This window comes from Pseudocercospora fijiensis (assembly GCF_000340215.1).
Source record: "Pseudocercospora fijiensis CIRAD86 unplaced genomic scaffold MYCFIscaffold_5, whole genome shotgun sequence".
NCBI lineage: Eukaryota > Fungi > Ascomycota > Dothideomycetes > Mycosphaerellales > Mycosphaerellaceae > Pseudocercospora > Pseudocercospora fijiensis.
Window position 1 is genome coordinate 4,177,669 of NW_006921536.1, and position 269,586 is coordinate 4,447,254.

A 269,586-nucleotide genomic window follows, 5' to 3' on the forward strand; every position below is an offset into this window, starting at 1 on the left:
TATCGGCTACGAACAACCTTGCGACCTTCTAGCACCTCTAACCGAGATACATACACCTATATATAGTTGTCGATTAGTGACTTGTATTTAGCCTTACAGGCCTCCTTCTATTGTAGCTAGTATAGCGACTAAGTCGCCTCCTTGTAGCTCTTCGGAATAGGAATAGTGTCTTTAGGCTTATTAGACTGTTCGGCAATATAGTAGGAGGCTATAAAGCCCTTTATATAGGCTATCGGCATATTAGCTAGTTGGCGGCGCGCCTTACGTTAAACACCGGCATTAGCTAGGTACCTACGCAAGAGGTTACGAGCTGACTTGTTACTCCGGGTCTTGCGCGTAGAACGATTACTAACAGCCTTAGCAGGTCGCTCAAACTTAGGCAACTAGCCTAGCTCGCCCTTCTTAGCGTTTGGATTATATACTAGCTCTTCCTCGGCTAACTAAAAGCCATCTTCATTACTTAAAGCTAGTAGTTGAACGTCTAGAAGGTCGTTATCGATTGGCAACGGATTAGCGACCTTATTAGCTATTTCCTATACAGGTTCGTCTAGAGGCTCTTCTTACTAGGCTAGAAGCTGCTAGACTACACTAGCGGCTTCCTATAGCGACGGTGCCTCGCTGCTTATAGAATTGAATAGAGCCGGCATAATAGACTCGAGTGTAACAAACTCGTTCTTAGCTAGGTCGTTAGGATTAGCGTACGGATTTATGCCCTCTAGAAGCGACAACTTGTCGTCCCCTAACTTAATAAACTAGACATCCTTCGAGGCAACAACCTTGTGTTCGTTAGATAAGTAGATTATGTATTTGCTAGAGTCTACTAAGTCCTTCGTATAACTAACTAGTTTGCTAAGCTTTCTACGAGCGTTAAACTTCTTGCTACGAGCTACACTGTAGTCGTAGATAATAGCAGTATAGCTATAAGCTCGAAGGTGCTATAGGCGTGGCTGTATTCGTAACTAATTAAGCTCCTTAGCGACAATAGTGTATAGGCTTCCTCTATTAGCGGTTAGCGTAATATTGAGGACCTATATAGCGGAGGCAATAGTATATAGCTATAGAGACTTTAGAAGGTTGGCCTGCAGCATCATCTTTCTCGCAGTCGTATATACGATATAATTGCTAACCTTAGCAAGGCCATTCTAAGTTAAAGAATAAGGAGCTGTAACCTATAGTACAATGCCCTAATTACGAGCCTAGCTTAATAGCTAATTTCCGCCGTATTTACCCCCTCTATCGAGGCGGTAGATTGGGATTAAGTAACTAGTCTGTATACGGATACGTACACGATAGTCCTTAATAGCTACTATAGCCCCTAACTTAAGCGTGCTAGTATATTCGTGTCGATAGCCTAACTTAGCGCATATAAATAGTGTGAAATAGCGCTCCTGCAATAGACTAGGATTAGTAATAGTAACTACATCTATACAGACAATATAATAGATCGTAGATAGTCGTACGCGTAGCAGCCGATTGTATTCCTTATGTGATATAGCTATGCGATAGGCAATGCAGTTGCGGAAGTCCTTCTTAGCACTAGTAATAACAATCTGACCCTTAGATTCTATTCTTAGCAGCTTGCGGTGATGAATATAGCTATATCGTAGATGCTACTTATCTATAGTGCCTATAGGTACCCCCTTCTTCGATAGAAGGGCAACTACTTTACTATCTAGACTAGAGGTTAGTGTATAGAGGTAGGGAAGACTATTCTTACGGTATGTCTAAGCGATAGTGACCTTATTGCCCTCTACTATCGTAAATAGGATACGCTTATCATTTCGGTAGAAACAACCCTTGTCGGCAAGCTTCTTAGTAGATAGAAGGTTAGCTACTAGACCTAGAACATATAGCGTATTAGACAGCTTTATGTTGCTAATACTACGCTTATTAACAACCTTAGTCTAAGCTATACTAACTATCGTAGCGTGCTTCGTATTGCTACTAAACCGGACAGGAATGTAACAGCCTTTATATTTAATAAGCAATAAAGGATCGTTAACTATATATATGCTAGTACCTAAGTCGACAACCTAATTAGTAGTACGAGTGCTAGCAGTGAGAGCCGTAGAAACCTGGTCGCTAATAGTGACTATGGTGTTTGCAGTAAAGGCGTAATTGTAGCTTAGGTCTAATAACACCCCCGGGGTAGCATTAGCCGTATACAGCCCCTAAGCACTATTCTAACTAGATAGCGGTTGTTGCTGTTATTGCTGTGCAGTCAGTCTACGCTGCTGCTATTGCTGCTTCTTAGCCTTCTGCTTCTCGCGACGAAGACGGTCTTCCTCCTTTAGGTAAGGGTACTTAGTATAGCAGCGGTTAGAAGGGTGTGACCCCTAATAATAGGCGCACTTCTTACGGTTAGACTAATAACTATTCTGGTTGTTTCCACCACGACTACGACTATTGTTGCTGTTTCCGCGGCTACTACGACCGCTACGGTTCGAGTTACCTCGACCGTTGCTATTGCTACCTTGCTATTATAGTTAGCGTTGAAGACCGAAGAAGCTATTGTATTAGGCCTAGTTCAGCTAAGCTACATTCTTATTAAGTAACGCGCTAATAATGTTGTTAAGGGTGCTGTTATTAATGGTATATTCGGAGGCGCGCATCTACTCTCGGCGTATCTGTACGAAAGCCTCGTAGAATAGAGAGATCTACATAATAAACATATAGACAGCCTAGTATTAGCTAATAGCTAATTTGGTATCCTTTAAGGCACTAAGCTTCTTCTTATAATTATTGTAGAACTTCTTAATGTCCTTGCTATTATACCGAAGGGTAATATATTCCTAGTAGAGCATAAATTTAGTAGACCTACCTTTACTAGTGTATTTCTTCTTAAGGAAGTCCTACACTTCCTAGGATATAGACAGACTAAGCAGTAATTGTTAAATATTACTAACACAATTAGCAAAGATCTAGGTACGTACTATTTAATCTTTAGAGTCCTATTTATCTTAGCGGTCTTCAAACTCTTTAGAAGTCTTACTAGATGCCTTAGTAAGGGGTCGCTAGCGGGTGCCCTATATATAGCGCTAGACCGACATACCTTTAAGGGCGCCTTTAGCGGCGTAGGCCTATACTAGATAATTCTCCTTGTTCTTCAGCTTGGGAATGTTGCTTATATAAGCGTTGGATGTTGTTATAAAGGGAGCTATTACGGACAGCGACGGCGATATAGAAATGAGACTATAGACTTGTCTTAAGGGGCGGCCGATAGGCGCGCCTACGTTATAGTGTAGCGGACAGCTAACACTAGTATAGCGGACAGCCAATACTAATAGTAACCGACTCGAGTCTAACTAGCACCTACTAGAACACTCGAGGGCGGCGGCGGCGGCGACGATATTAGTGTCGGCGCAATTTTTAGTAACAAGCGCTATCTACGCAGCAGTCGGAGTAACTATTAGAATACGTAGTAAACGTGTTGTGTACGTTAGAAACGCAGGGGGCTCATAACTACTTAATGTAACTAATGTTTTAGAAGAAGGACTAATCTACCTAGAAGTCCGAAGATGAAGTGTAGCAGTTGCAGCCTTAGGCATTAGGCACGCGATAGACCCTAACACCTAGACACACACTCTAAGTGAATTGCCTATCGACGACATTCTTAACAATATTGTTAACCGTCGATATAGCTAACTAGCCTTTGGCCCCTAGCTAGTAGCGAGGCTTTAAGAAGCTACCTAAAACAGGCTTACTACCTTGCGTTAAGAACAATAGCTAAAGGATAATCTTCTCGAGATTCGCTGCCTCTAGGAATCTCTAATAACTACTGCTAAGCTAACAGTAGGACCTTCTTTACTACCTATCTAAAACAAGGATACTAAACTTAAGGACTGTACTGTATTTAATAGCTCTAGTCGGAAGTAGTACAACGACTATATTCGTAACTATAAACTTAACTAGCGCAACGCACTAAGAGCGCTACTAGACGACTATTCCTTAGTCGTACACGCTATACAGTATATTAATAGCGACCTAAAGCGTATATAGGATAACTATTTTAACTCCCTTAACGATTAGACCGCTATTTAGTAGCAGACCTACAAAACTATTATACTAGACACCCTTAGAAACCCTATACTAAGGTAATAATATACTTAGGACTAGTACCTTCGAGCTAAGTAAAAGACTAACTAATCGGCCCGCTTATTCGAGGCCTATTTAAAAACCCTTAAAGACGACCTTCCGCCTAAGACTAATTCTATATAGATCTCCGAGATACGCCTAAAACTTAGATAGGAGCTTATCCTCGAATTAGACCGTCGCCGTGTATTCGAACAAGCTAATCTAATACGCATTTAATTTATAGTCGAAGTAGAGATAGCCGAACGGGCTATTTAGCTCTAATAACGACTAGAATTAAGGATCCGACTAACTAGTACTAACCGTAGCAACCGTAGTAGCCGCGGAGGAAACTAAGGTTCCTACTATAATAATAATGCTAATAATAGGAATAGTAACGACCGTAGAAGAGGCCGTAGCCGGCGGCTATATAGAGGAGGCCGCGATAGGGGCCGTAGAAGGGGCTCGTATCCCTATAATGCTAACCGCTCGGCTAACAATAGCAATAACAGCTCCGGCAGCCTACTAACCGGATTGAAGTGCTTTAATTATAATAGCACTAGCTATCTACTAGGCCAATGCGACAAACCTAAGGACTAGGCCCGAATTAACCGTGCTTTAGCTAAGCATAGGAAACATCTTTTAGCCGCTAATACTACCCTAGTCGGCTCTTTCAATTAGTCGAAAAAAGAGTAAGCGCCGTACTAACTGTTAGCCTTGTGCGGCGTAAGACTATCGATATTGTGCTAGCTATAATACGCTCCTACCTTGTATAGGATACGAAGGGCACTACCTATTAAACTAAGGTTATGCTAGATCTAGGAAATTCAGTTAGTGCCCTTATTAGCTATCGCCTAGCTAAGTAATTAGACCTTCGACAACTGCCGAAGACTAACCTGCTAACCCTTGCTTGGTTTAATAACGCTCGGCACTTAACCTATAGGGCCTACTATATTCCTATAGTTCTAAAGGACGACCTCGGAAATAAACGCCTACTAGACTTTACTGCCTACGCAGTAGATATAGACAACCTATATAGGGGAGCTACTATTGTTATTAGCAACCCTGTTCTTAAGTACTACGCTATAGCTATAGACCTAGGCCTCTAGAAGTAGCGATTTAGAATCGCTAGGAAAGAGGACATTAAATATATTAATGTTAGCGAGTGCCCTAACGATATTAGGGTCCTGTTTATTAGCAACCTAACACCTACCTTAGCTAATCCGACTGCCGACCTGCTCGGTAGTAATAACGACGAACCTGTGCCCCCTAATAATCCTAATTAGCTTGCTCGTATACTAGAGCCTATCCGAGAGATCTATATTAATGTGTTTGAATACTACCTAGTATCGACATTGCCTATGTTTAAGGAGACGGATTATAAGATTAATATTATAGAGGGCAAGGAGGTTCCTTTTAGCCCTCTCTACAACCTTAGTAAACGAGAGCTTGCTATGTTGCGTAAGTACCTAGAAGAAAACCTAGCTAATAGTCGAATTCGGTATAGCAATAGCCCTACTAGTGCACCTATCCTGTTCGTACTAAAGAAGGACGGTGGCCTACGCCTATGTATTAATTACCGTAGGCTTAATGCTATTACTATTAAAGACCGCTATCTACTTCCGCTTATTAACGAGACCCTCGATCGCCTTTCTAGCGCTTACTACTATACTATATTAGATATTAAGGATGCGTACTATCGCATCCGCATCCGTAAGGGTAATAAATAGAAAACAGCCTTCCGTATCCGCTATAGCTATTTCGAGTACTTAGTTATACTATTTGGGCTAGCTAATGCCCCTACTATATTCTAGTCCTATATTAATCGGGCCCTATTAGGCCTATTAGATTACCTCTATATAGTTTACCTAGATAATATCCTAGTCTATACCTATTTACCTAACATTGTAGAGTACTAGGCTATAGTGCGCAAGGTGCTCGACCGCCTGCGGGCCTATAGCCTATATTGCAAGCCTTCTAAATGCACCTTTGCTACTAAAGAGGTGTCCTTCCTTAGCTTCCTCGTATCGACTAAGGGCGTTAAGGCTAATCCTAACCGGATTAAGACTATTACTAAGTAGCTAACGCCTACTAGTATTAAGGAACTTTAGTCGTTCCTCGGCTTCGCTAATTTCTATCGTCGCTTTATTAAGAGCTATTTACGGCATGTAATGCCCCTAACTAAGCTTACTAAAACTAAGGCTAACCCGACTAGAGAGTTCAAATAGACTAATAGAGCACAAGCCGCTTTTAACGGCCTAAAGCAACGCTTTACTAATATCCCTTTATTGTACTATTTCGTGCTAAGCAAGTAGATCCGAATTGAGACTAACGCTTTACAGTTCGCTATATCGGCTATTATGTTATAGCAATTAGATAATAACTATTACTAGCACCCGATTGCCTTCTTTTTACGAAAGATAATCGATGTAGAACGTCGATATAAGACCTACGAGTAAGAGCTCTTAGCAATCGTAGAAGCCTTTAAGTATTAGCGCTACTATCTTAATAGTGCTTAGCACACAATTTAGGTCTATACAGACTATAACAACCTCCGTAGCATTACTAAGGTTACTAGGGTTATAGGTCGATAGGCTAGATAGGCCGTCTACCTCGCCGAGTTTAATTTTAATATATTATATCGGCTAGGCGTAAGTAACCCTACTAATAGCCTATCGAGGCGACCTAATTACGATAGCGAGACCTAAGATATTAATTCTTTGTTTCTAACCCTATAGCATAAGATTGCTATAGCCCGTATTGTTAATAAGCAAGCGTAGGATAAGCGGACTTCCGGACCCCGTAGCGGCAACAAATACTATAGCGGAGTTGTCGTTCTTCTAGTGCGCGTTCGAAAGGACGTAGATCGCTTAAGCTATAATAACTCGATTAAAGACATTGCTATCTATAGTAATAGCCTATATAGCGACAGCACTGCAGAAGAGGTTGTAGTAGTTCCGGCTGCTAGTGCTATTAGATATATATAATGCGTACCTCGTTCGATAGTACGGGTGCTATTAAATAACCTTGCAAATAGGGATAGTTAATCGTTTATAGATAAGCTATTACGTACTTAGCAGAGGGACGCCTTTGCTATCGAGCGCATTAATAAGCTTGTAAGTAGGCGGGCGACTCGATCTAGCAAGAGTAATAATAATTAGTCGATCGACGACAAAGGTTACTTAAAGTTTAAGGGCAGATACTATATCCCTACTAAACAATCGATTAGACAAGAGCTTTTAAAGAGGCACTATAATAGTAAACTCGCTAGTTACTATAGTATAGAGAGGTCGCACGAGTTACTATCGCGTACATACTACTAGCTAAATAGTAAGCGGTATATAAAGGAGTATATACAGACCTATATAGTATACTAGCGAGTTAAAGTACCGAAGCACTTGCCGTTCGGCGAGTTGTCTTCGCTCCTTGTCTTAAAGAAGCTATTTGCTAAGCTAATAATAGACTTTATTATAGGCCTTCCGCCTACTAAGCGTAGAGGTAGTAAGGACGTATATAATGCTATCCTTGTTATAGTAGATCGATTTACTAAAGGCGCTCGATATATCCTAGCGCGCAAGGATTAGACTGCTATTAATATAGTAGAGGCGCTATAGACTAACATCTTCTATACCTATTAGAGAACCCCTAAGGGGATAGTCTCCGATAGGGGCACGACATTCACATCGTACTATTAGAGCGAAATATACCTATAGCTAAGACTAAAGCATCGGCTATTAATAGCCTTCTATCTATAGACTAACGGTTAAATAGAGAGGCAGAATGCTACCCTATAGCAGTACCTACGCAGTTATATTAACGAGAATCCTAAGGATTAGGTCAATCTCCTATAGCCTATAGAATTCGTATACAATAACAGTGTATACTTATTAACTAAGGTTTCACTATATATAGCTATAATAGGTTAAAACGCCGCGTTGCTATAAGATCTATTTACCTCGCTCGAGGCCGAGCGTAAGGAAAGGGAAGCGCGTTAAGTACTAGAGACACTAGCGGCAATAGAACGTATCTAGAAGATGCGAGAAATCTGTACTAGGGTGGCTAAGAAGTTAACAAAGGCTTAAGAATATTAAAAGGCCTACTACGATAAGCGTTATACACTAATAACCTTTAAACAAGGCGATATAGTTATACTTAGCACTAAGAACCTCCGCATCCGCAAACACCTATCGCCTAATAGTAAAACAAGGCCTAAGCTCGTACTAAGATATATTAGCCTATTTCGCATCCGAGAACCGAAGGGCAATAGCTAGGCCTACTAGTTATAGCTTCTACCCTATTATACTATCTATAACACCTTCTATATCTCCCTCCTTAAACTATACTACTAGCGCGAAGGCGATAAAGCGCCTGCTAAGTTAGAAGAAGTCTTAGCTAATAGTAAAGAGCTATAGTCTATAGAACGTATCCTAAAGCATCGGACTAGGCAGGGCAAGAAGGAGTACCTATTAAGATAGCAGGGCTATTTACCTAAATAGGACTTATAGGAAGCTAAAGCCTCTTTTAAAGACATAACTAAGTTGTTAGATAAGTATTAGACTAGCGTAAAGAACACGAAGAAGGCTAAGAGCTTATAATGCCTATAATGTTACTATTAAGCCTAGGATTAATACTACCCCCGGGGTACTATTAGCTAACTAATTAGCTATAAGCAATTGTTAGCAACAAGAGACAATAAGACTACACTACTATAGTGAACGCGCACCGAGTGTTAACAAGCGCGCTACGACGCGTTAACTAATTGCCTGCTCTTTTAAGGATTCCACCTCTTTACTAACGCGCCCTATAGGTCCCTCTCTTGTTCCCTTATTCCGTCGAGGCCTCGAGGCCTAGGCAATCGGCGCGGCCGGCGCGGCTATATTAGTAATAGTATTGCGGGGTATATTGTTAGTTAAAGAAGGAAATTAGAAGAAGGTGAAGTTAGCGCTAAGACGACTAGCGCCGCTATTATTAATATTACTTACTATTATTACTACGCCTATAGACACAACCTTACCTATACTACGAGCCTAAGGCACCTTTAATCAAAACTTTAATTAAAACTTTAAGGCCAAGTTAAAACTTTAAGCCGCTTAAAAGATTAAGTAGACTAATAGACTAACTAACTAAGGGCAAAAACTATAGAGCTAAGCTAGCTAGGGTCGATCTTGCGGACAATAGGTTACTCCTCAATCTTTCCGATCCTTTAAGCGAGGCGAACCTCTACTACTACACTTATAATAGCCTTTACCTATAGAAACTAGAAGAACTGAGTTTTTTGAAAAGATAAGATAAGATTAACACTTAGAGGCTACTAAACCTAGCTAATTAGGGCTAGCGAAACTACGAACAATAAGAACAATAACCCTTAGAAGCGGACAAACCCTTAGAAGCGGACATTGCTAGGTTTTTTAAGAGTAGACGCAAAGAACTCGGTACGATATTACTTAGAGCGGAGGTAGGGCTGTAATACCTCGTATGTCTACCTATTATAGTAGGGAAGACGCGCTCGTATTGTAATTAGTCGAAGGCCCTTAATTCTTATAGATATATATTACTTTATAGTTTATTATATATAGGGATAGCGTAGTTAGAGTTAGACATTGTGCTATATTAGAGGTAAGGTTTGACATAGTTATATAATCGGTAGTTATACGTTCAATTTAGCGTAGACTAAGCGGCCTATTAGACCTGCTAAGTTAGTAGCAACAGAGGTTGAGACTAGGACAAAGACCGGCTACGAGGGCGCGGCCTTTAGAAGGGAAGCGTATATTAGGACTAAAGAGGTTATACGTAATTAGCATATAACCGGGCTCGAGTAAAGCTAGGGTCTTAATGCCTTAGGCAGGGCTTAGCGCTTAGTAATAGGCTAACTTGCCTACCTTCCTCCCTCTCCTCCTAGCTCCTTATCGAATACTACTCGTACCTACGACTACCCTATCTACCTACTAACATACCCTTCTTATACAATATCGCGGATACCGCGGCGCTAAACGATTTCGAGGTAAAATATAGAGAAATCGAGACGAACGATAGACCTTTAGGAGACTAGGAGAAGAGAGGAAAGCGAAAGAAATAAAGCGGTAACCTAGAGTTTTACTATAGAGTAACGATTATCGATTTATAGATTTTACGGATTTTACTAACCTTTAGAGTTTTACTAACTTATTAGTTTTGTTTAAGGATTGTTTTAGTTTACTTAAGGAATTTAGAAAGGGAGATATAATTTAGGAGTAGAGAAAGATTTTATTTAGGTATTTATAAGTAAGTATCGGGTCTCTACCCGAAATTAAGAGGTCCTCTTAGGATAGAAAAAAATAATAATAATACCTCCGAAACTACCTAGAGCCTACTAGAAAACCTACGGGAACCCTTAATTAGTAGCCTCCTATACCTCCGGACCGTTACAATTAGTTCCGAGCCTAAGAGCGGTAGGAACCCCTCTAAAAAAGAGATTAGCGAGAGAAAACGGACGGATAGGAGTAGAATACTTACGTCTAGGTCTATTAAGCTACGATATTAGCGACGGTGTTCGTTACCTCCGAGGCTACCGCGCTAAAAGAAAAGGTTAGCGAGGGTTTTATCGCGGAAAACGAAGAAAATTTACCTAGATAATAATCCCTATAGCTAGAGAGACTTTAAGGCCTTCTATACCTTAAGGACCTTAAGAAGATCGGCGTACTTAGCGGCGAGATTGCTACGAGTCGCGCGGGTATAGCTAGCGTAGGCTACGTAGGCTATTTAAGGACTAAATAGTTAGCGAGGGTTTTAGTATAGGAATCGGAGAAACTTATAGTAGGACGTACGCGATTCTCTTACGAGTATAATTAGTATAAGCCCTTAAGCCGGCCGCTGCCGGCGGGCTTAAAGAAAGTTAGCGAACCCCGCGATAAAAAAGGCGGATACCTTATAGATTAACTAGCGTAGTCCTTACTAGAGTTATAGCAACTAATATAGTAGATTCGACGAGCTATCTAGAATAAGTTAATTTTACGAAGGAAATCGCGGAAGATAGGGTAGGAACTTACTATAGTAGTAGTAGTAGTAGTAGTAGTAGTAGTAGTAGTAGTAGTAGTAGTAGTAGTAGTAGTAGTAGTAGTAGTAGTAGTAGTAGTAGTAGTAGTAGTAGTAGTAGTAGTAGTAGTAGTAGTAGTAGTAGTAAGGGTATATAAAGAAAAAGAAGAAGAAGAAGGAAAAGAGGAACCTAGAAAATATTAATACTCCTAGAAAGCGATATAGAAGTAAAGCGAAGGAAGGCGCGAGTATAAGTAAAGCGTTTAAAAAAGCAGTTATAGCGCGTTTTAGAAGGTAGTTAGTAGGTAAAAGAGCGCGGCTTAGAAGTCGCGAAGAAAGTAATAGTTCCTAAAACCTAGGATATAGCAACCCTAACTAGAAAGTAGTAGAAAATCTAGACGCGCGGAAGGAAACTACGAGCGCGTTACTTTAGAAAGCTTAGATAAGTATAGATCTAATATCTAAGGTAATAGCGCTAGAAACTACGAGGGGCGTTCTATCTCTATAAAGGAAACGGAGGAGGACAGGGGTAATATAAAGGGCTACGCCCTAGGTAGAAAGTACTAGCCTTAGATATTCGGCCTACGCGATTCTAACCTACTACTTAGCGCTTAGCGTACTATATAAAATCATTCGGATTTATATAGATAGACTTAGCTCTTTATCGAACCTATTAAGTCTTATATCTAGTATCTACGTACGCGTTACTTACTTATAATAGTAGTATAATAATATTAAATCTATATACCCTAATCTCTCGGAATTAATAATACTAGCGCTATTAATAGTACTAATAACTAGTGCCGCTAAGCGTAACTAGTTAGCTTATAGCTTTATTATAAGCCTCCGCTATAATCGCTTATCTTATACTACTATCGAGAAGCTAGTCTATCTATATTAGAACCTTTATATTAAGTATAGGATTAACGATAACTAGCTTATAGACGACGACTTCTACGATCTGGAAGAAGTACTTAAAGCTATATTAGACGGCGAGGTCGATAATAGCGCCGTTACTAACCCTAATAGTACTTATAGGGCGAGTCTATAGATATTTCCCTATATTTACTTACTCTTAGTATATAATATATCGCGTCTTATCTACTTTTATATAGTAGCTTAGTAGCTAGCCCCGATACGATAAGACCCTCCGTATGTCCACTCGTACGTACGTAGCGGGTTTATCGGTAGACACTGCCCCTATTTTATAACCACGGTGGAAGCACAACACTAACTCGCACCCGTAGAAATAGCCTCTGGGTGGGGTCCAGTTCAGCTTCATTCCAACTCCTCGTTTGCAGGCCTGTGCCATGCGATTGCAAGGCTTCAAATTGGACCTCTTGGCGGTCCATATATGGCCTGTAAACAACCATGGAAGTTGTTGGTCAAGCCCAGCCGCCGTGGCGGCTTGATTTACACCCTTGTCTTGGTTGATATACTTATACCTGACTTGCTTCAAATTTGTTGACTTCTCGCCGCTGATCACGAGGCACAATGGCGACTACAAAGCTCATACTCGTAATCTCTACGTGAGTCGGTAGCTCAGACACTCGATACATTCACGTCAGAATTGACTTGCGTTCAGCCTGTTCTCCCTCGCTACAGCCACTGCTCTTGCCGCTCCGCCAGCGCAAAGCAATCATCCAAACCACTGTCTCTGCCTTAGGCCCGGAGATGGAATTGAAGACGAGACTGCAACAAAAGCGGTCTGCCCTCAATTCGGGGGTTCTTACGTGACCCTTCCAGAGTACCGGAACGGAAAAAAGATCGATCTAACATTCGGTGCTGTACGTGCCTGCAAAGTTTGCTCAGTCTTTGCGAGCCTTTACTGACGTTCAAACGCAGTGCGTCGACCTTGGTTGGTCATATGGAGACAAGTTCAAGGAGGCATGTCTCAAGCACTACGGCAAGACCACGAGTGATGGGCAGGATGGTGCCCAGTGTTGCCAACCTGTTTCCTCTGGTGAACCTTGCCGGAATTATCCTCCGTGATTTGTTCCTGGCTGTGTAAGGTATCACGCACAGCGCAGTGGATGACTTACGTAATACTGCCTTGCTGGCGGTTCAAATTGGCTTCGTTAAATACCTATGTTCTGTCTATTCTCTGGTCTAAAATACATACAGTGTGAAAATTCTTCATATGCCAAGGAGTCATGTGACAGTCATGTGACTGAGCTGACGCGTCACATAAGGTGGGCCCGGGCCAAAGATCTTTTATGTGAAAGTGAGCGACAAAGACCTTGGGCGTGAAGGGTTAGCGGGAATGGTTCGTAGCAAACATGGTGTATATACTCACTTGAACTACTTTCCTGCCTGCTCACTTCTTGGTGTGAAGTTGGGAAGGATAAATGCTCTTGGAACGACAGCGTAGCGTCAGCCAAGAGAGTCTTGGCGCAATAGTCTACCCATGAATCTTGAAAGTGCACACCACAGCTCCTACCTCACTTATTATTGTGGTAGTGGTGTTAATATCCTGTAGAAATGCGAATTCATTCCAGCGCATTGTATAGCCGCGTTGCCTCAAGCGTTGTCTAGCATAAACGCGCGACAGTTACAGCTTCCCGAAGCTTGGTCACCAGCACCCAACTGCAATCCCTCCAGCGAGTCATATTGAGAACAGCGAGAACCAAACACCATGGCCCCGGGAGCGGCATATACAGACCATCAATTCAGGTCAAATGCCCATACCGGGCCAAGAGCAACTCCAACCATACCTAAAGGCGGCGTATTTTCAGTCTACGCGGAAATTGGCATCCCAACTCCACCACAATATCCATACGAGGCACTTCTAGACATTCGAACATGGCGAGAATGGAATTCATTCAACCCAGACGTGATCGTCACGAAGCACTCCAACCCACACAGTCGCGACATTCGCATGGAGCAAGGCTGCTTCATGACCGTCTCCTACCAAATCACATCAGATGTTCGAAAGGAGACCAAGTCAGTGTGCAGGCATTTGGAGCCACTGAAGCATAAAGACGATGGTAAAGAGTCGCATAGCATGGGTGGAAACGTGACGCGAATACGCTGGACGTCCGACAACGCAAATCTCTTGACACCAGCTTTCGTCTTGAAGACAGAACGCGTGAATGAGATTGAGGAGACCTCGGACGGTCACTGCAAATACAGAACCTGGTTGACGTTTGACGGCTTCAGCGCGAAGACTATGAAGAAGAAATATGAGAAAGCACTCGCGGCACGTCTGCCGGAATTTTGTGAAGATCTAAAAGAGAGATCTATAAAGCTGTATCAGGATCAGCCGGATCCGCGGAAGATGAGTGTCTCGATGCCGCGCAAGTCTACCCAGCAAGCACGTTCGTCGATGCAGCAGCCCCGAGTATCGATGCAGAAGCCAGAAGGAGAACAGTTGCAGCATTTCCAGACATCTGCTCCGACACGATGAAGAGCGCGTGGCAGCCAGAGGTCTACAACTTTGGTAAAGACGACTTTCGCACGTCTTTGTTCGTGGCCGGCTTGTTGGATGCGGATATGTTTACCGCGTCGGCTCTGTATCTGACCCTTTGCAACGCATGATGGCAGGACCTTCCGAAGTGCTCATGGGTCCTTCTCTAGTCTTGTGGTGGTTCTGGTGTCCCTGTTGATATATCCCAATGCTTTGTGCCGTCGGGTCTCCCCTTTTAGCACATTTGAGTCCGGAACTATGTTCGAAATATACTGTAATGGATTCATAATCTTACTCTTCGCTTCAGTCCGCAGCATCGCCCTCTTCAACTCGTATGCTTCCCTTTGGAGGAAACTTGCAGAAGCAGAATATCACAAACGCCAACAGAGCCACAGCGCCATTGACTGCGAATGTTAAGGAAGGCTGCCCGATTGATGCAAAGGCCGAGAAGACGAATCCAAAAAGCCCCGTCGTCGCCAATCTCGCTACCATCTCAACAAGGCTGATGGCACTGAGAGCATCAGCGCGCTGCGATGGGGAGCACATCTGCAAGATTGTGCCTTTCGCTGCAGATCCAGTTCCGGCGGCAAGTGGTAACACTACTGCCACAACGTACATATGCCAGCCTTGGGAGGTCAAAGTGGCTAAAGCTGTCAGAATGCCATCCACCAGGATGCTGTATCTGGTATACAGGAGATCGAAATGGAAAGACTCGTCTTCATTGGCCTTGGGTCTCGGTGGCTCGATCGGTTCCTGTCCAGCTTGTGTAGGCCCCGATGCAAACTCCTCTGGACTTGTGGGAATGTCTGGAATTTGCGACTCCTCGGCAGAAATCTTGTCATCGCTCATCTCACGTCGATCCAACCACTTGCGCCCTGCAGATATGATCGCTGGGAAAGCGAACGTCAAGTATAATCCTCGAATTAGTGAGTTGACTGAAATCAGCCAGCCATTCTCCGTCGTGCCAAAATCGAGCACATCTGTCGCATACATCTGCAGCAACACTGGGATGTAGCCGGTAGCTAGCAGTGCGGTGAAAGCGCCTGCACCAAGCAAGACGATTCCATACTCTGTTCTAACCTTGCCATCCACCAAGATCCACTTCTGAGGAACGAACATCCTCAGCGGTTCAAAGAAACTAGAGAGCGATCTCGTCTTCTTCTCGTCGGCAGGACTCATTTCCGCTTTGATCCAAGGCAAGAATAGCAGGATGTACGCGCTGGACACCAGGAACAAGACTAAAGTGACTCTGAACGGGGCAATGATTCCGAAGCCATCACTGAGAAGGCCTCCAAATAAGTAGCCCAAAGCAGTGCCGAAGAAGGCACAGCCCTGCAACCTCCCCAGCGTCCCCGTCCGTTCAGCAGGCGCTATGATCTCGGTCGCGAACGAGTTCAATGCCAGAAGATAGCCAGCTGGTCCGCCGACAACCGTGATCATCTGACTACATTGAATGATGATAATTCCAATTCCACCTCCTAATTGAACGCCAACATTCTGTACTGCGAGACGTACGGCAGGCCAGAAGACGGAGGATAAAAGGGCGGACTTTACTCCGAAACGTTTTATGGCCCAACCAGTGTAGAAGAGGTTCAGGACGCCGAATAATGTTGTGCCTGCTCCGAGGAGAGCAACACTCCGAGCCGTGCTGGATTGGATTGCTGTTATGTGGCAATTCTTATCGGGAAGGTTTGGGTGATCTTGGTAGTATTGGTCGCATGTCATGACGCCGAAGACGTAAATTAGACTTTGAAATATATCAGTAACATACGAAAGATGGCTTGAGGGTGTTTCCTTACGGCACTTGTGTTACTCCGAATGATAATGAGACAAGAGTTGATGTGAGTAGTAACTTCAGAACTACTGGTCTACCCCATTTCTGGTCTGGGCGATTTTTTGCTTTCGTCGGCAAAAGTGGAGACGATTCGTGTGGTTCGTAACTCCGGACAGTGTCAGTAGAATTCTTGGATCTGGTTGCTTCAGTATCTGTTTCTTGTTGGTTGGCCATAGCGACAGTCTGGGATTATAGTAGAGTAATCATGAGAAGGTGATGAGAAGTGAAGTGGGTAGAATTGGTGGTGTGAGTGAGGGATCGCCCCGAGAGCGGCCCATTCTCCACGCTTCTTGGCCGAGATGGCCGTTGAGATTTTCATGCAGGGTGTTGGTGTTGGTGAGGGCTGTGGAGTCTGGACCCTCTTGTCTTCATCGATAGGCGAAGAGAGGTGAAGATGTCGATGGGCCTTTTGTGCTGCATATGTTCTACGTGATGCATCAATATCGTCTTCGTTCGATACTCAACATTGTTCGATCATTACAGCCGATGTCGGTTTCAGACGGCAAGGGTCAGGTCTTCTACCTCTTCAAGCAGAATAGCATGGCATAGCGGGCTAGAGAGAAAATGCAAGGACGATTTGACCCTGGCACAAGTTCAAAGCGCATTCGAGAGAAATTTCGAAGCGTGGCCGTGTTCTCCAGTCGCGACGCATTCTAACTAACTACTTCCCCGTAGACCGACTTCATTGGCGTCGTTCCCGATGCAGAGAATGTCAGGACGGAATCTGGGACGGGTTCAAATAGTGCGAAGAACAAGATTTCCGCAGTGAGACAGGCCAAAGCAAAGAGCAGAGGGTTCGGACATGCGCTGTGCGAAAGCATGTCGGCGCATCAGGCTGTAATGTTGGCATCGCTGCGTGTTGAAGGAAAGCGTGATCGGGCTCGACATTGAAGCTGGTCTCTCGATTGTTGCCTTGCTAGACGACGGCGGCCTTACTTTGCATCGTGAGCCCCTGGTTGCCTGGTGAATTACTCGTGGTGTATGTTTCATTGTATGCTCGCAAAAGCCGAGACGGCGGAACGAGACGTTGTTGCCGACGATGCAGGGTGCGGGGATGAACGCAGTTTTCATCTTCTCATCGTGTGCCTCTGTGCACTTGATACAGCAGAGCGTGGGTGTAGGCGTGGACTTCATCTCGGTTGTTGTCAAGGGAGAGGTGCGAAGAGAAAGTCAAAGTAAAAGTCTCATGCAGTGAACAGCCTTTCCGTCCGAGGCTTCGGGTGTGTATCGATACGGAGCCGCAGCAGGGATTCGCGCGCGTGCAGCTGTAGCCGCCCGACCATTGCATCCACTTCCAAGTTGCACTTTCACGTTCACGCCGACGCGACACCACCTGCAGAGCGGAAGCTGTACTAGTACCATCTGCATATCGCACAGGGAAAATGACTATGTTGACTTCGATGTTTGCAGGATGCATTGACATCGGATGAAGTTGGAGGCCAAAGCGCACGAGGCGGATTCGCGGGAACGGCAGCCGGACTGGGCGGGCTGTTGTCATGGGAGACACAGCACGGCTTCGTTTGACGACCATCCGCGATAACTACCTTATTGCTGATGAACGGCCACGACCATGCGACCCTCTCCACGCCCACGCCCACGCCCACGCCCACGCCCACGCCCACACCCACCCCCGAGCGGTACCATACATCATTCTCCTCCCTTCCATCTTTCTCCACGAGAACCAACATCTCCTCTCCTCGACTATTGCTACCCGCGAAACCGGCTGTAAACACAGGCATTCCGTAGCATTGGAGCTCGGCGTCGAGCCCACTCGAGATGGCGCACGAGGACTACCAGATGCTGGAGGAGCTCGGGAGTACGTCCGGAGAATTCATGGCGAACATGTCTCGGTCAACAATACTGATTAACATAACTCCCAGGTGGCTCTTTCGGTACCGTCTATCGCGCTCTGCACAAGCCCACGGGCGACTATGTTGCCATCAAGCATATCGACCTCGAAGGTAGCGACGACGACATTCGCGAGATCCAGCAAGAGATATCATTGCTCGCCACATGCAGCTCAGAATATGTTACGCGATATCGGACTTCGTTTGTGCGAGGTGTCAAGCTCTGGATAGTGATGGAGTACCTCGGCGGCGGCTCATGTCTGGACTTGCTCAAGCCATGTCCAAAGGGACTCGAGGAGAAGTACATCGCCATCGTCATGAGGGAGTTGTTGAAAGGTCTGGACTATTTGCACAGCACGGGCAAGATACATCGCGATATCAAGGCCGCCAACATCCTGCTTGCAGAATCAGGCCGGGTCAAGATAGCAGACTTCGGTGTTGCAGCACAACTCACCAACATCAAATCACAACGATTGACATTTGTTGGAACGCCCTTTTGGATGGCACCAGAGGTCATCCAGGAGGCGGGATACGACTTCAAGGCAGACATGTGGAGTCTGGGCATCACTGCCATGGAGATGGCGCTTGGAGAGCCTCCGAGGAGTGATGTGCATCCGATGAAGGTCCTCTTCTTGATTCCCAAGGAACGTCCTCCCCGCCTCGAAGGCAGTCGCTTCTCCAAAGAGTTCAAAGAGTTTGTCGCGCTCTGCTTGAACAAGGACCCTGAGAAGCGGCCAAGTGCAAAGTCACTCCTCAAGCATGCCTGGATTCGACGCGCAGGAAAGACAGAGACATTGCAAGAGTTGGTGCAAAAAGTGAAGAATTACGACGAGGGCGGTCTTGCACGAGAGAAGGACATCAGGTACTATGAAGAGACATTGCGATCGATGAACCATGCACCAGACAACGACGAGTGGGTGTTTGACACGATCAAACCGACTGCTAGTATCAGGCCAAAGGCATCGCAGACACCCACGATGAAGAGACGAAAGCTCGAGCGGATACCGTCTGGAGACGCATCCGACGTTGAGAATGCGACATCTGCTATGGAGCATATGAGCTTGAGCAATGCGCCTCTCAGTGCTTCGGTCAGAACTCCGACAAGGGAAGCATCAACTATCCATACGCCGAAGCTACGCGCATCCAATGGTCAGCGCACGGTGAGCAGCCAGCGCAAGGTTGCTGCTCCCACTGCACGAAAGGTATCTGCAACCCCAACAGCACGGCGAGTTGGCAGCCGAAGTGTTTCCGGTGCAACGCCGACTGCACGCAAGGTCAGCCAACAGCAGCCCAGACAGCCTCTGGCGCTCGACATGTGCTTCGGCAACGGCACATCAACGGTGCGACAATTCAAGCGCGTCAGCTCAGGCAATCGACCCTCGACGCCTCCTGAGCAGACAGGTACATCCCCTCAAGACAGCGTGTTTGACAGTGACGCTGAGAACAAGCCTCCTGTTGTGGAGCCCGCTGAGCAGCAACCAGTAGTTGCGACGAAGGAAGCCGTGCTTGGGCGGCGAGCATTTGCAAAATGTCTAGATCCTGCTTTCCAGGAGACGTTTGCAGGCACCGCAGACCGCACTCGCCGGGAGGCATTGAGCAATGTTGTCGAGGCCTGGTCGAGACTGGATGAGGTGGATCCCCAGGGCGAGCTGCTTCTGCTTAAGAGCATTGTCGATCGCATCCAAGCAGATCCAAAGCTCGCCAGTGCTCTCATGCCTCAACGGGTTGCCAATGCTCAACTGGCCTCGCTGCGAATGTCGCCGTCCAAGAAGTCGATGAATGTTTCAGAGACAGAAGTCAGCCGGGACCTTACACCACAATCGTCGCCGCTGAAATCAAGGCAGTCGACAGATGCTCTATCAAGCTCGACGAGGTCTCCCAACAAACGGGAGAGTAGTCCGACCAAGCTCGTAATGGCGTCGCAGAACCCGCATCTCAAGAAGATGCGGTCAAGCCAGCAGCTGCAAATCGATCGCGAGAAAGCCGCCTTAGATGAGAAGGCCAGATTGGAAGAGAAGATGCCGGGAAATAGGACTGAACCAGGCATGGAGCATATCGGCCTCTTGGAGAATGTCATATATGGTCGCTGGGTCGATGGCCTTCGATCGAAATGGCCTTTGGCATAGCTTGCTTGACACGACACGATTACGGCTGACTTGCGCGTGCAAACATAAAGGCTAGATGAGACACCCTGCATCGGAACGTAAGGCGCACTCGAATTCTTGTACATTAATTGTTGCATACGCGACACGGGAAATGGTTGGATCAGCTGGGCTGGGAACGAGGTCGTCTCTGGAGACGCATGCAGAGGCTGATGTCGCGTTGCATTGGAGATGGGTGAGAGGCTTTGTCGATAGCATTGGAAAGGAAGGCTAGAAGGTGTGAATGCATGTCAAGTAGTCGATTGAATGAAATGTATCAATATTGACCACATCTCTCATGTTCAACGGGACAACCTTTTCTGCTCCTTCGGAGTGATTCTGATATCTCTTCGGTCACGAAACCTCGACTGCTCCCTCCGGCACACCTTTCACACTCTTCAATCTGCGCGAGAAAAATTGCATGATTGGCATCATTTCGTCCTTGTTACTCGGCATGCTATCCCCTGCTTTCCGGTATCGCTTGATCTCAACATTCTGAAACACCTTCCTCAACTTTTCTTCCGAAGAGTCTGTGACGGAAGAATTGTCGGAGCCAGCACAGACCAAGACTGGTGTTCTGCATTTTGGTTCCAAGGAAGCTGGAGCTGAAGATGGGAGTCCGGCTCCAATACTGATAACTCCACCTAGTTCGATCAGAGTTGGATCTTTCACTGGAGAAGATTCGTGGATATGAGCTGTGCGAGCGATCATTAGCCGAGAATGTTCGAGCACGAGGAAGAGAATTTTGTTGTTACCTGCTAAATTCAGAGCTGCCATTCCACCTTGGCCAAACCCAAAGAAGATGATCTCCCTTCGTTGATAGCCACATTTCTCAAGCAGGACGTCGTCGATGAGCCCTTGAAGAATTGTAGTCGTGCCCTTGAAGCCCCCGTCGGCGTCTATGCCGCCTGAAGTTGAGTCGAAGATTATGTCATCGCCATAGTGGAATCCGCCTAGGTCGAGGAGGGGTTGAGGGCCTTGGAGGGAGATGCACGCCGTTTCGGGAAGGTTCATCTGTTTGCCCAGGTTCGCGAAAGAGGCGTGGGTGTCGCCCAAGCCGTGGAGCAGGACGAGGATGTTGGTTGGTGGATCATTGTTCGGTGCTGTTGTATGGTTTGGTTAGCTTTGGTGGTCGGACGAGCAAGGAGAGGTTGAAAGGATATGAGAGGAATAGAAGCGGAGAGGTTCAATAGTGAGAATGAGCGTCGTGTCGAGGCCGTGGAAGCCGCATAGCTTGTGAGCTACTCATCTCCATGAGAACGCTGCAGGCAGGGCTACAGACCTATTCAATGGATTGGGATTGGCAGCAGACCGGCTATGCTTGCTTGCTGTACTTACGCGGTACGATGCTCAGCTTGAGCTTCGGCGGAAAGTCAGCGGCAGTAGGAAGTCGACTCATTTCTCTACACGGCCCGTGAGACTTGCTGCGCCGCTGCAGGTACGCTGAAGCTAATTGAGCTCAGCTGAAGTGCTGATGCGAGGTCGGTAAGATCATTAACGTTATCAGATGGCTGCTGGCCAGACTCGCAAACGCAGACATGAAGCGGTGTTGTGGCGGAGCAGAAAAGCACAAGCGTCGACAAGCATGGTGCCAAGGCAGATCTCAGCGATCAAGCTTTCTCTCGGCGCGCTGTCATGGCGAGGCGATTCCGATCTCTCCACATCAACACCTCGACGCCGATCTAGACGTCAAGGCAGTGCAACGTCGTGTTTCGCGCCCACCGTCGCCAAATCACAACCACGCGGACCCAGGAATCGTATTCAACATGCAACGCGCTCTGCACGAGAAGGCCGGACGAGCCCGCAAGGTTGCGTCGTTTGGCCAATTGACTGGATGACGGATGACTGCGGGACCTGTGGCTGTTTCGGGGACGCCTGTGATGCAATCCCTGAGACCATTGGTGCCATTGACACGCATGCTGGTGCTGGTAGCTCGAGCAAGCGGCTGTGCTGGCGGGGCCTGACGGTGAGGGTTTCAGAGGGGTTCAAGAGGTATATATTGTCTTCATCCATCCGTTCATGAGTTCTCTTCCTCCTACAACAAACGACAACAGCTTAGACCACAGACCACCTCTAGCTTAAGCATTACTCTGCACCTACACCTACAGTCCTTCAAGATGTTTGGATTCGGTGAGTACCAGTTTCGAAGGTCTGTACCCTCAATATCCTTGCTGACTCCTTTCTAGGCGAGGCCCGCGAACAGTACCAGCAGGTCTACGATGGCGAACCAAACAAGGCCGAGTTCTCTCACGAGCTCGTTGCTGGTGGTGCTAGCTTTGCGGCCATGAAGTATTTCGAGGACCGTCAGCGCAAGGAGGGTAGGTTTCCTGAAATGAAAGCAGTTGCCTGGATGGTTCGATGCTGATCATTGCCTTAGGCAAGCCAGTCTCTCACCAGTTCGCCAAGGAGCTCATCGCCGGCTTCGCTGGCGCTGAGGTCGACAAACTCGCCGAGACCAAGGGCGAGGATTGGTTTGATCGTGAGAAGGCCAAGCACGAGGCCAAGAAGCGATCTGAGCAGCTCTACGACCAGCACTATGGTCAGGACGACCAGTACGACCCAAACAACCGTGACCCGCCACAGCACCTCCGTGAGCACTTCAACGACCGCGATGGGTGGTAAATGCTCAACTTTGATGAGACGTCAAGAGCTACGAAAAGCATAGGGCGATTGCAGCTGCTGTTGCTTGACGCAACTTGCTGTCGATCAGCTGTGTCCAAGTTTATAGTCCTACGGTCAATGCCGACATGATCAAAGAGAAGAAATGAAAGCTGAACCATGACCTCTACCTACCATGCCACCTTAGATTCTCATTTTTGCCGAATTGTGCTTGTAGTTGGTACGCCTGAGTCCGCACCTTTTGCAGTCAAACACCTCTACGTCTTTGGAATGCGAGGGTATTCAGGAGAATCGACTGTTGGATGGACGATGCTGGCAGCTGAGTATTGTTGAACAGCGACCACCGGCCATTTTTGCTGTCGATCATCGGCACGTTTTTGAAGTTGGCCTGGATGTAGCTTTGCATTGCAACAAAGGAATGCTCCTGCTTGATGTTGTTGGCTTGGCAGGAGGCGGGTCATTTCGGAGCGAGGATGTTGCCAGCCAGCCTCCGACCTCACAGTCATCCTCCTCCTCCTCCTCCTCCTCCTCCTCCTCCTCTCCGCAGCTCACAAATGACGACCCTCCGCCGGCCGCAAAGCCTGACTGACCGCGCGTCCCGCTCTTGGCGATGCCGACGGAGTTCACCGGCGAACTGTTCATGCAGTCATCGCACCGCCGCATTGGCCACGGCCATGTTTTGAAGCCCACCGCATCCTTCCCGCCATGCCACAGTGGGACCTCGCACGTTCTACGACCAGTCTCCTGAACGGAGGAACCCCTATGGCTGGCCGATCTGGTCACAAGGTCAGCAGTGATGAGCAACCACTTCGCGACTTCGCTCAACATCCGGCCGACGAGGCCCAGTTCGGCCTGTGGTATTGACGGACGGTCAAGCAGTATTCTCACCTCTCTGCCAACGTCGCGATGACGAACAGCGTGATTAGCAATGTCCCAGAGTGTTTATCTAGCGATGCATCTGTTACCCCGGACCATCTATGCAACATGCGACTTCAAGAATAGTCGCCTATGATCGCAATTATTATCGCGTGCGCTCCACGCCTCTTGCATGCATTATACATGTGATATCGACGGTCGCGGACTTAAGTTAGACCGGTGACAGCAGCGAAGGACAAAGGACGACTTCTCTTGACGGCACACCCTCAGAGCATTTCGATGCACTAATCGAGCGGCTCTCAATTCTTCTTTGCCTTTTGAATCATTTCACGGGGCGCGCTATCTTCCATCATTGCCTGGATTTATGCTCTCTTTGTGGCGGAACAGTCATAGACCTGTGTTGACGATCACTCACTGGCTTTGTCACCACCAATCAGAGACGCGGACAGAAACCCGAAGTAGTGCAGCGAATGACCCGAAGTAGTGCAGCAAAACATTCGAACTTGTTGCAGCACGAGGATATCGATCGTCTCTGGATATTGAGCAGACATCAGCAACAGACATGCCAGGTGATGGCCTACCATCGCTGCCTGCCGAATTGGTGTTGCGCATCGCGGAGGACTTAGAATATGTCGACCTTCTACCGCTGACGGCGGTCAACTCGAGGTTCAGGGAATGCCTTTTGCCTATGATTTTCAGAACGATCCGGGTCTCGAACGATGAAGAGAGTTCCAATTTTGCGCTGTCGATGGCCAAGAAATATGGCAGGCACATCAATGAACTCCACTTCGAAGGGTTTGCAAGTCCAGCGGACGACATTGCTACTTCACCTAACCCACAAACTCATTGTGGACCGACAGGCACTTCGGCCCTTCCCGCTGCCACGAGACAACTGCTAGGAGGACGATACCTTCCTCATGTTTCTCAAGCTCGAATACAGTTCATGTTTGACTTCGATTCTGAGGACTGGCTCACTCAAGAGGCTGGCGCCTTGCCGGGTTTCTATGACTTCGACGCGGTGGAATGGGACTCGCAGACAGAAGAGCGTGAGTCGCGCTGGCTATGGCGGTCTCTAATGTCGGATACATGGCTGGCTCTGGCTAAGAACGACTCTATTCGTTCTCTGAACGTAGTCGACTTGGTTCCCAGGCCAGTGACTGCTTTTCGTCAACCCGAGTTTCAAGCCTTTTTGGGCAAGTTGAAGACTGTCGAGATGTCGGTCTGGGGTGCAGACAAAGGTGCTGGATGGCTCACACGTACACTGCCTGGCTATATGTTATTCACTTCACAGCTCCGCGAGTTCTTCTTCTGCTGTCTTCTTGCTGTCACGAAACTCTCGCTAAGGGCGTCTCCAACGGGTCTTCCTGGTCTACAAGCACAACTTCATGGCACCGTTGGGCTGCGTTCCCGAGATATGCCAAATTTGCGACGACTCCACCTTCAGAATGTGTTCATCGGTCACGAACTAGTACGATTTCTCTCTGCTCGTGCTCAGACGCTGGAGTCTTTGAAGCTGGATTACTGCCTGTGCTCGCCGAAAGAGAGCGTCCACAAGACACGTGCCAAGGGCGGCGTATCATGGGCGACCGTGTTTCGAGCCCTTCGTCAAAGCGACACTCGATTATCTCAGCTGGAGATACGTCCGAGGTATGCAAAATTCGCACAAGACGAACGTCATGATGTCACTCATGACCGCGGACTGCACGATGAACATAACATGGAGAAGCACATTGAACGCTGCTTGCAAGAAGATACCACTATAAGAGTGTTTGGCTATGGCGAACTCTACGAATCGGAACGCACCCCCAGGGACGATAGCCAATTAAATGTCAAGGCGTTCCTCCGTGGAGAAGATATGGACGAGTACAGGAAACTGATGGCAGTCATCGAACACAACGCGATCCGGTGAAAATGGTGGATACAAGTCTCAAGTTTACATGGAATGAAGGGTGACTGACCACACGTTAGCCGCCCACAGCATGCCTCGCTTGGAAAGGCGCAAGACATATGTGACATGTCGACTCGACAAATCAAGTACAGCCTCTTACCTAGATGACGTGCGGTCCATTGTGCCATCGACAGCTAGACACATTCAGAGGCTACGAACGTATCCTACATCATGAAGTTACTCGCCACCTCAATCCTTTCGCTGGTATCACACCGTCAAGTTCAATGACACGGGTCCTCTCCAAGCTAATCTCATCATTCAGGGCAACACGGCCCTCACCCTTCCGGGGCCGGAAGCAGGCCTTCGACACAAGGATCACAAGAACAAGATGATGACAAGCGAGAGCGGTAAAGAGCACATGGAACTTCCAGCATGCAATGTTCTTCCGGCCAAGTCATCTGGCGTCTTGGAAGGCAATAAAAAGGCGGAGCCAGAAAACTGCGATTCGCCGTATAAGGATGAAGATGAAGAGGTAAGTAATCCAGACATGATCAAACCTTAGGTCTCGACCCCGATGCTAACTTCGTCATGATAGCATATCTACTAGATTTCTTCGAAAGACGAGAAGCAATTCAGTCAGGTCTGTTGTGCGGGAGAAGCGAAGACTGACGATTAGAATGTTCCATAGATACGGAGGGATTTGAAAGCCTGATCTTTGATCTTCTACTTGGACGGCGGGTCCTCTGCGTTCCAATCATCAACGTAAGGACATTCCTTCACTTCAAACACCCCATCTGGTCCGGCTGCCACAAATGAGTTCCTTGGAATCAACTCCCAATCTGCTTCTTTGTAAGTGCTGGGTTCGCTAGCGACAATCAAATGCTCGCCGTGTTTCTCTTCCGGAATGCCGATCTCGCGTTTGGGGTGCTGCACTCCATCGGCATTGTCGGGATATTTTCGGTTCAATGTAACTCCGGCACTGGTTGAATAGTATAAAGATGGTGGCTGAGATGTTCGGTGGTTTCGGAATCGATAAGCAACAAGCTTGACGCCGTCCGTAGCGCAGAGATTCAGTGAGTTTGGTCGCTTCTTGTCACCGCGACGCTTCTGCTGAAGAGTTATGATTGTTGCCACGGCTTTGTGAAGTGCCTCGCTCATTTCGTGGATGGAGTATGTCTTTTCGAATGAAGAAGCATCGCCTCCGTTTGTGAGGTAAGTCATGTATAGACCAGCAATATGTCTGTGGATGATAGCATCAGGTCAGTACTCAGTGGGGTTGTCATGGCAGGAAGAACGCACTCAGAATCCGTCCCGCCAAACACGTTGGCATATGCAGCTGGGCTCATCTCATTCACAACATCCCTCTTGATCTCCTGGAAGTCACTTGCAGCTCCATTATGCATAAAAGTATGTCGACCAAACACAAAAGGATGATTATTCACATATGCAATCGCAGTGCCTGAGCTCGCACGGATATGCCCAAAAAGACATCTTGTCTCGGTATTGGCACAAATACTCAGGAAATTCGAGTCATTGCGGGGAGGCTGGATCGTCTTGTACAATGCTGGACGGAGTGTCTTCTCACATTCGTGAGCCTCATCAATCCAGACGTAGGGTTCGTGCGAGGAGTCATGGAGACGAACCTCTTTTGCTGCTACATCTGCGGTCTTGCTCGGCCGTGCGAGCTCGAAGTCTGCTTTGGAGGACGTGTACCAGGCGACTCCTAGACCGTCAAAGTTGAAGACCAAGTTTCGCGCTTTGATGTCGTTCGAGGAGTCATCATTGCCTTCGGCGTCGTGAGGCAGGAGTTTGGGTAAGTAGTGGTCCGAAACTTGCTTCACCAGGGAGTGTTTGGGTGTGATCAGGACGTCTTCGAGCAGACATGGCTCGGATGGGGAGATATATGCAAACCAGCTTTGTGATCATTAGTACATTGAATGAACTTGCAGATCCTCGGATATGATGAGAGGAGGAGGAGGAGGAGTATTGAATTCGTGGTTCAAGCTCGGTCCAGGACCACGACCAGGGTAGGGTGATTAGGGTCACCGGATTGGGAAACATGGAGTGAATGTTGCACTTACCGACACATGCTGGACAAGATCAGTAGGAGGGGGATGAGTTGATGTGAATATCGCAGTATTCGCCAGAACGGATGTGAGATTTGATTGTTGTCACGCCTGATCGCAGGTCGTGTGCGATGGCAGTAGCAGCAGGGATGACGAGGTCGCGTGCAGGTCTGCCGACTAATAGAGTTGCGGCCAAGAAGCTCTCTGCAGCAGTCGCTTCTCTATCGATCAACAGCTAAACACGAGAATACATTAAGCTACACAGTCCACAGGCGCGATGGCGACCATACCACCAGAGCATCAGCTTTCCTCGGTTCCCGCCAAGGCGATCCTGCCTTTCAATGAGCGCCAGCAACCTACGATCCGTTTGTACCCGCTCAGCAACTACACCTTTGGCACCAAGGAAACACAGCCGGAAGAAGATCCGTCAGTGAAGGACAGGCTGCGCAGATTAGAGGAGCACTATGAGAAGCATGGCATGCGAAGGACATGTGAAGGCATTCTGGTCTGCCATGAGCATAACCATCCACATGTCCTGATGCTTCAAATCGCCAATGCATTCTTTAAGCTGTAGGGATATATCTGGTGTCGCATTAAGACGCGCCTAGCAGAGCTGATATGTGTATAGGCCCGGTGACTACCTCCAGCACGACGTCGACGAGATCGAGGGGTTCAAGGCGCGACTGAATGAACGCCTTGCGCCAACGGGCTCACTCGGCGCGTCTGAGGCCGCAGACTCAGATTGGGACGTCGCCGACACCCTCGCTCAGTGGTATCGTCCCAACTTCGAGACGTTCATGTATCCATTCCTCCCTCCACACGTGACGCGCCCAAAAGAGTGCAAAAAGCTATACTTCATTCGGCTCCCCAAAGCCAAGGTACTCAGTGTGCCTAAGAACATGAAGCTGCTAGCCGTACCTCTCTTCGAGCTGTACGACAACAGCCAAAGATATGGTCCGCAACTAAGCGCCATTCCACATTACCTCAGCCGGTATCGATTTGAATTTGTGGATGAAAAGGGCGAGGTCGTTTCATACACACCTGGAGGACCAATTGACGAGAAGGTGAAGACGAAAATTCTGACAGGAGGAGAGAATGGGCATGCCAAGCAAGATGATGATACGGCGGTGGTCAAAGATGAAGAGATGGCTCAGGCTTGAAGAGACTAGATGCGCATCAGCGCCAGACAGACCTGCGGCGAGGAAATCTTCATCGGACCACACGATCTCATGCCGCAGTTAGAGAATCGCGATGACTCTCGGGCGCAGTAGCTGCGCTCTTCTGGCCAGGAGACCGGAAGGTATGTGCTGACATGGCGTGATCAACAGCGCTTGACGAAAATGCGCTGAAGAAGAGCTGAGACATCCACATGCGATATCACATTCTACCCACACCGTACGAGCTCAACACTGCGCATTCGCCCACTCCACTGGCTCGAAATCTCTGTCATCATATCACGGGTCGTTTACAATCACGGTCGATATTTGGCTCGTCGGAACGACAAGTAGGCAACGTTCAGCCATTGGGAATGCGCAAATGCGGTATTTCGGCCCTGCAGGTTCACCCGGCGAGAAGTGGTTCTCTGGACACGTGCTGGCGGCTGGAACACGAGGACTGTATGAGGAATGCATCGCTCTTCACGTCTACTGCTGTGGCGCTCATACGACGCGCTGCGAGAATATGATGCAGTAGTTCGCGGGCCTAAACCGGGGAAGCGAATCTGGGGCCGACGCAGCCTGCTCGTTTGATGTGAGAGAGCTCCTATACACCAGGCTTTTGCAATGAGATGACGTTTAAACGGGATGACTCTGTTCCGCAATGGTTGAGATGTGCCTGAATATGCCGAACTACGTCTCTCAAACGATGCCAGAAAGGCGTGGCGATGCTTGGTTGAGCGTGTGGTCTTCTGGCGGTGCTCGATTTGGCAGTCTGCAGGGACTACTATTTTCCCGATTCTCTGACACTTCTTTTCATGGGTGCTGCATCTTTCCGCAGAAAAGCTACGTCGGATGTATGCATTCGTTATACGGGCGCATCGCACCACCAACCCGTACCTGCTTCTCGCGAACACGAAAATGCAAGGGCGGCCAGGGCTCAAGCAACGCCAAGCGCCACGAAGATGACGCCTGTACTTCGAGCGCCAGAATGCCACATGGAAGCCTCCCGAGCACTGCTTTCCGAGAGGCTTTCCAGAGGCGTACGCTGCACTGCTAGCAAGAACCGAATTATCCGGCCAACACTGCACATGTGGTCGGCGCGATGATGCCTCCCGACCTCCTCGTGTCGACCCAAATCTGCAAGTCCACCTTCAGCAGTACCGCCTTGCCCACTGCTCCTCTCCGAACGATGCACCTAGAGCTAGAGCGTAGCTGCCCTCATCGTGGACACCGGAACTCCCAGCTCTCGTCAGGCGACCCTACTTCCTGCACTTGCTCATTGTCGCCAAGCCGTCTGTACAGTGTCTGCAAATCGCGGACTTGAAGGTACCTTTCACCTTCCAATAGAGCACAACATGGTCGCTGCGCATCCACTAGCTCATGGAGCCTCGCTTTGGAACTGTCGACGAGCGACGCCGTAGACTGGCCACTGGTGCTGGGAACACATCGGAGGTATGCATCGTGCTTGACCGTACCGCAGCGTTACTCCTCGAAAGGCTATTCTTGTGCAGATTGTGCATACGCGAGAACTCGTCTTCGAGCTCGGTCGATGAGGTATAAAGCAGTGATTGATTCTCCTCATACATTCTCCTCCATCAGCATCAGCAACTCGTCAATCAATCGATCCAGCCTTTCATTCCTCCAAAGCCGGACTTACCTTCGTTAGCTTCTGCAGCAAGCAATCATCATCGTTAACTAGCCATCATGTACTCCCCAATCCAGCTCGCGACTGTTGCTCTGCTCGTTCTTAGCTCTGTAGCCAATGCCTTCCCAGGTGCTACCACGCCAGACTCATACGGCAAGACGACCACTTCCACCAAGGACACTTGCTCCAAGAGCACTGGCTACAGCACGAAGACCGCTTACTCCACTATCACAAACGTCAACACCATCACTACCCAGGTGCCATACACAAAGTATACGACGGTAAGCAGAAAGTCGTTACTCGAAAATGCTTGTTCTCACGTGGTCATTTAGATTGTGGACAAGGAGACCAAGACCATCCCGACAGTCATCGTAACAACTATCAAGAAGCCTACCACAGTCACCTCCACCGTTACGAAGGACGTTGTCGTGACAAAACTGACGACCAGCGTTACCAAGATCCCAGTTGTTGAGACTTCGTATTCCACAAAGGTCATCACGACCAAGTTCCCTGTTGTTGTCACCAAGACCAAGGAGAAGTCCACCGTCATCTCCAAGCCAGTCACCACGCATACCACCTACCCAACTACCATTGTCAAGGACGGTGTCGTCACCTCGAAATACACTAGCACAATCACCAAAGTCGTTACCGAGACCCAAACCAAAGCTATCACTGACAAGGTAAGCCAAAAGCGGTGCCTCGTGAGTGAAATGTGCTAATTTTACTTCACAGACCAAGAGCGTCATCAAGACCACCCAGCTCTCCACCAAGGCCTACCGGACCAAGACTCCATTCACCACGACTGTCTGTGGACCAAAGGGTTACATGGAGTAAGACGGTTACGTGTTTGGTTCCAGACCGGTGCGTCGTGCCTCTGACTCGTGCTTACCAGCCCATGACGTATAGGCTGAGGTTTGACTCGTTTGGGTTGTTGCAGCTGGCACGACGAATCGCGACGTACGAAATTCACGACCACATTCCTTTGTATCTAGAGTATGATTTCGATTCTTGGAGATGGCGATACTGCTATAGCTAGATGTAGTGTCATTAGCCATAGCAATGATTAATGTGGATTTTTTTTTTCAAATCATTCAGATTTTCACTGCTTGATGAGCCGTCTAAGGAAGTATCGAGAACGAGATCTTCATCACCTCAGTATCATCGCTAGTGATCTTCAAAATCATAGGTTCAATTCTGAAACAGCCGTGAACTCGTCAGTGAAGACGCTAAACGTGCTGGTACCTGACAGCATTTTGTCGTCACGATCCGCTGCAGCGTCTGCAGGCACGAGGAAGAAGAGTTCCTGGTTGGAGCTTAAGATCTCCGCTCTATAGCAGATACTGTACCTATGCCGGCAACAACTGTCTGTACCCTAGTAGGTTCGAGTAGCATGGTTGCTTGCGGTGATCCAGCTCTTCAGGCTAGCATCTGGCGAGTCGTTGTCGTGAGATCTTGTGACTGACATGACTAGAGCTTACTCTGCGGTTGCAACAGTTTTTCGACTTCGGCAAACTGGTAGTAGAACTTGAGACAGTCTTTGTTGGCGAGGGTGTCGCTGGGCTTGATGGTTTTGCCGGAGACGATCTGTTTGACGGGGAGTTCGACCTTTTTCAGGTTTATCGTTGTCTAACGTCACGAGAATCAGTATCCAATAATGAGTCCACGTAGAAGCGATGAGGAGAAGCTGTGCTTACCGGAATCTCTGGCGTTTCGAAGACATACTTCGGCACACATCTTTTTCCACAATCTCTAGCAATGGCATCCTTAACCTTCTTTACAAGCTCACTCGTGAACTTCTTCCCCGGTTTCATCAACAGGAAAAGCATGACACTTTCGTCCATATCTTGCGGTCGTCGTTGTCCCACGCATATGCTGTCCTGTATCTCTTCGTTGAAGTGGATGTCAATCACATTGTAGATCTCAGCACTTCCGAATCTCACACCACTAGGATTGAGCACTCCATCTGCTCGCCCATGAAGCCAGACACCGCCAGTTTTTGGGTGGAAAGAGATAAAGTCTCCGTGACACCACACATTATCATACTTGGCAAAGTAGGCATTGAAATACTTACTTCCATCCGGGTCGTCCCAGAACTTGATGGGTTGTGTTGGAAAGCCACGGGTGCAAACCAACTCTCCTGCTTCACCAGGTGGCAGAGCACGACCTTTGACGCCAGGACCACCCTCGATGGTCGAATCATAAGCTTCGACTTTCATCCCAAGTGCTGGTCCTGCGCAGCCACCGCAATAGACTGGTTGCATAGTATTCCCCATAGCCAGACACGCGGCGAGGTCTGTGCCACCAGAGACGTTGTCGAGTTGGACGTGAGGAGGGAAGGCGTGATCGTAGAACCATTCGAATTGTGCTTCGGATAGGACCATGCCGGTAGTGAGCACTCGACGTAGCTTACTCAGATCGAAATGCTGTCGGGGTAAGACTGGGGGTTTTGCTGTTGCGAGGGTCTGCATGTATCTTGGAGAAATCCCAAGATCAGTCACGCCGAGATCCTGGGCCAACTTGAGGAAGATCTTCAAATCTGGTTGGAATGGCGAGCCGTCGTAGAGGATCACCTGTGCACCCTTGATGTGCGAAAGGGGGGAACTTAAGAACATGATCCATCCGGTGGTTGTATATTGGAGTACGACTGGATCGTATAGTGAGGAGTCTTGATGGAGGTTGCCTTCTTTCCGAGCGCTCAGGAGCACCCCGCCCACATTGTGAGTAATGCATTTCGGCATCCCGGTTGTTCCTGAAGAGTAGACAACCAGGAATGGATCGTTGAAACCAACGCGATCAAACCGGAGAGTCTTATCTCCCCTAGCAGCCTTGAGAAAGGACGATAGTGTCTCGCATCTTTTCACCGCAGACACATCCATGGGCTTGCCTTGTGTCCTTGGCATGCTCACAAGACCTTGCAACTCTGAGACGCCTTCCATCCCAGCGACAATGTCATTCATCTTGTCTCTCAAATCAAAGGTCTTGCCATTGTAGAGTGCCCAGTCATCAACAAAGACATACTTGGGCTTGATTTGGCGAAGGCGATCCAGAATGCCTTTCGTTCCCATGTCAGTCGAAGAACTCGAGAAAATGCCGCCAAGCGAAGTCACGGCATAAAACACAACCAACGTATCGAGACTGTTTGATGCCACAATCGCCACACGATCACCTTTCTTCACCCCTCTAGCTCGCATAGCATTGGAAAGGTGGGCAGTCCGCTCCCGAAGCTCTTTCCAGGTACATGGTCGGATCTCAGAAGCCCCTTCACGTACTTCCGTACATGCTATCTTGTGGTCTTCCTTTCTGAACGTTGTTGACTTGCTCGTATCATGCTCATCTGGCCATAGTAAGGAGTTCTCGGCGAAGTTCACCTGAAGCCCGTCGAACCATGGCGGCACACTATCCATTCGAGCATTCTCGTCAACCGCCTTCTCGTACGACCCAGAATAGATCAATGGGTGCTGAAGCAAGACTTCTTCCCAGAAAGCACCGCGATTCTCTACACTCCAAGTATGCAGGTCATTCCAAGTCTCGAGCTTTGTTTCACGCTTACGGTTGATCTCTTGCATGAACCTGTAAGCCAATGTGGCCTTGGGATTTGGTGGATCCCAAAGTTTTCGAGGCATTGGCGCTTCTGCCATCTTGAAGACCGCAATGGATCTGCTCGTGACCTCGCAGGAAGCGGGTGAATAGTTGAAACCAGGACGATTTCACCTCACCACCGTGACTGAATGAATCTGGTGGTTGGTGGGATAGAGTTGGAGTCCTGCATCGGGGTCTGCGCTCGAAGCACTATTCTCTCCTCTACATTAGTCAGGACTTCCGACTGCCGCCGGTCGCACCTAACTAAGCCTCTTAGTAGATCTGTCTATAGTAATCTTAATATAGTACTCACTCTTTCATGCTTTAATTTCTTATCTTTCTTAATTTGATTAAATAGTTAAAATCTTTTATATAGGAACTAGATATAATATAGTAAAAGCTATTAATTATTTATATAGTGTTTAGCGATAAAATTAGTACTAAACTACTATCTACTACTATAGCTGAATTTCTCTAGAAGTTTCTCTAGTTCTTTATTTAAAACTATAGATATTTTTATAATATAAATATTTCTAGTTTTAGTTTTAGTATTACTATTGTTTTATATTTTTTATACTTATAGTAATATAATAATAGAAGATTTTAATTCAAAGAAGTTAATTTATAGTATTACTATAGTATTACTATTTTATAGAAAGCCTAGTAGCTTACTAGTAGGAAATACTTTCTAATTTATATAGATATTATTATTATACCCTGACTACTAGAAAAATAGTAGATTTTACAAGAGCTATAGGTTTTACTAGAATCTATCGGAAGCCGTCCCGTCTATTCCGTAGCAACCGGCAGTTGGATTACCTTGGTGGCAGCTCACATACCGTAAGCAATACAACCTCGGGTACATAAAGTTTCAAGCCAAACTCGAATCAAGTGAGGAGTCGCGGCCGGTCCGCGTGCCGGGCACCTGACTTGCCGCCAGCCAGACAGGTTTCTCTCGAGAGCTGAAGCTGAAGAGCTCAGACCTGCTGAACCACACTTGGGCAAAAGGCTGTATGCACGCAACTGACTCAAACACCAGCACACCTATGTCATTAGGCATTTCTAACAAACACCACGATGTCATCTCGCATTGCAAAGGAGAGCAAGTGCAGGTAGTACCCAATTGTTAAGAAGCTTGCTCCCTGAACCTTTTCCCTCTCTCCTTTTCCCTCTTGTGCCCCATCACGTACACGTTGCGTCCAATGAATACTGCCATCCAGGATTTCGGCGCGGGCTCGAGCAAGTCTGGCAATAACAACAACTCATCAAGTGGATCTGACAGTAGATCGAATAACAACAATTCGTCTAATTCGAATTCTAGCAATAACAACAACAGCAACAACAACAACAGCTCCTCGAACAGTAGCAGCAATTCTTCAAGCTCATACTCAAACGTAGCGAGCGGGAACAGCAACAGCAGCAATAACAACAGCAACTCGAACTCGAATTCCAACTCTTCAAGCAACAACAACAACAACAGAAGCTCATCTCCAGCCCGAGCTTCAAACAACAACTCTTCCAACTCAAACTCAAACTCCTCAAGCAACAACAACAACAGCTCATCGTTCGGCTCAAGCAACAACAACAACAATAGCTCATCATCCGGCTCAAGCAACAACAACAACAATAGCTCATCCTCCGGCTCAAGCAACAACAACAATAACAATAACTCCTCATCAAACAGCAACAAGCAAACCGGCGGCATGAACTCAATGGGCGGAAACTCCCGAGGCGGAAACAACTCCAACTCTGGCGGAGGATCCTCGTACGGCGGGTCTTCCTCTGGCGGGTACGGAGGAGGGTCCTCCCACAGCAACAACTCGTCGTCCATGGGCTCCTCGTCTGGAGGTTACGGAGGATCGTCGGGCGGATCTGGAGGCGGGTCATCCTACGGTGGTAGCTCGGGTGGGTACGGAGGAGGAAGTCACAGCGGAGGGGGAAGTGGTGGGTACGGGGGAGGTCACTCGTCTGGAGGTAGCAGTGGAGGAAGCTACGGTGGCGACCGGGGAGGAGGATATGGAGGATATGGCGGAAGCTCGGGAGGTAGTGGAGGTGGGTATGGTGGTGGAGGAGGACGATCTGGAGGTGGAGGGTATGGGGGATCCTCGAACAACAACTCTGGTGGCGGTGGTGGATCCAAGTTCACGACAGACAGAAAGATGGATGTCGCCTATGAGGCAGGATTCAAGGATGCTATGGAGAAGGTCAAGGGTGACATGATGAGACAGTTCAATAACTGAGATATTAATGTCGACGACAGTAAAGCATTATGAGGGATGAAACGGTACCCTTCTCGCCGGCATGAGTTTGGATTGTTATGATACCTGTTGACAAGGCTGGGTTCAAGAGGCGTTTGGCTTGTTGTCCTTGACGGCTTGATTTGCACACTCTTGATATGAGGACCAGCTAGGAATAGTTTTCATACTGCATAATTCTTACATGACTGCTATGGCTTCAAGCAATCACATATTCTTCATTCTCTCGATGAAGCGAGGTGTGCCCCAGGCTTGACGTTCGATCGGCGTTCATCTTGGGCATCGCAATCGACGCGAGCTGAAAGAAGCGGCGGTCATAGTCTGTTCCACTCGGCGGGGTATCATGCAGGTCCACGGGACGATCTGTCAGCTCCTTTCCTGGTTGAGTAATAAGTTCCAGCACATGTGGAATTCCAACCTGGTTGTGGATGCTGCTGTCAACCGGTAGGTGTGAACTTCGATTTAGCTCTTATGCGTGCGCCGTCTAAAAGTAATGGTCATCAGCAAGTGTACGTAAATCGTAATAATTTCGACTGCTTACATTTGTAGAAAAGAATTGGTGCCGGCACGAATGCGAGGCAGATGAATCCGAGCACGCTCGTCGCCCAAGGTACGCCCAGATTATGGAACATATATGGCGCAAAAAGTGGGAAGACAGCTCCAGCTATCGATCTGACGAAGGTATTGACAGCGATGGCACTATTGCTGTAGAAGCCATAGCAGTCGATGATGTAATTCATGCCTTGCCAGAAAGTGACAAGAAGGCCCATGCCGAGGAATGCTGAGGCTATGACCTGCGACACCCAAAGCGTAGACGGCGAAGAACTGCATGCCCACCAGAAGAAAGCGATTGGAAGTATGACTGCGCAGATCATGATCGTCTCGACATTCTGAGCGACCGCGAGGGGAATTTGGAAAATGGCGAAGTCATCCGATATGGGTTCGATGGCGACGGATCAAGCCCATGGAAAGCGTCGCTGCCGTCTTCCTCTTTATGCTGAAGGTAAGCGGATTGCCTGGATCGTTGGGACCATCGAATCCGACAAGACTCGGGTCTTTCGGTGACGATGGCGATACATTTCCATTCGGCTGCTCGAGTCCAGCTTCGACATCCTTCTCAGGCGATACGATATCATTTCGTTTGGCTGCTCGACAACCCTCTTTTCATCATCAACAGGCGACAAGCTCGCCTGACTGCTCCAAGTCGACTCCCGCTGAACTTCGGATGCCATTCTCCTGACTTGTCACGTCGAACGAGGCCATTCTGAATCGAAGTCGCGGCGGCGATAGCATTATATTCGAGGGTAGTCCATTGTTTCCACCGTATCAACGCGCCTTCTTCTGTCGCAAATGCGGCTCGGCTCGCATCTTGTAGAATATCTCCGCGTCTTGGTGGGGCGTGACTATTCATAAACCTGCCCTGGTTGTGTGTGAACCCGCCCTCCGGCAACGGAGGAGCCTGAGGCAAATTGGTTAGTAACACCTCACTAATTCTGCCTCTATCTTCTCTGCCACAGGATTCTCGCCTTACCTCACTGTCGCTAATACCTTATTGCCGCTAATACCTTATTATCGCTAGCACCTTATTATCGCCGCTATATCGAGCCCTTCTACGCAGTTATAAGCTAATACTACCGCCGCTACCGCCGCCGCCGCCGCTACCGATAAAGAATATACTAATACCTCGCTCTTTAATAATAAGAAGCGCTAGCTAAGGGACCTACGCTAAGGCTTCGCTCTACTACTATAAGAAGGCGATAAAGGAGGTTTAAAGCTATAAATAGAGTTACTATATAGTAGCCGTAGCCTAATATCGACGGAATACCTTTATAGTATAGATTAGCGGTATTTAGATAATATTATTATAGATTAGAGGTCTAATATAGCGTAGTAGGTAAGGGATAATTATGTCTGCCTTATAATATATAAAATAGAGGCTAGATATAACGGACTCGACCCCTAGTTATATAAAGAGCTAGATAAGGAGTTTATAGTATCTAAGGACCTAGTACTACTGTTTCTCGATAAGATAATAGTATAGTACGCTACTAGGTATACTATCGTACGCTTTACGCTTCGTACGGTTAGTAAGGCGGCTAGTTCTATATAGGGCGGCGCTAGTGCTAAGAGTATTGTAACTAGTATTAGTAGTAGTAGTAGTAGTAGTAGTAGTATTATAGTCGGCGGTAGCGGGGTTAGTTAGTAAGAATAACTTCCTTCCTTAGAAATCGAGACTACCTCTTAACCTACGTATATCTTTAGTAATAACGACGAATATAGTAACTAGTCTAAGTCGGAAACAGAAGAATACTAAGCAGGCTCGTTTACTACTATCGAGAACCCCGAAAACCGTATATTTAATAGTATTATAGCCGCCGAGGCCTGAGAAATATATAGAAACCTTCGCTTTAGAGAAGGGCTTTAAGACGAAGAAGATAGGCTATAAGCTTAATAAGGACAACGTACTCTAGCGGATAATACGCCGCTACGCGCGGTATTTAATACCTATAATACGGAAAGTGTTATAGTTTAGATAGTAGTGCGGCCGATTCTGCTTCGGATACTATCGATCCTACCGTAGATTAGGACGATTAATATATATAGTTTCCTAGGCTAGTAACTAACGAACAATTAATTATCTTTATATACTAGAATCGTGTCCGTCTCCGCTCTATAGAGCGTATTCTAACAACTTAGTAGCTTCGCTAAGATTACGACCTAATTAGCTTCTATACTAATTAACTCCTCTACTAGAACCGAGCTATTAGTCCTAATTACGACGAGAACCGAGACGATTAGCTAAGGATCCCCCCGATCTAGCGCCGACTACGACGATTCGACTCGCTACGTTACGACCGATATTTACTCGATTTATACTATTCCGCACTAGTCGGCGGCTACCTACTATAGTGCCTCGCCGATACTAATATACTATATACCCGAATCGCCTAACCGCGGATTCGGTAGGTAGCTGCGCTTTAGCGGCCGGTAGCTATTTCCCCGTATCCCTAGAAAGGCACCTTTCGAGGAATAACGGAAGGATTAGCCCTAACTAGTTAATAAACTACCTTTTGCTACTAATCCGGACAGCCTCTATAACGATACTCTACTATATAACGCTTTATATTAATTCTACGCTTCGTTTCGCTTCTAATCCGGATAGAAGCACAAATCTATTAAACTAGCGGTCCGACCGCTACCCTAGTACCGTAATCTTAGATTACTAGATACTAAGTCTTATATCCTACGCATTTGTACCTTTATCGGCTACTACGTCCGGTATAGCGAGAATTTTGCAGTCTAACTTAGAGCAAAGTACGGCCGTATAGACCTGCTTGCCTCCTACGTCCTATAATACTACCCGCGACTAGGAAATCTACTACTATCTTAGGCTAAGATCGACGAGCTATACCTATATACTCTCGATAGAATCGACTTCCCTAGCTAGTAGGTAGTCGATAAAGGTACCTTAATACGATTAGTTAAGGAACTAAAAGCAGCTTTTCTAAACACTCGCGATTCGTACTATTATAAGCAGTTTTTCCCTAAGGTATACTCGCCTACGGATATCGAACGAGTACGAGTAGGAGAGTAACGCCCGTAGCCCGATCTAGCTACTTATCGCTCGCCTTCTTCGCGGATACTAGAGTTTTCGCCGATTACTTAGTAGGCGGCGTTATTGCTACTACCCTTTCCGAGTAGGTATCGACCGCCTAGAGCTACTACCTATTCGGAACAACTATACGCGCGACGTCCTAATAACTATATAGATAGTACATTACCCTCTGTGTTTCTACGTAGACTATTACTAATAAGGATCTCTAGCGATAAATCCTCGCCGTTAGAATCCTCGCTATATCCTCTACTAGATAATAGACGAGGCCCGATAGACTACAATTATAAGGACGCGCCGCGAGGCCGCGGGCTAACGAAGGGAAATCTAGGCAATAGTAAGCCTCGTAGCCGGCACTAGCGTCCGCTATCTATAGGGTCTACGATAGAGCTAGATCGTAGCGAGATCCGTAAACAACTAGACTAGTAGCGCCTATATACCTTACGGAAGTCGGTACTACGTCGAGGCATTATCTTAGATAATCGCCTCGCCTAATTTCTTATAGAATAATACCTTTCTCCTTAACCGGATTAGACCGGTTCCTAGGCGGGCCCTAAAGACTATAATAATAGTCGCGACGATCGTTCGCATATCGTAGGTAGCGATCGTTCCTATATCGGCTAGGACGAGCTAAGGTAGGAGGACCGCGACGGCTACTATAGCTACGAGTTCCGAGAGCAAGTCGAGGACTATCTTAGCCGGCGTTAGAGGTCGCGACTTAAGAGAGCGGGTTTGGTTTCCGAGAGCAGCTGCCGCGACTCGCTATAGGATCTAAATAACTCGCCCGACGGCTAACTAGCTAGCTATAGCCCGCAGTTAGGTCTAGACGGTAATTAAGGCTATAATTACGCTACCTATAGCAGAGGGAATACTAGCGGAGATCCTCGCTACTACTAGCAACCGGGACGCGATAGGAATACTAGCTAGATAGGCAAATTTGCTCCTAATAATCTATATAATTACTAGCAAACGTACGCCTAGGGCTAGGCCGCTCGTAAGCCTAAACGTAACGGAAATGCTAGCTAGGCGGGCTAATTTACTCCCGATCTACGCTGTTACTAGCAACCGTATACCTAGGGCTAGGCTACTCGGGAGCCTAAACGTAATAGAAACGCTACCTAGACGGGCTAATTCGCTCCCAATCTACTATATTACTAGCAAACGTACGCCTAGGGCTAGGCTACTCCTAGCTAGATACGACAATTCGCTCCCGATAACCCTTGCTACTATTAATAAGCGCCGCCCTAGGGCTACGCTACCTATACTAGAGGGAATATAGGCTAGTCGCGCTAATTTCGTCTAGATAATCCTCGCTATTACTAATAAGCTTACTAGCAAGCTTATACCCTAGGCCCTTATACGTAAAATAGTAGCTCGTACGACGCTAACCGATACGATAGCTATACGGAGTATAGCGAGCTAAATCCCGGTTATTAGCGTAAGAACCGGAAGGGAAAGTATCGCGCTCGCGGTTCCTCTTCGCTATCTAATAGCTCGTCGAGCGACAATAATAGCTACTATAGCGGAAAATATAGCGCGTATCGCCGGGCTCGCTATTATCGCTATTATAGAGATCGTTCCTCGTCTAAATTAGACTCCGAAGAACTAGCCGACTATCGGCACTATCCTAGGTTCGATCTAGCCTATCTAGGATTCTTCGACCCGACGCTAAGTATAACGGAATATAGCGATAGCGATTACGCCTTAGTAGGTAACAAAATGACCTACCGATTAGTATACGCCTTTATCTCGGCGGCTAAGGACTATATATATATCGTAGGATTAGAGGAGGTTCGCCTTAATATTTCCCTTTGTTTCCGCGGAATTGTATAGACCTAGTACTAGGCGTAGATTTCTAGTTAAGATCGCCGCTATCTTCGCAAGGGGTACGGCATTAAGCGTTAGTAAGAGAAGCTTAGTAAGCGCTAGAAGGTTTCGGCGGTAAAGGCGATAAAGCTACTTAACTAGCAGTTATATAGCTAGAAGGACGTTAGAGTAGGGAAGTCGATTACAGACTATATCGTTACAACGATAAGATTAGCAGGCGACGCTAGCTTCGGTAAAGAACTATAGATCCTATAGGCCTATCGCTATTTAGAGCCGCGTTTCTAGGAGGCTTTATTCGAACTAGACGAGGATACGACGACAAACGAATTCGTTATAGCCTACGAGAAGAAGTTCTATATATAGGAGCAGATAGCTACTAGAGGTAAGAATCGTCGCTAGCCTAACTATTAGGAAGTCGGTCGCGATAATCTACTAAGGAGAGCCGACGGTACTCGGAATTAGAAGGATAATCCTAGCCGAACCGGATCGTTAGGCGAGTATCGCGCCCGTTTTAATACTAACAAATAGCAGAATCGTCCTAATAACTACTATTAGAACAATTAGCAACCTAATGCAAACAGAAGCGAGCTATAGAAGAAGTTCTTCCCTTAGAGGGATCTAAAGCGCCTCGATAGGGCCGCTAATACGAAGCTACGCTAGAATAATTGTTAGTAAGCGCACTTCGGTAGCGAGGAAGCCCTAGAGCAGATTCCTTCTAAACGGGCCTATTATAGGGCCGAGGACGCTAACCTAGAATAGTTATAGAACTAGTCGTAGGACGCGGACGACTCCTAACCCGGTAAGCAAGGTTACTTCGGCGACCTAGGCGAAGATACATATTATTTAGACCTATATTAGTCTAAGTATAGTGCCTACTTTAGCGGCATCGGCACTTCTCTCTCGCTCGCGGCGGAAGTCCCTTAAGAAATTAAAGTCCCCTCTAGTATTCGTCTATATCTTTCGTCCGCCTATATCTATAAGATATATAGTTACGAATTCGCGTCGAGAAATCTCTTATACTATTACGTTCGTACCGGCTACTCGAAGGGGTTAGCGCCGCCGCCGCCTATATAGCAAAGATTGCTAGACAACCCTATAGTCTACTAATCTGTAGCGCTGCCGTTAGTATAGCGCGGCTACGCCTTTCGTAACTTTTAGTATATAACGTTTCCCTACTAGTTTTTACCCTAGGGCGCTATAGAGTAGATTTGTTTAGACACCGGCTACACTATAACTCTCGCCGATAAAGTATTTATACTTTAGTAGCGCCCCGATATCTAGATTCTCTATCTTCGTAAGCTGCTTAAAATTAGGGATATCGTAGGAGCTTAGGCTACATCCGAGTATATTTAGTTAGATTTTTATATACTATCGCAGCGTACGGACGGTATAGTAGCGCTCGCTTATATAGTCCGCGAGGTTTACCTAGTCCCGAGTCTAAAGGCTAAGGTCCTATAAGGAATAGACGTAGTCGCTATTAAAGGCATAAAGATTAACGTACTAGCGAGGAAGGTTACGGTAGCCAATTAGGGCAACGCTACCTTTAAGGTTAGCGTAAAGCGGAAAAAGGGTAAACCGGTCTTAAATCGCCCTATCCGCGTAGTAGGCGATGTCCTACTTCTACCTCGTTCGGTAACTATAGTCCTAGTTAATTTCGCCGGCGATCTACTACGATAACGCGACTTCTTACTAGAAGCAGGATTAGTACTATAATCGTATAGATCTGCCTAGGGATTGTCTACTAGATCGCCGCCGTTAGTGTCGGTATATAACTAGTTAGTAGACTCGTCCTTCTCGTACGCACAAGTCTATAATAATTCTACCTCCGAAGCACTTCTAAAGGCCGGCTAGCGAATTAGTACGCTACTAGATTCTACCTTCGAAAGCGCTTTTTACGTAGACGCCGAGGATTATAGGCTAGCCGCGCTAAATCTAAACGCGCTAATAATAATAGCCGAGCTCGAGCAGAAGCACGACTTAGGTATAACTATCTACGGCGCGCCCGATCGGGCTAACGTAATCGCCGTAGTAGTAGAAAAATATCCTAAGCTCTTTACGGATCGGCGTACGATTATTAACATCCCCGAGTCTAAATATATGCCGATTCCTACAACCCTAGACTACCTTAACAAGCTCCCTCTACTAAAGGTAATTAATTTAGGAAAGCGAGATCGGGAAGTAGTCGATAAGATATACGAAGATCTCTATAACTAGGGCAAAATAGAGTTTACTATCGAACTAACACCCTTCGGGTTCCCCGTCTTTGTAGTTTAGAAGCGCGTACCCGATAGGAAGGGCAGCAACGTTAATAAGCCTAGGGCGGTAGTAGACATTCGAGCCCTAAACCGTATATCTATACCGGACAGCTACTAGATTCCGCTCTAAGCCGACCTATTCGGCCTCCTAGTAGGATACAACTATATTAGCACTATAGACTGCCTAATATTCTTCTACTAATAGGGAGTACGCAAGGAAGATCGCTATAAGCTAGCGATTAATACCTACCGCGGATAGGAGCAGTTTAACGTAGCTATTATAGGCTACTCGAATAGTATATAGTTCGTTTAGCAGAAGCTAGATCGCATCCTACGCGACTATCGGGGTTTTGCTCGAGTATATATCGATAATATCGTAGTATTCTCGCGGACGCTAGAGGAGTATCTACGCTATTTAGAGGAGGTTTTTCGCCTACTAGACGCTGTTTCTATTAGCATTAGTCCGAAGAAGACATTTCTCGGCTTCCCGTTAGCGATATTGCTAGGCTAGTACGTTAGTAGGCTAGGTCTCGCGACGAGCGATAAGAAAATCGCTATAATTACCTCGCTCTAGTTTCTAGAGTCCGTCTAGAAATTAGAATACTACCTTAGCTTAACTAACTAGCTCCGTTAGCATATACCCTATTACGCGTAGATAGCCGCGCCTTTACAGGCCGAGAAGACTAGATTGCTTAAGGGAGCCCTACTAATAGGTAATAGAAGACGGCGGCTCGTCGCGACGACTCTGTTAGGGAAAAATCTAAAGCATCGCCTAGAATTAGTTAAGGTATTTAATTACCTCTAATCTATGTTTAGATCGCCTAAGTTTCTCTATTATTTCGACTATTCTAGACGACTTTACGCTAATATAGACTCCTCGAGGGAGTTTGGGTATAGCGTAGTAGTTTACTACGTTAAGGGCGATCCGGAGCTACTCTTCGACGAATATAGCAAGGCGCAACTATTCCCTCGCTACCGTATCTAGCCGATTCTATTTCTTAGCCGAGGATTAAGTAACGCGGAGAAGAGGTACTAGCTAACGGAGCTAGAATACTCCGGGATTGTCTAGATAGTAAGAAAAATCGGCTATTTAATATACGCTTTAGCGCACCCTACTACGATCTTTACGGATTACTATACTATAGTAGGCCTTACTAACTCGGTCTCGCTAACTACGACGACCGATACGGGCAAACAAAACCTTAAGCTAGTGCAGGCATCCCTATACCTATCTTAGTTTCGTATTAGTATAGTATATCGCCTAGGCCGTATCTACCTAGTTCTAGACGCTCTTAGTCGCCTTCTCGGCGACCTCGAATCCCCTAAGAAAGATCCGGAAGCGGAGAATTTAGATCCCTTTACGTACTATAGATACGGCGGTTCGTCCGGTCTAGGGGCGTTCTATACAATTCTAGTAGAAATAGATCCGGCATTTAAGCGTAAGCTTTCGCTAGCGTACGAGTACGACGACTACTAGTTAATAGTATAGCGCCTAGTACGCCGCGCGCGAGCGCGTAACGCGCTCGAGCGCTTGTATCTCGATAGAGTAGATATCCCTACTATTATAAAAGACCTAGTTCTATATAACAAAGGCAAGAATCCGTTCGCCGGGGACGAGTTTAGTAACCTCTTAGGGATTAAGTTCTTCGAGCGCGACGACCTACTCTACTACCGCGAATCTACGGCAGGTCGCGAGCGTTTATATATCCCCTAGTCTATAGTTAAGGACGTGTTTGCGTAAGCGCACGACGATAGGCACTATTAAGGCTTCTATCGCTACTACGACCGGCTCTAAGCGTCCTTTTATATCTAGAGTATAAGTAGGAAACTCCGTAAGTATATTAACTATTACTAGCAGTGCCTCTTAATCTAAACTTAGCGTTATGCGCTATATAGCGAATTGTAACCTATCCCGCCGACTAGAGGCGTTTTCTATACCGCTATAGTAGATCTAGTAACGGCGCTACTAGTTAGCCCTAGTAGTATAGATGCTATCCTTATATCTACGTACAAATTCTCTAAAAAAGTAGCGATAGTCGTAGGTCGTAAGGATTAGGAGGCAGCGTAGTAGGGCGTAGCGTATATCGACTACCTCTGCCTTATAGATATAAGCTTCCCTATAGTAATAATCGCCGATCGAGACCCGCGTTAGCTCTTAGGCTTTATAAAGAGTATCTTCGACCGATTGCGCTCTAAGCTACTAACTTCTATAGTATACTATCTCTAAACCGATAGGCAATTAGAAAGAACAAATTAGACGGTTAAAACCGCACTTCGATACTAGCTCTCCGAATACCTAGGCGAAGATTAGACGTAGTATATCGCTTCTCTCTAGGCTACGTTAAACAATTCCCGTAGCGCTATAACCGGATAGTCGCCTAACGAAATCGTAATAGGGAAGCGTACGAACCTAGACTCGATTACGTACTTAGATAATTACCCTAACGAATTAGCGGCGGCCCGAGGTAGGATCTAGAAGGAAGCCTAGGATACGATAGCGTAGGGAGCGATAAAGATAAAAGAACGATATAACGCTAAGTATAAGCTACTAATGCTACGTCCGGGCGACAAAGTTATACTTAAGCTCTCCGTTAGGCTCGGTTATTCGGGCTATAAGGTTCTAGGGCAATTACAGAAGTTCGGCTATCGTCGCGAAGGTCCGTTTAAGGTACTCGAGCGTATCGGTCGGCTTATATACCGTCTCGAGCTGCCGCCGATTATGAAAATCTATCTAGTAATCTCTATCGCGTATCTTAAGAAGGCCCCGTCGGAGCTAGATCCCTTCGGACGAAAGGCTAATTACGAACTACTGCTAGTAGCTATAGAAGAAGCACTTAGCGATTATAACGAAGGAGATTCTTATAAGATAGAGAGGATACTCGATAGACGTACAATCGTTCGCCGGGGCAAGCCGATCCGCTAGTTTCTAGTTAAGTAGCTCGGCTATAGCGACGCCTATAACGTTTAGTACAATATCGATAATCTAGAAGCTACGCGAGAATTAGTCGAGGCGTTCGAGTAAGCGTATTCCGAAGACGAGCAACCGCCTTAGAAGAGTATTAGAAGAGTAGTTAAGAAAACACGCTATCGTTAGCCTTTTTTAGACGAAACGTAGCCGCGTCGGTCCGAGCGCTAGCGCGGCAATATAGCTCCTACGGAGTCGTAACGCGCTTATACCGGTAAATAACCTATTCCTACCGCGCTATCTTAGACTCTAACTATTATTATAGACGGTAACCGGTCCGAGTTGCCGATAGTCGCTATTCTATCCGTACTATTAGCATTAATTTTAATATCCTAACCCGGATTCTCGATTAGAATATATTCCTTGCCCTTTTATAGTAGAACGTCGACATTTTGTTTTGCTCGGCGAGCGCGATATTAGAGGCGCCTACGATAGAGCCGGTTCTAGGAGAACCGTTAGGGCAAGTATAAGAAAAGTAAGTTCTCGTAGTAGGCGTTTCCTTTAGGGAAGACGTATAGTTTACGGTAGACGATATCGAAGCATATATTACGAAAATTGCCGGCCTACCGAGTTAGACGGTTAGCGTTAGAATAAGCCGGATATATACCGACGGCCTTTTAAAGGATATAGGAAACGGATTGTTTGCAATTACCGAGACTAGAAAGGAAGACTATCGTTGCTACGAAGGAGGCCGAGATCCCCCCTATTACTTACGCTAGAAGAAGGAAATGCCCTAGGAAACCGCTAAAGCCTATAGGCAGATCTTAGCCTATCTCTTATTAGGCGATCTACGGCTCGTTGCTCTCTACTCGGTAGTAGCTAAGGCCTTTACTTAGCCGACCTACTCTATTTTCCTAGCTACTAAGGCACTCGTTATAGACGGCTACGTCTTTCTCCGTAACGGCGTATACTATTATATTACTAATAGAGGCGCAGAATACTATAGCTAGATACTCGCCGACCGCGAGGCTAAGCGCCGCGTCGCCCCTAGCGAGGGCCTATTTATTACCGGCTATATCCTAGAGGTTGCGGAAGACCCTAAGGATAGCGAACTCGACGCTAGTTAGGAAGATATTAGTTAGGATACTAGGGAGAATAAAGCCGATAGTAACGAGCGGAGCGGCGATCGGGAAAATGCTAGAGAAAAGGGCAGTAGAAACGACGCCGATAAGGGCGAGCCGGATAGTAATTAGGAGGAGAATAAAGCGTAGCGGGATAGTACTAGCTTAGAGGACGATTAAGGTAAGAATAAGGCAGACCGGATAGAAATAGAGGACTACTTCGTAGCCTATCCTAACGAGCCCGGATTAAACGATACTAGCCTAACGATTAGATAATTTAATACGGCCTAGCGTCGCTAGTTCGCTAACGCAAGACTAATCCTTCCTAATTTAGCCCTTAAGCTACCGCGCGATACGAGTTTTACCTACTTGCGCGCCTACGCGCTAGCGGTTATCGTAGTAGCGAACCCGACTTACTCCTTTGCGAAAGCGAGTTAAAGAAGCGCTATCGAATTGCTTACGACTAGGCGCAATTAGAGCGCGACGTTAGCGGCCTATCTATTCGACGGCGCTTAGTAGGACACTCCGCTACTTCGCGGCTATTAGATCTTCTAAAAGATCGACGCTATCTAGCGCGATAACCTAGCCTAGTCGTAGAACCTATACCTCGATACGTAGGACTTCGTACCTAAGAGCGCTAATACTACGAAGGCGATCGAGGGAGAGTACGTCTAGCGCTATCGACCTAACTACGCGTACCTACGGGACTATACTAAGAGCGATGTCTATTATTTGCGTTACGATTAGTATAACCCTACCGCCGATATAGGGCTAGACGTACTAGAAGCTCTAAGGGACAGATACGAAAGCGTACGTAAGACGCTTAACTAGGCTCTTAAGGAAGCACGCGCTCGGTTAGTAGGCCTAGAACATTCGATAGATAACGGACTATAGGTAGAGCGTACGTCGACGTTACGAGCATTACCGGCGATCTTATTATCGTTAGGACAATTAACTTTACCTCCGCGGTCTCTGTAGCTACCGCCGAAGTTGCTAGGACAATCGACTTTAGCGCGATAATAATCGACTTTACCGCCGCTATTTCTATAGTTCCTAGCCGCACTACCGAAATTGTTATTACCTGTACTGTAGCTACGATCTTAAGCGCTATTATCGCACTTATAGGCCCTACCGACATCTCGATTACGCGCTTAGCTAGCGTCTACGCGTTCTCGCCTATAACCTGCGTCCCTAGAGGCGCTACCGCCGGTACTCTAACTATTACGATCGAGACTACTAACTAACGATATAATTGCTAAGCGAATTATTTATTTCGCCCTACCTCTGCCTAGTCGTCGGCCCTAATTATACTAATTCTAGCGCGACGCCGAATTTACTTAGTACTAGCGTACTATCGACGAGTTAAGAACGCGCGGCTTCGTCGGATAGTTAGAAACGCTAGAGACCGCTTGTATCTGCTAGCTAAAAGAAGCGGAGGAGTACGACTCCTTAGTAGCTAGAATCTAGTCTATAGGTATTAAGGGCGATAAGGAGTTTTACGGTAACTATTACTACGATAGAGCGTAATATATCTTTTAAGCTTTATTTAAACAGGACGTAAACAGTGCCTTACTAGAGCTATTTCGCCTAAACAAGCCTTACGATTAGTAGGTAGAATATATTTAGGCGCGCTTAAAGCTCTACCCGCTCTATCTAAAGTTATTATATTACGACAACCCGATATAGATCCCTACCGAACTGCATTACTATACTACGTAACCGGTATACGACGTAGACGCTACCCTTTAGGAACGCGAATACGACAAGCTAGTTACGATCTTCTATATCCTAGATAGCGGCCTAGAACTCGACTACTCTATTTTCTATACGCTAGAGTTAATCGAGAAGTGTAACTATCTAGACAACGAGCACGATCTTCCTAATTATACCGATCCTATAGCGGAACGCACCCTAATATATATTAACGCTATTAAAATAGCTATAATCGCTAACTATACCTCGAATTTTGCTATACCGCTATTTTGCTAATAAACTTTCCCGCGATTAGTAACGTTTTAGTCCGCGTACTTGCGCTATAGACCGGACGCTATCGACGATTAGCCTCTAACCGACTACCGCTTCTTCGCGTAACTACCGGCTCTACGATATCGCGCGATCGGTCTCGCCGTCCGTTAATTTATATAAAACGTATAGTATCTACTAGCGCTCCTACTTATTATAGCCTATAACTAGGTCGAAGAGACACTTCCGTTCGACTATATCGTCGCTATTATAGGCAATAGACGCTCTGCCCTATATACCCGCGCTATCGATAGTTCGGATATTATCTATTATATCCGAGGCGTCGACCGTAAGGTTAGTACGAGAATTGCCTAGGAAAAGGGTAGTAAGGCCGATCTTACTAACGCTCTAGTCTACTAATTCCTATTCGACCCTATTATAGGTCGACTCTCTACGCTTCGCTTCCCTCTAGAAAACGCGCAAATTAGCGACCGATGCGTCTATATACTAATATATATAAAGGTCGCTAGCCTTATTAGCGCCGAATAGTTATAGCGATACTAGTTAACGACGTTTAACGCTTAAAAGCTCCTATTGCCGTAGCGTCGCTAGTTAGGCGAACTAGCGGTTACTTAGGACGTTAAGGATTACTATTAGCGCTATGTCTACGTATACGGCGTCTATTCCCTACGAGAAGAGGGCTATACCGCCGACCTAGTCGACCCTAACAAAATATACGACGATATAGTAACACACAAATCGTACGGATATCCTTAGGTTCTAGTAGGATATCGCAAGTATATAAGCTACGCTAAGACTAAACTTAAGAAGATCCCTATACTTACTCTCGATAAGAAGATTGCCGTCGATTAGGACGCGATCGTATAGCTATCCTTTAGAGATAAGGACTATATAAGTAACCTATTTAAGGCCTATATAGACAAGATTATAGCGAACCTACCCGCTAGCTTTAGAGTGCCCTTAGGAATCTTAAAGAACTAGCCGGAGAAGAAGATAAATAAGCAACCGGTGCCTAACGCCTTCGTACTAGTAGCTATAAGAGATAACGTAGTTAATTCGCTCGCGGATCGTAATAAGAGCGTATATTAGTATAACGTCGACGAGACCTAGGATCCGGTTTCCTTCTACCTTGTTCCCGATAAAGACTATAAGCCGGACGAGAGCGATACTACGAACGCCGTTACTTTTAGTAAGATTCTACCTTAGGCCGCCCCCCCTCTATCGTAAAACTAAAATAACGGGTTATAAGGCGGTCGCGTTAACAAACAGCTAGATTCTAATAAGCTCGGCCGCGTACGACCTCGCGTAGGCAGTAACTATACTATGCCGCCGCTACCGCCTCCGCCGCGTAAGACGAGTAGCAACGCCGATAATATCGCCGTATTCTCTAGCTCGATTAAGTAGATAGACCTCAAATTGCCGCTACTGCCGACCCTACTACCGTACGCTCTAAGTAGCGCTAGTAGTCGCCTATAGTTAGTAGTTAACTAGACGATGCTTACTAATCGCATCCTTAACTAGAACGCACTCTATATATATCGATAGGCTAAACACTATAACGACCTTATAGCGCAGATAAAGGATAGCAGGAATGCAATACTAGTAATAGCTACGTAGAACCGCGTAGTAGCCTAGGTCGCACTTTAGACCGGTAAGCAGAATATAGCGCTCCTCGTAGACGATTTCCTCCGTAGTTCTACCGATAACCTACCTACCGCTGCCTTAGTTCTAGCTAATTCGCTAGCAATTCTCGGCAGCGGCGTTAGTAATACTACCGAAGCGGAGATTAACGGCCTATAGGAAGTAACCGATTAATACCTCGACAAGTACGCTTTAGGCCTAGACGCTCGCTACGCCGATAGCTTAATCGATTTTAGCGAGCTTATAGAGAAGATAATGCCTAATATAGCGCTAGATACCTCCCTCGAGACTACTACGCATATAGCTAAGGTTATAGGCCCCTATAATAGCATCGCTAAGGAAATGGATTTGTACGTCCTCCGTAAGAAGGCTACCGGGCTACCGACTATTACCCGCCTAGAGTCTACTATAGAGACTCTAGAGTCGAAGTGCAAGCGCAAGCGCGACGCCCTTAATACCTAGGCCGACGACGGGTCGCTATCTACCCCTAAGCGTAGTAGAAAGCATCTATTAGTATAAGTATTAGCATACGATTAATAGGATATAGTATAGAAGTTACCTATTAGTATAAGCATTAGCACACGATTAATAGGATATAGTACAAATAGTATAAGCATTAGCATTAGCATTGTTACGATACGAGCAATAGGATATAGTACTAAGAAGTATTAGGCGGCGTATTATATACGAGGGCGTACAAGTCTTTCCTTTTAGGGAGGAGGTTGTTACGGTTTAGACAGTAGTACGGCCGATCCTACTTCGGATACTATCGATCCTGCCGTAGATTAGGACGATTAATATATATAGTTTCCTAGGCTAGTAACTAACGAACAATTAATTATCTTTGTATACTAGAATCGTGTCCGTCTCCGCTCTATAGAGCGTATCCTAACAGAAAGCAATAAAAGACAAACGAGAGGCACGGCGGTAGCTTAATCTAATAGCAAAGATACGAGAAGGTTACTCTAAGCTATGCGATTACCTATAGTCTGTAACCCTCGCTACTAAGGATTAGCATAATCCGGACGATAGCTACTAGTCTGTCTTATAGAATAGCTCTAACTATAACTATCTAGTAGTCTATCCGATAGCACTAGCTAACTACCGCCGAAGAGCTCGTACGATAGAGATTGTCGAGGCTATATTACAGTTAAGGTCTATAGGCGTTAGCAATCGATAGATTAAGGCTGCTATTAAGCTCCGTTTTAGTAGTAGAGACTAGCAATCGCCTATTATACCTACTACTTTACGAGACATCTTAAATGCCTAGCAAAAGGCTAAGAAGTTGCGACTTGCTAGCAAGTTAGTAGTCGATAAGACGATTAAGGACCTCCTATAATAGAACTACTTCGTATAGAAGGGCATTAGCACTAGACTAAGTAGTAAGTAACGGCTAGAATAGCTATATTTCTCGTACCCTAAGATAATTAATATCTATAAGAATTGTCCGGATATTATAGTTATAGATTGCACCTACAAAACTAACAAATATAGTATACTATTGCTTGTAATTGCCTTACTTAATTAGTTTAACTAAACCTTCCCTCTAGCACTAGTTTTTATGCCTAGATAGGCGACTAAGCAGTATTTAATTGCTATTTAGTATACGTAGGAGTTGTTAGCAGAACACACCTATAAAGAGCCTCGCCTTATAATCTATAACTATAACAAGGCACTAATAAAGGCGCTAGCAAGCGACTAGACTTATTTATATATACAGCTCTACCGCTAGTATATTAGACGCGTAGTAGAGGCTAATTCGAAGGCCTTCCTTAGTACTAGACCGCCGGATCTAACTATAAGGCGTAGGCTATTAAGTATAGCCGTATAGGACTTTATAGACCTATTTAACAAGGCTATTAACTTACTGTCGGTTAAGTCGTTTATAACTAACTCGAAGGCCCTCGAGAACGGCAAGATTGCCGCTAGTAAAGGCGAGCCTATACGCGACTACTCGGACAATAAAGACTAGCAATCGCTAGCTAGCTATATAGCTAATATATAGTAGGTCTATCGATAGCACTATATTAAATACTAGATTAATAGGACGCGGCATTATAGCAATATAACAACCTCGCTAGTAGAAGGTTATTACGCTAGTATTAAGGCATAGTTAACGACCTATAAGAACGATATCTATAGCTTTATTAATAGGATAGTGCCCTACTTCTAGCACTAAGTTAACCGCTATAGGCTTATAGTTAGAGCCGAGATTAGTCGACCTGCTATACTATTCTTAAGCGATCTATTCTACGCTAAAGTTGTTAGCTATATTAGTACCTTCGCTCTACGTAAAGTAGCCGAGCGAAGGGCTCTCGTACGCGCCGAGCTCGAGAAGCGGAAGTCTAATAGTTATAGGCTATTAGATTGTACCTAGTATTATCGAAGAGTCTATAGCTTAAATTGTATATACTAGATACTAGCCCTTAAGGAGTCTATAACCGGCATTCTTACTATTCGTATATTCGAGAAGCACTAGCGAGTACTACGGAGCGATTATAATAGCAACGAGACAACTACTTACTATACCTTAGAGCTACTTAAGCGGATTAATAAGCGGCTTAGTCGTACAACTCGGCGTAAGGCTACTAGACCTAAGCTAATTAAATAGGCCGCTAGATAGGCCGCTAGATAGGCTGCTAGACAGGCCGCTAGATAGGCCGCTAGATAGGCCGCTATTAACTAGTAAGAAGCGATAAGATAGGCCGAGCCTAGGAGGCCTATTCTACCGCTACTAGTACTACGAGAACGTTTATATAAGGGCTGTATATACAAAACGGCCTATAGGAGGTACAAGTATGTTAAAGATAACGTAGACTGCTACTCTAGCTATTATAAGCATAGGCAGTACGATAGAAACCCTATATCTACTTATTTACCTACTTAGGAAGGACCTCCGCCCGCTCTAAGGGCTCTACTAGTACTTATAGCGCTAGTAGTAATACTAGAATATACTAAGATCGTATAGTAGGAGCTATACGTTAATACGAGGGTCGTAGAACCTTATTTGCTAGGTAGGCAGTATGCCTAGAATAGTTAGGATTAGCTATATTGTCTAGTTCTATATCTATTATTTACTTAGTTCCTCTTTCTTATATTATAATTCTACTTAGCGCCAACGAGAGCACTAGAGGCCTCTATTGCGATATTCTACAGTATAGATTACTAGCAATGTAGTCTCACCGAGGCCGGAGCCGGCTCTCGGTCCGCGGTCTACGAATAACCAGGGCAGGTTTATGAATAGTCACGCCCGTCTTGGTGCCGACAGCCGCAAGCGAAGCGCCTTCCCACATGCGAGATCTCGCAAATCCGTCCAGCATGATCAAGACAAAGCTCGGGCGACGTTACAGCATGGCTTCTTTGTGTGCGATGAAGCATTGGATGTCGGAGAAGCAAAGAAGGTGGTTGGAATCATTAAAGAGATGAGGTTCTCAGAAGAACATGGACCTCCGTCGGCCCGAAAGCTTTTGTCCAAGGACGACCAGGATAAAAGGAGATGCGCCTGCCTGAATATTCAGATGACCCAATATCAGATTCGCCTCCCTTTTGGATATGACTACACGTGAATACAGAATAGGCGCGCTCGATGTCAACCAACGTCGCAATATCCCATCTTTACTTGCCCGTACAAAAACATCTCAGACTAATGCAATGCTGTATGCATGCACAAGTGATCGTGCTGATGATCCGATTCACAACCTTCGTTCCAATCTCTCCTCGGCCTCTCCTCTCACATGACACTTCGTAAAGGGCTATGAGGGAGCTGCACGCCGTCAGTACTATTGCTCTTGGAGCGTTTCACGAATTGGCAGTGGTGTGGATTGTGGTATGGACGCACCATTACCATTCCCATTGACCATGGTCGGTGTAGCCGTTCCGCTCCCAGCGAGACCTTGCTCAGCGCCACTCGCTGACAGGCCTTGTTTCGATTTCTGCTTGAGAGTGAGCGGGAATGGGTAGTCCTCTGGCTCTTCCTGTCCTGCTGTCAGCAATGTCCACTTCCACTCTCCAAGCTCATCTTACCTCCTCGGGAAGCTTCCACGCAATGTAGTCTTCGGTGCTGAGTCCTTCACGCCCTTCTTGGATCGAAGCGAAGTCGCCTGGAGTCATCATGCCACTCCGGTCTCTTGGACTGCCAGGTGCGGACAGCGGTCGGGTAATCTTAATGTTCTCCGTTCCATCGAAGAAGCCTGGCTCGTCCTCTCCATCCTGGAAGCTATCTGGGTACGCTCGTCGCAGGGCAAGCTGGCGTGCCTTGACATATTCCATACCCATTCGCTTCCAGTCCAAAAGATCACTCAAGCGCTCGGTTCGGTTTCGCTGGTTGATGCGTTGTCGCTTGCTCTTCTTGGTAAACTCGAACATGAACTCGGCCAGCTGGTTTACGCTATCGTCCACCCCCTTGAGTCTCCGATCAACGATGTAAATGCCATAATCCGCCGCGTTCTCGATCAGTTCTTCCATATAGCAGCCGAACCCAGAAAGATTCGTGGTGATGGATGGTACACCCATGACGGTACATTCAGCCGGTGTATAACCCCAAGGTTCATAGTACGAGCTGAAAATACCCATGTGTGTTCCTCGCACAAAGTCATCGTAGTCCATTGGGAGTACAGGGTTGCCTGAACTCAAGAATTCGGGGTGGAAGATGACTTTGACACGATCTGATGGGTGGTTGAAAAGCTGGCAGCGTCGCAATTGGTTGAGGATTGGGTCTTCGGTGTCGTTGACCAGATTGTGTGTGACGATGGGGGGTAGAGTATGTCGCTTCATGGCAAACAATCTTCTGCGCAGCATGATCTTGTCCGCAGGGCTCAAGAGATCCTTCTCATCCGGTGGATCCTGGCCTTCATGCCACGAGATGGATTTCTCGAACAGCTTCTTGCCAATGCTCCTCTCGATGTGCCCCAATGTATCTTTCAACGACTTGACCACTGCCTGACCCTTGAGCGCTTCGACTGCCAAGGATTGTGTTTGTGCAGGGAAGATCAAGAAGGCTACCACAGTCATATCCGAGCCGGCGGCTTTCATGCGATGATTCAAACGAGCCAGCGACTCGATGAACATGTCAACACCCTTATTTCTGTATTCGTATCGTCCAGCTGTGAAGAAGTAGAGAGTTTTTTCGGGGTCGAAATCGTTGTGGCCGTAGAAGTGACCGCGTACAAATTCGGTGATGCGATCCTTGCTCATCTGGTGCAGGTTCTGGAATTCGTGGGTTGCGGAGAACTTCTTGACGTTGAGACCATTTGGCAAGACACCATCCGGTTTCCGCTTCAGCAAGTGCTCACTCTCGTAGGCCGTGATATGACTAACGGTGGTGAAGACATCTGCGGAGTGTGCGGCGCCTCTTTCTATGCAGTATCGGTGGTAGATGCCACGCTTTCCAGCTTCGGCATCCACATCAAAGTACTGCAGGTTGTTGTAAAAATCGACGGATCCGGCGCAGAGGTATCGGCCGAGCAATGTCGCGTGGGTGGTGAAAATGGTGGTGACGTCGATCTTTCGCTTTCTGCAGAGAGGGAGAGCAACACCCGCTAGCCATTCGTGGAATTGTGCAATGACTGCGCGCTCCTTCTCGTGGTAGACGTACTTTGTCGTGTCAGCATTCTGGGATTGCAGCAAAATATTGGCAGTTCACAACTCACCTCTCCCAGGAACCAGGCGATCAAGTAACCAAATACAATGGCTTCGTTTGTCTCGTGGTCATCGGGAGGGCTGGGAATGCCGGCGGTGGACCACAGATCGCCTTTCCATTCATCGAGCTTGTAGTAGCCAGTGCCAGTGTCGAACAGCAATACTCGCGGAGCTCCATCAATCAGCCATCGTCCGTACAGGGTCTGAATGCCGCGCTCGTTCATGCTCTTGATTGTTGCAATCAGAGCTGGATCTCTAGGCTCGACCTCTTCCACTTCCACAGCTGCGGAAGCTCGATTGAGCGGACCCAGCAGGGTATAGCTGGAGCCATACTCGGCCGTCGTCACCTGGGCTTTCGACTTGAGCACACTATAGATTCCGCCGACTCGGTTGGCAACTTCGGTAGCCACTTCGAACAGCACGTGGTTGTGCACGTCGCGCTTGGGTTCGTCGGCCATGGTGGAAGGATGCGGGTGGTGCAAAGCAATTGGTAAGGACTGGAGCGGACGGGAAGGGCGAGGCTATGATGTTGTGAGTGAGAGGAGTGTCTCGGGCGGACAGTGTCTTGGGAATACAAGTCAGTGGAGGTCAACGCGGGCCTGAAAGAGCTGCGTGCTCTGCCACCGCGAATTGGCGGGGCGGGTGGATGCTTAGATATGCAGCGATGCACGGCGTTGGGTCACCTCCACAATCGGTGTGCGGAGGTGTTGGGGATTGTGGACTGGGGAGTGGGAGTTGAGCATACCTTGAAGCAATTGATCAGTCCGATCCAGACGACAGACTCCCAGTGTGCCGGGTACTGATTGCAGCACGTGGATGGTGTGGAAGGTGCACTGGACTGCGGAAGGTGGAGGGGAGGGGAGGGAAGTGATGCAGTGGAATTGCTTCACTTATTAATGGAGAGGCTCGAGAGAGAGGGAGAGGGTGGTTGGGTGGGTGGTGAGTGTCGGTGTCTGTGTCGGAGCTTGCGGGCAAATGACGTGCGAAAGCTCGGGATTTTTTGGTCTTTGTTGTTTGTGCTTCGAGACACCCAATTTGCACACGGCAACGACTGTGGTATGCGCAGATATGTAGACCGATGAGAGTGGCAGATGTATCCAAGTAGCGAGACTCGTTGAGCTGTTCCGCCCGCCCTGCCCTGCCCTGCTCTGCCCAATGCCGCGGCCGCTGGTCAACAACGATATTCCAGCTGCAAAGCCCAAGCGCCCACCAGAAAGCTGTCGAGCGCTGACATCCATGCTCATGCATCATGCTCTCCCCATGCGGAGTCGGGAAGCGGCGTCCGCAGTCAACACTCTTTACTCTGCTCCCTCCAATGCCCTCGGCCCTTCTTGCGGCCCTTTTGCAAACACCATCTCACGTCCCTAGCCGACACCCAACACCTCACCAGCAAGCCACCTGTCCAGCAAGCGACTTGATGGCAACTTGGCAGGCACACTACGAATTTCGTCCTTCAGGAAGTTTGGGTTCAGGCGTCTGCAAAAATCTTTGGGACCGACGTCGGCAACCGCATGACCTGCAGACGAGGGTGCCTTGCATATCAAAAAGTCTGGCCCGGCAGAAACCTCGCCTATCCTGTGCCCACCCCTACCACGGTTGAGCAACGCCGGACGAACTACTCGAGGCAACGGAAGGAATTTCACTTGTCTTCCCCATCACATTTCCATTAGGTGTATATTACATGTCTTCCATCCATCACCATTGATGAGAGAAAGGGAAGAAAGTGCCTGCTGCTTTCCTTCACCCATCTCGAGACACCCTTGACCCCGGAAAGCATATCTCACCACACTCAACCTCATCCACACGCCCAGACACCGCTGGCCGTTCCTCCGCCACCCACACCAGTCGCGATGCAAGTCGACTCATCTCCGTTGGGGATAACGATGACATGCTTGTTGTAACCGAAGCCCATCGCGCCGCCGGCACCCTGTCCGAGCAGAGAGCAGCTGTCCGTATCAGAAAACAGGGTGAAGGTGCAGCTGCCATTGACGGTTTGTGCGATGGCGACTCCACTATACCTTAGAGGCGTACAGTACAGCGACTTGATCTTGGTTAGCAGGAAGCCCTCGCAAAATGCTGATTTCAGGAAACGCACCTGGATGACGTCCTCACCCACAGCCTTGCCGCAAGTCGTCTGGACGGCGCTGGATGACAGCTCATGGACAGCGCCAAGATCCGCTCCTGCAGCGGCGGACAGACCATTGTAGTAGGTGATGCTCGTGTTTTGCGGATAAGGAGAGAAGCCGCCCGATGGGCCTGTCGTTCCCTGCGGCAGAGAAAGAGCACAGGCGACGGCCATGGACGCGCCGAGCGCTGCGAGATGGCGCATGCTTGGCATGATGAGCTCAGAAGGCGGGCGTGGTAGCACTTGCTGTGATTGCTCCTGGATTGAAACGTGGTGTAGGTGATCTTCCTCTAGGTCCGTCGTAATCCTCGACTATCTCAAACCCCTCGGGTAAAGAGTCGTTGTGGATGTCGTAATCGCGCTCTTTGGCCTGCTTCAGTACCGCTTGTTGTCGCGCTCGACTTTCCTTCAGCTGTTGCTTCGCCTGGTGTCGCGTTTTCCTTGCTTCCTACACGTTGCTCACGAGGATGGCGGTGAATGTGGCAAAGAAGGATATGACGACGCTCACGACCATTGCGAAGATGGAAGTGAGGTAAAAAGGCTGCCGGTGTGAGAAGTGAGTGGGCGAGCGATAGGTGCGAGAAGTGAACTTCGGCAAGGCGGGCTGTTGGAACAGATGCTACGGCAGAAAGTGAAGAGATGGCGGTGCTCTCTGTGTGGCGGAAGCAAAGTTCGTGAGATAGTTTGGTGAGATGATGGAGCGTTGGATGGTGATGGACGAGCATGTTTGAGTGCCGCGCGCAAGGCGTCATATATGCCTACTTGAGCTCAGAAAGCACAGCACAGCCTGCTCGTGGGCGTGGCAAGGGCACATCTCATCCAGTCACTGCCAACTGGCAACAGCATGATCCCGAAATGCAGGCGCGAATGCTACCACACCTCGTCGATCCCGATCGCAGGACGTGCCATCGATAGCATCGTGCGACTACTACATCAATTCATACCACTTCTTGTTGTGTGGTAACGCTTCTGCACCGCGATAGGGTTGCAATGATGGAGCGAGTTCGAGCTCGCCCAACACAACCAGGACCAGAATTGACAGGCAAGATCCATTGCTTTTCCAAGTGCCACTGCCATTTCCGACATGATGCTATTGTGGAACCAAATGGTCGTGCTTTCCACGTTACCGTCTCATCCACGCGGTGACACAAAGTGGATGCGCTCGCTCGCTCACCGACACGAGTACCGGGCGACCGATCTTCCGCATGCCTTGCATCACACCTACTGGGATCCTCAACACACCATCGTTCCTCGATTTGTGGTGCCGCTCGCACCTCCGACCTCACATCATCTGCCACAATTTCTCCACGACTCGTCCAAAGAGCCGCAGCAAATACCATGCCGGCAACACAACCACATTCCAAACCACGTACCCTAAGCAGAGCATAAGCGAAACCTCGTAGATCCAGATCATAACTCCCTCCGTCTGCTCGATCTCCTCCCTGCGATTCCGCGCTCTTGGTGGATGCCGACGATCATACTCTGCCTCTTCGACTTCGCCAGACATCGTATGGAGGTCAAGATTGAAAGGATCAGCCGCAGCCATGATGGGAAAGATACTCCACGTTCTTTTGCCGGCGCTGAAATTTCCATGTATACATACTTGCACCCAGAGCAAATATTGGCCGTGAGTCAACGTTGGTTGTCCTAGGTGTATACAACTGGGGTGTTTGCTGCTGCACCACTAGACAAGCTGGCTTTTCCGGGACTTGCAGCCTTCAGACTCCTCTAACCACTCAAAATCATGTGAAGAACCCAGCTCCCAAGGAGAGTCAACATTAGCGCCATCTGCAGCTGGCTGTTTCCCGGCGTACCAGAACTTGTCGATGCCGTAGCGTTTGCTTGCTGCTGATCATCAGCGCTAGTGTTGTATCGCATCACAATCTTCTGCATTCTAAACACTGCATCGTTCTTCGGCGGGCCAACAGTGAAGTCAGGATCACCATCACTGTGCCGGTGTCAGCTTGATCCGTTTCCTTCTAGAAAAAAAACTCACGCCCAATTATTCCACACCCAGTTACCCGGAGTGTTTGGCACGTTCGTTTGGATCTGCTGCTGAAAGGCTCCGTCTAGGTAGAAACTGCTTGTTCCATTCACCCAGTCAAGACGATATTCATGGACAGCAAGCGTAGCGTCCGCAGCGGCTTGGCCATACACTTCAGACGAGTCTTCTTCTCCATGTGGTCCTTGGTTGGTATATTGCATTACACGAGTGCCATTATTGGCGTCAAGATTCGAGGTGGAGTTTGCGTCACTGATCCATTCGATATCGATTTCCTGGCTGTCGGAATGGTAGAAAAACATGCCTAGTACGAATTGTCAATGTTGCCTCGGGCCTGGCATACCTTATCGTCCAAGTGCTCACCATTGCAGACACCTGCTTCATCGGTCAAGATTGCATACGTGGACACGCTTGCGTAGAGCACTTCAAAATCCGTAGAGACTTCTGCGCACTGCAAAGGGCTAATTGTTTGCCCGCCAGGAACGATAAGCTCAAGAAATCCATTTTGAATCTGGACGTTTTGAGGATTGAATTTATGATTGAATTTTGCTGATGAATCGCCGCTTCTGTCGTCAATGGTGTCATTGGATACGACAAGGCCAGTCGGTAAGGTGTCACCAGTGAAGGTGAACGTCGTTGTCGACGCAAATTGAGCTACGGCTGGGATGCCCGTCAAAGCGAGAAATTGTAGTGATGAGGAAATACCATACATCGTCTTTCGAAGACTAGGTCTGCAGTATTGAGCACGTCGTGGGTGAACCAGGAGATGTCAAGAGAGTCGTCTTCGAGATAGTCTTGTATTCTCCGGATCTGGACCAACGTAGGCGGCGCCATTAGAGGCTGAGTCAAGCCACACCGTGCATTGGATCTGGATATCATCCCAGGTCGAGCTTCGACATGTCCTGAGATGGGAGTCCATCGAAGCGTTTAAACCGGTGAAAGAAGAGAATCGCTTCATTCGATCGATGTTGGCAGCACGAGTTTACTATGATCCTAGGACTGAAAAGAGTGCGTCCGCGTCAAATTAAGCTTCTCATCTGATGACTTCAGTGAACAGTCTAGCCCTGTCGCAAACCTTATATAAGCCCACCGTGTCGTGTCTCATTAGATGGCGGTGGCGGTGCTCGTAAAGCAGAATGTGCCACACATCATTCATGCACTTCACTCTCCTTTCACTTGCATAACAGGTCCAACGTACTCATGTCTTGCCTTGACGAGATAGTACAGCACTGCAGTCAGCAGTAGACCAGAGAAGATCACCGAGCTCCAGTTCATGTTCGAAGGCGTGACTGGTTGAGCCAATGGCCAGAAGTAAAAGAAGATGATGGGCGCTAGAAAAGGCAACGCGGCGACATTGACCGCCAGGCCGTACTTTCCAAGGTTCCATTTCCTCGGTGGCAGAGGTGCGCCGCAAGTCCTTCGCCAGATTAAGCAGGAAATGGTGACCATGTATCAGAATAGGATAGCTACGCCTCCCAGTGAGCTGATGGCGTTGAGAAGCCAATATTGATCAGAGCGAGCAGACAGCTGACTGTGAACGAGACACAGATCGCTCGGAGAGGTATATTGAGTCGTGGCGAGACGTGCGAAAGCCATCGTGAACCTAGAAGGCCACCGATCGCGCCAGTCATAAGGCCCCAGAAGACTACCGTCGTGCCGCCATCAATAAGGCTCCAGACCAGAAATACAGGTATGATTTCCCAGCTGGTGACTGCAGTTGATGAGAAGCCGAGCATTGGTATAAGATCGAAATTACGCCTGAGCTGTTGAGTCTTTCCCAAAGTGATCATGTCCCGCTGGTCTGCAGCAGTGCCCCGATATTTCATTGCCAAGGTATCGATTTCGCTGTCCATAGGAGCCTGTTCTGCTATCTTGATGACGGGTACATCGCCTTTGACCATGGTCGTTTGTCAGAAGGAGGTGTTCTTAGGGAGTTCAGAACGTAAGTTTCCAAAGGACTGCATCAGCTAGCTTTGAGCTTGAGCTTCGTATCGATGAGGCGCAATGAGCATGTGGCTTGAGTCGCACTGCATGCTACGCAGTTCGCAGTATCATATTTCTTCGGCACTAGATCCGAGCGCCGCTGTCGCGAGCTGCTGGACATGCTCGGCCATCCTCTCGGTCATGATGTCGTAAATGCATATGAGGACCACGCTTCAAGCGTCAAGGAGAATAAGGCGCTCTTCAGCTGTCAATTTCAACGCAATGTACATCTGAGAAAATCTTCTTACATCTCCTGCTAGCCGATTTGACACTCTTACTCCACGTACCAGGAGATTCTGTACGATTGTTGTCATGCCTGCGTTTTCAGCAGCCTGTACCAGTTGAGAGGATCTCGCTCGCACATGCGTAAAGGCACTCGAGACGCCTAAGCGTCAAACTTCTCAGCTCCGCTTCTTTGCTCTCGCAGCCGATCTCAGTCCAACGTTTGCGCAAAACAGTGCTCTTAGCAGACCGCACACGAACACAATGACGATCGTTCCCCAATCCTCAATTCTCAGCCCAGCCAGATGGAGCCGGTCCTGCTGGGCAAGAGATGTCCAAATACTCCATAATATCACGACGTCGTAGGCGAGTTGTGCGTACTGCTGAGCCTGCCAGATCCATACTTCGTTGGTTCGTCGTAGCAGGGTAAAATCCAGAACAGCACAGGTGAGAAGCCCGCCTGCAATCTGATGACAAAGAGGAGTAGACTGTAAGGTATTGTAAGGCGAAATGGAAGCCGGCACAAAGGCATCCACGCTGACTTGAGGTGTAAAGATGTTCATGCAGACTCCCGAGCCAGCAATGAGTGGATCGACGTAGAGGAAGAAGATCCTGTAAAATGATGGTATGGTTTTGGAAGAAGCCATATCTGTCGAAATTTGGCAGAGTGATTGATGCTATTCAGCGAAGGTTAAGCACCCACTCGCGACGTATTGTTATATACGAAAGGAGGTGGTCTGGCGCAGGAGAGAGTAGAGTGGTGTGGTCTTGGCGCAGAGCGGTTCCTTCCTTCTCCCTTCACGGTTCCTTCCTTCTTCCTTCACGGTTCCTCCCTCGCCGTCGCCGTCGCCGTCCCCTACCCCCTACTCCCTCGAGGGTCGCGCAGCGACCTGCAGAGGTCGTCACGGCTGCGGACAGGCGCGTTGTGCACTGCTATATGACTGATTTCCAAGAATCGAGTTACTCGGGCGATACGGCGTGACAAGATCACGTGGCATTCTTTCAGGCATCATCGTGTCACCGGGCCACGCCTGTGTCCGGGACGACTATCTACGTTATTCCTTAGCGGGGTATGTGGGCACTCTATACCGTAGATATACTGTAGATATGCGATCTAGTTATGTCAACTGCAGGTTATAATAACAGCATTTCTGCAGATATCTTAGGTAGTGCTATTTATAGTAAGATGCTATTATAGCCTATATACTATTTGCTAAGGCTACTAATAATTAGTCTCTATAGTAGAAGTAGGTCTCTATAGTAGAGCTAGGCCTCGACAGTTCAAACAACTATATAGTTTAAATAACGATATAGTATAAATAGCACTTACGAGAAACTCTAGCCTATTTAGTATAGGGTATTATACGAGTAACTTAATACATTCGATTATAGTACTATATATAGGCTACTTAGCCTACCCTATTCGCTTCCCTGCCTCTATAATGCCTACTATCTAGCTATCTATTTATCTATCTACTAAGTTCCTACTATTCGAGAAGCTCTAGTTAATATACTATAAAGAGCTTCGGTCGTAGCGAAGGCTCGGTCGTAGTACGACGGTTCGATCGTAGTTAAAGGGATATTAGTCGCAATAGAACGCTCGACTCGTATAAAGGAGATCTATACTTAAAGTTAGCGGTTATTAGAAGAGTATAGGCTTTAGACTTACTAAAGAAAGAGGAAAGACCGTATAAAGAAAGTGTATCTAGATCTTAGTTAGTAAAGCGTATAATGCGATACTAAAGTTAACTTACTATATAAAGGGTATATTTAATCGATATCTAGCTATAGATATTTAGCTATACCTATTAATAATTTAGTATTAGATCTTCTACTATTAGGCTAGAGCTAAGCATATCTAATTAAGCTAAATTATTATCTTAGTATATATATACCTAGATATAGTTAGCTTTATATAGTGCTTGTTAGATATATCTTAATATTATACCTTTAAAAGAACTATAAGTCCTAATCGACGAAGAGGGTATAGTTACTGCTTCTTATATTAATAGTAGCCTTGCCTTTGCTTATATTAAGGCCTTGTCCTATAACTAGCACTATCTAGATCTTATTGCTATTAATGCCGTTAATGCCGATAGTAACCTGCTTGTTAGTAAGCTTATAGACAGATAGCTATAGTATCGGATCCTTGCGATCTATCTAAGCGATAGTAATAGTAACAAAAAGCGAGAGACTACGAGCGGTACGGTACGTAAAGATCTAATTAATACGGCTAATATTGTTGCCGCTACGGTATCGAATAAAGTCTCCGCGGCGAAGAACAGTGCGGCGCTAAGTAGGCTTGTTATTATAGGCAAATCGCTTAAACTAGTATATAGGATCGTTGTTATCTAGTATATAATTAGTCCGGTTGTAGTCGTACTAATATGCCGCCTTAAGGTCGTCTTTAAAAGGCTTCTTTATAGCATCGTTGCAAACAGGTAGAAATAAGAAGTCTTTATAATAATACTATAGCAACCGACCTCCGGTAATAACATTTAGATAATCGTTATCGCTTAGAATACCCTCCGTACCGTCGAGAATTAATCGATTATTATTATTGCCCTACTCGGAACGTAGTAACACACTATCGAAGAGCTACGGATTGTTGTCGAACAGGTTACTAATCTAAGTTAATAGTTCTAGCTTATCCTGCTTATAACTACCTTGTAGCAGCAGTCGTACAGTTATTTTAAGACCCTGCCGCTCGAGAAGGTCTTTCTTAGGCTTGTATTAGTTAGGAAGGTAGATCTACTACTTTATAGTCTTATACTTAGCTTCGCTAGCGAGTATATTAAGATTGCTAGCTATTATATACTTAGCGATAATGTCTACATAGTGCTAACTAATATAGACGTTTAGACGCTTTGCTATGCCTCGATACTTAGTAGCGCCCTTAGTCTCCTTTATTTGCTAATCTGTGGCTCTAGGTGTCTAACTAAGCTATATACTAGCGATAGGGATACTATAGCTACGGCTACGTAGTCGTATATATAGATTCTTAATGTTCGAGAGTGTAGCACACTCTATTAGCTCCTAAAAGATACGCCGTATAGCGATTATCTTAGTTATATAATCGATACGCTATTAGGCGGTAGTCTTCTTAGATATAAAATAGACATTCGAACGAGCTAATGCAGTAAGGAAGCGAACGATAATAGCCGACACTAGTATGTCTTCCGGAGGTATCTAATACTCTTAGGCTAGGCTTTTAGCAACCTAGTGCACTATAGTGCCTTGTTATAAGGCTAGACCTTTAATAGCATCTCGAAATAACGGCTAGATATAGTTATCCTTTAACTAAAGACGATATAGGATTAGGGCTATAATAGACTAATATGCGTGCTCGGAAAGGCTATATTATACAAGATAGTGCAGTAGAGATTGTAGGCGGTTCTAGCTAGGCGGTATAGGAAACTTGTAAATAGTCTTGCTATACTCGAGCTACGTATTATTAGTAAGAATCTTAGCAAGAAAGACAGTATAAAACATGCTAGTTATGCCCTTAAACTCTAAGTAACTCGGATCTAATAGTCGTATAAGGATAATATCGAGAGCTAGCGATAGCTATTAGAGTACTAGAGCTTCGCTAAGTATACCGTACTACCGACCGAATATTGCTCGTATAGTCGGTACTATTAAAGACATGTGCTAGCGTATACGTTCGTTCTTATAATAGAAGCGCTAATTAACAACATCGAGATTACCGCGATTATTAGCGTAAGTGTAATACTAGCGGTATAACACATTCGCTCCTAGGCTAAGCATACTAGAGTTCTCTTACTGCTATAGTATATTACTAATGTAGGCTAATACAGAGGCGTATACTAAGGTCTTCTTACTACCGAGGGAAAGCTCTTGTCCTATATCTAACTCCTTAAGCCGCGGTGCTATAGCGCCTACGACGTCCTTAGTATTACTACTATAAGGACTAAGCGTAAATAGTATAACGTTAGATGTTTAGTTGCGCTCTTATATCGTAAGGCCGGCTATAATAATATACTAACCTATTAACGAGCGATATATATTACGATAAAAACCGAAGCTATCGATAAATATTAAGAATAGAGCCGAAAGAACTTTCAAGCCGGAAGTATAAGAATCAAACTTAAGGAGGTACTAACGACTATAGACTATAATCTCAAGCTCGCTACGGATTAGATATACTTAATAGATTAGGCGAGTAAGGCCGCTACTTGCAACTAGACGACGTATAACGTAATTAAAGCTGTCTATTAGTAGAGGTATAGGCAAAATCTTGCTGCTATATAGATAGTATATAGCGATAATGCCTAGGTCGAACGGGCGGATATCCGTTTCGAGAGCGTAGTAGTATTAGCCTTCGATCTAGAAAAGCTTATTACTTATAACGTCGTTAGCAAGATTCTAGCGTATATACAGTAGCAAGGCATTAAATGGAAGAAGTAGCACAATTTATACTACTATCGAGCCTTTATCGCCTTTGTAATTACCTTTAGAGTTACGCTTTATAGGCTTACGATTGTCGATCTAAATAGCTACGATACGTCTAGTATAAGCCTAAGTCGTCTTGCAGTTATAGCTAGCATCCTAATAGTAGAAGCGGACAAAGTCTAACGAGAATATTAGTCTACTAGGAGCACTAAGAAACTAATTCTAGTTAATCGGAGGTACTAGTATTAGCGGCTCGTTATTAGTATTATCGTCCGTTCGAGCTGCCTTACGCGTACGGGTCTTCTTCTTCGGCTTATACTATAGAGCTAATCCTCGTATAGGGCCTAGAGTATAGGCTATATAAGATATGCCTTACTATTATAGGTATCTAGCGAACTTGCTAGAGGTCGTACGAATAGAGCTCGCCTATACTCGAGACTAAGATAGCTTAATTAGCAGGTCGACGAGCTCTACTAAGCTAGTATATATACTTCCTATAATATCGGACGTTAGAATATAGGTAAAGAGCTCCTATAGATCGAAGAAGTATAGTAACTCGGATGTCTTAAAGTCCTAAGATCCTAGTATAGTAGGTAGTATCTTCTGCTTTTATAGGTAGATTTCCTAAAAGCGTAATAGAAGCAGTAGAAGTACTAACTTAAGGTACAACTTAATAGTGTCGATCGACTTTAGAAGCTTTAAGAGCTTGCTATCCGGCACCTACGTAGTAAAGATCTTAAATAGCGTAGTAAAGTCGGATCGTAAGATGCCTATATCCTAGAGCTATAGACTAAAGGATATCTCTAAATCATTAATTACGCTAGTCGTATAGCCCTTCTTCTAGTTAAGGATCTGAGACTAATCTATAGATATATTAGCTAGAGTCGGCGGCGGCAACATAAGACTAGTTTACTAAGTAGGAGGCGCCTATTCTTCGTCGGCTTCGATATACTCTTAACTAGGTATAGTAGTAGCTTCCTAGACTCGAATAGGCTCTTTATTAGCCTAAAGTTAATACTTAGCTATCTCGACGACTTCCTTAATAGTCGGCTAGTTAATGTCTTCTATAGCTTGTAATAATACGAGCTACAAGCTAAGTAGCTTAGTAGTTATACGTGCTATAGGATTAGCAGCCTCTATTTGCACTAATTCCTCGTCGGCTTCCGTAGACTTAATGCTCGGATAAACATTATCTAGCGCTAGTAAGAAGCTCGAGTCTATAGCTAGGTCTTTATCTTAATCTTTAGCGCCTTCTTTATTATTATCTTCTTTATTATTATCTTCTTTATTATTATCTTCTTTATTATTATCTTCTTTATTATTATCTTCTTTATTATTATCTTCTTTATTATTATCTTCTTTATTATTATCTTCTTTATTATTATCTTCTTTATTATTATCTTCTTTATTATTATCTTCTTTATTATTATCTTCGCGAGGGCGCTTTGTTCCTACCGCGGTTAGAGTAGGTATCGATCTAAGAGTAGGTATTGTACCTTAACTAGGCGCTAAGCCTATAGCACTACTTAAGGTTGCGGGAGCTATAGCTATTAGTTAAGTATTAGGCTTAACTTTTAGAATGCCTCGCGGTAAGAATAAGAAACGCATTGTTCGCTAAATGCTACAAGGCGTATTATATTAAGCAATAAGTACGAGATGCGTATAGAGGGTGTTTTTAAAGGTCGCGAGTATATATATTTAGAGTTAGAGGCAGGTAGGTATTTACTACGGAAGGCACCTAGACGCGCTTTAATACGCTAAGCCTAATACGCGCTATGCTTTATTATATGCTTCGTAAATAAAGACAAGACGCGTGAATTAAGCTGCGTTCTTTATATAAGCTAATAACGTCTTGTCTTGTAGATGCGATTATATTCGTTACGTGTTCTTAGTTGCTAAGCGGCCGTACTAGTAAGGTCTCGAGGGTGCTAGATGTCGATAGCGATAGCAATTAATATAGACCTGTTTATCGTAGATATATAGTATCTATAAGTAGCAGTAGTTAGTAAGTAATAATAGCGTTTTATCTAGGTATTATAAGCTAAAATAATGCAGCAGTAGCTATATAGCGTAGCCGAACAGAGCAAAGCAAAACAGCAAAATAGCAAAGCTACTAGCGCTATCGCTTAACTAAGATTATACAGAAATGTAGAAATATAAAAATAATATAAGGCCTAAGCCTTTGTAGGCGGAAGCTTTATTAGGCGCTTCTTAGCCCGCTCGGCGCTAGCGAGGTTCTTTCTCTATTATACTATTAGTATATCTATACGCGTAGCGAAGCATTAAGCTACTAAGGGAATAAGATAGTCATACCTTGTAACCCTTGTCGCTAGCACCGGTCTTAGTTAGTATAACTATAGCGAAGTTAGAGCGTACGACCTTATCGAAATCTTTATCGATACTATATACTAATTAGCTAATGCTTCCTTCTATAGAGCAGTATCGAGTTGAATCTATATAGATAATAGATAGTAGGTAGTAAATAGTAGATAGTAGATAGTTAAGTATAGATAGTTAAGTATAGATAGTTAAGGATAGATAGTTAAGGATAGATAGGTAAGGGTAGATCGATAGAGATACTAAACGTAGATATTGCGATTAAGCAGCGATAGGTCTTATTAAAAGACAAGTTATAGGGCATATAGATATAGCTAATCTATTAAAGATTAACTTACGGAAAGGAGTCGTATACCTCTACAAGGTCCGTATTAGCGTTGCTATACTACTTACCTATATACCGTTAGTACTATATAATACTTAGTATTACGAGCAACACGATCTAAGATATACTACGGATCTTATCTGCCCGAAGGGCCGTAGCTACTTTAGAGTACAAAGTATAGTACTACCCTATATCTAATTAGTATATATCTATTAATGCGGAGCTTCGGAGGTATCGAATTAGAAGGGAATAGGTATAAAGCTTATAATAAACGATGCTTCTCGAGTTAAGGTAGACTTAAAGACTATACAGCTATATTAAATAACATACAAGTATAGAAGGCTTTGCCCTAAGGGCCGGACCGGTCGATATCTAGGCGACCTTTTATATACTTAAAACTATATATAAATATTAGTATCGTTTATCGGCTATCGATTAATAGATTAATAGATTATAAGAGAGAGCACTATATAAAAAGAAATAGAAAATAAGATATTAGCATTATAATTAAAACTTATATAACGAAGAACTCGTCTTCGCTAAAGAGCTCGTCGAAGTAATCGAGCGTCTCTTCGACGCTTATATCCTATAGGGACAGAGTCTCCTTTATCTGCTTCGCGATATATTTCTATATATATATTAGCTATACTATACTATAAATCATCGCGATAAGCAAAAGATGTTTTGCTTAAGCTTATAGTTAGACTTATAGTCAAACGTATGCTTAGACTTATATTAAGACCTATACTAAAAGCTAATTATTAAATACTAGATATTAAAAGCTAAAGATCGATAGTCTTAGGGCTATAATATTCGAAAATTGGCTAGAAATTCGAGGGTTTCAGAACTATAAGATTCGAGAATGTACTAAAGATTAGTAGGCCTCGAAATTATAAGGTTCGAAAAGTAGATCCTAATAGATTAAAAGTGCTACAAAATAGTAAAAAGATTGCCTAACTTATAAGAAGATTAAATATAAGTTAAGCAAAAGTTAAGTATAAGTTTGACTATAAGTTTAAGCAAAAAGATGTAAACAGGCAAGGCTAAAGGGATAACTTATACGATAATAACTAATAGTGTCCGACTTTAAGGTACGGGTATTAAGGGCTTTGCTCCGTGCCTATATATATAGTATTTTGTTCTCCTTAAAGACATTTTCTCTATATACTCTTTGTGAGAAGGGTTATATTAGCAGGTAGATAGGGTAGTAGTAGGTACGAGTAGTATTCGATAGAGAACTAGGAGGAGAAGGAGGAAGGCAGGCTAGTTAGCCTACTGCCAAGCGCTAAGCCCTACCTAAGGCATCGAGACCCTAGCTTTACTCGAGCCCGGTTATATACTAATTACGTATAACCTCTTTGGTCCTAATACACGCTTCCCTTCTAAAGGCCGCGCCCTCGTAGCCGGTCTTTGTTCTAGTCTTAACCTCTATTGCTGCTAACTTAGCAGGTCTAATAAGCCGCTTAGTCCGCGCTAAATTGAACGTACAACTACTGATTATGTAACTATATTAAACCTTACCTTCTAATACAATGTCTAACTCTAACTGCGCTATCCTTATATATAATAAAGTAAAGGGATATAAAGCTATAAGAATTAAGGGCCCTCGACTAATTACAATATAGGCGCGTCTTCCCTACTATAATAGGTAGACGTACGAGGTATTGCAGCCCTGCCTCCGCTCTAAGTAATATCGTTCCGAGTTCTTTGCGTCTACTCTAAAAGACCTAGAAATATCCGCTTCCGAGGGTTTGTCCGTTCCGAGGGTTGCTCTTATTATTACGAGGGCTATTATTTACTATCGTAGTTTTACTAGCCCTAATTAGTTAGGTTTAGCAGCCTTTAAGTATTAACTAATTATATCTTTTTAAAAAACTTAGTTCTTCTAGTTTCTATAGGTAAAGGCTATTATAAGTATAATAGTTAAGGTTCGCCTTACTTAAAGGGTCGGAAAGATCGAGGAGTAACCTATTATCCGCAAGATCGACCCTAGCTAGCTTAGCTCTATAGTTTTTGCCCTTAGTTAGTCTATTAGTCGCTCAATCTTTTAGGCGGCTTAAAGTTTTAATTAAAGTTTTAATTAAAGGTGCCTTAGGCTCGTAGTATAGGTAAGGTTATATCTATAGGCGCAGTAATAATAGCAAGTAATATTAATAATAGCGGCGCTAGTCGTCTTAGCGCTAACTTTACCTTGCTTTCGATTTCCTTCTTCGACTAACAATATACTTCGTAACACTATTACTAATATAGCCGCGCCGGCCGTATCGCTCTTTAGTATAAGCGTAACGCCGTCGTTACTATTATTATTACTAACACTATTCGCCTACGCGCGCGCGCCGCCTCTATCGACCGCCTAGGCCTTAGGGCCCCGATAGGACGTAGAAACAAGAGGGGCGCTAAGAGGAGGGTTTTATAGGATACGCTAGTAAAGAGGTAGATTCCTTAGAAGAGCAGGCGATTAGTTAACAGTTATAGCGCGTTTGTTAACGCTCGGTATGCATCTACTATAGTAGTATAGTCTTATTATCCTTTGTTACTAACAATTGCTTGCCTCTAATTAGTTAGCTAATAGTACCCCGGGGGTAGTATTAATCCTAGGCCCTAATAGTAACATTATAGCCTCTTAGCCTTCTTCTTGTCCTTTATACTAGTCCAATACTCGTCTAACAACTTAGTTATATCCTTAAAAGAGTCTTTAGCCTCCTACGAGTCCTATTTAGGTAAATAGCCTTGCTATCTTAGGAGGTACTCCTTCTTGCCTTATCTAGTCCGATACTTTAGTATACGCTCTATAGACTATAGCTCTTTACTGTTAGCTAAGACTTCTTCTAACTTAGTAGGCGCTTTATCGCCTTCGCGCTAGTAGTATAGTTTAAGGAGGGATATATAGAAGGTATTATAGATAGTGTAATAGGGTAGAAGCTATAACTAATAGGCCTATACGGAAGAGCCCTTAACTTCTCGAATGCGGAATAGGCTAATATATCTCGGTGCGAGCTTAGGTCTTGTTTTACTATTAGGTAATAGGTGTTTGCGGATACGGAGGTTCTTAGTGCTTAGTATAACTATATCGCCTTGCTTAAAAGTTATTAGCGTATAGTGTTTGTTATAGTAGGCCTTCTAATATGCCTAGGCCTTTGCTAGTTTGTCAGCTAACTTAGCGTAAATTTCCCGTATCTTTTAAACCCTCTTAATAGCCGCTAGTATCTTAGGTATTAGTACTTAACGCGCTTCCCTTTCCTTACGCTCGGCCTCGAGCGGTAGGGGGTCTTGTAGTATAGTAGCGTTCTAGCCTATTATAGCTATATATAGTAACACCTTAGTAGATAAGTAGACACTGTTATTATATACAAATTTAGCTAGTTATAGGAGGTTAACCTAGTCGTTAGGGTTCTCGTTAATGTAACTACGCAGGTACTGCTATAGGGTAGCATTCTGCCTCTCTGTTTAACCGTTAGTCTGTAGATAGAAGGCTATTAATAGCCGATGCTTTAGTCTTAGCTGTAGGCATATTTCGCTCTAATAGTAAGATATTAGTATCGATCTACGATTAGATACTATCCCCTTAGGGGTTCCCTAATAGGTATAGAAGATATTGCTCTATAGCGCTTCTGCTATATTAATAGTAGTCTAGTCTTTCCGCGCCGGGATATATCGAGCGCCTTTAGTAAATCGATCTACTACAACAAGGATAGTATTATATATATCCTTGCTACCCCTACGCTTAGCAGGAGGAAGGCCTATAATAAAATCTATTATACGTTCTACGAATAGCTTCCTAGGAATAGGAAGTAAAGACAACTCGCTAAATAGTAGGTGCTTTAGTGCTTTAATACGCTAGTATACTATATAGGTCTGTATATATTCTTTTATATACCGCTTACTATTTAGCTAGTAGTATGTGCGCGATAGTAGCTCGTGCGACCTCTCTATACTATAGTAACTAGCGAGCTTACTATTATAGTGCCTCTTTAAAAGCTCTTGTCTAATCGATTGTTTAGCGGGGACATAATATCTGCCCTTGAACTTTAAGTAACCTTTGTCGTCGATCGACCAATTGTTATTACTCTTACTAGATCGAGTCGCCCGCCTACTTACAAGCTTATTAATGCGCTCGATAGTAAAGGCGTCCCTCTGCTAAGCACGCAATAGCTTATCTATAAACGATTGACTATCTCTATTTACAAGGGTATTTAATAGCACCCTCGCTATCGAAAGAGGTACGTATTATATATATCTAATAGTACTAGCAGCCGGATTAACTGCAACCTCTTCTATAGTACTATCGCTATATAGGCTATTACTATAGATAGCAATGTCTTTAATCGAGTTATTATAGCTCGAGCGATCTACGTCCTTTCTAACGTGCACTAGAAGAACGACAACTCCGCTATAGTATTTGTTGCCGCCGCGGGGTCCGGAAGTCCGCTTATCCTGCGCTTGCTTATTAACAATACGGGCTATAGCAATCTTATACTATAGGGTTAGAAACAAAGAATTAATATGCTAGGTCTCGCTATTATAATTAGGTCGCCTCGATAGGCTATTAGTAGGGTTGCTTACGCCTAGCCGATATAATATATTAAAATCAAACCCGGCGAGGTAGACGGCCTATCTAGCCTATCGACCTATAACCCTTATAACCTTAGTAATGCTACGCAGGTTGTTATAGTCTATATAGACCTAAATAGTATACTATACACTATTAAGATAGTAGCGCTAGTACTTAAAGGCTTTAACGATTGCTAAGAGCTCTTGCTCGTAGGTCTCGTAGCGACGCTCTATATCGATTATTTTTCGTAAAAAGAAGGCAATCGGGTGCTAGTAATAGTTATTATCTGATTGCTATAATATAATAGCCGATACAGCGAACTGTAAAGCGTTAGTCTTAATACGGATCTGCTTGCTTAGTATAAAATAGTGCAATAAGGGGACTTTAGTAAAGCGTTGCTTTAGACCGTTAAAAGCGGCTTGTGTTTTGTTAGTCTATTTAAACTCTCTAGACGGGTTAGCCTTAGTTTTAGTGAGTTTAGTTAGTAGCATTATATGCCTCGAATAACCCTTAATAAACCGACGGTAGAAGTTAGCAAAACCTAGGAATAATTAAAGCTCCTTAATAGACGTAGGAATAGGCTATTTAGTAATTGTTTTAATCCAGTTAGGATTAGCCTTAATACCCTCGGTTGAAATAAGGAAGCTAAGGAATAATACCTCTTTAGCAGCAAAGGTGCATTTAGAAGGTTTGCAATACAGTCTATAGGCTCGTAGGCGGTCGAGGACCTTACGTACTACGGCCTAGTGTTCTGCAATATTAGGTAAATATATGTAAACTAGGATGTTATCTAGGTAAACTATACAGAGATAGTCTAATAGGCCCGAAAGGGCCCGATTAATATAGGACTAGAATGTTGCAGGGGCATTAGCTAAGCCGAATAGCATAACTAAGTACTCGAAATAGCTATAGCGAGTGCGGAAGGCCGTCTTCTATTTGTCGCCCTTACGAATACAGATACGATAGTACGCATCCTTAATGTCTAGTATAGTATAGAAGTAGGCCCTAGAAAGGCGATCGAGGGTCTTATTAATAAGAGGGAGTAGATAGCGGTCTTTAATAGTAACAGCATTAAGCCTACGATAGTCGATATATAGGCGTAGGCTACTATCCTTCTTTAGTACGAATAGGATAGGGGCGCTAGCAGGGCTATTACTATACCGTATCCGGCTATTAGCTAGGTTTTCCTCTAGATACTTACGCAATATAGCAAGCTCTCGTTTACTAAGGTTATAGAGGGGACTAAAGGGAACCTCCTTGCCCTCTGTAATGTTAATCTTATAATCCGTCTCTTTAAACATAGGCAATGTCGATGCTAAGTAGTGTTTAAATATATTAATATAGGTCTCTCGAATAGGTTCTAGTATGCGCTTAAGCTGTTTAGGGTCTATACTATTAGGGGGCACAGGTTTATCGTTATTACTACCGAGCAGGTCGGTAGTTAGATTAGCTAAGGCGGGGGTTAGGTTGCTAATAAATAGGACCCTAATATTATTAGGACACTCGCTAATATCGATGTATTTAATGTCCTCTCTTCTAGCGATTCTAAATCGCTATTGTTAACTACCTAAGTCTATAACTATAGCATAGTGCTTAAGAACAGGGTTGCTAATAACAATAGTAGCTCCCTTATATAGGTTGTCTATATCTACTACGTAGGTAGTAAAGTCTAGTAGGCGTTCATTTCCGAGGTCGTCCTTTAGAACTATAGGAATATAGTAGGCCCTATAGGTTAAGTGCCGAGCGTTATTAAACTAAGTAAGGGTTGGCATGTTAGTTCTAGGCAATTGTCGGAGGTCTAATTGCTTAGCTAGGCGATGGCTAATAAGGGCGCTAACCGAATTTCCTAGATCTAGTATAACCTTAGTCTTATAGTTGTCTCTATATATATCCTATATAAGACAGGTACGTGTAATAGCTAGCACAATGTCGATAGTTTTACGCCGCACAAGGCTAATAGTTAGTGCGGCGCTTACTCTTTTTTCGAAGGTTAGCCTATAGGGGTAGCGTTAGCGGCTAAGAGGTGCTTTCGGTACTTAGCGGTAGTACGGTCGATTCGGGCCTAGTCCTTAGGTTTGTCGTATTAGCCTAGCAGATAGCTAGTGCTATTACAATTAAAGCACTTCAATCTAGTTAGGGGGTTGCTATAGCCGCTATTGCTGCTATTATTAGTTAAGCGATTAGTACTATAGGGATACGAGCCCCTTCTACGGCCCCTATCGCAGCCCCCTCTATATAGCCGCTAGCTATAGCCTCTTCTACGGTCGTTACTGTTTCTATTGTTAGTATTGTTGTTATAGTAGGAACCTTGGTTTCCCCCGCGGCTACTACAGTTGCTATAGTTAGTACTAGTTAGTCGGATCCTCGATTCTAGTCTTTATTAGAGTTGAATAGCTCGTTTAGCTGTTTCTACCTCGACTATAAATTAAATACGTATTAGGTTAGCCTGTTTAAACACACGGCGGCGGTCTAATTCGAGAATAAGCTCCTACCTAAGCTTAGGGCGTATTTTAGAGATCTATATAGAATTAGTCTTAGCCGGAAGGTTATCCTCGAGGGTCTTTAAATAGGCCTTAAATAAGCGAGCCGATTAATTAGTCTTCTGTTTAGCTCGAAGATACAGGTCCTAAGTATGTTGTTGCCTTAGTATAGGGTTTCTAAGGGTGTCTAGTATAATGGTTTTGTAGGTCTGCTACTAAATAGTAGTCTAGTTATTAAGGGAGTCGAAATAGTTATCCTATATACGCTTTAGGTCGCTATTAATGTACTGTATAGCGTAGACAACTAATAAATAGTCGTCTAGAAGAGCCCTCGGTACATTTCGTTAGTTAAGCTTATAATTACGTATATAGTTATTGTATTGCTTGCGACTAGAGCCGTTAAACACGGTACAGTCCTTAAGTTTAGCATCCTTCTTTTAGATAGGTAGTAAAGAAGGTCCTGCTATAGGTTTAGTAGTAGTCGTTAGGGCTTCCTAAAGGCGACGGAGCTCGAGGAGGTTATCCTTTAGCTATTGTTCTTAACGTAGGGTAGTAAGCCTGTTTTAGGTAGCTTCTTAAAGTCTCCCTACTAGTTGAGGACTAAAGGCTAGTTAGCTATATCGACGATTAACAATGTTATTAAGAATGTTATCGACAGGCAATTCTAGGTCGTTACCTAGAATTACAGGTTCTTTAGTAGGCTTAGTAGTAGGCCCTTTAGCAGGTGCTTTAGTAGGCACTTTAGTAGGTGCTATGCTACTAGTATTGTTATTGCTAGCGCTGCTAGCGGCGCCGCGGTTGTTGTTATTGTTGTTTCGTAATAAGCCGGCTATTATAATAAGGGGTAGCACTAATAATATATTGTTAGCCCCTAAGATGCAGATATAGCGGAATTAGTAGATATCGGTCTAGTATGCTTGACTTAGTGTAATAGGCCGTATAGAAGGCCTTGCTTAATAATTAGTACGGTTGTTTCGATAGAATAGTACGTATAGGTCCCGTTCTTCGGGCGCAATATAGTTAGATTAGTCTTATTCGTAGCTACACCGCTAAAAGCTTAAAATAAGAACTATCTAGCTACTGCCCTTAAAGGGTAGATCGAATACTATATAAGAAGGGTTATATTAGCAGGTAGATAGGGTAGTAGTAGGTACGAGTAGTATTCGATAGAGAACTAGGAGGAGAAGGAGGAAGGCAGGCCAGTTAGCCTACTACTAAGCGCTAAGCCCTGCCTAAGGCATCGAGACCCTAGCTTCACTCGAGCCCGGTTATATACCAATTACGTGTAACCTCTTTAGTCCTAACACTCTTTTAATAATGTTATCTTTTTGCTTATAAGTACTAGTTTCGAAATGTATCTACTTAAACTCTTAATCAAGTTAATTACGCTTATTAGTCTTAGCTTTAAAAGCTGCAGACTCGGTAGTACTAGGTATAGGAAGGGACTTTATAGGTAGTCTTATATAGGGGTAATTAGCAATAAAACGCAATTGCTCTCGTAGCTATATAACTATTAGCTACTACACTATATTGCTATAGCCGCCTGTTTATATATAAAAGCTTAGCAAACAATAGAATAGATAAACAGTATATGCGTATATATATTAGCTATAGTCGTAGTAGAGCAAAGGTTCGGATTTAGGGTAGATTTAGGTATTAGATTTAGGTATAGATCTTAAAGATTTGTTTAAAGGTGCCGGCTTTAATTCTTAATATAATATTCTTAATATTCTTAATATAATAGAGTGCAGTGTTTAAGTATAGACTAAAGGATAATAATATACCGGTGCTTCTAGTAGTAGCCTCTTCGGCGGTAGAGCTAGAGTTGCTACTACTGCTTCGGCTATATCGAATCGTAAGCGCGCGAGATCTAGAAAATCGATATATAAATAACTTAATCGTACGGAAACGTACGATATAAGAGCCTTAGTACGCGTAAAGGAAGAATACTATATATACCGTAAATCGCTAAAGTCGGAAGTGTAGGTACCTACTCCGCAACCGCTTAGCACCTATTCCTATTAGATTCTATAGTAGAAGTAGGTCTCTACGATATAGAAACCTCTATAGTAGGCAGATTAAATAGTATATCGAGCGCCTGTAGCATATTAAGAGATTATAGTAATAGTGCGGTTAAAAACACCTAGTACGGTTAGGCTAAGAATTGCTATAATACTACGGTTATTTCTTACCCCGTATGCGCGCTAAGGTTGCGAGCTTAGTAGGGCTACCTTAGGAAAGCTACAGAAAGGTTTTAGGCAGCTTCTAGGGTGCTCGAAAGAAGAAAAAACCTTAATATCTAATCTCTAGTCTAGTAACGTATTTGTGTTTAGCACAAGCAAAGCATACTTTATAATCTCGGTAGGAGCGTGTTTGAAATTAAATACAAGAATTGCTTCGTAATTTACTTTTTTGTCTCGTCCCGTCCCCTTCTATCCTATCTTAATTACAAGGTTTAATTGCAACGCGGGATACTACCGCGGGAGTGTATTCTTTTTAGCGCCAAACATACCTGTATATAATGCTAGTGCGTTCTTAATCTACACTATACCTACTAGCAGCTAGTTACAAGATAGGACATATTCGACTTATAAAAACTAGGCAGATACTAGAAGATACAGTCCTAGAAATAACGAGATTGTTTATCGCTAATAGAAGCAACCGGTATTGTCGACGGATAATCGATACCGCTATATATATAAACAAGCTTATTAATACTCTAAACATACATAGTTAGCACTATAGAGCTGCGGAGCTCGTCCTTCTTTATAAGCTTCTAAAAGATGTTAGGTCGTATGCTACGCTAATTTATTTAGGGAACTACAAACTACAAATTTTTTACGCTCTTTCTTACTCTATACGAGAAGTATTAAGCAGCTTAAAGCAGAGCTAACCTATTCAGAATTCTATATAAGTCCCGAATATAACGGACCGTAGATCCTTCTTTTTGTCCTAAGCCTAATCTGTTAGATAATTATTAATCTACGATCTTAAGGAAGCTTACTCTCGCAAATACTACGCTATACTACTATAGCTATTAGCTTCTGCCCGTTCTATTGCGAGCAGTCTATACGAGTCCTTAATATCGAGCCTTGCGCTATAGCCTATTAGTTGCGAGCGAAGCTCGCCTTATAATAGCAAGGAGGGTACTACTCTACGTTGCTAAATGTACACTTAGCTACACGTGACGCTAAGCCGACCCCGGATTTCAGAATCCTGTATACCTGATTGGTCAATTTCTACAAGTGGAGACTTTCGGAGCTAGCGCCGGTATCTCCGAACAAGCGCCGACTTCCCGAACAAGCGCCGAATTCCCGAACAACCGCCGACTTCCCGAATAACCGCTAGTAAAGCCTTTTGCCTTCCTTCTAATACTTAATAAAAGAATTTATAAAACAACTTTTAATAAAAGAACCTATAGAAAAATTAATTTTAATTATAGAAAACATACGATTTAAATTTATAAAATTACCGAAAAATATTAAAGGAACGAGAGCGAGAATAAGAGCGAGGAACCCTAAAATTCGCGGCTCCGCTATACTAGGTATATATAAAATTTAAAAACTCGCGGGCGCTACCGCTATTACTACGTAAGTAGAAGGAGCAGAAGTACTTACGTACGGGTACTATCCTGGTTAGTAAAACAATTAACAAAACAACAAACAAAACAACTAATAAAACAACTAATAAAACAACTAATAAAACAACTAATAAAACAATTAATAGAACAATTAACAAAACAATTAATAAAACAATTAACAAAACAATTAACAAAACAATTAATAAACCAATTAATAAAACGATAAATAAAACAATTAACAAAACAATTAACAAAACAATTAACAAAACAATTAATAAAACAATGAATAAAACAATAGTAGAACAATTAGTAAGGCAATTAATTAAATAATTAATTAAACAATTAGTAAAGCAATTAGTTAAACAATTAGTTAAACAATTAATAAAATAAATTATATTCTAGTAAATAAATAACTTATAATAAAGTTAAAAAGAAGGTAAATAATAAACTAGAGAAGAAACTAAATAATAAAGCAAATAATAGATTAAATAAAAAACTAGAGAACAAAGTAAATAATAAACTAAATAATAAGCTAATTAATAGACTAAATAATAAGCTAGTACTAAACTAAGTAGTAAGATAGAAAACAAGTAATAAATAAGGATATAAATAAGAGGACTTAGACGTATTAGAAAAAAGAAAACATATAATAAAAATAAATAAGAAAATATAAAATAGGTAAGTAAAACAAGTAAGATACTAAATAGAAAAACTGTAAAACATTAAAGAAAAAAATTAAAAATAGTTTTTTTAATAATATAAAAAGTAGTAATAGATATAAAAAATTAGAGAAAACTAGAATAAAAGTAAGTAATATATATAAAGTTAAAAATAAAAAAGTAGTATCTAAAATACTAGAAAAGAAAAATAGTAATACAAAAATATAAAAATACTTATTCCTAATAAACTATTCTAATAGAACTAAATCGTATAATAATAGTAATAGCTTCGAGGTCTAGCTTCGAGGTCTCAAGAACCGAATTAGCTTAGTATATATAAGGCGAAAGCTTCGCTCGCACTCCTCTAGGCACGCGCTAGCCGCCTAGGAGCACATTTTACTCGAAGAACGTCTTCGTCTCCTATAGTAGCGGTAGCGTAGAGAGGAGTACCTAGTCCGAATAGCTCGCGCATTAGGTATATTTCGGGTCGGTTATAGTATATTACTGCATTTACGAGAGCGCCTTTTTATAGTAGGTACTCTACTATAGTCTTGCGATCGTCTAGCTTACGCCAAACCGCGGGATAAAGCAACTATCCTTGCTCGATATTACCGCTATTAGTAAATAGCATCTAGACGATAGAGAAAGGTGCATATTAAACGGCGGCCGATAATAATGTCTTGTCTATTATGCAGCTAGCATTTAGATTAGCGCCGTAAGCTAGGAACTAAGTAGAGAGGTCGGCGTCCTTAACGGCGTATCTAGACAACATATAAGCAAGAAAACCTATAAGATAAAGCGCTTAACTGTTCTTACGCAAGTGCTAGTTAATTATTCTACCCTAACGCTTTATTAATGTTCTAGGCTTTCTTAAACAATAGCTAAAGTATTCCCGTATTCTTTATTAAAGTAGCTTTCTTTATCTCGTAGGACGAGGTATCGACGTCCTTAGATAACAGACATGCCACCACATCCTAATGCTAATATTCTACTACTAACAAAAGAGCTCGCCCCGTACGGATGTTGCCTTGCCTTTATACGAGGCGGCGGAGCTCCGCAAGTGCTCCCTTTAGGACAGGGAGGTTCCCTTCTTATAAGGCATCTTCGATAGTCTAAACAAGTAATAATGCGCTCGGAGGCAATTCGTAGGTATAGAGTACAGATGTTTCTAACTTTACGTCGAAGTCGAAGTTATCTAATAATAGCGGTAAACACGAGGCTAATGCCGCATTAAGATCTAGGTCTAGTAGAGCTATTACGTATAAGAAAGACAGAAAGATAAAGGTAGAGCAAGAGGGTAGAAGCTATTGCGGCGCTTCGAGGTTTTCTCGGGCGAGACAATTAGAGGCGTAGCCGAAGGCCCGAGCTATCTAGGCTGTAGCTCGCTCCTCCTAATTAATACGCGCGGTTATCTAGATCTAAGATCTTCGTTACTAACCGACCTCCCGAAATTTAACAAGTCTGTCTTTAAAACGTAGAAACAGCCTGCTCTAACTATAGACATTATAGGCTCTACTATCCCTTCGATTCGAAAGTATAGCTATTATTACGCTCGAACGAATTCGTATATAGGCTAATACTAATAAACGAGGCTAGATTAGGCTCTTAGTCGTCTAACCTCTAGTTTCTAGCTATAGAGAGGCTTAATAGATATACCGCAATAGCGATTCTCTCTAATAAAGCTAGCGTCCTTATATATATTACCCTAAGGACGCTAACCGCCGATAGAGAGTAAAACATCTAGGCCCTTATATAGTTAGTTATCTAGCACTATAATATAAGGAAGTAGGAAGGACTTTTCCTAGACTCTACTACTAGCATTATCCTCGCTACTATATACGACGGTACTATAGTATTACCTAGCTAAATTAACGTAATAAAAACCGTCCTCGCTAGGCTTAGTCTACTAATTATATTAAGACAATATCGCGTACGCAAGCAAGGAGACAACCGTATAGCCGGAGAGACGTCTATAATTATTTATAGCCGCGATACTATAGATCTATATATCTACGTTAACGATAAGTTAATTACTTAGGAAACTAGAACCTATAAGATTAAACGCGTAACGGAAATTTAAGATAATAAATAGGAAGTTAGAAGTAACGAAATTAAATAGCATATATATAATACTGCTTTTGCTTTTAACCGTATAAGAAGCTAAGGCTATTTAGATAAGCAGGCAACCTAGCAGATAGTTACTTCGCTCTATCGAATAGGCCGGACCCTATCCGATATAGCTAATAAAGTGCATACCCTTCTCGCTATTAGTCGTTTACGTAGATAAGGGACGTCTTTAGTTAATACAATTTCTTAATTAGTTACTAGACTTGTAAGAATAGGCAACTCCGCTAAAGATACTAGAGCCTAGGTTAATAAAGCTTTAAGTAGCAATTGCTAGAACCCGGGCGATATGGCTATACTACTAATTAAGTAGAAAACCGTAACTTAATTATACTAGTTAGTTATGCTTTATCGGTTATAGTCTAGGTAGAATTGTTATTAAAGAAGCCTTAGTCCTCTCTTATAATACTAAGGTTAGAGACTATAGTATGCTTTATCTTAGCACCTATACTCTTATCCTACTTAGTATCCCGAACCTTAGCTTAAGATACCCGCAGTTATTAGCGATAGTAGAAGGGCAGCCTAACGAACAATTTATTCGAGATCTAAGGGTAGATTAAGACGAGGAACTATCTCTATATCTCTATAAACTTACCGATAGATTTAGCTAACGGTGCTTAGAACTAAAGCTACCGCACTTAAGAATTGTTTCGGATTACGAGACCGAGCGAAGCTAAACTATTAAGGTAAGACAGGCTCTAAAATGATTACGGACACTGCTAATAATACCCTCTAGTATTCGACCGTAGGACAGTTTACACGACGTAGCGAGCTAATACTAATAGTTTTAAAACACTATATAGAACGAATTAGCAATACGATTCGTAAGATAGAGTATCTACTAATGTCTTATACGGACTACTAAGGCTTAGTACGATTTAAGGATGCCTCTAATACAAGATATACGTCTCTTAAGGACAAAGTTAGAACGTAGGCTATTAACGCGTTAATCGTAATACGGAAACGATTTTAGTACGTCGAAGGTTAGGATACCGCTCGGCGGCGCTTTTACCTTCGTAATTAAGTAATTGCTAGTTATACTAAAGACCTATCGCGAGAGCAAAGCAAGATTTAGAGGGATCTTAATTACCTACTATATTTAGACTTTCGTAACTCCGAGAAGCTCGTATACCCTAAGTAGGATACCTTGCTCTAGCTACTATAGCAAAATTCGCCTACTTAGTCCCTTCGAAATCTAGTTTATAAGAGGCCTCTAGTAGGCTCCGACTTCCGAGATTCTCCGGATTCTAGCTGCCTCTTAGTTATAGTATCGCCTAATAGTAGGAAGTTAGTACTTAGCAATTTTGTAATTTAGTATCTATAGTCTATTATAGCTATAGGCGCTAAGGTTATCTACTATTTCTATAATATCTAAGTGCCGGCTTCTAAACGAAGCGTAGAGGCGGTACTATAAGCGCTAATTGTCTAGCTATATAAGGATTAACGCCGTCTTATAGACCTGCTTCCCTCTCGGTTCGAACAAGACTCGAAAGCCTTCTATAAAGCTTCTATCGCCGACCTTTAGAATATTATATCCGATATAGTAGTAAGATACCCTCTACCGCTATATTATATTATTAATAGTCTTAACGTCTATAGAAGCTATATAGACGACCTTATCGAGAGATTTGTCTCGCTATTTATACTAATAGATATAAAAGCTTCGCTAATAAGGAAGTTATTTTATACAAGTAGGCTAGGGCTAAAAATCTTTAAAGCGTAGAAGATAGATCGTTCGGTATCTTAGATCCTTCGGATATATAGTAGCGACTTACTTCTATATATTAATAGTTGTATCGAAAAGCTTAATAAGCGTACGTTTAACGAAAAAATAAAGTAAAAAGCTCGGTCTGCTCTTAAAGAAGATATTAAACGCTACCGTTATCCGACATTTCTCTAGGTTAGTATTATATAAGGAAGCTTAAGCACCTAGAGGATCCTAATTTAAACGATATTAAGGACTTAATATCTAAGTCGTCTTCTAACCTAGATATACTATATAAGGACCTAGTTTATACTATAGCTAAGCGATACGAAAGCAATACTAGGATACTAGCTTAGGTACTTTATACGAAGAGGCCCTTATCGCTAATAGAGCTTTAGGAGGCTATAGTAATCGATCCGACGTAAAACTATACTAGCTACGAGTAGATCGAAGATAATCGATCTGTCCTAGATAAAGAAGTTATATACTAGAGACTAGGAACACTTATAGACGTCGTCGAAGGTAGGGCCTTTATTAGGACTAAAGAGGTTATACGCGATTAGTATATAACCGGGCTCGAGTAAAGCCGGGGTCTTAGTGCCTTAGGCAGGGCTTAGCACTTAGTAATAGGCTAACTTGCCTACCTTCCTCCCTCTCCTCCTAGCTCCTTATCGAATACTACTTGTACCTACTACTACCCTATCTACCTACTAATATAACCCTTCTTATATAGTATTCGATCTACCCTTTAAGGGTAGTAGCTAGATAGTCCTTATTTTAAGCTTTTAGCGGTATAGCTACGAAAACTATCGATTTAAGTTTTAACTATATTACGCCCGAAGAACGGGACCTATACGTACTATTCTACTAAACAACCTTACTAATTATTAAGCAAGGCCTTCTATACGGCCTATTATACTAAGTTAAGTATATTAGACCGATACCTACTAATTCCGCTATATCCGTACTATAAGGGGCTATAATATATTATTAGTACTACCCCTTATTATAATAGCCGGCTTATTACGAAACAATAATAACAACCGCGGCGCCGCTAGCAGCGCTAGCAATAACAACGCTAGTAGCATAGTTCCTGCTAAAGTGCCTGCTAAAGAGCCTGCTAGAGGGCCTACTAAAGAACCTATAGTTCTAGGTAATAATCTAGAACTGCCTATTAACGACATTCTTAACAATATTATTAATCGACGATATAGCTAACTAGCCTTTAGGCCCTAACTAGTAGGGAGACTTTAAGAAGCTACCTAAAACAGGCTTACTGCCCTACGTTAAGAATAGTAGCTAAAGGATAACCTCCTCGAGCTCCGTCGCCTTTAGGAAGCCCCTATAACCGCTACTAAACTAATAGTAGGACCTTCCTTACTATTAGCCTAAAAGAAGGATACTAAACTTAAGGATTGTACCGTATTCGACGGCTCTAGTCGTAAGCAGTATAATAATCACATACGCGATTATAAGCTTAACTAACGAAATATACCGAGGGCTCTTCTAGACGACTATTTATTAGTTGTCTACGCTATATAGTATATTAATAGCGACCTAAAACGTACCTAGGATAACTATTTTGACTCCCTCGATAACTAGACCGCTATTTAGTAGCAAACCTATAAAACCATTATACTAGACCCCCTTAGAAACCCTATACTAAGGCAATAATACGCTTAGGACTAGTACCTTCGAGCTAAGCAAAAGACTAATTAATCGGCTCGCTTATTCGAGGCCTATTTAAAGACCCTAGAAGACGACCTTCTGCCTAAGACTAATTCTATATAGATCTCTAAGATACGCCTAAAACTTAGGTAGGAGCTTATCCTTAAATTGGACCGCTGTCGTATATTCGAGCAGGCTAATCTAATACGCATTTAATTTATAGTCGAGGTAGAAACAGCTAAACGAGCTATCTAGCTCTAATAACGACTAGAATCGAGGATCCGACTAGCTAGTACTAACCGCGGCAACCGTAGTACCTACGGAGGAAACTAAGGCTCCTACTAAGGCAATAATGCTAATAATAGAAATAGTAATAATTTCGACCGTAGAAGAGGCCGTAGCCGGAGGCTATATAGAGGGGGCCGTAATAGGGGCCGTAGAAGGGGCTCGTATCCCTATAATACTAACCGCTCGACTAATAATAGTAGCAATAGCTATAGCAACCCCCTAACCGGATTGAAGTGCTTTAACTGTAATAGTACTAGCTATCTATTAGGCTAATGCGATAAATTAAGGGATTAGACCCGGATTGACCGCGCTTCCGCTAAATATAGGAGACACCTTTTAGTAGCTAACGCTACCCCTATAGGCTAACCTTCGAAAAAAGAGTAAGCGCCGCACTAACTATTAGCCTTATACGGCGTAGAACTATCGACATTGTGCTAGCTATTATATGTACCTACCTTATATAGGACACGTATAGAGCTAACTATAAAACTAAGGTTATACTAGATCTAGGAAATTCGGTTAGCGCCCTTATTAATTACCGCCTAGCTAAGTAATTAGACCTCCGACAATTGCCTAGAACTAATATACTAACCCTTACTTAGTTTAATAACGCTCGGCACTTAACCTATAGGGCTTACTATGTTCCTATAGTCCTAAAAGACGACCTCGGCAATAAGCGCTTGTTAGACTTTACTACCTACGCGGTAGATATAGATAACCTTCTATCCGATATTGTTATCGGCAACCCTATTCTTAAGCACTATGCTATAGTTATAGACTTAGGCAGTTAATAGTAGCGATTTAGAATCGCTAGGAGAGAGGACATTAAGTACATTAATATTAGCGAGTATTCTAATAACATTAAGGTTCTATTTATTAGCACCCTAATACTAGCCTCCGCCTTAGCGGATCCGACTACTAATCTTCTTAGTAGAGATAACGATAAACCTATACCCCCTAATAGCATAGACCCTAATTAGCTTGCTCGTATACTATAGCCTATTCGAGAAACCTATATTAATGTATTCAAACACTACCTAGCATCGACATTGCCTATATTTAAAGAGACTAACTATAAGATTAATATTATAGAGAGCAAAGAGGTCCCTTTTAGGCCCCTCTATAACCTTAGCGAACGCGAGCTTGCTATACTACGTAAGTACCTAGATAAGAACCTAGCTAATAGTCGAATTCACTGTTCAGTATAGTAACAGCCCTGCTAGTATACCTATCCTATTCGTACTAAAGAAGGATAGTAGCCTACGCCTATATATCGATTATCGTAGGCTTAATGCTATTACTATCAAAGACCGCTATCTACTTCCGCTTATTAATAAGACCCTTAATCGCCTTTCTAGCGCCTGTTTCTATACTATATTAGACATTAAGGACGCCTATTACCGCATTTGTATTCGTAAGGGCGATAAATAGAAGATAGCCTTCCGTACTCGCTATAGTTATTTCGAGTACTTAGTTATGCTATTTAGGCTAGCTAATGCCCCTACTATATTCTAGTCCTATATTAATCGGGCCCTATTAGGCCTATTAGACTACCTCTGTATAGTTTACCTAGATAAAATCCTAGTTTATATATACTTACCTAACATTACGGAGTACTAGGCTATAGTCCGTAAGGTGCTCGATCGCCTAAGAATCTATAGCTTATATTATAAGCCTTCTAAATGCACCTTTGCTACTAAAGAGGTGTTATTCCTCGGCTTCCTCGTATCGACTAATAGTATTAAGGCTAATCCTAACCGGATTAAAACAATTACTAAATAGCTAACCCCTACTAGTATTAAGGAGCTTTAATTATTCTTAGGTTTTACTAACTTTTACCGCCGCTTTATTAAGGGCTATTTAAGGTATGTAATGCTATTAACTAAGCTTACTAAAACTAAGACCAACCTAACTAGAGAGTTTAAATAGACTAATAGAGCACAAGCCGCTTTTAACGGTTTAAAGAAGCGCTTTACTAAAGTCCCCCTATTATACTATTTCGTACTAAGCAGGTAGATCCGTATTAAAACTAACGCTTCCTAGTTCGCTATATTAGCTATTATATTATAGCAGGCTAATAATACCTACTAGCACCTAATTGCCTTCTTCTTACGAAAGATAATCGATATAGAACGTCGATACGAGACCTACGAGTAAGAGCTCCTAGCAATCGTAGAAGCCTTTAAGCACTAGCGCTACTATCTTAATAGTATATAGTATACTATTTAGGTCTATATAGACTACAATAACCTACGTAGCATTACTAAGGTTATAAGGGTTATAGGTCGATAGGCTAGATAGGCCGTCTACCTCGCCGGGTTTGATTTTAATATATTATATCGGCTAGGCGTAAGCAACCCTGCTAATAGCCTATCGAGGCGGCCTAATTACGATAGCGAGACTTAGCAATCTATTAATTCATTGTTTCTAACCCTGTAGTATAAGATTGCTATAGCCCGTATTATTAATAAGCAAGCGTAGGATAAGCGGACTTCTAGACCCCGTAGTAGCAACAAATACTATAGCGGAGTTGTCGTTCTTCTAGTACGCGTTAAAAAGGACGTAGATCGCTCGAGCTATAATAACTCGATTAAAGATATTGCTATCTATAGTAATAGCCTATATAGCGATAGCACTATAGAAGAGGTTGTAGTAGTTCCGGCTGCTAGTACTATTAGATATATATAATACGTACCTCGTTCGATAGCAAGGGTGCTATTAAATAACCTTACAAATAGGGATAGTTAATCGTTTATAGATAAGCTATTACGGGCTTAGTAGAGGGACGCCTTTACTATTAAACGTATTAATAGGCTTGTAAGTAGGCGAACGACTCGATCTAGTAAGAGTAATAGTTAGTCGATCGACGATAAGGGTTACTTAAAGTTCAAGGATAGATACTATATCCCCGCTAAACAATCGATTAGATAAGAGCTTTTAAAGAGACACTATAATAGTAAGCTTGCTAGTTACTATAGTATAGAGAGGTCGTACAAGCTACTATCGCGTATATACTACTAGCCGAATAGTAAACGGCATATAAAAGAATACGTATAGACCTGCGTAGTATACTAGCGTATTAAAGCACTAAAGTACCTACTATTTAGCGAGTTGTCTTTACTTCCTATTCCTAGGAAGCTATTTACAGAACTTATAATAGATTTTATTATAGGCCTTCCTCCTACTAAGCGTAGGGGTAGCAAGGATATATATAATGCTATCCTTATTATAGTAGATCGATTTACTAAAGGCGCTCGATACATCCCGGCGCGGAAAGATTAGACTGCTATTAATATAGTAGAAGCGCTATAGAGCAATATCTTCTATACCTATTAGGGAACCCCTAAGGGGATAGTATCTAATCGTAGATCGACACTAATATCGCATTATTAGAGCGAGATATGCCTATAGCTAAGACTAAAGCATCGGCTATTAATAGCCTTCTATCTATAGACTAACGGTTAAATAGAGAGGTAGAATGCTACCCTATAGCAGTATCTACGTAGCTATATTAATAAGAACCCTAAGGATTAGGCTAACCTTCTATAACCTATAGAATTCGTGTATAACAATAGTATATACTTATTAACTAAGGTTTCGCTATATATAGCTATAATAGGCTAAAACGCTGCCTTACTATAAGACCTACTAACGCTCGAGGCCGAGCGTAAGGAAAGGGAAGCGCGTTAAGTACTAGAGACACTAGCGGCGATAGAACGTATCTAGAAGATGCGAGAAATCTATGCTAAGATAGCTAAGAAGCTAATAAAGGCCTAAGAGTATTAAAAGATCTACTACGATAAGCGCTATATACCGATAACCTTTAAATAAGGCGATATAGTTATACTTAGTACGAAGAACCTCCGCATCCGCAAACACCTATTACCTAATAGCAAAACAAGGCCTAAGCTTGTACTAAGATACATTAGCCTATTCCGCATTCGAGAAGTTAAGGGCTCTTCCGTATAGGCCTATTAGTTATAGCTTCCCCCTTATTATACTATCTACGACACCTTCTGTATATCCCTCCTTAAACTATACTATTAGCGCGAAGGCGATAAAGCGCCTGCTAAGTTAGAAGAAGTCTTAGCCGATAGTAAAGAGCTATAGTCTATAGAGCGTATACTAAAGCATCGGACTAGATAGGGTAAGAAGGAGTACCTCCTAAGATAGCAAAGCTATTCGCCTAAATAGAACTCGTAGGAGGCTAAAGATTCTTTTAAAGATATAACTAAGTTATTAAATAAGTATTAGACTAGTATAAAGAACAAGAAGAAGGCTAAGGGCCTATAATGTCGCCTAGGAATAATACTATCCCCGGGGTACTATTAAGCTAACTAATTAGAGGTACGTAATTGTTAGCAAAGGTAAAACTATACTATTATAGTAAACGCGTACCGAGTCTTAACGAGCGCGCTATAACTATTAACTAATCGCCTACTCTTTTAAGGAATCTACCTCTTTACTAGCGCAACCTATAAGACCCTTCTCTTAGCGCCCCCTCTTATTCGGCGCCCTATCGAGGCCCTAAGGCCTAGTCGGTCGGCGAGGACGGCGTACGCGCGCGTAAAAGGTAATAATAATAATAATAACGGTACCGTGCCTATACTAAAGGGCGGCACGACTAGCGCGGCTATATTAGTAACGGTATTACAGAGTATATCGCTAGTTAAAGCGTTATCGGTTAAAGAAGGAAATTAGAAGTAAGGTAAAGTCGGCGCTAAGACGACTAGCGCCGCTATTATTAACATTACCTACTCGCTACTACTACTAACCTTACTTGCTATTATTACTACGCCGTAGGTACAACCTTACCTATACTACGAGCCTAGAGTACTATACTAACTAAGTTAAAAGATTAAACCTACTAAGGGTTTAATTAAAACTTTAAGCTACTTAAAGGATTAAGCGACTAATAGACTAACTAATAGACTAACTAAGGGCAAAAACTATAGAGCTAAGCTAGCTAGGGTCGATCTTGCGGACAATAGGTTACTCCTTAATCTTTCCGACCCTTTAAGCGAGGCGAACCTTAACTATTACACTTATAATAGCCTTTACTTATAGAAACTAGACGAACTGTGTTTTTTGAAAAGATAAGATAAGATTAACAATTAAAGGCTACGAAACCTAACTAATTAGGGCTAGCGAAGCTACGAACAATAATAGTCCTCGTAATAATAAGAATAAACCCTCGGAAGCGGACAACCCTCGGAAGCGGATATTACTAGGTCTTTTAGAGTAGACGCAAAGAACTCGGAACGATATTACTTAGAGCGGAGGTAGGGCTACAATACCTCGTACGTCTACCTATTATAGTAGGGAAGACGCGCCTGTATTATAATTAGTCGATAGCCCTTAATTCTTATAGCTTTATATCCCTTTACTTTATTATATATAAGGATAGCGCAGTTAGAGTTATATATTATATTGTATTAGAGGTAAGGTCTAATATAGTTATATAATTAGGTAGTTAAGTGTTTAATTTAGCGCGGACTAAACAGCTTATCGGACCTACTAAGTTAGTAGCAATAGAGGTCGAGATTGGAATATAGATAGGCTACGAGGGCGCGGCCTTTAGAAGGGAAGCGTATATTAGGACTAAAGAGGTTATACGCGATTAGTATATAACCGGGCTCGAGTAGAGCTAGGGTCTTAGTGCCTTAGGCAGGGCTTAGTACTTAGTAATAGGCTAACTTGCCTACCTTCCTCCCTCTCCTCCTAGCTCCTTATCGAATACTACTTATACCTACTACTACCCTATCTACCTACTAATATAACCCTTCTTATAGCCTTCGTTATCTATTAGTCTCTCTAGAATCTTACTAAAAAGGAGAATATCCTAGGACGGTAGATTTAACTAGAGCTACGACTATATATTAGTAAATGTTATATATACTATCTTGTTTTATACTATAGTTAATAGTCTACCTCTAGGACCGCTCTATACTAAGAGTATCGCAAGTCTACTAAGGAGTCCTAGCTAATTTAAGAGATATATAACTGCTAGTATACGTATATTAAGACTATAGACGAAGCTAGTACCCGGCTTTCCCTTATATAACCTGTCCTAGACCTATTAAATTATCTCTCCGAAGAAGTAAAAGGTTAGCTTAAAACCTCCGAGCTACTATATTTAGAAGAGTTCGTCTATAAATATAAACTTAACTAGTTAGTTTACTTACTCCTAATAACGAAATCGAGTTATAGTATAAAGCGGTTTAGTAACGAGGGACTATAATCCGCTACTATAAGTATAGGTAAAGTATTTAAAGTAATTATATAAAAGTAAAGTAACGAGGTCGAGATTATACTATAAGTAGTCGAGGCTATAGTAAGAAGTCTTAGGAGTAGGAGAGGTATTATATAGCTCCTTCTCGAGCAAAGAGGAAGCGCCTATAATCTAATAGAATATCCCTATATTATAAACCTTACTATCTTATACCTATTTTAACTACTCTCTTAGTTCTCGAGTAAGAAGGCGCTAATATAACTCTATACTCGCTTTAGTTGCGTTTTATAGATCGATTAACTTAAGATGTAAAACTGTAATATATTTAGAAGAGGGCTAATTACAGAAAGCCTAAAGATGAAGTGTGTACAGTTGCAGCCTCAGGCATCATGCACGTGATAGCCTACACACGCACTTCAAGTAGAGGCTGACTCGGACGACAGCGTGGTCGCCATCATTGTCTCGACGGCATCTCCTTCGGCACGTCCATCCTCAAGGCCATTCCACAGCATCGTCCCATATTCTGAGCATCCTCCCAAGCCCAACAGCGACAAGAAGCGGGGTATCGGAAAGGCCAAGCACGGGAACAAGAAAGTTCCTCGAGCGACCAAGATGAGCTCAGTCGTCTCCGCGCGTTCATATATGTTATCTCGTACCTGGGTGGGACAGTGGACGGTGTATCGCACCCCGCGTGGTGCAACGGCCCGACACCCCTCCTTGGCCCTTGTCAGCCGGACCACTTCCGCACAAGGCTGTGACCGCTATCCGACGATCGGCTCGGAAAGAAAAAACATCGCTACACCCGGCAGCACTCTTCCTACGCCTAGTATCTTTGTTTTCCAGCGCCCTCGAAGTTGAATCCTGAGGCATGTGCCTAGGTCCGTGCACACACGCGGCACCCTATTTAGCGACTTCTCGCTTTTTCCGTAGACACTCAATCAACCATCGAACACACTTCAAGTGGTTATGAGCCCTCGACTGCTTCCGACCTGAGACAAGAAGAACACCCTCCTGTAGAAGCAGGGGGTGCGACCAGGAACAAGAACAAGACCTAACCAAGACCGACAACTGAACAGCTAAGCGCTGCAACTGAACAGCCAAGATGGCCGTTTCCGACTCGACTACTGCGACTGTCGCGACTGGCGGCATTCGCAAACTCACACCTACCAACTATCCCCTCTGGAGCGTCGACATCAAAGCCCTTCTGCGGCGCTCTAAGCTGGCTAAGAAGGACGACAACAAGAACACCGACAAGTAGTACTGCGACTACTGCAAGAAGAAGCATGGTCCAACCTGCTTCAAGAAGAACCCTGAACTGGCGCCTGACTAGTACAACAATCTCAACCAACAAGCCGCCAATTTGGCTATTGCTGTACCAGAGAATGACCCTCGACCTGGTTCAGAGCCAGCAACTAGCAAGAACTGGGCCTTCTGAACCGACTGAACCTGAACCGACTGAACCTGAACCGACTGAACCTGAACCGACTGAACCTGAACCGACTGAACCTGATACGACTGAACCTGACACGACTGAACCACGACTGAACGGCTGCTTTAAGCACCCACCTGCAAGAAGCAGGGGGTGTCGTGGCTACTGACTGAACCGCAATTAACACTTAAACCTGCTGGATGCAGGGGGTGCGGCGGACTGACTAAATGGCCATCTAAGGGCAAGATGCCTGGGCTACTGACTGACTGAACAACCATCTAAGGGCAAGAAGCCTGGGTTGCTGAAACCGAACAACTATGTAAGGGCAAGAAGCCTGGGCTATTGACTGACTAAATGGCCATTGTAAGGGCAAGAAGCCTGGGCTATTGACTGATACCTCTTTGTTTGATTTGAGCGACTTTGTATTCACCAACGTGCCTTGCATATGCACGAGGGGGTGAGTTGAATCCTGAGGCATATACCTAGGTCCGTGCACACACGCGGCACCCTATTTAGCGACTTCTCGCTTTTTCCGTAGACACTCAATCAACCATCGAACACACTTCAAGTCTCGAGCCTCGACGAAGGGAGGTGATGGGTGACGGGCAAGCAACGTTGATTCTGTCGCTGTCCTCAGAGGCGGTGAGTATGTTAGAGGCTTGTGCGGGACCAGATTCCGGTTTATTGGGACAAGATTCTGATTTAGTTAGTGGGGGAAAGCATGCTCCTCTTCAGATTGAGACTGTCTCGCGATTGCTATTATGCTTATCCGTATGGCGCGAGCGTAGCCCCAGATGTGCTCATAGCAGGGCTGCCATTGCGAATTCAATAATATGCGAAACCATAAGCTCACTCCATGCTCTTATCAGTCGAATCACAGGATCTGAACTTCACGAGATATCATCACACGAACGACATGCGTCACAGGCACAACGCATGTGAAGAAGCCCTGCAAGACGCTAGACTCCGCATTTGCGATGAAATAACTTCAGCACATCCTTGAGCGATGCTATACACTTCATCATTCGGACAGGCCTTCTGTACCCCATGCCCGGAACCCATCCGGTTGCGTAGGACACTCATCCGAGTTTGTGCCCACTCAACATGTCATAGAAGGGCTCCATGCCCTCCCAATATTCTAATCTCTCCTGAGCATTCAACCTTTTCTGAACGATCCCGAGCGCTTGCTTGAGCACTTTGGCCCTGATTGCACACACAGAATCATCACCATGGCAGGAGAGAAGGAGATCCAGACCGATGGCTTTGCTCGTCTTGAGACGGCCCAGAGTGTGGTCACTATTCCTCCCGACGTTTTCGAGAAGCTTTACCTCCAGCCTCAAATGCCTGTCAAGGGCGAACTTCGAAAGACATTCGCCAATCCAACTCCAGTGTAAGTCTTCCACGAGATATTCGCTCGCGAGATATGCTAAGGGAAATAGGGCGGTTGCCGGCTTCTTGCTCAGTGTGACACCTCTGTCTACCAACCTTCTTGGATGGCGAGGCTCTGGCGGATTTGGTGCTGCTAGCACGTAAGTCGCCGACTCGTATCAAGCGTAGGTGTGGAACACCCGGTACTGACCAGCCCTTCTAGTGGATCCTATTTTTTCTGCGGTGGTATGCTCATGGTTCTGGGTGGCGTCGGCGAGTACTTCCTCGGCAACACCTTTCCAATGGTAAGTTGACGATGCCACTTATCATGTCATGATACTGATCAGCCTTAGGTCGTCTTCCTCACCCTCGGCTCTTTCTTCCTGACGTTCGGTTCAACCCTAGTCCCTGACTATGGAGCCTACGCAGCCTACGCCACAGACCCGACCAAGCCTGCCTCTGGCCTTCAAAGCCCAGTCTTCTTCTCATCCTATGCCTTCTTCCTGCTCGGCTTCGCCATCCTAACCTTCATTTTCTGCATAGCAGCCGTTCGAACCAATGCATTGTATCTGGCTCTCATGATCCTCCTGGTCCCGACATTCGCGTGTCTGGCTGCTGCTTTCTGGAAATATGCCGAAGGCGATATGAGTGCTGGACTAAGGCTGCAACATGCAGGTGGTGGATTGGCCTTTGCCCTCGCGCTAGGTGGCTGGTACCTATTTGCTGCAATGATACTTGCTTCGGTGGACTTCCCAGTGACATTACCCCTGTTCGACTTATCTACGATTGTGCCTGGAGCTTCGGATCTGGCCAGGGCAAAAGTAAAGGGCTCACCAGTCTGAGCTTGTTTCCGTACTACGAGGCAGAAGAAATGACATGAAGTGTAATGGGAAGGTAATTTAACTACTGTTGAGGATATTTAATTGGACGAGAAATATGATTGATGAAAGGAAACGAGGAGTAACGAATTCGAAAAACTAAAATGAGATACATATCATGTACAGAATGAACGACGTGAAATTTCACACACCGGTCCATGCCATTTAATCTAAATCGTACACCGTCTGCCACCAAGCCACGATGTCGAAGCCAGCAACATCTATTGCTTCGATCTGACGAGACCAGATGCCCGCATACTCCGAGCAGTCACTACTTAACGAGTCCGTGGAGTAGACCGATGAAGAACGGCGCTTCTCGAGAGGACGAACATGCTCGACCGGCAGCTTCTCATCGCTCTCTGCTTTCGACGAACTAGCAGAAATCGGCTTTAGCTCGACATCATCGTCATGCTTTTTCTCGACAACATTCGTATGCGTGCTCGGCTGATCCTCTACATCCCTCACATGGTGTTCCGTCTTGTTCCTGGTAAATTTGAGTTTCAGCCTCAAACGGAATTTGTATAGGATTGTACCTGCGGTGATCAGCAGAATGACCACCACGATGGATGTGATGCCTGCGGTGACGGCTGTGCGATCTAGCGGAGGGCCAGATTTTGAGACTGCTGGTGTACTGCTGATGCTGGGTGTTGGTGAACTGCTAGTAGTAGATAATACAGCTGTGTGCAAAGTTGTGCTATCTTTCGATGAAGATGCTATGGTGGTGGAAGTGCTCGGTGTAGAGTTATGCCGCGTTGTTCTCGACGATATGCTTCTGGATGAAAGTGTACTTCTCGGGACAGGGAGTCTTGTTGATGACGTGATCTTGAAGTATGAAGACCGTTTGGTCGATGAGAGCCTGGTCGATGAGTGTGCTGCGGTTGTAGAAGATGTGGTATAGCGGGATCTCGTCGCTGTTACCACGAGTGTGACTGGATCAACAGTCGACGGCGCAGTTGGCTTGGGCTTGCGGGTGACTACACTCGTCAGTAATTCTGTAGTAACAGCTACCGAAGGCGTCAGGATGATAGAACTGACTGCCATCTTGATGCAATGCTTCAAAGTCTTGCCTGCAAGACTAAGTAGGGTGATTACCTTGAGCTTTAGAGGAGGATATCGCTTGGATGTTGTTCCGTCCCTGCCAGTGACAAAGCAATGATCCAAACCGCGATGTTCTCTCTGGGCCTCATACCCTCCGGTTCTGATGTTGCGCGGAATATATGTTAGCCACTTGCAGCGAAACAATGTATTGTATCCAATACAAAGGCCACAAAGAAAGCTGATGCATGTATCAAATCCAGACAGTGAACAAAGACCGCCGTGTTCTTTCAAATTACTAATTTTGGCCATCCGTGGCTATGAGGGCAGAGGTTGGTGCTGAGTACGCCGTGAAAGTGAATGCTTTCGCCAAAGCCATGCCAAGCTTTGCATGTGCCTAAGGTTAGCGCCTCGAGACCAACTACTGACCTTCTCGCGCTGCAAACACAGCTTGTACATCGCACCACAGTCTGCAAAAGTCAGACATCCGCCAACATGGCGACGCCAACACACACGACGCCCTCGGCAATGACCACTCCAAGGAACGCCGCGACCCGAGTCTTCGGCATCAGCGAACTGCTTGAAGTCATCCTCGACCATGTCAGAGCCAACGCGCCGCCTAAGACTTTCTTCAACGGCCACCACTTCCAAAACGCTCCATCTAAGGCGCTCATAAAGTTGACTGGAGTCAACCACACCTTCAAAGCTTGCATTGAGCAGTCCATAATCCTGCAGAAGCACACCTGGCTCGGCGAAGCCGATTGCATCGTATCGAATCCAACTTGCCTCTCAATCCCAGCTGTGTTGGTCGACCGCAAGCGCCAGACGACGGTCACTCAAGCAGCACACATCGCACCACTTCTCTGGTTCGTGAGTCGCCAGCTAGGCTGTCCGCTCACCAGGCTCGATTTCGACAATATCACCAAGACCTTCCTCATGCACTTCAACTTCGATACTTCCAGCAACTGCAGCACCGTGGAGTGGGACCACTCTTTCTCGTGGGAGAACATGCGCGGTGTTCGTGGTCCACCAGGCATCAAGATCTTCATGGTCATCACCGTCATCTTTGACAACAAGGGCAAATCCGAGAGCTACATGAAGGGATTCGAGCTTCTTTGTATGGACGCTTACCTCGGGGAATTCCTTCAGAAGATGCGTGAGATTCACCGGTATGGTTGGTCGGAGCACCTGGCGATGCGCGATTTGGACATCATGTCGGCTGAGCGAGCAGCAACTAGGCGAGTAGACAGTACTCTGCTGCTGCGAGCTGCTCTCGAAGGCGGATGGAGGCTGAATGAAGTGGACCGCATCAGTGAGCGCGAGGGCTTTGTGATTTGGTAGAAGAGGCAAGCGGACGACGAGTGATCCCGCTGGATGCATGAGCAATCTCTACAATCCAATGCTTGCTGTGGGCATGAGATCAAGAGTGCTGAGACCTATTGTCGGCCGTGTAATCGAGGATGAGAAGTGATTGTCGGTAGATCGCATCAAACTCTTGGCCGTCTAGCTCTTCCATCAAGAACCCATCGAGGCTGGAGGGTCCAATGTGTCTAATCCTGTGCTCAGCTTTGCAGTCGAGAGTGGGAAGTGAAGCCTGATGGATCGAACGTATGCTTTCCTGTCCAGCTCTTTGGCTCGACGTCAATGGTGATAGTAGGATCAGATGTGTTCAATGCCATTCACAGCGTTGTGAGCGAGAGCGAGAGGTGAGTGTAGACGGATCACAACCATCTCGCCCTCTGCAGCTCCCCTTCTCAACTTCAACTATGGTTGTATCGTTTACGCAGGCAGTTCTGTGCTCAGCTTTGCGATTGAGCGTGCTGCGCTTTCCTGGTTTGCTCAGGGAGCTGGAAGGGGCATGGATGCTGCACAAGGGTATCTGTACAAGTCGTCTGGGTATTTACCATCCTCTTACGGCGGTCCACTGACTTCCTGAACACTAACACTGTTCTGCCCTCTCAAATCTCCATTTAAACTCAGTCCCGGCCCATTGGTGGAGCTCAGTACGACCTCATGTATATCCTTCGGCGTCTTATCCGCAACGCCTGTTATATCCTTCTTCACGTTCTCGATGAAAGCTCGAATGTTTTTCTGCATCTGCTCTGGCGTGAAACCAAGCTGGCCAATGCTTAATCTTACTGTCCCCATCCTCTCTCTGTATTCGCTGCCGCCAACCATATCCCGTACGGTTGATGCCACGTCTTTCACCACCGTACCCAGCTTCGCACTTGGCATGAGACCTCGCGGACCAAGGATTCGTGCTACGCCAGCCTTGCCCAGCTTTGGGAGAGAGTCGGCGTGGCAGATGCATCTGTCAAAATCGATCTTGCCTTCTTTGACTGCCTCAAATACCGTCTCTTCACCAACCAAATGCGCTCCTGCTTCGTGTGCAGCTTTGCCAGCGGGCGAGTCAGGATTGGCTATGACGCAAATCCTGAGATCGGTTTTGACAGGATGCGGGAGTCGTAGGCGATTCCGTACTACTGCGCCGTTCTTGGGGGTCTTGAGTCGAAGGTGAATTTCGTATTTTGATGATGTAGGGTTTCGACCGACTTCTGCAGCGCGGAGGTATCTGCATTGCAGTTAGCATAGACTCCAAGGTAAGTGTAGTCATACAGCCCATACCGCATAGCGTCCACCAAAGAGAATTGGATGGCATTTTTCAGATCTGGCACACGATAATTGCTACTCGATTTCTTTTTCCGCCGAGAGGCTGGCACATCTTTTCGCTTATATTTGGCAGCATTGGCCGACTGTACTGCGGTCCGGACTTGCGTTTGGCTTTGGATAGGGAGCAAGAACGATGGGAGGATGGTCGGACCGATGCGTGACTGCGAGGTTGATGCGCGTGGTATCGAAGACAGGCAGGAAGGGCAGTATCGTGAAGCGGAGGCCATGGTGGAGTGACAGCGTTGAAGGGAGGTCGAGGTCGATGGTATGCTGTGGCTGTGGCGGTGGTTGTAGGCGCGGTGGTGAATCGTGATGGTGAAAGATGCGGGAGCGGAGGACCGAAGCTCGGCCGAGAGGTAAAGTACCGTACCGTAGAATACACAGTTGTCGCTTCCTCCACATGCAGTACACGCGCTGTATCCTCGTCGACGCCTCTCGACATCTCGCGTCGCGTCGCGTCGCGTCGCCTCCCGAATGTCCATTCGCATTATTGTCTTGGCGTTCACATGCTGTATATATGAGTGTCATTGAGTGGCCAGCAGCCTCAGCTCCGTCCAAACTCAACCCTCCGGCCGATCCAATGAAATGAACACGTGTGCCTGTGTCTATGCATACCGCTGCGCTGCAGACATGGGCGATGCGATGATTGCCATTGGCAATTTGGAATGTCACGCCGCCAGGATGCCTCATGGCAGTGTCCACTCGTTGCCCGTAAGCGGCGAAGTCGTTCGGCGTCTGCAGCATTCCTGAACTGCTCATTCACTGCCACGGCGCCAGGGCCGATGTCAACTATCGATGTGATGAGTGCCGACACGCGTGCGAGCGCCAGGAATACTTCGATTCACATCACGCCCGAGACGACCGGGCGTAGCGTTGGCCCGTTGGCTGTTGGCTGTTGGCTGGTAGGTACCATGCTACATCTATCTCCTTCAAACGCCCAGAGAACTGCTACCCACGAGCCTCTGCGCATCTCGACGCCGCCCGCCTTTCTCGACGACGCAGCTCGCGACACCGAACCGTCAAGCGTGCCTACCAAACGAGGCAGTGTGAGGCCTGCAGGCAGATGCTTCTCGTGTGACTTGGACAAGGCCTTAGCCATATCCGCCGCCGACATCGATCGATTCAGAGATGGCGCTTCAACCGCTCTCCGTTGGAGATATCTTGATGCTAAGTCAGACCGCTTGGAAGATTGGTAGAGCTTTCACACATCGCAAGAAGAGTGCGCCATCTGAGTTCACCGGGGTCGAGCGAGAAGCAAATGGACTGAGTGAGGCCCTCAAGCTGCTTGCCGAAGCTCTGCACGAAGATGGGAGCATCTTATACCATGCCAACGACCCTACGAAATCTGCCGTCAACACCATTCTCGGCAGCGCTCACAAAACGCTTGACGACCTCGAAGGCTTCGTCGATCGATATCAGGTCATCAGGAAGAAGGAGACGGGAGACGGCTTCGTAGTAGAGCGAAGTTGGAGCGAAGTGGTTCTGGCCAACTATCGAACATTCAAATGGACGACAGAAGGAGGAGATATCGCCGACTTGCGGAATATGCTCGCAATGCACACCAATTCAATCAATTTGACCATGCAAGCGTTGCAGTCTCGCTCATTGTCGAGATTGGAGAGGACAGTCATGCCAATGTCGGAGAACATCGCGAGCATTCACGATCGGGTCAATGGCGACCTTGGCGTGAAGATTAACGACCTGCACCAGATCATCATGGGTATCGCTAATGGCACTCCTTCATTGATCGCTAGAGACAGGCAGATCGGGTCAGGAAGTGTCAGGGACAGCTCAAGCACAGTATCGACACTCGAAAAGTCGCTAATGCTGCCGGAGCAGGACCAGAAATTGTTGGAGCCACCTCCACGATCATCGAGCTTTATGCCCCCACGCCAGAAATCCTACCCGCGTGGATCCGGAAATGCGACGAAGGTTGCCGCTTACACGACGGGAACTGCCAGTGTGAGGTCAGACGGAGAGGATTCAGCTTCCTATAGTGCAGAATATCCACAACATGGTCATGCTGAACATCAGCGGCGTGCCATGGACTGGGGCTTTGAGACCGGCTCGCCGATGGTGGCGCGAGGCAGTATCGCTGATGACAACGATGCACAGTTCGGAGCGTCACCGAACGACAGCGCGTATGGTTCGTTGTCTCGCAAAAGTTCGATGCGGAGGGAGTCGGCGACATTGCCTGCGCTGTTCAAAGCTGTCGAAGATGAGTACAATGCTGCAACTGCTGGAAGTAGTCGAAATGTGGAGCAGCGAGACCATTCGCCAGGGCATTCACCCAAAAGTTTCAAAACGGGTAAAGTGAAGAGGCTGTCGTGGCGCGCGTCTTGCAGTCCAGCACTCCTACCACCTCCTGCGATACCAACGAACGACAATGATGGCCACGACTCACCAGCAACGCCAGCGTCCATATTCTCAAACTTGCAACGGACTAAGAGCAATATTGACGAACGACCACAAACCGCCAAGTCTGCCACGAAGTCGATACACCGGCAGACCATAGGATCGCGATCCGTAGGCACGAACGAAGGTCCGAAGTTTGAAAAGCAACTGTTTCGCAACGCTGCCATCCTGTGCGACGTCCGGGGCAAGCTTGTGGAGTATGCTCACTTCAACTCCGAGCAGCCTGATCCACGGTATCAGGTAGAGATGCTGGAGGCATGTAAAGAGGCCAGAGTAGTCGTGATCCGAAAACGAGAGAACCGAGAGCACGGCGGCACGAAGGTCGTCACATCAATCTGGTGTATATCGGATGACGGCGAGGTACGACTTCAGCAGAAGCTGTCAGAGACTGGGGAGACAGTCCCATACTGCTCCTACTTCGAATCAGAAAAGGTCTCTCTGCAACCAGACGATCCGAAAGAGGACATTGCGCTCAAGTTCCACTCCGAAGAATGGGGACATATGCTGAAAGAGGAGAAGAAGACGAATTGGGTCAATTACTACTTTGTGTCTGAGAAGGATGCCGTTGCGTTCCAGTCTGCCATTTACGGGCGCATGCTGATGGGAAGCTATCGTACGACCAAGACAATTGTGCTTCACGAAGGCCTCAAAGGCGCATTCGCCTTCGAAGAACAGTTCGCCAACATCGAATGCTCCGACTTTGGGAAGATGATGGCGTGTCCACTCCAGGCGCTGCGGGCGGTGTCCTGGCGCTAATGCATATCAGCTCGAACTTCGGAGAAGGCTGGGCGAGATGGTGGATGAATAATAGCAAGCAGCAGGTGAAGATCAAAGAGGACGGAGCAAAGTATGCCAAAGTCAAGGGTCTTGATGTGAAAGTCGTGAAGCCCGGCACGACTGCGGCCCAGATCGAGCGCACAAGAGTAGCGTCATTCGCCGGTGAAGAGGTCGCCAAGATCCAGGCTGCGACCAAAAAGAGTTCAACACTAAAGCAGGTTGGAGGCATCAGGATCGAATTCAAGTCCGAAGAGGAGCGTAATGCATTCGTGAGCATGGCGAAGAAATGCCAGGAGAATCTCATACCATTACCTGAACTATGATGATGATGAGGAGGAGGATGACTTAATGATATGTTTCCACCACATGATACCATTTCGCGAAGGACTCAGGACGCGACACTACAGCGCGCTCATATGACACGAGACAGTAGAAGAAGGGAAACTGTACAAAACACCCTCTCCTCACAAAACATCCCCATCAATCACTCCGCCCTCCACTCCACCTCCCTAACCTGCACAGGCATCCCCTCCCTGGGCTTCGCCGCCCCAACCAAAATCTGATACAACTCCTCCCCCTCAACATCCTGCCTCCCCATCCGAAACGTCTGATCTCTCGCATAGAAACTCCCATCCTTCCCCACAACCTCTAACCCTTCTCTATCCAACCTGACATCAAACTCAAAAGACCGACAAATCAAAGCCAAAATAATCTTTGTTTCTAAAATCGCCAAGTTCTGGCCTAAACAGCTTCGAGCACCGATTTCGAAAGATCGAAAGGCGCCTTCGGGGATTTTGTGGGCGTTTTCCGGGAGGAACCGGTCGGGACGGAAGGTGTTGTAGTCTTCGCCCCAGACTTCCGGGTTGTGGCCTAGACCGTAATGGATGAGCCAGATCATGTAGCCTTCTGTTGGGTATTTCGCTCCGGTTTTCTTGTCGTGTAAGAAGAGACCTTTTTGGCCGTTTCGGGGTGCGGAGGCTGCGGGGAAGAGACGGAGGACTTCTTTGATGACGCAGGTGGTGTATTCGAGTTTGTTGAGGGAGTAGGGGTCGGATTTTATGTTGGAAGCTGTTTGGGATATGGGGCCAAGGATATTTTCGTGTTCGAGGCGGAGACGTTGGAGGACCTCGGGGTGTTTGCCGAGCATGTACATGGCGTAGCAGATTGTGCTGGAGGTTGTGTCGTGGCCCGCAAAGAGGCAGATTCGGATTTGGGTTATGGCTCCTTCTTTGAAGGTTTTGTCGAGGGCTTTGGGTTTGGTGCCGATGCCTTTTTCTGGATGCGTGTTGGAGGAGAGGTAGCTGTCTAATGCCAAGTCGAGCACGGTCTTGCGTCGTTGCTTTTTGATTGTTGCGATGTCTTTGGATGCAAATTCTTCGTCGATAAGTTTGCCAAGATATTGTTTCATGAACCTGTCGTTCTTCCATCGACGATAGATGCCATATGGTCGCCACATTTGGAGGGGATGCATTCCCTGATCTTCGTTGGGTAAGAGGTGGACCTGTTCTCGAAGTGCTTGAATGAATTCGTTATCACCGCGTTGCATGTTGAAGTGTAGATCAAGCACTACTTTGCCAATGATGTCGATGGTAAGTCGCGTGGACGCTTCTTCCAAGCGGAAGATTTGTTTCGTTTTGGCCCTTTCCGATAATATGTCGCAGTAAGTGAGACAGTCGTCGACTATGCCAGGTACCAGAGTCGTGAGATGCTGTGTGCTGAATCCGGGATTGAACATTGATCTCCATTTCTTCCACTTCGCTCCATCAATCGAGAGCATGTCATCTTTGCCACACAGAGGTTCGAGGAATGTTCTCAGACTTGGGTGTTTCAGCGGCTGATGTTCCACACTGAATTGTTGACAGATGTCCGGATCCATGACAGCAATGAACGGGTCGCTCATCGGCCACACGTCGACATAGAAGAAAGAAGCCAGTCGATGTTTTCTCCTGACCAGCGCTGGAAATACTGCAAGAATCATCAGCGAGTTGAACGAATGAATTATGGGGGTGATATTGGCTGACCGTGAGGATGGACACGACGAGGCAATGCCATTGCTACCTCGGCCATTACTTTCAAATTTCCAAGAATCCATGAGTGCGGCGGTCCAGGCTATTCGTGTTAGCTGGAGGTGCCCAGATCATAGGGAATTAAAGTCACGTACCAATGCCCTGTGTCTCTTGCGAATTTGATAGCCGATATAGAAGAAGCGGCCTAAGTAGGCAAGTATGATGGCGCAAATGGCCGTAAGCACCAGCCTTATGTGTAGCTGCGGCATCGTGCACGACGTTGGTTCAGAGTTGGCGTCCGGATGCTTGCTCGTCCAAAGCTGATTTACTTATTGAAAGCCGTTGGTTCTTAGCCGAGTCTTTGCCCTGCCCTGCCCTGGTTCAGCTCCTCCTGCACGGGAAGGGAAGCCATGTCAACTTTTGGATTTGCAGTCCAATTCTGAAAGAGGGAGATGGAGATTCTCTACTGAGAAACGTGTGAGGTTTATCATACTGCCATATACCGTTGGCCGCTCCGCATGCCGTCATTTGCGCCAGCCGATGGCTCGTAACGTTATTCTACTACTTGTGCATTGCCAAGATGTATTCTATGAAGCCTGATAGATATATCTGAGATGAATACGCTTCACTGAACCGCCCAAACTCGTACGTTTGAGACTTTTGCAGAGTAGGCTGGCCAGTCCAGGTCAACATGTGAGGCTGAGACGGTCGTCGTGACATTGGTTCGGGAGTCACCCCCTTGGTGACCAACCATGAAAAAGACGCCCCTCGAAGAGTCAGTATTGCATCGCCCTTTGAGATCAGCAGCGCCCGTATTGTACGTCGTGATTCCACTTTTCTCTTGGACATTTGAGGCTTGCATGGCCTTTGCCGTGGCACTGCAATGATACAGTCACCCGTGCGAGTGCGCAGCCTGATGCGGCGAGAATTGAGATTGAGCGCCGCCGCCTTCCACGCCAGGCTGAACAGTGGTCAACAGGTGGCCAAGAGCAGGCAGGGGCAGTGTCAAGCTGCGTTCAACGGCTCCGTCGTACGCCCGTCTGTGCGATCAGTGGGAAGTCCACACCGACAAGGAAAGCATTCTGCCATCATTTTGAGCCAGTCTTCTTTGCGTCTCGAACAGAGCCTTCTCTTATCGGCTCAAAGCCTCCTCTCCTCTCATTCGCCAATGCATATTCTCTCGGGGACACCGTGTGTTTAGATGCAGCTCGAAGCACATCGGTCGCTCGAGGTCGGGAAATCGTTGTATCCTTGAGAAGCTGCCGAGGTCTTGCTGCAGGTGGCCCTGGCCTTGAACGCTTCTGCACGCCAATGTCTGCGCTTACGCTTACAATGCCGGCGTTCTTTGAAGCAATGATCTGATGTCAGTTTTGAGCATTCCAGGTTGTAGAATGCGAGGATGGAAGGCCAATGGAAGCTGTTTTGCGCATTCCACCGCGATTTGGTGCCCCAATAAATATGTCAATGAAATATTGCTCAGCTACATTTGACTAGGCCAAGGTAGAGCTCCAAAACAGCGCAAGGTAACTAACAAGGTCTGTGATAGAACCTCCGTAACGACATCGGAGACAGCACTTTTCTTCCCAGGCATCACATCGCAATGTTTAGGACGATCCGGGTAGCTTTACCTGCCCGGCCTACCCGGTCTTACTTCCGGACGGCGTCTCGAAGAGCCCAAACGAATCAATCCACCGCCTGTTCTTCCAAAGAAGCATCACGAATAACACGAATCGAGTCCCGAACACCACGCTTCCTCCGCAAGTACCTCACTCCCCTACGCAATGCGCCCATCTCCCACATCTCGGCATTCCTGATCCTTCACGAAATCACTGCCATCGTACCCCTCTTCGCCCTGACTGCCGCCTTTCACTACACCAACTGGCTCCCACCTTTCACGGAATGGAAGTGGTTCAGCGATGGAATGACCAAGTTCGGCAGCTATCTGCGCAAGAAGCGATGGATCGGAGATGATAATGGTCGCGGAAGTTGGTTTGGAAATGGGGAAAATGCATCGCGCATTGTCGTGGAAATGGCGACAGCCTACGCTCTTACCAAGGCACTGCTACCATTGAGACTCGTCTTGAGTGTCTTGGCCACGCCGTGGTTCGCCAGATGGACTGTACTACCTATCACGAATCGCATCTCGAAGCTGTTCAGGCGCAGCAAAGCCACACCATTGAAAGATACAAATGCTGCAGGAACCGGCGCGACCGCTGCTGGCGTTGTGCCAAAGAAGCCGATTTGATATATTCTACGCTCATGGGCCAACTATTTGATGTATTGGCCAGCGGCAATTCTTCCCTCAATGCTGTGAATATCATCCTTGCGTTGCCGTGGATCACGAGGCGTATGGACCATTGACCGCCTACCCCAGATCACACGAAGACAAGGATCACAAATTTGACTCGAAGCAATACTATCTGCGAGGGGCGCCGAAGACACAGGGCGAAGACGCAACATGCGACCCAAATCCTTTGTGGTCATGAGCCGTTTGGACGACTTGAGGCCAGGTCGAGCATTGCATTCTCGGTCCTTTCTACTCTCCGCTACCGATTCGCATATCCATATTCAAGCGATGCCAGGTCACTTTCCTGATGGCACGCAAGGAACCCATAGTCCTGCACCGCCTCCATATCAGGGCCAGAACTCCCAATCACTCGAGAGTCAAGAGAAGTCAGATGGTTGGCAGGTTGGAGCCCATGCTTCGAATTCGCATTCCGTGGCGGAGAATGGGGCGATTGCTGCTTTGACGGATGGGAGGAGTACGGATATGATTTTTTTTTGCCAGCAGAAAGGTGGGAGGACGGTGATGACGACTTTTAGTGGGGATAGTTTTGGGGATTTTGTGGGGGATGAGAAGAATTTGAATTCTGCGAATTTTGGGTACGGGATTGCGGCGGCGTGGGATGGGAATCATGGTGGGGCGGTGGTGAATCAGAATTCGTCGAGTGCGGAGGAATTGCTGTTTAGTAGTGTTGCGACGAATGGGCAGACGCAGAATTGGAGTACGAATACGGGGAGTGATTGATGAGGGGGAGTGGGTTCTTTTTGAGCTTCAGCGCGGCGTTCTGCATATTGCGTAGGTTTCAGATCAACAGATATGGTTCGGTCATTATTTGTACAGAACTCATTGAGCCATTACCATCACCTTTCCTTCACCGCCCTCAATCTCAACCCTCGAACCAACTTCCATCTTCCCTCCACTACTAGCAACCACTTTCCCACCACCTGCTCCTCCATCCAACTCCGGCAAAACAAGCACCCCCTTCGTCCCCACCGGCGTACTCCAAGCAAGACTATAGCCATCCTCCGTCAAATTCCACCCGGCCCAAAACTTCCCCAACTTGGTCACAAACCCACCCTCCACACTCCTCAAGTCCCCAAACTGAGGCTTCAACATCCACCTCTCACCCACCGGCCCCGTAACGCTCAACCCCAAAACATAATTCGTAAGCGCACTCGTCGGCCCAGAACTCCAACCATGCGCATGACTGGTATAACTCGCATCATAAGCATAACCGCGATAATTCCTATACGCGAAACTCCCATTTGTTAAGAAGCCTTCTATGACGGTGGATTGCGTTCCGTTGGGGTGATTGAGATACCAGCCCCAGCAACGACGGATGAGTTCTAGTGCACGAGCCGTTTCGCCGATTTCGAAGTGTCCTTGGATTTCGAAGGAGGAGATGAAGGGGGAGATGTGATGGGGGAGTTCGGGGGCTTCGGCGCCACGTTTTTGCCAGCGGGTTGTGAGGCGGTTGGAGATTGAGGTTGCGAAGGTGGTGTTTGGGGAGACGAGGTTCCATAGGAGGGCCATGCTGTTTGCGTCTTGGGGGAAGAGGGTGGTGTCTGTGGTGGTGTTGTCGCGGAACATGAGGTAGCTGCCGTCGAAGAGGTGGGAGAAGATGTTGGACTTTAAGGTTGAGGCTTGAGAGGTCCATTTGCTGCTTAGATGGGGTTTGTTCAGCCAGGAAGCGAGGTCGGCGCCGGTTAAAAGGGTTTTGTAGAGGATCATATTGGGTTCGCTGCCGTTACCACTGGTGGACTGTCGGGCCCAGTCTCGTGTGCCTGTTACGTTGAGCAGGCCTAGAGGTTGCAGTACCTTGCCGTAGATGTAGTCCATGGCTCGTTGGTAGCTCGCCCAGTTGCTCTCAAGCCAGGCTGTGTCGTTGGTGTAGAGTACATAATGGTATGTACCAATCATCGTCCAGCAATGGTAGGTATCACTGTTCAGTTGCAATAACGGTGGGCCGGATTCTGGAAAAGCACCAAGCTCGTTCTGGTTGTCATACATAACCTGCAGCGCATTGCGAACGCTTTCGAGATCATCTCCAATCGAGTAGAAAGCTGAAGGTACTGCGATGCCCATGTCTCCCGGCCATACGGCTCGATCTCGTTTGGCGCCATCGACGATGACCGTCGTGCCATTCGACAGAGTGCCATTATTTGCCCAGCCAGATTTCAGACCTCTTCCGGCTACAATCCAGCGTCCAGTATTGGTTGGAACGTAATTGGTCTGCAGAGTGTAGGCGCCACTATACCAGATCTTGTTGAGCATCTCATCACTGCAATGGAAATATCCCTGGTAGGCTCGAAGGTTCGACCATGTCGGTTGGAAGGCAATCTCTAGAGAAATGTCCTCGAGCGTGAGAGCAGTTGTTCCATTCGTTTCGTTCGTAGCCAGGAAGAGCGTGAGATACCTGAAGCCGCCACGCAGATGTGGCAGGGACATTTGGTAGGAGTGTTCGCCATCGGACGCAAAATCATCATACAGAGCTCCATCATCGCAGGCCCGATCTCCGACACCTCTCGAGAAAGCACCATTACTTGAGTCACTGGCTAGACCAACCCATTCGCTTGATTCTGAGAATGCCAGTCCGAGTGCTCCGGCACCTCCCGAAGTTGAATACTTGACGGTCACAATGCCACCAACTTCCTTCCCGAAATCGTAGACGTACGCTGAGCCGTTGCTCGCGAGCGTCACAGTCGCCGGGTAGGAAGAAAGCTTTTCCAGACCCGGATAGCTCAGCAAGGTCGTTGGCGCTACAGTCCTTGATGAAGGCGCATATATATTCTTTTCCCAAGGTCCTGGAAACGCAGTCTCATTCGGTCCGGAGCATTCGGTGTCTCGCCAACATGACTGCGCTGCTGTCACGGTGAGTAGCACACTGAGTGGGATGAGCAGCGTCCGCAGCATGTCATGTCATGGGAAGAGAGACGGAGCGATGCCGTCTACAGATACCTGGTCTATATATGTACCTCGCATGGCTGTCCATGTCTCGCGGCAAATTACGCCGAGCGAAGGTTGGGAGTTACCGTAGAGTGGGGCGCGACTATTCGTAAATCAGCTCCGGCTATTCATAAATCAACGGACCTAGGGCCGCTCCGGTCTCGGTGAGACCATATTGTTAGTAATCCACATAGAACAACATCGCATAAAGACTTGTAATGCCTATGCTAGCTGTTTAGTAGAATAATAACGTAGGAAAGAAGAATTAAGTAAATTAAGTAAATAATAGACGTAGAATTCCGATTCTAAATTCGACACTATAGCTAATCCTAACTGTTCTAGGCATACTGCCTGCCTAGCAAATGAGGTTCTACGACCCTCGCATTAACGTATAGCTCCTACTATACGATCTTAGTATATTCTAGCATTACTACTAGCGCTATAGGTACTAGTAGAGTACTCGGAGTAGGCGGAGGTCCTTCCTAAGTAGGTAAATAAGTAGATATAGGGTTTCTATCGCACTACCTATGCCTATAATAGCTAGAGTAGCAGTCTACGTTATCTTTAACGCACTTGCACCTCCTATAGGCCGTTTTATATATACAGCCCTTACGTAAACGTTCTCGTAGTGCTAGTAGCGGTAGAATAGGCCTCCCCGGCTTAGCCTGTCTTATCGCTTCTTGCTAGTTAATAGCGGCCTATCTAGCGGCCTGTCTAGCGGCCTATCTAGCGGCCTGTCTAGCGGCCTATCTAGCGGCCTGTCTAGCGGCCTGTTTAATTAGCTTAGGTCTAGTTGCCTTATACCGAGTCGACCGTATAAGCCGCTTATTAATCCGCTTAAGTAGCTCTAAGGTACGGTAAGTGCTAGTCTCGTTACTATTATAATTAGTCCTTAGTATTCGCTAGTGCTTCTCGAATATACGAATAGTAAGAATGCCGGTTACAGACTCCTTAAGTGCTAGCATCTAGTATATACAATTTAAGCTATAGACCCTCCGATAACACTAGGTACAATCTAATAGCGTATAACTATTAGACTTCCGCTTCTCGAGCTCGGCGCGTACGAGAGCCCTTCGCTCGGCCGCTTTACGTAGAGCGAAGGTACTAATATAGCTAATAACTTCGGTATAGAAGGGGTCGTTAAAGAATACTATTACTAGTCGTATAATCTCGAGTCTAACTATTGCCTTATAGCGGTTAACCTAATAGTAGAAATAGGGTACTATTCGGTTAATAAAGCTATAGATATCGTTCCTATAGGTCGTTAACTATGCCTTAATACTAGTATAGCAACCTTTAACTAGCGACGTTATTATATTGCTAAAATAGCGTATTCTATCGATCTAGTATTTAACACACTGTTCTCGATAGATCTACTAAGTGTCGGCTACGTATTAATATAGTATATACTACGCCTCGTTATCTAAGTAGTTACGAGCTAGTTTACTATTGCTAGCGGCAATCTTGCCCTCCTTAAGATGCCGATAGTTGCTAGTAAACGAGTCGATAGACTAAGAGTCGATAGTAGCGCTAAATAGGTCTATAAAGTCCTATGCCGCTTGACTTAATAGCCTACGCCTTATTAATAGATTAGGAGGTCTAGTACTAAGGAAGGCCTTCGCATTAGCTTCTACTGCGCGTTTAATATACTAGCGATAGAGCTAAGTACGTAGGTAAAGCTAGTCGCTTGCTAAGGCCTTTATTAATGCCCTATTACGGTCGTAGATAACAAGACGAGGCTCTTCTACGCCGTATTCCGATAATAACTCCTATATATAGCTAATAGCTACTAAATACTATTTAGTAGCCTGTCTAGGTATAAATATAAGCGCTAAGGGGAAGGTCTAGTTAAATTGATTAAGTAAGGCGATTATAAGCAGCAGCATACTATAATCGTTAGTCTTGTAGGTGCAATTTATAACTATAATATCCGGACAATTCTTGTAGATACTAATTATCTTAGGGTACGAGAAATACAGCTATTCTAGCCGTTGCTTACCGCTTAGTCTAGTGCCGATAGCCTTCTGTACGAAGTAGTTCTATTATAGGAGGTCCTCGATCGTTTTGTCTACTACTAACTTGCTAGCGAGTCTCAATTTCTTAGCCTTTTGCTAGGCATTTGAGATGTCTCGTAAAGTGGCTAGTACGACTACCGAATTTAGCCCTCCGCTCGAGAAACGAGCCTTAATAGCCGTCTTAATCTGTCGATTAGAAGCACTAGCGGCTCGTAGATTAAGTATCTCTTAGACAATCTCCGTAGTACGGTAACGGCGTCAGTAGTTAGCTAGTGCTATAGGATTGACGGCTAGATAGTTATAGCTATTGCTATTAAATATTACGGTCTATTAGCAGTTGCTAGGATTAGTCGAGTCTTTAGCTATTATCGTTACGGACTATAGATAATTGTATAACTTAGAGCGCCCTTTACGCTACTTTGCTATTAGATTAAGCCGTCTTCGCTCTTCTAATTTATCTCTCTTAGCTTATCGTAGAGTAGGTATTAAATACCTAGTATAGCGGCGTTAGAAGGTCTATACAATATAGTCTATATTAAGTCGGTTGCCTTACTTCTTCGTCTCGAAGCCCTTCTCTAGGGCAAACGTATCTATATACTCTTTAGTATTAATAACACTGTTAAATACCTAGTTCTTAGGGTTCTTAATAGTTGCGTATAGTCTAGGTTCGTAGGCCTCGGTTTCTAACTCGCTCTAGTTACTATATTCGTCGTTGTTGCTAAAGTTATAGAACCTATTAAGTTTTAATTTCTAGGAGAGGTTACTATTCTTACTAACTAACCCCGCTAGCACCGCCTTTACCGTTGTTACTGCTACTATTACTGCTTAGCGGTATTAACGGCGGCGGCAACCTCTTACTACGTACGCCGCGTAGTATAAAACGAATAGCGGTATAGCCTGCCTTATACTAAGCTAGCAAATTATCGAGAAACGGCAGTATTAGGTTTAGTGTCTTAAAACTAGTATCTAGCTTACTAGACAACTAGGTTTCGAGACTATCGTATCTAGTCTTATACTCGAAGCTAATATACCGCTAGCAATACGAGCGCTCGCTTTCCGCTATATCTTCCTAGAAGTCTAAGAGAAACTGCGTTAAATAGCAGCGATCGATGCTATAGAAGTACTCGTAGCCTACTATATCCTTAGGTCTATATACCGTCTCGATCTATAGTTCAAGGCCTCCGAGGTTACCTAGCTTCGGCTCTTATACCGGCTATAGCCTCTTACTACGTATCTCTTGAAACTAGCGCTTTCTTAGATTATATAGCTTAGGAGATAGAGCGGCGGCGGCGGCGGCGGCGGCGGCGGCGGCGGCCTCGGTTTGCAGCTACGTAGAAGGGCTTAATAATATAGCTAATATGGGGTATAGAAGGGCGGCGATAGAATAGCGACAATAGCGATAGTAAGGTATATATAATAGCGACGGTAAGGTAGAAAACAGCTATCTAGCGGTGGAGGACATAACTAACAAATTTGCCTTAGGCCTCCTCCGCGATCGGACGACTGATTTATGAATAGCCGGAGCTGATTTACGAATAGTCGCGCCCCGTAGAGTAACAACCACGCGATATTCAAGACCAGAAATGAGTATGCCATAGTAAACCTCACCTCACACCCTCACTGGAACGAACGTGAATTTCTATTCGTATCATGCATGCATAAGCTGGCCTCCAGGACTAGCGATACACTTGAAGTGTGTGTGTTCGATGGTCTATTGAGTGTCTACGGAAGAAGCGAGAAGTCGCTAAATAGGGTGCCGCGTGTGTGCACGGACCTAGGCATATACCTCAGGATTCAACTGATACTATAGCTCAGAGCCGGAGCGCAGCAGTCGTATCTCCCATATTCTCCCCCGCCATTTCCAAAGACGCCGCCCGCTAAGAAGACACTAGAGATACAGCAGAAAGAAGTCGGAGTGGTAGCAAAGCTCGCCTGCTCGCCTCACTTCTCGCCACCAGCAGCTTCCTTCTTGATCTCGCCCTCTGCCGTCTTCTCCTTCTCAGCGCCCTCCTTAGTCTCGTCGTCCTTGGCCGGAGTGTCCTCCTTCTCTGCCTCCTCGTCCTTGATGACCGGCTCCGACTTGGCAGCAGCAGCGCCCTTCTTGACAGCGCCCTTCTTGACTGGGGAAGCCTTCTTCTTGCTCTTGGGAGATCCATCGCCTGGCTCGGCCTCCTCGTAGTCGCTGCCCTTCTTGGTCTTCTGAGGAGTGCGCGCCTTCTTGGCCGGAGTGCCCTCCTCGCCGCCGTCGCCACCCTCCTCACCGTCAGCGTCCTTCTTCGTGCGCTTCTTAGGCGTGGTGGTTGCGGAGCCGGCTTCCTTCTTCGGCTTCTGCTGCGGAAGAACTAATCAAGGGTCAGCATTGATGCTGCAGGATCAAAGCATGCGCAACACTCACCGATGCTCACTCCTGGCTCAATCTTACCCATCTTCTTCTTGAGCTCACCCCACTGATTCTGGGCGGTCTTGCGGACCTTGAATTCGCCGACTTTCATGAAAAAGTCCATATCGAAGTCTGGGCTGGTCTTGTTCATGGTCGCTGCGGCGGCCACAATGTTCTTGATATCCTTCTCTGTGAAGACGATTTCGTTGACTGGTGCCGTGGCCTCTGTGGCGCCAGATGGGGCCGGAGTGTTCTCAGCAGACATGTTGCTTGAGCTCTGTCTTGACTTAGCGTAAGCGATGCCAGATAGAGACCAAGGACTTACAACAGTAGTGAAGAGTAGATGGGAAGGTGAAGTACTGTTGTTGGAGACTGTGGAAGTGGTTGGAAGTTTTCGAAGCTGGTCGATTGCTGGTCTTGAGTGGTTTGTCTGAGGGAAGAAGGAACAGGTCTCAGAGGTGGGCGAGAGGCGCGTTTTGTACTGCCGGCGGTCTCTGACGACTGTCTCAAACCTCACCTGCATGTGTTCTTCGGGCCTGCATGCTATTGGTCTGTCGAGTGACCGGAACAATAGCACAGGCACTTCACTTAAGCAGGCGCTGACATCCTATTGTCCCAGCTTGCCCCAACTTATTGTGTGGGCTCGCCATACAAATTTTGGGTGCGGATTGGGATGGAGTCAAGGAATTGCCTATTGTCACGGGCATGACTGAATTGCAGGCCCAATAAAAGTGGATCTCAATCCTGCAAAACCTCACTTCGATGTAGGAAGTGGTGAAAGGCACAATGCATTTCCCCATATCTGGTCCGTGCGCCCCCGTCACGTCACATGCTGTTGCGCAACCCAAGAATGCTGGAAGGGGTCCGTGGCCTGTATCCTGGCGCAATGAATGAATGCTGTCCATCAGCAGTCAGGCCGATGTCGCGTTGACTGTGTTTGCTTTTGACGTGGCGCTTCGGGCAAGAGATGCCAAAACAGATGACTACCACAGATGACTTCCCGACGAAGAATGGGTGTGAATGTTGTGATCTTCTGTGGAATTGTATGATCTCATTCCGTGTCGAGAGCACTCTGGAATTCTCGCTCATTTGATCTACGTTCCTCTGTGCCAACACTTCGATGAGGCTATTGTGGCCGGCGGGTATCATGCGGAGCAGCCATGTCCGTCCCAAAGAGCAAAGCAACCGCAAATCCTGGTGCTCTACGATTCGAGTCATGAAGAGCAGTCAGACAAATACCCGTCTGTATCGCTCAATCCAAGAACGTATGCGCTTCGATGAAGCGAGGAGCTAAGCATTGCGCACCGCCTCCCGGACGGTGGTGGCTCCCATACTTACGTAATTTAGTCCATGTTCCTCAGCAGTCAGGCCACCCGTTGGGTCGTCTGAGTTCGCTGGAGGTCCGAATGGCATAGGCTCGACAGCAACAAGAATTGCAGCGCACAGGAATCGCAGCGCCTGCAACTGCGTCGTGGTTGAGCTCGAAGCGGACAGTGGTAAGCTCCTGCCAAACACAATAGCTTCGATTGTATCGTGAAGAATAGGAGGACTTTGTATCTCTCTGAGTCGCCCGAGCGTTTCGACGGCTTGATAGCCTAGCGGAAGGACGTTGGTGACTTCCACACCTAGAGGCTCGCCGATCTTCTGCTGGTTGACGACATGATCGCAGATGCTGAAGATTTGCCGGAGCGCCTCGCAGGATGGCGCTGAGGAGAGTGGAGACCCCTCTGAAAGCCACAGCGTGCGCTCGAGTGTTGCCTGACCAGCGGCCGCAACCGAGAGTGGTGAAGGGTCGACACTGTTGATCGACGAGAATGGAGAAATGACGAAGCCGCCGAGGACACGATGCAAGATCTTCCTCAAGTCGGACAGCGTGTTGGAGTCCTCCGTTTGTGCTGCTGTCGGGTGTAGCTGCGTTGAAGACCAGGATGGTGTCCGTCTGAGCGAAGGGGGACATGTGTGTGGTCTCGTCCTTGTCGTTGGTCGTGATGGCAGTGGGCTTAGAGACCATGGTGAGTGAGAGGTATGATGAGCTTTATGCCGAGACGAGTGAACCATGGGTGCTCGCGTTCTGTGAGCCATTGTTGCTGGCCTTGCTGTAGCCCATGGCGTAGCAGTGGTTGACCAGGTCATCTGCGCTGCAAAATCGTACAGCACAGGGACTCCCCAGTGGCTACAACCAAAAGATGTGATAGCAACTCCGCATAGCTGCTCAACGCATGTCTTCATTGATGAACTCCCAGTTCAGTGTACCAATCAGTATACCATGCATGAGCTCGATGATGCAGCACTCTTGATGCCACATCACACCCGTCAGACTTGAGTGATGAAGTGACGCTCGAACAGGCAGGAGCGGCCACGTTGGGGACTTGTTGCGCGAGCGGAGAGGCAGTGACCTGAGTAGCCATCTTTGTTACTCACTGTGCCGTTGACGTGGATCTTGTGTTTGAGGTGAGGTTGTGGAAGAGGGTGAGAGGGTGTGTGCGATGCCTAGCCGATGATCATGCGGCATAGCACAGGCCGACCAGTAGCGTACGCTGCAGTCTGTAAAAATGATATCAGTAATCGTGTACATGAAGAACATGGCAGACGACATACCAGCGGCTGTGGCATAGCACGCCATCAAGGCATAGCAGTTGTGGAGGTTGTGTGTTGTCGGTGAAACCAGTCGCCGGCCACTGCTTTATGCAAGGCTGCGCCTGTTCACGTGGCATTGAGCTAAGGCAGTCACGAGTGGCAGTGAGGCACGAGATCTGATCTGATGTCCGCATCACACAGGTGAGGACCACGTTGAGGCCAGAAAGGGGTTTGCGAAGAAGGTCCAGGAGATAAAGGTTATGAAGTGAAGTGTGCTCAGTCCCTCCAATTGATGAGCACTTCATCCGTTCTGAAGCGCTGAGTGCACTGGGTCTTCTCCAGAGGGGTCCTATAGCCCATCTCGTATTGCAGAAGTCCAGCATGAGCAATCATAATGCCGTTGTCAATGCAAAAGCGCTCGTCGGTAGCGTATACGCTTCCTCCTCGCTCTCGTGCCATCATGCCCATCATCTCTTGCAGCCGCAGATTGCACCCAACTCCTCCAACGATCAGTACTTGAGAACTTCCGACGTGTGCCATAGCTCTCTCAGTGATCTCTACCAGCATTGCGTAGACTGTCTCCTGCAATGTATAGCACAAGTCTTCTTTCGTGATGGCCTCTCCACTCTCCTTGTCCTTCCAATCCTCTCCCAGCTTGCCGGCCATTTCACCTACTGCCGTCAAGATACCTGAAAATGAGACATCCATTCCTTTGACGGCATACGGAAGCTCGAGAAGCACTTTGCCCTTCTTCGCCAGCTGCTCAATGTTATATCCTGGTGCTGGATCATTGCTGATCTCTAGCACTCTTGCAAACCGATCCAAGCAGTTTCCCACAGCGATATCCAACGCCTCTCCAAATATTCGATAGCGCTGTGCCGAGTAGGCGATGACTTGAGTATTTCCTCCACTGACATACAACACCACAGGGTTCTGTGCGCCAGTGATCGCTCTTCCCATCTCAATGTGTCCCACGCAGTGATTTACTCCGACCAGCGGCTTGTTCCATAGTTGTGAAAGCATTCGAGCTGCAATGGCAACGGATGACAGAGGTGCACCCATGCCCGGTCCTTGCGTGAAGCATATGCAGTCGATGTCCTCGATCTGGATCTTGGCCTGCTTGATAGCTTGTTTGACTAATCGAACGACCCATCTTCGGTGATGGATCGCTGTCTCCTTTGGCAGAAAGCCGGTGCCTGGCGGGGAGACATAGGTATGTCGAAGATTGCTCAGGATTTGTGTAGGTTGTGAATCGACCTTTCGTCTCGCAGCATACGAGGATTCATCGTCGGAATGTGCGCTGTCGTGGGGTGATGGAGGATCGAGCAGTGCTGATTCTGGGTGGTATATCACACCCACGCCCAGCTTGTTGGCCGAGCCTTCAAGACCCAGTGCGATAGGCATGCTGGCGACGTTTCACGCTGTTTGGACAGTGTAGGTGAATAACGTCGGTGTTTCGCACATGAAAATCGCTTAGTCAGCCCGCAGAGCCACGATCTCCGCCCAGGACCGGACCGGACCGGCTGTGGCAGGAACGTCATCCACAGATCGGCAGTCAAAGCCGCAGCCGCGACCTGAACGACGCGGCCTGTCGAGACATTTGCTTGCTTGCGGGCCATCGCTTGTTTCTACGCTGAACGAAACAACATTCACTGCAACTCCACTCCCACCTCTCATACTGACCGCGCCGGCCGGTCACAGCACTCCGCACGTTCAATCGCCCCGTCGTATTCCTCACTCCCATACAGCAGCATCGTCCCCGCCGGCGTACGAAACAGAGCACAATTCTGAGCCAACATGTCGTGGTCCGGCTTCAAGAAGAATGTCAGTGCGAGACATACAGAAGATGGCTACGGACAAGGCTGATGATCTTCCAGGTCGGCCGCGCGACGACGCAGGTCATGATGAAGACAGGCCACGTCGAAAAGACCAGCGACCGCGAATATGAAGTCGAAGAACGCCGCTACCGCACCCTCGAGTCTGCCTCGCTGCGATTACAGAAGGAAGCAAAGGGCTACCTCGACTCGTTGCGAGCCATGACTGCCTCCCAGATGCGCATCGCCGAGACCATTGACGCTTTCTACGGCGACAGCGGCGCATCAGACGGCGTCAGCAGAAGCTACAAGCAGGCCGTGGAAGATCTCGACGCAGAGACTGTCAAGGCGCTTGATGGGCCTTATAGGTGTGTCACCCAAGACCCCGGGATTTTGGATATGGTCCTCTTTGATGAAGAGCTGGGAATCTACGACCATGAAGTTTTGGCTGGCATTGAGGCCGAGCTGAACTTCAAGGCGGGCAACAAGAGGACCTATACCAAAGGACTAAGTGGAGGAGATCTTGAGGGAGCGCAAGTGCTCATTGAGTCTATCTACAGGACAACCGTGCTGGAGCCCATCAATCGCTTTTGCGCCTACTTTCCCGACATCAACGAATGTGAGTAGACATGTTCTATCAATCCTCTCTGATCCGTGACTAATGAATGTCTAGGCATTAAGAAGCGAAACCACAAAATGCTCGACTACGATGCCATGCGATCGAAAGTCAAGAAGCTTGTGGAGAAGCCGGACAAGGATCCCTCCAAGCTCCCACGCACGGAGAAGGAGACTGAAATGGTAATGGATGCTTCCACTTTTCTTCGCACCGACCACTTGTTTGACAGCCTTCCCACCTCGCCAAAGAAGGAAGATTTGATGTTTCTTTCGCCACCAAAAGCGCTTGATGGGCTCAAGCAGAATGACAAGATTGCCAAGCTGCAGGCCGACGAGGATGCTGCGATGCGGAGTGTAGGATTGAGACGGAAGTCGAGCATGATGGGTAAAGTCAGTCGTCTGGGCAGTGTTGTTCGCAACTCGTGGACTGGCACGTCTCCGACACATGAGGCGTCTTCCGAGCACAGCGACGAGGTCCATCTGTTGAAGCCACCAAGTCCGGCTGTCCGCCCTTCATGGGCCTCTTCTCGCAGCGGTGACTTCAACATGCCGATGTTGCGAGAAGCTTCCTCGGAGGACCTGGGCTCTCCGACTTCACCATCTCCTCGCACCGCTATCAAAGCTCATCGATTGGCTCCGAGTCCTCGCCACGCAAGCGTCCCACTTCCAACAGTGCGCATGCGAGACTTCGCTTCAACTCCCACTCCGCATCAGAAAGAGAAGGAAATGCGTGGCTCAGCTAGTCTGAAGCGCCACAATGGCATCAGCAGCACAGCAGCTACGCCACCCAGGCGCACCAAGAGCGTCGCCACTGACAGCACCAACAGTCACCCTCGTCTAACTCCTGCGCCCTTCTTCAACCCGTCAGAATTGGAAGAGATCATGCGACCATTCAAAGAAAAGTTCATTCAGGAACAAGCTGACGAACTCGCGCAGGCGAAAGTCGCATATGAACAACTTAACCAGCAGCTGACGGACGAGCTGCCACAATTAATAGACCTTCGGTATGTCACTTGTTGATCGGATGTCCCGCACACCTACTGACGTCTACAGGGTACCCTACCTCGACCCATCCTTCGAAGCTTTAGTCAAGATCCAGTTACGATTCTGCGCCGAAGCATACAGTCGGATGGCACAGGTACAGCAATATCTTGACGCATCAACGAGAGACCAGTACGCAAGCGGTGATCTGGACGCACGTGTGGAAGATGTTCTTGGGCAGATAAGAGAGCTCAGCATTGCAGGCACGGTCTAAGAGACGCGTGCGCAGTGAGAGGCCTATGACAATGTTATGAGATGAGACATGGAACGGAGTTGATGAGAGCGAAGAAAGCATGTTGCTCGCAAATGAAGCGTAATTCAATCGCCTAGTACTACCACAATTCTAGTGCCTGTGCAGAACACGGTTACCTTTTCTTCAGAGGCAACTCCTCTTTTACGCCAGACAGCTTCACCTTCACGACCCGCCATTCCGTGGATGATTGCAAAGTTCAAATTCCTTCGAAAAGCTCAGCACCATCGCAATTTGAAAGTCGAGCAACCAGCACGAGCAGATGCGGCTCCAGCGCGCATCTCGACGCACACTCCTGTCGCCCGCCATTTACCTCGCACTCGTGGCCATCGCGATTGGCATTCCATCCACGCTGGAACTCCTTAGCTCGCCATCATCTCGATCCTTCAGGCAGCTTCGTCCCTTTGAACAGTGTCTGATCCCATTGTGACATGACCTCGACTCGGCCAAAGTAATCGGATTGTCCAAAGAAGTCCGATCACGATAATCAAGCCCATATTCGGCGCAATAGTGTTTGGAGTTGAAGGATCGTAATCGTCGTCAGGAAGTTGTGGTGCTGACACTGAGAGGGCGGTGATTATTAAGGCCATTTTTGGTTGATAGATTGGTTGATAGATTGGTAGGTTGATAGATTGAGGTTTCTTGCTATGAGTTGTTCTTGCATGGGAGGGACATGGGAGGATTACATGTATTTATATGGGATAGAGTGATGCTTACCTTAGCTTTGGGTAAAATCTATTTGGTTGGTGGGTCACGAGGACTGAGGACTGAGGACCAAATTAAATTTACACATCGTGGCAATCAGGATAGCTATGCATGTCCACCTGCTAATTACAAAGTGCTTCTTTCTTGTCAACTATCTGCTGGACTTCTGATGATGTTTGACCAGTGCATTCAAGATTTGCGAACATCACAGGACGCTCTGGTCCCTCAAGTTCTTCGTTCACATGTCTTATGGGTTCTCAAATCTCCACCTTCCTCGACAGATCACTGCCCTCTCTTGCTGGACATGGTGCACATCCTCTGAATGATGAAATTTGGCAATATTATTGCTCTGTGAATCCGTTGAGTGATGATCCGAAGCGGAATGTCGAATATGGGAGTTTTGCTGCTGTGGTATCGATGATCCGTCTCTGATGGCAATGTTTAGCATTTGAACGTCTTCGCTTGGTCGATCTTCATCTGAAAAGGATATGCGGGTGAATTTGGAATCTGTAGAGTCCTCGCTGTAAGCACCCATGCTAGCATCAACCCGACCCGTTGTGTTCTCTTGAGAGTCGGCAGCGTTTCTTGGTGGGTTTGATGATACGCGACAGCCAGTAGGGAAAAGTACTTGGACGTCATGATTGTTTTCGTGTGGTGGATCGGCGGCTGACAAAGATGTGGCTTCAGAGTCCGTATGATTGTCGTTTGCCTGGGCGTTGGTCTCAGAACCCTGTTGAGTATGAGTGGTCTCCTTCACGGGCAGATGCTGTGTCACAGTTTCAGACGAGTAATCTCCTCCAGTTCTTGTTTCGATGCTCGGTCTAGAGACTTCAGTCCCTACAAGTTCAGGGATTGCATTTGGATCGGTCATCCGAGTGTTTGGCTCATGCGTATAGCTCGGATGATCTGTGACCTCCTTTTCTGACTCTGCGACAGGGATACTTTCTGATTTCTCTTCTTCGCGGACAGCGCCCAAGAATGGATCATTTGCAGGCGATTCAACAATTGGTTTGAATCTGAGCCGGACTCTTACTGCCTCGTACGCATCGACCGGACTATATCCATACTTCTGCAGGTCCAGCTCAAGATATCTGACTGCTGTCGCTTTGGCATTGCCTTGCTGAATAAGGCGGTCCATCCCTTCCCTGGCCCAAGCAGAGCGGTATTCTAACACTGCCAGGAACTGGCTGATGTCTGCAGTGGCTTTCTCAATAGAGACACCCCACCTGGCCTGCCATTTCCTCGCCAGTCTCTGTATCGCTTTCTCTCGTGAGAATCCGTATCGAACAAGCCTTGAAACATATCTGACCATTTCAGAAGCCTGCTCTTCTGCCGCCAGTTCTCGGTCCATATCGACTTCACTCATGCGCTTCTTCGCCTTGTCTTGTTCTAGCCTGGTCTGGTGCTCGCTTTCCTTGGCCAATATTTCCTTGAGCAGCCGCATATGAGCTTGATCGCCTTCGCCATATATCGGAGGCATGAAGACATCAAACAGCCCCAGAAGGCAGTAAGCAGCGTCTATGTCGATGCGGCTGTGCGCTCTTCTCTCGAAGAAGTTGATTGTGTTCAGGGCAATGCTTAGTGATGTGAGATGATTCGAGGCGTAGAATCCGAGAGATGTCTCGTTCAGGAGGGATTCCCGGAGTGGAGCGGTAGAAGCCTGCTCCCAGATCATCGCCGAATGCGCACTTAACACTGCTCAGGACCAGGAGATTCGACTCAAAGAAGATCTTCATGGCCTCTCTACGAATGTCGTGACTGACAGCGAGGACTTGCCACTCCGGACGACGGAAGCCATGCTTGGTTGTTCGTGGACGATCGGTGACCAGCCATTTTCCGACCATGACATTTTCCCGCGACAGGCAAAACTTGTAGACCTTATCTCTAAGCTCTCTTTATAAGTCTCTGCAACGGAAGTGTTCTGCACGGGATCAGCGATGATTCAGTCGAGTAACAAATGCAGATACCTTGAGCAACAATGGAAGCTTCGATGCCAATGTTCATGGCCTGCAGCTTCGCAATTAGCTGCCGATCTACGGTGAGAGTTTCCTTCAGAGCTTGCACGGGATTCATCTTGATTCTGCTGCTGATCTCAGTGCTTCTGCGTCGCATGGACTCAGGCACTTAAGCTCGACCGGCTTTGTGCTCAGAAGCTGCGTTTGCTCTGAAGGAAGAGGGCTTTCAAGCCAGATCGGGTCCCCTCGAGCAATTTCGAGCGTTGTTTCAGAATGGCCTGCGCTCCAGTGATAGAACATGGCAGAAAGTCCCGGCCAGAGATAAAAGGCGCCAATGAACCTCAATTCTAGTGGGCGTTGGGCCAGACTTCATCAACATGACTTTCCGCGCGATACTCCTCGGCTTCCAGGGCTCCCCTCTCGTGCCTCAACTCGAATACGTCAACGAGAGGATGCTGTCCCTCGGCTGGGACTCCTACATCTACCTGATGCCCAGCGAGAGAAGCCGGGAAGCAGCCGCCAAGGAAATGGATGACGCCTTTCGCGATTTACAGCTCCATACCGACTCTGAAGATGACAAGCTGGTGGTCTTTTACGCTGGATACATTTGCGGTGCGATGGATGCCACCGCTCCGAACCGAGCTGCGATGTATTGCCACAGCGAAAGCACCGACTCCGCGAACCGGTCCGAGGTCGTGAATGTCAACATGACTCCTCGATTGCAGCGCTTGTGGAATGAAATGCCGAATGATGTGCTCTTGATCATGCAGACCCCTTGGAATGCGGCGCCCTGTGCGGTCCCAACTGCGACCATGCAGATGTGGGGTCTCCTGAAGCCAGAGGAACACGAAGGTCGAAATGTGCAAATGATGTCCATACTCTACGAGGATTCGCGGGCGCCGAGACCTGTTGCCGTCCATCCAGCTTACACGGCTCCACCTCCGCTTCATCTTCGGGAACCTGGATGGGATATCGGCGACAGATTGGTGACATTTGCGCGTCGAGGCGACTCTGTTCGACAACTCTTCGAGGAGCTGTATCAGAATTGGCTCAAATGGCAGACGAGTGCAACTGTCGGTATTGAACGGAGCCAAATACTTGTCAACACGCTTTGTGGCGACTCAGCGTTCTTTCGACTGACAAGCAGTGGCTGAGTCGGGACCTCAAAAGCTCACAGTACTAGGTCAGCAGAAAGGTCCGAGACCCTCACAGGAGTGGCATGACTTCCGTGCACGGTACAATCTCTCGCGAACTCAGATGAAGGACATCAGTAAAAGAGCCGGGAGCCTCTACCCCAACGAAAAGCTAATAGCTGCAACGTTGGAGGAAGGCCTCACAGAGTACCTCCGCGATAATCCAGGCATGCGAGGTGTCAGGGAATAGCGTACGCATATGTGCGTTGGGCACGGATGGTAGTGAAAGACCTAAGAATCAGCAGGAATGCGGTCTCTCCGACCGGCAAATAGGTGAGATGACAGATCTTACAGCTCAATATCTCGCTCAAACGCACATGCCAAACTCAAAGAAAAGAACAAGCCGCCGTCTCAGCTAAACACCACAGCCTTCTTGTCCAACGGTCGTCCATCAGGTCCGATCCCCTGCGCAGCAAACTGCCTCTCCGTATACAACCTCCTCGCCTCATCAAAATCGACGCCATGTCTCCTCATCAATCCATAAATCTCAGCCTTAGCCTCTCCCTCGAGACCACTCCTGCTATCTCCAGCCGTGATATTTTCGGAAATGTCGAAATCGCGAGAATGTAGGCCTTGTTCTGCGTCACTCTGAAAGCTGGTCGGGAGAGCCGAGTATCGCCAGCGATCGATGTATGCTGCGCCTCGGTCGTAGATGTTGTAGGCCCAGACTGGGATCTCGCCGGGTGCGGTTATGTAGGGTATTGGAGGAGCATAGGGTTTCCAGGTGTTGCGGGTCACGTAGAGGACTAATAACACTTGGTTAGCCGGAGATGTAAAAGCTATGCGACTGACTTACTGGTGGCTATTACGAGGAAGGCAAAGCTGAAGGTGTAGAAGTAGAAGCCCATGATTGCTGGTCGCTGGAGTGGTTGTTGAAGTCAAGAGGCAGTTTATGAGAAGACGGAGAGAATTCCGATGAAGGGCAAGAGCGCCCTCTGCCGCTATCGTGACATGCACAGGTGATTATTGTATAAGGCAGTTCGCAACCTGGTGGTGTCACGTCCGCAATGCATACAAGGGAGTCGTCAGCGCGCGCCGCTGCCGAGCAAGCCGAGCCGAAGCTTTGAACCTTTCCATCTCCAAAGTTCTTGCATGTGAATCTCAACTTTGCGCCAGAGCATCTCCACGCACATCACCTTCGCCGATCTCCCATTTCGCCAACATGTCCGGCGCGCGACACTGGGAGCAAGATAAGGACAGTACGCTCTACATCGGAAACCTCGACGAACGCTGCAGCGATGCATTAGTATGGGAATTGATGCTTCAAGCTGGACCTGTGATCAACGTGCATTTGCCAAAAGACCGCGTCACGCAGTCGCACCAGGGCTATGGCTTCGTCGAGTTTGGAAGTGAGGATGACGCAGATTACGCAGTCAAGATCATGAACCAGATACGACTCTGGGGCAAACCCATTCGAGTCAACAAGGCCTCTGCAGATAAAAGAGGCGGCGAGAATGGCGCAGGATTGGGAGGCGGACAGGGAGTCGGCGCAGAACTTTTCGTGGGTAACCTGGACAGCATGGTAGACGAGAAGGTCCTATACGACACATTCTCACGATTTGGTCCTCTCCTCGCAACACCAAAGGTTGCACGAGACGATGCAAACCTCAGCAAAGGCTACGGCTTCATATCCTACTCCACCTTCGAGTCTTCTGACGAAGCCATCGAACATATGCATGGGCAATTCCTCATGAACAAGGAGATCACAGTACAATACGCCTACAAGAAGGATGGAAAGGGTGAACGACACGGAGACGCAGCAGAACGAGCGCTGGCAGCACAAGCAAGAAAGCACGGCGTGGAAGTACAAATCCCAGCTCTGCCCGCAGCACTGGTCATGCCGAGCAACACTCCTTCTGCTCCAGCCGCTATGAACGGCGGATATCCAGGCGTCGTACCAACTGGCATGCCACCACGACCCACACCGCAACCTCCTCCGGCATACGCAGGGTATGGAGGGTACGGCGCTCCTCCAACACCAACAGGCTTCGGCCAACTCCCCACGCCAACCATGACAGGAACAATCCCGAATGGTAGCTATCAACATCCTCCACCTCAACCTCCTCCACCAAGTCGTCAATACAACCAATCACCACTCCAAGCACCACCTTCAAACGCAGGACTACCAGCTCGCCCGCCACCTTCTCATGGTGGGTATGGAGGTCCTCACAATTTACCTGGAATGCAACAGCCATTTCAAGGTCAGGGTGGCCCTCCACCACCTCCTGCAGGTTTCCCCGGTGCGCCGCCGTCAGGTCTGCCTCCTATGCCGAACATGCCGCAAGGTTTCAGACCACCGCCGCCTCCTGCGGGCTTTCCGTCGGGTGGATCACGATAGGGTCGTGGATCTCATTCTAGACAGAGTTCCAGGAGTAGTCGGAGTGGGAGCGAGGGACCGAGATATTATGAGTGAGTGAGGCGGGCATTCAAGTCTGAAAATTAGCGAGGCGTTGTGGATTGGGAAGGGAAAGGAACTGCATGAAAACGGCGTTGACCGAAAGTAGCATATGGGATTGCAGAACACGCGCTCTCACGCGCCTTTTTTTTCATTTCATGCTTTCTCGACTGATCTCTAATCTAGCATTCCAGCATGTGCCTGCCTCATCTGCCCAGATCATATCCCAGCGTCTTGTTCGTTCGATCGTTCGTCCGAGCCATCACCAGCGTGGATTCAGCTCAAGTTAGAAAGCTCGTTCATGCCTCAGCTATAAGAAAATGACGCATTGTTAGTACAATTCACGCCAAAGTCAAAAAAACATCACATCTCTCCCAAAAAAGTCTTCAGCAGCTTTCTTTCCCGTTCTGAGACCCGGTTTTTCAATGCTAGGCTGGCATAATTTGGTCGAAACTTGTGTGACGGACTCAGTTGTCTGGAGTTAGTTTGAGAAACTTACCCTGGAATAAAATCATTAGCATATCACACCTAACAAATCAAAGGATTCTCGAAATCATACCTGTTGTGCCTGACCCTTACGTCCTCTGGGCTTACTCTTACTCTCCTTCTTGTTATCCCTCTGACTCTGCTTGATGGCACTCGCTCTCTGGACGGCCTCCGCGCGGAGATCTGGACGATATCCCTTCTTCGCGGTGGAGTTGACAATGCTCTTGTACAGCTTACGCGACGGGGTAGAAGACTTGAAGGAAGAGGTGTGGTAGGATTTTGCTGGGCGGTTGGAGTTCTTTGGGAGCTTGGTGGTCAAGGTAACGGTGTTGTCGTCTGGTTGGATACCGATTGCTTGAGCATTGGCGTAGCCTGAGTATTTGCGAGAATGCTTGTTGGTGAGGTTCAATGGGTCGCGGGAGAATTGCACGCCGCCGGATTGCTTGCGCTTGACGAGGAAGGAGTTGTTGGAGCCTTTAACATAAGTAAGGAGGTGGATGGGGGTATCGGGGGTTGGGGAACGTACGGGTGACCTCCCAGATGAGGTCGTTGCTCAGGTTCTCGTAGGCAGTCATGTTTGCGGTATTGTTTGGCGAGATACTGCTGTCGTTCAATGCGCTGGTGGTGGTTAGAGCTGCCAAATCTCAGTGTGGGCGGCTACTCCCGGTCGGAGTCGGCGATCTGTTGCTTGGCAAAAATCAAGAGACGTCCGAGCTTTGCTTGAACTTCGTGAAGTCTTTGGCCGCAAACTCTTGCGATCTACACATCACCACAATAGCCTGTCACGAGTTTTCAGGCCAATAATCCAATCGATCAAAATGGCGTGGCTGGCACTGTCTGAGGAGAGCAAGGTATGCGATGGGAAACGCTCAGCTCGGGATGGCAGACTGATCATTGAACAGGAGCGCCTTGCACGAGTTATCGACTTCTCCAGAATAGCGGTCCATTAGTACGATCTTCTTATTTACAGTAGAAAGAGCCATATATTGACGAACTGGCAGTGGCTACCTCCCTTTGATCATCTATCTCGGATACACACGAAGCAACCCGAGACCTTCCCTCATCCGGTACGCTTTACAAACAGTTTGGCAAGGAGGACATTTGCTGACTAGGTCTAGCCTTTTCTCTCCGCTTGCACAATAGACGATGGCTGCCGTAAAAGACGAAAGATGTATTATCAATGGCATGGATACCAGGCTTGGGATAGGCATGAGCTGGGAAGTGCATAGCAAGGCGTTACGGAGCTGCCTTCTGTACAGATACCACATCAATCACCACTGTTGAAGCATTGAAACGAGAACTCTTCGACCCGCATTAGCTGACGAGCGATGGAGGACGCGGAGTGACCCGTCCAAGCCAATAATCAAATCAGCATGTTAGGACACCAGGATCGCCAAGTGTGCAGGAGAGAACCACAAATGGGTGACCATCTCATCACTAGTCAATTCGAAGAGTATGCTTCAAACCACTCACAAAAAGTACATCCCCTCGCAGAAACTCAATTCAAGCCATGTACATGTAAGAGCTGCTTACACCAGCTAGCAAGCCACTTAGCATTGCAATGCGCCCTCCAACACACCAAATGGGTACGTTGATGTCTCACAAATCCAGTCCCCCGTCCTTTAAAAGACGCACAGTGACTTTCCCTCCCATCCAAGCCTGCACTCGGCGTCTCCGCTTACTGACCACCTTTCTTGAGGTCTTTGATCTCCGCCATCATTTGCAGCATCATGCTTTGGTTCTGGATCATCATAGTCATAACCTGCTCGTTGAAATTTGGACCGGAAGCCGGCTGTGCTGGGGCGATGGGCGGCACCGGATCCGGAGCAGTGGCAGGACCGGAAATGATTTGAGCAGGGTTGGCGGCCTCGGGACCTGATGCTGGGATAGATGTGGTGATTGCAGGTGATGCTCTTGTATGAGCGCTTCCATCTCCAGCGGGCAAACTCCTTACTCGCAAATCTCTCGGCTCCCTCACAACGATCATCTCTTCTCCGTCTGAGTCCACCTCCACGACTCGCGGACCCATTGGCCTTCTTTGTCGACGGCCCTCTGCAGGTTGATGAGAAAGTCCAGTTACATGTCCCGGCTTCTTAGCCTTCATTCGCGCTGTGCCCGCTTTCTTCTTCAGCGCAAGAGCAGCCTGGTGTAAGCTGACAATCTTCAGCAGGACGGTTCGTAGATGCTTGTGCAGCTCTGGCGGCTGCGTGCCTTCGGCCCAGCGAGATCCGCTCAGCATCTCACTGCAAGCGACGTCGTGGTCGATCACAGACTCCCAGAGCGCGTCGCGGATCCGCTGCTTCTTGTCATCTTCGAAGTTGTGTGTAGCTTGGCCGAGGAGTATCACGCCGTCGTAGAGCGGTTTTTGCATGTGATCCTTCACGACCGCTTTGAGGTGGACGAGCTCTTCGCGCGTGCAATGCAGGACGTATAGCATCTGTTCATTGGAAGTGCCCGCGGCCCTTGTGAGTCGTGGCGTCGCTTGCCTCGCGAGTCCTTGGCCAGCTGTACTACTATCAGTGTGAAGCTTTTCACGTTTTCTCATGCCATGCTCTCACTGCTTCGGCCCATGCTTGCACGATGTACTCGACGCTGTGTTCCGTGTTTGAGAAAACGATTTTGTATTAGTAGACAGCGATCAAAGCTGCGTGAACATGATCGTGGTACGGTCGACGAATCAAAACAACCGTAACCGTTGAGAGATGCATGATCAGTCGCGTAGCGCGATTGCCACAACGAGTTCAGTGATTAGGTCTGTCGCGAGCTCACTTGACTGGACTCTTTTGAACCTCACCAAGCTCACTTGGAGCAAGAGACATCACTGCGACGATTCGCCGACGAACGCCTCGCGGAGAAACTGGCCAACGTACGGACAAGGTCGATGGAAATGCTTGCGACAATACTCCTCGGTCCCTATTAAAATACAATACAGATACTGACGCTATGGCAGGCCAGCTGAATCTCCCGAGTTCGTATACTAAATTTCATCCTCCCGAAAACAGGTCTTGTTCTGGTCCCGACCTTAGCGCCAGACGAGCGTGAAAAAGAAAACGAATGCTCAGTCACCAGTCAAATCAATAGTCTGGCCATTAAGAGAAAGATTTGCGAAAGGCTTGCCGTCCTCGAGATCGTCCAAGTCCATAGTCTCGGCGACCTCCTTCTTAAAGGCCAGAATGGGCTGAGAGTCGTCGAGAACGATAACGTTTGGTTTGCGCTTAGGAGGAGGGTCGACTTCCTCAATGTCACTATCGGGGTCGTAAACGGGAGCTCTCGGGCTTCGAGACTTGCTGCTTGAGCCAAGCGATCGACTCATGCTGGGACGAGCAGAGAAGAAGCGTTGGCGGCCTGTGCTTGGAGTAGCGGTACTGTCGCCGAAGTCTGGGCAGATGCCTTCTTCGAGGTAAGTTGGCTCCGGGCTGGTGCGGCCATAGGCTGGGTAGGGGCGTTCTTCGTGGCCAGAAACCGGAGTGTTGCGACCATATGCAGGGTAGGCCTCGTTCTCAGGCCCTGAAGAGCTCTCTCTAGCCTTGGCAGCTCGACGTGCTCGACGCTTTTTCTCTCTACGAGCCTCTCGACGCTCCTCCTTCTCATCAGCAAGGCGCTTTCTCTCAGCAGTATTCCTCGCTCTGGCAGCAGTACTCTTCCATGGCAAACCAAGCTTTTTCTTGCAATTCGAGATCTTGGTTGCAAGATCTCGTGGCTTTTCATCGTTACCTTCCCATCGAGCGCCGCTAAGCATCTCTTCGAATACCTCACTATGCGCGGCCATACGATTCCAGAGGGCGTGAAAGTGAGGTCTGTTTCGGTCTTCTTCCCAAGTGGTGGGGAAGGGCTTGCCGTCGTAGTCGTTCCTCTCCATAAAGTCCTTGAGATGCGCTCTGAGGATGCGAAGCTCGACTTCGTCGCATTTGAAGTAGTGCATGATGTCGGCATTCGAATAGAAGACCCAGTCTGGGAGCTTGTGGTTGTCGTTCTGGAAAGTCTTTTTTAGCAACGTACATTAGTACAGAAAGTGGATACAGTATACCTGATTGTTGTTCATTCCATTGCGATTATTTGACTGAGTCGACCTACTCGAGCCACCACCGCCACCACCTCGACGCTGATCGAGGCGCGGCACAACGCTGTGCTCACCTTTGAATTTGTTAGCAATGAGCGTACGATGATATATGACGGTGCTTACGCTTCACTAATGGAGCCATAGCGTGCCGATGAATGTTGCAGTGTATGAAGCTCTTCAGCCTATGGTGAGGATGGATGCGATAGTGTCGTGAGAGGAAGATGGTTATAGATGTCGAAGTCGTTGAGACAAAGCGATGCGTTACAAGTGTTCGAAAAGTGAAGATACATCTCCAGGCCCCAATATGCACGAGCAAGGCCTGTAGCCAATCAAGTGAAGCATACAATATGCATCACATGCTTCATTGGAAGTCAGGCCAAAGTGAGGCAGATGCCGTGATCATGGTGCGCGTCTGGGGGGTATCTTAATGCATTTTACGTGCGGTGTTCCCAGCTAAGGAGTCGTCAGCACTCTGGCCAGCCTTCACTACATGTATCTCGGCAGACTTCAAGACTTGCTGCCATATGAGTGCTTCTTGTCAGGCGCTCTATTTCAGAGCACCGGAAGAGCTCACCATGCAGGACCCGTGATGACCTGTTGCCATCTCAAACCTAGAGTGGGAGCGGAAGATAAAGTAGACAATGCCTCACGTCTTTTCCGATATTCTGCATCAGAGACATCAATAGAGCTCACTATATCAATTCCGTCACCCCTGCGAGGCATACAAATTTCACTTCTGGGGCTTGCTGCAGTCGACCGTTACATTACGAGCGGTCTCTCTTCGTGAATTGCCCAAAACGGTCTCGGAAATCTCCGAAATGCGGCATGCTCGGCTTCTTGCTCAGCTCTTGGAAGTCTGGCATAAGCGAGTGGCGCTTGCCAGGTGCAGGCTCTGCCGGACCTGTAAACACCTTTTCGAGCAGCTCCGCGCCTTTGATCTTGTCGACCTTTGCGAATCTTTGCTGTGATTTGGAGGAGTCAAAGAACTCTTCGCCCTTGCCATCGGCAGCGAGAACCATGAGATCCACAGTCTGCCTAAGACCTGTCAAGCTCTCCAGCAGTACTGATGCCTTTGGCAGAGCTTCGACAAATTCAACGAGATCCATGACGTCCAGCCTGTATGCAGTGACCGCTTGTGGGGATATCCTTCGGACGTTGGGGTCCAAAGGCAAAGAGAGCAGCGAGTTGCTGATGTGGTTCAAAGCTTCGAAGTATATCAGCTCCTTGATCTGCTCTGGTAGACCCAAGAGTACCGAGCTCATGATGTTGGACAGGTATCGAGTAAGCTCTTGGATGTATGGGCTTGCTGCATCGGGAACATATGTGCTTGTCCAGGCATACTCCGCGGTCTCGATGAGATCGTCAATCTTGCTGTTTACCAATTCGAAAATACGTTTCTCTGCCCGCTTCTTGGCTGAGTTGAATTGGCTGGTCGCTTGAAGCTTGATCGGTCCTGCAGCGCTACTGCTTGATCGTGCTTCCACGAGCAAATCTTCCAAATCCTTGCAGGCTTGCTCGAAATGGTCTAAGTTTGTGAGGATTTGCACAATCTGGCCAGGATACTGTGACGACAGACGCTCTACCAGACTACGGCAGACCTTGTCGACAAGTAGCTCGTCCAGACTTTCTTTCAGCGTCTTGTCGATTACTGTCGTATGCTTGAAGTGATCGTCGGAGAACAGATAGATTTGGTTGAGGAAGTTTCGAATATCGATGCAGACCAGCGGATACATCTGACTGAAGGGCAGAACGCATGGATAAGTCATTTCCTCGACATTCTCCTGCTCCGGTGGCGGCGTGTACCAAGACACTGAAATGACCTTGGTGTACTCATCTGCATTGTTGATTGGCATCGGCATGTAGTCATCAGTGCTGACAATCTGCGTACCCGGATTAGCATTGCACAACATATTGAGGCAGCTTCCAGGAATACCTCTTGGAAGTCATCGCTGAACCGTTTCTTCAGCAGCGAACTATACTTGTCGAATAAAGTCAGAAGCAGGCTGTCCAGGCTGTTGACAGGATAGCCCCAACTGTCCATAGTCTGGATGAATAGCGCAAGAACGCCTTTCAGCTTCAGAAGCTTGTCATCGTTATCCACATTGTGGAGTGCACTGCTGATGAGCGAGATTGCAGACTGACACATGCTGTCCCAGAGCTCGTCGACATCGCTCTGCGAACGGAAGTTATCGGTCTTCTGCATGGTCGCCTTCTCCACGATCGCGAACCCCGCCATGCCCTCAAGTAAGCCGCTCAGACTGCTGTTCTCCTCGTCAAGTAAGTTGATCGTCTGAGGTATCAGCAGATCTTTCTGCCGTCGCCGTGTGGCAGCGTAGTCCGCTCGGAACTTTTCTGTCTCGCCTAAAGCGTCATGAATATGCAGACACTCAAAAAGCGGCGAGAAGTCGACCTGTACTTCTTCGTTATTGAGCACATCGAATTCTTCACTCTCATCGGCAACCAGTTCAACAGCCGAATTCAGCTTGAAGCCACCCAGGTAGTCGTCCGCTTCCGCTCGTTCCTTCTGCCGCGCTCTCCGCATCTCTGTGTGATAGAAGGCGACTTCGCCCAAGAACTGCGACGTTTCCCGAATGCGATACAACCAGGTGTGCAGATCTTGGGTGACTGCATCAGCAATGAGACGCTGCGTAGCGGGTACCGAGCGCTCTATCATCTCTGCAATCTTGTACCTTGTAACTTCGCGGAGGTGGACATTCTGCAGCTCATCGAGGGCCCGCAGAGCTGCGTAGTGGTTCTTCTTCCCCAGAAGATCGTGGACCTGGTTTGCGAGCCGCAGGACTTCGAGGCAGTCCTGCAAAGCTTGGGTGGCATCGTCAATATTCTGTCGCACTCCTCGCGAATCGACCAGTGCCTTCTTCTGCTCCGCAAGCTTCTCCGTGCTGGCTTCGATGCTCCGACTGAGTTCCATGATCTCGGACGTCAGGTTGACGGTCTCCTCACGCACCGACTGTAGCTGGTTCACACTGGTAATAAACTCGTGGTGATTTGAATTGCAGATGGATTCAATCTGCGATTCGCGATCGGCCGAGACATGATTGAGAGCGTGTATGAGGGGTGTGACTTGGGTCTGGGTCTCGGCATTCTTGAGCAGAGGTATGAGCTGGTCGAGGTAGTCAGACTGGGAGGAGGAGAGAATGATCTAGGTGCGCTCGGTCAGCATGGATCGTGGTTTCCAGGTTTGACTTGTCGACATGCTGCTTCTTCTCTCCATAGCTCATTGCCACTTGGCCGAGGGCCTTTCGGCTTCTGCGGCGGACCTCTCGTCTCACGCATGGCCTCGGCTCATCTCGACTGTGTACAAGATGGAAAGACAAGAAGGCACGAGAGGATGAAGGCGTTGGACGCACCTGCTGCACAGCCCCGGTGAGGTCATCGTACTGATCGCCCGCAATTAGGCCCGGCATCCTCACTTTCGATTGCCAAAAGCGGAAACTTGTGCCACGCTCAAGCTCACTCGTCAAAACAAACACCTCTCGTGCAGTGCTCCTGACTTCTACCACTCAGTCCTCAACAACAACTTTGTTTCGACAGCGAGAATGCTTCCACGGATTTCAGGAGATGATCGCGTTAACTGCGAATGATCTACCACTGTTTGGACTGGATGGCAAGTTCCTTGCAAGGCCTGGTATGGATCGCCTCTCGATACGAGAGGAGTTGCGCCGCAAAGCCGCACGCCTTATGCTGAGGATTGACCTGGCCAGGTTCCCGTTGGAGCTCGCGGGCCTCGATGTGTATGGTCAGCGCTTGAGATCTGAGGATGCGCCGGCGGGCCTCGATGCGTATGATCAGCGCGCTCGATTTGAAGATGCGCCGGCGGACGAAGATTCAATACTTGCGCGCCCCTGCGCTCGCAGAACACTGTCCAGCGCTTGTGGGTTGGAGTATTCTGCGGGAAAACAATGGTCTACGCGCAGGTCAGGTCTATTCGGATGCTTGGTCGATGCTATGCACGTCAGTCAATGTCCACGGCAATAGGAGCTCACTGCCGATATTTACTTGCGGCAGGCAGCAACAATGAGCGCGGACCAACACACGCCTCAAGCTTTCCAAGCCCGTGGTAAGTGATTGATTATCCTAAGTTTTGCGGCGACGAAGATGCAGGTACGGCAATGCGTGTTGGCAGTGGCCACCTTCGCGCTCCTGCATGTGAGGTCCAAAGCGCGGAGCTGGCCTTGGCAGCCCGACTGCTGCTTCCCAGCCGCCTCCCGATTCATCCCGAGCGGCTTCTGCATCGGAAGGCTCGACGCACGGACATTAAACTAAGCTTCCCGCTGTGGGGCGCATCTTCAGACCCCTGCAAGGCTTTCTATCAAAATGCTTGGGGGCGAGCACGTGACAATGGAATGATGAACGAGGACGAATATTTGTGCTGACGGAGACGTGCAAGAGAGTCACCGTAGGATGTACAAGTGCAAATCGGCACTCGCACAGTGTTTCGCACGGCTATTTCAGCGTGCAGAGACATGGCACGCACTGTGGGAGCGCACAAGTGTCTATGCTGGACGACAGAGTGTGGTTCCCAGCTGCACACCTTGCGAGAACTCGCGTGGCATCGGCATCAGCATCAGCGACGGCGTTATGCCCTCCCAACATGACCAACAGCAGCTACAGAGCCCAGCAAGGCTCCCATGGCTGCTCCACATCGTCCTCTTCCTCACGATGGGCATATATCGCTATGTCGGCCAGCCCCTCACGATGCATCCGCCTGCCAATCTGGTTGCTCGGATACTCACTCTGGTAATGGACAAGCAGTACCTTTGCGAGGCCTGCCATTGGCCGAGGGGGCCCACTGCCGCTTCCCTTTTCTTCACCAGGAAGGCGCCAGTGCCCCTCGCTCAGTCATCCCCTCAGTGACGGAGCTTCAAAATTCCTCCCTCCTTCTCTCTCTTCTTCCTCTTCCCCCACACGCACACAGACATTTGGTCGATTGCAGAGACAGTACACGCAGCCCACAATCTCCATTCTTTGCAGTCATTCCTGGCACCCCAGCACATTGCTTCACATACATTACTTGCCCTTGATCCTTCACCATCGCTGCCCTTGGCCCTTGGCTGCTTCCTTGCTTCCTTACGATACCCACGCGCGAGCGAGTCCTTCGCGCGCCGTCATCCAGCGCAAGACCAGGAGCCAGCAGATCAGCAATCATGTCTGCCTCGACCCCAACTCCAGCCGCTCGCAAGGGCGCAGCGACCAAGAACGACACCGCACGCATGAACGGCGGCGTTCCAGTCGACTCGTCCAGGTGAGAGACACGTGTCCACGCGATTTTGACTCCAGCACACTGACAGCGTCACAGCAAGCCAATCGTCAACGGCAACTCCCACGAGACCAAGCCAGGTTGGAGCGGACCGGCTGCAGTCAACGGTAGCAGCGCTGCCCCGTTCGGCGGCAACGGCGAGGTGTCACCCACCGCGCGCCTCAATATGAGATTGTCGGGCCAGGCCACCCGCTTCGAACCAACTGCCAAGCCATCTCCGATCAACTTCCTCAACCGTGGAAGCACTGAGGACGACGCCGATAAGCCCACCATCGTCGACGGCTCGAACACGAAGCCGATGAGCGAGAAGGCTCGTGGCAAAATGGCCGCTGCGCTCCCACCAGCTCCCATTGGCACACACAATGGCACCCCCAGCCCGTCTATCCCTCCGGTCACCTTTACCACCGACACCGGCCCACAGGTCGAGTGGAAGGGTGGCCATTACATTCGAATCGCCAACATCGCTAAGGACACGTACGCTGACTGCTCGAATGTGCTGTTCAACGAGGTACGCCCTTTCTCGTATCGCACAAGTCGCAAAGCTAACAAGTGGACAGATGCACTGGAACACCAAGGTCACCGGCCAGAAGAGCTCTGGCGCGAGCAACAGCAAGCATCTCACAGTCTACATGCGCTTTGACCACGTCAACGACGCCGAGCAGGCTGAGAACGACGTATCCATGGTCAACCAAGAGTGGGTCGTCAAGCACGTCTCCCAGACCGAGTATGCCGCTGCCCAAGGCACTGGTTCTCGTACCGAGACCTCATTCTTCGACGGCCAGCTTGTGTTCGTTGCCGTCTTCACTGGTAACCTCAATGAGATCCAGACTTCTGGCGTGGCCAAGACGGTCAAGACTCTGGCTGAGCACTTCGGCGAGGTCCTCGCATTCTCAGAGGCCATTCACACCACCTCCACTGAGTGGCACTTCCGTGTCGAGTACACTCAGATCTCTGCCGCTCGCAAGGCGCTCCACGAGATGAGCCGCGCCAGCAGCTACTGCTTCGAGGTAAGTTCTTCGCAGTCGGCGACATGCTGCAGCTGCTGACATCTCTCAGGATTGGTCTGTGACAGCGAGAAAGCTGCCAGAGCCACACACCGTCGGCACTGGACCACTCAATGGTGGCTTCACCGCGCTCACTCTAACCCCAAGCAAGCATGCCGATGGCACAACCACCAGCCCGACAGGCCGCACTGCTTGGGGCCTTGACGCCGAGGGCAAGCGCGTAGCCAAGCCGGCGGCGCTCAGCGTTCCGAAGATTAGCAATCCGGCTGAGCCTGTGGGTGCCGCTGCTGTCGTGCCAGTCCGCGACTATCGCATGGACTCGTCGCCACTGCCAGGCCCTTCTCGATTCTTTGGCTCCATTGACGGCAACATGGACCGCAGCGCCTCTTGGTCGGGTGGTGAGACTACTCGCTCACGTCGCAACGGTGGCATCGGCGAGGAGAATGAGCCGCAAATGGTCAATCTCAATCGCATTCGTGATGGCGTTGATGTTCGCACCACCATCATGCTGCGCAATCTGCCGAACGCCTGGACCTACCTCGACGTCAAGGAGTGCCTTGACACCACTTCGGCAGGCAAGTACGACTTCTCCTACCTGCGCATCGACTTCCAGTACAATACCAATGTCGGTTACGCATTCGTCAACTTCACTGACCCAGAGTCAATCATCGACTTTGTGAACAAGTTTGTCAACAAGGAGTGGCAGCCAGGATACCACCCGCGAAAGATCGCACAGGTGTCGTACGCCACAGTCCAAGGCATTGACTGCCTGATCGAGAAGTTCCGCAACTCCGCCATCATGGCAGAGTTCTGCGACTACCGCCCAAAGCTGTGGTATGTGCCAGCGGACGTCACCATCGGCGATTGCACACCAGATGCTGTCGGCCAAGAGCGTGCCTTTCCCCCGCCAAACAACTTCAGTAAGCAGCAGCGGAGTCTTGACAATGCCGGTACCATTGGTCTGTACCAGCCTCGCAACCGCAACGCCAATGCCAATGGCGAGCGCACCCGCCGCTCCAACTATGACCGCGGCACAACCCATCAGCTGCAAGAGGATGCCGCTTACCAGCATGGTCCAATGTCGCCATACAATGACAACTACGCCTTCAATGCACCACGCGCTCCCATCGGCGCTCCACCGCAATTCATCGCTCCGCCAATGATGCCGTACGGCTATCCACCAATGCCTGCAGGCTACTACCCTGGCTATCCAGTCCAGTACGGCCAGAACGAAGGCTTCGATCCCTTTGCATACGGCGCATTCCCTGGCCATGGCGGCTACCCTGGTGCCTACGGTCAGATGGCACACTACAATCCGGCTGCACGCCTGCGCACCATCTCTCGCGGTCGCCTTGGCGGTCGGCCGACAAACGTCACCATCGCTGAGCATGGCTACTCAGACGTCGACCGCAATGCCCGCCTCGCCGCCAACGGCTACGTCCCACGCAGCATCTCTGCTGCTGGCGAGTCGGGTGAGTACTTCGAGGGTCAAGCTCATGGCTCTGCCGACGGCAATGTCTCTCCAGGCAATGCAGGCGCCTCTCGCTTGGGCACCGAGCACTCTTAGATTGGGTGACACACTCTCTGGCTGTTCGAGTGGTCTACTACAACACATTGAGCTTGATTCACGGCTTGGTGTTGAGTAGCTTCGAGTGCTGGATGTCCTCTTGCGTGTGACTCAGGTGAGAAGTCAGGATGGTGCTTTGACAGCCATTCTGGATGGTATTGGCTTCGACGACGGCGCATCTGCGACTCCATCAGAGCCTGCTTCTGTTTTTGCTTTTCGGTGATTCTCCATCGCTCGGACGCGGGTCCTCATGGGCTCAATGGTCATGGCGTAGATTAGAGTAACAGCAGTAATCATAATGGTGTATTGCGTGCATCTTCCTGTATCCTTGAGCTTCAGTCATGGCGTCAATTGCGCACGTGAATTGTCTTTCATGGCAAGAGAGCATATTAAGATGCAGAGGGGGAGTTGTCGATTAAGGAGACAAGAATATGCTCAAAGGTGTCAATGTGATGGTCGCTATCGACGCCGCCCCTTGCCAAACCCTCTTTCGGCCACCTCGGCTTCCAGAGCTTCCGCCCAAATCCTACCAAGCCTCCCAAACATCTTTCGAGCCTCGTCTCCCTGAAGCAAAATCACACGATGCCTTGAAGCCTTCAACGATACGTGGGTCTCCCAGTCAATGATTCGCACAAGTAGAAGAAGCATGATGCTTCCCCGCCGGTCTCGTACAGCGTGCCTTGTGCTTGCGAACATCCTCCTCCCGATCGCCGTCCTGGTCTTCGCATCTGGATTCTTCCCATACAAGCCTGTCTTGCCTGGCCTGGCCGCCTTTGAAGAGCACGGAGAGCAAGGTCTTATATCTCATGGTAGCGACTCTAAATTTGACAAAGTCATATTCATGGTTGTCGATGCGCTGAGGAGCGACTTCGTGTTTGGTGGAGGGAGTGGCATGGAATTCACGCAAAGGTGAGGAGAAACATACGGTATACATGAGGGCTAGCAGTGCTGATTGCTGATTGCCGGGTCTTACAGTCTGATTCGAGACGATGCAGCGATTCCATTTACTGCGCATGCCACACCTCCTACGGTCACAATGCCACGAGTCAAAGCGCTCACCACAGGCTCCGTACCGAGCTTTCTAGACCTGATCTTGAACTTCGCAGAGAGCGATACAAGTTCTTCCCTCGCGGCGCAAGATACGTGGTTGAGTCAGATCAAGGCTCGAGGCGGGAACATTGTGTTCTTGGGAGATGATACTTGGCTAAAGCTGTTTCCTGCTTCTGCTGAGGGGGTGCCTTTCTTTCAAAGAGCAGATGGCACAAGCAGTTTCTTCGTTTCGGTCAGTAGAACTGGCCCTGGTGAGGTATTGATGAACCAGATAGTTGACGTATGCAAAAGGATTTCACAGAAGTTGACAATAATGTTACGCGACATGTTCCTGAAGAGCTTGCACGGTCTGATTGGGATGCGTTGATCATGCACTACCTGGGACTTGACCATATTGGGCACAAGACTGGTCCGAGTGGTCCGAATATGTTGCCTAAACAGAAGGAGATGGATGGGATCGTGAAAATGATCTACACCGCAATGGAAGAGGAGCTTCATCATCAGAATACCCTGCTTGTACTCGCTGGCGATCATGGCATGAACAACGGAGGGAACCATGGTGGTTCTGGACCAGGTGAGACCGAACCTGCGTTGGTCTTCGTAAGCCCAAAGTTCAAGAGCATAGATCGCAAGAAGAGAACGCAGTACTGGGCTCCAACTCATCCTAAGGACGGCACGGAGTTCGAGTATTTCACAAAAGTGGAGCAGAGCGATCTGGTACCTACACTGGCTGGTCTCATGGGTCTACCGATCTCTCGAAACAGCGTGGGAGTGAGCATACCGGAAATGAACATTCTCTGGAGCATGGATGAGACCGTCGCACATTTGAAGAGAAATGCGAATCAGATCTCGCAGATTGTCAAAGCGACCTACGGAGAAGAGAGCTGGGCCAAGACGGTCAATAAATACCGTGTCGTGATCGAAAGAAGTAGCGAGGGCTGCGATGCTCTTTCTTCCGATCAAGAGAGGCTGGCCTGTCTTTGGGCGACTTTCGAATTGAGAACGAAGAACATGGAGGGCCCATACCAAGAGAGTCAGGCAAGAACATCAATTCTCAAGTTCTTGCTTGAAGCACAGGATGTGCTAAGCGGGACGGCAAGCTCGTACAATATCCCAAGAATGATCGTTGGAATGATGCTCTCAGCTGCAATCCTCGGCCTTACTCTGTGCTCTTTTCAGACACTCTGGCCTGTCAGTACTCCCGGCATCTTCCTTGGACTGATCAGCCTTTTCTACGGCGTCATGATGTTTGCCTCGAGCTATGTGGAAGAGGAGCAACAGTTTTGGTACTGGGTCACACCCGCCTGGATCATCACACTCGTATTCGTTCGTCTTCCCAAAACCTCTGCATCATCTGAGATAATACGCCTTGGTCTTGCAGTCTTTACTCTGCTCGCCGTTCATCGTCTGAGTGTGCGCTGGAATCAGACTGGTCAGAAGCATGCTGGAGCGCCGGACATTGTGCACACATTCTTCACAGAGCATCATATTCTGATGTGGATGCTCATCCTGGCAACTTATGTCTACAACGGCTGGAGTCTGGCTACCAGAGCCCTTGCAGGTCTTGTTGCTCCCGAGATCGCAGCAATATTCTCCGCCGCCCTCGTATTGCCAGCTGTGGTCTTCAAGCTTACCTTCACACAAGCCGATGCACCAGAACTTGTTAAAGACCTGGCTCTGGGTATTCGAAGCTTCGTTCAGCCGTTCGATCTTGTCCTCCAAGCAAGAATTGTATTCAGCGGTCTTGCAGTCACCACGATTCTGGTGTCTATCTTATCCTTCATGAGCGCAAGGCAAAGTCAGAAAGACGCCATCACATTGGTTGGTGTTCTACCAAGCCTAGCAGAAAGAGTACACATCCTCCTCACCCTCTTCCTCATAACGCAGACACGAGCTCCGAACGTCCCTCTTTTCCTCGGTTTAGAACTCCAGAGAGAAGCCCTCGCCTTCATCTTCGCAGCCACAACAACAACGCAAAAATCTCTCACCAACCCTCGACTTTCAACCACCACTGTCCAAAACCCTTCAATCACATCAATTGCCACATCAACTCTCCTCCTTTCGCATACCACATACTTCGCCTTCGGCGGCAGCAACTCCATCTCTTCCATCGACCTAAGCAACGCTTACAACGGCGTTGCAGACTACAACATCCTCGCCGTCGGCACTCTCCTCTTCGCGAGTAACTGGGCTGGCGCGATTTGGTGGGTCAGCGCCGCGAATCTGCTCATGTGCAACGGCAGCAAGAAATCTTCTTCCCTCTTCGCTGCACGAGAGAAGAAAATCCAACCCAAAGATCGCAGGAACTGGATCGACGCTGAGCGAAAGAAGCTCCACGATGAGGCTTTGGCTGCTACAATGGGATCTTCGAAACCTACATCGGATACAGCTTCTTCTTCTTCGAGTGTTTGGCTAAGTTATGTGGCTCATATTACGGCTTTCGAGGCCGCGGCGTTGCTGGCTGTTATGGCTGCTTGTACGGCTTTGAGGACGCACTTGTTTATTTGGACGGTTTTTAGTCCGAAGTTTCTTTATGCTATGGCTTGGAGTGTTGGATGGCATGGCATTGTGAATATTGGAGTGGGGAGTGGGTTGAGGGGTTTGAGTGCGATTGCGTAGATGTATATGAGGGATATGAGGCAGTGTGAGGGAGGAAGTTGGAAGAGGGTGTGTTTTGATAGTATTTGTATGAATATGATGAGCTTGGATTATGTTGCTACTGTTATCAATCAACACTTGGATCGGAGGAGACCGATCAAGGAAGTCATATAATCAGGCACGCAGAACATTTTCTCTCAGTTGAAGCATGCTGGAAAATATCCTTTCGCTGCTGCAGCTGACCATGGGAAGGGCAAGTTTGAAATCTCGTGAACGAGAGTCGAGTCATAGTGATGCCAAAGCAAATACAGTAGTAGCACATTGCCCACGAGCTGCTGATGCTTCTCAACGTCTTTTCCAGAGTCATCCGCCTTTCTGCCCCGTCTCCAACTCAGAGATTCCTCATCACTATTATCGACCATGCCAGCTCGAGGAGGTGGAGGAGGAGCAGCATTTTCAATGTCAGATGCCCACGAGAGCGCTGCGGGAACTACTTTCACGTCGAGTTTCATGCTCATGGCCTTCATTGGCTTGCTCTGGATTTTGAGACAGTGCTTGATGCGTCGAGGTTGAGTCTCATGACGCGAGAGATGGATGGGCTGAGGTCAAGGGTGGACTAGGAAGAATCGCTGTGGGAGAGAGGTCGGATCTAGTGAGGAAGAGAGGATGTTATGGAGGTGCGCTCTGTTGGAGCATCGGTCTAGTAGTATGTCAAATGTCAACGGCCTGTCAATTGTCAGTGGTCGTTCCTGCACTGCAATGTGCACGGCGATTTGAGTGTTGGCTGCGGTGCCATGGTTGTTTGTCTGTGCCCTTTTGCAGTATGTATGCCATTCGAGCTGTCCGTACAGCAATGCTCGAGTGTGTGCCTCATGTCTGTCTGAAGCTCGCTGTCATCTCGGTGCGCTCATTCGCGGTCTCTTGCATGTCTTCCATGGTACGCTGCAAGCTGCCTCTGAGCTTGTCCGCCATGCTGACCTCCGATGCACTCTCGAGTGGTTGCAGAGACCCGAGAGTGCCTGCACAGCTGTAGAGCTACCAGAAGATGCGCTGCGATGCCCACAAGGTCTGCGCTGGCTCTCAAGGGGCATCTGAACGGTATGCGCTCGTTGCTGGTGTTGTGTGCTGCTTCTCTATGCTCGAAACTGCATGCTCCCAGCCTCCCAGCCCTCCCCCAGCGAGATCCCGATCTGTCCCGACAGCAGAATGACAGGCCAGATGGCCGAAACGACGCTAAGCATAGCGCCCGCAGCAGAATAGTTTAATCTGACCTCCCATTGAACGTCAGGCGCTCGGACTCCGTGGTCGAGGCTGGCTGGGCTTCGGGAGCTTCGAAGCCGGTCATTCTTCCCTTCTGGCCCCATCAAACGCCGACGACATGCACAGCAGACGATGAACAACACCATAGGCGTCTCCAGCGCAGAGAGAAGGCGCGCATCGCGCATACTGAGCTTTCTTTGAGCAAAGATGTGTTGACTTGCCAAATGGTACCAATCCTCCGCTCCACCTCCGCTGCAGCGCCGACCACCATCCGCCGAGTATGCAGGCCAAACCCGAGAACATTAGTCCTGCGCCCTCGATCACCTTCAGAGCCCGAGTCAGATGTTAAACAACGCTGCTGTCGTCCAACAGAGCTCAGACGTACTGATCTCCAGCTGCGGCGGAGGCACGACCTAGCGCCCGCCCAGCGCCCAGCGCCGACGCTCAGGCCAGCGGCCACATACCAAAGTGCACGAAATGCGACCCATACGACGGTACAATAACCGCCGGGTAACCCAATCTTTGCTGACTTGAGGCTGGGATTGGTCACTGGCCGGCCAAGGTCAAGCAGCAGGGCTGGGCAACAGGCGAGAAGAGCAGTGGGCAGAGTCGCGCAGTATCCTGGGACACTAGACGCTACCCTCGAGTCCATGGACCATCACATTGTGTCCAAGAAGCGAAGCTGGTTTGGTTCCGGAACTTGGAAGCCGAGTTGGGCAGATCTTGCACACTTTACAAGGAAAGCGGCCGAGTCAACTTGAGAACGCGCCATGCAGAAGTTGACTTGGAGCACCTTTGGGCTACAAGCTGCCTCGCATCTTTGCAAAGCTTGTCAATCGTTGCCAGTGGCTGGCAGATATTGTATCTGTCGGGACACAAGCTTTGTGCAAGAGCAAGACCCGCCGTGAAAAGCAGCCTGGATGCCTCAAGAAGTGTGGGAAGGACGCATCAACTGGCTCCTTACGACAATTGGAGCATTGTTGTTGCTCAAACCTGCCTTGATAATGCTGGATCCATTGGAGTTGTGGTTGCCGACCTCCACTTTCACGCCAAGGCCGGATCCCGATTGGCTTTCACGCTTCAGGGAGAGGTCTCCTCATAGCTTCCCAGCAGTTTCACAGGACAGCTCAACAGCTAGCATTTCTGCTATCCCTCTAAACTTCTTGTTTGGCTTTTGCCAGATCATGAAGCAGGAGTGGCCCGTCAGCTCTGCGGAAACCTATGTGGAACCTGGAATTTTCGGATGCTCAGACTGACTGCCATGAATGGAGTACTGGCTTCTGTCGACTGGAAAATCACGATAATTCATGAGTAGCCTCTTAAGCAAAGTCTCCGGCGTCGTCGTGACCCTTCAGCATGGACTGGCAAATCACTCTTGTTGTGCTCAGCATACCTGACTGGAGGCTGTCCCACGAAGTTCTGTTCGGTACTGAAGCTGTGCTGGCAGTAGAGGACGGGCTTCCGTATCGCAAACCTACCTCTTTGGGCGCCACGCTTCTCAGGAACGCGGCATTGATACCCTTTCGGGTCGACTGGTCCATCCAAAGCTGCTCGCAGAATCAAGCAGGCCGCATGCCAATATGAAAAGATAAATCAAAACTTCTCTTACAGTAGATTCCGACTTGGGCAAGTCTTTGGCTATCTCATCGTCCCGGGACGTTTTCACCAGAGTCAGCTTTGCTCTTGTTGTGATCAATGCCAATCCGCCCCAGAAAGCAAGACCAGGACTCCGTCCTCATGAGTGTGCACCAAAGCCTCTCGATATTTCTGAAACCTTCGAAAGCCATTTGAAGCTCAGGTTCGATGCATGGCAAGCTGCAACATGGAGAGATCATGTCCCTCTGCAAGCCAGGACAAGGCGCTGGGTTATCGTTGCACGGTGGCCTCTTTCGCTTGATGATGGACGTAGGGAAACCTAGTTTCGAATTCTCGACGTCTATCGACCAAGTCGGAAGGTTCGGGTCTTCTCCTTCGAAGACAGACAGTGCGCGATGCGGCTGTCCTGCCTCATCGATGCGAGGGCTTTGACGGAGTGCGCTTCCAGTCGTTCTTTGGCTTTCTCCATCGCTGCGAATGTCCATGCAGCGATGTTTTTCCTGCCATACACGTTGTGCGTTCTCTGCTGCTACCCACAAACGTAGCCCTACAGTTCCGAAGCTGGAAATGTCCGACCGCAGACGCTGGATGAGGAGTACGCAACTCCAGAAATTGTCTCGTTGTCGATCATCGCGCGGAACTTGCTGGGAGGGCAGAACCCACGCTTCAGGACGGAAGCGAGAAAAGGACAGTGAACGGGAGGTGGGCCATTGTGTGGCATGTCAGGAGGAGCAGTATGCGCTGCGTTCGTGGCCTGCCATCCGATGCTCATATGTGGCTTTGAGCGACGTACGGCCTTGCGATGCTGCGAATGGCGCAGCAAGCGTGTCCGGTGCCGCACAAGTGATGAGAATCGAGGCCAGCATCTCTTCGCAGAAGCTCAGCTGCATTGTGCTCAGCTTATCGTGGATGCATTGTGGTGTTGCTGGAGTTGGAGCTCGTTGAAGTTCAAACCATCTCCGAAGCTCTCCGCAGCGTACATCCAGCACTATGAGCGACACACCAAGCAAGCCCTACCTCCGATTACACACCACACACCACGTTGACGGCCTAAAGAAGTGGATGCGGAAGATGCATAGGCTGTCCTCTAAAATTTCCAACCACCACGAAATCCATACTGGCCCTGGAACGAAAGATCTAGATGTGTGAGGGAAAACGGCGTTCCTGGATTTGAGATTGAGTATTATGTATTATGAGTTTTCAGAAGCTGACACCCAATGAAGTAAGAGAGATCCCATCCTCCGTGGCTCACACTGCTTCATTGGGGCCTGCTGCCGCTGCCGTTGCCGCAGCCTTCGTCGTTTACCCATAGACAACCTGCTAACATCGACCAGATTATCACGTAAACACTCTGGCTTCTATTTTTTTTTTTCGATCCGTCAAAGGAACGAGAGCTTAGTCATACAACCTGACTTCTATCTTTTTTTTGAAACGTCAAAGAACGAGAGCTTCAATCGGTTTGATTGCAGTAGACTTTTTGCAGTCATTGAGAAGCTTCTGCGCTGATTTGTGTCTGGTTTCTGCTTCTGCCTCTTCGGCTTGGCTTTTTAGCTGGTTGCGGGTTCGAATTGGTCAACAACACGCCACTACAACGACAGGCAATTATGTGGAATGATCCAGATGTTTGATATGGACACTGGCAACAATCTCCACTTGCATTGGAAGCGTGGAGATGCTTCTGTGGTTGACAATCTTTTTTGGAACCTGCAAAGAAGTTTGGCTGTTTGCTGTTCGATTAGCTTCGCCGCCTTTGACAGTCCGTGCTCGTGTGCCCAGCGCCAAGCTCGCTGTTCATGAGAGCATCACGATTGTCAAACTCCGAACATCAACACGACGAAGGACAACTCTCGTGATCACCCCTTCAAACACTACGCAAGCAAGCCAACAGCATCCGAACCGCTGCCATGGATCACGACCCCGAAGACCGAGACGACGAAGTCCCACAAGTTGGGTGGAGATACTACCTCGAGTTCGCCGTCCACTTCTTCCGCAGCTTCTTCTTTCCGACACGCCCTTCTCGCCTCCAAGGTCCACTGGCGACTGCGATTTAGCATGGAGAGCCGTGAGGGTTATTGCTTGACCGAGCTCGTTGGGCAGGTGGACCGACTTTGGTACAGCACACATCACACCAAAGCTCTTTCGTGGAAGAAACCACTCCTCGATACATTCAGCTCTCGGCTGGGCCATCAAAGTCAAGATGGGATTGACAGCATGGCATGGGGGAGCGGGAGATGCTGGTGACAGGCTAAGCGCTTCACCAGGGAGAACACGCGGCTGGCGCTTCAGTAGCATTGCTGCGATCATGCGCTTGAGATACAAGCTGAAATGAGAATCAGAATTCACCCATTCGGAGCGGCTGTGTTTCGATTCCGTTGCATTTCGCGTGTTCTACTACATCCTCTCACGTACTTGGCATATCCTCTCATCACAGTGACACGAGCAACGCGGCTTTATTCAAGATTGCTACGAACAGAAACTTGGGAGGATAAGAGACAGAATGTTTTGGTGAGGCATCGCGAGCCTTACGGAAGATGTTGAATTGACAAGTTGCGATGGAATTGAAACAACTGTGCATATAAAGGTAAGATTGGGCAGATTTCATGATCGGGGCATGTATCAGGAATATATGGTTTCAGCTCTCGCGCTCTCTTCCTCTTGCCCGATGATGAGCTCTGCACATGCAGTTCAAAGCCGCTGCTCGTCTGATGTGGAGCAGAGGAGACTTGTGGTCTCGGTTTCGCGGTGCACAGAAGCGATTCTGGTGGCAGTTACATGAGGCTGAAGACAGGATCTGGAATATGCGCCAGTCGTGCTCTGTAATACAACATACTAAGATATGTGATGGCTGCGGCACTGGACTATATCAAAGGGATCATGACAGATAGAGGCTTGATGTTGCGATTGTACATGTACACTTAGCCTCAAGGCTTGGATTATATAGGCCCAGTTGTCATACACGCCAACTAGAGCTCCCAGACCTTACAGCGCCCCAAAACCACAAAATTCTTAGATTTGTACAGGCTTGCATCTTGTCGGATTGGCAGGGTGTGAGGGACTTCATCTTTTGGACGTGAAATACAGTGTTCCCTCAAACAACACGGACACCAAACTAGATGATATAAATTCCCATTATCGTCGTGAATCTGCGGCCAGGTTTCGGCTCGGGTTTCTATTCGCCGTTGATGTGTGAGCTCGATCGCTGCAGGATCTGGATGTGGGTGCGTTCGATTAGACCATCCATCAAACAGTTGATAATAATCGACGCCACTTTCGAGCAAGAGGCGAGTAATGCGATCCTGATCCGGGTGTGACATTTGTCCACTGTGGTGGTAGAGATAGCTGCGCCATGATATAGCCAAGATGCGAATGTCAAGACCATGACACGCCAAGAAAGAGATCATTTCTTGCACAACAGAAGTGGTGCAGTCGGAAATCTGCCTGGATCCAGTGTGAAAATCTGATATAGATGACCTGAAAGCTGTGGCTGGACTGAGGCGGTGTGTTTTACGTACTCATAGAGATTGCACTTCATCAATTTCCTCATGATTGTGCCCAGCATCCAGTGTGATGACCGCCGAAACGGCCGGTAATCTCTCACATTAAAGGTGATCTGCGGGAGAGGAATCTTGCGGTCTAAATCGAAGACGGCAAGCTCAAGGGCCGACGTCTCGTTGCACACATTGTCTGGCGAGGCCTTTTCCAGGAATCCGAAGACTCCATAGGTGAGTTCATGCTGCTTAGGGTATGCTAACTCTTCTGGGGTACCGTAGACTGTTCTGCAGCGAGCGAGAAGTAGGTGACCGATGAAGGTAGGGCGAGTCATCCATCCTGGAACGCTCACGTCCACAAGTTCTTGCATTTCAGATGTAAGGAGAAAGTCGTACACTGTGCGGTGAGTGAAGTCCACAGCGCCGTCGTTTACGGCGAGGAGCCCTTCGCAGCTCGATTCAACCACTCTCTTGATGTTCTGTAATTTTGCGTCATCGACAAATTGGATCCCCATGTTCGATATGAACGCAGGATCGAAGATTTCAAGATCCAAAACGATCTTGTAGAGCAGTGTGTCTTCTTCATGACGCCACGCGCTCGCGTTAAGCAGCATTGCCAGCTTCAGGCATCGAGCTGTCTCTGCACCCTTCCACGTAGGGCTGATGCGTTCATATATCATTCCCTTCAAGTACAGCCCAAGCTCAGGCGGAAACTCGTTGCCTACACTTCTGCAAAGAGCTTCCAGTGTGCCAAAAGAAGTGGAATGAGGTTTACAGTCTGCCTTGGAAAAGTAGCTTGTCTTGACGATAATTCAGCGCGAGGTATTCAAGGCCTTTTGCATCACAGTCCAACATCTTTCAGGATATGGAACCACTCTTGAGGGCTGGCATTGCGCGAAACCCGGTCTGAGAGCACAGTCATGAGCGATGAGGAGAGAAGGCAGTAGGAGGCCGAGGCAGCTGCAAAAATGCATCAGTCTGATCTCAATATGGCCAATTGAAGACCCAGAAATCCTCGGGGTTGCAATGTTGACGATGAAATACGATGAGAATTGGGAAGGCTGAGTTGAGCCGAAGAAGTGAGTTCAGTACAACGAATTTTGGCAATCAAGACTGCAGGGCTTATTTGCTGACCATTTCTCTCACAACGGCGAAGAACATCGCCAGTTCGTCCTGCGCCAACGACTATTCCATGTGCAAAGTCGCTTACGATAGCGTGGCCGGGCTGTGTAGAACTTCATGAGACTCACTCGTAAGTGCGAAATCTCTTTGCGCTCCCTGCGCTTTCCGCAGCTTCGCAACACATCTACAGCAAAATGGACGACCAGGAGCCAGAGATCGAGCAGGACGAGGAGCTCCAGAAGTTCTTGGGCACTGCAACGTTTGGCAAGCAGTCGCGGGAAGCAAATGTCCAGAAGCAGATTGATCTGAGCAAGCGCCCTGCTCAACCAGCGACAAGGCAAGGCGAGGATGGATCACAAAAGGAGGAAGACTCGGACGACGACGACGACGATGACGACGATGATGAGTACCCAGTATCACACGAGATGGTCATCAAGACACATGAAAGAGCCGTAACAGCTGCAACGCTTGATCCATCGGGTGGTCGACTGATAACAGGTTCCATGGACTGCACTCTCAAATTCCACGATTTCGCATCCATGACTCCGACTACGATTCGCGCTTTCAAATCCGTTGATCCCAATGCAACGAAGAGTTCTGCTACGGTGGAGACACATCCCGTGAATCAGGTAGTCTTCAATCCGCTTTCAGCTGGGCATGTGCTGGTAGCAACAGCATTACCGCAAGCAAAAGTGCTGGGCAGAGATGGCGAGACGATATGCGAGTTCGTGAAAGGCGATATGTATCTGCGAGATATGCACAATACCAAAGGACATATTAGTGAAGTCACGACAGGATGCTGGCATCCGACCGATCGAAATCTATGTGTAACAGCAGGCACAGACAGCACATTGCGAATATGGGACATCAACAACCCGAGACAGCAGAAAGAAGTGATTATGCACAAATCAAGAGCAGCAGGTTCTGCGGGGCGGACACGAATGACAAGCGTAGTTTGGGGCTCGCCAGTACAAGGCGGCAACAATGTGTTGGTGTCTGCCGCGCTGGACGGCAGTCTTGTAATGTGGAGCGGCGAAGGACCGTTCGCACGGCCGGCAGCAGAAGTGAGAGATGCTCATACACCGAACACCTGGACGAGCGGGCTGGATATCGACTCTGCCGGCCGTATGGTCGTGACCCGCGGAGGAGACGATACAATCAAGCTTTGGGACACTCGCAAGTTCAAGACTCCAGTGACGAGCATTACACACGCATCTACATCTTCTCAATACCCAACAAGCAACATCCGCTTCTCACCAACTTCGACCAGCATCTTAACAGGCTCTGTCGATGGCAAACTTCACATTCTCAACCCAGGCACATTGAAGCCCGAGCTCGTCACGCCAGTCACTCCCGGCAGCCCTCTGATCACAGTCCTCTGGCATGCAAAGCTCAATCAAATCATCACCGGCTCAGCAAACTCAGAAACCCACATCCTCTACAACCCCAACACATCCTCCAACGGAGCCAAAACCGTCATGTCCCGCGCTCCGAAACGCAGACACATCGACGACGACCCAAACTTCACCACCGACCTCTCTCAAGGCATATCCGGCGACGCAATCATCACCCCCGGCGGCGCCCTCCCCAACACCGCCTCTTTCGCCTCTCGCCATCCCACAGTCGGTCTCACCGCATCCGGAAGATCTCGAGATCCTCGAAGACCCCATCAACCCGCAACAACCCCCTTCGCAAAAAACAACCCCGATGAAGAATACGTGAAATCACAAATCCCACTTTCTAGCCTTCGAGATGAAGACCCGAGAGAAGCTTTACTCAAATATGCTGAGAAAGCTGAGAAAGACCCGCTGTTTACGAATGCTTGGAAAACGACGCAGCCGAAGACGATTTATGCTGAGGTTTCTGATGATGAGGAGGATGCAGAACAAGGTCCTGCGAGCAAGAAACAGAAACAATAGTTTTACCAACGCATCAGCCTTCCTTAAAACATGTGTGTAGCTGGTTCTGCCTGCTTACGCTCGGCTTGTGGAGGTGGTATGTACCGGTATGTATGAGGTGGCAATGCAAGAGGGAAGGAACGAACAATAGTTCCTGCATTAGAGGCTGTCAAATGGGGATGCGGACCATGGTTGTATTTTCATGCATGCATGCGCGCAAGGATCAGGTCAGCTTGGGTCGTGGAGATGAGAAATGTATGGGGGCTGAGAAGGATTCGAATCATCAAACACGCCTTTTTCAAGCGTGCGAATATTCATGGGATATCAACGAGTTCTCTCCAGGTTGAGCGATGTTTTCACTACCGCTGTATGCATATCCATTCCAGCCTCCCCAGCGCATGGTGCCGGTCTATGCTGTCTACCATACTTCCAAACGCCGCGCTATGCTCAGGTCCAAGGTCATGAAATCGTGTCAATCTAAATCTTTCTCGTGGGTGCGACGCGCAACTTCATTTCTTCTTGGCCCGCAAACTTTGACCCTCACCACTGAAGTTCTGCTTCTTGCTCGCTTCCTCCTCAGCCTGCTGCTCTTTCGACTTGAGCGGCTTGATTTCGTAACCGAAGAAGAGCTTGCCTGGCGGTAATCGTAGCGGCTGAGGACCATTCATGCGCGTCTTAGTCTTTGGCGCGAGGCCTGGAATATTGACGGATCCTCCCTGTCCGGGTATTGGTGTGTTGGTGCCAGGTGTACTCGCGGGTGTGGCAGCTGCGCCCTTGCCCTTCTTCGCGACGAGTCGCTGACCTGCGCCGGAAAAGGCGGATGCGGCTTTCGCGTGTCCCTTCGCTGCGGCATCTGAGTCGGGCTTGATGCTATTGTAGTTGATCGCTTGTGCCATAGATCCTTCTGAGTGCATGAGACCGCCCTTGCCCGCCATCATCGATCCTACGCTTCGAGGTGTGCTCGTACCGCTTCCCTTCACGGGTTCTTGATATCCCACTGGCGCTGCGAAATCGACCTCGAGATCTGTCTCCTGTACACTGATTGCCTTCTTGTCGCCTTGCGGCTTCACTTCCAGCACCGCAATCTCGTAGACTGTGTTGTTGTACTCGAAAGTGAAGACATCACCCTGCGTCAAACAGCTGAAATTCCGGAATGCTTGCTCGAGCACTGCTTTCGGGTCTGTGATATCTAGAAAGTTGACATCTTGAGGTTGGAGCTTGATGAAATTCCCAGGCGGCAGATCGGTACTCTTGCACTGAATCAGGTCACCAGGTTCGAGACCCAGCACCGTCATGATCCAATATGGTAGGTAGACCCTCCCCTCCTCTGCCGTGAACTCGAGCACACCGGCGTGGGTATTCTTGTCTTTCGTGCCGATTTCGAAGAGCATAGGATATGTGATGTGGAGTTGCGTGAGCTTGTCGAGTGCTGAGGCTGGTAGGAACATTTTGCCGCCATGATTTGCTGCTGGTCGCTCAGGTCCTGGCATCATGGCGATCGGATAGCAGCGATAGTATTCGTCGAAGCGTCGAGGGCGACCGCCGCGAGCCATGGCTTGGCGATACATCATCATCGGGTCGGAATCGTCGAAGTTGTAGAACGCCTAGGAGGTGTATGTTAGAGGTTATGGTTGCAAGCGATGACGAAGCTGGAATGTACTTACCATTTTTGCGGCGCTGCAGGTGGAAGCTGCGAGCTTGCTCTAGAGGCAAGGGCGACTCGGATCTACTGAGGGCGTAACAAGTGAGACAAACTGATCAAGGTAATGAAGATGGCGAGACGGGAGTGAATGTTGTGCACGCGCAAGAGCTCTTGCGTAGCACGTGAAGCTACGTAGATGCCATCGGAGCTTGTGAGCTCAAAGTCCGACCCTCCATGAAGCTGAAAACGAATATTTGATTAAAGCGCTTAATTAACAACGTTATGATCGCCTCGGCCTACCTGCTACCTAGGTACCTACCTAGTGCCTACTACCTACATAACATATATAGCGCATTAGCATATCGGAGTAAAAGTGCGCTAATACGTTCTAGGGTGTCTACGCCCTTGCTTAGCGGCACCGCTTACTATATAAAGTATAGTAGCGGCTAGTATTAAAGGCCAATTAGTACGATTGCTAGGAACTTTAGTCTTCTAGCTAGAGGTAGTAACGATTATAGTTAAGAAAGAGGGTGTTTTAAGAGCCGTATAGAAGGCAGGTTTAAAGACTAAGTACTATAGACTATAGACAACTAAGAAGGCGCTATCTAATATACTATTTACTACGCTGTCTATCTACCGTCGGCATTAATAACTACTTAGCAACGAGCTAGTATACTATTAACCTATTATTAGACCTATTCTATAGAAATCTTATAGTATTCTTCGACAATAGCGAGGCTAAGGGCACGACTAGTTAGTCTGTCTCTTCGGCGCTTAATCGCCTATTTAAGATAGCGCTAGAGGTTCTTAATTAGGTTCAAATTAGGTAAAGAAGGCGGCTAGTTGTCTATAAGAAGAATGCGGCGAGCCTATAGCTAATAGACTATATATTCCGCTATATATACTAGAGCCGAGTCTTATTAGAAGAGTGCGGTTCTTTAGTTTAAGGTAGGCTTGTATCTAAGAGGGTGTTATTAGCTAGCGATTAGACTATTTATCTTCGATATCTCTTCCTAAACGATAGGAAGGACCTTCGAAGAATAATTTAGCCTATTAATATTGCCCTAGTCCTTTGTATTCTATAGCAACAATAGTCCTTTGCCTCTTATGCCGCTTATATAGCCCTATATTATTTAGTATAGAAGGCGTTAGAAGCGAGGCCTTAAATATACGTCTTAGTTGCGCTTAGTACGGCGGCAAGTAACGAAGACTCTCTCGTATAAGCTATTACGGACAGTATACTCGTTACTCTAAAGGACATTAGCCTAGTTAGAGAGTATCTAGTTAATATAGAAGATAGCCTATTCGAGCCTTAATCGTCGAGTGCGGTCGTTATAGAAAGGACGAGGGCGAGCGACGTAACGGCGGTAGCCGTACCTTCTATAGATTCGAGAGATTATTAATAGACTATACGTTAAACCGAGGGCGTTACGGACTTCTCGATAAGTTATTCGCCGAGTAATAGCATTCTAAGTAATAAATTAGAGTATTTAGCGCTCCTATACGAGTATATAGAGCCTGCGGCCTCTTCGAAGTGTTAGTAGATAGTAAAGTATAAGCTCTCGAATATAGACTAAATCCTCGCTATCGATTCCTAGGCGCTCTCTATAACGGTATAGTATAAATAGCTCATTTATAACCTTATAAATAGTCGAGAGCGCTCGCCGAGACTATTCTAAGATCCGAAGAAGAGGCTATTTTACTATACGGTAGAGTTGTTTAATAGTAGTACGTAGTTTATATAGAAGGACGGCTCGGCGGAGAATTCGCTACTCGGTAGTTTATTAGGTCGCGATTTCGTAGGTTAGTAATAGACCTAGATCCCTAAAAATAAGGGATGCGAGTAATAGCAGTGTTAACTGTCTAGAAGGCCGATTTGCGAGTAGTATAGCAGGCAGTATTAGGTGCAATAAATTAGTAGATTATATCGATTAAGATAAATTCTCGGTCGAGGAACTAGAGGTATTAAATAACGTTACTAAGCCCTCGGAGCTTTAACTCCGGTCTAATAGGAATCGCCGGGTACGCGGGGTAATCCGAACTAAGGCTAAGTTATTATCTAAAGATCGAGACTCTTCTTTAGTTAAATCGATAACTTTAATATTAATACGACGTATTTAGCCTCTTAGTTAGTCTTTAAGTTGCCGCTATTCTTCTAGCTGCATTTCCGATTTATTATACTCCGGCGGACGGTTATAAACCGGCGGTAGAGTCGATAGGGTACGATCGCGGTAGTAGACATAATAGGGAGCAAATCGGGCAAGTAGATTAATAGTTAGTAGTCGACGACGACCCTACGATAGAGCCGGCGGCAACAAAGGTAATCTAGATCGATAAGGCAATAGTGCTAGTTTAAAGGCTAGTATTAAACTAACTAAACGGACTAAGGGCATTATAGAAGGTATTAGACTTCCGCGGTTACTAGTAAGGTCGGAAAGTAGGTTTAACTAGGCTCTATATTCCTCGCCTTGCTCGAGGGCTTTAAGTAATACTAGACGGCGCTAGTCTAGTAGACGGTATACCTCTAGAAGGTTAGTATATCGTTAGTTACGAAGAGGTAGCGTACCTCGAGTATAAATAGCGCTAGAATAACCTCTTCGGCAGCTATATTACGCGTACTACTCGTCGGAGTAAGCGTACGGTATTATAAGAGAACGAGAGAGAAGCTAACTATTTAATAGGGGACTCTATATATATATCTACTACCGAAAGCACCTATTTATCGCCGACCGCTTCTTTATACCTCCTTTATAATTATACTCTCGAATACTTTAATCTAGCGTAGACCTACTCCTAATTATATAACGACCTTTAGCTTACTTCTAAATCACTCCTTCTTCCTTTCTTTAATATTACAAAAAGCTTATAAATAATATATTATTAAATCTACTAAAAGACGGTGTCTTTATGCCCTAGATAGTGTCTATACGTAATTTGAAGCTAGCTAGTCGGCAAGGGCTATAGTGGATACTGATAGCCAAGCCTCCCTTATTAGCCTCGGCAGCGACATCTCAAATTGGTATAGATCACTGCAATTAGTGGTGCCGGAAGGCTCCTAACCTTGGGCGGCAGTGCGGCGGAACAGGGGCTATTCCCTGCACTTTCACTCCGATGTGCCAACGCGCTATACTGGCACTTCCAAGTTCAAGGTTCTCCTGTTCCTTCACCGCAACAACTGCCTTCCAGAGCGAAGTGTGTGCGCGACTCGCCCCCAAGTTCAGCATGCACTGATCAAAGCGGATTCGATAGGCTTCTTCACCGCCGTTTTTGCAGAGTCACTGTCGAATGCGGTATTGCCGGGATCCTTCCTTGATTCTTGAATGCGAATGTCGCCGACACGCAACAGCAGTTCCATGCCGATTGTGCGACGGATGCTGCTCTAGACCATGCCAACACCAGCGCACAGCAAGCATTGCGAAGAAGCGACACAAGATCAGGCGAAGCTCTCCAAGACAGGCAAATATCTCGCACATTGGATATCATTTCGAACAATCACGCGCCTTTCACGCTTACCCTCTCCTTTGTGAGGCCTGATCCTGGTAAAGGCCATCTGTACTGTATAGATGCACTGCTGTTGCTGGCTGGATAGGAGAATTAACGTTCTTTTCGACATCTATCGCGCTGAACGGGTCTCCAACTTCTTCTCCGGACATGTCGGTTCCATCACCACAACATGATTGGCACTGTCAAACAACACCCTGCTGCACGCGAGTGCCATGAAGCAGCCATCTGCCTATCGCTCCCACACGCCGGCAAGCCATACGTCGTTCTGCAGAAGATCCGCATGCGAGTAGGGGCCCTACGTCTCAGCTGAAGCCTGAATTAATCGAGCGAAAACGCAGATGCAGAATTCTTCTCCGTCTCACCAGCAGTCGAAATCACCTTCATTTCCTCAGAGTCTTGCGTACCGAATCCTGCCTGCTTCAGGAACACAACGGATTGTGCATCCTGCAGTTACCCGTTGTGAGCACGTATTTTGCTGCATTCGATGTGCCTCGCTATGTTCACTGGCGCGACATGCCTCTCGGATCACGGCTGGGGCTGCAACAACGGCTGTAGCCTGTAGGACTAGTGGCTTTCCCAAGCGGCCATCACGGCTCCACTTCGCGCAAAAGCGTGATGCTTATTTGAATGCAAGCAACAGCGAACGACTCCGCCTCAGCGCCAGGAAGCGCACTCAGCTAAGACCAGAGTCTTTCTGCTTGAGCACTCTTGAAGCACCACCTTGCCGGTCTTGCATGTGATGAGCCAGCAGTGCCATGGTGCCTCCGCCCTTGGCCTGCACACTCGTCTGTCACCACAGGCGCCGTCATCCCGTTTGCTGCTAGTAGCTTTATTATGTGCGGAGGCCATGCCTTACTCGCTATACTTCAACTGGACGGGTGAACCTAGTCGACAGTAGCGCCAGTGCAAAATCGAGCTGCAGCTATGAATAGGATGGACTCTCGATCCTGAACTATTGCAGGATTGCTGACTTAACCACAACACTATTCCTACCTGCAGAACTGGAGCTCCCTGTGCGGAGACTCTCAGGTACATAAACAGTCGTGACGTCCCAGCAGATCGCTTTCCACCAGCTCTCAATCGCAACCTCTCCAGCTGCAGTCAAGGTCAGAGCCAAGCATCAGCTTTCAAGTCAATCGTTTAGACACTCTTCCAACTACCACCTGACCAAGATGCGCGCCGCATTCTTCGCTGGCCTTGTCGGTCTTGCCTCTGCGGCCTCTCTTGGACGACGAGGCGGTCCAGGCGGTCCAGGCGGTTGCATCGATGATGCCGGTGCCCAAAAGGTCGCCGACAACTTCCGCACCCTCATCACCAGCTACTCCAATGCCTCTGCCGAAGCCTACCTCACCCAGGACTTCACTGACTACTCCGACTCTGTGAACGAACTGATCAACAATGGCTGCCCCAACGGCCCACAGCCTCTGGGCTCTGCCACCTTCACCAGCCTTCAGTCCTTCGAGGCCGGCCAGGGGGGTCAACCAAGCATCCCATTCGAGAACCTCAACGTATGGCACGGATGCGACTTCGTCGCTCTCCGATGGAAGTCCAGCGCTCCTGGCACCGTCCAGCCGGAGCAACAAGTCACCGGTATCATCATCCTGGAGGTCTCATGCAACCAGGGTAACACGGGCGAGCCATGGCTGATCAACACCGTCTACTCCGAATTCAACAGCGGTGCCTGGCTCTACGATCTCGGCGTCTTCACCCCAACTTGCAGCTCGAGCAAGGTCAAACGTACCAGCAACGGTCTGCCAATCCGCATGTTGTAAACTAGAGATTGTAAAAGGATAGCTAGCATGTCTGGTGGAAGCGGGTTTCTTAGAGCATGTCGCTGAGTCGACCATTTCGTATACTGCTATGTGCTTTCTACAAGGAATGCGGGAGCATTATTGAGGCGTGCATCTTGATCACCTTTAGCGGTAATGATGACCATTGAAAGCAATTTCTCCAGAGGCCTAAGCATCACCATCTCAATTTACCTTTTTGCTGTCTTGCGCAATGACGAAATTTTCGCACTCCGATCGACTCTCGACGCAGTCATGTCTCTACAGTAGCTGCTTATCTCCTCTCCATTACATCGGTGCTTCGAACCTGCCTTCTTCTTCTGCCTTCTCACCAACCCAAGCTCCACACATTAACTTCATGACACGTTCAACAATTCAACATCCGCACCACTCCGCTTTCCTGTTCGTTCACTATCCGCCGGCATGGCATGGGAACACTGTTGAAACTGAAACTAACTTTCAATCCCACATATTCAAAGCCGTGGAGAGAGTGGAGACCCGGTCGAACAACACATTTTCCACGTCATCCGGCATCCGGCATCCGGTATTCGACCACGTGAGGGCCTGTTCATTCCTTTCAATACTTCTTTGCATTTGCATGAACTGAAGAGAAAGGAAGATATTCTCCGAAGGTGCAGGATCTTGGTTTGTGGAGATGATTCTTGGATTTTGTGTGATGGGATTCATTGGGATGGGATTGTGCCTGTCTCATGTTCTGGAACCTGCAGGGGCATCGCTGACAGCAAAAGGTAGATCCCAATGAGATGGGACATCCTAAAGGATTTGTTCGGAAGAGGAGGAAGTCTCGCGAGGACAAGCAGGTTCTTCACCTCGTCAACCAGGGGCATCAATACCACCAATACGATGAGACTAGTATTGAAGGAAATGCCAACTACTCACACAGATTTCCATATCTCCAGATCTGAGGCAGTTGCTGGAATTGTGCCAAATGGTTGCAAGATACCGCAGAGAAACAAACAGGATCTTCATACAGAAAGACTTTCTGGCACTTCTTTTACGACACCCCGAAAGGACACAAAACAAACCTTGCTGTATCGTCTGAGACCAACTGTGGCCGTCTCGAAATTCGAGCCGGTCTCTGGACCAATGCAGGATGAGTCAATGGAATACGGGTAAATACTCAAATGGGAATCATTGGCATAGTAATTACTGAGATGGGACTCCTCTTACTTAGATAGTAAACATTGGCATAGGAATTACTTAGATAGGACTAGTCCTATCTAACTAGCTTTTTGTAGCTATAGGAATTATAGGCATAGGAAACATTAGTACAAAAATTACACGTATAGGAAACATTAGCGCAAAAATTATACGCATAGGATTTTCTATATTCGTAGCCTTAGCTAGTAGATACACAAATATATACTACTAAAGTAATTTAGTACAAAACGATTAAAGAGTCCTTCGTACGCTCGATCCTATTATTTAGCTTACATTTTCTATATCCTATACTACGTGCTATAAATATAGAAAAGATAGTATAGACTCGGCGGATCGACTTTACGACTATACTACTTTACGACTTTACGACTTAAGTACAAAACGACTAGCTTTTAACCGCTCGACCTTCGTAGCAATCGACCTTCGCTATAATCGACTTTCTATATTCGTAGCAATCGACCTTCGTAGCAATCTACCTTCGCCGTAATCGACTTTCTATATTCGTAGCAATCTACCTTCGTAGCAATCTACCTTTGTAGCAATCTACCTTCGTAGTAATCTACCTTCGTAGTAATCGACTTTCTATATTCGTATATATTTACTATAGATATAGAAAATCGATTAGTTATATATATTCTAATCAATCCTAACTAGTTACTCTCCTCTACTCTAAACTTAAAACCTAATCGGTCCCTTTTACTATAATCTGCAGTTCTACTATTATTAGTTCGTAGGGATAGTATCGGGGAGCCTCGGGCTTAAAGAAACTCTAACTATTGTCGCCTAGGTCGTAAAGCTTACCTTAGCCGATTTACAATTTCTATATCTAGTAGTAACTACTATAGATATAGAAATCTATAAACGCTTTACTCGAGTAATATTACCTTATCGTAGCGCGAAGCCAATCCGTACTAACTATTATCGCAAGGTCGCGAATCTTACTCGACTAGAATTATAGTTTCTATATCTAGTAGCAACTACTACGGATATAGAAATTTACAAACGCTTTACTTTAGTAACATTACCTCGCCGTACCGCGAAGCTAATTACTGTTACCTAATCTAAGTAAAGCCCTACCTAGACCCTCGTTATTACTTAAACAATAGAATAATAGCTATAGGGTTTTACGATAGTATATCTTTTCCTTAGTTCTTCCTTCTACTTCTTCTTCCCTTCTTCCTTTAGATATCGTATATACCCTCTTACCCTCGTCTACAATATTACCTTAAATATAAGACCTACGTTAACGGTATAGGAAGTAACAAAGATAGCCGGTCCCTAGTTTACTCCGACTGCTCGCGGTTACCCCTTCTTTAGCTAGGTACGACTTAACTAAACTTAGATAAGGAAGGCATTAAGTAACTAATTTGCTTTATTTAGAGCTCTACCGCCTACCGCCGCGGCCGCCGTGCTATTCTATAAGTTGTTAACATTAATAGCATTTATTAGGAATATATACTAATTGCCTCTAGTCGTCGTGTTCGCAAGCGCTTAGCTACCGCCGACCTCGCCCGCCGCTCCCTTAACGCCGCTCGTTTCCGCGCGGCCTTTCTCGTACTACGCTAGCGCCGGCAGTAGTAGTAGTAGCAGCAGCAGCAGAATAAGTATAGAGCTAGCAGGTCATTCGTAGAGCTCATTTTACTAACAGTCTATATAGCGATAATATTATAGTCGACGCTAGTAGCGACGACAAACTAGCCCTATAAGTTCTAGTTTAGTCCTCGAGAACTTAGTATATTTAGCATTCTTATATCTTATCTATAGGTAGAACGACTACTAAGTGCCGCCTTTTAGCGAGGAAACTCTACCGTATGTTTAATTATTTCGAGCTCTTTTACTATTAATAGAGAGCTAATATTATTATAGTATCGACGACGATAAGCCTACCGCCGCCGCTGCCGCCGCTCTACCCTCCCCCTCCCCCTCTTTAGCCTCCTCTTTTTTCGAGCCTGCTACCGCTGCCCCCCCTTCTAGCTCCCTTATGCCTATCGCCGCCGCCGCCTCTCCCTCCGCCCCCTCTATACTAATCGTTGCGCCTCGCGAGGTACTAACTTTTCCGGGTAAGACCCTAGCCGACCGGGCTAGTAATAGACGCGGTCGTCTAGCGAAAGCTAGCAAGAATATAGTGCCGCTTCGCCGCCTAGAGGCGGTAGATAAGTAGTAGTCTATTTTAGAGAAAAAGTAGCGTCGTATATTTAACTTTAGAGTATAGAGGTCTGTATATATATACTAATAATTATTTAGTTTACCCTAGCTATTAGAAGATCTAGTCGCATATCGGCCGTATTATAGAGATCCTGTCGCTATCTCGCCGCCGCCGCCGCCTATATATCGAGTGCTACCGCGAGCTAACCTACGAGTGCCGCGAGTACGCTACTAATGCCTTTAGTATATAGCGTAAGTGCGCCCGCTGCATTTAGGCGAACTATCTATATATAGATCGCGACTCGCCGCCTTGTTTATCGTCGGATAGTTCGGATAGTTCGGAGGCTAAGAGTAATAAGGACAAGGAGTAGGCGCTAGGTCTTTGTTTTTCTGTTTTTTTTTTCTACTATTTAGTCTTAGTCTAGGTTAGTCTAGGTTTGGCTAGTGTTCGGTTCTCGAGGCCGCCTCGTCGCAAGACGAGGTCGTAAGACCTTATAGCATCTCGTAGTAGCTAGCGCGCTATTACGCTATTAAAAATAAAACTTACTATATAGCGCTAGATGCTGCTATTGCTAACCGCTTGTATTCTCTTATTCTCTTATACTATCGCAGTTCTTGTCTATATCGATAGGCCTTCTTATCGTAGGTACCTATAGTCGATCGAATTTCTATATTTATTACTATAGATACCCGCTAGCACCCGCGTTAGCTAGCTAATCGTGAATTTCTGTATTTATAGGCATACCTACGTACTTCTACATTCGTAATCTCTAGAAGGCCTAGTATATCCTATTTATAAAGTATTAATATCGTAGACTCGAGAACTCTAGTTACGTCGGTCGTAGAGCGTATACTTCGAGAAGTTACGTCGATTGCCTATTTAGCTATTTGCCTCGCTCGTTACAATTTCTATATTTACTAAACTAGATACCCGCTAGTGCCCGCATCTGCCGACTAATCGTAAATTTCTGTATTTATAGGCGGACTATTAGTCTTTTACATTCCCTAAAGCTAGGCTAAGTCTCTGCTCCTACGTTGCCTCCGCTATTGTCTACGTATATGCCTCTATCGTTAGCCTCGATTTAGACCTAGCTAGCGCCCCTGCTTCTAAGCCCTTCTATCCTATTATTTGCTATCTACCGTATTCGTTAACTCGTATACTATTCGACTTGTTGCCTATTGCTTGTTATTTGCCGTTTACCGTTTGCTGTTTGCGTTTATATAAACATAATAGGCGGCAAACAGCATAGTACGTAACTAGTAGTTACTATGCATTATATACGAGTCTATATGCTCTTTGTCCCCCTCTTTAGTAGAGCAACTCTAAAACTAGTACTCGAAATCGTTAATGCCTTTACCGAATATAAGAGATCTCTAGGCTTAGGTAGCTCGGATCGACGCGGAGATCTAGAGAGCAGTTCGACAAGGCTCTAGCGGCAAACTAGTTAGTCTAGATACCGAGGCTAAGGCTCGAGTAGTAATCGATCGAGAGTAGGGAGCGGAGGAGGAAAGGTAGCGGCAAAAGGCTCGAGAACAGTATAGGCGGATATAGAGCAATTATTTAGGAGAGACGCCGCTACCGTCTCTATCTGTGTCTGCTAGTAGTTAGTATAGCAACAAGAATTAGAAGCAAGGGGGAAAATGCACTACACTATAATGTAGTATAATACTATAGAATATCGACTAGGTACGAACCGGAGGTAGCGTTTAAACCTAGGCGTAGCCAGTTTCTATTATAATAGTATAGTATAGAAATAGCGAGAATTATAGCGCTGTATAGATATAGCGAGAAGCGGCGGCCGTATATAGGTATAGCTAGACTCCTGTTCTCTAGCTTAAAACCTACTTAGTATCTAGTTCTCTCGCTCGAAATCTACGCTACTCTTCCTAAAAACTATTAAAGCTCTAGCTCTCCTACTCGAAATCTGTACTACTCTTCCTAAAAACTATTGAAACTCTAGCTCTCCTACTCGAAATCTGTACTACTCTTCTTAAAAACTATCGAAACTCTAGCTCTCCTACTCGAAATCTGTACTACTCTTCTTAAAAACTATCGAAACTCTAGCTATATCGCTCGAAATCTATACTGCTATACTTGAAACCTGCCGAAACTCTAGCTATATCGCTCGAAATCTGTACTACTATGCTTGAAACCTACCGAAACTCTAGCTATATCGCTCGAAATCTGTACTGCTATACTTAAAACCTGCCGAAACTCTAGCTATATCGCTCGAAATCCGTACTACTCTGCTTTAAATCCGTACTACTCTCCCCGAAACTATTAAAACTCTAGCCCTATCGCTCGAAATCTGTACTGCTCTACTAAAAAGAACTGCGCTACTCTTCTCGAAACCTGCTTATATATACCGTTCCTACCTATAGGAGGAGCAATATTGCGCCGCATCGGCGTAGATTATGCGATTAAGCGTACGATATTAAAACAATACCGGCGACGACGATAACGAAGTGCTATTGCGAGTACGATTACGAAGGCGAGTTTCGTATATTTGATAATGCGATATTAGATTACTTCTAGTTAATGTTCGATAGTTATGTTTCTATATTTATAGTTAGTCGTATAGAATATAGAAATTCAGGCATACCTCGTATACTTACTCGGATCTTAGACTCTATATATATGCTCTATAAACTATCGAACCTTCGCCCTACCTCCTTTATACTCGTATTAATATCTAATAATAATACGAAACATATAGTCCTTCGAACGACTATATCTAAGCTTTAGATATAACAAAATGCTACGCGGCGCCGTATTATACGCTTCGGTCGTATTTGTCTATCCCCTTAGTAGTATAAGCTAGTAAATAAAGGCCTCGTATGCCTTAACTACATCGATATAGATTGCCCCGGGTACGAATCTTAGGTAACGAGGGCTCGCCGCCGCTACTATATAAGATAAATAATCGGTGAAATGTACGACCTAGATCCTATCGTCCTACTTTACTAGAATAATATTTATTACGTATTCCGAGTCTACTTTGTATACAAATCTCCGCATTCGACCTGTCTAGTACTATGCGATAAACGTATCCCTAGACTCCTATATACTAATAATATCTCGGTTAAGAGCGTCTATAGTATACTTCTAATCGGGGAATACTGTATCGAAATAGAAGGGGGTCGAAGGGAGTTCTAGCTTAAAGTCCGTAAGCTCGGCTCGTAGTGCTAGTTCGGGTATTGTAATCGTATATCTCGACAATGCCGCTATAATATACGCGTTATCGAGTCTGCGAGCACGTAGGACAAGGTCCCCGACCGCGACCGAGGAGATAAGGTAGATAGCATACTAAGACCCTAGCTAATTTCCTCCTAATTATACGTTAAATACGTTAAATTAGTATATCGTGTTCTCTATTCCCTTCGCCGACCTTCGTTCCTATAATAATAATAATAATAACGACGACGACGATTAACTATAGTATACTAGACAAATACGATACTACGAATCGCTATACCTAAAGACGATTATAGCGACGCGTAGAAACGCGTCGCCCGCACTACTCGCCTAAGGCTAATACTATCCAAATATGCAGGTAGTAGTAAGGGCATTCGATTAGTATATAGCATAGAAGGGGTAGTCTTTATTTGCTAGGTTATCGAAGCTAAAACGTAAAGAGTACGTATGTCTAAGCAATCGCGAATATCGTATATTCGATACGGACGGGAGGAAGCAATACATATTCAAGGTCTTGCTACGCTATAATAAGAAGGGCGACGACGGGGAACAAGTAGAAGTCTTTGCCTTAGAAGAACACGAATGCTCCCCGGTAATATACTATAACAATCTAAGGAATTACAGAGTTAACGTCCTCTTTAGGCACTATATTAACGCTGTTGCTGCCGACTAGCGACTTAAGCTAAACTAGCTTCAACGTACGGAATAGAACTAATACTTAAATAAGATTATATATATATAAGCTTTCCGGATTAAGAAACGGTATCTAGACGAACTTATTAGCTCGGAAAAGGACTCGTAGTAGAGGATTAGACCGCTTTTCGACGTACTAGCTACAATATAGAGCCTCGACGATACATATACTAGTGCATTCTATGCCCTATATATCGACTAGTAAGATCGGCATTAGGCTTCTGCGATCTTTCTATACGTGCGGCTAAGCGGCTTTCGACATCTACGTAAGTTGTTTACTCTCGATAGTAGTTATATGTCTAGCATATACGGTAGTGTCCTTTTAATAGTCGCCGGCATCGATGCCGAGAATTAGGTATATATTCTAGGATAGTACTATATACGGTCGGAGTTAGAGGAAACATAGTCGTAGTTTTTATAGCATCTCGAGGATTAGTTAGTACTTATAGACGAATTGTCCGTAACGGAGCATAGATCTCTAGTTAGCGATCGGCAGAAGGGCCTAGTTCCTATAGTAACGAAGGTATATAGTAGGCGTAAGATACACTACTACTACTATATATAGCACCTTACCGAGAACTTCGATAATAATTTTAGCCCTACTATTGCTAATACGATCCGCTATCTCGCTACGATTGCAACGGAGGTTCCTTTTAAAGCTAAAAAGTCCGCGATACTATACGAGATACCCTAAGACTAGCGGAGGAGCAAGACCGGCGAGAAGGTAGAATTAATACCGTACTTCGAAGGCATCGATACGTCTCGATAGACAATATACTACGTACCGCTCGAGGAATATCCGCGGTTTAGACACTTAACCTTAAACAACTCGGAGTCGATAAACAATAAATACTTAGTAGAACGCGAAATAACTATATTCTAGTATTACTAAGCGATATAGGAGAAGTTAATAGTTAAGAACTACGAGCGGCGCCGTCGTACTTTTAAAACACTACGATAGTCGGACTATTATAGGGAAGAACAATAGCGATATCTATATAGTTCTAGGGCCGGGTAGATCTACCTACCGATAATACTAGGCAGAGCGGTAATTAAGAGTAGTGCTTTAAAAGAATTATATATTGTAGACCTTAATCTACGGACATATAGCTATAGAGTATTCTAGGATATGCGAATGCCTTATAAATATACGTATATAGCGATCCGCTTCTTTAGGAACGAGGCTCTAATATCGAACGACCTAGAAGACTATATCGACGAAGCGTATAGTTAGACGTCGTATCTAGACACTTACTCGAGCATTCTATAGCTAATAACGTATAACTAGATTGAACTCGACGGCGTTACTAAGCCTCCGCTACTCGAGAAGACGAAGGGTCGGCTAAAGAAGGCTCGAGAACGTAAGAAACGTAAGCTAAGGTTACGAAGCGGAAAGCCGGGGACTCCGAAATTATATTCCGTTTATAAGCAAAATAGGCTCGACGGTCGAGGGTATACGAAGAAGACGTACGTACGGCGTAGGAACGGCGAGCATCCTATCGTCGGTAAACGAGGCTAAAAAGGCAAACAGCCTAATCGCCGACAAATTAACTACGAAGGGCAGCTGTATATAATCGATACTAACGAGGGCGATAGTAGTAGTAGTAGTAAAAGGGAAGAAGATAAGGATAATATCGAGACTATAGCGAACCCGGCTAATAGTAGTAGCAAGAGCGAGAAGATTGCGATCCGGTAGTAGATATTACGGTTGTCTAGCTTTAAGTAAGCTATCGTCTACGATAGGGCAAACTTCTATCTCTAGCGCTATAAGAAAGAAGTCGATATATGCAATACTAACCGTTAAGCGCGTAGGGAACTTAGGCAAGAAACCGACGTAGATAAAGACTACTTCTTAGACAACGATACGAGCTTTAGTAAACGCGCACTTAAGTAACTTAAGGCTATAACTGCCGAGGATATAAAAGCATATCGTAATCGCTTTATAGCCGAAGCCCTCTAGTAGTCCGAATCCGGTGTCTCGATCGGTAAAGCTATTCTTCCCGTACGAATCGATCTAGGTCTAGCGACGACTAAAGCGGAAGTACGCTAGAGAAAAAAGGACTAAGCCGCTACTATAAAGGCTAGGAAATCCGCTAGTAGACAATTTAACAATGTACGGCGATAAAACAAGCGAGCCCTAGGATTAGTATAGTAAGAGAAAGAGAAAGAGAAAGTAACTACTAAGAAGGAGATAGGGACAGCTACTATATAGAAGCAGAAGGAGAAAGAGGGGATACGAAAGAAGACAGCGTAGGCGGGAGTAAGTCGGATAGCTACTGCCTAATAGAGATTAGTAGCTATAATAGATAAGTTTTATACTAATAGTACGAAGAAGCCGACTAGATACTCGACGGTCCGCTAGCAAAATAGTACGAGGAAGCGGAAAGTACCTATATCCGATTAAAGTCCTACCCGCTAGGTACGAATAAAGACAACCGCTACGACTCGCGCTATAATAGCATAATAGTATGCCGCGACCGTACGCGCTAATATACAACCAGCCCTACTAAGTCGCCGATATTACGCTACCCTTAACGCCGCCGAAGCAGCAATTACTAAAAACGAACGCAAGCTCGGTTTTACTGCTTAAGACAAATTTACTAGAATAATATAAGCAGAAAAAAGAGTAGGGGTTATATAGCAGGAGAAAGCGAAGGCTAACTAACTACTAGTCGAGAAGGAACGGGCTAAGAAAGAGAGAATCGATCGCGAACTCGACGTACGTATAGCTAAAGGCGAAGGTATATCGCGCGCGTAAGAAGCTAGACGAGCAGAACGGCTAATATCTATAGAAGAACGCCGTATATAAAAGTAGGCCGAACAAGAGGAGGATAAGCGAATATATAATAAGAGGGTAACAAACGAGGCAGCGAACATAGAACGGCGCCGACTAGACTCGCTAAGTATAAGCCTAGAGACATAGCTTAAGCACTTTATTATAGTATATACATTTAGTAAGGCGAAGTCGGCGTAAGGGGAAGTCTATAGTACGCGGACTATAAAGAAGACTACTATCGAGGAGTTTAAGTATCTATATAGTAATATAATCCGAGAGGATATTACTTTGCCGCTATACGTCGAGAAGTTGCGAAAAGAGCTACTCCCGGTCTAAGTTAACATACATAGCGGTATAGTATTAAGCTAGCTAGCGTTACTTAGTTGTTTTCTAAATATAGGCTAGGCGGTTATATAGGCACGAAACGTTTAATATAAGGCGATGTCTAGTTAACAATCTACCGAGCCGACGGACGATAAGGAAGCGTCCTTATTCTAAAGGGCATTCGCCGACATAATAGCAGGCCTACTACGCGTTAACTTAGATAGTATAGCCGAGTCGGAGGAGCTAGACGATTAGGATATAGACGCAATAACGGGCAGTATTAAAGACGTATATACTAATATATATAAGTTTATAGAACGTCTCGGCGTAAGAATAACTAGCGTATACAAATAATATCTAATATAGATACCGGCAATAGAAAGCCCGACGGTACGGGCTATACGCTAATAGCGTATTATAACGGATAGCGACGACTTTCTATATAGGGAGCAGGAAGACGAAGATGCGCGACTAGCGCTTACTACCGAAATGAACATCTTTATTGCTAATAAAGAATATCGTAGACCTCGTCTATTCGACTCTAATAAGGCACCGCTAGAGCAGCGATTTTAGCGGACTAGGCTCTACGAGAGGGGCGGTTCTAGGCTTAGTAACAGATTGAGCCTCGTATCTAAAAGGGTATAGTCGAGTTATTAGTTATAGTTAACCGTTCTCCCGCGAATTTCTATATCTGCAGTAGGCTACTATAGATATAGAAACACCCCGCGTAATAGCCGCCTACCTCGGATAAAGGGTTTTGCAACGATATTACGAAATAACGGCATCTAGCAATAGATATATAGGGCTTACGCCCCGAGAGGAGCCGTCCGCCGGGTAAGCGGTTAAACTATTGCTTACAGCAAAGCTATAAGGGCGGCTATAAGGCTATAGTCGTTCTCGCGCGAATTTCCGTATCCGTAGTAGGCTACTATAAATACGGAAAATCTGGTTCCAACTTAGTATAGCTATCGTTAATTGCTACGTAAGTATATTATATAACGTGTTGTGCTTGTCGGACTAACCCGTACGAATTTCTGTATCCGTAGTAGTATTTATAGAATATAGAAATTCGCGCGGGGCAGTCGGACAGATATAGATCGCTAGATTCGGGGTCTTAGTAGGACATTAAGGCCGCTAGTCTTCCTCTTATAAGACCTTGCTTAGTAGATCGTCGAATAACATTACTATTAATACTATAACTACCCGCAGCTCCGTAGTGTATACCGCCTAGCAACTACGTTCCTACCGAACTATAGCGATAGACATACCTTACCCGCTAGCGACGGTTATATCGGAGACTCGGAGTCGATAGAAACAATACGAATTACTCGACGCGATTGCTACGGCCCTCGAAGAACTATACAGATACCGGACTAGCTATCGCATACCGCGTATTTAGTACAAATAATACAACCCGAAGGTTTATCGAGTACGTTAATATAGACAGCAATACAGACGCGCCTATATAGAGCGATACGTCCTATATATAGACAAGAGGTTCTATAACGTTACTACCGACAAAGGCATCTAGCTCGAGCTAGTTTAAGATACTTATAAAGGGCTTACGCCCCGAGAGGAGCCGTCCGCCGGGTAAGCGGTTAAACTATTATATACATTGTCTACGAAACTAACTAGGGAATTTGAGTATAGGTCGCTATAGTATATATGCATCGCATAGCTAGCGGATAGCCGCGCTTCTCGAAATTGGTCGTATAACAAAGAGGCATCGGCTTCCTTCTAAACTCCGCCGGAAGCCTATAGTAGCGGCTGCCGATATAGCAGATAACTTTAACTTACTCTTATTACGGCATCGGTATAAGGATGTTATAAATTATAACTAAATAGAAGCAAAAGGATATAGCATCGGTACGAGGATGTTATAAATTACAACTAGAAGTAAAAGGATATAGCCTCGGTATAAGGATGTTATAAATTATAACTAAGCAGAAGCAAAAGGATATAGCCTCGGTATAGGCAAAAGGATATAGCCTCGGTATAAGGATGTTATGAATTATAACTAAGCAGAAGCAAAAGGATATAGCCTCGGTATAGGCAAAAGGATATAGCCTCGGTATAAGGATGTTATGAATTACAACTAAGCAGAAGCAAAAGGATATAGCCTCGGTATAGGCAAAAGGATATAGCCTAGGTGCGAGGATGTTATAAATTACAAATAGAAGCAAAAGCAGAAGGACACGGCATCGGTATAGGCAAAAGGATATAGCCTAGGTACGAGGATGTTATAGATTATAAACAGAAGCAAAAGTAGAAGGACACGGCATCGGTATAGGCAAAAGGATATAGCCTCGGTACGAGGATGTTATGAATTATAAGCAGAAGCAAAAGCAGAAGGACACGGCCTAGGTGCGAGGATGTTATAAATTATAAGTAGAAGCAAAAGCAGAAGGATATAGTATCGGTGTAAGGATATTATAAATTACAAGTAGAAGCAAAAGTAGAAGGATACGGCATCGGTATAAGGATATTATAAATTATAGGTAGAAGCAAAAGCAGAAGGACACGGCATCGGTATAAGGATGTTATAAATTACAAGCAGAAGCAAAAGCAAGAGGACACGGTATCGGTATAAGGCACGGCATCGGTGTAAGGATGTTATAAATTATAGGCAGAAGTAAAAGCAGAAGGATACGGCATCGGTATAAGGATGTTATAAATTACAAGCAGAAGCAAAAGTAAGAGGACACGGCATCGGTATAAGGTACGGCATCGGTGTAAGGATGTTATAAATTACAAGTAGAAGCAAAAGTAGGAGGATACGGCATCGGTATAAGGCACGGCATCGGTATAAGGATATTATAAATTACAAGCAGAAGCAGAAGGACGCGGTATCGGTATAAGACGCGGCATCGGTATAAGACGCGGCATCGGTATAAGACGCGGCATCGGTATAAGACGCGGCATCGGTATAAGACGCGGCATCGGTATAAGACACGGCATCGGTATAAGACACGGCATCGGTATAAGATACGGCATCGGTGTAAGATACGGCATAAATTCCAAATAGAAGCAAAAGGATATAGAGGGTTAGGTAGATTTGTAGGTTGATCCGGTAATAGGGCAGAAGCAAGAGACTAACTTACCTTGCTTTATAGTAATAAGACAAAAGTAGAAGACTTACTAACCTTGCTTGCCTTAGAATAAGAGACTTATATAGCCTTTATAGTAAGGGCAAAATACTTACCTTACCTTAGGAGCAAAAGGCAAAAGACTTACCCCCTACCGCCTAGAAGTCTAAGTTTTATAGGAGGCTACAGAAACTCGATCGTAGCTAGAGGCTAGGCTTATACTATTCTCGATTTTCTAGTAAGGGGTAAATTCACTTTAACGCGGTACTTTAGCCGAAGTAGGGTTACCTTAGTCTAACAATGTTAGACCTCCTAATCTAATATAGATGTCTCGGAATAGAGCTCTTACGACGCTATACCCGAGGGCTTTAGAACTAATATTTAAGGAAGCGCGATACCCCCTAGGGTTCTAGGCCGAAGCCCGAGGTTTTACGTAGTATTTGAATCCTCTAGGCAAAGGATATTTACTAATAACTAAGCAGAGGAGGGACTACACTCCTAACCTTACCTGCTAGTGCAGTAGTAGGCTCGCGTCGCTATTAGATACTAACTATTAATTCTTATATGTATATATGCCTTTGTAGTTGTCGCTCGCGTAGTAGCTTAATAGTATAGATTGTAGACGAGGTGAACTTTCTACGATATAATAGTCGTAGGTTTAATCTACGATATCGTCCCTAATTATTCACTATTCCCGGTATTATAGATATAGTAACTCGGCAAGTGTCCCGCTAGAGGAGTAAATACAGAACGGTATATACTAACTGCTTAATAAGTCGACGTCTAAGGAGTTTCTAGAGTTCCGGATCTCGCAAACTATCTAAGCCTAAGCCTCGAGAAGATAACCAATTTCCGTATCCGCTAGCCGACCTATTAAATATAGAAACTCGCAACCTCGAGGCTAAACCTAGAGGCTAGTTTCAATTTCCGTATCCGCTAGCCGATATATTAAATACAGAAATTCGCAACCTCGAGGCTAATTCGGAGCCTTAAGGCTAAACCTCGAGGCTAGTTTCAATTTCCGTATCCGCTAGCCGACCTATTAAATACAGAAATTCGCAACCTCGAGGCCAAACCTCGAAGCTAAACCTCGAGGCTAGCTTCAATTTCTATATCGACTAGTTATTCTACCGAATATAGAAATTCGCAACCTCGAGGGTAATTCGGAACCTAAAGACTAATTCTAACTCGAATTTCTATATCCGCTAGTCCCTATACTAGATATAGAAATACGGAATCTCGAGGCTAATACGGAACCTCGACCTCGCGACGGGCCCGACCGAATATCTAGTAGGTAGCGGTAATTTCTACCTTCGCTCGTCTATCTATTAAATACGGAAAATAGCGACATCGCTAAACAATATAGGAATAGAATAAACGTACTATACTATAACGACGAGACAAGGGCCGGAGCGGGCAAGGCGTAGAGATCTCTTCTAGATCTACGTAAACTATATTAAATATAGTTTTTAGTTCAAAAATGCGGAAAAGCAGAGCTAGCAGAAACACGCAGACTACTAGAGCGAGAAACTAGCTATACCGCTAGCACTAAGACTAAGAACCCTAGTAGAAACGAAACAATAGCCTAGTAGCCCTCGTTCTTCTTCTTCTTCGTATCGAGACGGCTATTTATAATCGGTTAGTCTTACTCTCGGCATACTTAGTACGGTTAGCGATAGATATATACAACTTCTTACTAGATCGAAGACGACCTAGCGGCGTCGCCGCAGCGGCGACCTCTATAGTGCCCTAGGCGGGCGGGAAGTTAGCGGCGCGTGCGGCGCGTAGTATAGAGGTTGCTATACCGATCTTGATTAGCCGCTACGACTGCTAGCGAGCAATAGACTTCGTACTAGAGCGCATTATTGCTTCCTATACCGTTAACGTAGTTCTTATATTTAAGGTAGTATTATAGATAAGGGTAAGAGGGTATATAGTCGAGAGGGCGTAAGAAGATATATACTACTATCCGATATAATATTCGATTCTATCGAAGTTACTATTATATTGTTAAACCTTACCGTACGTAATGTTTAGTATTATATAATAGTATATGCCTTAGCTAAATAGAAGGACTTTACTTAGCTTTACTTTACTTAGAATTTTACTAGATAGGGGTATAGGACTTCACTTTCCTAGGCGTTTTGCTAAGGTAGCATTTCAGTATTATATACGCTATCTTATATAATACAGAAATCCTACTTTGCTTTTTAGGTATAGTAGTCGCGACATCCTACGCAGCGAGGGTGCGCGACCTACTTTATTATTTAAGGCGACAACGATAGGGTACAGAAATAGAGGGCATACCGTACGAACCTTAAGCCTTTACAACTGTACTATAGATACAATAATTTCTATATTTGCCCGCGTGCCCTATAGATGCGAAAAATCGTAGATAGAGTAGGAGGTACTAATGTTTCCTATTTTAGTAATTTCTATATTAATAGATTCCTATATATATAATTAATATACTAATGTGTATGCTAATGTTATAAAACTATACCATTTTAGAAATCCTAGGCAATGTTACTAATGTTGTCCTATCTTAGTAATTACTATACTAATAAGTCCTATTTAAGCATTTACCTATAATAGAATACTTTACCTTAGCCTGCTCCTCGCCTATAGATAACAATATAGACTTCTTTTATAGTCTAGCGAAGATCGGAGGCGCTAGTGATCCGATAATAGAAGAAGCTACGTCTTAATACGTACTTCTTGTAGGCAGAAATATAGCTACAGGTAAAGCGTATGCAACCTGCGATAGTAACCTCCTTTTAGTTCTATAACAAGGCACACTTGACATTCGTATAGAATTGAGTTGTTAGATACCGGAATGCATATTACTATTAGAATAGCAGAGCGACTATATACTAGCGAATGTCTAGGCAGCATTTTCAATGTCGTCGGATAGCATAGCACGTCGTACCTATACAAATACGATCTCGGCAAATGCAATACTTTCGGATCGATCTTATAGAAACATCCTAACGCGTCGATCTTTATAGTACTTACACGTCTCCCTACAATACTAGGAGAAGCGGTAATAGATGTCGTTCCCTTCGGACTTCGATATCTAGTTATAGAGGACTACTTTAAGCTACTATACTATTACATAAACACAATGTCTAAGTTTAGATTTCTAGTAGACGGTGGTTTCGATATCGAACCTCTACTAAAGGAATAGCATAGCATGTATAGCCTAACTAACACTCTCGTTCCGTATAGTTCTGTACTAGAGGCGATTAAAAGGCTGTCTCTACGAAACTAGAGCCGTTTAAGATTATACCCGAGAATTGCGGCATTATATTAGAAAGTAGGTAAGTAACTAGCAACCCTTCTTTTTAAGTACTACCGATCCTCTGTAAAGAACTATAGTTAGGGCTACTCACTTTATAAGCTAGCAAATACTAAAGCTACCCGTCCCGAGATTATAGTAAAGGTATAACATAGTTATTAAAGAATAGAGCAGAAGCGATCTCGTATAGCTATCCTACGTAAGTGTGTCCTCGAGCGCTCGTAATCGATTAATTATAGCTTGCTTTCGATATTCTGTATATAGCAGTAGCCGAGAAGATACGAGGTCTTGCTCGGTATACAGGATAGTTGTTAATAATTAGAATCTTGAGTTGGCTGTCTTAAAGCATATTCATCCTATCGAGTAGTACGCTAGTAATTAAGGCTTAGATAGTCGGCATCTTATAGATTAGTGTCCCGAGTCGAATATTTTCTATACTATTTCGGCGTCTTTTTGTATAGCGTAAGTAGTTTCCTCCTAGACATATAGTGCTAGATAGTAGACTCTTCCCGCGAGAAGACTTAAACCTTACTACACTAAACTCCTTATAAACTCTAAACTATAGTAGCGGTTTATTATAGGCTAGCGCCCGCTACTATCGTTTGCCTAAAACCTGTTAGTACGGTCCGCAGAGCCGCCTCCTCTCTTAAGCCGCACAGGGGTAGGCAAAAGGGGCACTTTTACGTAGTTTTTATCGTGTTTCTTCCTAATTGTCGTCGTCGAGTAGAGGATAATCGTGTGTTCGAGCCCCGTACGTATATTCTAACCGTTTCCGAGTGCTATTACTGCAATAATGCCGCTAAGAGAGACACGTACGAATGCTAGTAAGCCGCTAGTGCAATTAGACGACAAGATAAATAACTCTACGCTAAAGAAGAAGGTAATCCGCACTCTTAAGAAGACTATTAGTCTACCGCTAATAAGAAGGAATACTAATACGGCTTAGTAGGTAAAGGGTAGCTCGAAGAGTAGATCTTCCGGCGGCAAGAAGAGCAAAGCGACTACCGACCTAATTATTAATCTACTAAGTAAGGAGACTGTAGCGGCGCCGGCAGAGGAGACTAGCGGTATAGAACTACTAAAATCGGCTGTTTCTTCCTCCGCTTCGACCTCTATATCCTCCTCTTTTAATGCCGTATAGGAGGCGGCTGCTACTGCTAGCAGCTAAGCCGCTCTCGCTATAGGCGCTGCTCCTATTACTTAACCTAGCTCTTTCTCGGACGAGACCTTCTATTATAAAGGCTAGTAGACGCTATTTAATACGACGAAGAAGGGTGCGGCGCGGACTATAGGAACGAAGCTAGTAAAGTTCTTATCGGCTAATAAGCAAGAAGCATAGAATAGATACGCGTAGGCGGCGAAGATAGCGAAGTTAAATAGTCTCTCGGCAGCGTTTAATCGAGTCGTTATCTGTACTAGAGCCGACGGTTAGAAGACGGCTTTTACTAGCGATTAGCATTAAGCTAGAGATAATATTAATAGCGATAAGGTCTATAGTAATACTTTACAAGCTAGCAAAGAATTAGTGCTTGCCTCGCGGAAGAATGTCTTTATTAATATCGACTTCTTAACGAAGCCTAAACTAGTAGCAGCTAGACCTTTAAGTATTAAGAAGTTAGGTAAACCGGCTTCTAATCTAACCTCAATTTAGCTTGCTAACGCCGGCGTTATAATAGCTAAATTAGAGGCACAGAACCGGTAGGACTATTATATTCTAAGAGACCTTCTTTGTAGCTATAAAGATTGTCCAAATTATTATAAGGCTAGTAAGCATGCTTGCTAGCGTAATAAAGCACTAAAGGACTGTAGTAAGAACCACTTTCCGTTCTTTAACGCTGCTATAATTGAGGGCTATAAGGCTATCGCTTCTAGCGAGTAGAAACGAGATCTAGTAACTAATAAGCTCGAGAATAGGATGCCGATGCGTCTAGAGATAATAGTAATTAAGAGGAAGATCTAGTTAGAGTTTTAGAAGGGTAAGGCTCGAAGAATGCGAGGCCGCCGAAGCAGTAAGTCCGAGTCGCTATATAAAGCCGTTCCTACTACTAGAAGTTAGCCTATTATTCTTAACAACTTTAGTAAGGACTTCGGTCGTATTCTAGATAGTAAATTGCGCGGAAGTAGTATTATACCTAGTACGCTAAGTAAGACACCTACTCGGGCTCTTATAAAGACTAGTCTGCGTAATGTTGTGCTACCGCGGAATATCGTTTAGTGCGAGAAGCTAACGGTAGAATTCTTCGACTAGGTTGCCTTATAGCGCGAATTCTAGGATTACGACTATCTACGGCCTTATATCGCCTATTTCGTCGGTATAGGCTAGACGCTAGAGACTATCTGCAATTTAATAAAGGACGACTAGCCGGCGGCACTTACTAAAGTAGATAGAATAAGGTTGAGATTAAAGAAAGCTATCGTCGAGTTTATAAGGAAGAAATAGGATAAGATTATAGCGGCGGAAGCAGCCGTAGCGGAGGAAGGAGAGAATTTCTAGGAATCCGGGCTTTCTTTAGGCATCGATCTTTATACAACTACAACACATATAAACTTGTAATAAGCGGGAGATTCTTGCGGTAATAGCACTTATTTAGCCTATATATAATTAATTAATACAATGCGTTAGTTATAGAACACTAAGAGCGATAGGCAAAGCTAGCGTTCGAATACATTTATTCGAATCTCTAACTCGGAGCTTTCCGCGCGCTAGTAGCGACTAGTTACATTACTCGAAATCTTCGAAGTCTACCTCTTGTTCGCTATCTTCCTTGTTATCTTCCTTAAATACACTCTTACCGTTACAATACACTTCCGATACGTCGTTAATTATCGACGGTAAGGTATTCTAAGCCTATTCTATCTATTAGGACTCTTCCGAGTCTAGCGCTATTATATTCTAAGCCGCGCCGGCGGTATGTTCGAATTCGGCTAGATCGTACGGAATATCGATACTATCGACGTTATATCTAGCAAACTTAAATAACTCTCTCGATCTACGACCCCTATACTTATATAGGCACTAAAGCAAGTAGTCCTAGAAGCCGACAAATCTTAGAAGGTCGTCTCGGTATTTTTTAATAACTTTCTTTAGTAGATTAAAGCTGCCCTCGATCGGGTTTAAATCCGGCGAATACGGCGGTAGAAATTCGAGGTAATAGCCGGCATCTAGTATCGCCTGCTTAACTCTCGCACTATAGTAGATACTAGCATTATCTATAACAAATATTATTAGCGGACTATCCTCGAGGCAAGGCAGGACTTGCTTAGTTAGCTAGAGATAGAAACGATTAGAATTAATCGATCCTTAGTATACGTAAGTATACGGAAGATAGCCGTATAGCGTAAACGTAGGCAATACTAACTATCTAACTTCTCGCCTTATATAGGTAACATTAACGCAAGTTAGACCTCTTACCGACTATCTATACTTCCGCTAACTAGTCTTCTAATTAGATATAGTCTTATCGATAAATACGAGTCGATCTACCGGCTATTTAGCGCACCTAATCGTCTATAAAGCCCTTAAGAACGGATTACGCTCCTTCGCTTTACGTTTAACCTACTTACGAGTTATGCCTATCTCCTACTTTAGGACCTTCGATAGTATAGGCGCCTTTACCTAAACACCCTCTCCGCTATTACTTATCGGTCGTAGCCGTAGAAACTCGTCCTTAAGAGCTTGGATTATCTCTATAAAATAGGCGTTAGGCCGGTCTTTAAGGAAGCCGCGTAAGAAGTTACGTTCTTACTAAAGAAGGATAGCCTTGTTGCTACGCTTTAGTCCGCTAGTATACTTAGTATATAACGCTCCGAAGATATAGTATTTCTCTTAATATCTATATACCGATCTAATAGTTATTAGCAACTTTACAAAGGCATAAACCTGCTTAGCAGTCTAACCCTTTGCAAATAGGTTTATTAGCTAGCCTTGCTAGTCGAGGTTTATACGAGCGGACTTAACTATTGCGGCGTAGCGGCAGTAACAATAATAACAACACCTCGGAAGGGTCTATACCACTAAAATACCGACGACACGATATCTACGATATACTAGAGGATTCTACACATCAGAAGGAGGAGAAATAATTGAAAAACCACCAAAATAGCGGTGTGGTTCCTCTCTCGGAGGTGCAGGGTTCTCCCCGCACCGGCACTGACAGGTTTTAGGCAAACGATAGTATAGCCGAGCCAATGGGCAAGCCGCGACCTGATCGCACTTTATGCTTCCACCCACTCTCTCTTCTATTGACTATCACACTCTCAAGCTGATCTCGTTAGGCAAAGTCTTCTGGACCGAGAGATGAGCCACACAGCAGCTTCAAGCTATATGCAGACACCGCACCACCGGATACAAGAAAGCTAAAAACCACACATTCGAAAACACCATCGCCAGCCAAAACCACTACCACAAGAATCCGCACACACTCACTCCTACCTAACCATGGCATCAAACCACAAGAAGAGACCAAAATCCCTCAAATCCGGCCGTCCCCCAACATCCCAGAATCAAAACCCCAAAACCCTCTCCTCAAAAACAACCCAAGCAAAAATCGTAAAATTCCACCACCTCAACAAATCCCTCGCGTCAGCAAAGGCCTCAAACAACACCTCCTTAATCCGCGCCCTCGAATCCGAAATCTCAAGCCTAGGAGGGTTAAAAGCCTACCAAGAAGCCTCAATCCTCGGCCAATCGAGTTCCAGAGGCGGAGATTCCAGCATCGTCCTCGTAAACTGGCTCCAACAAGAACAACAACAGCACCGAGAAAATCTCCGCATGCTAGAAATCGGCGCCCTCTCAACAAGAAACGCATGCAGCAAACATCCCAACCTATTCACAGAAATTTCACGAATTGATCTCTCTTCCCAAGCCCCAGGGATTCTAAAACAGGACTTCATGCATCGTCCTTTACCCACATCAGCAACAGAATTCTTCTCAATCATCTCGTTATCTTTAGTCCTAAATTTCGTCCCCACACCAGAAGGACGAGGGGAGATGTTACGCCGAACGACGAAATTCTTGAAGGCAGGAGGGATGTTGTTTTTAGTGCTTCCGGCACCTTGTGTTTTGAATTCGAGATATTTTGATGATGAGAGACTGACGACTATCATGGGGAGTTTGGGGTATGTGATGGTGAAGAGGAAAGTGAGTAGGAAGTTGGGGTATTGGTTGTGGGAGTTACGACGAGAGGGAGGAGATGAAGGGGAGCAGGTGTTTGGGAAGGTTAAGGTGAGGGATGGGCCGGGGATGAATAATTTTTATGTTGAGTTGAGGGCGCCTGCGAAGGAGGTTGTGTAGGGTCAGGCTCCTCGATGTGTTTGTTGATTGGTAGTGATGGCATTATTGAGAGCGACACAGGACGAGATACCCAGCATATAAGCATAGCGATGGAGTTGAGAATGCGTATGGACATGGCCCTTGATTGAGAATCTGCAGATAGACATCGCACAAAGCATAGCTTTCAAACACTATCTACCTCCTCGCTAGGATTCGAATACGTTGACCGAGCAGCAGACATCGCAGGGTGTGAGAAAAACACAACTAGCATATAGCCTCCCCCTTCCATATCCTCTGTACCGCGCCGATTCCAGTAATTTCGCCGTCTTCCCGTGCTTTCACTTTCGGTCAGGCTACTGCCGCTTTCCTCGCATGATAATTAAGCATCAATTGATCACAAATAAGCAACAAAGAGAGCAACGCCGGCCGATGCAATGACAACTTTCGGGATAATGTTGGGTCGTAAGGAGCGTGAGCGTCGTTGAAGTCCTCGACAGGGTGTTGATGTGGTCGTCGAAGGAGAATAGGATGTGGGTCAATGTACAAGCCTCCGTTGGGCTGGTCTATCGCTGATCGGTCTCATGCTGATGATGGGAATATGAAGTGACAGATGCACTTCCAGACGTATATGCTCGATGATGCAGAGGCGGGTATCACTCAGACGAGAGAGCTTTCATCGTCTAGCTTTGCTTGCACTCGGCGGCCTCCTGCTTAGGCTTGCCACCTTCCTCCTACTGCATCGTTAGTAAGCGATCCAAATGTCATGTTAAGGGGAGCTCAACAAACCTCATCATCGTCCTCGTCCTCATCATCCTCATCCCGGTCATCCTCATCATCGTCCTCGTCGTCTTCATCTTCGAAGTCATCCTCGTCGAAGTCGTCAAGGCCCTGCTCGAACTGAAGAGCCTCGCCAGTGAACCAATCAATGGCACGTGGAATGAGCTTCTCCTTGATATCCTCACCGAGCTGGTAGTCGAGCTCGAGCTTGGCCTCAATCTCCTCGTCAATCTCCTCATCGTCGTCTGCCGGGGGTGTGGCTGGGTTGAAGAAGTCGAAGAATGATGGTGTGGGGATGGTCTTCTTGACAATGCGAGTCTGCTTGGTGTCTGCACTTTTGTTAGCCAAGATCTCATCGAATGCTATCCTGCTACGCTTACTCTTGTTCCTCTGCTTCTTGCTCTCAACCTTGACAGTCAAGTCCTGGCCAGCCTTCCAGTCAATCTTGTCACCCTCGGCGTGGTCGTAGATGAAGTCACCACCGTATCCGTTCTCTTCTTGGTAGAAGTATGTCTTGGAGAGGGTCTTGTTGGTGAAGAATGGGTTCTCGGCGAATTCGAAGATCAAGCGGAAACCTGGGCGGTCAAGGTACTCCATGCGAATGTCAGTCAGGAACTTGAGGGCCTCCTCGTCGCGGAGGGTGATGGTCTCCGCGAGCGAAGAGTTCTTCATGGCGCTCAGCCAGAACTCTGGGATACCCTTTTCGTCGGCGCCTGATGTAGCCGCGTCGGTCTCTGACTTTACTGCCACGGCTTCCTCATCTTCTTCCTCATCCTCCTCGCCGGCCTCGATCTCAGCTTCGGTCGGCTCAAGTTCGCCATTGACGATCTTGGCGCGCTTCTCGTAGAGAGGAGTGAACTTGGCGAAAAATCGCTTCTCAAGCTCGAGAACCTCTTCTTGGAACTGAGCTTCAAGCTTGGAGTGCTCCTTCTGCACGCCCTTCAGACCCGCGACGCGTTTTCGTACTGGCGCAGGCAGCGACTCGACGTAGCCAGAGGACTTGCCCACCAAGGAGTTTAACTTGCTGTGCATCATGCTCACGAGGCGCGGGTTCTGGGCGAAGATGGAAGCGGCGGCTGCGCGGTCAAGGTCCTCTGCAGAGAATTCTTGTCAGCCTGGCGGGGACGTGGCGAGGGTGTTTTGGGCAGAGCATTGTATGCACAACATACCTTCCTTGATGCTGGAGACGCCAGGCGCCTGGGCATGCGAGGAGATGGGAGCATTGTTTGCTGGGGTGTTTTGCGGCGTTCTGGTGTCCATTCCATCAGCATGAGTGGTCGTTGAGCAGTGATATCAAACAGACTTGGATGTGCGGTGTGAGTGTTTTCTGCTCGGGAAGGGTCTAAACTCACGGTGCGGTAGGCGGCGCCGCTCGATTGCGGATTGGCTCTGCCATGGCGGTATAGTGTTGGTCGATTTGGGGAGAGAGGGTGTAAGATGGTGAAAGATCGACCCTGGTACAGTGACCTGGACTGCGCAGTTTGTTGGCGATGTTGAGAGATTCAACAAGCCGAAGTTTTCGACCTCTTCACAGCGGCCAACCCCACGCTACGCTCACCGACCAATCACAGGCCTCCCATGAGGTGACTCGCGTTGTGAAAAGATAGACGACCAGGTCCCGCTGTCACGGTGTTTCTTTGTGGCGCATCCATCGCATCCACCACCTGCAGCAGATATCAACCACAACCCAACAACCACCGCACACCATGGATCAACTGAATATTGGGCCCGAGACCGCGCAAGCTCTGGGCAACATGTCCGCTCAGGACAAGCAGGAGCTCAATCAATTCGTCGTCAACGAGGCCCAGAAGGCTCAGATTCAGCAGAGTATGGCTGTCTTCATCGCATGTGCTTGAGCCATCTTGCTGACATGCGCCCAGCTATCCACACTTTGACCGATACCTGCTTCCGAAAATGCGTGACCTCAAAGATATCATCCGGACAACTCGATCGATACGAAGAGCCATGCATGCGCAATTGTGTAGACCGCTTTATGGATTCGCAGATGACCGTTATTCGGCATCTCGAGAAGATGCGCCAGATATAGACGGTCTGAGATAATGGCATTGTATGATATGATGGGTTGCATGTGCATATAGCATTACATGGCATGGCGCTGGAGAGGCGTAAGAAGTCACTCGAGCTGCGTGCGGTGCGGTATTGCGGCGCTCTGACAGATGGCGAGGACAGAATAAACTGTACAATATGTACCGATTAAGAAGAGCAAGACAGGCATGACTGAAAAAGCCGTGAAGGTAGGATGCACAGGACGCGATCTAGATGGATGTACTACGATCATGACTTTCGCTCGTTACAGAGTAATAGCGTTGGTCAAAGACCACTCCACGTAAGATGATCCACTGCCACTAGACATGGTGTCAGGAGAATTTACAAGGCATAACCTGAGAGCACGAAAATAAATGCGTTCTCGGAGCAACGCCGCCGGCTACCGAGAGGACAAAAAGCATGAAAAATGAAGTCAAGCATGATAGCATGGCAGTCGTATGTGAGATTCTACACACTGCCAAAGGCTGGCGCGCTGGGTATCCTGCCAGGTCGCAATGCCATTTCGGCGAAATCGTGATCCTCCTTCCAAGCCCATTCTGTAGGCCATGCGCCGGAACGCCCATGCTAACTGCGAGACTTCTGAACTTTTGACGCACCAGCTTAGACGATGGCAAGCTTGGTGGCAGCAATGTCGAGAGCATCGACATCTGGGGTTAGGCGCGCGAAAGCCTTCTTGGAACCATCTGGGCTGCAACAGTGTTAGTCTCAGAGTCCACGGATAATTCGACATTGTTCTGGCATACCGGATGAGAGTGTTGATCTTGATGCAATCAACATCGTACAGCTTCTTGAGAGCCTCCTTGATCTGTCTCTTGTTCGCCTTGACATCCACCATGAAGACGAGGGTGTTGTGCTCCTCAATCTTCTTCATGGCGCTCTCAGTGTTGAGAGGGTGGATGATGACCTTGCCGGCATCGAGGCGTGGCTGCGATGGGATCGACTTGCGTGGGTACTTTGGCGCACGCGAGATGGTGAGGGTCTTTGGGAGGTGGAAAGAGGTGCTCTTTCGGACCTTGGTGACCTTGTGCGAGTTGACCTGTAGTGAAGACAGGCCGTCAGAATGATGGGTTCTCTGACACGCCTCAAGGTATTGGGAGACTGCTTACTCCGCGAAGAGTGGCCTTTGCTGCCGCCGAAGCCTTTGCGGATGGCTTGCTGGACTTGCCGGCCTCTGTACACATGTCAGTAACTTCTTCTTCCTGCGGATGGAATTCGAGGAAGCGCAAGTCTCGTGCTAAGTACACCTTCGCGCCTCGTTTCCGGCCTTCACTTACTGCCCTTGCCCTTTGCTGCGTCCTTTGGTGCCATTGCGACGGTATTTATTCGTTGGGCGATAATGCGACGTGCAACTGGAGATCGAAGTCGAAGCCGAAGCGAGTCGAAAATGGACAGAGGGTGCGAATGGCTTGGCGAGATTTCCGCGCTTGCCCCGGCCACGGTCAAACTTCGGCACTTTCATCGCACTTCACCATTCATCTTCTTGCCTTCGCTGTCAACGTTCCCTTCATGCTGCGGGAATTCCAGATGAAAACTCATCTGCCGTCGGATTGCGGATGCAGCTTCGTAGCCCTTCAGTCGCAGCATTCCCCATCAGCCATGGATCTCAAGCGTCAAGTACAGAACTACGCCCGGAACACTGAGCGAGAAGCTGAGCTGTGAGCTCACACCAATCCTTCCAAACCTGCCGTCATCGCCGTCCCCTTGCGCCCTGAGCTACATGTAATTTACACTCTGATTGAGGCACTTTCACCTACGTATGCATCATGGCCGAGGATAGCGTCCATACAATCGAACAGCCAGCCCTTCTTCAGCACTCGGAATATGTATGGCGCCGTCTAACAACTCTTCGTATGCCAACTCCCCGATCGAGGCAACAAGCTTCATGTGAACGACCTATCAGCTGCTCGTGCTGGGGACAGCCACATAGGCTGCGGAGGAGGAGGAGGAGCTCGCCATGCTGGGAGGCATCCATCTAACTTGAGTCGCTGACTTGGGGCGGGAAGAGACCAAGTCACTTTGTCATGCTTTGTTTTGAGGCTATTATGAAACGCATTCCGGCTGGATCGGCGAGCAGTCCGGAACACATTCATTGCGGCAGTACTTTCATAACGTACAAAGTCTCATTGGACTTCTTCAGCTGACATACCAAAGGCTCCCAGAAAGTGCCCGTCCTTCAGTCAGACGTACGCGTACATCAGACTCTGACCATGACTTCATTTGAGAACAGAACCATGGGAAGATTCTGTGCATGTGTCTGGTATTGAAATCATGATGCCGGATTCCAAGACACGACCGTGTGCAGTACCTTTGAAAAATCCAACATGAGCAAGTGTGAAGAGTATCTAAGCCGGTCGTGGCCCTTTGGAGAAGAGACGAGATGGTACAATGGATTTCTGCACCTCCAAGGTGTAGTATTCCCGTTGATCATTGGCAGCATGGTCTAAAACGTTACTGGCGAAGAGGCACAGCCAAGCGTGCCGGCACTTCGCCTGTCAGTCATCCATTTTGAGGCAGTCGACCAAGAGAAGTCATCCATGTGAGTCTTCACAACCAGCGCAACAGTTCCGCGTAGTAGTAATAATTTCTCATCTAGCCTCGATCCTGAAGTCAAGACATCGCAAGCCACGCGCAGGACATACACTGGAATCGAAACTAGACACGGAGATCTTAATCTTCTCTTCCAACACCTACGCAAAGGATAGCATAAGGTACGCTCAACGTTCATACGTTTCTTGATCGTATATAGCAGTCCAAGGCTCCTTGTCTCAACGTCTGCGACACCTGGATCCGATACTCTTGAAAAAAGAAGCTACTACTTTCAATATTTCAAAAGTTATAGAAGGCAACTTACTCGTGAAAATCAACAGGAGAGACGATTGATTGATCATGCCAATTTTCCGACGAGTGGTTTCCTTGGGACCACCAAGAGATGACCCTTATGAGTTTGAATATGATCTTAACTATGAAAAGACCTGCGATGATTGATCGATTCCATCGATCGGTAAGCTTAATTTCGTCAAGTACAAAGAATCCTTAGCATATGCTGTCTTTCTGCTCAGACTATAAGGTAGGTAGCTGTGTTGATATAGACAACGAGGTCGCAAATTCGAAGTCGTGAGACCAAGATGAGCCTGATTGCAGATCTTCTATACCGAACAGTCTTATACGGCGACCTCGTCATCGTCCGCCTATCCGCTGTGTCTACAGCAGGCCTCACGAGCTTAGTATGATACCCGAAAAGGCATCTTCGTATCGAAAACCAGGGAGAACGTAAGGTAGTGCTTGCGATAGACCTCGCAGATCGGATGCCAAAATGGTTAGTTAACTCGAAATTCATCGGCGATGTGTACGACGCGATTACCTACTTCCCTCAAAACTCGAGACCAGCAGCGTCGTTGGAATCGACCCGCGATTTCTGATCGAACGCCATGGAAATTCTCCCAGCTGTGTCGATCGAGCATTCAAAAGACAGACAAACTTTTTTTTTTCAAGGTACGTACCAATATCATCAATTGGTCTTGCACGAATTAGCAGGCAAGTGGATAGGCTCTAAAGAGATGGTCGAATATGTGCGCATCAATATCAGCGACAAGGTCGTTCAGAGGCGATGTGGGAGGGATTGAACCCCGATGGTAGACCTGCCAGCTCAAGAATCCGGGGACGTTGGAGGGTTGATTGTGCTATCGCCGTGCTTCTTTTGCTCTCTACGACGTTTCAGACTGAGTAGAATCAGCAAGGCTGCGTTTGTAGCCAAATTTCTCGTGATACCGGGTGCTAGTCTCCGTCGTGATATGAGTAGCTGGCGCAGAGGGGGTGGTGAGCCGTGAGAGAATTCTCCATCCAAGATCTTTCAAAGCACCCACCCCTCTACCATCATCCTCTCCTCGTCCTCCCCCTTTGCGCTCCCCCCTCCTCCCTCAAAACCAGCACCAACCCACCCCAAAAATTTCACCATTCAACTTCAAATCTAGATGTATAACAGCAGAAGAGCATAAGATATTCTGAAAAGCTCAAAATTCGAAACACGCACTGCGCAGTGTGACTGACTGTCCCAGGCCTCAAAGATATCTTCGAAGCTCCGGAGCTGATAGCATACGAGTTCTGAAAAAGGTGTCTGTCGCTGAAGCTTGTAGCGGACATCACACTTCGGCCATTGATCATTAGAGCTGCCTGCAGTGAGTAGAAGGAACGATAGCTGGAGAGAGGAAGGATGCTGAGGCACTCCTGCATCGGCTGATCCAATCTCACCCGATACCAATGTGGAAAAAGTTCGACTTGAAATAACCACATGCATTAATTCCATCTACAACTACTTTCCTCCCTACCTTGTCCATCCAATCAATCAATCATCCATCCCATGCCCCAATCCCCATCCCATGCCATTCCATCACTCATCGCTATAATAAAAACCACCGCAGAAAAAAACAAGTCTTCTGCAATTCTTTGGTATCACAATTCCCCTCCCTCAAAAAATGCCAAAACCGAAACACTTCCAAGTTCCAACTCTGTGCATTCGAGCTCCCCCCCCTCACAACAACCTCGAACTCCCACTCCCCGCCCTACACCCTTCAGCCTCACCCTCAGAAACCTCCCCATCAAGAGTCGGCGAAGGCATAGAAAGCCAAACCTCCCCCCGCTCACCCTCTCCATCGTCATGATCAAAAGAATCCTCCACACCATCTCCCTAAAAATGATATTTCCCATTAATCTGACCATTCACCTCCTCATCCCCATTTCCATTCCCAAGATACCTCTCCATAAACCTAACATAATCAAACTTAGGCAAATCGCGATCCTCCTGTAAATCCGGCCCCTTGTGCACCGGCATAGACTCCACAAGCTGCTGCACAACCTCATCCGGAATAAGCGAATGCGTAAGATCCAATTCCGTAACATAAGGCTTGCCGTCGGCGACTTCACGAAAAGATTCAAAAACCTGTTCCGCGGTATTCTGGTCTTCGGTGACGTCGACCATGAAACGGATGAATTGTTCGAACGAGACGCTGCCGTCGCGGCCGGCGACGTCGATGAAACGTTCGTGCATTTCGGTTTCGTCGTACACGAGGCCGAGCGAGGCGAGGGCGGCGGAGAATTCGAGTTCCTGCAGGGAGTTGGAGAGGTCGCGGTCGAAGTGGCGGAAGACGGATTCGAACTCTTCGAGCTGGATAGGCGTGAGGTTCGTCATGTTTCGCGCGACCATTTGGTTTTCGAGGAAGGCGAGCTTCTTTTGGACGCTGGAGCGGACCAAGCTGAGCTCGTAAGCCAATTCGTCATATGTGTATGTTGTATAATCGTTCTCTTCGATGTTGGCTTCCTGGCATTGGGTGTCCAAGTTGGCGATGATGTCCAAGTACTGATCCAAAGGTGGAAGGTTGCGTGAAATTTGCGATGTATGCTCCAGCTGATCCTCCACATCGCCTTCCAGTCCAGATATGCTAACACTGATGGTCTTGAGGGCAAGCGCAAAGTCATTAGCTTTGTCGGCAAATGACTTTCGAAGATTGTTCTTGATGTCGCGGATGGTGCTGTTGATGATCTGGCTTCGATGCCGTTCGGCGTCCATAAGCCCGTTCCAAGCATTGTCCAGCGCTTCGAGACTGAGGTCTCGAGGCGGCTGGTAAGGTCGCAATCGGTATGTGTTCAGTTTCGTCTTGATGTTGCCGAGCAGACCAGCGAGGTCGCTCTTCTCCGCCACCCATTCTCTCTTGTTCTTCTGCTTGTATCCCGTAAACTGCCGACTCTGCTCTTTCGCATCCGCATAAGTGCCGTCAAAGTGGGCCTGCTCCCAATCCAGTCTCTGCCTTGCAATGGCCTGAAGCAACGCACGCATCCTCCGCTCATAGTTGTTCTGCATATCCCATGCACCTTGCATGTTCGACACAAACTTCTCCACTCTCCTACCAGCATTTTCGACCTTCTCCATCTGTGAGAAAGCATGAAACCAGTATGCGATGTAAGTCATCAGCGACCTCTCATCCGGCTTGGCCACATCCGCCACATCCTCGACATCCAGGAGCTCTGGGATACCAATCTCTTTGCTGGCAATATCGAAGGCCAGCTTCATATTGCCTCTGTGATCGCTCTTGTCCAGCTGATCATAATCAATCAGATCGGGTCGGTGTATATCCAAAAGCGCACAGAAGGCCAGGCCATCATTCCAACTACTCGAGAAGTCCCTCACATCCACCTCATCATAGCATGCCGTCTTCCGCTGACACCACAACAGCAGTCCTTCTCTTGCGCTCAATCCCTGATCATTGATATCGCTGATGGTAAACCTCAAGATGAGCGTCCATATCAGGCCAAGGATAATCTTGCGGTTCCCATCGACCACATCTTCAGCCCCGATATTCGTCAATTGGATCTTGCGGCTCTTGATGAAGTCCAGGGCGATGTTGACATTCTCGAATCTTTGGACTCGAAGTTTGGGTCGCGCGGCATATCGGCCCAGAGACTCTTGGGAGAGGATCTCGAGGAGGTGGATCAGGGCGACACCGTCGGAGAGGTCGCTGGTCAGGTCATTGATGTGAACATCTCGTGCTTTGAGTTTGTTGTTGAGCCATTTGCCAAATGTCTTTTCTTGAACTTTTACCCTACACACTCCCAATCAGTACATCCTGCAGTGTACACATGTTTGTATGTATGTATCCCGTACCAAGACTGCTCAAGCACCGCCATCTTCAGCGTCTCTTCTCATAATGCGTGAACCAAGCCAAAAAAGGAGTTCGATGCGCGCAGCGCGCAGCGTTCGTGGTATGGTATGGAATAGTAAGCAAGTCCAAGTCCAAATCCAAGCTGAGGCTGAGGCTGCACGGGAGATATAGTGAGCAAGTTGCAGCGAAGAGTCAACGTGGAGTGAGTAGATGATTGATTATTACTGTACGTACGTACGTGCAGTGCAAGCGCCGGGACGAGGGGAGTCAGTCTCGATTCGATTCGATTCACCAAACGAGGCATAGCAAGAAGAAGCTCGGCCAAACAGAGACGGGCTTCCACCCAGCAACGCCACTTTAGACTTTCAACCACGGCGCCATCCGAAAACCCCGGATCCACCTGCTGCCTCGCTCACTCTCATCCATCATCCATTCACAACACAAGACTTTAACAGCGATTGGGAGAAGACCAAATCACGGGCTGGCTCAGAAACCTCTCGAATTCTCCCACACGACCGAGAAACCGCCGTAGTAATGTAGTAGTAGTAGTAGTACATATACTTTCACAGTAAATGTCTCAAGCACAAAGCAAAAAGCCGCCATTCCCTCTTCCTGGATGACTTGGGTATATCTCGCCCCCTAATCAAGAACCATAAAAACAAACAAGCACAGCACTCGCGAGCATAAAATAGACGCAGGCATATCGATATTCGTCCCTTTCTTTCCGGAAATTCGCACATGCCCATCCCCTGAAAATTTCGGAACTTTCTTTCAACATCCCGATCAGTCCCAGTCCTCGCCCCAAAGGAATGTCCGTCCCGTTCATCATCTACACCTCAAATCGCGTATAAATCGTAACACATGTCATCAGATCCTTCACGACTACAAAGGAGAGACCGCTCGTGTGCGGCGCAAGCTCGGTCGCGGCAGAAGTTTGTGAGAGATTTCCTAGATCCACCCACCCTCCTGCTGGTAAACGGGAATGCTCTGGATTTGCGCTCGGAGGGAAGGCAGCATGCTACGACCTCGTTGTACCACGCGGCCTGACTGGAAGAGTATGGTCCTGTCTCCGGGATTGCTTGGACGTCGCATTATGATGGGGCCATCAGAGCTTGCACGGTTGGAGGGCGGAGGCCTGGCGCCAGGAGCAATGGTCTTCTCCATTGCTTCCGGAGATTCCTCACGAGGCAGCGCAGGCGGCACTTCACAGTCAGGACTGTGGGGTACAGACTCCAGCGGCTTCGAAATACGACGACCCTTCTTTGCCATTTGACTGTGGAGCAGGTCCGGGATTGAGGAGGCCGAAGCAGATGACCAGCGAGTGGTGTCGCTTCCGGTCTTGAGGGATCGACCACTGCTCTCGTACGAGCCATACGAGCTCGACTTGCGATGCCGACTGCTGCTGCCTGTGCGTGTGCTCTCCGGATCGGAAAGGTACTCTGCAATGGTGCTGTCAAGGACTGGGAAGCACGTCGACGAGCCGCCAGGTGAGTTCTCGACCTCGTCAGCACTCGTGAGGATGAAGGTGGTAGGGTGGGAAGCGCCCACGTGAGATCCATTGACCAGTTCCAGCATTGGCGGTGTCTTGGGCATTTTCGGCGGCACGGAATCGCTGCTTGCACGCCTTGCAGCCAAGAAGCCGCGATGTCCGACCGAGGAACCACGTTTGTGCTGCACGTCAGAAGAATCTGGCGTGCCGACACTTCCCGTGATCCAAGGCTCGGAGCGGCATGCGGCAGGTTGCTCGAGCCAGCCTGACAGTCGCACACCTCCACTGCCTGCGCTGCCTGGTGTGCTTTGGTCCGATAATGGCGGCGAGGCTACAGGCGGCGGTGCCTGCTCGACCTCCTCGTCTTCTTCTCGAAGCGGCGCGGCTAAACTCTCCCAGTCAAAGTCGCACATGGCCTCTGCACCCTGCTCGAAAGCAAAGTCGATGTCATCCTCCCAGTTGGGTTCTTCGAGGATGTCGGTCCTCTTCGATGCCGAGCTAATTGAAGTGCCACATGACTTGGCCGATAACTTGGATTGTACCGACGCCGCTTTCTTCACAGCCATGCTAGGTGGTAGCGGCAACAGACCAGTGCCGCTCTGTCGCGACGCTACCGATCCCTTGGATAGCTGCTTTTTGACCACATGTCCAGGTGGATTGATGGCGTGAGCGGGTGGTGGCCCAGGGAGTGGTGGTAAGGGTTGAGCGGGTGGTCTTCGTTCCGGCAGTCTGGTAATCTTCGCACTGGACAAAGTCTCTGGCGGTGGCGTGGAATCGATCATCATGCTCTTGGATTGCTGTCTCTGGTGCGCGTGGGCACGTGGCGGTCCACGCGTGGCTTGTGGGGAAGCATCAAACGAACCCTGGTTCCTGAGATGATGGATCGAGTGAGCCGCACTACTGGGACTTGGTGAATTGAGTGCTCCCATTGAAGAGTGGTGCTTCGGAGAGCGCAATGGGGATGTGCCGGATTCGAATTGGTCGTGGAATGAATGTGGATTAATTTTCGTATCTCGCGCCTCGTCGAATCTGGTTTCATCCTGACTCTGACGCACTCCAAAGTCGGCTTGAGGCGTTTGAGTTGTTGCTGTAGCTGGGCGTTCCAAGTCAGCGGATTGAGCGACTAAGCGTGCCGTGTCTTGCGCTATGGCGTCTGCAGGCATGTCTTCCAGCGTGTCATGCGGTCTGGCATTCGCAGCCCAGAATTTCTGAGGTAGCTCCTTTTCATCGACGGTGTCTAGTCTGGGAAGATGTCGTCTGGAAGTATGTGTCACATGTTGAAAGTTGAAGGGAGGGGATATGGACGACTTCTTGCGGTGATGATAGTCTGCGAGAGCGGGTTAGAGTGATGAATTGACGCGATGGATTCTGATACTCACAGTCCTTCTCGCTTTTGAACTCCTGAGCTTGCCGTGACGGAGGCCTCTGCTCTTCAGGTCGGAGAGGAGAAGTGAAGGGGATGAGTGCAGTATTGGCTGGCTGCATGCCAGAAGTGTCGATGGTATGACTGTGGCGTGCTCGTCGACTGGTCGGTGGTATCGTCGGGATTGGACCGTTCGCTCCCGAGCTCTTCTTGTTGCCCCCGAACAGAGAGTTGCGAATGCTTCCGAGTGGATCAGTGGTTCGTCGTCGTTGCTCGCCATTGGCGGTGCCTGGTCGTCTGAGTTGAATGTTCCAAGGCTCGATGTGGACGACTCGTGGGTTGGACGTTGCCGGCTGCATTGGCGGACGAGGCCTGTCTTTGGTCGAGGCATCTGAGCTGGAGCGAGCGAAGAAGGATAGTCTCTTGCGGCGCGTGGTGTCTGGAGTATCAGGAGCCTGGTTGGTGGTGTCGGGGGCGTGCTGCATTATTGTTGTGAGGGCGGGAAGTGAGCGCTTGGTATGGGCATGTGCCTCAGGATTGGCGTAGGTGTGCTTGAGGTTCACGTTGGCATGATGGTGAGATTGGAGATGTGGCGCGTCGGTCGGTGGAGCAATAATGGGCGTCGTCATTGCGCGGCGGGCATCGCGTTTGGGCGTTCACGATCAACGGACGCTAGAAGCGGTGGATGCTGAAAGTTCACGGCTGCAGGAGGCTTGCTTATGTGGGCAGTGGGCAGAGCGGAAACGAAGGACACTCGAGGGCGATGGCGCAGAGGCCGTGTGATGACGGTGTTGGTAATCGAGGCAGAGGTCAGAACAGCGCAGCGCAGCGCAGCGCAGCGCAGAGAAATGGCACTGGCACTGGCACTGGCACTGGAACCGATCAGCACTGCACGACATGGGCACGCTGCCGGACGACCGGGGGCGCCTTTGGGTGGCAGGCTGGCAGCTGGCAGCCATGGTGCGCAGGCCTCGTCGCCAGCTGGCTGGGATGATGCCGGTCGCTTGCGCAGGAACGGCCTGCGGAGCTTGAAGGTGGATGTCAGGCCCCGACGCCGAGGCCCGTGGGCCGGTGCGCTTGTCGAGTATGCCGGGGAGCAAATGTGAGAGGTGTCAGCACGCTGTCGTCCCAGCACAATTGGGCGCGTGTCCGAGGGCGTCGAGTAGTGCCACTGCCACACTGCCACTCCAGTCATCACCATACATGCATGCATGGGATTGGACGCTTCTCGCACAGTTCGCAGCACGCGCAAGCCCCTCCAGTTGCCGTGGAGGCGTGGAGTGTGCTCAGAGTGCAGAGTGCAGTGCAGTGCAGTGCAGTGCGTGGTCCAGCCAGGAGAAGCCTGGCTGATTTCGATGCGGTCGTTCATCAAATCCTCATGAAACTCCGCCTGCCATGCATCGGTCGTCGGCCATCGGCCATCGGCCATGCCATGCCATGCGCAAGCGAGGCGGGGCGGGGCCACTGCCGCTGTCCACCTTTCTAGCGTGAGCGTCAAACTTGGGAGGCAGGTCGGCAGAGTGTAGCGTGCGTTGTCTGAGCCTGCGTCGCCCAACCGTTAGACCAGCAAATGCATCACAAACGGTACATGTATTGTTCTTGTCTACTGATGACCGTACGGTATGCGCACAAGAGTCAAGACAGCAGCGTGACGCTTCAGAACTCCCGCATTGGCAAGAATCGCGCCACGGCAGAGGGTGACGCGGCAACGAGAACGAGAACAGGCGAGAGTGAGGGTGAGGCTTGATGAGAGAAGCACAGCGCACATCCTCACTCTCGGGAGCTGAGGCCTGTCCATGGCCAAAGCAAGCCCTAGCCCACCATCTTCACCCTTCACCCTCACGCCGCCCATAGTCCATACAGCACTAGTCGCACCTGCCACTGTGCCATTGTGACAGGAGATTCCAGAACAACGCCTCACCAGTCTCAGCACGAAAGAGAAACCAAACCGAGACTGCCTCCCCCTCTATTCCGAATTCGCCTCCTACTTTCCGATGTCTAGGAGCACAGCATCGAAGAACACCCGGCCCGCCTTTATCGGTCCGTTCAGTGCTGTGCGACCTGTAACCGCAAACAACATCGATAAAGGCGACGGCTCTCGCGTGAATGTGTTGCACGACTTACTGCCCACGAGACCGCGCTGCTAGACGACATATTGCATCTTGTTCATTAAACATTCTCCAAGCTTGGCCGCTCGACATTACCGGTTCAGTCTGCGGTTGGGGCGTAATGCTTTTCTAGACTTCATGTTGTCCACCGCGCCAAACCATGGAAGCGCAGCTCAAGCGCGCATCTGACCGAATTGACATTGACATTGACGTGCAGTTCATGCGCCATTCCCGCACTCGCCATTCTACCTGTTACTTCACCCGCAACGTCGTTCTTTGCCTTGCCTTGCCCTGCCCTACCATTATGATGACATCCTCAAGCACCTGCTGTACGCAGCACACCTCTTTGCTTTCGAGTCCAAATCATGCAGGTGAGCGAGCGGTACCTGACACTAACATTCTCCGCGAACGCACTACGTTTCACAATCATGCGTGCGACCCTCATTATTGTCGCTTGTTTCTAATTCGAGCTTCCAAACTCTTGGTTGACAGTAGACTTGTGTAATCGAGTCCCTGTCTGCAGGTGCTAGAAAAGCTCTTCCCTGTCATCATCAACAACCTTTTGTCGCATCGGAGTCCATATTTTATGCATTGCAACGAATCAGATGACTGAATCCCGCGGAGTATCCACTGACACTCAGATATACGAAGACGCTGTACAATTCAGATGCGTATGCAGCCTTCATCACTCACATGTCAATACGAAAACCTCGCACTGCAACACGCGGACCATGCCAGCTTACGACAGATCTCATTGGAGCCATTCCCACTTGCCATTGGGTCCGTGAACCGGGTCAAAAGCGTCGCAGCAAGAAGTGGACCCGCAAAACCAGGAATCGCACATGATGCCACCCGATAGACACGTGCCAAGCTGTCAACACATTCATCATGCGCTGAAAGCATGCGCGAGTGGCAGAACAAGGTGCGTGCTGCTGTTTCAGAAGAAGGAAATATCAACAACCTTGTTGACAAATTCAATGCCTATCCCTTCGCTACAGTCGATGAAGGCACCAGCCTTCCTAGTCCAACCCCATCGATCTTTTCGAGCTGTGAGGCTCGCACGCATCATCGACTTCTCGGATTCCCTCGGGCACGGCTACAGCGTCTAATCACATCGGAGTGAAAGTGGGTATTCCCCAAACCCTTGCTCCTCATGGATTATAGCGAATAGAAACTTGTTATTCAGCGGTCCCACCCTAGTCACTTTCACTCCGATGTGGTAAGACGCTGTATGGTTCTATCATCTGAATGCCTTATAATGAAACAAGAGGATCTTCAAGAGCGGTAATAATGCTGCCGGCAGTCGAGAGCATATGCTGAAAAGCTTCGTCAAGTCCACCAAACGACATCTCTTCTATGCTCACAGATTTCCTAGCTAACTTACGTGCTAACCAAGCCAACCCTGCCACTAGAATTGCGTCTTGCAGTGTTTCACAATTCTTGCGACTCGTACTCTTATTTGAAAAAAAAGGCTGCAAAAGTGTCCTGTAGCTTCAGCGCAAGAAGATTTACTTCCCTCCGAACGAATGTACCATCGCATTGGGTCTCACAGCGCACGTGTTTCCGCATTGCTCACTGGCTGGCTGCAGAACTCTCACTGGACGAGCAAGCATGAAAAGTCCTGCGCATACATATCTACACCCTGTACATTCTCTATGCACCTACGAACGAACGTCCCAACCACATCTATGGTATAGCACAGTAGTCTCCGACGCTAGTTGAAAAGCTGAAAGCTGATGTTGCTGTGCAGAAGTTGTAGTGAAACTTTTTACAAGTCACGGAAGCTTCACGATTCACGCCTTGCATTAGTTCTAAGTTACGCAGGATGTCCCCGTCAACTTCCACCTCCACCCGCACAGGCGCACCCTCGCCACTTCCCCGAGCCCCAGCTACCCGCCCGAGCCCCAGTAGATATACCAATATAGAATCGGCCTGAATGAGATTACGTGGCGTTTCCACCTATTACATATCATATCCATTCTTGGTTAGTAGCGCGGAGCGCGTTACCTAGGAGGCTAGGAAGTCGCGCCTACACTACTAGTACTAGTAGTAACAACAACAACAATAGTCGCTTATATAGCTAACAGGACGGCTACTTTACTACTAGGTGCTGCAACAACAGCACTATTAGTTTACTTAGCAGTAGTATTATATACAGTAGTAGGCTAGTTAGTAAATAAGGGACTAATATAAGCTAGCATATATAGCATTACGTAGCTACAAGGCTGTAGGTCGTAATCCGTTTAGACCTAAGTAGATAGCAACTAATAACACCTTAAATTTTGCTATACTACTAGTTTACTAACAAACTTTAGCTTTATAGCTAGCAGCAGTATAGAAGTAGTTGCCCGGTCGGTAGTAGTTACGGGGATCCGGAAATCGCTTTCCTACGCGATTTTATTAGGAACAGCGGATTCTATAATCTACTATATTACTAGGGCTCGGGCGGGTAGCTAAGGCTCGGGGAAGTAGCGAGGTAGGCGTACACTTAAGGGCGTGTTTACTTAGGGCAGGAATAGGTTTTCCTATTAGGAATAGGAATTTAGAAAACCGAGGGTCGGAATACTAAAAACCTAGGTTAAAAGACTGTTTTATTTTTAGCCGCTTTCAACCCTATAAAAAGTAGGTATAGAAAAAACTAGGTTTTTCCGGATAGACCTATCGTTCTAGGTAGTGCGAGGACGAGAACGCTCGGACGACGCTTAGATAGCGAGGTAAAGTATAAAAAGTAGGAATTTGTAGGTTTTTAAAGTAAACGCTTCGGGTTTTTAAGAACAGGTTTAGAAAAAACCTGTAGGAATAGGAAAACCGACCTCGAGTAAACGCGCCCTAACTCTTCGCCTCCGCCTTACTAGTTATTGTACTACTCTAGTTGGAATAGTATGGTATGCATGTTACTAACACGAACATATATCCATCCTGATTGGCCTTTACACTCAATTTCTCTCTCTCTCTCTCTCTCTCTCCCCCCCCCCCCCCCCCACGGTGCGGGCCGGTCCGCTCCTGCCAGTACGGATAATCAGGTGAGGTCATCAGGGACTGGACTCGATCACGCATATTTATAATTTTGGGCTTTGGCCAGGTCAGGCTCTTGAACCGAAGTCTAGGACCTTTCCTTTCTTCGAGTCGTGTAAGTTAACTTACGTCAGACACGATTCAGAGACAATATCTAGACTTTCGATCTTGATGTTCGGGCTGTGGTTGTCGTGATCAGAAGGCATGACGACATATGGTATGGTATTGGTTCAATGTTTCTTTGCATTGAACGCGTACACTACTGTCTGGCGGTGCCGCAGCTTTGTATCCTCTCAGCACGACATGATGTGATTCTTGATGCATGTTACAGCTCTAGCTCCAGGAACATGGCGCGAGACACTACTCAACGAAGTACAGTACACGACTACACAGATACGGTATCGACCAGGTCAGACAGCCAGCATGACTGCCGCTGTACCACGTAACCACATCGGCCACACACACACACACCCTCGGATGAATCATCTTCGCCGCCGAACCGGGTTACTCTTCGACATCCGCACCAAGCCTTGGCACTGGACTGTGTCTCGGCGCTGGAGCTCTACGCAGACAGCAAAGGCATACAAAGCGATCTCTACCGCAGTAATCGCGCCGCATTTCGCAGACCGACTGCCCTCTGTCGAACAAGCGTAATACCGAACGCCAACAAGGATTGTAAGAAGAGCAGAAGAACATTTGGTCGTTCTCAAATCGCCCACCGAGCACGACTACACAGCGCATTGGCACATCGGAGTGAAAGGCACTAAAGAAACCCCCCAATCAAGCCTGGATGTTTCAAAGAAAATTCGCAACGAATCAGAAATTTCATCAACTCTTTGGGCCGCTACCTAGTGTCTTTCACTCCGATGCATCAAGAGCGCGTTGGCACATCGGAGTGGAAGCACTGAAATTCTCCAATCCTGGATTTCTATGGTTCGCAGCGAATCAGAAATTTCATCTCAACTAACTCTTCGAGCCGCTAGTTGTCTACATGTACTTTCACCCCGGTGTGTACTGTATGTACATGTACCGTAGAAAACGTAATCCTTCGCACTGGACGCTGCGAGAAAGCGGCGCGGCCTTTCGCCTAGCGCTCGCATGTGAATGTGTAAAGGATGCCCTGCCCTGCCCTGCTAGCGAGATGCGGCTCACGCCCGTCGCCCGGCGGCTGCGCTGTGCATACTGTCAATCGGTAACTGCAGGTTCGAATTTCACGGCAAGCTAATCAATCAAGTTGAGCCCTTTTGCGGCACAGCTCGAAAAATGCCTCAGATCTAGAATATCGAATGGGAAGACACGTCTTATTGGAAATTCTAACGCGTACGACCACGGGCTGTGCGATACTGGATAGTGTTATCATTATACCTGAGTTACGATCGGAGTGAAAGCGCTAAATTCCCTAATCCTGGACTTCATGGTTCGTAACAAATCAGAAATCTCAGATTATACGGGCCGCTGGTATCCACTGTCACTCCGATGTGCGTTGACGCTGTATATTTTATTAGGACCCGCCACGAGGCAGACCGTCCTTGGCGTTAAGCAACCAGTCTTTGGAGTAGTAAATAGATGTGCTGCTGAATATCTGCTTCAGACAGATCTTAGGAACTGCACCATCATCAATCCAGAAATCACAGGATTCCGCTTTCTTCCTCTTCATCTCCACTCATAAGTCAAACAAAAAGTGCCGACGGCCAAAATCGATCTCCCTCTAGGATTTTCGAAATAGTCATTCATCATCAAGCAGGCAAGCAAGCAAGCCGGCTCATCTGCCCTCACCCATCAGCTTGTATGTATGTACATATGTAGATAGTATAATTGGTAAAAAATCCAAGACGCACATCACAGGGGAAAAGACAGGTGAGAGGTGCATAGAATAGAAATTGACTTTTTGTAGGGCTGGCCTCAATCGATGGCTCGCGATTTTTGCTGCAAGGGAGGGCTGGTCGTGTGTGTCTACCGGTTTTTGAGGGCCTTGTTTGAGTTGTTATTATTATTATCGAGGGAGGACTTGAGGACTTGAGGAGGAGAATGATATGCCTCGTGGTTAATAATGAAATGTGTCGCTCTACAATTCGTGTGATTTGAGAAACGAGCGGCGATGTCAGGTAGAACTAGAACTCAAGAATCTGTGAAAGAAAAAATAAAAAGACCCCATCGGCTCTGATGATCGTAACGAGACCTCATCTCATTATTAGGAACTTCCTCTCCTCTCCTCTCTAGCAAAAAAATATCCGATCTTTTCTACCCTCCTCTACCAATCACACAACCCCCTCCGCAAAAACTTGCCTCCTCTTCTACTAGAATTTCCCAGCTCTGTGAGTGGTCACACTCCCATCCCCGCCAACATTATTACCAGCTAGATGCCTGTCCTTCGGCAGTGAGTGTTAAAAGTCCGTCGAGGGACTCGATCCGGCTTTTTTACTTCGATGAATTCAGAGATCGTGTATGTACACGAAAAGAAAGGCTTTCGAAGTTGAATTCAACAAGAATCGTAGATTTACTTCTTCTTGTTCTTTGAGTGTGCAGTCTAGATCACAAATGGGGGATTTTTTTTTTCTGATTTTGTTGGAGCGGGCGGGTGATGATGATAACGAGGAACGGTACCTACTTACTTACGTTCGGCAAGTACATATGTACAGCGTCTCTACACTTCGGAGTGAAAGTGACTAGGGCCGGACCGCTGAATAACAAGTGACTATTCGCTGTAATCCTTGCTTCTTAGGGATTTGGTGAATACCCAGTATGTAGGACTACATGTCACATGTACCTACCAACCTACTAAACCCATTCGCGGCAGTGCAAATTTCCAGAATGAGGGCGTATGTGCAGGCTTTCGTCGTCGTTGTTCGGTTGACCTTGGCGAAATTTGTAGTATGTATGTACATGTATATGTATCTTGTGACGAAACATTTTGAGTTGAGTTGCGGTGAAGAAGAAGCTCAAGCTTCAGTGATGAGATCGTGAAGTTTCGAAGTGAAGGATCCGTATGTTCAGGTCCGGACGAAGGAAGCCTTTCTTCTTCTTTCATGGCCCTAGAAAGAGTTTCTTTCGCCACATGTGATGTGAGTGACGATAGGACTTGCCGAAAGTAATGGCCTGAGATGTCTCGATCTTCGAGCGATAGGGTTTTAGAATTTTTTTCTGTTTTTGGCGCCTGCTATTCGATGCGGCATCGACAGGCTTTGTGCGGGCAGACTCCTCTCCAAATCCCAGGATTTCTGAGCGCTCGCAGTACTTTACTGCTGCCAATAATCGTGCGAGAAAGTCCATGAGGGATCTGCCTGGTACCGTGCATCGAACCAGGACACTTGAATTTTGATGCCCCATCTCCGATAATAGCCCTGTGATCATCACGAGGCAGATTCCAAGGACGTTGATGATGAAGCTGGAAGAATCTGTACGTCTCATGCGCTGATCGCCGGGCCTTCAAGTACTGCTCATTCCACTCAGCTTTCGCAAGGGCGCTTGGGTGTTTTTGCTTCGCGACTTGTAGACCGCAGTCATCAGATGATAGCGAACTAGTGTTGTGCCTCGAGCTCCAACTGATTGCCAGGCAGTGGTGCTGAGCTGTTGTCCAAGATATACTGTCGTGCAAGCAGGGCAGCACTTCTCTATGCTTCAAGGAGCAATCTCACTTGGTTGCCATTCAACGCGTTTTGTATGCGCTTGGCGCTGATTCAAGGAAACAGCAGCACATCCTTCCGTCTTTTGCACGCAGCCTATAACGAAATCTAGCTCATGCGGGTACCAAAAAGTGTAGTGCTCATGCCCTCCTTTGGCCTTGGTGGTACGAACTGTTCGATTTGATGACGCCCGAAATATGGGATCTTGAGTAGAGCCTAGCCGGAAGTGATATTGGGGGCCCAAGTCGCAACGTTCATCATATACTATGGGCATTTGCTATTGCTGCCTGCTGACCGAATGGATGTCTCGTTGTTGAAAGGCAGGTGGCCGGGAAAAGTCCTTTACACTTTGATTGCCGTAGTAGCATGCGCGTAGTCCAACGTCATGGCGTGGTTGCGGATTCAACAAGTTCGCAAATCTGCCCAGCCTCCCACAGATCTGATATGCTGTTCCGATCGAAGAAGGAGCTCAACGAGAGGCCCTGACTAAGTCGTCTCTTATACGAGAGTTGACTCCGAGATGTCGATCTGAATGAGTACGAATGTGGAGCAGTGTGGTGGTCCTTTCGCCAATACACTTGTGGCTGTCGAACGGACATTCCGCAGTGGTCAATTTCACAGCTGATTGGCATCGCCCGAATGTAGAAGTCGTACCACTGCAATAGATCGAAGCAAAAAGGTTGCCTGCAGCAAGCTGGAAGGATCGGCCAGCATCGATCATTGTTTCATGAAGTTGTGCTTCCGCATAGACTCATCAGAGCTCACTTGGAAGTCATCGCTTTCGAGATCGCTGCATACGTTCGAATTGTTGATGTGGTTCGGGTTTCTACTGGCAGCTCCAGCAACCAACTACTCAAATTGACAGGATTGCTAGCATCACAGATGCCATCATCGATGCTCGAAACTGAGGCAGGTATCAGATGAGCACGAAAGAGTATCGCGACGAATAGTGTGAAGGCCGTGCTGTGCATACCTGATAGCTTTGCAGTGCGGTCCACTCCCACATGCCGAATTTCGCTTGCAGGTGGGTTCAGTGATTCCGCAGACCACAGTGAAATGCAGCTCTGAGAGCATTCATAAGTGCGAGTTAGAAGCTATGCCGCAGGCGAGCTGCCACTCTGACCCTCGTATCCCGCAATTGCATTCCCCAGTGTGGCCTTTGTGACCTGTCCCTGTCATGGCCCAAGCGTATCAAACATGAGAGATCGCATGCCAACCAGCCAAAGGTTTTTCAGGTTCGAATGAAGTAGGTACAGGTCGGCATCGCCCAAAAGATCGACTGGTGAAGGAACAGCTGAATGTAAGAATATCTGGAGTAGTGTCTGCCTCCTTCCGTTGCCCATATCGCCATTGCTTCGTCCGGTCTGATATCCTCGGTGCCCACGACTTCTGTTCGGACGTTCACTGCTTCTCAAGTTGAGCCAGCAATGACTAGTCTTAGGGATTTCTGCACAGATGGCTCAGGAGAGGTACTCTTCGAGCTTGTGTATAGCGCCCGTTCTCCTCTCACTCAACACTAATAGCATGTGGAGTAGGATTTCTGCCAGAGTAGAACACATATGCTCTAGCAATTCCAGCAGGCCAATTTTGTCGACGACCGCGATCATCACTTCTAGGTAGGACGCCGGAACAGGCATGTCCGAGGAAGGTGAGACCAGTACCAGAAGTCTCTCGACGATGAATTCTACTTCGCGAACGGGTGACCACATTCGCACGCAGCGCACTGCGGTATTCTCAATACCGTGGGTCAGCGTTCCCCTGTCGCGCTTGTTGCGAGCCCTCCTCTTCCGCGCCCCTCAATGTTCGCTGTTGTCCGCACACGGTTCTAAGTGAAGATTGTGGCTACTACGCCGATTGTGCTTTCATCTTGCTTCTCGAAGTACCTTGTGCATCACGCGCAGATAGTACAAGCAATAAAATAAGATCGCGCCCTTGCAATCTTCCTCACATCGCCTCAACCACACTAAAATTCCGAAAGAGGAAATGACTCCGACGATACCATGTCGCCGATGTAACGATAGCAGAAGGCCGACATATGCAGGTGTACCTTCCAGAAGAGTCGGGGCAGCCACGTGCGGCAGTATTTGGGCTCGAGGGATGCTTGGAATTGCTTTCGATAATCTCGGGGCCGTGAATCGAAGCGGCAACGGACGACGACGACTGCTGCGATGCCTCGAGAATGCCGCGGCGAGTGACTCTTGCTTGTTATGGAGCTTGCGTGCAGTGGCGACTTGACATCGCCAGGCTGAGATGTACAAAGTTTGACACGTACTACGCAGTCTTGGGGTTAAATCTACGTTGTGCAGTCATCGGCCTGTGACGGAAGCAAAGCTTCAAACCCTGCTCTCGAGAAAGCATGCCGCAACGCATTCCCTTCTTTACAGCTCATTCCGCAAAATCTGTCCAGCCTGTCCAACAAGGCCGGCGTAAGTGCTCCAAAGTACGCCCTTGAGCACCGACTCGCCCTCGCTTTCTGACCAGTGCCCAGCCTTGACCAGCTTCTCCTTCCAGTAACTTTTCTGATGTGGTTCGAGCTCGTCCCAGTGTTTAGCTTCGGTATCCTTCGACAGATACTCTTCTTTATCAGGATGCACAGCAACAGTGACTCCTTCACCTTCAGGTAAATCCCGAACAACAACAGCCGTAGTCGCAGCATCCTCGGGCGAGCCATGATGTTCTGCAATAATGTTCTTGAGGTTTGCGACAGGGATTGCTGATTCTACGGCTTCGGTCACTTTCGAGAGTCGACCATATGCAGCCATTGCAGGTTGGTCGAGAAAGCTGCGAACGTTCTGAGGTAAGAAGCCAAACACGCCGACATTGGTGTCGTCAGAGAAGCCGCTCGACGCAAAGGATTGGAACAGGAATGCTGTGACGAGAACACAAAAAGAGATGACAAAGATGTATGCCCATTTCCAGAAAGCTTCATCTTTCGGATGACTGAGCACATATCGGGAGTCTTTGTTCTTAGGTTCGAGGGGCGACAGTGGGAAGGTGTCGATGACAACGGTGTTACCGAAGCTGACGGAAGCAAGTCGAATATATTGAGGTCCTGGATGGTTAGGTCGTTGTTGTGGTAAAGGTTCGCCATTGGGCCCAGTTGTCGGTAGTGTTGCGGGATCGACTGCGCGAACAGGTGAGTGGAATGGCGTCCAGGTTAATTTCGTCATTTGGTTTTCGTGCACATCCTTCAAGGACATGAACGATCGCAGGGTCGAGAAAGTGTCGGTAGCTGCCTGGTAGTTGATGGTAAAGATCTCAATGCTAATGTCTTGGCCGGCAACGGCTACAGCAAATTGCTGATTGCCATTGCTATCAGGGTCGAGCGCGCAGACGTCTATCGCTGAGGCTTGCTTGACACGAGAGGGCAAGGTCTTGGTCGACATTTCGAGAGCCGGTCCTGTGGGATACAAGTGATAGACTCTGAGCTCCGCTCCGCTTTTGCTAGGCTTGTTGACCAGCGCAATGACATTTTCCGCGTTCAGGAAGCGGACAGCTCTGAACTTGGGCCGACTCTTGACTTTCTCGAAAGAGTCCGAAGCTGGCATTTGATACACTCTTCGGGGCCCATTTGGTCGCTTTTCGACCTTTCTCTTCGCGAAGTCGTACTTGTAAGTCTGTTCATGGACGCTATCATCGTCGCACCAGACGAGACTGAATTCATTTTGGTCGGGTTGAGCGATATCAAGATCTGCTGCTTCGTCCTTGCCCGCCAGAGGTATTCTTGTAATTATATCCTTGTCTTCAGGGACCTGGACTGTTGCGTTGAACACAATGATCTCGTTCTCTTGAGCCAGGCCAGACGCAATCGCACCTATGCGCTTAGCCGGTACATCTCGCTTCTGAACAGGCGACAGGCGCAGCAATCTTTGATACGATTCCTTCTTTGGCGCGGACGATGGCTTGAAGAGGTTCCTCTTACCAAGCAGCTTGATCTCGCCCTTGTCATCACTTGCTGTCTCGCCTGTCTTCTGCTTCTTACGCGGTGGATATCGAATGGCAAAAGATCGGAAGTGTTCATTCTTGTTCGCATCTTGTTGAGCCTGAGACGAGTTGATGCCCGCAAAGGTGATCAAGCCATCCTTAGTAGCAAGACTAGCCAGAGACTGTGGAGAATCTTCTTCGCGAGGGAGGTCGATCTCGGTTGCGACTTTGATGGTTGCTCGATTGTTGACATCAAGTACAGACTTCCCTGTATCAGCACTGGCTCGAGCGCATTTCCAAATTCTTCACCATTCACATACAATCTTGTTTGGCACACCAGTCTTGCTTTCTCCGCCGCCTCCAGCTACTAGCAGAAATCCACGATTATAGGGATCCCAATCTGCGGCGAAGATGGGATACTCGAGCTTGTGCTTGGCGTAGGAAACGTCGGAATTGGATATGTTAGGCATGGTCGGTGATGATTCGTAGCACTCGTGTGGAGCGCTGGAGGATTCTATATACAGGTTGTGTAGGGTTAGGGTATGGAAGACGTGTCAGGAGTGAATGTTGCGAGTTTCCATGTGACGGAAGCGTAGACGGACTTGCTGATGTCAGAGCTTTGATTGGCTTGGCGGAAAGCTTCAAAGAAATTCTTGGACGTCCCATCTTCCGCTTCCGCTTCCCACTATCCACACAACGACGGTCTTCGATGTAGTGCTGGCGAGTGCGGTGCGGCGAAATGGCCACTACGCTCGAGCTTCAGCACACCGAGAAGGACACACCTTACTCTGAGGATGACCTGACAGACGAGCAGATCGAGGAGTTACTGGCGCGTGCCACCGCACGACTGCAGGAAAAGGAAAAGGCCAAAGACAAGCAGCTAAGCAAGCACACCGAGCAGAGTCTGAACTTTCCCAAACTGGATGCGGGCCATCTTGAGAAGCCATACGTGTCTACAAAGGGCGACGTGGCCACGATAGACTCCTCACGACTGCTGGACCAGAAACAGCGCAAGAAGGCAGAAGGCACCAGGAAGGTCGAAGATCCACTTTCTGCTAGGAAGGCCGCCGACGAGGTACGTGTGACAAATTTCGCATCGCATCGCATTGGCTATGAGGAAATTTATCCCAAATTCTCCTTGAGCAGAGTCCAGGCGCCGTTTTGGTTGCCTTTCTGCACTACTGAGAGCTGCTTCACGCAAAATTCATAGTTACTCTGAGCCAACATCTCTGCACCAGCCTTATTATGATCTACATCTGTTAGGCACACGCTGACATGCATGCAGAAGCGCAAAGCCACAGCTGGCAGCGACTGGTTCAACTTACCAAAGACCGACCTTACTCCCGAGCTCAAGCGTGAGTTTCAACTGATCAAGATGCGTAATGTGCTCGATCCGCATCGTCACTACAAGAAGGAAGGCGGTAAGATGAAGGCGCCAGAGTACAGCCAAGTTGGCACAATCATCGAAGGTCCTACGGAATTCTTCAGTGGCCGTATCGAGAACAAGAAGAGGAAGAGGACACTTGTGGAGGAAGTCCTTGCTGGCGAGCAGGAGACTCATCGCTTCAAGAACAAGTACGCCCAGCTGCAAGAGAAGAAAACAAGTGGAAAGAAGGCATTCTACAAGGCGCTCAAAGAGAAGAGGAAGGGTGGCATCAAGAAGGCATCAAAGGGCTGAAGCATTTCTGCTCCCAGAATGGAAGCCGGAACATGCGTCAATGGAGCCAACATCTGATGATCTGGTGCATGCGCTGCATACTGCGCTGACACGCGGACGATCCGACAGGCACTTTATAACGGAAACGACCAGATCTTTACACGGATGTTGCCAAAGCCAGGACAGATATGCAACGGTGGCTCAAGCATGCTACCACCACCAAGGCAAAGCCGCAAATCCAAATGAACGTCTACTAAGGATCGCTGTCTGGCGCATGATGCTTCGACATTTGAAGAAGCAGAAGTTTGCCTCAGCCTTGTCCATGTCAGTATCGATCGGAAGTCTCCGCGCGCACGATACAAAAGTGCCAATGCCGGCGTGGGCAGAAGCTGAACGAGAGGTTGAAAAGTCTGGTTGGCCAAGTAGAAGACGGAGTACTCAGTGGCACTGAACAGCAGCAGAGCCGGAAGACAACGGAGATTGCAGCGAGAATGTTAGTGGAGAAGCGAGGCTCCAAATCAGTCCACGTAGGAATTTACCACGCTGGGGCTTGCGTGATAATGTGAGAATCCACCCTGGGGATTACAGACAATGCTTAGAGAGAATGCACATCGCGGCGGGAAGACTGACACTCGCCTGTAATGTCCCATTTGATCACACGCGGGCCTTCCAGACCTCACAGCTCCGATACAATGCGCAACACCAGACTCTGCATCTCCAACGCTGCCAGTCTGCCCTCTTCCAGCACTTCTGCGTGATTAGCCATGCCCTTCTGCAAATACTGATCAAGCTCCTCGCGGGTCAAGCCTTGTAGCTCCGGGTCATCTGCTCGTACCGTTGGCTCCAAGACGGATTTATTGGTGACCAAGCTGAAAGCCAGTACTCGCATTCCAGAATGTCGAGCAGTCACGATCTCCGGCACTGTAGACATGCCCACGAGATCAGCGCCCAGGTTTCGAAGCATGCGACATTCGGCTCTGGTCTCATAAGTCGGTCCAGCCACGAACGCATACACGCCCTCATGCAGTCTTCGATTGCTTGGCTTTTGCTGCCGAAGCTCTTTCCAGCTTCGATGCGCTAGTTGACGAAGATGGATATCGTAGGCATCACTGAGAGGTGGAAACCTTGTACCGAACTCTTCAAGATTGGGTCCACGCAAAGGATGGAACCCAGCGAGTCCTGCTAAGTTGAGGTGGTCATTGAGGCACACGAGATCGCCGACATTATATCCCGGATTTAATGCTCCAGCAGCGTTGGTCAGAATGATGGTCTCCACGCCCAGAATCTTGCAGACACGGGTAGCGAAGGTGGCATCCTCCATTGAATGGCCTTCATAGAAGCTTGGTTGTCGTTAGTAGAAGCGAGATTGATAGTCAGGAGATAGCTCACTGTGCTCGACCCACAAGCAAGACTACTGGTACTTGCTGCTGACCCATGGTGCCGAATATGAGTTTACCTTCATGTCCAGGTACTGCAAAAGAGGAAAGCTTAGCCACTTACCTTCCAGAAGTCTCACTATCGTGGACAGACGGCATGGGTCATATCGAACTCACCTGTGCTCAGAGGAAAGTTAGGCACATCTTTATAGTCCCAAGTCTCAGTCCCTTCATTGACAGTCTGTGCCAAGCCTCCGAGACCAGAACCGCATACGATCGCAACTCGTGGTCTCTTCAGATGCTCTGGCAACTTCGCTCGTACGAAATCTACTGTCTCTGTAGCACGCTCAAAGATTGAGGCCGCCATTTCGTCATGGGCGGAGTTGAATGTATGGTGTAAATGACTGAAACTGTGGTAGAGGCCGGCCAAGTGGTGAAGAGTTTCCATTCGATATTAGCCGATGCAAGTGAGCAGGTCAAGTGTCTCATACGATGGTCGATTGACACTTGCTTGGCCTATGTGATCTTGGCTTGTTGTTGTCGTAGAAAGAGGCGAGCTCCGGAAGAGCAAGGTCAAGGGGCAGAAGTCGATGAGGCTTGGCACTGCCGAGCTCCGCAAGACATCGACTGTAATGCAGCATCAACAATCATACTGCTCTATCGATCATGGCGACTCCATCATATGCGCGCTCTCTAGCGAGCTCTGTGAAGCGATTACGGGTATATGAGTCTCCTTTAGAAAGTTGAAATTACAACTAACACTTCCCAGCTCTCACCTACTACAGTACGAGCAACCCAATGCCAGACACGATGTATACAGCAATCATCACGCCCAGCCGCATCAGTATCGTCAAGCCTCGAGGCAGACCTTGCAAATCTGCGCCTCCCTAAGGCCGTTCAGGCAACATATCTCAACCCTTTAAAGCGGAGCAGAGCAAAAGGATATCGAGACCCAGCATGCGAACTGCACCTCCATTCGTACAGTGTACGAAACTTGGAAATGTTCGCCGACTTCGCTGTACGATCAGCATATTTCCTTAACCTTTGCGCACGCGGACCATCGCCTTTACCCAGAAAGACCGAACGATGGACTGTACCGAGATCGAACTTCGTCCACAAGAAATCGCAAGAGAACTTCGAGCGAATTACGATGAAGCGTAAGATCACCATTCTCAATGGTCATCCGGATACCGTGGCTATATGGCTGGCCTTCTTGAGAAGACATCAATACTACGGCATTGGAATGAAAGCCAACATATATGAGCACGGGGATCTTGATGTAGCTCAGGATCTGGACAAGGAGGCCGAGCGCCTGGGAAAGATTCTAGGAGAGAAGAAGCTGCTACCGGAGCCATCGAAGCGTGAGGAGATGCATGGTCCTATGAACAGCACTTCTGTGCTTGACGAATCATTCAAGGCGCAGTGGGGAGCATATGCGGCGATGGGAGGAGCCCCTGGTGCTAGTAGCGCTTTGCAGAGAATTGATATGGTCAAGCTTCCTCCCCCTGGAGCGAAGAAAGCTGTTGGGTACAGTCGGGCACGAGGACATGAGAAGGCAGTGTACAAAAGTCAGTAAGCGAAGCAATACTTGATACCCGTTATGGACACAAAGATCCATCAAAGTTCTGCACTCTGCATTTTATCACTCCGCAGATCACACACACTACCTCTGGCATTCCCACAGACATTTCGCCGACACTTAATCGGGCCTACCGATTAAGGTAATATTTGCCGCTTAAGATTCGCGAGGCTAGCGAAACGCATCGATTAATGCCTCTCTGTGCTTTATGCACGGGCGAGTCTCCCGTATTATGTTTATCCACATAATTGAACTTCTCATTGAACTCGTCCCAGTCATTCCCGCCTATCGCTCTCTCAGTGCTGGTGACAGATATATCTAGTCTCTTCCTTCCGGATTTGAACCCAATGAATCTCACAAAGCCGTGTGCAGGGTGCCTGCACTGTCAATATCTGTATCGAATGCGCCAATCTCAAATCGCCGCAAAGTACTTTGGCTATTGCAAATCACTTTGACTGGATCCGTTATTTTGACAGAGGATCCGGTGCTTTGGAGGTCAATATATACCAACCCGATGGGAGGACCGATCGCCAGTATGGGTATGAGATACGGCGATTTTCTCGAAGGTTTAGGTCTGATAGGAAAGTAATAGTCTTCGAGGGCAAGTCCTATGTGTGGCGACGAGCCGAGGTTCTCAAGTATCGATAGTACGAATTTGGGATCTGGTGTTGTGTATTTGAGACCATTTTCTTCACACGAAGCATTGGATGACTATACATCTCGTGAGAACCTCTAAGCAGCCGTAGCTTACTTACCTCCTTGCCCAAATAACTTAAAGCGATCGATCGAGGAAAGCGTGATTTCGCTAATGTTCTTTAAAGCTTTGCTTCTCGTAGTGAGAGCGCGTAGACCCTAAAGTTGTATTGGACACAACAGAACTTTTTTGAACCAACTTGGAGGAAGTGAGGTCGGAAGTGGACCATCAAAGCTTCATTCAAAACTTGACTAGTGACGGATGACTCCACCTCGTGCGCACAGGTCATATCCATCTCGACACAACACCCTCCTACAAGTCCCACCGGCCCTCAGCGCCCTTACACTCCTTCAAATGTACCACTAGCTCCCGTCTGCCACAATGTCCAAATTCGAACTCCCAACAGCAACCCCATCCTCCGCCTCCGCACTCTCAACTCCGGCGGAACCCAGACAAAGCACATCATCATACAACAATTCCGACGACGACGATGACGACGACCTTCCCTACCCAACCGAACTGCCTCGCAGCGACTTCCTCTCCCCAAATTTCGACGCCTCAACATACCTATCCACAGTCGCACGAAACCGTCACCAAACTTTAGAAGACTTACGCTCAGATCTACGCCAAAGAAGCCAATTACTAAATAAAGAGCTTGTCGAATTAGTCAATGGCAACTACGAAGAATTCTTGAGTTTGGGCTCGGATTTGAGGGATGGGGAGGAGAAAGTTGAAGGTGTAAGAGTAGGAGTCTTAGGGTTTGAGAGGGAGGTTAATGGAATTAAAGCTGTTGTGAACGAGAGGAAGGAGGAAGTGAGGGGTTTGTTGGAGGAGAAGAAAGAGATTAGGAGGGAGGTCGCGTTGGGAAGGGCGTTGATTGAGGTTAGTGAGAGGTTGGGGGAGGTGGAGAGGGATTTGGGAATTACGGTTGAAGGAGATGAAGTGGACGATGAGGTCGATGACGAGGCTGAGGATGAGAGGCATGTTGTTGAGGGGTTGGAGTTGGGCAAGTTGAGGAGGTTTACGATGCAGTATTTGTTGATCGGGAAGATGGTGGAGAGGATTGGGGCTGAGCATCCGTTCCTCGTGAAACAGAGAGGTAGAATGGAGGAGATTCGCAAGACGATATTACTGGATCTTGCGGCGAGTCTCAGGCAGGCGAGGAATGAGAAGAAGTCGCAAGCAGCTTTGGCTTTGATGAAGATCTATGCGGATCTGGATGCCGAGGCGGAGAGTGTCAAGGTCCTGAAAGGCGGATGAGGCATTTTCTGCGGGACTTCGCGCTTGAACACTTAATATCAATACAATGACGGCGAATGAAGACGACTGTCTGCAGGTCTCGTGTGGCTTGGCAAACAAGATCCGGAATGGGGTCCCGATACCCTGCCAGCGCTTCCATGAACTCCACGTATATCCTCGAATAACGAGTGGCCCAGAGCCTTTGACATCGCCACATATACACAAAAACGATGGACTAGAAGAGTCCAAAAGCAAGTCATGCACAAGCGTCGGGCGCCTCGAGCACAGGGATAATGAATCTCAAAATCGCGAGACAGTTTTGCAGTGGGCGATATTTGCGCAAGTACAGTCATGTTCAGCAATCTTGGCAATCTACACAGATGTCAGGATACAGGAGAGCGTAACTCGGAGGAAAACAATTGAGTCATCATGCCTGGCGAATTCGCATTTGATGTGCCTCACAAATGATGATCAAGCATGTGAATAGCTCCTCTTTTGCGCATGGAGGTTACCCGTCTAGATCAAGTCCATATCGTTGGATGAGTACATCAAGTCAAATCCGATCCCCAAGCCTGAAGACCTCACCTCGCTGCCATCTGTCGTACGCTGTTCCGAGATCTGGAATAAGCTAGCTCATCAGACCAGCAAAAGACATTGTCGAAACGCACCGTGAACTGTCTTGTTTGATCAACCATGCGCTGTTACATTCCGGAGCCATTGCCCGGTAGTCCTAAGTTAAGTTCCGGTGTCTCATGATCCTCTGGACGATGACCGAACGTCCAGAGTACATGTCGCGGCAGACTTGTGAGAGAGAGAGACAGTCGCAAGCTGCCGCCGAGTTCAAGATCAAATGGGACGACATCATTGTTGCTTACTGCACGAGTATAGATAGTGCTGTCTACGATCTTCACATCAAGGCCTTTATCAACAAAAAGCAAATGCAATGGCTCTTTGATGAGACCACCCTGCGAGTATTTCGAGAAATCGATGCACAAGGTATAGCAGAATGGGAAGCTGATCGAAAAAAACATAGGGGCTCCAAGGACCGGAGATCTGGGAGAAAGTATATTCTGTCCTGGCTTGCGTCGTTGACGAGAGGAAACGAGAATTTTCTGTTCGATCGGATCACGCCTCAACAGGACCTTCTTTATCAAGTCCAAGAAGGGCTGAATGGACAAATGAGAATCCTAGTACCTACCATCCTCACAATTAAAAAAAAATCCCCGAGAGAAATCTAACATGGAAAAAAACCATCACATACCACAACCCCCCCCCCCAATTCCTAAATAAAAATCGGATCCAACCACCTCCCAACGACCCAAACACACCCATTCTCCACACAAACCCTCTTCTCAACCCGCGCATTCCCCGCCCGATCGCCTTTGACAGAAATATTAAACCCATCAACCGACCTCACAACCCCAGCCTTCTGATCCCAAGTCCCTAACCCATGCCCCAACAAAAACGTCGTAGCCCCGAAATTGCTCGGCTCTGCGGCTTTCTCTCCAGCAGCAGCGGGGAGAATGTCGAAAGCTGCGTTGTTGGGGGCGAGGTATACAGTCTGCTGATTCACATCAGGTGCGTTTGAACGTAGGGACAGTCGAGTCAGGAAATCGGGATAGACTTTTTCGTACAAAGAATTCAATTCCGAGAGACTGGGTTCGGAGTTTTTCAAAACTGTATCCATCGTACCAGACTGCTTCGTGATCTGTGGTAGAGAATCCGATTTCGAGGCATCGGTACCAAAATACGTGACGAATTCATCGAGGAGGTTGTCGATTTTGAAGACGGCGCCGTTGGAGGCTTGGAGACGGATGGGTTGGCCGGTTTCGTCTTTGATTAGGTTTGCTTGGTTGTGGATGGGGACGTCGGTTTTCGTGAGGCCTGGATTGCTTTGGATGCCGAAAGAGGCGTCGAATTGGATGCTGAAACCTCCGACGAATCTGATGACTTCGTTGGCGCCGATTTCTGCGTCGCCGAGTTCGCCTAGCACGATGTGGTTGCGGAGGATTGTTGAGAGGAGTTCGAATGATGAGGGTCGGATTAGGGTGTCGAGGATGGGTTTGGGGAGTTTTTTGAGGGCCTGGATTTATTTGGTTAGTCGGGAGAATTTTCAACGAAGTAGTGGCTCGACTCACTTTGTTGGTGGGCGCGAAGACTGTGTATTTCACACCAGTTGAAGGGTTGTTGAATCTCTCTTCAAATCCTGGGCCTGGTTTTCCAGATTCTCCTCCAGTACTGTTGAACAAGCGATAGAACTCCTTCAAGTCTGGATCGCTCGCGAGTGTGGTGAGGATCGGATTGGCCTCAGCTTGCGGGCGCTGCTTGACATCGACGACTTGCGGCAGGCCAGAAACGGCCCCCAGAAGACATGCTAGGAGAAGGATTCCGGTTGTCGCAGAGAGCCTGAACCGGCTGGTAAGACGAATGCTGTTCATTGTTGACACAATCCAAAAATCTCACAGCATCGCCGAATGACCAGGCTGAAGACCAGGTGGGAGAGAAAGCCCAGATTCCAGAAGGGCGACAGCGGTACTTGTACCGATGTGCCAATCAAACCTTCATCAGAAGAGGACTTCTGTGATCCCTGCTTGGCGTGAAGTTGAAGCGTCACATCTCAGGTCCTATATATACCCTTTCCCGTCGTCCTGTGTATCTTATACTTGACATTGGTACCATCCTGTGATCTGTTGCTGCTGTTCAGATGCTCCAGTTACATAGGGCGGAGCAGCAAACGGTATCGAAGCTGTCTTTACCCTGGCAACTTGCGCCATTTCAAATCTTGGTCAGAGTAATTATCCATGTCGTTCGCCACGTTCATCTCCGATCTGTCCGCCAACGGGCTAGGTAGGAGAGCCGATGTCTTCGTATTCTCTATTGTCATATGATGATGCTGCAAACAAACGAACAACATGTTCTCTATTCTGCTAGTCCACGCATGTCAGTGTCAAGGTAAAATGTGCTTGTAGGCGGCTACGCGTGCCTACTAAGTGCGAGCGAAGCTTTCGTACTCCGCCGAGCTAATAGGATAGCGCCGTCGTTATCGTATTAATTGCTTTTGCTAGCGTATTCTTACAAAGACTTTATTAATCGAGAAGGCAAGCTATTAGTATCTATAGAGCAACTTAGGCTAAACGGGCGTCTTAGTAAAGCTATTAGTATCTATAGAGCAACTTAGGCTAAACGGGCGTGTTAGTAAGCGTCGTACTAACTGCATAATCGCCGTAAGCGATTACGATTATAAGCGGCAAGCCGCTTATAATCGCGATCTGTGCTTACGGCTCTATAGTAGCTAGCCTAAGTAAAGCGAACAAAGCGATATAGGGTTGTATTCTTCTTATAGCTCGGGGCTATAGATCACTCATTACTACTAAAGTCTTCCTCTTCATTACTATCTAGGAAATCCTACGTACCTATCAAAACAGAAGCAGCTAGACCGAAGACCTATAGGGCTAGTATAGCGCCTGCCTACACGTTAGCTACATACTAGCGTTAGAATGCCGTAAGAGCCTCCTCGCGTTAGACCTACTCTTCTGCTTCCTACTAAAGCCGTCTATTCTTAAGAACCTTACGGCGTTCGGCTTCGATAGAGATATACCTATCCTAAAGCCCCTAATTAAAAGCAGCTAAAAAGTTACTAGGCTATAGAAGTTCCTTTTACTATATCCGACGTGCTAGGACCTAAGCCCTATCGTCGATATTATCGTAAATGATCTAAAGATAGCGACGGCGTATAGACTTGTAGTATTAATCGAGGTTGTACGTATACGGAAGGAGTATCTTACTATATAGGGAGAAGATAATGTATTCGACAGTAAGCGGACTACAACTATAAGGGTTAGGCTGCTATATAACATCGTTATCCGGAGTCTCAATATGCGTCTAGTTGCCTAGTTATAGCTAGCTAGCATCCTTTGCATATAGAAAGCAAGATAGTAGATTAGTAAGGGTAAGAATGAATTGACCTCTAAGAGGGCCGATAGTGCGCTTGCTATCTAGACTACCCTAGGTATTCTATGTACGTATAATAGCTGCAGTTGGATCGGCTTCGGCGGTAACAAAGTAGGAAGCAGAGAAAGATACGGCGGCGATAGGCCTAGTTGCTATAAAGCTAAGCTGTCTAAGGTGTAAGAGCAGCGAATTAGTAGTATACTAGTGCTGTTAGCGAGTGTCTTTAGTCTTATATGCGTCCTACTAGTCCTCGGAGATAACCTTATTATTAGATGCAACTAGGAAGCCAAACTCCTTAACAACCTTAGTCGCTATACGGAATATGTCGATTGCCTACTTTATACCGTATATAATCTTATTGTACTATACCGACTCTTAGTCTTTATACATTAGAGATATAAACTAGCGCCCTATAAGAGGACGGGCGTTTAGACGTACGAGTCGATCGATATCTTCTACTAAATACTAAGCAAGGTTATAATCCTTATCGCCTAGCTTAGGATATAAAGCTATACGGATATAGGACTTAAAGGAGAGAGGAAGCGAGGCTTGCTACTAGGCTCGCTATTTGAATAGAAATTGGACGTTTAGGTCTACGCTTAGGGGATAGTTGCCGTAGACACCGTCTTTGCTAAATTCTATAGTAAGATTAGCAATGTCGTATATCGGATAATCGGTAGGGTACTTCTCTATAGCATCTATACACTCCTTCCGATTGATAGTAGCCTCTCGTTCTAAGGAATAGAGTGCCTCTATTCTAAACACCTACTAGAATACAGAGTCTGCTTCCTAGTCCTTAGTAAAGATACTAGAGCGATATAACTGAGAATAGAAGGACGAGGCAAGGCTTAGAACCTCCTGCGATCGTTCATCGAGGTCCTTATTAGAAAGTGCAAGCTCCTTCTTTACACGACGAGAGGCAATAGTAGCTAGTTCGGCGTCGTCGATATCGACAGCTTAAGTCTGTTGCTGCATTTGTAACTCTTAAAGCTGTTGCTATAGTTGTAGGTCTTAAAGTTGTCCCTAGATGTATAGCTCTTAAAGTTGTTACTGCATCTATCGCTCTTAGTCCTATAGCTAACGTACAAAGAGATAGTTGTCTAGTACTGCCTAATACTAACGCTGCACGTAGGTACGATGCTAACTATATCGAGGTACGGGACCAATCTTAGAAGGAAGAAACACAAAGCTAGACCCGAGTAGGTAGCCTAAATTTTCGCGCTCTAGGTTAGCTATAGTACTAGCTTCTTAGTCGTTAATGTCTATATCTTCGGAAGTAGGAAGGGCTACGTCTGTAGGTTGTTTAGTAGCCTGTAGATCGGAGGTTAGATGCTAGTCCGTAGCGGGTCGTCTAGTAGTACCGAAGATATTAAGGATAGCATTAGAAAAGCTACTAAAGTCGAATATACGAGAGCTCGGAAGTGGTAATGCCGCTGGCTCTAGTAGAAGCTGACTACGACGGCGTTCTTTATCTATTGCTCGCATTCTAGGTATAGCACCCTTAGTCAATTCTTTCGTAAGCTAATTATAATCGAAGGCCCCTTCGATTATAAGGCTACGATAGTCTCGAACGCGAGAAAATGCGATATAGGTCAACCCCGAGGAGAACTCGGGCCCTATCCGAATTACGGCCTTATTAAGCGACATCCCTTAAGCCTTATACACCGTTATCGTATAACAAACGGTAACTAGAAATTGTAAACGCTAGTCATTGTTACTGCTATTAACGGCCCGCTAGATACGAAAGATAGGTACGACTTTGCGGTTGTTAATCCGAAAGAGCTTAAGTACATTCTCCTTAAGACCGTTAAATGCTACTAGAAGACAGAGAGGTAGCTCCTTACGGAGGTTCTTCCCTACTGCATCCTATACCTAAACAATGTCGTATAGAATGCCTTGCCGACTATTAACGAGACTAAACTCAGTCTACAAGTTAGTTAAAAGCATAAGCTTACAACCAATGCTAACCTTTAGCTTAGTCTCAAGGTTGTGAACATTCTTTAAACTAATAGTCGCGACTTCGGGACGATTATAGGAGGCATATATAGGTAGAACAGCGTTACTAATGTCCCGGAGCCGCTAATAATTGAGGTCGTTAACATTAGCGTTAGTAAAGTATAGGCGGGGGGCATTATCGAAGGATGTAACCTCTACAATATTAAGATTCGAAGTAGAACGCCTTATAAGGGTTTGCTAATAGTCCTTGCCGAATCGTCCGATACGTAGTGCTTACGAGTGCCTCCCCGAAAGCAACCTGATCCGGATTAGCGCCCTCCTGTCGCATATTAGCTTTAAGGACAAGGGTCTTGTTGAATGTATAGTATATAGCTTATATAGAAATACCCTTAACGCCTTTAGGTCGACTCTAAAACAATAGCTGTATAAAGACCGGAGCTAGTTAACAGAAATCACTAAATATAAGAATACTTATGCCTCTAAATAGAAGATCTTAGTTTATAGGGAATACCTAGCGAAGTCTTGCATCTAGGAAGTGCAGAAGCTTAAGGCCGATTATTGACTTCTCGTCGATAATAATGTACTATATAGACCGGAACTGGTTCTATATATACGTAAGGCGTGTACCTTATAGCTAGTTAAGGGAGCCGCGGACTAGAAGCTTAAAGGCAGAATGCAATGTTAAGCCGTCGATATTAGTAGCCGCTATTCCGGTTAGTGCTGCTCGTATAATGGGATTGCCCTAGTAATAGGCGGCTTTCGCATTAGCCTAAAGGCGTATACAGAGCATCTAAATTAGGAACGACTTGCTAGTTCCTCCTACGCTATCGATATTGAGAAGTAACTAAGCGGGAGCAGTATTAACTGCTCGATCCCGATACTAAAGAAGGTAGTTAAAGTAGTCGACTACTAGGTTAAAGCCCTAGCGCTAGTAGCGATTAAGGCGCTTAAACTAAGCCGTAGATTGAGATTGAACCTCTATATCGACGACGCCGTAGTCTCGCTTCTTTGCCTACTACCAATCCTAAGAGGTATCGTAAAGCTTAGGATAGCTATTTAGGTATTTCCTAATGCGTGGCTCCTAATATGCGGCTCTATTAACGTTACGGTTACTAAGGTTGTTTGGATCCTCGTCCTAGATACTAGGATTCTATAAAGGACTATAAAGTGCATCGAAGTTAGCCGGTTTACTAAGGTTCTAAAGCTCCGGGTCGACAAAGGGATCGTTATCCGTACGGTCGATGTCTTAAAGGTAATCGTTAGGATGTATAGAATAGCTATCCTTATCGACATAGTTCTAATAGTAGTGCTATAGAGCGGCGGCCTAGGAGGTGAATTGTAGATTAGGCTTATTAGGGAAAGAGTATAGTGTCTCGATAGAACACTATAGCAACTCGCGGAAACGATAGTATACCTAGATCTTTATACGCTAATAATTAACAAAGCTAGGCTTCGCAGGATTAGACGTATAGCGCGGGAAGTAGTTAAGGAGCCGCCGATTACGGGCGACGTTTCGAAGCTTACGAGGCGGACCGCTTCGTTATAGGTTCTAGTCTAATAAGTACTTGAATAGACTCTCTCCTTCGGCCGACTTAGGACGCTATATATACTTCTATATAGAAGTCCTCGGAGGTGCTCGTAAGGGCGGTTAACCGAGATTATCTAGATCTCCTATATTATTAACATCTTTATATTCTTCCTAAATCTAGATAGCAGAAGTCTGCTCTATAGGAGCGCGGCAATTAACATTGATTACAGTCCGGCTACCTTTCTAAAGAGGTAGATAAAGATTGAGGTATGCGACTTGTTAAGCTAGCTAGTCCCTCTCGGTAATAAGAATATTAAGTAGCTTTGCAACTATCGAAAGAAGCGGCTTATCGTAGTTAATTAGAGGAAGCAGGCCTTTTATAATATCATCGTACGATCGACTCTTTACCTCTATCTTACTATAGTACTTTAGGATATACTATATAATAGCGTAAAGAGTAGTATAGGGGGTAATGTCGCAATTAGTACGCTAAGCTATCGACATTAAGCGGTTATAGTAATTGAGGAACGAGTTATTGCAAGCTGCCGTAAATCCGAGGTGTCGATTATTGTGTTCGTAATTCATATCGGCCTCGTTGCGGTGCTTTCTAGGGAAGTGGAATCGGTAGTATAGCTTACTATCTAGGTCGTCCTTCCGCTTAGCCTAGTAGTAATCATTGTATACATGTCGCTAGACTCGGTTAATAATGTTAGCGAGGTCCTCTTAGGTGTTTATAAGCTCTCTAGTACTAGACTGAATAGTAGCTCCCTAACCGAGGTTACGACTAGGCTCGGGGTTGAGAGCAGTAATATATATACCCTATTAGCGTGCGAATTCCTAACGACCTTCTACGGTTAAGACTTCGGGTTTTAGTAGATCGCACTATAGGAAGAAGTAAACGTAACAGCTACTACGACTCTACTAGACCCCGCAGTAGTTCGGGTTGGTTTGGTTTAGTTTGCTAAGCCGAAACTCTAGTTTAGTTTGGGTTAGTTTGCCAAGCAACTACATAAGTAGCTGGTTCGAACCATATAATTTATCGGTTTTTAAGAAGTGTACGAATGTATACGTAGCTTCAAGCAAGCCCTTTATAAGACTTAGCAGTGTGGCCGGCAGCGTAGCCGGCATTTTTAGTCCTTAGTACTTATAGAATTTTCGAATCCTACTTAGGCTACGTAGTTGTATAAAGGTACTTATATAACCTCAAATCTATAGATAATTAGCTAAGGGTACTAACCAATCAAAAGTACATACATATATATAAGGCATTATAGTTTAGTTCGGAAACTGCACTCCTTAGGTATGAATTTCATCCTTTCGTTTACGGTTCAATTCCCTAACTACTTAGCAGAATGTCTTTATCCAGATCTAGGCAGAACTCATCGATTTCCCTAGAAGTCCTCCTCCTTAAGAAGTTTATGCACTTTCCTACCGAACTATTCGACAATATTAAGTACTAGGATAGCTCCTCCCTCGGTATCGGCATAGTATATAAAAGAGCTATAAGGCAGCTCTGCAGAACGTTCTACTAGTTACTCGCTATACTAAGGCCGAATACTAGTTCGTTCCTTAGAACTCTTAGTTATTTAGGAGATATAAAGGGTAGGGCAGGTAGTAACTTCGTATTGCATAAGGAGGTAGAGGCTGCTATAGAAGAGGCCTTTAACCTGTAGAAGATAGTGAAAGATATAGAGGCAGCTATAGGTCCAGGTACCTAGTTGAATTTCTAGTAGGTAGAGTATAAGGATATTTAGAGGGAGTATTAGGTAGAGTTGCGAAGGCAGGTGTATAATATGCTCTAGAAAACAGGGATAGTGCCTATAACTATAACTATTAGGCTCTTTAACCTTCCTTATTTTTCCCTGTTTTCTTTTTATAAAAATCTAAACTAATACAAATCAACCGGAATGTCTATCTTCTTTTAGTTCTTTGAAAAACCTAGTAGCGTAGCTAGCAGCGTAGCCGGTAGCGTAGCCGGCAGCGTAGCCGGCCTTTTTACTCCTTAGTACTAACGGGATTTTGGGAGACTTCCATTCCGTACGGCTAATAAAGCATACTATACTATATACATATGCTTAGAGAGTATTTAGAGCGCGGTATGCAGCGCCGTATAATAGCGGCTTATTTCGTATATAGAAAAGCTTACAGACGACACTACGAACATCCTTCCTACTAGTATATCCATCCTATCTACTACTATCTCGAATGTAGACATTCTAGCCTTTTAGGATCTGATCGAGTGCTTTAAAATCCTTATCTATAATCGTTATACGCTTCGCGTAGATAGCTATAAGGTTAACCGCTAAAATAGTATTAGCATAGTCCGAAAAGAGGTAGAAGAGAAACATACATTCGAAGATACGAACTAGGTAGGCTTCTATAGCCTCTTAAAGGGCGCCTATCGCGGAGGCTTAGAAGCGAAGGTCTATTCTATAATCCTAGGCAATTTCGCGAACAAGTCGTTAGAAAGGAGTTTTGCGGATTAGGAGCTTAGAACTCTTCTAATACTACCGAATCTTACGGAGGGCTACGGCTAAAGAAGGATTAGTAAAAAGATAGTAAGAATGCCGGCTACGCTACCGGCTACGCTGCCGGCTACGCTACCGGCTACAAATAGGACTTACTTCCTAGGCGCTATCGACGCTTCGTACGATTGCTACTAGCAGTAGAAGCGCTAGTTATCGTCTTACGTAGAGCCTTGCCCGCCGTTGTCTTGCGCGGAGCCTTACTCGCGACGCCCTTTCTAGTACCGGAGCTAGCGGCAGTAGTAGCAGCTATCTTACGTTGATATACTATACTCGTTCCTTTATTTCCGATCTTGTTACGACCCGCAGAAGCAGTAGGTCCCTTCTTACGAGGCGTCGTAACTTAGTTAAGTAGATTCGCTATTATAAAAGTCGTCGAATTAAGGAAAAAAGTGCGTTACGAAGGTGTGCGAAGGCGCGCGCGGAGCGAGGGTGTTGCGGAGGTAGTAGATATAGAGCGTAGAGGTATAGGTATCGATGCGAAGGTTAAATATAGCGAGAGAGGTAGTATCGCGGTATCGCTAGGTAATAGAGTAAGCTTCGCGTAAGCCTACATTATAGTAACGTTAGAGCAAGGAAAGAAGGCAGGCACGGCTAAAAAAGGCAGGTACGGCAGACTTTAAAATATAGCCGGCATATGTGGCCGGCATAGTAATAGGCGAAAGCCTCCTTTTAATAAATAGCCGGCGTAATAATAGTATCCTACTATAGTATAGATATTCTTTAGTAATGCCTTTACTAGCTATAGTAATCTTATAAGTAACCTAGGCCTATTGCTAGTAAATATAAGAAATATCAGGTAGGCTATACTAAACAAGCTATTTATTTAGCAGAAAAAGGCCTACTACCGTCTCTATATGCCGGCTACGGGTGCCGACTATCGCTCTAAATTCAACTCCGCCCTATCTCGGAGGCTAAGGTACCGAGCGGAAACCCTATAGCTTATATTCACTCGGTTGTCGCGGAGCGCTTATAGGTGAGGTATTAGAAAAGAGTATAAAAAGTACGAGAAGAGTATCCTAGGATATAGGTCGTAAGTGAATAAGAGTAGCACGCCTAGTTATTTATATAGTACGTTACTCTATACGACTAAGAGCCTATATTATCTTAAACTTCGCTTGTAAGACCTCGACTCTACTAGTATACTATCGATCTCCTCCTCGGTCGCTAATACGCTGTCTTAATTCTTCTTCGAGTTGCCGGACTTAGTGCGCATCTATAGCTATGCAATAGCGCTACGTATTATAGAGAATTAACTCCGCCGTATCTCGAAGGCTAAGGTACCGAGCGGAAACCCGATAGCTTATATTCACTCGGTTATCGCGGAGCGCTTATAGGTGAGATATTAGAAAAGAGTATAAAAAGTACGAGAAGAGCATCCTAGGATATAGGTCGTAAGTGAATAAGAGTAGTACGCCTAGTTATTTATATAGTACGTTACTCTATACGACTAAGAGCCTATATTATCTTGTGCTTCGCTTATAAGACCTCGACTCTACTAGTATACTATCGATCTCCTCCTCGGTCGCTAATACGCTATCTCAATTCTTCTTCGAGTTGCCGGACTTAGTGCGTATCTATAGCTATGTAATAGCGCTACGTATTATAGAGAATTTCTCGTTGAAGTTTCTCTCTCGTAGGCTTGCTATCTACCTCGTAGTATAGAGGATTAAAGTGCTAATACTAAAGAATCTCCTTATAGTTAGGATGCTAGGGCTCCTTAGGACCTTTGTGTTTTAGGTCTAAATAGAGACGTATTATAAACGTTCTATCGCCCTTTCGCTTACTACCCGCTAGGTCGCGATATACGAAGAAACTAATCTGAATGTAGCTCGTCTCTGTAATAGCCGGGTGAATATAGAGCGCTAGGTTTCTACTTCGTACCTTAGATTTAGGGACGGCGCGGAGATAAAATTAGAAATATAGCCGGCACCTATAGCCGGCAAAACGATGCGAAAATAGGCCTCCTCCTAGGTTAATCTAACGACTAAATACAATTTCCAACTAATCCGCTATAAACCGACGCCGAATTTTAGCTAGAAGCTACATATCTTTATTTTGAAGAGTAACCCGCTTCGTATAGATAGTAAGGAGGTTTGAAAGCTTAAGCTCGGTTACGAGAAATACCTCCGTAGCTTCCTAAAGAGCACTAATCGCCTTAGCCGTAAATCGTATACTAGACCGAAAATCTAATATAATTTCTCGGACGAGTCGCTAAAAGGGAGTCTTAGGGATTAAAAGCTCGGTCCCTCTTTTGTTTTAGAAAAGCCGGATCTAGCGAAGGGCAATAGTACCTAGTTTGAAGCGCCGCTTCTTTGTCGTCGAGTCCTGCCTTATTCCCTTTCTTTTAATAGAAAGATAACTTTTCTTCGCGATAGTCTTTGTCCGCCTACTCTTTTTAGCCTTCTCCTATCTACCTATAGCCTTCTTGTTTTTCGGTACTGTTTTCCGAGGAACCCCCTTCCTTCGTATATACTACGGAGAGCCTTGCTCTTCCGATATCTCGTTCTCGCTACGGTCTCCCTGTGCTTAGCTTGCTTTACCCTTACCCTTTAGCCTCTAAAGATATTCATCTACGCGTTTAGGCGACGAGGGTATATCGGTAGGACCTAGAAATTAATAAGTATATAATCGTAAGGAGACATTAATGCTTCTTACCTTCTAGAACAAATAGTCTTCTATTAAACCGCCTTATTAGGTTATCGTTAGATTCGAATAAAGGATAGTAGCTTAAGGAAGGGGAGGTAGCCGGCTTAGAAAGGCCCGAAGAGCCGAATCCTTAAGGCATATTTGTCTTTAAGAATATAGGGAAAGGGAAGAAGGAGAGGAAGAGCGAATAGAGAATTAGAAATAGTCCGCAGGTAAGCGGGGTCGGTTGCTATAGCAACTAGTCTGTTTAGGTCCTAGGAATTCGAAACATATTTCGGACATATACCGGCTATATACGCCGGCTATATTACCTTATACGTAAACGCTTCGTCTCCTTAAAGCTGCTCTAAGCCTATATACGTTTCCGCTTCTCGATCCGGTGTCGCCTTCTACCTCCGCCCTCCTCCTCTTCGTTATCGCTAATTAGGGTTTCGCTTAGACTAAATTTCGTATTCTCTTCGCGCTCCTAGGTTTCTTCGATCTTAAGGTTTTCTAATTCCTCGATCAACTCCTTTAGTATAATCTTTAGTAACCTGCCTTAGCGATTCTAGTAGAGGAGATAGTATCGGAATACTATAATAGATTCGAAGGTAGTAGGCGAGTATATTCGATTAAAGCGGCCCTAGTAACGAGCGATACTAAAAGACCTCTTATAGCCTATACCTGCGCTTAGGATAGCGAGGACGTCCTAAGCGACCGACGCTATCGTTGGAAACTTAGGCTCTAACCGCTACTATATAGCGAGAATATCGTCTCCGAATTCGTCTAGAAGACCGGTAAGATCTAGAGATTATTAGCCCTCTTTCCGAGCCTACGGGTTTATACTTACTCGCGCGCCGATAGAGATCGAACTCTTCTTTATTTACTTTAGTAGTTGCTTCCTCTTCTGCCTCTACTTCCTGCCTACGAAACAGGTATAATGTCGGAGCCTTCTAAACCTTCTTTTTCTTTATAGGAGCTGCATTTAGACTAGTTTCTTTCCGACGCTTATAGAACATCTTTTCTAGAATAGTCTAGTAATGCTTCGGCTATACCTCGTCCGCCTTCTATTCCGGCCTCTACTAGTATATATCCTTTTCTACCGGGTTAAGCAAGCACGCAACGCTATAGATATCCCCGAACGAGTTAAAGGTAGCACTATAATATTTATACAACTTAGTATAGGAGGTGTCTATAGCTTTCGTTATAGCTACTTTCTAGGGAACGCTCTTCCTAGCTAGCTTAGCTACGGTTTCCTCGAGCTCGTTAAAGAGCTAGTTGTAGTACGTAAAGATAAGGTAGATCGTCGGTCCTCGGGTTCTTCTAATCGTAGCAGTAACCTTCGCGTAATACTTACTAATATCGACGAGATACTCTGCTTAGCGCTATTCGGCGGCAGTAAGGCCGAGCTACTCAATACCCTTAGAACTCTAATAGATCTTGAGAGCGGTACGTAAAGTACATCCCCTCGTAACTATATAGAAAGTCGAATCGAACCGGGTCTTAACGTCTTAGGTAAAACGGAGTAGGCGCAAGGAGGCCGCTTTTGCTATCGCTTATTCTATACGATATTCTAGGCATCGGTTTTAGGGCGCTCGATTAGGTTCTTTTAAATAGCCTCGAATCGGTTATATCTCTATAAGCTCGAGTTCGTATATATTGCTAGACGACGAAGCTAGAGAAAAAGAGTTAGAACTATACTAGGTTGCCGGCTATAGGTGCCGGCTACGGACAAAAGTTATACCTTATATAAAACGAGAGCGAGGCTCTCTGCCTTATCCCGTCTTATTACTATAATAAGTTTCTCGACTTTCGACTTTGCTTTATCCTTATCTAGGATCTTCTATTAGTCGTCGTTTAATAGTGCAATTTTAAGCGTCTTAAAGAGGGCTCGGATCGCGATTTAAACTATATAAGCGAGGCAGGGAAACTTCTATAGGGATGCAACTAGCAACGACGTCGGCTCCGATTTAATAGGGCTAGGGCTATTAATAGGCTCCTCTTTATCGTTATTATCGTGCGTATTGTCGTGCGTATCCGGAATCGTAGCGAGCTTAATATTCGGAAGATTAAGCTAGATTATAGACCTTATAATCTCCTCTACGCACTCGACCCTATCGATACAATTAGTAATTTCAAAGATATATACGAGTAAATTGTATATACAACGCCTTATATAATGTTCGATTATTACTAGCGTTATCCGCAGTAATCGAGATTAGTTTCGTTATTACGCTAACCCTGTCTATTGCCGTATAGACAAGCTTCGCTATATCCTTACTAGTATAGGAACCTAGAATTTCAGGGAATCCGATTATAAGTTCCTAGAGTTTCCAATCCGAATTGATAAAGTATAGCATAATCGAGAGGAAGGAGGCTCTTATAGTCCGGCTTAACTAGCCATCGATAGTAATAGCTACTTAGCGAGTATTACGGAGGATCTCCCGAATGTCGTCTAACGTAGCCTCTTTGTTCTTTTCGAATATAATACGCTAGGTTGTCGCGCCGAGAAATAGGGGAGGGTAGTTTATAAGACATAGGTATATCTTCTATATAGACTCCCTTTCGTAGAAGTCTTCCGGAAGACCGTTTGTAGCTAGTATTTCGTTTGCTAGTTACTTAAAGTCTTCGGGGGAGAAATCGGTAGCCTTCAATCCTAAAGCTTCTTTAAGCGCAGCCTATAATAATTAGCTAGATCTCTACGGTTGATTCAGGTAGCCGGAATCTGTAGCCGGCAGCTATAGCCGGTAGCTATAGCCGGCATTTTAGAAGACATACCTCTTTCTAGAACGCTGTATCTATATTAACTCTCCTCTCTCCTTAAGATTCCCGATACCGTTTAGAATAGAGATAGTTCGTAGGCGATAAGTTCCTATCCCCTAGTTTCGGGTATTTCAAGATTAAACCGTAGAAGTTACAGACAATTACTAGTTAACCTTTAAGTCGAGAAGTCGTATAACGGTGCAATGCCCCCTCTATAAAGAACTTCTAGAATGTGTCCGTTCGCTCCTTACTCCCCTATCGTATCGAGTACTTCCGGAGTTTATACTCCTTCGAACATAAGTATAAAGGGAACTATATCTTATAGACCTATTAATTAAACTGCTCTATATACTCGGGTTTCTAAAGATACGCCTAGCTAGCCTTTTCGAAGATTTCCGGGTTAATACTCGATGTTCTTATATCTCCGAACAACCTTCTGCTTAGACTCCGTAAAGGTAAGGACTAGGTAGTAGTACCCTATAATGAATTCCTACTACTAGGATTCGGAGAGGATGAATCTAGCCCTAATCGTAGTCTAGGACTCGATAGGCTCGAAGGTGAGTATACGACCTCCTCTCGACGTTGTCGCAATCTCGCTCGTATACTAGACTATTTCGACTATCGTCTCGTTGTTACCCTTCCTAGTATAGCGCCTAGTGTATATACAATGTCGGTCGGCATATTTTGAGGTTTCGTACGGTAAGGTAAGGACTTAGGAGTAGTAGATGTGTACTAGTAGCTATAGAGAAACACCCTTTCTTTTATAGCATCGTATCGTTAGGAATAGCTAGGTAGTAAATAGCTAGCTACCTTTTTTTTTTGTTTCCTAGCTACCTAACTACTAGATTTTTTTTCCTAGCTACCCTAGCTAGCCTAACTACTAGAATTTCTTTCCTAGCTACCCTAACTACCTGAATTTTGCCTTCTATACGGCGGCTCTCTCTTACTAACGGAACCGAGCTACTATACCTAACGAATCTAAGCTCGTTTTTAGTCTCAATCTATCCTCTTTCGGTATAAGACACTCGATAAGCAAATGCTTAGGCCGAGTCTAACTACGAAACCTAAGACTAACTAATAGCTCTATCAACTAATCCTAATCCTCGAACTCCTTCCGCTTCTTAGTAAAGACCTTAAAGAGCGCTCGAGCTTCTTCGGGTACCTGCGGAGTAGTCGAGATAAAGCCGTATCGCTGAAATAGGTAATCCTTTAGAGGCTTATATAGAGATTTAGAGAATTCTAACGCTAACCCATCCTACTAGTAGCTTAGATTCCGGATATAAGCCCTCTCTGCCTTAGTAAAGATTTTATATAGCAGTGGCACTCTGCCTTCGAGAAACGCTTTCTGTTTAACTGTTAGTATCTGCCGGCTACGAACGCCGGCTATATATGCCGAGCATAGAATAATTACCTGTACCCCTTCCTCCTATAGTAACACTTCTGCCGTCCCTAGATACCTAGCCCCGATCGCATTAATCGCAAGCTACTTTGCCTTTATAGACGCAAAGGCTTCGCTCTAATACTAATAAAGAAACTTCTACTCTATATCGAGGATATAAAGACGACTAGTCTCGATTCTAATCCTTACTAGCTTTTTATAGTAGCTTTAACTATAATTTTCTAGATTAATAGGACTTATATCTTAGCCCTTTACTAGTATCTCGTCTCTTTAACTATGCTCGATCCACTCCTAGCGCTTATCGTCTATAGCGTTAGGCCCTAAGACTGTATCTGTTACTAGATCGACGTATAGTATCTCCTCGCTTTTTTCAGTTCCTTTATTCGTAGTATTAAGCTCTATCGCGGCATCCTAAACTCTAGTATTGTTATTCTCGGCTATCTAAACATCTCCGTTACTATCGGTCGTATCGATAGAGGTAGCGACTATAGGTCTGAATGCTATTAGTTAACGTGTCAAAGAAAAATATGCCGGCTATAGCTGCCGGCTATAGCTGCTAGCTACGGCCGCTAGCTAGATTAACTTACGCTGCTAGAACTTTACGCTCGAAAACTAGCCGCAATTCTTTCCTCCTCTTAGCCTTCTCTTAGGTTATCTTCTTATTCTAACCTTTACTTTTTTCTATAGGCGCTAGCTATCGATAGAATGCCTTATTCCGCGCCTTTCTTCTCTTATCCTTAGCTCTTTTATCCTTATCTATCTTGTCCTTTCTCTCGCGGTCTCGTACGGAATTCTTCTTCGTAGAGTACTCCTCTTTAGTCTTACGCTTTTTAGTTAGACGCTTAGGCAAAACAAACTCGCGGTCTTTAGTTCTATCTTCTGTTTAGCGCGCGGCGCGCTTCTCTCTTACTATTGTAAGGGAAAGGGGCGGGGGCGCAGCGTATAGTAGTTATTATCGGTATAGGTATAGAGGAAGAAGTTGAAAGTATAAGAATATCGCGAAGCCCTAATTGTTGCCGCCTACGTAACGTTATATAGGTAAGCTTTCGCAACTACGGCAACTACGCCCCGGCAATAGCAACTACGCCCTAGCAACGGCAACTACGCCCTAGCAACGGCAACTACGCCCTAGCAACGGTAATAAAGCGTAGTAAATACAACCTAGTAACTATTATAGCCGGCAATCGTAGCCGGCAGTCGAATAAGAGTGTCCTTGTAGCAAAACTACGCCCTAGCAACGGCAACTACGCCCTAGCAACGGTAAAAGAGCGTAGTAAATATAATAGAGTTACTATTATAGCCGGCAATCGTAGCCGGCAGTCGAATAAGAGTATCCTTGTAGTAAAACCAATACAGTCTCTAGTTCAAACTAGGAATCTATATAGTTCGAAAAAACTAAACCGGAACTAGGGAGCTAGTTCGCCGCTAAGAAACCAAACTATATACGTTTAGTAGTTCGGAAACCGAACCACTGCGGGGTCTAGACTCTACTACTCGAAGCGATACTAATAATCCGTTATATTGAACTTTGGCTTTATTACCTTATCGAGCAGGTGCTAGAAACGCCGAGCAATGTAAGCATCGGCGATATGCGGGTACTTACGAAGGTTCTCTCGTACTATCTTAACTCGCTCTAAAGGGCTCAGTTGCTTCTATCGATCGTATCTAGGCATAAGCCGAGCTAAAGAATCCTATTAAAGGTCCGTAGCGCTTATAGTATAGAAGAGTAACGGCTTGCTAAGCGTACGAACGTAGGTTTCTAAATTAATACGGCGACTATTCTAGTATAGTCGAGTGCCTCGAATTTGCCTACCGACCTTAACGACAGAATTGATAAGCTTCTAGGCCTCTCTATCCTTTGGATTAGTAGTAAGTGCAGCCTCTAATGTCTCTATAGTAACTTCGGTGCTATCTTTCTAGTATCGATTAGCGAAGAAGGCGGCAGCATTAAGCATATAGTATCGTATACCCTTATTGAACACAAAGTATAGCTAGCGCTTATAAGAAGCAAATCGATTATCGTAGAACCGCATATAGTAGTCGATAGCCTATTAATAGGTTACAGCTCTCGGGCGTAGCTAGTTTAGATCTCCCTTCCCTTATAGAAGTAGGGCTAGAAATGCTATAGCTATTAAAGGATAGGAACGATCGAGTTCGTTAATAGGAATCTTAGAGTAGTTAGGCTAAGTAATATGCGACAACTATAGAGGCTGCTAGGGTCCTTCTACTACTAGGCTATTGTTCTCTACTCGTCTCTACCGAAGTCGATCTCGCAACTACTTAATAGCGCAGTGCTAAGGATAAAGGTTAGGCATAGTAGCATACTCGTAGCCGATATCCTCGTCCGGATCTAGAATGCCTACGCCCTATATAAGACCTTAGTCGATACGATGCGTAACAACTAGTTATGCTTCTATCGTAGGAGCGGGCCGGGCGTATACGTAATCGATACAGTTGTCGCGATTGCAAACACTACTGTTATTAAACTGCTAGATTAGTACTAACTATAGACCGTTTACTCTACTAATATAGGAGAATTGATTACGCGTACTAATATAATCGCCGAAAACATAGTATCGCTGCTCTCGTACCTAGTTCGCGTCTAGAAGACTATTCTTACAATAGTAGCATTTAGTATAGCCGCGTGCTTGTATAGGACGCGGGTAATAACACCTAGCGTAGAGAAAGTACTTCGGAGGAGGCGGGTAATCGTTAGCGGGTATAGCGGTCTCGATATACTCCGCGGATTCGAGCTAGTCCTCGATAGTATTATTATCCGGCAATTGCGATAATGCTACCTAATCAATCGAAATTTCCCGATAGTATAGATTGTTCGCCTTAAGCTAGTCGAGCGTATTAAGAACCTTAGAACGCCGAATACGAAAGTCTTCTCGAAATTGGCGGCGCTTACGTTGTTTATCTTTAGCGCGAGCGCTAGTAGTGCCTATTGCCTCTGCCTCTGCCTCTGCCTCTTCCTTTTCCTCTATCGCTAGCTTAGCTTAGGCGCGTTGCCGCGGACGAAGCATAACTAGGTCCAACTCCTTTAGAATACGTAGAAGCTTGTAGTATATAGTAACGATATCCTTCAAGAAGTTGCAGATATGCCTACGATATTGCTACTACTATCTACGTATATAGAAGACAGACATCTATACGTAAACCCGGGCAATTAGCAACTCTTCTACCGTAGTAAGGCTAATTAACTCTTCTAGTACGCGACTAGGATGCATATTGTTGCTATCGCTAAACAGGAATGGATCTTTAGGCTAAATATTCTTATCTCGGTTAACGTATCGACTGCAGATCCTACTATTCTACTCGATATTCAAACTAAACTAGCGCTCCGAGCAGCGGTTATAGCTTTCGAGAGTGTCTTCGTCTATTGCCCGATAGAAATCATACATTAAGTGTTTATCTTAGAAATCAAGTGCTTCGGTAATAGCTTGCTTATTAACGGGTATAAAAGACAGTTTATAATGCGCTAGGAATCGATCCCGTCGATCTCGAAGTGTTCTCTTACTATAGGATAGAGCATCCCGTAGTTTACGGGTAGGCTATATACCCGACGAGAGATAGCTCTAAGAAGAAGTAGAATGCTAAGTGCTATCGAGGAGGGGAAAGTCGGATAGAGTAGATCCTAGAAGGAAATTGCTACTAGCTCCCTCTCCGCCCTAACCTAGTATCGATAGAGTACGTGCTAAAGAGGCATTCTATCTAGGAAAGTGCTATAGACAGGACGTCTTGAGTTTAGGCAAAGGAGGTCGCTAGAAACTGAAACGATTGCTATTATGCTTCCCGTCGATACACTACTTGTTCTCGGCAATAGGGTCCTCGTCGAGAATATAACGCTTATACTAGAAATACTAATCTTCCTAGATGCCGCATTAATCTTCCTATAGCCGCGGGTAGCCGCATTCGACGCACATAAACCATAGTTATAGTAATTTAGTACCCTTAGGTTCCTAGGCCAGAGTTTGATATATCTTATTAGCCCTACTGCCCTTACTAACCTAACGAGCAGAGCGTGCCTTATACCGGGACTGCCGGCTATTGACTATAGCTATATACTAAGCGTAGGAAGTCTGTAGGCTAGGCTAGCTTAACGGATAGTAAGGGCGAGGCGGTAGTGCTATAGGAGGAACGCTAATTCTAAGAGTACCTAGACTAGGTATAGCCGGTACGATAGGGCGATTTCCGCTTGCAGGTATAAGAGTGCGTAATAGACGAGATAATGTATCCGTATCGAAGTGTCTACTTACTATAGTAGCTGTGCGCTTTCTAAGCTTCTTAATCTCCTAATTGCCTTAATTATCCTTGCTAACAACTATGCCGCGACACGCGGCGTATCTCTCTACTAGTATACTACCCTTCTTCCTAGCATTAAGGAATTAGATACTATCCTTAACTTAAGCACAATCCTTATACTTTAAGGTCGGTACCTAAACGCGATCGCTCGGAAAGGGTGTATTCGGTTCTAGCTAAGTAGACGGCGGTAGGACTAACGATAGCAGCGGTAATAACGACGATGCAGGTGTAGGCTGCTAACTAGGCGGTAGCGGCGTCTCTCTAAACCTACCGAGGCGTATAGCTTAAAGTCGTCTACCGCCTATAAAGCGTAGTAGATTAGGTATAGCGATGCGGGCAATAGGAATAGTGTCCTCTTAGTTTAGGTCCTTCGAGTCGGCGACAGGCCTACTATCCGATAACGAGCGCGGCTTCAAGGACATATTATCGGCTTATAAGTCGCTATTAACCGTATTTAGTTGTAATCGGATTGCTATATTATTATCTAAATTAGTAGGAACGAAAGATTAGCAAAGTGTGTATATAGATATAGGAAGGCGAAAGTTAGTCTACGAAAGGAAGTAGTCGCGAGCAGAAGGGACGACGTAACGCGTTTGCTAGTAAATGCAGCTATTCGCGTTGCTATCGGGTCCTACTGTTTCGTTTGCCTATATATAACGCCGCTCGCTATCTATCGGAAGCCCGCCTCGCAATACTATAAAACCTAACGAGCGCCCTACTTTGTATCTAAGTCTATTGCTAACGTTTGTCGCTTAGGGTAGGGGGGAATAGTCGTCGCGGGCTCCTCCTAAACCCCCCGTACCTACCGCTTTAGTATCTACATCATTTTTGCTAACGTTGTCGCTTAGGGTAGGGGGGAATAGTCGTCGTAGGCTCCTCCTAAACCCCCCGTACCTACCGCTTTAGTATCCGCATCGTTTTTGCTAACGTTATCGCTTAGAGTAGGGGGGATAGTCGTCGTAGGCTCCTCCTAAACCCCCCGTACCTACCGCTTTGGTATCCGTATTATCTTTCCTAGCGTTGTCGCTTAGAGGGAGGGGGATAAGCCCCTATCCCTTACCGCTTTAGTATTCGTATTATCTTTCCTAGCGTTATCGCTTAGAGGGAGGGGGACAAGCCCCCGTCCCTTACCGCTTTAGTATTCGTATTATCTTTCCTAACGTTGTCGCTTAGAGGGAGGGGGACAAGCCCCTATCTCTTACCGCTTTAGTATTCGTATTATCTTTCCTAGCGTTGTCGCTTAGAGGGAGGGGGACAAGCCCCCGTCCCTTACCGCTTTAGTATTCGCATTATCTTTCCTAACGTTGTCGCTTAGAGGGAGGGGGACAAGCCCCTATCCCTTACCGCTTTAGTATTCGCATTATCTTTCCTAACGTTGTCGCTTAGAGGGAGGGGGGCAAGCCCCTATCCCTTACCGCTTTAGTATCCGTATATTGCTAGCGATCTCGCTTAAGGCGGATAGGGGAAGGGCATATGCCTACCGCTTTCGTATAACTGTGCGTACATTACGACTAGCTCGGCTAAGGGTGTATTAAGCGCAAGTCCTTTATTAATTGTACGTTGCCGGTACGTCTCGTAGCTTAAGCATTCCTATAATCTACTAAAAGCTGCGATACTATTCTGCTACTAGTAGCCGTAGCTAGTCTCCTAGCTTAGCGAAAGGTGTTCTCGGAGCCTAAGGCAGCCGTCGTTATCGTGTTGATCACTTTTGCTAGCGTAGTTTTACTAGGAATATACTCAATCGACTTAACTCGGTCGGCTTTAGGTCCGGTATCGGTATAGCTTTAGTCTAGCTAGTACAGCATTAGTCTAACTGATTAATAGCAATATCGCGTCCTAGTAGGGAATTGAACCCTTAACTAGTATAGAAACCTTACCTCTCTACCTACTGCCTACCTTTCTAGCTTTTCTTCTAACTGCGCTATTACTATAGGCAGTAACAATAAGGGTATATTGTACTACTGCAATTCATAACATCCGACTAATAACGAAGCGACGCCTAGCTACAACTAGGTATAGGAGTTGCAGTAATCCTTTGCGCCTAGTTATAGTCTCTCGAGGTCTTGTCCTATTCCCTTAGTAATAAGAACTATTCCTACTACGTACGGTCTACTCGGACTTCCCCTAATTAGCTTAGGGCGTAGTCGTAGCCGTAGGGTTCCGGGCCAATTCATTAGCTCTTTCCGAGGTTGCTAGGCCTAATAATCTAGTAGAAGCGACCGCTAATAGTCTAGGTTAGGCAGCCGTTAATTGTCACTAAAATCAGTCCGGCTAATTTTCTATAGCGGCACTTCACTTATAAAGTGTGTAAGGTCGAAGTCTAGTAGTTATGTTTACTTAGTCGATTTGTAACGTATCTTAAAGGATTATAAGCTCGAGGTTCATATCGTATCCGTAAGAGTAATTCCGGGTATTGCCCGTCTATAGTTTTGCTTCCGGTCTTCTAGTCTATCTTTTTTTTAGCCTTAGATACTAGGCGACTAGACTGCTTCTTTACTAGTGCAATGCTGTCTTTAGGTATAGGTACTAGTCGAGTAGACTTCTTTTTCACTAGTATAACACTAGTTTCTTTACTAGTTTCTTTACTAATGCAATACTAGTTTTAGGTTGTCTATCTATCTATCTATAGCACTGTATATAGCTCTGTATCCTCGATTGCGTATAGGATAGGGTTTGTTTTGCTACCGAAGGTCGCTAAGGGTACAGTTTGCGGAGGTATAGTTTACGGAGGTATAGTTTACGGAGGTATAGTTTGCGGAGGTACGCTTAGCGAGGGCTATGCATTTAGCTGTTAGCGCGTCGTAGCATTGTCGCATCGTAGTATTGTCGCATCGTAACGCTAGCGCATTGTATAAAGGGTAGGTAGTCTATAATGGCTTTGTTATTATTGTCCTTTAGCGTATAGAGGTGCAAGTAATGTTAGAATTGCTGCCTAAGGGTAACCCCGTAGGATTCAGCCAATCAGACAAACGGAATTGAGAAGTGCGGGGAGTCACGTGCTAGCTGAGTGCACCTAAGAGCGACTGGCGACCGAGACCGTTATAGTAGTGCGAGCTTCGCTCGCAATCATCTCAGATCCTTCTGCGACATGCTTTCGGCAAGTGCACAAAGATCCCGGGAACCCATGCGGACGAACCATGCGAACTTCCGACGTGTTCACGTGCAGTATGCTTTTGAGGCTTCCACATTCGGTGTAGCCTGCATATCAAACCTTGAAACAGCGGTCTCATTATCATCAAGGTCCAGATGTCCGAATTCTCATCAAGGCATCGATGCAATCTGTGAGCAAAGTGGGTCCGCGAAAATTTCGGTGGCAGCAGTGCAACCAAGGTCTTGATCGTTTACCGTTCACGAATCTCATCGTCTGGTTGATTCGGTGTGTACAAATTCTCGTCTAGATTTGACCTATCCAAGCAGGTCAGTCATTACATCTACAGTCGTTCATGTGAATATGCCAAACACTTGGACTCCTCGCCCATATGCTCTTCGTGCCACATCTATGATCATCACCAGATCTCTAGCAATGTATACTCCACGCTCGCTGTAACGCTGATCAATGAAGCAGTTCGCACCCGCCAGCGAATGAATGCTGGCTGCTATGAGCTCGCATCCAGTGGCTTCTGTCCATAGACAATGTATCTGCGAGCAGTCAGCATTCATCTTATAAATTTGCTCGTGGTGGCATATTACAAAGGAGTGTAGCTGTGGATTGATTTCTTCTTCCATTCCCGCTTCACCTCCATCAGCAACACTTCCATTTCCTCCACGCTCCATCCGAGGCCCATGGTGAAGGTCCGTACGCTCAGCCCACTGACACCTTCCAGGAGACCCACGAGGTACAGTAGTCCTGCTTGCCGTAATCGCGGGTCCTTTGGCCAAGGTCCAACGGGAATTTTGAAAGCTTTGATGGCACAGTTGACGAAACCTGCGGCTTCCATCTTCTGCTTCATTTGCTCGGGGTAGCAGCGTCCTGTTAGGCCAAACTTGCCGACACCTTCGTTCCATAGATCTTCCCAACGCTGCACCGCGCCATCGGCTCTCATGGTGCCATCATCAGAGCCAAAGGCCAGATCAAATTCCTGGTTCTCCACCCAGCCTCCAGGTTGCAAAGAGATGAAGGCCTCGGAATAGAAGTGGTCCCAAGACTTGATGGAGAAGCCGTTCATCAGGCGTGTATGGATGAAGTCGAATTTATTGGTGAAGTCCCATTCTTCGTCGGCATCCATGATCTGGAATTCCAGATTGGGAGGCACTGCGGTAGGCTGTATGGGTGATAAATCAATTCCGACCACTTGTGCAGAAGGGTTGTCGTCGGCTACGTCGAGTGCCCAGATACCTGTCCCTGTGCCTACGTCCAGCACATGCCGAGGACTCTCAAGCGGGCAGTGCCAATGTTTTTCTTCCAGCGTCAAGCGAAGCGCATGATACGTGATGTCCATGCGCTCCTGTTCCTGCTCGTCGTTAGGAAGGGCGTATTTCTTATCGCGCTGAAAGGCGTGGTAGGTCCGGCCATTTTCCTGCTCGTAGTCGAAAATGCTTGACGCAACAGACGCCGTGGAGAGATATCCGTCGTCGTATCCGGAATCGTCACTGAAAGAATCGGCATCTCGTGCCTCCACATTAACATTGCCGAGCTGTGCGCCGGCGGGTCCAGGATTGTCCATGTCGGTCACAGCTACCGACTTCTGCGACTCGTGGCGGGCCGCGAATGTGTCGAAAAGAAAGAAAGCGTGGCGGAGTTGGGCTAGAGTACAAAGACCTTTCGAATTTGGCTGCAGGTATACAGGGTGCAGAATACTGCAGTGACTGCACTTTGCGTCGAACTGCATATCGGGCCATGGCAAAGCCACTCAAGTTAGGAAGCCGACGCCGCGATAGGGGCCTCTATCGTACTGCCTATACTTATAATAGCTAGAGTAGTAGTCTACGTTATCTTTAACGTACTTATATCTCCTATAGGCCGTTTTATATATATAAACGTTCTCGTAGTACTAGTAGTAGTAGAATAGGCCTCCTCGGCTTAGCCTACTATCTTATCGCTTTCTACTAGTTAATAGTAGCCTATCTAGCGGCCTATTTAATTAGCTTAGGTCTAGTAACCTTATACCGAGTCGTACGACTAAGCCGCTTATTAATCCGCTTAAGTAGCTCTAAGATATAGTAAGTAACTATCTTATTACTACTATAATCGCCCCTTAGTACTCGCTAGTACTTCTTAAATATACGAATAGTAATAATACCGGTTATAGACTCCTTAAGTACTAGTATCTAGTATATATAATTTAAGCTATAGACCCTCTAATAATACTAGGTATTATCGAATAGCCTATAGGCTATAATAGTATAACTATAACTATTAGACTTCCGCTTCTTAGGCTTAGCGCGTACGAGAGCCCTTCGCTCGGCCGCTTTACGTAGAGTAAAGGTACTAATATAGCTAATAACTTTAGCGTAGAATAGATCGCCTAAGAATACCGCTACTAGTCGTATAACTATAATCTTATAATAGGGGTTATATTAGTAGGTAGATAGGGTAGTAGTGCGTACAAGTAGTATTCGATAGAGATCTAGGAGGAGAAGGAAGAAGGCAGGCTAGTTAGCCTAACGCTAAGCGCTAAGCCCTACCTAAGGCACTAAGACCCTAGCTTTACTCGAGCTAGTTATATACTAATTACGTGTAACCTCTAATATACGCTTCCCTTCTAAAGGCCGCGCCCTCGTAGCCTATCTATATTCTAATCTCGACCTCCGTTGCCGCTAACTTAGCAGACTAACTAAGCTGTTTAGCCGCGCTAAATTAAACGCTTAACTACCTAATTATGTAACTATATTAAACCTTACCTTCTAATACAATGTTCAACTCTAACTACGCTATTCTTATATATAATAAAGTAATATATATCTACGAGAATTAAGGACTATCGACTAATTATAATACGAGCGCGTCTTCCCTACTATAATAGGTAGGCGTACGAGGTATTGTAGCACTACCTCTATTCTAAGTAATGTCGTACCGAGTTCTTTACGTCTACTCTAAAAGACCTAGAAATATCCGCTCTCGAAGGTTGTTCTTATTATTACAAGGGCTATTATTTACTATCGTAGTTTTACTAGCCCTAATTAGTTAGGTTTAGTAGCCTTTTATTATTAATTAATCTTATCTTTTTAAAAACACAGTTCGTCTAGTTTCTATAGGCAAAGGCTACTACAAGTGTAATAGTTAAGGTTCGCCTTACTTAAAGGGTCGGAAAGATCGAGGAGTAACCTATTATCCGCAAGATCGACCCTAGCTAGCTTAGCTCTATATTTTTGCCCTTAGTTAGTCTATTAGTCGCTTAGCCTTTTTAGTCTCTAAGCCCTTCGAACGGTTTAATCCTTTTAACCTAGCGCCTTAGTCTTAGGCTATAGTATAGGTAAGGTTACTCTCGTAGGTATAGCGATAATAGTAGGTAATATTAATAATAGCGGCGCTAGCCGTCTTAGTACTAACTTTACCTTATTCTTCCTTTCTTCCTTTAACTAGTAATATACTTAGCAATACCGTTACTAGTATAGCCGCGCGCTATCTTCTAATATACCGCTAGCTCGTACTACGACGCTATTATTATTATTATTATTACTATACGCGCGCGCGCCGTCCCCGCCGACTGCCTAGGCCTCGGAGCCTTAATAGGATAAAGGAATAAGAGGGGGCCTATAGGGTGCGCTAGTAAAGAGGTAGATTCCTTAAAAGCGTAGAGGATTAGTCGATAGTTATAGCGCGCTCGTTAATACTCGGTACGCGTTTACTATAGTAGTATAGTCTTATCTTTACTAACAATTGCTCGCCTCTAATTAGTTAGCTAATAGCACCCCGGGGGTAGTATTAATCCTAGGCCTTTCTAGTAATATTATAGGCCCTTAGCCTTCTTCTTGTTCTTTACGCTAGTTTAATACTCGTCTTACAACTTAGCTATATCCTTAAAGGAGCCTTTAGCTTCCTACGAGTCCTATTTAGGTAAATAGCCTTACTATCTTAATAGGTACTCCTTCTTGCCCTTCCTAGTCCGATACTTTAGTATACGCTCTATAGACTATAGCTCTTTACTATCGGCTAAGACTTCTTCTAACTTAGTAGGCGCTTTATCGCCTTCGCGCTAATAGTATAGTTTAAAGAGGGATATATAGAAGGTATTATAGATAGTATAATAAGGAGGAAGCTATAACTAGTAGGCCTATATGCCCTTAGCCTCTCGGATACGAAATAGGCTAATGTATCTTAGTGCGAGCTTAGGCCTTGCTCTACTATTAGGTAATAGATATTTGCGGATACGGAGGTTCTTCGTGCTAAGTATAACTATATTGCCTTGTTTAAAGGTTATTAGTATATAGCGCTTATTGTAGTAGGTCTTTTAGTACTCTTAAGCCTTTGTTAGCTTCTTAGCTATCTTAGTATAGATTTCTCGTATCTTCTAGATACGTTCTATTATCGCTAGTGTTTCTAGTACTTAACGCGCTTCCCTTTCCTTACGCTCGGCCTCGAGCGAGGTAAATAGGTCTTATAGTAAGGCAACGTTTTAGCCTATTATAGCTATATAGGGTAAGACCTTAGTTAATAAGTATATACTGTTGTTATATACGAATTCCGTAGGTTATAGGAGGTTGACCTAATCCTCGGGGTTCTTATTAATGTAGCTGCGTAGGTGCTACTATAGGGTAGCATTCTGCCTCTCGGTCTAGCTACCTATCTATAGATAGAACGCTATAGATAGGCGATACTTTAGTCTTAGCTATAGGCATATTTCGCTCTAATAGTGTAATATTAGTATCGATCTACGATTAGACACTATCCCCTTAGGGGTTCCCTAATAGGTATAGAAGATGTTATTCTATAGCGCTTCTACTATATTAATAGCAGTCTAATCCTTCCGCGCCGGGATATATCGAGCGCCTTTAGTAAATCGATCTACTATAATAAGGATAGTATTATATATATCCTTGCTACCCCTACGTTTAGTAGGCGGAAGGCCTATAATAAAGTCTATTATAAGCTCTATAAATAGTTTCTTTAAAATAGGAAGTAAAGACAACTCGCCGAATAGTAAGTGCTTTAGTGCTTTAACTCGCTAGCATACTATATAGGTCTGTATATATTCCTTTATATGCCGCTTACTATTTAGCTAGTAGTATATACGCGATAGTAGCTCGTACGACCTCTCTATACTATAGTAACTAGCAAGCTTACTATTATAGTGTCGCTTTAAAAGCTCTTATCTAATCGATTGTTTAGCGGGGATATAGTACCTACCCTTAAACTTTAAGTAACCCTTGTTATCGATCGACTAGTTACTCTTACTAAATCGAGTCGTTCGCCTACTTATAAGCTTATCGATACGTTTAGTAGTAAAGGCGTCCCTCTACTAAGTATATAACAGCTTATCTATAAACGATTAACTATCCCTATTTGCAAGGTTATTTAATAGTACCCTTGCTATCGAACGAGGTACGTATTATATATATCTAATAGTGCTAGCAGCCGGATTAACTATAGTAGTACCTTTATCGCTATTACTATATATAGCGATATCGACTAGGGAGTTATTATAGCTCTTCCTATCGGTATTATTAGCCCTTGCCTTAATACGTACTATTAATATAGTAAGAGCATTAATATGCTTTAAGCCGTTACGGAGTCCGGTAAGCCGCTTATCCTACGCTTGCTTATTAATAATATAGGCTATAGCAATCTTATACTATAGGGTTAGAAACAATGAATTAATATACTAAGTCTCGCTATTATAATTAGGTCGCCTCGATAGGCTATTAGTAGGGTTACTTACGCCTAGCCGATATAATATATTAAAATCGAACCTAGCGAGGTAGACGGCCTATCTAGCCTATCGACCTATAACCCTAGTAACCTTCGTAATTCTACGAAGGTTGTTATAGTCCGTATAGACCTAAATAGTATACTAAGCACTATCGAGATAGTAGCGCTAGTGCTTAAAGGCTTCTACGATTACTAAGAGCTCTTGCTCGTAGGTCTCGTACTAACGTTCTATATCGATTATCTCCTATAAAAAGAAGGCAATTAGGTACTAATAGTAGTCCTTATCTAACTGCTAGGACATTATAGCCAATATAGCGAACTGCGAAGCGTTAGTCTTAATACGAATCTGCTTATTTAGTGCGAAATAGTATAACAAGGGGACTTTAGTAAAGCGTTACTTCAAACCGTTAAAAGCGGCTTGTGCTTTGTTAGTCTATTTAAACTCTCTAGTTAGGTTAGCCTTAGTTTTAGTAAGCTTAGTTAGCGGCATTATATACCGTAAATAGCCTATAATAAAGCGGCGATAGAAGTTAGCGAAGCTAAGGAACGACTATAGCTCCTTAATTAACGTAGGAATAGGCTATTTAGTAATAGTTTAGATATAGTTAGGGTCGGCCTTAACGCCCTTAGTTAATACGAGGAAGCTAAGGAAGGCTACCTCCTTAGTGGCAAAGGTATATTTAGAAGGCTTATAATATAGTCTATAGGTCTATAGGCGGTCGAGCACCTTGCGTACTATAGCCTAGTACTCTGCAATATTAGGTAAATAGGTATAAACTAGGATATTATCTAGATAAACTATATAGAGATAGTCTAGTAGGCCTAACAAGGCCCGATTAAAATAGGACTAGAATGTTATAGAGGCATTAGCTAGGCTAACTAGTATAACTAAATACTTAAAATAGCTATAGCGAGTACGGAAGGCTGTTTTCTATTTATCGCCCTTACGAATACAGATATAATAGTACGTATCCTTAATGTCTAGTATAGTATAAAAGTAGGCGCTAGAAAGGCGATCGAGGGTCTCGTTAATAAGCGGAAGTAGATAGCGGTCCTTAATAGTAATAGCGTTAAGCCTATAGTAATTAACGTATAAACGTAGGCTACTATCCTTCTTAGGGACAAACAGGATTAGTGCACTAGTAGGGCTATTACTATACTAAATTCGACTATTAGCTAGGTTCTTATCTAGGTATTTACGTAGTATAGAGAGCTCGCGCTTACTAAGGTTATAGAGCGGCCTAAAAGGAACCTCCTTGCCCTATATAATATCGATCTTATAGTCCGTCTCTTTAAATATAGGCAACGTCGATACTAGGTAGTATTTAAATACATTAATATAGGTTTCTCGAATAGGCTATAGTATACGAGCAAGCTAATTAGGATCTATACTATTAGGGGGTATAGGTTTATTATTATTACTACTAAGCAGGTTAGTAGTCGGATTAGCTAGGGTTAGGTTACTAATAAATAGGACCCTAATATCGTTAGGGCACTCGCTAACGTCGATATACTTAATATCCTCCTTTCTAGCGATTCTAAATTGCTACTATTAGAGGCCTAAGTCTATAGCTATAGCGTAGTACTTAAGGATAGGATTGCTAATAATAATATCGGATAGAAGGCTATCTATATCTACTATATAGGCAGTAAAGTCTAATAAACGCTTATTACCGAGGTCGTCTTTTAGAACTATAAGAATATAGTAGGTTCTATAGGTTAAGTACCGAGCGTTATTAAACTAAGCAAGGGTTAGTAGGTTAGCTCTATTTAATTGTCGAAGGTCTAATTACTTAGCTAGGCGATAGCTAATAAGGGCGCTAACTGAATTTCCTAGATCTAGCGTAACCTTAGTTTTATAAGTAGTACTACAGGTGTCCTATACGAGACAGGTACGTATAATAGCTAGTATAATGTCGATAGTCTTACGCCGTACGAGGCTAATAGTTAGTGCGGCGCTTATTCTTTTTTCGAAGGTTAGCCTATAGGGGTAGCGTTAGCTGCTAAGAGGTGCTTCTAGTACTTAGCGGTAGTATAGTCGATTCGGGCCTAATCCCTAGGTTTGTCGTATTAGCCTAGTAGATAGCTAGTACTATTATAGTTAAAGCATTTTAATCTAGTAGGGAGGTTACTATAGCTACTATTATTGTTATTAGTAGAGCGGTTAGCACTATAGGGATACGAGCCCCTTCTATAGCCCCTATTACGGCCTCCTCTATATAGCCGTCGGCTACGGCCTCTTCCTCGGTCGTTATTACTATTCCTATTATTAGCATTATTGTTCTAGTAGGAACCTTAGTTTCCTCCGCGGCTACGATAGATAGTTAGGCGTATCTTAGATTCTAACCGTTGCTAAAGCTATACTATACGCTCTATAGTTTCGACTTTAACTATAAATTAAATACGTATAAGGTTAGCTTATTTAAACATACGGCGGCCGTCTAATTTAAGGATAAGCTCCTATCTAAGCTTTAGGCGTATTTCCGAGATTTATATAGAATTAGCCTTAACCGGAAGGTCGTCTTTGAGGGTCTTTAAATAGGCTTTAAATAAGCGAGCCGATTAATCAATCTTTTGTTTAGCTCGAAGGTACTAGTCCTAAGCGTGTTGTTACCTTAGTATAGGGTTTCTAAGGGTGTCTAGTATAATAGTTTTGTAGGTTTGCTATTAAACAGCGGTCTAGTTATTAAGGGAGTTAAAATAGTTATCCTAGGTGCGTTTTAGGTCCCTATTAATATACTATATAGTATAGACGACTAAGGAATAGTTATCTAGTAGCGCTCTCGGTATATTGCGCTAGTTAAGCTTATAGTTACGAATATAGTCGTTATATTACTTTCGACTAGAGCTATTAAACACGGTATAGTCCTTAAGTTTAGTATCCTTCTTTTAAATAGTTAGTAAGGAAGGCCCTACTACTAGTCTAGTATTGGATATTAGGGACTCCTATAGGCGGCGAATCTCGAGAAGATTATCCTTTAGCTATTATTCTTAGCGCAGAGCAGTAAGTCTATTCTAGGTAGCTTCTTAAACTCTCGCTACTAGCTAGGGGCTAAAAGCTAGTCGGTCGTATCGACGATTAACAATGTTGCTAAGGATGTCGTTAATAGGCAACGATAGGTTATCCCCTTCGACTATAGGTTCTTTAGTAGGCTCTTTAGCAGGCGCTTTAGTAGGTACTTTAGTAGGCACTATACTACTAGCGTTGTCGTTGCTAGCGCTACTAGCGGCGCCGCGATTGTTGTTACTTCGTAATAAGCCGGCTATTATAATAAGGGGTAGTACTAATAATATATCGTAGCTTCTTATAGTGCGGATATAGCGGAATTAGTAGATATCGGCCTAGTATAATTAACTTAGTATAATAGGCCGTATAGAAGGCCTTGCTTAATAATTAGTACGGTTGTTTTAGTAGAGTAGTACGTATAGGTCCCGTACTTTAGGCGTAACCGTAGTGGTTCGGGTTGGTTTAGTTTAGTTTGCTAAGCCGAAGATCTAGTTTGGTTTAGGTTGGTTTGCTAAGCAACTATAGGATTGGCTAGTTCGAACTATAGAATTTGTCGGTTTCTAAGAAGTGTAAGAATAGCTACGTAACTCGAAGCAAGCCCTTTATAAGATACGAGAGTGTAGCCGGTAGCGTAGCCGGCATTTTTTAGTTGTAGGAAGGTACTTATATAACCCTAAATCTATAGACAATTAGCTAAGGGCACTAACTAATTAAAAGTATATATATATATACAAGCTATTATAGTTCAGTTTAGAAACTATACTTATTAGGTATAAATTTTATCCTTTCGCTCGCTATTCAATTCCCTAACTGCTTAGTAGAATATTATTATCTAGATCTAGGTAGAACTTATCGATTTCCCTCGAAGCTCTCCTTAAGAAGTTCTAGCACTTTCCTACTAAACTATACTCTAATATTAAGTACTAGGATAGCTCCTCCCTCGATATCGGTATAGTATACGAAACAGCTATAAGGCAGCTCTATAGGGCGTTCTACTAGTTACTCGCTATACTATAGCCGAATGCTAGTTCGTTCCTTAAAACTCTAGGTTATTTAGTAGATATTAAGGATAGGGCAGGTAGTAACTTAGTATTATATAAGGAAGTAGAGGCTACTATAGAGGAGTCCTTTAACCTATAGAAGATAGTAAAAGATATAGAGGCAGCTATAGGTCTAGGTACCTAGTTGAATTTCTAGTAGGTAGAGTATAAAGATATTTAGAGGGAGTATTAGGTAGAGTTGCGAAAGCAGGTATATAATATAGTCTAGAGAATAGGGATAATGCCTATAACTATAAGTATTAGGTTCTTTAATCTTCCTCCTTTTTTCCTTATTTTCTTTTTATAAAAATCCAAACTAATACAAATTAACTAGAATGTCTATCTTCTTTTAGTTCTTTATAAGACCTAGCAGCGTAGCCGGTAGCGTAGCCGGCCTTTTTACTCCTTAGAACTAACGGGATTTTCGAAGACTTCTATTCCGTACGGCTAATAAAGTATACTATACTATATATATATACTTAGAGAGTATTTAGAGCGCGGTATATAGCGCCGTATAATAGCGGCTTATTTCGTATATAGAAAAGCTTATAGACGATACTACGAACATCCTTCCTATTAGTATATCTATCCTATCTAGTACTATCTCGAATATAGACATTCTAGCCTTTTAGAATCTAATCGAGTGCTTTGAAATCCTTGTCTATAATCGTTATACGCTTCGCGTAGATAGCTATAAGGTTAACCGCTAAAATAGTATTAGTATAGTCCGAAAAGAGGTAGAAGAGAAACATATATTCGAAGATACGAACTAGGTAGGCTTCTATAGCCTCTTAAAGGGCGCCTATTACAGAGGCTTAGAAGCGAAGGTCCGTTCTATAATCCTAGGTAATTTCGCGAATAAGTCGTTAGAAAGGAGCTTTGCGGATTAAGAGCTTAGAACTCTTCTAATACTGCCGAATCTTACGGAGGGCTACGGCTAAAGAAGGATTAGTAAAAAGATAGTAAGAATGCCGGCTACGCTACCGGCTACGCTACCGGCTACGCTACCGGCTATAAATAGGACTTACTTCCTAGGCGCTATCGACGCTTCGTACGATTGCTACTAGCAGTAGAAGCGCTAGTTGTCGTCTTACGTAGAGCCTTGCCCGCCGTTGTCTTACGCGGAGCCTTACTCGCGACGCCCTTTCTAGTACCGGAGCTAGCGGTAGTAGTAGTAGCCCTCTTACGTTAATATACTATACTCGTTCTATTATTTCCGGTCTTATTACGACCCGTAGAAGCAGCAGGTCCCTTCTTACTAGGCGTCGTAACTTAGTTAAGTAGACTCGCTATTATAAAAGTCGTCGAATTGAGGAAAAAAGTACGTTACGAAGGTATACGAAGGCGCGCGCGGAGCGAGGGTATTACGGAGGTAGTAGATATAGAGCGTAGAGGTATAGGTATCGATACGAAGGTTAAATATAGCGAGAGAGATAGTGTCGCGGTATCGCTAGGCAATAGAGTAAGCTTCGCGTAAGCCTATATTATAGTAACGTTAGAGTAAGGAAAGAAGGCAGGTACGGCTAAAAAAGGTAGGTACGGCTAAAAAAGGCAGGTACGGCAGACTTTAAAATATAGCCGGCATATATAGCCGGTATAGTAATAGGCGAAAGCCTCCTTTTAATAAATAGCCGGCGTAATAATAGTATCCTACTATAGTATAGATATTCTTTAGTAATGCCTTTACTAGCTATAGTAATCTTATAAGTAACCTAGGCCTATTGCTAGTAAATATAAGAAATATTAGGTAGGCTATACTAAACAAGCTAGTTATTTAGTAGGAAAAGGCCTACTACCGTCTCTATATACTGGCTACGAGTGCCGGCTATCGCTCTAAATTCAACTCCGCCCTATCTCGGAGGCTAAGGTACCGAGCGGAAACCCTATAGCTTATATTTACTCGGTTATCGCGGAGCGCTTATAGGTAAGGTATTAGAAAAGAGTATAAAAAGTACGAGAAGAGTATCCTAGGATATAGGTCGTAAGTAAATAAGAGTAGTACGCCTAGTTATTTATATAGTACGTTACTCTATACGACTAAGAGCCTATATTATCTTATACTTCGCTTATAAGACCTCGACTCTACTAGTATACTATCGATCTCCTCCTCGGTCGCTAATACGCTATCTTAATTCTTCTTCGAGTTGCCGGACTTAGTACGTATCTATAGCTATATAATAGCGCTACGTATTATAGAGAATTTCTCGTTAAAGTTTCTCTCTCGTAGGCTTGCTATCTGCCTCGTAGTATAGAGGATTAAAGTACTAATACTAAAGAATCTCCTTATAGTTAGGATACTAGGGCTCCTTAGGACCTTTATATTTTCGGTCTAAATAGAGACGTATTATAAACGTTCTATCGCCCTTTCGTAGGCTTGCTATCTACCTCGTAGTATAGAGGATTAAAGTACTAATACTAAAGAATCTCCTTATAGTTAGGATACTAGGGCTCCTTAGGACCTTTGTATTTTAGGTCTAAATAGAGACGTATTATAAACGTTCTATCGCCCTTTCGCTTACTACCCGCTAGGTCGTAATATACGAAGAAACTAATCTAAATATAGCTCGTCTCTATAATAGCCGGGTAAATATAGAGCGCTAGGTTTCTACTTCGTACCTTAGATTTAGGGACGGCGCGGAGATAAAATCAGAAATATAGCCGGCACCTATAGCCGGCAAAAGGATGCAAAAATAGGCCTCCTCCTAGGTTAATCTAACGACTAAATACAATTTCTAACTAATCCGCTATAAACCGACGCCGAATTTTAGCTAGAAGCTATATATCTTTATTTTAAAGAGTAACCCGCTTCGTATAGATAGTAAGGAGGTTTAAAAGCTTAAGCTCGGTTACGAGAAATGCCTCCGTAGCTTCCTAAAGAGCACTAATCGCCTTAGCCGTAAATCGTATACTAGACCGAAAATCTAATATAATTTCTCGGACGAGTCGCTAGAAGAGAGTCTTAGGGATTAAAAGCTCGGTCCCTCTTTTGTTTTAGAAAAGCCGGATCTAGCGAAGGGTAATAGTACCTAGTTTAAAGCGCTGCTTCTTTATCGTCGAGTCCTATCTTATTCCCTTTTTTTTAATAGAAAGATAACTTTTCTTCGCGATAGTCTTCGTCCGCCTACTCTTTTTAGCCTTCTCCTATCTACCTAAAGCCTTCTTATTTTTCGGTACTATTTTCCGAAGAACCCCCTTCCTTCGTATATACTACGGAGAGTCTTGCTCTTCCGATATCTCGTTCTCGCTACGGTCTCCCTATACTTAGCTTACTTTACCCTTACCCTTTAGCCTCTAAAGATATTTATCTACGCGTTTAGGCGACGAGGGTATATCGGTAGGACCTAGAAAATTAATAAGTATATAATCGTAAAGAGATATTAATACTTCTTACCTTCTAGAACAAATAGTCTTCTATTAAACCGCCTTAGTAGGTTATCGTTAGATTCGTATAAAGGATAGTAGCTTAAGGAAGGGGAGGTAGCCGGCTTAGGAAGGCCCGAAGAGCCGAATCCTTAAGGTGTATTTATCTTTAAGAATATAGGGAAAGGGAAGAAGGAGAGGAAGAGCGAATAGAGAATTAGAAATAGTCTATAGGTAAGCGGGGTCGGTTACTATAGCAACTAGTCTATTCAGGTCCTAGGAATTCGAAACACATTTCGGATATATACCGGCTATATACGCCGGCTATATTACCTTATATGTAAACGCTTCGTCTCCTTAAAGCTACTCTAAGCCTATATACGTTTCCGCTTCTCGACCCGGTATCGCCTTTTATTTCCGCCCTCCTCCTCTTTATTATCGCTAATTAGGGTTTCGCTTAGACTAAATTTCGTGTTCTCTTCGCGCTCCTAGGTTTCTTCGATCTTAAGGTTTTCTAATTCCTCGATTAACTCCTTTAGTATAATCTTTAGTAACCTACCTTAGCGACTCTAGTAGAGGAGATAGTATCGGAATACTATAATAGATTCGAAGGTAGTAGGCGATTATATTCGATTAAAGCGGCCCTAGTAACGAGCGATACTAAAAGACCTCTTATAGCCTATACCTACGCTCGGGATAGCGAGGACGTCCCGAGCGACCGACGCTATCGTTAGAAACTTAGGCTCTAACCGCTACTATATAGCGAGAATATCGTCTCCGAATTCGTCTAGAAGACCGATAAGATCTAGAGATTATTAGCCCTCTTTCCGAGCCTACGGGTTTATACTTACTCGCGCGCCGATAGAGATCGAACTCTTCTTTATTCCCTTTAGTAGTTACTTCCTCTTTTGCCTCTACTTCCTACCTACGAAATAGGTATAATATTAGAGCCCTCTAAACCTTCTTTTTCTTTATAGGAGCTATATCTAGACTAGTTTCTTTCCGACGCTCGTAGAATATCTTTTCTAGAACAGTCTAGTAATGCTTTAGCTATACCTCGTCCGCCTTCTATTCCGGCCTCTACTAGTATATATCCTTTTCTACCGGGTTAAGTAAGCACGCAACGCTATAGATATCCCCGAACGACTTAAAGGTAGTACTATAATATTTATACAACTTAGTATAGGAGCTGTCTATAGCTTTCGTTATAGCTACTTTCTAGGGAACGCTCTTCTTAGCTAGCTTAGCTACGGTTTCCTTAAGCTCGTTAAAGAGCTAGTTATAGTACGTAAAGATAAGGTAGATCGTCGGTCCTCGGGTTCTTCTAATCGTAGTAGTAACCTTCGCGTAATGCTTACTAATATCGACGAGATACTCTACTTAGCGCTATTCGGCGGCGGTAAGGCCGAGCTACTTAATACCTTCGGAACTCTAACAGATCTCGAGAGCAGTATATAAAGTATATCCCCTCGTAACTATATAGAAAGTCGAATCGAACTAGGTCTTAATATCTTAGGTAAAACGGAGTAGGCGCTAAGGGGCCGCTTTTACTATCGCTTATTCTATACGATATTTTAGGCATCGGTTTTAAGGCGCTCTATTAGGTTCTTTTAAATAGCCTCGAATCGGTTATATCTCTATAAGCTCGAGTTCGTATATATTGCTAGACGACGAAGCTAGAGAAAAAGAGTTAGAACTATACTAGGTTGCCGGCTATAGGTACCGGCTACGGATAAAAGTTATACCTTATATAAAACGAGAGCGAGGCTCTCTGCCTTATCCTATCTTATTACTATAACGAGTTTCTCGACTTTCGACTTTACCTTATCCTTATCTAGGATCTTCTATTAGTCGTCGTTTAATAGTGCAATTTTAAGCGTCTTAAAGAGGGCTCGGATCGCGATTTGAACTATATAAGCGAGGTAGGGAAACTTCTATAGGGATATAACTAGCAACGACGTCGGCTCCGATTTAATAAGGCTAGGGCTATTACTAGGCTCCTCTTTATCGTTATCGTCGTACGTATTATCGTGCGTATTCGGAATCGTAGCGAGCTTAATATTCGGAAGATTAAGCTAGATTCTAGACCTTATAATCTCCTCTACGTACTCGACCCTATCGATATAATTAGTAATTTTAAAGACATATATAAGTGAATTGTATATATAACGCCTAATACGGACGTCTAGTAGCAGAATAGTCCCGTAAAACGAGGAAAATAGCAGCGAACAATCAGAGACGAAGGGAAGACAGTTAAGAAGGAAGGGAGGACGAATAGAAAGTACTATATACTAGGGCAGAGGAGGTGCTAAAGGCGGAAGATAGAAGAACCCCTAAGAGGGTATATAGGATAATAATCTTAGAACTCCTTAGAGGACTAAAAGCAATCTACAACTAGGCAAGCTACGTAATTATAAAGGTAGCTAATATAGTCGTAGTAAAGATTACGAAGAAACAATAGGAGACAAGCCTAAACTACCGCACCTAGGTAGCAGTAGCTAGTTAGGAGGCGCTAAAACCCCCGAGGACAGTAGTTAGAGTCTATATTACGGACCTATAGGAGCAAAAGGAAATCTAAGGACTTATAGGGAAAGAGATTGTAGAAAGAATTATAGTTAAAGAGGTAATTAGGGCTAGGAACGAAGGGAAAGGGGTAATTAAGCTATTTACAGTATAAGAATAGGACAAAAAGAAGCTAGAAACACAAAAAGAATAGACAACTAAGATAGGGAAAACAGCAAAGGTCTCCTAATAGCAGTTTATAATTATAGCCTATAGTATAATAAGAAGCTTTAAGGAAGAACGGGATATCGAGAGCCTATAGAGACAAAACTAAGCTATATACCTAGGCCTAAAGATTACAAAAGTAGTATAGATTAAAAGGAAAATCGAAGAGACTAAGAAGCAGTCTTCCCTAATCATCTAGGTAGGGAGTATAGAGCAAGCTAATATAGTACTAGACTAGGGGTTATTCTAGGACTTTAAAAGATTAGAAACAGAGATATATAGAAGCAACTATAGGATAATGCAGTGCTTCAAATATTAACACTATAGACACTTAGCAGCTAAGTACATAAAGACGACTAACACTTGCTCCTATTGTATAGGGGATTACTAGGTTAAAGAATGCAAAGTATATAAGGGAGAAGCAAGATGTATATACTATACTAAAAGACACCCCTCTTAGGCGAAGGAATGCCCGGTAAGAATATAGGTAGCTAGGAAGGCAAAGGAAGCTAGAATCAACACACTAAAAAGATATATAATAAGCTAGGGCAGCTAGGTATAGAAGCAACCTAGCTAAGTGCTATAAAAGAGGTCTAGGCAAGATAATAGGTTTATATTTAGGGCCTTACTAGCATAAGAGAGTCACTAGCAACTAGGGAGACTAAGATACCTTAACATTGCAGGAAAGGAAGCAGGGCAGACAAAGCTTAGTCAAATATTAGTCTAAAGTAAGGGAAGACTAAAGGAAAACTTATAGGGAAATAATATAGATAAAACCTAATAAACATTGCAACATTACTAAACATTATATAGTACAATGTTAACAAGAGCAAAGACAAGGTATAGAGGAGCTTCCTTTAAGCACTAAACCTAAAAGAACATTACATTATTGCAATCTAAGAGCCCTAGCTTAACCTATATATAAAGAGACTAGCAACAGTTAAAGACCTAAGATACTACCTAATTATCTATAACTAGGGAGCCCTAAGGATATATATCTATATTAGTAAGGAGATAGATATAGGAACCTAGCAGGCTATACTATAGGAGGATAGGGACCTAACATTAGTTCAAGTAGAGACATCCTAAGGTACACTCTAAGTCTACTATATATACAACCTACTACTAGACTTAAGAAGCAGTATCTAACTAAAAACCCTAGAAAGACTACCTAGAGTTATCTAGGGGAACACCTACTAAATCCTACTTAGGGATTTCAACCTCTACTACCCCCTCTAGGGCTTAGACTTTACCCTAGCTTACTACTTCCTAGTAGGAAGACTAATTAATATATTAGAGAGGGAAGGAATAGAAATTGTTACCCTAAAGGGACTAATTACTTAGGAGGCAAGAGGAAGCAGTAGTATACTAGACCTATGCTTTATATTATATTAGATTAGGGATAGGATTACAAGATATAGGGTTAACTAGGAACTAGAAGAATTATTAGACCACTTCCCGGTATAGATTGAGCTAAATGTTTAAGCCAATTAGGAAAGGGAACTAGAGGAGAAGCTCAATTAGAAAGGTGCTAAATAGGGTAGGATTAGGGAGGAACTAGAAAGGGACCTAAAACTAGAGGAACTCTTAACAAAGCACCTACTAAGGCTAGAGGATATTAACAAGGCAGTAGAAGAACTAATAGGAATCCTAAAATAGGTAGCTAGAAAGCATACCCTAGCAAAGAAACATTTACTATACTAGCAACTATACTAGACTAGTAAGTGTATAAGGAAGGTTAAAGTAGCAAGGAAGGCTAGGAGGCAGTAGATACAAACCTATATCTAGGAAGCATAGGATAACTATAATAAAGCCTACTAGGAAAAGAAGATCCAGATTAAGAAAGATAAGATACAAGAATAGAGATCTATAATAGGAATAATTACAAAGAAACTAGAGGAGATATAGAGGATAGCTAAATAGGCAAGGAGGCCTAAATAGGAAAAGAATATACTACTACAATTCTTAGATATTATAGACTAATAAGGATAAATGCAGACTACAATAGAAGGGAAAGCAAGAGCCCTAGGCTAATACTTCTTCTATAGAAAAGTATAAGCAGACCTATTAGATATAAAGGAGGAAGAACAAGAGACCCTACTGCTAGGCATACTAAGAGATACCTAGGTTAAACCCGAAACTATTAAGAGGATCCTAAAGAAAATTCTAGGCAATAAGGCACTAGGAGAAGACAAGATCTACAACAAACTTCTAAAAGCATATAGGAAGGGGCTAGCCCTAGCACTAGCCAATATCTTTTTATAAAGCCTAGCACTAGGACACTACCTAAGACTATTTAGGAAGTCCCTAATAGTAGTACTAAGGAAGCCCTAGAAGGAAGACTATATATAGCTTAAGGCCTATAGACTAATAGCCCTACTTAATATAATAGGCAAGGTGCTAGAGAAAATTGTCGCTAAAAGGCTAATAACCTTTACCGAGGAAAGGAATATCCTTCCTAAAGGCTAGATAGGAGGAAGAAAGAAGAGGTTAACACTAACAGCTATAGAACTAATTATAGAACAGATTAAGCATATCTAGCACTATAGTTAAAACTAGGTAGCAACCCTCCTCTCCCTTAACATCTTAGGAGCCTTTAACAATATCTCCTATAAAAGACTCCTATATATACTTAAATAGAAAGCTATACTAAACTAGATAGTCTAATTTATCTAGTCCTTCCTATAGGAAAGATCGATATAGCTCATTCTAGGCAAATTTAAATTAGACCTAATACTAACTAAAAAGGGAATCCCCTAAGGATTAACACTCTCCCTAATCCTCTTTCTTATCTTTATAGTAGACCTACTCCTACTCCTAGAATTAAAAAACACATTAGCATTAGGGTTTGTAGATAACACAAACATCCTAGCCTAGTCTAAGACAATAGAAACCAACTACAAGATCCTAGAAGAGAAGTACTAGGAGTATAAAAAATAGGCAAAGAGGTATAGAGCAAAATTCGCCCTAGAAAAGTACTAGCTTATCCACTTTAGCAAGGCTAAATCAACCTATAATATAAAGCAATCAATTACTATCTAAGGCTTTGAAACCCAACTATTAGCAGAGCTTAGGGTACTAGGGATCTAGCTAGATCTAAAACTGAATTAGGGACTATAAGTAAAGAAGGTAAAGCAGAGGGCAGATGCTAATATGCAATCTATTAATAGACTTATAGCCTCTATATAGGGGGCTATATTCGAGAAAGCTAAAGTTATATATAAAGCAATTGTTAAGCTAGCAATGCTATATAGAGCACAGATATAGACAGCCTAGGAGAAAACACTAAAGAGGATTAAGCAACTAGTTAGTAGGTCCTAAACCTAAAGCCTAAAGAAAATCCTAGGAGCATATAAAACTATACTAACAAGGGTAGTAGAAATGGAATTAGGGATCCTACTAGTTAAACAATACTTTAAGGGACTAAGACACTAATATACGGTAAAGATAATAGAATACCTAGTCTAATAGACTATCTAAAAGGCACTAGACAAGATAAAAGCCTAGTATATTAGGACTAGGAGGCGAGACAGACTACAAATAACTCCCTAGAAAGTTAAAGACCTAGAGCAATATAGAGTCTTAACAAGAGAAATGCTAGAGAAAAAGCTTTAGGGACTAAACATAAGGCCGAAGGAAGATAAGCTAAAGGGAGAGAAACAAAGCCTAGTAGAGTTAATTGCTAGATACCTATAGGAGTAGGAATAGAACAAAACATAGGTTAGACTAGGAACCCTAAAGGCACTAATTAAATTTAGTTAATATAACTACTAGCTCTATAAGGACCTAAATAGGGCCGAGGCAAGCCTAGCTATCTAAATCAGATCTGAACACATTAGACTTAGGTCTTACCTATTTAGAAGAAACGTCCTAGGAATTGAAAGCAGAGCGTACCAATATAGCTACTAATCTTAGAACCCTAAGTATATACTACTAGTCTGCCCTTAGTAGTTAGAAGGCAGAAGTAATTAGAGACTAAAAGCAATAGAAAGGGAATACGACAAGCTAATCCAGAGTAAAGAAGACCTAAAGAGGATAGTAAAGTGGATTATTAAATAGGGATTTATACAACAATTCGCACTAGTAAGGGAAACTAAGGAGTAGATAAGAAGGAGGGAAGAAGAGGGGGAAAGAAGGGCAGGGTAGTAGGCAAGGTAGTTGGAGGGTAACAACTATAATACTAGTACACCCTAGAGGAAGGAAAACAAGGAAACGAGGAAGACCAATACTTATAAATAGGACAGGAGGGAGGTTTTTACTAACTAAGTTGGTTTCCTACCCAAAACAATACATAGAAACAGACCTACATAGGCCGAAAGGCACTACAACAGGCAAATGAAATATCTATCTATCTATCTATATAACGCCTTATATAATGTTCGATTATTACTAGCGTTGTCCGTAGTAATCGAGATTAGTTTCGTTATTACGCTAACCCTATCTGTTACCGTATAGACAAGCTTCGCTATATCCTTACTAGTATAGGAACCTAGAATTTTAGGGAATCCGATTATAAGTTCCTAGAGTTTCTAATCCGAATTAATAAAGTATAGTATAATCGAGAGGAAGGAGGCTCTTATAGTCCGGCTTAACTAGCTATCGATAGTAATAGCTACTCGGCGAGTATTACGGAGGATCTCCCGAATATCGTCTAACGTAGCCTCTTTATTCTTTTCGAATATAATACGCTAGGTTGTCGCGCCGAGAAATAGGGGAGGGTAGTTTATAAGATATAGGTATATCTTCTATATAGACTCCCTTTCGTAGAAGTCTTCCGAAAGACCGTTTATAGCTAGCATTTCGTTTGCTAGTTGCTTAAAGTCTTCGGGGGAGAAATAGTAGCCTTTAATCCTAGAGCTTCCTTAAGCGTAGCCTATAATAATTAGCTAGATCTCTACGGTTAATTAAAGTAGCCGGAATCTATAGCCGGCATTTTAGAAGACGTACCTCTTTCTAGAACGCTATATCTATATTAACTCTCCTCTCTCCTTAAGATTCCCGATACCGTTTAGAATAGAGATATTTCGTAGGCGATAAGTTCCTATCCCCTAGTTTCGGGTATTTTAAGATTGAACCGTAGAAGTTATAGACAATTACTAGTTAACCTTTAAGTCGAGAAGTCGTATAACGGTACAATACCCCCTCTATAAAGAACTTCTAGAATATATCCGTTCGCTCCTTACTCCCCTATCGCATCGAGTACTTCCGGAGTTTATACTCCTTCGAACGTAAGTATAAAGGGAACTATATCTTATAGACCTATTAATTAAACTGCTCTATATACTCGGGTTTCTAAAGATACGCCTAGCTAGCCTTTTCGAAGATTTCCGGGTTAATACTCGATATTCTTATATCTCCGAACAACCTTCTACTTAGACTCCGTAAAGGTAAGGACTAGGTAGTAGTACCCTATAATAAATTCCTACTACTAGGATTCGGAGAGGATAAATCTAGCCCTAATCGTCGTCTAGGACTCGATAGGCTCGAAGGTAAGTATATAACCTCCTCTTAACGTTGTCGCAATCTCGCTCGTATACTAGACTATTTCGACTGTCGTCTCGTTATTACCCTTCCTAGTATAGCGCCTAGTATATATATAATGTCGGTCGGTATGTTTTAAGGTTTCGTACGGTAAGGTAAGGACTTAGGAGTAGTAGATATATACTAGTAGCTATAGGGAAACACCCTTTCTTTTATAGTATTGTATCGTTAGGAACAGCTAGGCAGTAAATAGCTAGCTACCTTTTTTTTCGTTTCCTAGCTACCTAACTACTAGATTTTTTTTCCTAGCTACCCTAGCTAGCCTAACTACTAGAATTTCTTTCCTAGCTACCCTAACTACCTAAATTTTGCCTTCTATACGGCGGCTCTCTCCTACTAACGGAACCGAGCTACTATACCTAACGAATCTAAGCTCGTTTTTAGTCTTAATCTATCCTCTTTCGGTATAAGACACTCGATAAGCAAATACTTAGGCCGAGTCTAACTGTAAAACCTAAGACTAACTAATAGCTCTATTAACTAATCCTAATCCTCGAACTCCTTCCGCTTCTTAGTAAAGACTTTAAAGAGCGCTCGAGCTTCGTCGGGTACCTATAGAGTAGTCGAGATAAAGCCGTATCGCTAAAATAGGTAATCCTTCGGAGGCTTATATAGAGATTTAGAGAATTCTAACGCTAACCTATCCTACTAGGCGCTTAGATTCCGGATATAAGCCCTCTCTACCTTAGTAAAGATTTTATATAGTAGTAGCACTCTACCCTTAAGAAACGCTTTCTATTTAACTATTAGTATCTGCCGGCTACGAACGCCGGCTATATATACCGAGTATAGAATAATTACCTATACCCCTTCCTCCTTTAGTAATACTTCTACCGTCTCTAGATACCTAGCCGCGATCGTATTAATCGCAAGCTACTTTGCCTTTATAGACGTAAAGGCTTCGCTCTAATACTAATAAAGAAACTTCTACTCTATATCGAGGATATAAAGACGACTAGTCTCGATTCTAATCCTTACTAGCTTTTTATAGTAGCTTTAACTATAATTTTCTAGATTGATAGGACTTATACCTTAGCCCTTTACTAGCATCTCGTCTCTTTAGCTATACTCGATCTACTCCTAGCGCTTATCGTCTATAGCGTTAGGCCCTAAGACTATACCTATTACTAGATCGACGTAGGGTATCTCCTCGCTTTTTTTAGTTCCTTTATTCTTAGTATTAAGCTCTGTCGCGGCATCCTAAACTCTAGTAATATATGCTCCTAGGCGGCTAGCGCGTACCTAGAAGTGCGAGCGAAGCTTGCGCCTTATAGCTAGAATAGCTAATTAGAAGCTATAGTCGTTATCGCGTTAATTACTTTTGCTAGCGTAATTTTCGTAGAAGTAGGCTTAATAGACTTAATTTATCGAAGGATGAAGGTAGAGCCTTTATTTCCTATCTCTACGTACGCCTTACTACTTATCGTCTATATCTATATCCGCGTCGCTATTACCTCCCTCGAAATTGAAATAATCTAAAGGAACCTCTATATCCGAACTAGAGCTAGACGAGGACACTACTTCCCTAGCCGCCTTTGTAGCCTCCTTAGCTAGGTACTGCTAGACCTGCTTATCTACCTCCGCTTTCTACTATACCTTAAGGCGCCGGTCTTCTATCTTATCGACGATCTACTAGTAATAGGCTATACTAAATGCGTTAGGCTAGATAGATAGAAGAAGAGGAATAGGGGCTATATCCTCCTATAGACGATACTACTAATTAATACTATTATATAGCGTATCGAGGTGCTTTATACGGAGATTAAGAGCAAAGGCTCGGAGGTGCTTATTATCGCCCTAGACCTACTAAGGATACTAGCCTTGCATTAGACTAACTATATTATTAATTGCAAGAGTGCTATAGTTGTATATATTAGCCTAACGAGTAACCTAGTCGATTTCCTAATGCGTCTATTAATGCGTAGATAGCTAACTAGCGGACTAGGCGTCTAGAAAGAGCGAGAGGAGACAGGCAAACGTTAATACGAGACGAATACCGAGAGGGCTAATAGCTCGGTTTCCGTTGCTATAAAGGTCTAGCTAGGAGTTCTAAGTCTATACTATTGCGATACGAGGATCGATTAGGGTAGTAATAAGATGCTTGTTAGACGAGTAGATAAATACGACTAATCGTAGCTTGTCATCTAAGGAGAAATAGAGGGAGCGTAGTATAGCAAGAAGATTATTAGTGTTTTGCTAGTATTAGTTAATGTCTTCGTTGCTAGTACTAGTCTACTATTAGTAATCGATAATCTTAGGATTAATTGCAGATAGCTAGCTAAAGTTATTAACTGCTTTAATAGCGACATCTAGTATATCGATAACCTTACGCTCGCCGACCTTAGATAGGAACAAGAACGAGTAGGCCTCGTTAGGAGTAATAAGATCCCTACCTCGGATAAAAGAGTCTTTATATAAATAAAGGAGATCCGTTATAAGCTTCTCGTCGTACTAAGAGTATAGTATCTTATTAGACATTAACTTAGGGGCAAGGTCTCGTAGGACGTAAGCTACCTTATCGAATAAGGTAAGGTCTCTCGGAGGAATACGAGTGTTAGCCTTTATATAGATGCGTGCGTTGCCTAGATTGACCTGTATACGACGGCCTACACTAGTAGCGACATTCTAGTAATTAAAGGCCAAGTCGATAAGTTAGACTATCTAAGGATACGGGGCCCTACTATTAGGCAAATACTATTGCTTCCTAGTATTCTAAAGAATGCGAGACTCCGTAGTAGCGACCTCTAGTTTCGTAAGGAATATACGACGGAATACCTACTAGAAGACTCTCTCGCCCTCGAAGTCTTATATAAAGCGTCTCTAGTATACCTTCTAAAGTAGACGTATAGCATCGATTAACTCTTACTCGTAGTACTAGAAGATAGGTAGTAATACTAATTCGACCTTTACCTGCTTCCGGAAGTTGCGCTCTAGGTCTATATCGGCTAGCTATATAAAAGTAGGCGGTACGGTAGGAGATAGGATAAGAGTAGGTTGTTAAACTGCCTAGCGTAGTAAGTTAGCGGATATAGGGCCTTTACTAGCTATCGAGGACGTCGATATCGTAGAAGATATCGAGATTGCGCGTTAGCGGCCGGAGACAGTAGATAGTCTATTACGGTACTATTAACGTAGTACTCGCTAAGCCCGACGCTTATTTTGTTAGACCTCCTCTACGAAAAGTAGACGATCGAGGTCTACGTCGACTTCGCGCGGTAGTAGACGACGCCGAGATAGTTTAGGGACAGGCTTATAAACCTAACCCGACGTAAGAGGGAAACCTTAACTCGTAATTTCAAATTTAGCTATATTATAAGGCTCTAGCTCTAGGTCCGAATCTAGATCGAGCTTATACTAATATTTATATATATCGTCGATATCTATATTATTACTTTTACCCGGTAATAGCAAGTTAGAGGGAGTCGTATAATTAAAATCGTCGTTACTATAGTTAGATAGTAGTAGCTACTATATAAGAGCTGTTATCCTATTTATTACTCGTAAGACGAAATAGTAGCGAACAACTAGAGACGAAGGGAAGACAGTTAAGAAGGAAGGGAGGACGAATAGAAAGCACTATATACTAGGGCAGAGGAGGTGCTAAAGGCGGAAGATAGAAGAACCCCTAAGAGGGCATATAGGATAATAATCTTAGAACTCCTTAGAGGACTGAAAGCAATCCACAACTAGGCAAGCTACGTAATTATAAAGGTAGCTAATACAGTCGTAGCAAAGATTACGAAGAAACAATAGGAGACAAGCCTAAACTACCGTACCTAGGTAGTAGTAGCTAGTTAGGAGGCGCTAAAACCCCCGAGGACAGTAGTTAGAGTCTATATTACGGACCTATAGGAGCAAAAGGAAATCTAAGGACTTATAGGGAAGGAGATTGTAGAAAGAATTGTAGTTAAAGAGGTAATTAGGGCTAGGAACGAAGGTAAAGGGGTAATTAAGCTGTTTATAGTACAAGAGCAGGACAAAAAGAAGCTAGAAACACAAAAAGAATAGACAACTAAGATAGGAAAAACAGTAAAGGTCTCCTAATAGCAATTTATAATTATAGCTTATAGTATAATAAGAAGCTTTAAGGAAGAATAGGATATTAGGAGCCTATAGAGACAAAACTAAGCTATATACCTAGGCCTAAAGATTATAAAAGTAGCATAGATTAAAAGGAAAATCGAAGAGACTAAGAAGCAGTCTTCCCTAATTATCTAGGTAGGGAGTATAGAGCAAGCTAATATAGTACTAGACTAGGGGCTATTCTAGAACTTTAAAAGATTAGAAATAGGGATATATAGAAGCAACTATAGGATAATATAGTGCTTCAAATGTCAACACTATAGACACTTAGTAGCTAAGTATATAAAGACAACTAACACCTGCTCCTATTATATAGGGGATTACTAGGTTAAAGAATATAAAGCATATAAGGGAGAAGCAAGATATACATACTACACTAAAAGATACCCCTCTTAGGCGAAGGAATGCCTAGTAAGAATATAGGCAGCTAGGAAGGCAAAGGAAGCTAGAATTAATATACTAAAAAGATATATAACAAGCTAGGGCAGCTAGGTATAGAAGCAACCTAGCTAAGTGCTACAAAAGAGGTCTAGACAAGATAATAGGTTCACATTCAGGGCCTTACTAGCATAAGAGAGTTACTAGCAACTAGGGAGAATAAGATACCTTAATATTATAGGAAAGGAAGCAGGGTAGACAAAACTTAGTTAAATGTTAGTCCAAAGTAAGGGAAGACTAAAGGAAAGCTTATAGGGAAATAATATAGATAAAACCTAATAAACATTGCAACATTACTAAACATTATATAGTACAATGTTAACAAGAGTAAAGATAAGGTATAGAGGAGCTTCCTTCAAGCACTAAACCTAAAAGAACACTATATTATTGCAATCTAAGAGCCCTAGCTCAACCTATATATAAAGAGACTAGCAATAGTTAAAGACCTAAGATACTACCTAATTATCTATAACTAGGGAGCCCTAAGGATATACATCTACATTAGTAAGGAGATAGATATAGAAACCTAGCAGGCTATACTATAGGAGGATAGGGACCTAACATTAGTTCAAGTAGAGACATCCTAAGGCATACTCTAAGTCTACTATATATATAACCTACTACTAGACTTAAGAAGCAGTACCTAACTAAAAACCCTAGAAAGACTACTAAGAGTTATCTAGGGGAACACCTACTAAATCCTACTTAGGGATTTCAACCTCTACTACCCCCTCTAGGGCTTAGACTTTACCCTAGCTTACTACTTCCTAGTAGGAAGACTAATTGATATATTAGAGAGGGAAGGAATAGAAATTGTTACCCTAAAGGGACTAATTACTTAGGAGGCAAGAGGAAGCAGTAGCACACTAGACCTATGCTTTATATTATATTAGATTAGGAATAGGATTACAAGATACAAGGTTAATTAGGAACTAGAAGAATTATTAGACCACTTCCCGGTTTAGATTAAGCTGAATGTTTAGGCTAATTAGGAAAGGGAACTAGAGGAGAAGCTCAACTAGAAAGGTACTAAATAGGATAGGATTAGGGAGGAACTAGAAAGGGACCTAAAACTAGAGGAACTCTTAATAAAGCACCTACTAAGGCTAGAGGACATTAATAAGGCAGTAGAAGAACTAATAGGAATCCTAAAATAGGTAGCTAGAAAGTATACCCTAGCAAAGAAACATTTACTATACTAGCAACTATACTAGACTAGTAAGTATATAAAGAAGGTTAAAGTAGCAAGGAAGGCTAGGAGGTAGTAGACATAAACCTACACCTAGGAAGCATAGGACAACTATAACAAAGCCTGCTAGGAAAAGAAGATCTAGATTAAGAAAGACAAAATACAAGAATAGAGATTTATAATAGGAATGATTATAAAGAAACTAGAGGAGATATAGAGGATAGCTAAATAGGCAAGGAGACCTAAACAGGATAAGGATATACTACTACAATTCCCGGACATTATAGACCAATAAGGACAAATGTAGACTATAATAGAAGGGAAAGTAAGAGCCCTAGGCCAATACTTCTTCTATAGAAGAGTATAAGCAGACCTATTAGACATAAAGGAGGAAGAACAAGAGACTCTACTACTAGGCACACTAAGAGATACCTAGGTTAAACCCGAAACTATTAAAAGGATCCTGAAGAAAATTCTAGGCAATAAGGCACTAGGAGAAGACAAGATCTATAACAAACTTCTAAAAGTATATAGGAAGGGGCTAGCCCTAGCACTAGCTAATATCTTTTTATAAAGCCTAGCACTAGGATACTACCTAAGACTATTTAGGAAGTCCCTAATAGTTGTACTAAGGAAGCCCTAGAAGGAAGACTATATATAGCTTAAAGCCTATAGACTAATAGCCCTACTTAATATAATAGGCAAGGTGCTAGAAAAAATTGTCGCTAAAAGGCTAACAACCTTTACCGAGGAAAGGAATATCCTTCCTAAAGGCTAGATAGGAGGAAGAAAGAAGAGGTTAACACTAATAGCTATAGAACTAATTACAGAACAGATTAAGCATATCTAGTACTATAGTTAAAACTAGGTAGCAACCCTCCTCTCCCTTAATATCTCGGGAGCCTTTAACAATATCTCCTATAAAAGGCTCCTATATATACTCAAACAGAAAGCTATACCAAACTAGATAGTCCAATTTATCTAGTCCTTCCTATAGGAAAGATTAACATAGCTTATTCTAGGCAAATTCAAATTAGACCTAATACTAACTAAAAAGGGAATCCCCTAAGGATTAATACTCTCCCTAATCCTCTTCCTTATCTTTATAGTAGACCTACTCCTACTCGTAGAATTAAAAAACACATCAGCATTAGGGTTTATAGATAACACAAACATCCTAGCCTAGTCTAAGACAACAGAAACTAACTGCAAGATCCTAGAAGAGAAGCACTAGGAGTATAAAAAATAGGTAAGGAAGCATAGAGCAAAATTCGCCCTAGAAAAGTACTAGCTTATCTACTTTAGTAAGGCTAAATCAACCTATAATATAAAGCAATTAATCACTATCTAAGGCTTTGAAACCTAACTATTAGCAGAGCTTAGGGTACTAGGGATCTAGCTAGATCCAAAACTGAATTAGGGACTATAAGTAAAGAAGGCAAAGTAGAGGGTAGATGCTAATATACAATCTATTAATAGGCTTATAGCCTCTATATAGGGGGCTATATTCGAGAAAGCTAAAGTTATATACAAAGCAATTATCAAACTAGCAATACTATATAGAGCACAGATATAGACAGCCTAAGAGAAAACACTAAAGAGGATTAAGCAACTAGTTAGTAGGTCCTAAACCTAAAGCCTAAAGAAAATCCTAGGAGTATACAAAACTATACTAATAAGGGTAGTAGAAATAGAATCAGGGATCCTACTAGTCAAACAATACTTTAAGGGACTAAGACACTAATATATAGCAAAGACAATAGAATACCTAGCCTAATAGACTATCTAAAAGGCACTAGACAAGATAAAAGCCTAGTACGTTAGGACTCGGAGGCGAGACAGACTATAAATAACTCCCTAGAAAGTCAAAGACCTAGAGCAATATAGAGTCTTAATAGGAGAAATGCTAGAGAAAGAGCTTTAGGGACTAAATACGAGGCTAAAGGAAGATAGGCTAAAGAGAGAGAAACAAAGCCTAGTAGAATCAATTGCTAGATACCTATAGGAGTAGGAATAGAATAAAACATAAGTTAGACTAGGAACCCTAAAGGCACTAATCAAATTTGGTCAATACAACTACTAGCTCTATAAGGACCTAAATAGGGCCGAGGCAAGCCTAGCTATCTAAATTAGATCTAAACACATTAGGCTTAGATCTTACCTATTTAGAAGAAACGTCCTAGGAATTGAAAGCAGGGCTTACTAGTATAGCTACTAATCTCAGAACCCTAAGTATATACTGCTAGTCTGCCCTTAATAGTTAGAAGGTAGAAGTAATTAGAGACTAAAAGTAATAGAAAGGGAATACGACAAGCTAATCTAGAGCAAAGAAGACCTAAAGAGGATTATAAAGTAGATTATTAAATAGGGATTTGTATAACAATTCGTACTAGCAAGGGAAACTAAGGAGTAGATAAGAAGGAGGGAAGAAGAGGGGGAAAGAAGGGCAGGGCAGCAGGCAAGGTAGTTAGAGGGTAACAACTATAACACTAGTATACCCTAGAGGAAGGAAAACAATAAAACGAGGAAGATCAACACTTATAAATAGGACAGGAGGGAGGTTTTTACTAACTAAGTTAGTTTCCTACCTAAAACAATATATAGAAACAGACCTGCATAGGCCGAAAGGCACTACAACAGGCAAATGAAATATCTATCTATATAAGAGCTATACGGATGTTGTTAGACAAGGCGGCTATAGTACTACTAATACTACTAAAAGCTCGTAAAGATAGGATAGGCGTTACTAGTAGGTTAGGCAGATACTGTAATCGTTAACGCTGCTTATCCTTAAGTCGTATACGCTATACGCTACCTACAAGGTTGCGGATACGTTGTAGGTTAAATAGCTCTTTAACTATTAGGCTAGCGAATGTCTTAATACGGGAAAATGTAACGTATATTAAGCCGGCAGAGAAGTCTTTAGGACTAAGCTTTATAATAGCCTTCTCGAGAGTAATACCCTAAGCCTTATAGACAGTCAATATATAGGAGATAGTTAAAGGGAACTGCTCTCTCTAGTTATCGTCCTATCTATCGATATTACGGCGTATTCGGAAGATAGGAACAATCTTTCGAGGACCGACGGCAAAGAGCGCTAGTGCGTCTTCTTTAAGTCCCTCGAAGGCAATTAAGAGACAAAGCGGTAGCTCCTTTCTAAGATTCTTCTCTCGAGCGGACTCCGGCTAGATAGTATCGTATAGTATACCCTGTCTACTATTAACTATACTAAATTCGGTCTAGAGGTTAGTAAGTAGTATAACCTTATAACCGATAGAGACCTTAAGGGTACTTTTAAGGTTGAAAACGCTCTTAGACGGAACGGTAGCGGTATCTACTCGATTATAAGAAGCGGCGATAGGTAGGATAGCATTACCGATATCTCGAAGCTTCTAGTAATTAAGATTATTTACGTCGGCGTTAGTAAAGTAGATACGAGTCGTATCTTTAAAGCTACGGAGTTTAGCTAGGTCCGTAATATTAGCACGCCGCATTAGTGTTTGCTAGTATAGCATTTAAGCCGTGCCGGTACGAAGCGTAGAGAGGGCTTCTCGGAATGCGACCTAGTCTAGATTATTACCTTCTTAGCGCATATTAGCCTAGAGCGCGATCGACTTAGTAAACGAATAGTATATAGCTTG

At 46.0% G+C, this 269,586-nt stretch overlaps 75 protein-coding genes across 75 annotated transcripts; 35 read left to right on the top strand and 40 right to left on the bottom strand.

Moving 5' to 3' along the window:
* The first annotated feature begins 12,571 nt into the window (after positions 1-12,571).
* Positions 12,572-13,398, top strand: MYCFIDRAFT_211581 (uncharacterized protein). The gene is made up of 3 exons (XM_007929480.1): positions 12,572-12,611; positions 12,668-12,869; positions 12,928-13,398. The coding sequence occupies exons 1-3, from the start codon at positions 12,577-12,579 to the stop codon at positions 13,072-13,074; spliced, it is 384 nt and encodes a 127-aa protein (XP_007927671.1). The 5' UTR covers positions 12,572-12,576; the 3' UTR covers positions 13,075-13,398.
* Positions 13,399-13,547: 149 nt separating this feature from the next.
* On the top strand, positions 13,548-15,041 carry MYCFIDRAFT_215631 (uncharacterized protein). The gene is made up of 2 exons (XM_007929482.1): positions 13,548-14,285; positions 14,345-15,041. The coding sequence occupies exons 1-2, from the start codon at positions 13,718-13,720 to the stop codon at positions 14,617-14,619; spliced, it is 843 nt and encodes a 280-aa protein (XP_007927673.1). The 5' UTR covers positions 13,548-13,717; the 3' UTR covers positions 14,620-15,041.
* Positions 14,268-18,061, bottom strand: MYCFIDRAFT_203965 (uncharacterized protein; the record flags this gene model as incomplete). Its single annotated transcript, XM_007929484.1, has 3 exons — positions 14,268-16,235; positions 16,288-16,372; positions 17,773-18,061. The coding sequence occupies 3 exons, from the start codon at positions 18,059-18,061 to the stop codon at positions 14,792-14,794; spliced, it is 1,818 nt and encodes a 605-aa protein (XP_007927675.1). The 3' UTR covers positions 14,268-14,791.
* A 46-nt stretch (positions 18,062-18,107) lies between these two features.
* Positions 18,108-20,415, top strand: MYCFIDRAFT_165403 (uncharacterized protein). Its single transcript, XM_007929485.1, has 3 exons — positions 18,108-18,138; positions 18,203-19,318; positions 19,400-20,415. The coding sequence occupies exons 1-3, from the start codon at positions 18,120-18,122 to the stop codon at positions 20,293-20,295; spliced, it is 2,031 nt and encodes a 676-aa protein (XP_007927676.1). The 5' UTR covers positions 18,108-18,119; the 3' UTR covers positions 20,296-20,415.
* A 249-nt stretch (positions 20,416-20,664) lies between these two features.
* On the bottom strand, positions 20,665-21,709 carry MYCFIDRAFT_138808 (uncharacterized protein; the record flags this gene model as incomplete). The annotated part of the gene is made up of 3 exons (XM_007929486.1): positions 20,665-20,981; positions 21,066-21,413; positions 21,649-21,709. The coding sequence occupies 3 exons, from the start codon at positions 21,707-21,709 to the stop codon at positions 20,665-20,667; spliced, it is 726 nt and encodes a 241-aa protein (XP_007927677.1).
* A 718-nt stretch (positions 21,710-22,427) lies between these two features.
* Positions 22,428-22,932, top strand: MYCFIDRAFT_82216 (uncharacterized protein; the record flags this gene model as incomplete). The annotated part of the gene is made up of 3 exons (XM_007929434.1): positions 22,428-22,440; positions 22,497-22,628; positions 22,688-22,932. The coding sequence occupies 3 exons, from the start codon at positions 22,428-22,430 to the stop codon at positions 22,930-22,932; spliced, it is 390 nt and encodes a 129-aa protein (XP_007927625.1).
* Positions 22,933-23,112: 180 nt separating this feature from the next.
* MYCFIDRAFT_175827 (uncharacterized protein) lies at positions 23,113-23,915 on the bottom strand (the record flags this gene model as incomplete). Its single annotated transcript, XM_007929487.1, has 6 exons — positions 23,113-23,155; positions 23,191-23,241; positions 23,274-23,370; positions 23,430-23,563; positions 23,600-23,817; positions 23,841-23,915. The coding sequence occupies 6 exons, from the start codon at positions 23,913-23,915 to the stop codon at positions 23,113-23,115; spliced, it is 618 nt and encodes a 205-aa protein (XP_007927678.1).
* Positions 23,916-24,868: 953 nt separating this feature from the next.
* MYCFIDRAFT_17505 (uncharacterized protein) lies at positions 24,869-25,315 on the top strand (the record flags this gene model as incomplete). The annotated part of the gene is made up of 1 exon (XM_007928722.1): positions 24,869-25,315. A coding segment is annotated over one exon (447 nt), but the record flags the coding sequence as incomplete, so codon positions are not given.
* A 1,045-nt stretch (positions 25,316-26,360) lies between these two features.
* MYCFIDRAFT_88344 (uncharacterized protein) lies at positions 26,361-27,837 on the bottom strand. Its single transcript, XM_007929489.1, has 3 exons — positions 27,775-27,837; positions 26,993-27,607; positions 26,361-26,933 (listed from the first exon to the last, which is right to left on the bottom strand). Exons 1-3 carry the CDS (start codon positions 27,780-27,782, stop codon positions 26,417-26,419), a joined length of 1,140 nt encoding a protein of 379 aa, XP_007927680.1. The 5' UTR covers positions 27,783-27,837; the 3' UTR covers positions 26,361-26,416.
* Positions 27,838-28,036: 199 nt separating this feature from the next.
* MYCFIDRAFT_40599 (uncharacterized protein) lies at positions 28,037-28,919 on the top strand (the record flags this gene model as incomplete). The annotated part of the gene is made up of 2 exons (XM_007928816.1): positions 28,037-28,329; positions 28,388-28,919. The coding sequence occupies 2 exons, from the start codon at positions 28,037-28,039 to the stop codon at positions 28,917-28,919; spliced, it is 825 nt and encodes a 274-aa protein (XP_007927007.1).
* Positions 28,920-28,968: 49 nt separating this feature from the next.
* Positions 28,969-30,273, bottom strand: MYCFIDRAFT_175831 (uncharacterized protein; the record flags this gene model as incomplete). The annotated part of the gene is made up of 13 exons (XM_007929490.1): positions 28,969-28,985; positions 29,016-29,115; positions 29,152-29,161; positions 29,185-29,202; positions 29,235-29,373; positions 29,401-29,674; positions 29,722-29,759; positions 29,804-29,885; positions 29,912-29,961; positions 30,000-30,080; positions 30,112-30,161; positions 30,189-30,221; positions 30,254-30,273. The coding sequence occupies 13 exons, from the start codon at positions 30,271-30,273 to the stop codon at positions 28,969-28,971; spliced, it is 912 nt and encodes a 303-aa protein (XP_007927681.1).
* A 347-nt stretch (positions 30,274-30,620) lies between these two features.
* Positions 30,621-31,395, top strand: MYCFIDRAFT_82220 (uncharacterized protein; the record flags this gene model as incomplete). Its single annotated transcript, XM_007929437.1, has 3 exons — positions 30,621-30,842; positions 30,894-31,241; positions 31,294-31,395. The coding sequence occupies 3 exons, from the start codon at positions 30,621-30,623 to the stop codon at positions 31,393-31,395; spliced, it is 672 nt and encodes a 223-aa protein (XP_007927628.1).
* A 173-nt stretch (positions 31,396-31,568) lies between these two features.
* MYCFIDRAFT_59474 (uncharacterized protein) lies at positions 31,569-34,285 on the bottom strand. Its single transcript, XM_007928892.1, has 2 exons — positions 32,256-34,285; positions 31,569-32,187 (listed from the first exon to the last, which is right to left on the bottom strand). Exons 1-2 carry the CDS (start codon positions 34,197-34,199, stop codon positions 32,029-32,031), a joined length of 2,103 nt encoding a protein of 700 aa, XP_007927083.1. The 5' UTR covers positions 34,200-34,285; the 3' UTR covers positions 31,569-32,028.
* Positions 34,286-35,318: 1,033 nt separating this feature from the next.
* MYCFIDRAFT_183065 (uncharacterized protein) lies at positions 35,319-37,395 on the top strand (the record flags this gene model as incomplete). The annotated part of the gene is made up of 3 exons (XM_007929491.1): positions 35,319-36,879; positions 36,937-37,137; positions 37,178-37,395. A coding segment is annotated over one exon (516 nt), but the record flags the coding sequence as incomplete, so codon positions are not given.
* MYCFIDRAFT_23471 (uncharacterized protein) lies at positions 36,941-37,231 on the bottom strand (the record flags this gene model as incomplete). The annotated part of the gene is made up of 1 exon (XM_007928730.1): positions 36,941-37,231. A coding segment is annotated over one exon (291 nt), but the record flags the coding sequence as incomplete, so codon positions are not given.
* Positions 37,396-54,976: 17,581 nt separating the features above from the next.
* On the top strand, positions 54,977-55,620 carry MYCFIDRAFT_208077 (uncharacterized protein; the record flags this gene model as incomplete). The annotated part of the gene is made up of 1 exon (XM_007929492.1): positions 54,977-55,620. The coding sequence occupies one exon, from the start codon at positions 54,977-54,979 to the stop codon at positions 55,304-55,306; it is 330 nt and encodes a 109-aa protein (XP_007927683.1). The 3' UTR covers positions 55,307-55,620.
* On the bottom strand, positions 55,171-58,401 carry MYCFIDRAFT_211585 (glycosyltransferase family 3 protein). The gene is made up of 5 exons (XM_007929493.1): positions 57,953-58,401; positions 57,389-57,898; positions 55,764-57,332; positions 55,579-55,714; positions 55,171-55,503 (listed from the first exon to the last, which is right to left on the bottom strand). Exons 2-5 carry the CDS (start codon positions 57,833-57,835, stop codon positions 55,493-55,495), a joined length of 2,163 nt encoding a protein of 720 aa, XP_007927684.1. The 5' UTR covers positions 57,836-57,898; positions 57,953-58,401; the 3' UTR covers positions 55,171-55,492.
* Positions 58,402-59,077: 676 nt separating this feature from the next.
* MYCFIDRAFT_211587 (uncharacterized protein) lies at positions 59,078-59,881 on the bottom strand. Its single transcript, XM_007929494.1, has one exon. The coding sequence runs from the start codon at positions 59,713-59,715 to the stop codon at positions 59,173-59,175; it is 543 nt and encodes a 180-aa protein (XP_007927685.1). The 5' UTR covers positions 59,716-59,881; the 3' UTR covers positions 59,078-59,172.
* Positions 59,882-61,362: 1,481 nt separating this feature from the next.
* On the bottom strand, positions 61,363-62,156 carry MYCFIDRAFT_101178 (glycoside hydrolase family 16 protein; the record flags this gene model as incomplete). Its single annotated transcript, XM_007929495.1, has 3 exons — positions 61,363-61,450; positions 61,499-61,808; positions 61,868-62,156. Coding segments are annotated over 3 exons (687 nt in total), but the record flags the coding sequence as incomplete, so codon positions are not given.
* Positions 62,157-63,668: 1,512 nt separating this feature from the next.
* Positions 63,669-64,632, bottom strand: MYCFIDRAFT_211588 (uncharacterized protein). The gene has a single exon (XM_007929496.1). The coding sequence runs from the start codon at positions 64,354-64,356 to the stop codon at positions 63,889-63,891; it is 468 nt and encodes a 155-aa protein (XP_007927687.1). The 5' UTR covers positions 64,357-64,632; the 3' UTR covers positions 63,669-63,888.
* Positions 64,633-96,730: 32,098 nt separating this feature from the next.
* On the top strand, positions 96,731-97,711 carry MYCFIDRAFT_40412 (uncharacterized protein; the record flags this gene model as incomplete). The annotated part of the gene is made up of 4 exons (XM_007928807.1): positions 96,731-96,891; positions 96,965-97,030; positions 97,084-97,174; positions 97,223-97,711. 4 exons carry the CDS (start codon positions 96,731-96,733, stop codon positions 97,709-97,711), a joined length of 807 nt encoding a protein of 268 aa, XP_007926998.1.
* A 152-nt stretch (positions 97,712-97,863) lies between these two features.
* Positions 97,864-99,094, bottom strand: MYCFIDRAFT_175842 (uncharacterized protein; the record flags this gene model as incomplete). Its single annotated transcript, XM_007929497.1, has 2 exons — positions 97,864-97,917; positions 97,949-99,094. 2 exons carry the CDS (start codon positions 99,092-99,094, stop codon positions 97,864-97,866), a joined length of 1,200 nt encoding a protein of 399 aa, XP_007927688.1.
* A 48-nt stretch (positions 99,095-99,142) lies between these two features.
* MYCFIDRAFT_175843 (uncharacterized protein) lies at positions 99,143-100,597 on the top strand (the record flags this gene model as incomplete). The annotated part of the gene is made up of 6 exons (XM_007929498.1): positions 99,143-100,094; positions 100,129-100,249; positions 100,290-100,328; positions 100,357-100,429; positions 100,468-100,551; positions 100,586-100,597. 6 exons carry the CDS (start codon positions 99,143-99,145, stop codon positions 100,595-100,597), a joined length of 1,281 nt encoding a protein of 426 aa, XP_007927689.1.
* Positions 100,598-100,699: 102 nt separating this feature from the next.
* MYCFIDRAFT_16596 (uncharacterized protein) lies at positions 100,700-101,490 on the bottom strand (the record flags this gene model as incomplete). Its single annotated transcript, XM_007928718.1, has 2 exons — positions 100,700-101,354; positions 101,408-101,490. Coding segments are annotated over 2 exons (738 nt in total), but the record flags the coding sequence as incomplete, so codon positions are not given.
* Positions 101,491-102,222: 732 nt separating this feature from the next.
* Positions 102,223-105,099, top strand: MYCFIDRAFT_59482 (uncharacterized protein). Its single transcript, XM_007928893.1, has 3 exons — positions 102,223-103,616; positions 103,968-104,480; positions 104,543-105,099. The coding sequence occupies exons 1-3, from the start codon at positions 102,581-102,583 to the stop codon at positions 104,965-104,967; spliced, it is 1,974 nt and encodes a 657-aa protein (XP_007927084.1). The 5' UTR covers positions 102,223-102,580; the 3' UTR covers positions 104,968-105,099.
* A 29-nt stretch (positions 105,100-105,128) lies between these two features.
* Positions 105,129-106,753, bottom strand: MYCFIDRAFT_138822 (uncharacterized protein; the record flags this gene model as incomplete). Its single annotated transcript, XM_007929500.1, has 3 exons — positions 105,129-105,278; positions 105,318-106,609; positions 106,666-106,753. Coding segments are annotated over 3 exons (1,530 nt in total), but the record flags the coding sequence as incomplete, so codon positions are not given.
* A 1,617-nt stretch (positions 106,754-108,370) lies between these two features.
* MYCFIDRAFT_121393 (uncharacterized protein) lies at positions 108,371-108,781 on the top strand (the record flags this gene model as incomplete). Its single annotated transcript, XM_007929501.1, has 1 exon — positions 108,371-108,781. A coding segment is annotated over one exon (411 nt), but the record flags the coding sequence as incomplete, so codon positions are not given.
* A 1,039-nt stretch (positions 108,782-109,820) lies between these two features.
* MYCFIDRAFT_40556 (glycoside hydrolase family 78 protein) lies at positions 109,821-111,847 on the bottom strand (the record flags this gene model as incomplete). Its single annotated transcript, XM_007928811.1, has 2 exons — positions 109,821-109,848; positions 109,896-111,847. The coding sequence occupies 2 exons, from the start codon at positions 111,845-111,847 to the stop codon at positions 109,821-109,823; spliced, it is 1,980 nt and encodes a 659-aa protein (XP_007927002.1).
* A 28-nt stretch (positions 111,848-111,875) lies between these two features.
* Positions 111,876-115,776, top strand: MYCFIDRAFT_175849 (uncharacterized protein; the record flags this gene model as incomplete). The annotated part of the gene is made up of 7 exons (XM_007929502.1): positions 111,876-111,926; positions 111,955-111,972; positions 112,029-112,095; positions 115,484-115,526; positions 115,559-115,588; positions 115,615-115,635; positions 115,674-115,776. The coding sequence occupies 7 exons, from the start codon at positions 111,876-111,878 to the stop codon at positions 115,774-115,776; spliced, it is 333 nt and encodes a 110-aa protein (XP_007927693.1).
* Positions 115,777-115,836: 60 nt separating this feature from the next.
* On the bottom strand, positions 115,837-116,540 carry MYCFIDRAFT_197460 (uncharacterized protein; the record flags this gene model as incomplete). The annotated part of the gene is made up of 2 exons (XM_007929503.1): positions 115,837-116,237; positions 116,291-116,540. 2 exons carry the CDS (start codon positions 116,538-116,540, stop codon positions 115,837-115,839), a joined length of 651 nt encoding a protein of 216 aa, XP_007927694.1.
* A 560-nt stretch (positions 116,541-117,100) lies between these two features.
* On the bottom strand, positions 117,101-118,683 carry MYCFIDRAFT_197461 (uncharacterized protein; the record flags this gene model as incomplete). Its single annotated transcript, XM_007929504.1, has 4 exons — positions 117,101-117,172; positions 117,614-118,170; positions 118,331-118,413; positions 118,586-118,683. 4 exons carry the CDS (start codon positions 118,681-118,683, stop codon positions 117,101-117,103), a joined length of 810 nt encoding a protein of 269 aa, XP_007927695.1.
* A 445-nt stretch (positions 118,684-119,128) lies between these two features.
* MYCFIDRAFT_82235 (uncharacterized protein) lies at positions 119,129-120,256 on the bottom strand (the record flags this gene model as incomplete). The annotated part of the gene is made up of 2 exons (XM_007929448.1): positions 119,129-120,109; positions 120,212-120,256. 2 exons carry the CDS (start codon positions 120,254-120,256, stop codon positions 119,129-119,131), a joined length of 1,026 nt encoding a protein of 341 aa, XP_007927639.1.
* A 271-nt stretch (positions 120,257-120,527) lies between these two features.
* Positions 120,528-122,680, top strand: MYCFIDRAFT_88353 (uncharacterized protein). The gene is made up of 6 exons (XM_007929506.1): positions 120,528-120,676; positions 120,730-121,034; positions 121,227-121,285; positions 121,340-121,464; positions 122,218-122,285; positions 122,335-122,680. Exons 1-6 carry the CDS (start codon positions 120,650-120,652, stop codon positions 122,534-122,536), a joined length of 786 nt encoding a protein of 261 aa, XP_007927697.1. The 5' UTR covers positions 120,528-120,649; the 3' UTR covers positions 122,537-122,680.
* Positions 122,666-125,121, bottom strand: MYCFIDRAFT_175852 (uncharacterized protein; the record flags this gene model as incomplete). Its single annotated transcript, XM_007929507.1, has 11 exons — positions 122,666-122,691; positions 122,721-122,789; positions 122,823-122,864; positions 122,893-122,974; positions 123,004-123,217; positions 123,246-123,307; positions 123,328-123,339; positions 123,364-123,399; positions 123,430-123,523; positions 123,547-124,965; positions 124,997-125,121. The coding sequence occupies 11 exons, from the start codon at positions 125,119-125,121 to the stop codon at positions 122,666-122,668; spliced, it is 2,181 nt and encodes a 726-aa protein (XP_007927698.1).
* Positions 125,122-125,609: 488 nt separating this feature from the next.
* MYCFIDRAFT_197465 (uncharacterized protein) lies at positions 125,610-126,386 on the top strand (the record flags this gene model as incomplete). The annotated part of the gene is made up of 1 exon (XM_007929509.1): positions 125,610-126,386. One exon carries the CDS (start codon positions 125,610-125,612, stop codon positions 126,384-126,386), a length of 777 nt encoding a protein of 258 aa, XP_007927700.1.
* Positions 126,387-126,696: 310 nt separating this feature from the next.
* Positions 126,697-127,351, bottom strand: MYCFIDRAFT_88356 (uncharacterized protein). The gene is made up of 2 exons (XM_007929510.1): positions 127,222-127,351; positions 126,697-127,171 (listed from the first exon to the last, which is right to left on the bottom strand). Exons 1-2 carry the CDS (start codon positions 127,271-127,273, stop codon positions 126,777-126,779), a joined length of 447 nt encoding a protein of 148 aa, XP_007927701.1. The 5' UTR covers positions 127,274-127,351; the 3' UTR covers positions 126,697-126,776.
* Positions 127,352-127,546: 195 nt separating this feature from the next.
* MYCFIDRAFT_211591 (uncharacterized protein) lies at positions 127,547-128,973 on the top strand. Its single transcript, XM_007929511.1, has one exon. It carries the CDS (start codon positions 127,588-127,590, stop codon positions 128,761-128,763), a length of 1,176 nt encoding a protein of 391 aa, XP_007927702.1. The 5' UTR covers positions 127,547-127,587; the 3' UTR covers positions 128,764-128,973.
* MYCFIDRAFT_183074 (uncharacterized protein) lies at positions 128,941-129,889 on the bottom strand. Its single transcript, XM_007929512.1, has 3 exons — positions 129,833-129,889; positions 129,380-129,780; positions 128,941-129,131 (listed from the first exon to the last, which is right to left on the bottom strand). Exons 1-3 carry the CDS (start codon positions 129,879-129,881, stop codon positions 129,120-129,122), a joined length of 462 nt encoding a protein of 153 aa, XP_007927703.1. The 5' UTR covers positions 129,882-129,889; the 3' UTR covers positions 128,941-129,119.
* Positions 129,890-130,068: 179 nt separating this feature from the next.
* Positions 130,069-130,779, top strand: MYCFIDRAFT_52659 (uncharacterized protein). Its single transcript, XM_007928858.1, has 4 exons — positions 130,069-130,157; positions 130,209-130,255; positions 130,308-130,373; positions 130,425-130,779. Exons 1-4 carry the CDS (start codon positions 130,125-130,127, stop codon positions 130,447-130,449), a joined length of 171 nt encoding a protein of 56 aa, XP_007927049.1. The 5' UTR covers positions 130,069-130,124; the 3' UTR covers positions 130,450-130,779.
* A 205-nt stretch (positions 130,780-130,984) lies between these two features.
* MYCFIDRAFT_82248 (uncharacterized protein) lies at positions 130,985-131,877 on the bottom strand (the record flags this gene model as incomplete). The annotated part of the gene is made up of 2 exons (XM_007929460.1): positions 130,985-131,811; positions 131,865-131,877. 2 exons carry the CDS (start codon positions 131,875-131,877, stop codon positions 130,985-130,987), a joined length of 840 nt encoding a protein of 279 aa, XP_007927651.1.
* Positions 131,878-132,054: 177 nt separating this feature from the next.
* Positions 132,055-133,508, bottom strand: MYCFIDRAFT_175855 (uncharacterized protein; the record flags this gene model as incomplete). The annotated part of the gene is made up of 8 exons (XM_007929515.1): positions 132,055-132,079; positions 132,110-132,196; positions 132,247-132,283; positions 132,307-132,327; positions 132,373-133,279; positions 133,306-133,333; positions 133,368-133,440; positions 133,481-133,508. The coding sequence occupies 8 exons, from the start codon at positions 133,506-133,508 to the stop codon at positions 132,055-132,057; spliced, it is 1,206 nt and encodes a 401-aa protein (XP_007927706.1).
* Positions 133,509-133,533: 25 nt separating this feature from the next.
* Positions 133,534-133,794, top strand: MYCFIDRAFT_175856 (uncharacterized protein; the record flags this gene model as incomplete). The annotated part of the gene is made up of 2 exons (XM_007929516.1): positions 133,534-133,553; positions 133,584-133,794. The coding sequence occupies 2 exons, from the start codon at positions 133,534-133,536 to the stop codon at positions 133,792-133,794; spliced, it is 231 nt and encodes a 76-aa protein (XP_007927707.1).
* A 208-nt stretch (positions 133,795-134,002) lies between these two features.
* On the bottom strand, positions 134,003-136,791 carry MYCFIDRAFT_215645 (uncharacterized protein; the record flags this gene model as incomplete). The annotated part of the gene is made up of 3 exons (XM_007929517.1): positions 134,003-135,246; positions 135,300-136,505; positions 136,735-136,791. The coding sequence occupies 3 exons, from the start codon at positions 136,789-136,791 to the stop codon at positions 134,131-134,133; spliced, it is 2,379 nt and encodes a 792-aa protein (XP_007927708.1). The 3' UTR covers positions 134,003-134,130.
* Positions 136,792-138,531: 1,740 nt separating this feature from the next.
* MYCFIDRAFT_82251 (uncharacterized protein) lies at positions 138,532-141,215 on the top strand (the record flags this gene model as incomplete). The annotated part of the gene is made up of 4 exons (XM_007929462.1): positions 138,532-138,629; positions 138,684-139,152; positions 139,202-139,651; positions 139,701-141,215. 4 exons carry the CDS (start codon positions 138,532-138,534, stop codon positions 141,213-141,215), a joined length of 2,532 nt encoding a protein of 843 aa, XP_007927653.1.
* Positions 141,216-141,864: 649 nt separating this feature from the next.
* Positions 141,865-144,884, top strand: MYCFIDRAFT_139082 (uncharacterized protein; the record flags this gene model as incomplete). The annotated part of the gene is made up of 4 exons (XM_007929518.1): positions 141,865-142,088; positions 142,191-142,521; positions 142,557-144,473; positions 144,609-144,884. The coding sequence occupies 4 exons, from the start codon at positions 141,865-141,867 to the stop codon at positions 144,882-144,884; spliced, it is 2,748 nt and encodes a 915-aa protein (XP_007927709.1).
* Positions 144,885-147,766: 2,882 nt separating this feature from the next.
* Positions 147,767-148,491, bottom strand: MYCFIDRAFT_175859 (uncharacterized protein; the record flags this gene model as incomplete). Its single annotated transcript, XM_007929519.1, has 5 exons — positions 147,767-147,805; positions 147,846-147,916; positions 147,946-148,038; positions 148,068-148,240; positions 148,271-148,491. The coding sequence occupies 5 exons, from the start codon at positions 148,489-148,491 to the stop codon at positions 147,767-147,769; spliced, it is 597 nt and encodes a 198-aa protein (XP_007927710.1).
* Positions 148,492-148,521: 30 nt separating this feature from the next.
* On the top strand, positions 148,522-150,638 carry MYCFIDRAFT_175860 (uncharacterized protein; the record flags this gene model as incomplete). Its single annotated transcript, XM_007929520.1, has 20 exons — positions 148,522-148,544; positions 148,571-148,624; positions 148,651-148,695; positions 148,731-148,760; positions 148,799-148,864; positions 148,901-148,915; positions 148,943-149,176; positions 149,211-149,235; positions 149,271-149,433; positions 149,459-149,529; positions 149,559-149,670; positions 149,713-149,816; positions 149,854-149,860; positions 149,891-149,956; positions 149,985-150,004; positions 150,033-150,149; positions 150,193-150,218; positions 150,267-150,444; positions 150,473-150,528; positions 150,554-150,638. 20 exons carry the CDS (start codon positions 148,522-148,524, stop codon positions 150,636-150,638), a joined length of 1,497 nt encoding a protein of 498 aa, XP_007927711.1.
* Positions 150,639-150,669: 31 nt separating this feature from the next.
* On the bottom strand, positions 150,670-152,098 carry MYCFIDRAFT_175861 (uncharacterized protein; the record flags this gene model as incomplete). Its single annotated transcript, XM_007929521.1, has 5 exons — positions 150,670-150,697; positions 150,738-151,208; positions 151,247-151,985; positions 152,014-152,040; positions 152,083-152,098. 5 exons carry the CDS (start codon positions 152,096-152,098, stop codon positions 150,670-150,672), a joined length of 1,281 nt encoding a protein of 426 aa, XP_007927712.1.
* Positions 152,099-152,523: 425 nt separating this feature from the next.
* Positions 152,524-154,248, top strand: MYCFIDRAFT_82254 (uncharacterized protein; the record flags this gene model as incomplete). The annotated part of the gene is made up of 1 exon (XM_007929465.1): positions 152,524-154,248. The coding sequence occupies one exon, from the start codon at positions 152,524-152,526 to the stop codon at positions 154,246-154,248; it is 1,725 nt and encodes a 574-aa protein (XP_007927656.1).
* Positions 154,249-154,736: 488 nt separating this feature from the next.
* Positions 154,737-155,894, bottom strand: MYCFIDRAFT_197475 (uncharacterized protein; the record flags this gene model as incomplete). The annotated part of the gene is made up of 2 exons (XM_007929522.1): positions 154,737-155,831; positions 155,892-155,894. 2 exons carry the CDS (start codon positions 155,892-155,894, stop codon positions 154,737-154,739), a joined length of 1,098 nt encoding a protein of 365 aa, XP_007927713.1.
* Positions 155,895-158,827: 2,933 nt separating this feature from the next.
* On the bottom strand, positions 158,828-159,482 carry MYCFIDRAFT_175865 (uncharacterized protein; the record flags this gene model as incomplete). The annotated part of the gene is made up of 7 exons (XM_007929523.1): positions 158,828-158,856; positions 158,900-158,924; positions 158,971-159,096; positions 159,129-159,248; positions 159,274-159,333; positions 159,366-159,405; positions 159,439-159,482. 7 exons carry the CDS (start codon positions 159,480-159,482, stop codon positions 158,828-158,830), a joined length of 444 nt encoding a protein of 147 aa, XP_007927714.1.
* A 968-nt stretch (positions 159,483-160,450) lies between these two features.
* Positions 160,451-161,373, top strand: MYCFIDRAFT_211595 (uncharacterized protein). Its single transcript, XM_007929525.1, has one exon. The coding sequence runs from the start codon at positions 160,546-160,548 to the stop codon at positions 161,143-161,145; it is 600 nt and encodes a 199-aa protein (XP_007927716.1). The 5' UTR covers positions 160,451-160,545; the 3' UTR covers positions 161,146-161,373.
* Positions 161,347-172,261, bottom strand: MYCFIDRAFT_175867 (uncharacterized protein; the record flags this gene model as incomplete). The annotated part of the gene is made up of 9 exons (XM_007929526.1): positions 161,347-161,419; positions 161,453-161,514; positions 161,552-161,571; positions 161,599-161,606; positions 161,630-161,863; positions 161,902-162,030; positions 162,063-162,163; positions 162,198-162,300; positions 172,257-172,261. 9 exons carry the CDS (start codon positions 172,259-172,261, stop codon positions 161,347-161,349), a joined length of 735 nt encoding a protein of 244 aa, XP_007927717.1.
* Positions 172,262-174,297: 2,036 nt separating this feature from the next.
* Positions 174,298-174,483, bottom strand: MYCFIDRAFT_40293 (uncharacterized protein; the record flags this gene model as incomplete). The annotated part of the gene is made up of 1 exon (XM_007928796.1): positions 174,298-174,483. A coding segment is annotated over one exon (186 nt), but the record flags the coding sequence as incomplete, so codon positions are not given.
* A 7,815-nt stretch (positions 174,484-182,298) lies between these two features.
* On the top strand, positions 182,299-183,153 carry MYCFIDRAFT_40460 (uncharacterized protein; the record flags this gene model as incomplete). The annotated part of the gene is made up of 1 exon (XM_007928808.1): positions 182,299-183,153. One exon carries the CDS (start codon positions 182,299-182,301, stop codon positions 183,151-183,153), a length of 855 nt encoding a protein of 284 aa, XP_007926999.1.
* Positions 183,154-183,262: 109 nt separating this feature from the next.
* MYCFIDRAFT_59494 (uncharacterized protein) lies at positions 183,263-185,175 on the bottom strand. Its single transcript, XM_007928894.1, has 4 exons — positions 185,079-185,175; positions 184,290-185,003; positions 183,919-184,238; positions 183,263-183,863 (listed from the first exon to the last, which is right to left on the bottom strand). Exons 1-4 carry the CDS (start codon positions 185,167-185,169, stop codon positions 183,813-183,815), a joined length of 1,176 nt encoding a protein of 391 aa, XP_007927085.1. The 5' UTR covers positions 185,170-185,175; the 3' UTR covers positions 183,263-183,812.
* Positions 185,176-185,663: 488 nt separating this feature from the next.
* On the top strand, positions 185,664-185,956 carry MYCFIDRAFT_40276 (uncharacterized protein; the record flags this gene model as incomplete). Its single annotated transcript, XM_007928794.1, has 2 exons — positions 185,664-185,736; positions 185,790-185,956. 2 exons carry the CDS (start codon positions 185,664-185,666, stop codon positions 185,954-185,956), a joined length of 240 nt encoding a protein of 79 aa, XP_007926985.1.
* A 428-nt stretch (positions 185,957-186,384) lies between these two features.
* On the bottom strand, positions 186,385-187,301 carry MYCFIDRAFT_52665 (uncharacterized protein). Its single transcript, XM_007928859.1, has 4 exons — positions 187,251-187,301; positions 187,083-187,147; positions 186,720-187,012; positions 186,385-186,664 (listed from the first exon to the last, which is right to left on the bottom strand). The coding sequence occupies exons 1-4, from the start codon at positions 187,282-187,284 to the stop codon at positions 186,577-186,579; spliced, it is 480 nt and encodes a 159-aa protein (XP_007927050.1). The 5' UTR covers positions 187,285-187,301; the 3' UTR covers positions 186,385-186,576.
* Positions 187,302-187,312: 11 nt separating this feature from the next.
* Positions 187,313-189,599, top strand: MYCFIDRAFT_175870 (uncharacterized protein; the record flags this gene model as incomplete). Its single annotated transcript, XM_007929528.1, has 18 exons — positions 187,313-187,337; positions 187,369-187,517; positions 187,544-187,695; positions 187,754-187,809; positions 187,847-187,957; positions 188,013-188,165; positions 188,199-188,233; positions 188,263-188,270; positions 188,303-188,382; positions 188,411-188,450; positions 188,487-188,695; positions 188,723-188,829; positions 188,882-188,996; positions 189,036-189,055; positions 189,096-189,200; positions 189,240-189,320; positions 189,364-189,422; positions 189,449-189,599. 18 exons carry the CDS (start codon positions 187,313-187,315, stop codon positions 189,597-189,599), a joined length of 1,656 nt encoding a protein of 551 aa, XP_007927719.1.
* A 23-nt stretch (positions 189,600-189,622) lies between these two features.
* MYCFIDRAFT_175871 (uncharacterized protein) lies at positions 189,623-190,266 on the bottom strand (the record flags this gene model as incomplete). The annotated part of the gene is made up of 5 exons (XM_007929529.1): positions 189,623-189,656; positions 189,688-189,892; positions 189,929-189,985; positions 190,020-190,077; positions 190,120-190,266. 5 exons carry the CDS (start codon positions 190,264-190,266, stop codon positions 189,623-189,625), a joined length of 501 nt encoding a protein of 166 aa, XP_007927720.1.
* Positions 190,254-192,792, bottom strand: MYCFIDRAFT_88365 (uncharacterized protein). The gene is made up of 2 exons (XM_007929530.1): positions 192,632-192,792; positions 190,254-192,569 (listed from the first exon to the last, which is right to left on the bottom strand). The coding sequence occupies exons 1-2, from the start codon at positions 192,652-192,654 to the stop codon at positions 190,661-190,663; spliced, it is 1,932 nt and encodes a 643-aa protein (XP_007927721.1). The 5' UTR covers positions 192,655-192,792; the 3' UTR covers positions 190,254-190,660.
* Positions 192,793-194,421: 1,629 nt separating this feature from the next.
* On the bottom strand, positions 194,422-196,197 carry MYCFIDRAFT_208087 (uncharacterized protein; the record flags this gene model as incomplete). Its single annotated transcript, XM_007929531.1, has 2 exons — positions 195,498-196,197; positions 194,422-195,445 (listed from the first exon to the last, which is right to left on the bottom strand). Coding segments are annotated over exons 1-2 (1,635 nt in total), but the record flags the coding sequence as incomplete, so codon positions are not given.
* A 1,757-nt stretch (positions 196,198-197,954) lies between these two features.
* MYCFIDRAFT_197481 (uncharacterized protein) lies at positions 197,955-198,698 on the top strand (the record flags this gene model as incomplete). The annotated part of the gene is made up of 4 exons (XM_007929533.1): positions 197,955-197,960; positions 198,214-198,369; positions 198,449-198,511; positions 198,588-198,698. The coding sequence occupies 4 exons, from the start codon at positions 197,955-197,957 to the stop codon at positions 198,696-198,698; spliced, it is 336 nt and encodes a 111-aa protein (XP_007927724.1).
* A 2,139-nt stretch (positions 198,699-200,837) lies between these two features.
* Positions 200,838-201,571, top strand: MYCFIDRAFT_175874 (uncharacterized protein; the record flags this gene model as incomplete). The annotated part of the gene is made up of 5 exons (XM_007929534.1): positions 200,838-200,912; positions 200,942-200,981; positions 201,014-201,243; positions 201,285-201,357; positions 201,390-201,571. 5 exons carry the CDS (start codon positions 200,838-200,840, stop codon positions 201,569-201,571), a joined length of 600 nt encoding a protein of 199 aa, XP_007927725.1.
* Positions 201,572-201,595: 24 nt separating this feature from the next.
* MYCFIDRAFT_175875 (uncharacterized protein) lies at positions 201,596-202,964 on the top strand (the record flags this gene model as incomplete). The annotated part of the gene is made up of 14 exons (XM_007929535.1): positions 201,596-201,704; positions 201,742-201,779; positions 201,807-201,837; positions 201,877-201,985; positions 202,038-202,138; positions 202,171-202,285; positions 202,317-202,329; positions 202,358-202,406; positions 202,450-202,468; positions 202,499-202,551; positions 202,586-202,644; positions 202,691-202,704; positions 202,740-202,773; positions 202,800-202,964. 14 exons carry the CDS (start codon positions 201,596-201,598, stop codon positions 202,962-202,964), a joined length of 909 nt encoding a protein of 302 aa, XP_007927726.1.
* Positions 202,965-203,438: 474 nt separating this feature from the next.
* Positions 203,439-204,075, bottom strand: MYCFIDRAFT_203981 (uncharacterized protein). The gene has a single exon (XM_007929536.1). The coding sequence runs from the start codon at positions 204,010-204,012 to the stop codon at positions 203,629-203,631; it is 384 nt and encodes a 127-aa protein (XP_007927727.1). The 5' UTR covers positions 204,013-204,075; the 3' UTR covers positions 203,439-203,628.
* A 2,018-nt stretch (positions 204,076-206,093) lies between these two features.
* Positions 206,094-208,417, bottom strand: MYCFIDRAFT_165444 (uncharacterized protein). Its single transcript, XM_007929537.1, has one exon. It carries the CDS (start codon positions 207,773-207,775, stop codon positions 206,606-206,608), a length of 1,170 nt encoding a protein of 389 aa, XP_007927728.1. The 5' UTR covers positions 207,776-208,417; the 3' UTR covers positions 206,094-206,605.
* Positions 208,418-208,845: 428 nt separating this feature from the next.
* Positions 208,846-210,469, top strand: MYCFIDRAFT_88367 (uncharacterized protein). The gene is made up of 2 exons (XM_007929538.1): positions 208,846-209,226; positions 209,437-210,469. The coding sequence occupies exons 1-2, from the start codon at positions 208,891-208,893 to the stop codon at positions 209,827-209,829; spliced, it is 729 nt and encodes a 242-aa protein (XP_007927729.1). The 5' UTR covers positions 208,846-208,890; the 3' UTR covers positions 209,830-210,469.
* Positions 210,470-210,484: 15 nt separating this feature from the next.
* Positions 210,485-211,551, bottom strand: MYCFIDRAFT_64824 (uncharacterized protein; the record flags this gene model as incomplete). The annotated part of the gene is made up of 3 exons (XM_007928918.1): positions 210,485-211,148; positions 211,198-211,279; positions 211,362-211,551. The coding sequence occupies 3 exons, from the start codon at positions 211,549-211,551 to the stop codon at positions 210,485-210,487; spliced, it is 936 nt and encodes a 311-aa protein (XP_007927109.1).
* Positions 211,552-211,952: 401 nt separating this feature from the next.
* On the top strand, positions 211,953-212,834 carry MYCFIDRAFT_211598 (uncharacterized protein). The gene has a single exon (XM_007929539.1). The coding sequence runs from the start codon at positions 212,185-212,187 to the stop codon at positions 212,758-212,760; it is 576 nt and encodes a 191-aa protein (XP_007927730.1). The 5' UTR covers positions 211,953-212,184; the 3' UTR covers positions 212,761-212,834.
* A 1,004-nt stretch (positions 212,835-213,838) lies between these two features.
* MYCFIDRAFT_215654 (uncharacterized protein) lies at positions 213,839-215,251 on the top strand (the record flags this gene model as incomplete). The annotated part of the gene is made up of 1 exon (XM_007929540.1): positions 213,839-215,251. One exon carries the CDS (start codon positions 213,839-213,841, stop codon positions 214,715-214,717), a length of 879 nt encoding a protein of 292 aa, XP_007927731.1. The 3' UTR covers positions 214,718-215,251.
* Positions 213,923-215,251, top strand: MYCFIDRAFT_165453 (uncharacterized protein). The gene has a single exon (XM_007929541.1). It carries the CDS (start codon positions 214,764-214,766, stop codon positions 215,181-215,183), a length of 420 nt encoding a protein of 139 aa, XP_007927732.1. The 5' UTR covers positions 213,923-214,763; the 3' UTR covers positions 215,184-215,251.
* A 679-nt stretch (positions 215,252-215,930) lies between these two features.
* On the bottom strand, positions 215,931-217,182 carry MYCFIDRAFT_203985 (uncharacterized protein). The gene is made up of 2 exons (XM_007929542.1): positions 216,835-217,182; positions 215,931-216,779 (listed from the first exon to the last, which is right to left on the bottom strand). Exons 1-2 carry the CDS (start codon positions 217,132-217,134, stop codon positions 215,979-215,981), a joined length of 1,101 nt encoding a protein of 366 aa, XP_007927733.1. The 5' UTR covers positions 217,135-217,182; the 3' UTR covers positions 215,931-215,978.
* A 12,550-nt stretch (positions 217,183-229,732) lies between these two features.
* On the top strand, positions 229,733-239,123 carry MYCFIDRAFT_175884 (uncharacterized protein; the record flags this gene model as incomplete). The annotated part of the gene is made up of 4 exons (XM_007929544.1): positions 229,733-229,737; positions 238,732-238,758; positions 238,827-238,999; positions 239,038-239,123. The coding sequence occupies 4 exons, from the start codon at positions 229,733-229,735 to the stop codon at positions 239,121-239,123; spliced, it is 291 nt and encodes a 96-aa protein (XP_007927735.1).
* A 224-nt stretch (positions 239,124-239,347) lies between these two features.
* Positions 239,348-240,415, bottom strand: MYCFIDRAFT_40393 (uncharacterized protein; the record flags this gene model as incomplete). Its single annotated transcript, XM_007928806.1, has 2 exons — positions 239,348-239,390; positions 239,442-240,415. The coding sequence occupies 2 exons, from the start codon at positions 240,413-240,415 to the stop codon at positions 239,348-239,350; spliced, it is 1,017 nt and encodes a 338-aa protein (XP_007926997.1).
* Between the last annotated feature and the right edge of the window lie 29,171 nt (positions 240,416-269,586).

Excerpts from the sequence above, each read along its gene's own strand:
- MYCFIDRAFT_211581 (XM_007929480.1), top strand. The coding sequence starts at position 12,577 with ATGGCGACTACAAAGCTCATACTCGTAATCTCTAC. Across the intron at positions 12,612-12,667 it reads CTCATACTCGTAATCTCTAC|CCTGTTCTCCCTCGCTACAG; the intron begins GTGAGTCGGTAG and ends ACTTGCGTTCAG. Across the intron at positions 12,870-12,927 it reads TCGATCTAACATTCGGTGCT|TGCGTCGACCTTGGTTGGTC; the intron begins GTACGTGCCTGC and ends GTTCAAACGCAG.
- MYCFIDRAFT_215631 (XM_007929482.1), top strand. The coding sequence starts at position 13,718 with ATGGCCCCGGGAGCGGCATATACAGACCATCAATTCAGGTCAAATGCC. Across the intron at positions 14,286-14,344 it reads TGAGAAAGCACTCGCGGCAC|CCGGATCCGCGGAAGATGAG; the intron begins GTCTGCCGGAAT and ends TATCAGGATCAG.
- MYCFIDRAFT_165403 (XM_007929485.1), top strand. Across the intron at positions 19,319-19,399 it reads GAAGCTACGCGCATCCAATG|TTGGCAGCCGAAGTGTTTCC; the intron begins GTCAGCGCACGG and ends CAGCACGGCGAG.
- MYCFIDRAFT_88344 (XM_007929489.1), bottom strand. Across the intron at positions 26,934-26,992 it reads TTTGGCGGGACGGATTCTGA|ACATATTGCTGGTCTATACA; the intron begins GTGCGTTCTTCC and ends TATCATCCACAG.
- MYCFIDRAFT_59474 (XM_007928892.1), bottom strand. The coding sequence starts at position 34,199 with ATGGCAGAAGCGCCAATGCCTCGAAAACTTTGGGATCCACCAAATCCC. Across the intron at positions 32,188-32,255 it reads TCGAAACGCCAGAGATTCCG|ACAACGATAAACCTGAAAAA; the intron begins GTAAGCACAGCT and ends TCGTGACGTTAG.
- MYCFIDRAFT_211585 (XM_007929493.1), bottom strand. The coding sequence starts at position 57,835 with ATGGCCGACGAACCCAAGCGCGACGTGCACAACCACGTGCTGTTCGAA. Across the intron at positions 57,333-57,388 it reads TCGCCTGGTTCCTGGGAGAG|TACGTCTACCACGAGAAGGA; the intron begins GTGAGTTGTGAA and ends GACACGACAAAG. Across the intron at positions 55,715-55,763 it reads CGTGGAAGCTTCCCGAGGAG|GAAGAGCCAGAGGACTACCC; the intron begins GTAAGATGAGCT and ends ACAGCAGGACAG.
- MYCFIDRAFT_211587 (XM_007929494.1), bottom strand. The coding sequence starts at position 59,715 with ATGCCAAGCATGCGCCATCTCGCAGCGCTCGGCGCGTCCATGGCCGTC.
- MYCFIDRAFT_211588 (XM_007929496.1), bottom strand. The coding sequence starts at position 64,356 with ATGGCTTCTTCCAAAACCATACCATCATTTTACAGGATCTTCTTCCTC.
- MYCFIDRAFT_59482 (XM_007928893.1), top strand. The coding sequence starts at position 102,581 with ATGGCGCTTCAACCGCTCTCCGTTGGAGATATCTTGATGCTAAGTCAG. Across the intron at positions 103,617-103,967 it reads TGGTTCGTTGTCTCGCAAAA|GATCGCGATCCGTAGGCACG; the intron begins GTTCGATGCGGA and ends GGCAGACCATAG. Across the intron at positions 104,481-104,542 it reads CATGCTGATGGGAAGCTATC|TTCGCCAACATCGAATGCTC; the intron begins GTACGACCAAGA and ends TTCGAAGAACAG.
- MYCFIDRAFT_88353 (XM_007929506.1), top strand. The coding sequence starts at position 120,650 with ATGTCGTGGTCCGGCTTCAAGAAGAAT. Across the intron at positions 120,677-120,729 it reads GGTCCGGCTTCAAGAAGAAT|GTCGGCCGCGCGACGACGCA; the intron begins GTCAGTGCGAGA and ends ATGATCTTCCAG. Across the intron at positions 121,286-121,339 it reads CTTTCCCGACATCAACGAAT|GCATTAAGAAGCGAAACCAC; the intron begins GTGAGTAGACAT and ends ATGAATGTCTAG.
- MYCFIDRAFT_88356 (XM_007929510.1), bottom strand. The coding sequence starts at position 127,273 with ATGGGCTTCTACTTCTACACCTTCAGCTTTGCCTTCCTCGTAATAGCC. Across the intron at positions 127,172-127,221 it reads CTTCCTCGTAATAGCCACCA|TCCTCTACGTGACCCGCAAC; the intron begins GTAAGTCAGTCG and ends AAGTGTTATTAG.
- MYCFIDRAFT_211591 (XM_007929511.1), top strand. The coding sequence starts at position 127,588 with ATGTCCGGCGCGCGACACTGGGAGCAAGATAAGGACAGTACGCTCTAC.
- MYCFIDRAFT_183074 (XM_007929512.1), bottom strand. The coding sequence starts at position 129,881 with ATGACTGCCTACGAGAACCTGAGCAACGACCTCATCTGGGAGGTCACC. Across the intron at positions 129,781-129,832 it reads CCTCATCTGGGAGGTCACCC|GCTCCAACAACTCCTTCCTC; the intron begins GTACGTTCCCCA and ends CTTATGTTAAAG.
- MYCFIDRAFT_52659 (XM_007928858.1), top strand. The coding sequence starts at position 130,125 with ATGGCGTGGCTGGCACTGTCTGAGGAGAGCAAG. Across the intron at positions 130,256-130,307 it reads TCCAGAATAGCGGTCCATTA|TGGCTACCTCCCTTTGATCA; the intron begins GTACGATCTTCT and ends ACGAACTGGCAG. Across the intron at positions 130,374-130,424 it reads CCGAGACCTTCCCTCATCCG|CCTTTTCTCTCCGCTTGCAC; the intron begins GTACGCTTTACA and ends GACTAGGTCTAG.
- MYCFIDRAFT_211595 (XM_007929525.1), top strand. The coding sequence starts at position 160,546 with ATGCGCGCCGCATTCTTCGCTGGCCTTGTCGGTCTTGCCTCTGCGGCC.
- MYCFIDRAFT_59494 (XM_007928894.1), bottom strand. The coding sequence starts at position 185,169 with ATGGACACCAGAACGCCGCAAAACACCCCAGCAAACAATGCTCCCATC. Across the intron at positions 185,004-185,078 it reads CGTCTCCAGCATCAAGGAAG|AGGACCTTGACCGCGCAGCC; the intron begins GTATGTTGTGCA and ends AATTCTCTGCAG. Across the intron at positions 183,864-183,918 it reads AGGACGAGGACGATGATGAG|GAGGAAGGTGGCAAGCCTAA; the intron begins GTTTGTTGAGCT and ends ACGATGCAGTAG.
- MYCFIDRAFT_52665 (XM_007928859.1), bottom strand. The coding sequence starts at position 187,284 with ATGGCACCAAAGGACGCAGCAAAGGGCAAGGGCA. Across the intron at positions 187,148-187,250 it reads CGCAGCAAAGGGCAAGGGCA|AGGCCGGCAAGTCCAGCAAG; the intron begins GTAAGTGAAGGC and ends ACATGTGTACAG. Across the intron at positions 187,013-187,082 it reads CAAAGGCCACTCTTCGCGGA|GTCAACTCGCACAAGGTCAC; the intron begins GTAAGCAGTCTC and ends TCTTCACTACAG.
- MYCFIDRAFT_88365 (XM_007929530.1), bottom strand. The coding sequence starts at position 192,654 with ATGGCGGTGCTTGAGCAGTCTTG. Across the intron at positions 192,570-192,631 it reads GCGGTGCTTGAGCAGTCTTG|GGTAAAAGTTCAAGAAAAGA; the intron begins GTACGGGATACA and ends GGGAGTGTGTAG.
- MYCFIDRAFT_203981 (XM_007929536.1), bottom strand. The coding sequence starts at position 204,012 with ATGAGACGTACAGATTCTTCCAGCTTCATCATCAACGTCCTTGGAATC.
- MYCFIDRAFT_165444 (XM_007929537.1), bottom strand. The coding sequence starts at position 207,775 with ATGCCAGCTTCGGACTCTTTCGAGAAAGTCAAGAGTCGGCCCAAGTTC.
- MYCFIDRAFT_88367 (XM_007929538.1), top strand. The coding sequence starts at position 208,891 with ATGGCCACTACGCTCGAGCTTCAGCACACCGAGAAGGACACACCTTAC. Across the intron at positions 209,227-209,436 it reads CTAGGAAGGCCGCCGACGAG|AAGCGCAAAGCCACAGCTGG; the intron begins GTACGTGTGACA and ends ACATGCATGCAG.
- MYCFIDRAFT_211598 (XM_007929539.1), top strand. The coding sequence starts at position 212,185 with ATGTTCGCCGACTTCGCTGTACGATCAGCATATTTCCTTAACCTTTGC.
- MYCFIDRAFT_165453 (XM_007929541.1), top strand. The coding sequence starts at position 214,764 with ATGACGGCGAATGAAGACGACTGTCTGCAGGTCTCGTGTGGCTTGGCA.
- MYCFIDRAFT_203985 (XM_007929542.1), bottom strand. The coding sequence starts at position 217,134 with ATGAACAGCATTCGTCTTACCAGCCGGTTCAGGCTCTCTGCGACAACC. Across the intron at positions 216,780-216,834 it reads TCTTCGCGCCCACCAACAAA|GCCCTCAAAAAACTCCCCAA; the intron begins GTGAGTCGAGCC and ends AAATAAATCCAG.